A 288,358-nucleotide genomic window follows, 5' to 3' on the forward strand; every position below is an offset into this window, starting at 1 on the left:
GTAAGATGCTAAGTTGGCCAAAGCCATGTAATTATGGAGATCTGAAGGGCAAATGGGAAAGCTACAAAGAGTGGAAAAAGGGCCAGATCACTAAAAGCATATAAAAAAGCAGTACAATTGGGGAGGGCCAAGATTTGCAATGCTACTTCTATTCAGGAGATTAGGCCAGCAGGAGACATGAAAGAGAACTCTAACCATTATTTATTAGATTAGGCAAAAGAGGAGGACTAGAGAAAATGCCTCCCCCAATAGGCAGGAAGGAAAGGCTGATAACAGATGACTGTGAAGGGGCAGGAGATTTGGATTTTTTTTTCACTCTCCTGACTTCATGAGAAAGATTAAATGTGCACAGCTGATCAGAGTAAATCTCACTGGTGAAGGAAGTTTGCAAAGGCAGGTTGGAGGAGAGAAAGAAACAGAGTACCTAAAAAATTCAAGAATGGGTTGTAATCGGCGATACCAGTGAGGAGCAGCCATGGGTTCTTAAGGAACAAGGAGGAGGTTTCAGTCAAGCTGGGCCATCGAAGATGCCTCTGGGGACTATTAAAAGGGCACATGAGATGTGCCCATCTTTATCAAAGAATGGGTGCTATTGAAAATTATCATCTGGTAAGCTTGATATCAATATTTGGGAAGATGTTAGAGCAAAGTCTCAAACCATCAATTTGTAATCACTCAGGCGACCAGAGATGAGGAAACCAAGATACAGTTTTATGAAGAACAAATCATACCATATAATCTGATTTGCTTCCTTGAAAGAACAACAGGGCTCAGACACAAAGGGGAAGCAATAGGTGAAATCTAACTAGATAAGGCTTTTGCTTACTGGGATAAAAAAAAATGTCCCTAAGAGGAAATGCTAATAAAATAGAAATGCTTGACCAGGGGAAGAAAAATGCAAAAGATGACTTGAAAACAGGTGTCCAGGATTTGAAGGGCTTTTATAAGAAGGATACTGACCAGCTGTTTCCCATGTCCACACCCGACAAAACAATGGGAGTCAGCTTTAAGAAAACATGAATGTTTTGCATGAAACAAAAAGACCTTCTAGTCTAACAGGGTGATAGAGCACTGGAGGGCTGGGTCCCACTTGCTAATAGAGGCAACGATAGAGTGTCCCATATTGGTTATCTTTAAGTCTTTAAATCTTTAAGATGATTTGAACAGTCGTCATCCCAGAGGCAGACGTTGCACTGGCTAGTCGCTCTATTTCTACGTTTAAGAAAAAAGTAGGATGGCAATCAATGGCTGTCTTGATTGTCAAGGCAGCAATGGCTGCTACAATAGAAGATGGTGGTTCTGGAAGGCAGCAATCTAATATAACTGAACTTTTTAGTTCATATTTGCTGTCGGGTCAACATGAGAGCCAGGTGGCTGGAAGGCCTGTGTCATTTCTCAACTAAAAGTCATTTACCAAATATTGTTTCAGAAGAAAGTTAACCCCAAATGGCAACCTCTTTAAAATATTAGAGAAAATTCCTTCCACTAAGGAGTATCCCTCCCTTTCCCCAAAGCAAAAGCCAAGGAATCTCTCCATCCTGAAAGGTCTGGCCTTCATGTATTTTATGTCCAAATGTTTTGTCTGCCTAATTCAGATTGGAGGTTAACAATGGTGTCTTTCTTTTTTTTTAATTCTTCCAGAAGTATGTTGTCAGGGAGCAACAAATAATGAAAATAAAGGGTATTTTTATTAATGTTCTCTTGTTTTGGTCTGCTGGGTTCAGACGCATCAATATAAGGAAGCAGGAATATCATTCATCAGTCCACATTTTTCAAAGCCCAAGTTAAACAGAATCACAAAAGGCATCAAGTTCAGAAGTGTGCACAGAACTCCTGCTCTGCATTTTAATTTCACTTTACTAGAATGCGCACACCATTTTTTACCTGAAAGAGAGCTGGCTAAATCACTCTGAAGAACTCCACTGGTCTTATCAACAATCATTTGCCCTCTCTTGACATTCAGCACCTCTTTCTTCCCTGACCTGGAAGATAGCACTTAGCACATTCAATGGCAACCAGTCCAAGAGTAACACAATCTTACCACAGTTCATTCATTTTCCCCACAACAGCTCTCTTCACCTCACCAGAGAAGCATTTTTAAATATTAAGGGAGGATAATGCAAAGGAGGAAATATTTAGCTTCTCAGCATATCTTGCCACTTCAAGAAGGAAGTCTTTGGAAGCAGAGAGGATTTGCTTCTTTGTGAGAGTGTGGCCTTCATTCCGACGTTTAAGGATAATACTATCACTACTAGAAATTCAAAGGAACTGATGACATATTTGCCAATATGTCAAGAAAGGGAAGGGTTTGCTAGGTCAAACACCTGCCTAATTTTTCCATTGCCATGTGGAACATGGAGGACATTCTGTGAGGTTTCAGGGACAATGAAAACTTTTTTTTATAGTGGTATTTAAGCGCTTACTATGTGACTTGCAGTGTTTCAAGCGACGAAGTAGATACAACTTAATCAGGCTGGACACAGTCTCAGTCCCACAGGGGCTCACAGTCTAAGTAGGCAGTAGTAGAATTTAATCCCCATTTTAGAGTTGAGGAAATTTAGGCACAGAGAAGTTAAGTGACTTGCAAAAGTTCATACAGCAAGCAACTGACAGCAGGATTAGAACCCAGGTCCTCTGACTCCCAGGCCAATGTTCTTTCCACTAAACCATGCTGCTTCTCTTTTATTAAGGTGGGAAATCCTGCTGGGGAAAAACCATCATGACAATCTGTTCTCTATTGATGACAACATCCATATCAAATACATTCTGCAATGGCTAGAGAATCACTCAGCAATCAGTCCAAGAACTACAATGACTTTAGATGGCAACAGGATACAGCAGACATAGTCTTTACTGCAAGACAGCTTCAGAAAAAGCTGAGTAATACAAAGTCTTCTACTTACTATTTGATCCCTTTAGGAGGCCTAAGCTATTTCACAAGTTTGGATGTCATTTTGAACTTTACCAAGACTCAAAGACTACTGTGCAGTAATGAGGCCAGTTGAGTCGGAGTTGAAAGTCTCTTGCCTGATTATTTCCCCAAACCCAAGAGAATAAATTCCACTCTTGTTCAACCTATCTGATGCAGTCATGCTTGAGGGAATGAAAAGTCTAAAAAATACTGAATAATAATTACGGCATTTGTTAAGCGCTTACTACGTGCCAAGCACTATTCTAAGCGCTGAAGTCCCGGACAAGTCTGCACTCAAGAATCTCTAAACTCGAACTATATTTCCAGACTTTCTAAAACGTATTCCATCTCATCAAGATACCGGCACCTTTAAGATTCCTTAAATTACTCTTGCAGGCACACCATTATCTATGTTTTGGAAAAAAACAAGTCTAAGACATGGAAATGAGAGACAACAGGAAGCCCCAAGGAGAAGAGCTTTCATCCAAAAGTTTTCATTAGTGAAACAGACCCAAATATTGTAATTTCAATTTTGCTACCACAGTAGCAGCAGCAGCAGCAGCAGCAGCAGGCCCACAGACATCAAAAATCCAGCATGGAGCAATGCTCACTTCATCACACCTTCACTGTGGAGTGTATGAAAGACGAATTTGAGGAGAAGGTGAGGGAAATGGACAACAGCTACTATGGTGAACTGAACAGAAGGAAACACTGAGCAAGGAGGATAAAAGAAATATTTGAAAAGTCAGTGAAGCAGTATAGCTAGAGTCTCCTGAAAGACAGGAGGGGCAGAATGATCCCAGTGGCTATTAACAACTGGGTGGCTTTTTTTGAGCAGAAAATTTCAGAAGATTGTAACACCATGAAGCAATCAAAGACATATCTAGGCATTACAAATAGCTAATGCAGTCACACCAAAAAGGACAGTATTTTTGTGGAGAAAATGGGGAAATCAATCAGTAGTATTTCTTGAACACTTACCATGTACAGAGCACTATACTAAGCACCTTGGAAAGTTACAACAGAGTTGGTAGACACATTATCTGACAGCAACAAGCTTAAAAAGGGATTGTTGATCTCACAACTGTTTTATCTGCCAAACTCTCAGAATAATCTCTTCATCATAGTCACCGATTACCATCCTATTCTTTGACAGGTAATGGGTGATGTCACTTGCAAAAAATATACATTTTAAAGATGGAGAAAATGAGTCAGAAAAGGCCTAAGGACACAGAGAATCAGTTTCTGCACTATAACCAGAACACAGTTGCTCTTCTTGATGATCTGGTTTATTCTTTCTGATACCTCTGGCACTGCTGCCATGGTTGGAATTAAAGACCAAGTCCTACCTCCTAGTTTCAATTTCCAAGCAGATAAGAGAACAGTTGAATGACCTTAAATTTCATTCAAATGTCTGTTGGTCACCAAACATTTAGGGCAGTGGAGAGGGTGGGAGAAGAGAGATTGAAATAGAGGAAAAAAAGAGAAAAAGAAAGAGAGTAAGATGAGTGTGCATGGTGAACTTCAAGGTTTGAAGATGACACTACTAATGTTGAGATTTTTGCCAGAGTGCAGGAGGGCAGCTAACAAAGCCAACGTGTGTTGCTGGTTTTTTGTGTCATTGGCAATCCTGGATAATAGCCACAATGCCCAGGAACATTCAGGGGACTAGTTTGTGATCAGCTGAACAAGACATTGCAAATGTTTTAAGTGGCTGGGAGGGGGGAAACTCGAAAGAAGGAAAGACAGTATCTTGCAGGACTGGAACAGAAGAAATTGGTGGGTTTGAAAAGCCATTAATCTTTCCCTAAAGGCTGGTACTGGCACAAGGTAAAGGGAATGAGGAAAGATACAAAGAAAGAGAATAGAAGTCTTGAGGAAGGAAAAGAATTCTACTGGCAGGAACATGGACAATGGCAAAAATTCACCTTACTGCTAAGCTTTTCTGGATCAGTCTAACACCATGAATATTACGGACTGGATAATTTAGTGAAAACCTGTTCATTTATTCTCCCCTTTTTAGCTGTAACTGCTTATCGGCACAGTAACAACAATTACTGAGTAGCAGTGATGGCATTTATTGTCTGCTTTCTGCAGAGCACTGTGCTATGTGCTGGGAATAAAACACACAGGTTAAAATGACCATGGACTCTGACTCTCAAGAGGCTCACCAGAGTCTCTGCCCTTGAGGAGCTTTCAGCTGAGGGACAATCTATTCAAAATCAGTGCGTATGTGCACTATTGTTCTGTGACATTTGAACTTAACATCCCTTTACAATAAAGAACACTTTACCAATCAATCAGTGGTTTTACTGAGCACGTACGGTTTGCAGATCACTCTACCAAGTGCTTGGAAGAGAACAATACAATTCAGTTGGTAGACATGTTCCCTGCCCACAATGAGCTTATGGTCTAGAGGACTGTATTAACATGGCTTCTGGGGACTGGGCTCATTTTAAGAAACCCAGTAGAGTTTGGAAGGGAAAGTTGTCCCACTCCCAGTGGGCTGCAGTTGGCACAATGCTGATTCAGAGTCGCGGGAATGGTTGATAGGCAGAGTCAGGGAGAGGGTGGTGGACGGTGCTATGTCACTGGCTACCGCAATACTCCAATCCACTCCCGGGAGCTCCCTGAGTCTGTTAGAACATACCCAGCTGGCCTCCTTCTAGAAGTTCTCTTGTTTATTCATTCATTCAATAGTATTTATTGAGCGCTTACTATAATAATAATGTTAGTATTTATTAAGCGCTTACTATGTGCCGAGCACTGTTCTAAGCGCTGGGGTAGACACAGGGGAATCAGGTTGTCCCACGTGGGGCTCACAGTCTTAATCCCCATTTTACAGATGAGGGAACTGAGGCACAGAGAAGTTAAGTGACTTGCCCACAGTCACACAGCCGACAAGTGGCAGAGCTGGGATTCGAACTCATGACCCCTGACTCCAAAGCCCGTGCTCTTTCCACTGAGCCACGCTGCTTCTACTATGTGCAGAGCACTGTACTAAGCGCTTGGAATGCACAATTCGGCAACAGATAGAGACAATCCCTGCCATTCCAGGACATTCTCCAGATATCCAAGAGAATAAAGGATGAGGGTGTGGAGAGGTGAAGGAGAGTCCCTCTAAGATCCAAGGGGGAAGCCTGAAGTGGCATGGCTTGGTGGAGAGGGCAGGGGCCTGGAAGCCAGAAGGATCCCAGTCTTGCCACTTGTCTATGTGACCTTGGCAAAGTCACTTCACCTGTGACTCGATTCCCTCATTTGTAAAATGGGGATTAAGACTGGGAGCCCCATGTGGGATGGGGACCGTGTCCAACCTGATTACTTTGTATCGACCCCAGTGCTTAGAACAGAGCTTAGTACATACCATCAAAAGTCCTTAAATGAGTCACTCCAGAGCTGCTAAATGCTAGTGACTTTGCTCTAGCAGCATACACATGGGAAGGCCTGGAGAAAACAGACCAGCCTCCAGTGGTTGCCCATCCACCTTTGCATCATACAGAAACTCCTTACCAACGGCTTTAAAACACTCAATCACCTTGGTCCCTTCTACCACACCTCACTTCTACTACAACCCAGCCTGCACACTTTGCTCCTCTAATGCCATCATACTCACTATATCATGATCTCATCTATCTTTCCACCAACCTCTCACCCTCGTCCTGCCTTTGGCTTGGAATGCCATCCCTCTCTATATCCGACAGACAAGTACTCTGCCCTTCTTCAAAGGCCTACTGAAGGCACATCTCCACCAAGAGGACTTCCCTGACTAAACCTTCTTTTCCTTTTCTTCCACTGTCTTCTGCGTCACCCTAACTTACTCCTTTTATTCATTCCCTTTCCCAGCCCCACAGCACTTATGAACATATCTGTAATTTATTTGTATTAATGTTTGTCTCCCCCTCTAGACTGTAAGCTCATTGTGGGCAGAGAATGTATCTGTTATACTCTTCTCTTCCAAATTCTTAGTACAGTGCTCTGCAAACAGTAAGCACTCAATAAATATGACTGTCTGACATCAGCTGACAGAAGGCAACTAAGCATGACAATTAGAAAATGGTATCGGGGACTTCAAGTTGAAAATGTGACCATGCAGCTAAGGACAATCAACGTTGAAGGAATTATCCATAACACATCAATCCTATCAGACCTATACACCGAGAAAACCAGAGTTAGTAGCTTCATCTTTGAATGAACAAACACTGTCTCACACTAAATGTTATTTCTCTCCTACAAAGTATGATGGACAGCCTCCGTACAAAGTTACCCTCCATCTGAGCCACCTCAGGGTTTCTCTGTGGCTTTGTTGCCTTGAAACATATGAAACAGAATTAGCCAAATTGAATTTCAATTAATTATGATAGCATGGTAACTCACCTTTTTTATTTTCCTCTATTACTGCAATTGCATAAGAGAGCTTTTAATATATTTGGGGAAAGACATTCCTATGATGTCATACTCTAAACATTCATCCAAAGGCCTTCAACATAAAAGGCTAACACCAAGTAAAACATCATTTCGTCTGCTGAAGGTCCGATCCTTCAATGCTTATCATGGCAAAATTCCAGTTTATTGGAAATTAAAGGGGCATTTCAGTTGCTCAATAACTTATAGGCAATGTTCATAACCTTAGTGTTCATTTTTATATTCTTTTAATACCTTGCATTTACATAGTGCCTATCTTTAAGTAGCTCCCTAGGCTGAACATGATCTTTTGAGATGGCTTTGGAAAAATACATCATTGCTGAATTTCACTATGGGCTAACAGAACCCATTCACTCTTCTTGCACATAGACACCTGATACAGTTCCCATTCCTAAATCTGGCAATGCCAGCATCAGTGAGCTTACTTAGAGGGTGATAGAGATCAATAATAGCGTGCAGAGCACTGTGCTGTTTGGAAGACTACAACACATTTGGCAGACACAGTCCCTATCTACAATGAGCCTATAGTTCAGAGGATTTTCTGAGAAGAATATTTTGAAAGTCTGGGACATGGGCATTGCTGGCAAGCTACTATTGAAAGGAAAAGTGATTCTGGTTGGAGAATGGTACATCTAGAAGAAGTCAAAGAATAAAATGATCTAAGCCAAAACCCACTTTTGTACCGTACAAATCTTATTGGTTTCCCCCTAGTTTTTCCCAAGTGTGAAATGGAAATGGTAACCCTCCCCTAACTTCAACATGTTACTGAGAAAATTAAAAGCAAATTGTTCAAAGGCTTGGATAACCAAGAAAAAAGTAAACAAGTTGTATTATTAGTACAGTTTTTCTTCATATATATTTGGGAAGATTAAGGTTAATTTAGAAGGTGGTTCTGAAGTTATCACTTAATAGAGTGGAATGCATTGGGTTAGTATTTTATGGAGCACTGAACAGAATCTGGGATTCAGTCTAGAAATTAAAATCACAGGCTAGAATAGCCCAGGCATTACCCAGCTCTTTCATTATACTTAAATATCAATATATTCAGGAAATATGTCCCTGACAAATAGTCATCTCCCCCTCTAGGCATAGCCAGGGAAGAAAGATTTGCCAAGAACTGTGGTGAGGTCAACTCTGCACCAGAGCCTATTAAAATAGAGCTGTATGTTTTAGACACTAATGTATACGGAGAATTTCTCCAAGGTCTCTGACCTCAAAATTACATGTAGGGGAGGGCGGCCAGACTTCGCTCTCTGCCCCACACAAAGATTTCTCAATAAATAAAGGTATTATGCCTCGGCATCAAACAACCACTTTATCCTCAATAGCCTGTGATAACCCACCACGATCATTTTTTCCACTTCAAGGCAACCCAGTTGATTGGTTCTCAGCCTGCAGTTTGTGAAATAAGAACTCATTACCTCACCCTGTGGGTGCTCCCCAGTAAGATAACTACGCATGATGTTTGTTAGATCTGTGGACATTTCCCATAAATGTGCTAGCCCACAAGTACGGGCTTGCACATCAGCAGGGCTTGACAGTGATACGTGTTCAGCAGGCAACGATTGGTAGACTTAAGAGACACTCGCATGAGCAATTCATGCGAGCCCAGGGGTTTTAACCTCAGCCATTACAAACACACTCCTGCCTCCCCGCGACCTTGTCGCAAGGCTTAAGCGGAGGGTTTGCTTTCCCGAGATTGTTTGCAAGAATCACACTGGGCTCTGGCTCAACAGCCTGAGGCCTGATGCTGGAATCTCCTCCAAACGCCTGGGTTTTATACGACTACTACTCCAGCGCTTAGAACAGTGCTTTGCACATAGTAAGCGCTTACCAAAAACCATCATTATTTCTACTATTGCTAATAATGGTGGTCTTTGGTAAGAGCTTACCATATGCCAAGCCTATACTAAGTGCTGGGCCAGATAAAAGTTTACTTGACTGGACACAGTGGCAGCACGGACCTGGGAGTCAGAGGACCTGGCTTCTCATCTCAACTCTGCCAATTGTCTGCTGTGCAACTTTGGGTACATCACTTCACTTCTCTGGGCCTCAGTCACCTCATCTGTAAAATGGGGAAAAAGACTGTGACCTCCCATGTGGGACCTGGACTGTATATGTACCCCAGGGTTTAGTACAGTTTCTGGCACATAGTAAGCACTTAAATACCCACATGGGGCTCATAGTCTAAGCAGGAAGGAGAACAGAATATTTAACCCCATTTTGCAGATGAGGAAACTCAGGCACAGAGCAGTTCAGTGACTTGCCTAAGATCACAGAGCAGGCAAATGAAGGAGTTGGGATTAAAACCCAGGTCCTCTGACATCCAGGCCTTTGCTGTTTCTATTAGACCATGCTGCTTCTTAGGGTTCTCCTCCAACCGAACCCAGATCCAGACCTGGACTTGGAAGCTTCATTAGATTCCCTACTTCAGAGCCAAGGTGACATCCTGAAGCTCTATTTGAGCAAGGGCCTGATGCCTACTCACTCACTATGCCTCACTTTAACTGTAGTGTGCACTCAGTATAGAAAGGACAGGGAAGGACACTATGACAAATATAACTTCTTCGTTGTTAAGGTTTCTATTGGATGTTGGCCAGGAAAGTCTCCCCTCAAATCCAATATACCTTTGCCCAACCCAGAGAATCCCCAGCTCTGTCTCATCCCCCTGAAAGAATTTAGCACATCTGGCACCTCCGGGATTAACTAGAGCCAGCCCGGGTACACACCCACCCTGCCATTTCAGAATCACTCCACAGCCTCCCTCCAACCCACCTCCCTCTGCTTGGATTCAGCTCATGCTAACAGCACCCAGATTGTACGTCAAGTCCAGCCTCTTGCAAGGAGCTTTAATAGGGTTATACCTCACTGACCACCAGCTCCAGCCGGGAGTGCTCTGCTAGCCACTGGCCACTGGCCCACTCGCAGGCCGGCTGACCTGGGCTCTACCAGAAGTGCATCTCAAAGCCGGAAGGCTCCCAGAGCTTCGAGGCCCATAAAGACTGTTTTCTACCAATCCTTCATTCACAGCATGGTACAAGCTGGTTGGCCACATGCTTGACACCATTAGAAGTGTGAGGGTGCAGGAGCCAGGCAGAGAAGCAGCGTGGCCTAGTGGATGGAGCACGGGCTTGGAAGTCAGAGGACGTGGGTTCTAAACCCATAGCCACCACTCGTTTGCTGTGTGATCTTGAGCAGGTCACAACTTTTCTGTACCTCAGGTACCTCATCTGAAAAATGGGGATTAAGACTTTGAGCCCCATGTGGGACAAGGTCCGTGACTGACCTGATTACCTTAAATCTACCCCAGTGCTTAGAACAGCGCTTGGCACATAGTAAGCACTTGACAAATATCACCATTATTATTATTAGAGCAAAGGAAGTCAGAAAGATAGAGGTCAAAGTACGATTCACAACATTCCATGGGAAACTAGACTTTCACTTAACAAAATTTTCTCAACTTGATATGGAATCCCCTTCCCACTAATGCTTCTCCAGTGTTGAGCACTTAATAATAATAATGATAATAATAATATTGTTGGTATTTGTTAAGCGCTTACTATGTGCAGAGCACTGTTCTAAGTGCTGGGGTAGACACAGGGGAATCAGGTTGTGTCAAGTGGGGCTCACAATCTTAATCCTCATTTTACAGATGAGGTGACTGAGGCACAGAGAAGTTAAGTGATTTGCCTACAGTCACACAGCTGACAAGTGGCAGTGCCGGCATTCGAACCCATGACCTCCGACTCCAAAGCCCGTGCTCTTTCCACTGAACCACGCTGCTTCTCCTGAACCAAGCGTTTAAGGGGAATGCAGTACAATAGATATGGTAGACATGATCCCTGCCCTCAGGGAGTTTACAATCCAATGCAGGGTCCCTCCTAAAAGGAACCTTAGGATCCATGAGTTGGAGAAGTATCTGCCCTCATCCTCCTTTCCTGTTCCCTCTGAGGAGCTGAGGCCGGTCCCCTTACGAGAAGAAGAATGTGCATGCCTCAGTTATTAAGCCACTGCTCTCTCAGTCCCATTACCTCCATCTCTGATGCTGCTATAGCCGTCGCCTCAACCTCCATCTTATCCTTGCCTCCAGCCAGACTGGCTTCAAGGGAGAGTGACTCAGGGAATGTGGTGAGAGAGAGAGCAAGGTCTAGTTGAAATTATTTTCTTTTTTTCTCTTTTCTATTCAGGAACGAGAAGCGGTAGGGTCTAATGGAAAGAGCAGGGGCCTGCAAATCAGACGACCTGGTTCTAATTCCAGCTCTGCCCCTTGTCTACTGTATGACCTTGAACAAGTCACTTAACTAATCTGTGCCCCAGTTATCTCATCTGTAAAATGGGGATTAAGATGGTGAGCCTCGCATGGGACATGAACTGTGTCCAACCTGATTAGCTTGTATCTACCCCAGACCTTAATACAATGCCTGGCACACAGTGAGCGCTTAACCAAGACCGTTAAAAAAAAAAAAAAGGAAAGAACCACATTCCCCCGATTCTAATGCTATTCAAATAATTGATTTTCTGCTCCTCTGTGTTATGTATTGTGCCTGGTGATCTATATTTAGAAAACTAATTTGATATAGTTACATCAACTTGGAGGGGAAGCTGCCATCTCCATGCTTTAAGATAGAGATCAGAGGATATTTTGTCAAGAAATCCCTATCAACTTGAAAGAGGTGTCTGAAAAAATAGTTGAAAAAATGTTTTTTTCATTAGATTGCTTTATATAGGCTGCTAGGAATAATTACAGGAATTATTATGAAAAGATTCAGTAACCAACAGCTCAGCTCCCACCCCAACCCTAGTCTGCACACCTCGGATGCTCCTGACATCTTTTGACTCCTATCCATTCAGCCTTCTGCCATGATTCCCTTTAAAACTCACACCCTGAACAAGAAGACAACTGGGTGAGATCTGATTTCAAAGACTGAAACTACTAAGAAATTTCCAAAACAAAACTCACAAAAACAGGGTAGATTCCCAAGCTCGAGTGAAACGTAATACTGTGTAACAACCAACAAAGCTTGCTTCTTACAGTAAATACTACTTTGGAATAAAAAATTACTCTACTTGAATCATCGTTTCACACACATCTCCCTCTCAAAATCTGCTAATGGTTGCCCATTCCTTCTCTGACTCACTCAACACAACTTGGCACTCATTCAGCTCTTCCCCACTACTCTTCCTTGCTTCTCTCCCTCTACAACCTGACTCCCATGCTTCACTTTTCTCAAGTAAACTGACTACGATTTGTTCTCATTTCTCGTGTCGTTGACCTCTTGCTCACACCCTTCTACCAGCCTGGACCTCCCTCTCTTTCCACATCTGCCAGACCACTGCTGTCCCCACTTTCAAGCCCTTCTAAAAGTCACACCTCCTCCAGGAGGCCTTCCCTGACTAATCGTTCATCTCCCCACTTTATTTCCCCCTTATTATCACTAGAACATTTAGACATCAGCAAAGCACTTGGGTACTCACCCTCAACCCCAGCACTAACAGATGTTTAAACCATTCAAGCAACAGTGGTTTTCACTGAGCACTTACTTTGTGCAGAGCACTGTATTAGGGGCTTGGGAGGGTACACTACAACAGAGTTGGTAAATATCTTCCCTGCTCTGTTGCTTCCCCTTACATGTGATATATTTTAGCCTCTGTTTCCCTTGCTGGAATGTAAGCTCTTTGAGGGCAGCAATTGTGTCTCCAAACTTTATTAGACTCTCCCAAGCACTTAGGGCAGTGTTCTGTATGGATTATTCACTCAGTACATAGTCTTGATTAATTCTAACCTCTCTGCTTTTGGGAGTTCACTCTTCCACCTGGCTCTTTTTCCTTAGGATCAATCAAGAAATATTAGTTCCACAGGGCATGAGGTGGACGGTGCGTGAGGGATGAGTGCATGAGGTTGAGGGGGGTGGTGTACATGAGGTGGGTGGTGCTAGGGGTGATAATGAAGACATCTAGCAAGGTGGGCCATGGATATTCTTCTGTTCTAAATGAGGAGGCAGTGAGCCAGGGAAGAGAGCTGCAAAGCTTTAGCTTTTTGAGCTCGATCCTCCAGGTTCTAACCAATCCTCAGCCTGTCCTTTCCCGACCTCGATCTCCGTCCCTCACCTTCATGTGCTGAAGGACTTCTAGGGCTCAGTGCATTTTCTGCCAGGGTGCTTACCGGTTCCCCAGTGAGGTGAGACCCCCCCCGGAGGAGAGAGTGTGGCACAGTGGAAGACAAACATAACAATGCTTTTCCATTATGTCCTAATCACACATTTTAAGAAATGGTTATCGCCAGGTTATATAGAAGCATGACTCACAGTCTCCTCCCTGTCTCCGCAAAAATCAGGATATAGTCTTTAAGCAGGCTGCCACGCGCCTCTTGCACCTGATTGTCTCATCGGCACATTCCAGCTCACAAAAGAGGACTTGCTGAGGCAGAGCCCGGGACACTGATACACTTGTTCTCTCCTCACAGGTGTAAGCAGCCTTCTGTTTTGAAAGCTCCTGGGTGTAGGCGTTTGAGGCATTTTTTCTTTAATTTGCACTGAGTGTGTGTGTGTCGGGGGAGGGGATGTTTTAGGATGGATGGAATTCCAGCCAACATACAATCTTTCAGGAAAAGCCCAAACTGGTACCTACAAAGTATTATTAATATTCTTAAAATCACATTCCAAAAGGGTCCTCAGCATTTTGGATTGTCAGAACAGGCACAGTCCCCTTGGTCTTCAGATGGGAGAAGGAGATAATGTGCATTTGGAGAATTGGGTTTTCTCGGGGGCTCTACCCTTCCCAGACCTCATTTCTGCTTTCTGTGAACAAAGACAAACCCTGATAGATAAGATTCACATCCAGTCTATCAGTCAGTGGAATTTACTGAGCACTTGCTGGGTGCAGAGCACTGTATTTGGGAGAGACCAATACAATCGGGGCCTGCGCCAGTATCGTCACTCCCGGCATCCATAATGCTGACAGACCCCGACTAACTGGAGGAAGCTGAAATGATCACGGCCCCTCAAAGTGGCAGAGGCCTGAGCAGGCTTGCCACACCAGTTTAGCTTCTCACTGATTGAGATTTTGACATGTTCATTTCGATTTCTGAATACTTTGCTGATTACAGTATGTCAGCGAATGAAATGTGTTAATGGTTGATATTTCAACATTTCATTTGAAACGACTTTTCGCTTCACACCCCAACCGTGCGCAGTCGTTTAAAGAAAAATGATGTCAACTGGATGTTCCTCAGTTGCAGTTCCACATGGTAGGTGAACCAGTGGTGGATCATTTGAGGCTTGTGTATTCCTTAGTCAAATCAAACAATCACTTTTACTGAGTGAGTGCAATGTAACAGACTAGGTGGACACGTTCCCTTTTGATTGCTTTGAAAAGGCGGAGTTAGTGGATCTGGAAACTGGGGAGATCTGAGAGGAGAGTTCGATTCAAGGTATCCTGACCCTGCTTCTTGGCTCAACAAACATTTCTCCATCAACTTCATTCCCCCACTCAGTCTTCCTTCATCCCACAAGAAGTCATTCCCATTGTGGTTTATGTTTTATTTTTGAGGGTTCCTTCCCTCCTCAGCTCATTTGGTTAATAGAAACAAAGGTAAACCAGCATTATTTCACCCACAAGGGCACCTACCCACGGATGTCTAAAAGCCCATTGGTTTAGGCACTTTTATGGTGCCACTGAAGGATTCCAAACCCAAATGAGGGACCGTGCCTTGCCTAGCCTCTACCCTGGGGCTAATCTTGAAGACAAATGGAATATTCAGCCTAGGACAGGTGAAATGTCAGCAGAAAGAGCTAGTATTTTCATCTCTGTATGTCAGTTCTCATCTGGGTCGCTGGAGCCTGTTTCTTCAATTACAAACAGGTTGAGCCTGAGGGCCTCAAGTTTACAAAACCAGCTGAAGGGAGGCTAAATGAGAGAGTGAGCTGCCAATCAGTTCTTTGCAGGCCTCGTCCTGCTCAGGGCATTCAAGATAAGGGTCTGAACTGCACTGAATTTGCACCCAGTGAAGGAAGCAGAGGCAAGCTCAATAATTGGCTCTTACCTGCTGCATTCCAGCTAGAGCCACTATATGCCAATAGGCCCAGATAGAATACTTGCTGATGCCAGTTTTGAAGATGACAGATGGGTTCATGCTGTCACCTTGTCTTAGTGAAAAGCCAAGCTTCATTCCCAACCACCATCTGTAGAACACACCAAATCTAGGGGGAGGAGGGCATTGATTGGAGAAAGATCTTTCAGAGAGATGGCCAGAAATATTACATATTACACAGCCCAGAGAAAGGGCTCGGCTGATGTTCAGAATCTCAAGCAATAAAGTCCAAAGCTATGAAACAAAATGGCCATTCCTGAATCACTGGGTCTAAGCCCTCTGCACAAGTTCTGGTGGATTCTACTTTCTGACCACCAATCCCTGTGCTGCAACTCAGCTTTGCACAGACAACATATTACCTATCTCTTGATCTTTATCCCCAAACAGAGAACATACATTTGTTATTTGTTCGTAAAACTATTCGGGATTTTCATTTATTTAGACATAACTTCAGGTTCAGGTTCTAAATTGTAATTCACATGAAAATGCTTAGAAAAAAAATCCTTGGCACAAGAGAATAGATTACTAGATCATTCCTCAAGTGATCTACGTTTCTTAAAGTAATACCAACCCCTATGAAATGCAAAGTTTCTCTTACACAAGTGCTCGCACACATGCACACACACACACCCCCTACACACATAGACGTACGTAAATGTTAAGATCCCAAATGCTACATTTGGTCACCACCACACAGAACATGCTGTACACAGGTTCTCTTGTTTCTAATTCCAGCATAAATAATCCACCTCATCCTCACCAAGATCAACCGACAAACAACAAGGACTATTTCTTGGGAGAGTCTGGTTAGCCTCAGTATCGAGTAGGACAAAAAATATTCATCAGGGAAATTTCCTCAGCAATTTCACCTGTCTTAAAGCCAACTTAAAGCAAACGTAGAGCTCTTTAATTGGGAGAGAATATCATAAAATCAAGACAGGGCTAAACTTTTTGGGTTTATAGATACTTTTGGCAACTACTGAGCAGTGATTCCAGGTAATTTTTTTTTATCCCTTAAGGAACTTAACATTTTGACACTACTAGTCCTTCATTTTTATTTCCTTTTGCCTGAAGCACGCTGCGACTCAAACTGTAAATCAGAAACGGCTACTGATTTTCCAGAAAGGCTGGGCCCCGAGATTTGTTATCTTATTTTGATAAGTTCCCTTTAGCTTTTCTGTCTGCACATGCAGGGGAACAAATCCAGCTCCATTTGGGATGCAAGTTTAGACAACAAGACTAAATTAACTGCTTGCGCATTAGGGAAGAGATTTAGAATAACACAGAGCCAAGGTTTCTGGAATGAAGAGGCTTCGTGCTGTGAAGATGGTGGTTTCCTTCTCATGGGGCTAATTCTCTCTCCGACAGCACAACCCAGGTCCATTCCTTTTGCTGTGCAGATCATGTTTTCATCCCTGGTGCCGTTTCCGACTCATTTCTACCTACCTCCTCTTCCCATGTGACACAGTGGTGGGGTTTTCACCCTGTTTAGCATTTCACTAGAGCTGTGGGTGGACCGGCTATGTAAAGGAAGAAGCTGTCCCTTTCTTCCAGCTAAGGGGCACCTGTTAGATGAAGATGCTTGTCTGGTCTGTGAGGTGTGTATCCTGTCACTGGAAGAGCAGTCACATCTTCTTATTGAGGAAAAATTTGATTTGGATCCAAACAGGGCTCCAAGTGCATGGATTCTACAAGCTCTCAATCAATCAATGGTATTTTTTAAGTACTAACTGCACAGATGGCATTTTACTAAGTGCTGTGTGCAGGAGAAGCAAGGAACTAGAATTGCAGGCTGGAGTCAAAATTGCTAGCCCTTCCGCAGATCCATGTACATATCTGAAGATATAGGTATCGGTGGCAAAAAAAAGCTAACGTGTTACCATTTGGTTGTGTGTCTAAACCCCCTGTTTTTCAGCTAACTACTGTTCTCCAAAACCAGGTTTTGCATGGCCTTTCCAACAAGTGCCACCTCTCTGAAGTCTAAGTGTTTCTTACTCTAGGCAGCAAGCTCCTTTTGGGCAGGAATGGAGTATACCAACTACGTTGTGTTGCACTCTCCCAAGCTCTTGATAGAGATAAGTTCGTCGTGGGCAGGGAATGAGTCTGCTTATTGTTGCATTATACTCTCCCAAACACTTAATACAGTGCTTTGCACACAGTAAACGCCCAATACATATGACCGGACGAACCTCCGCAAATAGCAAGCCCTCAGTAAATACTATTGATACCTATCTTACTAGCCTGTCTCTTCCTCAGCGCTCAGCACACAGTAAGTGCTTACCCTACACCACAATTAATATTATAATTGAAATAGTATAATAATGATGATAATAATAATGTAATAATATTAATTACAGTCAGGTTTACACTAAATAAAGACTTGAGATGATGAGCCAGATGGTGTGTGCCAAAACAATAGTTACACCCAAACCAGTGATGCATCACTGTAACCTTCAGACTTAGGACACACTGTGATCCCTATGTCAGACAGAGGCTGGGTCTCCTCTTATAGACTTGTACTTACCCACAGCCTAGCACATACTAAGTGCTTAGTAAATGTTGTGATTATGGCCACAATTGGCTCTGGAAAACTGCCTAATATCGAAATGTTGTAAGTCAGAACCAGTATCTCAGATAAATGGCATTATAGGTGGAAGAATGTTTCCTGAAATGCAATTTCTACCAATATTACCCAGAAATATGTACTCAATTAGAGGTGACCAATATAGATAGCTACATTAATGGGTTTATATGGAGTCAGAGAGATTCAATGAGTGGCCAGCCGATTTATACCTCACTGGACTTCAGTTCTATCGATCTTCCATGGTGTCGCTGCCTGGCACTCAAGAAACCTTTCTCTTCCTCCCAGATCACTCCTTGAGCCCCTGTCCTCTCAGAACTATCCCTCTTGCCCCTCCTGACTGTGCAGCTGTTAAATTGGCTACCCCATTTCCCTATGGCTTCTGTGCTCTTCCAGGCTTCCACCACTGAGGACCTCAGAGCTCATGCCATTGTGAAGCAGTGCGGCCTAATGAAAAGAGCTCACGACAGCGAGCCGAGGGCTTCAACACTTCTCTGTTTGTATGAACTTCGGCAAGTCACTTAACTTCTCTGTGCCTCAACTTCTTCATCTGTAAAATGGGATTTAAATATGTATTCTCCCTCCCACATGAGACCACGTGGGACAGGAGCTGTTTCTGAAATGACTGCATTGTGTCAACCCCAGCGATTAGTGTGGTGCTTGGAAAATAATAGGGACTGAAATACCACCATTATTATTATTATTACAAAGGAAGCTAGTGTTGTCAAGTTAAGCCCAGTGGTTTTTAAGGCTGAAGCAGGATGCAAATTTTAAAGCACAAGGACCGTTTATCAAAACTCGAAACATTTTACTTTGGACACTGCCTGTAATAGCAAAGGTAAAAGTGGATTTTCTTTTGATTTTCTGGGTAGGGTTTTCCAGTAACTTTGCTGCTGTAAATTTTTCTCATCTGCATGATAGCGATTTTTTCCCACCTCTCACAGGCACTATTTTATCCCAGAACAGGACGTTGGGATCCACAGGTGCTGAGGTGTTGTGCCAACAGACTATGGAAAAGTTACTATAACTGTTTCGATAGAAAACTATTTTTTAAAAAAGCAACACGCCTCTCAGTATAGAGGGGCTGTGTAAACGACCTCAAACTCAAAACACATTAACAGGTGCACATTCTAATAATCGGGAAACATCATCCAGCAAAGTTAGATCCCAAAACTCTGCTCTGGATAGAGTGTGCATCGTAAGTAACAGGGAAATAAGTTTTTTAATTTGTGTTGCTGAGGCTATCTGCCAATGTCACTGCTGAATTTGAGGCTTCTATCCAAAACGTAAATCAAGGAAACAGCCTCCCCACTCCTCCTCCTTCTTCCACCCCAACACTATCAAGTCAACTTCTTAAATTGTTTTGGAGGTAAGGTGAAAACTGTATCCAACAGAGTGCAGTTTGGAATTTCTCTGCAGTTGAAACCCCAGGAGGTGCTAGAAATCTCTTCATCAGGGTGTCATTACAACCCCCGTGCAGCAGTTAGTTCCTTTTGATCTCTAAACAGTTCTGTCCTCAGTAATTTGTGGCTTTCTGTGTACCCTTACGCCTCCTACCTTAATCCGTCAAGAAAATATTCCTCCCCCTAAGACACACATACTTTTGTTTATTTTTACCTCCCTCATGCCTGTTTAACTCCACACTGCCCCTATTATGTGGCCTAGGAACGGCTCACAGAGCTCTCCCTGATCTAAGGGGCTTGTCAAATTGAACTAGGTTGGAATAAATGGGTAAAATACAGACATCGCCTCCCTCTCCCCCGCACAACCAACCGTACTTTCTTAACCTGAGGTGCACCTTTCTGAATGCCATCTCCTCATGAAAACATGCACTTGGATTGATGAAGATTCTGAGCTGTCAATCACTTGAGCGACACATAACCAAGAGCCAGATTAAATGGAGCTGAAAAATGAGCTGAACAGGAGCACTCTGGACTGACTGAAAGCCCCATTCAAGGCTCTAGATGGGAAGAGTGGAGGACAGAGCCATGGGGGAGATATTTGTAGAATTTAACTTCCAATGGGTGGCGGTGAAAGGTGAGGAGAGTGGCCCCCCATTTCCAATCACAGCAAGTCTCTTCAACTTCCAGAATGAGGTGATTAGAGACTGAGCGCCTTCCGGAAATAGGTTTTAATTACAACCTCCCGGACAGATCCTCCCTGATGAGCCTTGTGGGGATCCTGCTAGTTGTAAGGGCCAGGATATCAGGGGGAACATCAGGGTCCTTGTCTCGCTGGAAAAGATTGCGGTGGTCAAGAGTATTTTTCTAGTCGGTATTTATCATCAAGGCCTTGAAAGACCTCGAGGGCAGACGGTGATTGTCCCGTCCTCCTTCCTGGCTGCTCTCATCCTACGCTCCCGCAAGACGAGTTTCTTGGACTAATTACAGGGTCTGTGTGGGATGGATCTGGCCAGAGGAGCCACCCGACTTCTCTACTTGATGGCAGGGTCAATTAATGCTTCACGGACGGGTGGGTGTCCCTTTCTTCAGAAAGGGCGGTGGGAGGGCCGGGGGGAAACAGAGGCACTCCCATATTTACGTAAAAGGCTTGAACTTGCATCCAGAAGATCGGTTTGCCGCTTGAAAAACCATAATAAGGAAAGGATTTTTACAAATCAGCAGTGTGGACAGAGACAAGCAGGATCATGTCAGGCACAGTGAAGTGGGGTGTGGGTCGGGGGGGAAGGCGGCTGAGGGAGGTGGTTCCCTCCTCTTTCCTTTTTGTGCAAGCATCATTACAGGACTATCAAATGGCGGATGTAAGAGTGACAGCTTTACTTTTCAGAGTCTATTGAAAAGTTAGTGAAGGAAAGGAGATATCATCATTCAGGTAAAGCAGGATATAAAGCAGGCCAGGACCTGCTCGAAAATGCATCAAGTTATTTTACTGAAAGACGGAGACACTTGCCTGTGGCAGGTGCAGAACTCAAGCAGTGGCCTGGTGCCTCAGGAAAAGAAAAACCTGCAGAAAGTGTTGGGACACGTTCTAAGGCTCAAAAGCCACTCATTTATTTTTTTTTGGAATAGTCGTTCTATCTTTATTGTCTGCCTGCAAGATTATGGTTTGCAGTGGGAGGGAGCCAGGAGGAGGAGAGGTGAAGGGGGGAATGGGAGGTTTGTGGAGTTGCCAATTCTGGAAGATTCTGATGACAAGCAGCTAGGGGAGAATGACGGGGGTCTTTGGAGCAAACCCTTTAAGTGCCTGTGGAGAAGACTGACAAGGAAGAAGTTTAGGCGGTGGCACACGGGTCTGATTTAGAGACTAATTTTGATTAACCGAGTTTGTCAAGTTGGGATGGCAGCGATTCATGCCTGTCGTTAAAGCCTTTCCATCCTCCTGCCTCCATGATGGGAGGCTTTAGAATGATTACAGTCCTTATGCATTTCTCATCAACAGAACCCTTGCCTCCTTTCATTCGAGTCCAGGGTGTTTCTTCTCTTACCTTCTCAGGCCAGGTACGGGGGCTCAGAATAGCCCATCAAAGCTGTCTTCCCACCACTAGCGCGTGGTGGTTGATGCCGTAGGGCTCCGAGCGTTTAGTACATTAATGATTCAGTGAATTGCCCACTCACCTCTGGGTCGGAGAAGTGGGAGGGTGATGACCCAGTCTGACCCCACCCATTTCCACCCAGGACCTACGACTGTCCGAAAAGAAGGGAAGTCTTCTGAGAGATACTGCCCTGGGGTGAAACCACAGCCTTTGCCTGCTGTTACTGAATAGTCACTGAGAACCCATCAAGTGTCACACGCTAATGAAGGGACGAGGGAAAGAGATAGAGCAAATCCCCCCAAGTCCAAGCAGGGTGATGTCAGAATAAGTCGGCAAACAATTTCCGAGTGCCAGCCGGACACCACAAGTTGTGGCCTGTCTTCCTGGGGCGCAAAACGAATAAGGAGTTCTGATCACTTTGTGCTAATGATTTAGAGGCAATAAAATGGAGGGCAGAGGTCTCTGGAAAGTGCGGGAAACACTCTCCCTTTAATAATAATAAAATAAAAAAATCAGCCTAAAGAGAGAAGATGCATTGTCTTAAGAAAGTATCAGACACTGGGGAATTCCTCAAACATCACAGCCCCGAGGGGGCCAAACCACCGTTAGTAGAACACCCGAAAACCAATTTAAACAACCAAAATCAAACAGTCAGTGGAGAGGAAGAGAAATCACGCAGGGCTGAATTCTTCACTTCTCAAGCGAATAGAAGTTTTCGGCCTTCCACCTCCTTTGCCTCCCAAGCCACCCAAGCATGCAGGCATCTGCTCTAACCACATGCCCTGTCAAGACGTGTTGCCGCCCAGTGAAGAATGCAAAAATGCCAATCTCATAAAAGTGCAGGATAGGGAGCTGGAGCTTCTGGGGTGGCAGCAGCACAATTCAACAGATGAAAAAAAAACAAAAAACCGCTTTGGAGCCATAAAGGTAAATCTTAAGAGCCAGAGCAGGTGACCTGATATCTAAATGCAGAACTGCCCGGGGGATTTGGTATATGAAGTCAACCTGCCTCCCTCAACACCTCCTCAGGACTGTCCCCAGTGATGAGAGAGGTCAGCGCTTGCCTGCTGCATCCCTCTGCTTGGCCTCCCTCTCCATGGCAAACCTATCCCGGATCTTCTCGCTGAATCAGCTGGAAAACAGGAGAGGGTGATTGACAGGAACGGCAGTTCGAATCTTCCTGCTCCCCCTGCCATCACCCAAGCCTCCTCCTCTTCTAATAACGGCTGCCACAGGCCGCGGCTCCCCTGTGACAGTGACAACTCAGGATCCAGCTATGCTCAAGGTGGCAGGCCTTACAGTCTTCCTTCCTTCAGCAATGAGGCCGGGGCATCTGGACACCAGGTCCAGTGTGTGGCAGCCCGTCTCCCTCTCGGCACACCCCTGCTTAAAAAAAACTCAACTGGAACAGTGTGTTCCCAAGAATAAAAACGCTTTTCCTTCCGGCCACTGTGGAGCAAGTGCAGGATGGGAAATGCTTTTCCTCCCTGTCCTTATCTCTTCGGAGAGTGGCAGAGAGGGCACCTCTGCAAATGACAGGGAGATTCTGATGTCAAGATACACCCTCTGTGAGCCAAGTAGATTGCACTATGCATCTGGACACCTGTCTTCAAAGGTTGGGTCACCACCTAGGTGGTCCAGGGGCAGGAAGCAAAAGGCAAAAACAGAGTCAAGGGCAGAATGACATGGCCTATTGAAAAGAGAACCGGCCTGGGAGACAGAGGATCTGGGCTCGAGTCCTGATCCTGCCACGTATCTGCTGTGTAACCTTGGGCAAATCACTTAATTTCTCTGGGCCTCAGTTATCTCATCTGTAATATGGGGATTAAGATTGTGGGACATGGACTGTGTCCAACCTGATTAGCTTGAATCTATACCGGTGCTCAGTTTAGTACATATATAGTAAACATTTAACAGCTACCTTAAAAAAATACAACAGAGTTGGTAGATATATTCCCTGCTGTAAACCAGGAGTTATGAGAACTGGGTTCTTCCTAATTCCAGCTCTGTCACTGGCCTCCTGGGTGACCTGCCAAATTGTACTTTCCAAGCTCTTAGTACAGTGTTCTGCACATAGTAAGCACCCAATAAATACGAATGAATGAAGTGCCTGAACATCTCTCATCCTCAGTTTCCTCACCTATAAAATGGGGATTAGAAGCCTGTTCAGCCTCTCCCTTAGACTAAGAATCCCATAAGGGGCAGGGACTGTGTTCAATCTGATTATCTGGTATCTATTCCACATTTGGCACGTAGTCAATGCTTAAAAAATATTATTATCATTCCAATCTGATGGGGAAAGCAGGCAGATACAAATCCTATACATATTATATGAACAAGAGGAAAAAGAGATACTGCTGGTAACAACAAAAGCAACCTGGTGCCCACAGAATGTACAGTTTCTACATTGGGACAGCTCCATCCAGGGTCATAGCCACCTTGGGGGCAAACTCTACTCCAGCACCACCCTCCACAGGGTGGGGAGCCCAGAAGGGGGTACAAAATTCATAGTCTCCCTACCCCCAAGTACTCCCTTGGTTCTGTGCTTTCTCTTTCCTCGATTGACTGATGGATGCTTTGAGCAGAGAAAGAGAGGACTTATTAGGGATAGATTTGGGCCAAGGTTTAGTAAGCATCTTATCTTCATTCTTCAGGAGAGGAAAAAGATATTGACAGATTATGTAGACAGGACACAAGGCAGCCAGCAGCAGAGTTGGGACTAGGACTCCCAGAGCCAGGCTCGTCCTAGGAGATCATGCTTTGTCCCTTTGCCCTTGGGTTTGGATGCAGAACATGGTGTTTATATGGGTTTCTGTCTTAAACTTAACCTCTAACCTCTTCATACTCACCCCACCCTCAGCCCCACTACACTTACGCACAGATCTGCAATTTATTTATTTATATTAATGGCTCTCTCCCCCTTCAAACTGTAAGCTCCCTGTGGGCAGGTAACATGTCTCTGGCATATTAATCTCTCCCAAGTGCTTATACAGGGCTCTGCACACTCAATTATTACCATTAATTGATTTAAACACTCAATACATACCATGAATTGACTGAGGAACCAGGGTTCAAACTCATCGAGCCCACCAGTGGATGGGTTTTTAATCAACTGTTTCTGAAAACCATTCTCTCTTCCTGGCTGGGTACGACTCTCTACAGAGAAAGGGCTATCACTCCCTTTTATCCACCACCTTCAGGCGCCGGACATAAGAGCCCCCCGGTAATATAAAACAGGCTGTAGGGTGTGGTTGCGGCAGCAGCAGCCATGAGAAGCAATCTTGGAATCACAGACTACGGACGCCTCACTGATTTTATGTGTCCTCCCTTCAGGCTGGCGACTGCTCTCAAACACAACACCTGGAGGCTGACACGGAGCGAGCAGCAGAATTGCCACTGAGTAGCGTAGCTTTCAGAAATCTGAGTAATACCTGAAGCCGGGGTTGCTCAGAAGGCCGGAGAGAAAGCCCCTTCTCCATAAAGGGCAAGTCCAGCAAGCTAATGCTCGCAGCGTGAAGCAGCACTGAAGCAGTGTGGTCTAGAGGAAAGAGCACAGGCCTCAGAGTCAGAGGACCTGGGTTCTAATTCTGACCCAGCCACTTGCCTGCTATGTGACCTTGAGCAATTCATTTAACTTCTTGTATATTCCAAGCGCTTAGTACAGTGCTCTGCACATAGTAAGTGCTCAATAAATACTATTGAATGAATGAACTTCTCCGTACCTCGATTTCCTCATCTGTAAAATGGGCATTAAGACTGTGAGGCCCACTTGGGACAAGGATTGCTTCAAACCTGATTATCTATCCCGATACTTAGTACCGTGACTTGTGCAAAGTAAGCACTTAACAAATACCATAAAAATGTTAGGGTGGAGTATTAACATCAGAGCCAACAATGAAGAGAAAATAGCAATTTATCCATCTCTTGGGTGACTCCTCTAGAGAGAAAAGAGCTGCTCTGGAAAATCTGTGGTGAGGTGTCAAAAAAGAAAAGAAAGTTCAGAGTCGCACTGGAAGTCACCAAGAAAATAAAACAAAAACCAAGCCATATAGAGAGACATTTCCCAATCAGTCCATCAATCATATTTACTATGTGCAGAGCACGGTACTAGGCCTTTGGGAGAGTAAAACAGAATAGAGTTGGTAGACACGTTCCAGTTGAGAGAAACGTTTCTAATTGCATTCACGGCCTTGGAAAAGCAAGTGAATATAAGCAAAAGAAAGAGCGAGAGAGCTAGAAAGTGTCAAAGGCTGAGACAGATGCATGTAGGAAATGAGGAAGGAGGAGAGGGAGAATAGATCATTGCAAAGACATAGATTGTTTTGAAATTAATATAGGCCTTTTGTTGATGATGACTCTACATATTCTGAATTTCACACCTAATCTGGGCTGACATCTAGTGAGGCTGGTTAAAATAATGCTTCAACTTACTTTCTTGGTTCTCTCCAGGAAGAGGTAGACCCTCTGATAAATGAGAGGGAAAAGCTGATAAACAACAATGAAAAGCCTGGTCTTTTATGGTCTTTGTTAACCTCAGTTTTTACTAAAAGGTGATATCTGTAAAGGTAAGGTTAAGAACCCAGTTAAAAGAGGGAAAAAAACAAGTGTAAAGTTCATTTTTAAACATGGATGTATTCACCTAAAGAATTGGAGGAAGCCTGATGCCTGAGAATGGGTCAACATTGTGGCCGTTTTTAAAAAATGAGTGAAAGGGCAAGCATATTAATTGTCACCAGGCCCCCTCCCCTCAGTGTTCAGAAAAGTATTAGAGAAAAACAGAATCGATCAGCATTTACCCTAGACAAGCCCAGATCATTGAAGAGCAATAAACAAGCTTTTGTGCAGATGACATTTTGCCAGGCACTCTAGACAAGGAAGAAACCACAAAGGAAATCGACCCAGACTACAGTAAAGATTTTGATTTTATCCCACTCAACGGTCCTGTCCACTAAAGAGGAAGACTGTAGCTTAGGCTATTACTTTGGGATGAGTGACGGCCCCAGGGTGATTACCAAAGACTCAGTGTTAACCTGGGAAGGGTAATATTTAGAAGTGTCCCACTTGGGGGATCAGTTCTGGGTCCAGTTTTATTTAATATCTTCATCGATCCCTTGACTACTGGAAGGGAGATAATGTTCATCAGGCACACAGAGAACACCGAGTGAAACGGTTTGCAGGCACCCCTAGAAGACAGCTCAAGTGAACTTGACAAATTAGAGAAGTGATCCATCAAAGCAGGATGACATTCCATAGGGACCCAGGGGATGAAAAAACAGACTCTGCTGTGCAAGGTGGGGAAAGGCTGTGGGGCAGTTATTTACAAGCTAACAGGATACAGTTAGCTAGATTAGCAGGAGGATGTCAGGTTGCAGCCAGGAAGTAATCCTTCAGCTCTGTCCAGTTTCAGACAAGCCTATATTAGAGCACTATGCCCAATTTGAGACTCATCATTCCCCTCCCCCTGAAAAGGGGGTGGGGGGAGAGAATTGGAGGATGTGATTTCTGCACAAGTGATCCCTGCGAACCGGGGGAGGCTCTAAGTCAAGTCTAAGGGGGGGAGGGCATGTTACCCCCTCCCCAACATTACTACTGCCAGCTGGGCTGCAGCAGTGGGTTGGGAGGGAGAGAGAGAGAGGTGCAGATGATCTCAATCTGAGCCTGAGTGTTCAGGGAGGGTTGGGAAAGGAGGAAGAGAAAGAGATATAAGAGGGGAAGGTGTCTTTGCTGGGGATCCAATTTTGAATTTTCACACTAGAAGAACTTCTTGAACCAAATCCTGGGCCAGTTTACCAGAAGAAGTAATCAAATTGCCAACTGCCAACCTTAGGTGCTGAAAAATGTTCAACTGCCTTAGATGGGGGGAACCTGAAAGATGCTCCTTCAACATTCCCTATAGCTCCGTGATGTTCTGCCCTGACAGAAGGTGGCAGAGGACAAAGTTTTATTTAAACCCCGATCATCCAGGAACTCTGAATCTGACCTGAGCCAACCCACTGATCCTTTCAGTGGACACAAGTGCTAAAGGGCAGGAGATGATCTCAAAAACACAAGAACTTGCAACATCTTCCTGATCTGGCTCATCACTCTGAGGCCTTTGCTAATTTTCAAAGGATTCATTTCTCCACCTATATCCATCCCAGTCAGGTTTTCTCAGCTGAAAACCACATACCATACACAATTCAGCCAAGAGCTTTTACACTCAGGCAGCATGCAAAGTAGGGTTAGGGAGGCAACATGTCTACCAACTCCATTATAGTGTACTCTCCCAAGCGCTTAGTACAGTGCTCTGCACACAATAAACACTCAATATGTACAATTGATTGGGCCCGAACCTGACAAAATGGAGAGATTTCCTGGGCAAGACCTTTATAAACCTTCTTCTATGCCTAGTTGGCACCTATGTCAAGTTGGAGCAAGGCAAGATCAGATCAGAAGGAGCATCAGTGAGCAAGCCAAAAAAAATCACCATCTTATCAGCTAGTAGTTCTAAATAAACAATTGACCCCTTTGTATTAGCAGTGCCTAGATAACTGCAAAGGGACAAATACATTTAAAATATCTTCCTTCTATTTCTCCCATCAGACATTAAAGTGGCCTTCCTTTCTTCCCCTAGCTAGTTGATGGATTCTAGGACTCATTCCCCAACTAACTTCCAAAGCCTCTGTCAGGTCATCCCCAGAGCCACTCTTCACACTTACGAATATCCCAATTTCTGTTGAGTCAGTTCTCCTATAATCTGTACTTTCACTGAACATAAGACCACTGAAGAATTAGGGAATGTTCTTTTCACAATGTGTGCCTGTCTGGATAGAATGTGCCCCTCCATGTCAGGGTAAATAGATGTGTACAAGTAAATAGTGGTGAGCACAAGACTGGAGTCATCAAGATGTGCACAAGCTAATGCAATTTTTCCATAACACGTTTCTTCAAGGATGCAATAATGGTATAGGAGAACTGACTGACCTTCCACTTATTGATTTTTTCCAGACTCTTCCTGTTGTAAATTACATCTCTACTTTTCCGCCCGCTTCTACTCTGCGTGAACAATTCATATCTTTTGGGCTCCCCCATGAGATTGTAAGACCCTCAAGGTAAGGGACTGTCTTTCACTTTTATCATCCTCTCCCAAACATCCAGTCTAAGAAGCAGCATGGCTCAGTAGAGTATGGGCACTGGAGTCAGAGGGACCTGGGTTATAATCCCAGCTCTGTTACATGTCTGGTCTGTGACCATGGGCATGTCACTTCACTTCTCTGGGCCTTAGTTACTTCATCAGTAAAATAAGGATGAAGAACATGAGTCCCATGTGGGAGAGAGGCTGTGACTAACCTGATTAGCGTGCATCTACCCCATGCTCAGAACAGTTCTTGTCACAAGTACCATAATTATTATTATTTAGTAGGTGTTCAAAAAATACTTCTGAATGAATACCGACTGAATCGTGAGTTCCTTAGGATGTTATGCCTTCTCTCTTCTTCGTGGAGTTTTAGGTGAGCAGATTTACTCATTCCAATTACCCCATAAGAGTGTAAGATCCTTGTGAGCTAGGAACATAGCTTCCATTTCTATTGTACTTTCCAAGAGCTTGGCACAGAGCACTGCACTCAGTAGACACTGAAATACCATTACGACTACTCTTACGACTACCCCCAGAGGTGGCTAAACTGCTGTGAGGAGGAGTCACGTGTCTCCTCCAGATAAATCAACCCCCTCCAGTGCTCTGGGGTCCACTGGGATAAAAGGTGCCTTATGCATGTAAGGTGTAATTACTGTGTTTCTTTTAATGAAGTGATGCATGCTCTTGTTGTGCTATGGTGCAAAGGCCTAATTATCCAAACACTGCCATTAGTTCACACACTCACCGGGAGCAGTAAGGAGGGCAGATGCTGTAAAGATAGCACTGTCGGCCATTTGCTGCTCAGGTTCAGGCACAAGGACACTTCAAACGATACAGCAGCTCCTGCCGGAAGCAGCCCACCACTTGTCCAGAAACCTCAGAGAGCAGACGATCAACCTGAAACATCTGCAGGAAACACAAAGGATGAAACAGCCACCAAGACCAGAGAAAGGCAGCACAAAGCTAAACTGGCTCAAAGACACACATTGGGGGCCGAAGTGAGTTTTGCCCAGGCTGGAGCAGTCTCTGTCCCGCTAACTGTCTGGAAACAGTAAAATGGCTCTCACTGGGACACAGAGACACAGGCTGTGTCAGGAATCCATTTCAAACACAGGCAGCTGAAAGGGAATCATTCATTGGACTTGGGAACTAGATGTACCCAGAAACCAGTCCAACTTCTTGCCGCCACCACCAGGAGAGGAAAAAAAAAATGGAACTCGCCAAATTTGTATTGTAAGAGATTGCTCAAACTCAACAGCCCCTCGAGGAGTCAGGAGCAGGTACTGACCTGCATGCATTTTTCCAATCCCAGCCCTGCCGGTATGAGTAACAGTTAGGAAAACACAAAGAGCTTTAAAAGGTTCAAAGGATATTAAAAAAAGTGGCTGAATCATTATTATCCCAAAGTTGCTGAATATTTAGAAGTCTATAAACAGAAAATCTTCTAAAAGGGAGAGGAGAGAAGGGTAGAGGTTATCTAACCCCACTTCCTAGCAATGTTATTTCCTGGAACTGAATTCCCCAGAGGGACTGAGTTTTGTTTCCTATGCACACCTGTCTCTCCCATTCAGAACCTGACTAGAGAGCAGAGAAAAGTCTCGGCAGGAGAGTGACTCCGACATCTCTTTTGCTGGGCTCTCTGACTGCACATGGCCCAATTTGGATTCCCATCAAGCTGAGGACAGGGTCCCGTTCAAAAAGCAGCTTGGAGCAAAAACCCCATTTTGAGAAAAGTAACCGGTTCACCAGAACCCTGGAAACCATGTCATCTTCCTGCAAGTGGAAATGGGGATCATACAGTGCTAGGGTACTCTGACAGGCTGAGCGTTTGACGTGAGTGAGAGGAAAAGGTGAAAAAGTATGGGTGTCCTGAAGGTCTTAGCCCTCCGGAGTAGAGGGGAAAATGTGATTGGGCTGGAATCTGTTGCATTGTAGGAAATAATAATAATAGTAATAATAATAATTATTATTATAACTGTGTCTATATGCCAAGCAGTGTAGTAAGTGCTAGGGTAGACAGATACAAGATAATCAAGTCCCCCAAGGCGTTCACATTCCAAGTAGGAGGGAGAGCAGGCATTTGAATCTCCATTTTACAGATGAGGAAGCTGAGGCACAGAGGAGTTGCCCAAGGTCAAACAGCAGACAAGTGACAGAGCCAGCATTAGAACCCAGGGCCTCTGACTCTCAGGCCCATGCTCCTTCCCCTAGGACATCACTCTCCCATGAAGTGGGAGGAAGGAAAAATCTCATGGGGATAGGCCTTAGTTTCCTGGCTCAGGAAGAATCTGCTGCAGGCCCCACCACACGTACAGATGAGGTTGGTAAGGAGAGAGCATCAAGAAAGTTAGACCGCTAAGACTGGGAAAAACTGCTCTATGAATCAAAAGGAGTAAGATTCAATAATACCATGAGTTAGAAAACCATGCAGAAATGGAATGCTGGGAGAGTGCAACAGGTAACAGAAACACAAAATTTTAGCCACCATCATCTAACACCAACTCCATTAAAAGCTCCAGAAAGGAGTGACTCTAGCCTGTGCTTAAAGACCTCCAGAGAAAAGGATTCCCTAACTCTCTTGGTAATATCCTAAAATTTAAGGGTGCTTTTTCAGTAAATTAATACATTCTTCCAGGTTCCTCCATAGGGATGGTGGAAGATAGGAAGTGATCATCTCCTGCAAATCCCATTCCTATTTAAGCCATCACTAAATTCCTCCTTCAGACACCTCTTCTCTTTCTTCACTAACACCCCTCAGGGTCGAGAACAGTGGTCCACGAATAGCGATAGTGCCTTCATGGGACAGGGATGTTGCTCTATACGTGGAGCCGAAATGACTTTGGCTACAAATCCACTCACCCACCTGCTCCGCAAAGAGCCCCATGCCTCTAGCTGCTTGCAGAAGCATGCTCATCCCTAGTCCTCCCCTCGAGGCTCTGCCCTGGCATTAGCTCATCATCCTGACAATCGGGCAGTATCTCTTCTCCCTCCCCATCCTGGTCATCCACCTTGCTGCCAGCACTAGCAGCTTTAATTCAGGCGTCAAGGTGGAGTCCTGCCCAGGCCAAGTAAGGTCTGGAAAGTTCTACACGTCCCACAGGTCTCAAACCTGTGAGAAGCAGCATAGGAGAAGCAGCATGCCCTAGTGGAAAAATTACAGAGGACCTGAGTTCTAATCCCAGCTCTGCCAACTGCCTGCTGCATAATCTTGGGCAAGTCACAACTTCCCTGTGCCTCAATTTCCTCATCTGTAAAATGGGGATTCAATACCTGTTCTCCCTCCTACTTAGACTATGAGGCCCATGTGTGATAAGGACTTTGGTCCAATCTCTGATTAACATGTATGTACCCAAGCGCTTAGAACAGTGCTTAACACATAGTAAGCACTTAATGGGTACCATTATTAATATGATTATTATTACTACTAATAATAATGCAAGCCTGTGTAATTGAAGTAAGCCAGTTCAAAGCCAATCCTAGATGGCTCAGAACAGATCCAGACTGTTGCCCTCCTCTTCCCCATTCTGTTCATGCCAGAACAGGGGTGGACTGGACACTAAATTTCTGGCCCCTTGCAGGATACACCTTACACTCCAGATAGGCCAGCAGTGGGATCACTCGAGTCTTCACATCCTCCTGCCCTCATTCTCTGCTAAGGTAAACAGAGAGGGTGAATCTACTTTTGAGAACAGCAAATTCTATCATTCTGATTACTCCTCACTCCCTAGATTTTCAGACTCCACACAAGTTCTAAAATGGCACTGAACATCTTTAAATCCTGGAGTGCAGTATGGGGGGCAGATGCCTTTTCAGCTGACACTCATGTGTATGCCTGGGCCAGTCAAGCAACACATATGAGAATCAAAGCAGTAACATAGACAGTGCCCTTGTCTTGGCTGACCCAAACAAGCATGCTTCAATCCAGACTCAGGGTTATGGATATCACCTGGGATCAGATCACAGGGGTGTTGGTGGAAAATGGGACTGCAAATGGTTGGACCGTTAAGATTTGAGAGGGAATCCAGCCAGATGCTGGTTTTTTGCCGAGCAGTGTTGTTAGCCCCTTGCAGTCATAGTGAGTGAGTATTTGATATATGTTTCACACTTGTCTAGAGGAAAGTTATAAAAGTGACTGGGTGGGGAGATTAGAGTTTTTGAGGCGAGATTAAGGAATTGAGATTAAGTCTAAAAAGAGAAATTTACAGTATGACCTAATAGTCCTCAAGTATACATTATTTATTACTCTATTTTATTAATGATGTGTATATATCTATGATTCTATTTATCTATTTTGATGGTATTGATGCCTGACTACTTGTTTTGTTTTGCTGTCTGTCTCTCCTTTTTAGACCGTGAGCCCGTTGTTGGGCAGGAATTGTCTCTATCTGTTGCCGAATTGTACATTCCAAGCGCTTAGTACAATGCTTTGCACACAGCAAGTGCTCAATAAATACAATTGAATGAATGAAAGTATGTGAAAGATTTCATGGACAGAATGCTAACCAGTTGTTTTCCACTTCTACGGGGGACTGAACAAGAGGCAAAGGGCTTAAATTAAAGCAGAAGACAACCTGGGTGGAGTGGGGAAGAGGGAGGGGAAAAGAACATGTGAATAAAATTTTTAACTACTATAATGAAAAATGGTATTAAACTATAATGAAAATGGTATTAAACACTTACTAGGTGCCAAGCACTGTGCTAAGCAGTAGACTATAGAGCTACAGTAGAAACAAGATAATTAGTTCAGTCACAGTATCCTGTCTATAGAGGCTCATAATTTAAGAGGTAAGCAAAGCAGATATCTTATTTCCATTTTAGAGATGAGGAAACTTAGGTGTGTTAGGTGACTTTCCTAAGGTCTTATGCAGCAGGTTAGTGGCTGATTGGGCATTAGAACCTGGGCCTCCCAGGTTCTCCATTCCTTGCCAGAGGTTTCCATCCCCAAGAATGAAAAACAAAAAGACAAAAAAGCAGCCAGCCAGCCACCTGTCCTGGAGGTGTTCACCATTCACCTGCGTGGAGGCAGGGGGTTAAACAAAATGACCTCTTCAAGTGCCTTTTGTCTCTTGAAGTCTGTGGCTGGTTGCCTGGCGTTCCTTCCCACTGTGACCCACTGTCCAGATTCCAACTCTACTAAGCAATTTAACTCAGATCATCATTGATAATGCTGGTTTAGACTGGAGTCCTTTTCAGTAAGCTCTTTAACCAGGTTACTACCTCTGCTATCTGAAAAATGGCCGCCCAGGGGGAACCTGCATTATCTTCTTCCATATACCTGAGGGAGGAAAATGGGTGATGACAATTATCAGAGCTAAGAATGAAGATTCAAGGAAGATAGGGCCTCCCACATTAAAAGATAGCCATCTGTTCCTTCTGCCACTGGGAAGAGGAAAGGAGATTTTAACAGATACTTAAGGGGTTGGTGGTTGGGGGGGGGACATTCCCGAAAAACCCACTCAGGGGTAATTACATGTTTCCATACTGTTGGATGATAGTATTTTATTTCTACCAATCCAAGTTCAGGATAATATAGCAGGAGCCTCTAAACATTTGGTACCTTAAATTTAACGTTCCGTCCGATCTTTGGCATTTGAAGAATGATTTCCACTTTGAACAGCTCTTTTGGAGCTAGGACCCCAAATCCTCCGAGCCCATTACAATACATATAACTTGGTAATTGAGGAGTTCATTTACTCCTTTACAGGCGTGTCTCACATCCGTCGTCATTTAGGATTTCAAATAGAGTCACTCACTAAGTCGTGCTGCAAATCAAAAAAGTTTTACCTTAAATTGTACTGAATGATTATTCCTGATCCTAGATATATGGTACTTGTTCTATAGACGATTAAGCATAGACAGAGAAACTTTAACTTTCACGTACTGTTATGAACACAGTATTGTGCAGTGTAAAAATCATGGACCCCTGTGAATTCACTTGAACTAGCAATATCCAAACGCTTAACATTACCAGTTCAGATTTGGAGAAGCAGAACATGGCCTAGTGGATAATGCATGGGCCTGGGAGTCAGGAGGACCTGGATTCTAATCTCTGCTCTTCCACTTGTCTGCTGTATGACCTTCGCTAAGTCACTTAACTTCTCTGTGCTTCAGCTACCTCACATGTAAAATGGTATTAGTACTGGGAGTCCCATGCGGGACATGGACTGTGTCAAACCTGATTAGCTTTTATCTACCCCAGAGCTTAGTACAGTGCCTGGCAACATAGTAAGTCTTTAACAAAAACCATAAAAAACAAAAACAGATCCAATATCGTCATGCTAAAGGGACGGAGAATGACGTGAAAGGCAAATTAAACTACTAATTTGTACTACAGGTTCAGGGGAGGAGAAGCAAATTCAACTCTGCATAAATTGCATTGAATTCTTTATTTTATTGTGCTTCATTGGCCCATTAGCATTTTACATTTTGTAATAACTTTCCACCACGGAGCTCAATGTATCGTATAAACTATAAGTTACCCCAAAGATATTCTCCTCTGAGGGTGATAAACCCTGGACATGGGGGATTTGGTTTAATTTTGTTTTTCCATCCTCATGCCTGTTTTCTAATTGCATATGCTTAATGATAATTAAAATACTTTTAGAGGGAGGCAGAGAATGGCCCTATGCAAGCAAAGCACATCACTTCATTAGGAATTAAGTTATCAAAGGGATTTGAAAGAAGAAGAGAATCCTGGTTCGACAGCATACTCCACTGATCTTTACTGGGTTCTGCAGCCCTTCCTTGGGCACCTGTACATTCTGATGTGTTGTCATAACCCTCAGAGCTATGTAAACAAGCAAGTCCTGTCGTGTTGCTGGCTGACTCCAGCAATCACAGACACAGACAAACGGATCTCTGGAGGAGTCATGTAGGCAACTGCATCACCGCCAGCACCCAAAGTGGGGCGGGGGAGAAAGAGAGAAAGTGTTCATAGAAGGGGGAAGGTGAAGTGGGGAGAAGAGAGGAGAGGGAGAGAAAAAAGTGAAAGGAAAACGAGCTTTGGGGGAAATCAGTGCCCTTGCTAAAATGCTATGTTGTGGCTCCTCAACAGACTCTCTCTAAGGTGTTTCACTTTTAGATGATCATAATCCTTTCATTTTTACTTCAGGGAGTTAATGATAATAATAATGATAGTGGTACTCATTTAGTGCTCATTAGGTGCTTGACACTGGGGTAGACACAGGATAGTCAAGTCAAACAGTCTCCGTGCATGTGGGGCTCACAGTCAGAGAGTTCAGTTGTACTTAAGGCTTTTGGGTTTCAAAGTCCACTGGTGTCCTGCACATTTCTTCCCAGTGGTATTTGGGCAAGATTATGAGGCCAACACTCCTGTTAAACTCCATTGAGATGACCTCGGCCATTAGCGTCACCTTGGCTCTTTGAATTTTCCCTTTTTAACCCAGACAGGCCCCTGCACCCAAAGTTCTCATTGTTAAGAACACCCTCACTGCACACCAATGTATGCACTTGGAAAGATTTCCTGAGACCGTAAGCCCCTTCAGGGTGGGAATTGTGCCTTTTCGCCTCTATCACCTTTTCCCAAATGCTGAGTACACTGTTTCACATTTTGTAGGTGCTCAGTGAATATTACTGATTGATTTCCCATATTTTTATGCTTAGGGTTCTAAAGGGGAGGTGACCTGAGGAGAAAGTAAACAGGGAGTAAGCAGAAATTCCTATCCCCCTTAAGGCTTGCAATCAGCTCTCGTTCGCCCACCACAGTTCTTTTTTCCCCACTACACCTCAGTCCACATGCTTTGCTTCATTTAAACCAATCACCTCACTTTGCCTCATTCTCACCTCTCCTGGAACTGACCTCTTGCTAAGCTCTTCCTTCTGCCTGGAACACCCTCCCATTTTTATAGGGGGTAGACAACCGCTTTCCTCATTTTTCAAATCCCTTCTGAAGTCTCCTCTCCAAGAGGTTTTCCCTGACTAGTCTCTCAGCTTTTCATCTTCTACATTCCCACCCAACTTCCACTTCAGCTCTTCCACATCAGTGACTCCCTTGGACATTCACACTCTCCTTCCCTCCCTGCAACTCCCAAGACACTTATGTACGTTCTTTTACACAATATTGCTCCCTCTTACCTGTAATTTATTTTGGGGTCTGTCTCCCAACTAGACTGTAATGTTGGTATTTGTTAAGCGCTTACTATGTGCCGAGCACTGTTCTAAGCGCTGGGGTAGACACAGGGGAATCAGGTTGTCCCATGTGGGGCTCACAGTCTTAATCCCCATTTTACAGACGAGGGAACTGAGGCACAGAGAAGTGAAGTGACTTGCCCACAGTCACACAGCTGACAAGTGGCAAAGCTGGGATTCGAACTCATGAGCCCTGACTCCAAAGCCCATGCTCTTTCCACTGAGCCACGCTGCTTCTCAGCTGGCTGAGCTTCTCAGCTGACTGTAGGCACCTTGCATGCAGGGATGTCTACTAATTCTACTGTACTCTTCCAAATGTTCAGTAAAGTGATTACATAGATTAAGCACTCAAATACCATTTACTGAATGGATTGGAATTGCACTGCCATAGCCTAACACCAGGTCCTTCTCCTTTCAAGTTCCATCAGTTCCCACAGCTAATGAACATTCCTACTTTAAGGATTAAAAAAAAAATGTACCGAGGAAACTGGGCAAGTGACAATACACTAATGTACAAACGAAAGAAGTGGTGAAAGGAAGGACAAATCCTGTGGCAGAGAACTATGCAGCTCTGAGGAGTCTAACCTTTTTCAGATTGCTTGCACCTTTTTTGGATTTCTCCCAGGTTCTCTGTCCCCTTTTAGTTTCCTCAATTGCCTGGTTAAAGTGGCACTTCAGTTGGCAGGACTGCAAAAACATTTCTCATCTCTGTGAGATTCAGGTTTCCATTAGAGAGAGACAGAGAGAGCAGTGAAAGAATTCTAAGACCAGTTAAGGGAGAGAGAGGCTTTGCTTTATATGCTCATTTTATCTGCAAAAGTTATTAGTATCAAGCACCTTTTCAGAGGAAAAGAATCCTGAAGAGACTTTAAAGATACCTTCTGGAGTATTTATTCATTTCCAAGAATATTTAATTCGATTAACCCATCTCAAACAAGAACAGAAGGAGACTTTATCTCTGGTCTTTAGACTTTGCCCTAGAAGGCTAAAGGATTTGACAGAAAGCAATTCCTCAAATTAGCCCTGAAGTTCCTTGGGGCTAGTAAGATAGATAAGCTCTTTGCAAAACACTGGCTCTGGTACCCTTGGCAAATGATGTTTGGCCTTAAACATGCCCATTTGTCACTGAATTGCTGTGTAAGGTGACACTCCATTTCGTTATTATTGCTTGTTGCTTAATAGTTTTATAGGAATCAAGACGTCCGCTTCTGCTCCCCTCTCGCCTTCCAGGCACCTTTCTGAATCCTTCCACCTCTATCGTGCCCTGGCTCTCAGCTTCAGAGGCATCAAGGTGTGGGCTATGACACATACATCCTGAGATTCCTTCAAGTGCTCCTCAAAGTGGCAGAGTGCTGCCCAGGCCATCCTCATCCTTTCCCATCTTACTCAGTTCATGCATTTCGGGACCACTTTAGCCTGTCATTTTTCTCCATTTCTATGGCCATTGACATAGCCAGCTGGTGTCCTTGCCAAGCAGTGTGGCTTATGGGCCAGGAAGCCAGAAGGCCCTGGGTTCTAATCCCAGCTCAGCCACTTGTCTGCTGTGTGACCTTGGGCAAGTCACTTCGCTTTATGCCTCACAGTTACCTCATTTGAAAAAGGGGGGTTGAAACTGTGAGCCCCACGTGGGACAGGGATTGCATCCAACCTGGTAGCCCTGAATCTACTCCAGCGCTTCGAAGAGTGCTTGGCACATAGTAAGCATTTAACAAATACCATTATTATTACTGTTTGGCTGGACTTCTGCTGAAAACAGTAGTTTGATGTGTTTTAATATCTCAGGTCCGAAACCTAGCCAGTTCTTCCCGAGTGCGGTGTGCGGCCTCTTTCTAGTCACTGAACCATGCAGAAGAGAAGCTGAACACCAGGAAGGGGAGCTGGGAGGCAGCAAGGTGTGTGTTAACATGGGGGCCACCTAGTGTCAATTTCTGCGTGGTTTGTTCTCAGTGCTACAGAGTCTCCTGCTGGGCTGCCGGAACCTGTTCCTGCAGAAATTCTCCCAATTCCCCCCCGGCCAGAATAACTGTAATGCACAGGCAAACCAATTAAATAAACTGCAATGGACACCTATGGAAGGGTAAATCTGGAAATCCTACTTGTAGCATGGGAACTAAGCGATCCGGCTATTCACAGTGATTGAAGCTGGAAATTTAACAATGCCAATGAGGGTTGGGCTTAGCCTCACCAATGAATTCATTAATTGTGTTTATTGTCAGTATTGTCTAGCTGTGTCTTTGAGGTAGAGGATCATAAAGCACAAATGACAGCAGCTGGATTACAGAGTCGTCGTTCCTGTTCAGGTAGGGTTCAGCTGAGCGTGTCACTGGAAACTCTCATATCTGGTGAACCGGCAGAGTAATGCCGATAGAGAAAAATGCAGTGGCTCAAATGCTCAAATGCTTTCAGCAAAGGAACCACTCCTCTACTCCACTTTCTGGTGCTGAATATTCTTTGATGGCTCTTCATGGACCCACTGAAATGTTTTCTTATTGGGGGGAGAAAAGGGTGATTGCCTTAAATGCAGCTAAGATTGGAAATCATGGGGTCAATCAAGCAACCAGTGATATCTGAGTGTTTACTGTGTGCTGAGAAGCATTGTACTAAGCGTTTGGGAGAGTGCAACACAATAGAGGTAGTAGGCACAATCCCTGCCTTCAAAGAGTTTACAGTCTAGAGTGCTACAAGATATGCTGTGGGGAAGATTCATGGGTTGAGGTTACACACTGAACACGGTAGGGCAACAGAGAGCAATGTAGGAAGAAATTAGCAAATCATTTCCCAACTAGAGGTCTCCTTGTCTTTGCTCCTCAGGGATTTGTCTTATGATCATTAATTAATATGGATTAAATATCCACAATTAACCAGGAAATAAATGAAATATAAAAACATTTAAAAAAATGGCCAGTGGCAAGAGCCCGAGCCTGGGAGTCAGAGGACCTGAGTTGTAATCCCAGCTCTACAACCTGTCTGCTGTGTGACCTTGGGCTAGTCACAACTTCTCTGGGCTTCGGTTATCTCATCTGTAAAATGGGATTTAAGATTGGGAACCCCATGTGGGACATGGGCTTTGTTCAACCTGATTAGCTTGTGTTTACCCCAGCACTTAGTACAGGGTCTGGCAATAGTAAGTGCTTAAATACCATATTAAAAGCAAAGTGGGGCCCATTACAGTTTTTCCACTGCTTTTTGCATTCTGATTTCCTAATATTTTGTTCTGAGCTGTTCAGGTGGCAACCACTTTATACAGGGACAAAACATCATCACTCATTATTATAGATGGCTTCAGCTCCAGCAATATACACACACACACACACACACACACACACACACACACACACACACACAATACTTTATGAGAACACAGAAACCATCAGTGCCTACTCAAGGGATTTTACAATCTGTGTTTTGTACCATTCCGTGTTCCTGACAGCGCATAAACCACAATATATTATAAAATAATAATAATTGGGTCAATTCATTGGCTCATTATTTTAATATCTTTAACTGCCCTGGTGTCTTCCACTGAACTTTCTAGACCCTTGTGAATTCGCTGGCTCTCTCTCAGCAGGAAAAACGGGCAGCTTATTCCAATGGAGACAGTACTGGGTCCTTCAACCAAAGCTCTGCTGCTGATAAAAATAAGCCTGAGAAAAATGCTAAACACAGTGGACCGGATTAATTGCACATGGATGTGAACTCCAGGGAAAGCTTCAAATGCTGATGGGCAGTTCACTTTCATCTGGGGAGTTATCTTCATCAGCAGGACACAAGTGATTAGCTAGCAATCCATAGCAGTCCATATGGGTGTTCTTGGGGGACTCTGCCCCATCAAGCTTAGTTGCTATCATGAGGCAGCATATCTGCATAAGCTCTTCGGAGTGGGAGTTATAGGGGAAATGATGTGCTCAACTAAGGTTAATCACTTAATTTTCAAAATCCTGTTTAGCGATTACCGCAATTGATTGTGTGCACCAAGGCCACAGAGACAAGGCAGTTTACATGCTCCTTCAGGGCCAACTAAAGACATCTCTTTAATCATTCCTTGAATGAGCCCCATGATTATTCGGTTCCAGCAGCCATCAGGGTCCAAGTTCTGGTATCTTCCTAATGCAAAGGTTTTTTGGGGACTGGGGGTTAAAGGGTTCCCTAAAGGAGACGATCTCTCACAGACTTCAGATCTGGTTCTGGGAGAATTTTTTTTTTAGATCAGATTCCTTTTTCTGAGGTGGAAGGTTGGGGAGAGAGAAAGTGGACATGTGTAGGCATTTTGGAACAGTCTCTATCGCGCAAATTTGCTTTTGCTTACTAAGACACATGGGCTCTTTTCCAGCTTCTTGGAGAAGTAATAATTATAATAATGATAATAATTGTATTTAAGTGACTTACCATACCTCTGGAAGCAGAGGGGTGATGACATTTCTCTCAGTGGTCATCAATCAATGGCATTTATTGAGCACTTCCGTGCAGAGCACTGTACTAAGCGATCGGGAGAGTATAATATAACAGAATTAGCAGACCCGCCACCTGCCCATAATGAGCTTACAGTCTACAATGCAACTCACTGTACCCTCTACTGTATATCATACCATCCCAGGGAGAGAGGAAATATACATGCTTTCCAAAGGAGTGGTTGTTCACAGATCAAACATATCATGGTGATTTGGGATTTAACCAAATTGTCTAAGACAAAGAGCCCAGACTGTGCATAAATTAGAAGGACCTTCCTTGGGTCCTTCTAGCTGCACTCACCTACCTAAGCATCCACCTATTACAGCCCCCCAGATTGCCTGTCGCCAATGAATGGAAATCTAGACTGGGAAGCATGAGACCTGGGCTTTCTTCCCAGCTCCACTTTTAGGGTTGCTAAATGGCCACAGGCAAATCACTTTCTTCGCTTCAGTCTACCTGCCTATAAAATAGCTATTAAAGAAGTCAGTAAACTTTCGTTGCTTCAGTTAACCTATCTATAAAATGGGCATAATAATATTCTTGCCACCTACCTACTTCACAGGGCTGATGAGAGGCTTTCCCAGCTCAAGGTAGAAAAGTGCTTGCGGGTCCTCAGATGAAAGGTGCTCTTTAAAATGCAGAGTGTTATTAGCATGGTGGCAGATGCAGGTAATGCCAAGTGCACCACTGGGGAAAAGCAAACTAAAGTCACCAAAAACACCCAGCCGCACAGCCAAAGTGGGTTTGCTCTCAGCCCCCTTTTCATGCCAGGATGGCTCAACCTTTGGCTAATGAAAATCAGAGTGAGGTCAAGTCCTCAGGATTGAGAAAGCATCAAGCCAGCCCTAAGGGCAACCACTGCTTTGCAAGTATGTTTTGATGAAAGCTTGAGCACGGGGGAAATTAGCCCAGGCTTAGCTGGGTTCTCGTGGCCTGGTCTCAGGTGGAGCAGGTGGGGAGGATGGGGGAAAATATTAGAGGATATAGGTCACTGAGGTGCAGTCTCACAAAGGGTCCCTGGAAACTGTGCATATTGGGAGAACTGTCTTCTAACCTGAACATTCTCCTAAGGTTGCTTAAAGATAACAGGCAGGATACTCTTTTAAGGTTATTTGGATGGTGATTGAATGACACCTGATATGAATGACACCTGCACTGAATCAACAGTTATGCATGTCCTGTGGCAATCTGCATTTAAACACAGAAATATGAACAAGGAAGATCTAGCCTACTTCTTAAATTTCACTGACCATCAAAGTGGGGTGTGATTGGCTCACTAATCTCCCTTGTCCCTTCTTCCTAGCTCTTCGTAGGCAGGGAACTTGCCTGTTAATTCTGTTGTATTATGCTCCCCCAAACGCTCAGTACAGTGCTCTCGACATAGTAAGCGCTTACTAAATACGATTGATTTCTATAGGCTCTGCATTTGGGAGAATGCCCACTTATTTGCATTGTCTGCCCTCCAAAGACTATTCATTTGCTTGCTTAACATTTGGAAAACCATCTAGGAGTATCAATAAGGTTGTTCTTCCTTCTGCTAGAGAGAATTCACCTTAACCTGAGTGTGTGTTTGTGCTAATGAGCTTTCACACCTTGCTGTAAGCCCCCGGGCAAGAATGTGCCCCTGGGCAAGAATGTTTTAGCAAAATAGGTGGGGGATAGCTATATCCAGGATGGAGAAATCTGGTGTCCTCTGAAATCTGAAATCTTCTCGCATTACTTCAGGTGTTGAACTGCCTCTTTCCCTATTTTTGAAGGGTTCAGTCTGCTGTTAGACTTATTCTCAAATTAACCTATTCACTGCACCTCTTCTCATCTCTCTCAGGCTCTTGCTCTCTCTCTCTCTCTCCTTCTCTCTCATCTCTTCCAACTCTTGCTCAAGTCATCCCCACTGCTTAGGACTCCCTCCCCCTTCATATCAAATTGACCATACTTCTTCCCATCTTCAAAGCCCTTCTAAGTTCACATCTCTTGCAGGAGTACTTTCTTACTCTTTAGAGTAAGAGAAGCAGAAGAGGGATAGGCAGAGCTGGTGGGGTGAGGGAGGGAGCAGTGCAGGGAAAGGATGGGAACAGGAGATCAGAAGGGAGCCTCGCAAGTGAGACCATAGGGTGGCAACAGCATCAGGGCTCATGGACAAATCAGACCTGGAAAAGAAAGACGGGGGTTGGAGTGGACAGGCTAAGATGTTGGATCCACCTGGATCCTCCCTGGGTGGGAATTTGAATCAACAAATGAGAGTGAAGAACGTCAAAAAGAATCTTAAACTATCAGCAGGAAAGCATAACGTTCAGTTTCCTAGAATCTCAACTCTTTCTCTTCGACTTCAGAGGAGAAAGGGTGAGGGGGTAGAAAAGAGTGGAAAAATGGCTCACTTGATGATTGAAGAAGCAAAACTGTAGGAAATTATCAACACTTCTTACACAATCTTTCTCTGACAATGTGTCAGCAAGAACAAGAACATCTTCAGCTGGCAAAAAACAAACTGAAATAGATCATTTTAAGCCAAGGAAACTGCATTACTGAAGCCAGCATGTCTATTGACACCACTTTGCCTTCCAAGAGTACCAAATACTGAGAGGCAGGCGCGTGAAGTAGAGGAAAATGTACCACTGCTCACTCAAATGAAAATGTTATGGGCCTAGGGCCAGAGAATTGCCTTGAAATAAAACAAAATGAACACATAAAGCACAATATCCTGTCTCTAGTTAGTCTTCAAATGAGCAGGCTCTACTGGAGAGTGCAGACCTAGACTGTAGATCAGCATTTTCTCAAGGAACATGAATGACCAGACCTCCCACTGACATGGCTCACCTTCTCTTTCACAGACCAGAGAAAATTAACCTCTTTAGAAAGAGCAATTAATGTTATTGATAGAGAGGGCTCAGTTCATCACCACCTTCAGTGCTATTTGTTGAGTGCTTACTATGTGCAGAGCATGGAATATACATATATGATGGTATTTGTTAAACACTATGTGTCAAGCACTTTTCTAAGCACTAGGATAGGTACAATTTAATCAGGTTGGACACAGTCCCTGTCCCACATTGGGCTCATAGTCTTAATCCCCATTTTACAGAGAAGGGAACTGAGGCACAGAGAAGTGAAGTGACTAGCTCAATGTCACACACAGACAAGAGTTGGAGCCGGGATAAGAGCCCAGGTCTTTCTGACTCCCAGGCTCATGCTCTAGCCACTAGGCCATGCTGCTTCTAAGCACTTGGGAGAGTTCAACACAACAGAGTTGGCAGACAGGTTCCCTGCCCACTACAAGCTTAGAGACTAGAGAGAGACACAGACATGAATACAAATGAATAATTTCTAATATATAATTTCAAGATATGAATGCAAGTGCTGTAGGACTGAGATAAGGCAAATATCAAATGTCCTAAGGTCACAGATGTAAGTGCACAGGCAACACAGGAAGGAGAGGGAGCAGGAGAAAAGAGGGCTTGGCCCAGTGCTTGGCAGATAGTAAAGCCTCTTGGTGGATAGGGAACCTTAATAAGGCTTTGAAGATGGGGGAAGAGGTGGTCTGGTGTACATGAAGGGGGAGGAGTTTCAGACTAGCGGGAGGACATGAGAAAGCAGTCGGCAGCCAGTTAGAAGAGATTGGGGCAGAGTAAATAACGTGGTGCTAGAAGAGTGAAGTGTGTGGGCTGTGCTGTAGTAGATCAATGAGATAAAGTAGGAGGGAGGAAGCTGATTGAGTGTTTTTAACATCAATGGTAAGGAGGTTCTGTTTCATGCGGAGTTGAGTGAGCAACCACTGGAGGTTCTTGAGGAGTGTGGAGACATGGACTGAACATTCTTTTAGAAAAATAAACTGTGCAGCAGAGTGAAATATGGACTGAAGTGGGGAAGAGATAGGAGCCAGGGAGGTCAGTGACAAGGCGGGCCTCAGTTACTGGGTCCACAGCAAATTTAAGCAATGGAAAAAGGCCCTTGCCTATTTTAGCAGAGTATGGTATCCTAACTTAAATTGCATCTTGGCTTTGTTGTAGTTGGAGCAAATAAAATAGTAGTCAAGGAAGAATTGTTCCTATGACTCATTTCTGTGCCGCTAAAGGAGAGGTCCTATCTAGGCAGGTGGATACGGTTGAGTGTTCAATAATCCATTCCACACTAGGCATAAGATTGTCATCTGTTCTAGGGCAGTGATCACAAGAGAAAAGGGGAGATAGAGCTGGGATAGGAGAGAAGAGTCAATCAATAGCATTTATTACGCATTTACTCTGTACAGAGCATGAACCACTTGCAAGAGTACAATAGCATTAATAGCTGTGTTGCTGGCTCTTGGAGAGTTTTTCACTTTAGTGTGGGCCCTCTCCACTCCTTGGCTATAAGAGGGGAGCCACAACGACAAGAGGAATCAGAGGAGAAACTTGGCAAACAATCACACCCACTATTTTACTCAATGAGTTGACTTTTTTTGACTTGCCAACAGTTTAAATTTAATTTTTTTTTTCACGGACTTGTCACAACTTATAATACTATCTCTACATCTCTAGAGAAGCAGCCTGGCTCAATGGAAAGAGCACGGGCTTTGGAGTCAGAGGTCATGGGTTCGAATCCCGGTTCTGCCACTTGTCAGTTGTGTGACTATGGGCAAGTCACTTGACTTCTCTGTGCCTCAGTTACCGCATCTGTAAAATGGGGATTAAGACTGTGAGCCCCACGTGGGACAACCTGATTCCCTACCCCAGTGCTTAGAACAGTGCTCTGTACATAGTAAGCGCTTAACAAATACCAACATTACATTCTCCATTCCAGGATCACCAAAAGAAGAATCATCTGTGTCCTCACACTACCCCTCCCAGAACCCACAAATGAAATAATGCAGTTTGACATTTAGGATTGATTCCAGTTGCCACGTAAAACTCAATTAGCTGTGCTATTTCACCTCCAAAGGAGACATGGGAAGAAGTCTACCCAAGGTGGATGAGTCCTAAACTTAAGCAATGGTTGGAAGAAAAAAAAGTTGCTCTTTTTTTCGATGAAAAAATGAAAACAGTATGAATTTAAAAAATACTAAATGAGATGTATCAATGAACAAAACAACAACACTGGAAAAAACAAAGTGGAAGTCACACATGCTTGTTTTGGGAGAAAAGTTAGCATGTGTTGAAAGATCCAGAAAAAACTGTGCAAAGACAGTTCATCAACATAAAACATAACCCTCCAAGAACTGCCAAGGTCGCTGAGACCTAGGGCAATGTTCTTCATCTGAAATTGTTTGTTTTTGTTTCTTGGGCAGTTCTTCCCTTCTAATTTTTGGTATCCCTTTCTTTTCCTTCTCCCTTTGAGTGCACATTTCAAGTGCATCTTTCCTAGATGATTTTTTAAAAAAAGATAATTGTCTGCAACAAGCAAAAAAAAAAATGATAAAAGGAATGGAAATTGGTCCTAAGAGGAAGGTTTGAGGGAGTTGGGATAATTTAGCCTGGAAAGGTGACTAAAGGGCGACTTCACTAAATGAGGGGCTTTATGATGAGGATGTGGACTAATAAGTATCCATATCCATGGATGACCAAACAAACAAGAAGTGGATTTATATTCAAGGAGGAAGTGGACATGAAGAGCTCCTTAACTATCAGATTGATAAACCACTAGAAGGGGTCACCAAGGAATATTGGGGAGTCCCAGTCATAGAGATCTTTAAGAAAAGAACATATATCCACCTGTTCTGGATAATTTAGCCATTCATCATGCTGACATCCAGAGGGTGGACCAGCAAATCTCTCAATGACACCAGCTGCCTGGGATTCTATGGTAAGATCAGTGATTTCCTGTTTTCCAGATCAGTTCTTATTCTGGACATCTTGTTCCCTTGTTAGCCTCCATTATGTGTTCATTTCAGCAGCTTAACTTTGGACAACAACATGATTAAAACAGATTCTCATCCTTTAAAACTATCTGGCCTTTTATGTTAAAATTAACATAATATTCTTAATCATTTCAATATCTCATCACCCAAGACTGCTTAATCTTTCCCCCTACACCCACTTTCCCATTTCCCATTTTCCCATTTCCCATTTCAGTCCATTACATCATCACACTCCCTAACCCAGAAACCCACAACTTCAATGTTATTCTTGACCTTTCTCTGCCTTTCTACTTTCACATTCAATCTACTGCCAAAACTTGCCAGCTCTTCCTAAGCATCTCCCGGATCTGTCTTTTCTTCTTCATTCAGACTGCTCCCACAGTGGTACAAGCTCTGGCCATTTTGCAGTTAGAATATTGCATCTCCCTGATTCCAGCCCTTCCCCTGTCCAATCCATACTGTGTGACGTGCTGCATGACCTTGGCCAAGTCACTTAGCGACTCACTGTCTCGGATTTCTCATCTGGTAAATGCAGATTAAATACCTGTTCATCCTCCTACTTAGACCCTGAGCCCAATGATGGACAGGGATAAATCCAGCCTGATTTGTCTTCTATCAAACCCAGTGCTTGGCAGGTAGTAAATGCTTAATTTTTACCATTATCATTATTATTATTTATACTACAAGCTGCTGCATCAATCACCTTCTTGACGTGTGCCTGAATCCGTATCACTCCTCTCCTCAAAACCCTTCACTGGCTTCTCAAGTCTCTATGCATCAAGTAGAGACTTCTGACATTCAGTTTCAAGACTTCCCAAATATATGCCTTACTTTCCTTATCTGCTCTCTTCATCCACTATCTCCCAACTTGCTCTCTTCATTCTTCCCAAGCCTATCTTCTAGTTGTTTTTGTTCTTCACTCTACTGCCTTTGTCTCCTCACTCATGCCATTCTCTCGGCTTAGAACTTCCTCCCTTCCTTAATCCGACAGACCTCAGCTCTGACCACCTTCAAAGTCCTCCAAGACTTCTCCAACCAGTCCTTCTTCTCCAACCAGGCCTACCCAGTTAATTTCCCAGCACCATAAACTGCATAAATCCAACAGCCAACTCTAGCAGTCATAAACTCTTTCATACCCATTCAAGACTCTTGTATATGTTTATTCAATTATTTAACTAAAATATTTTTATATTTGTCTCCCTCACTAGAGTGTAAACTTCTTGTAGACAGGAGGCATTTCCCTTCTTTATTCTGTATTTCCTGAGCATGTGTTTAGACTGTGAGCCCGTTATTGGGGAGGGATTGTCTCTATCTGTTGCCGAACTGTACATTCCAAGCACTTAGTACAGTGCTCTGCACATAGTAAGTGCTCAATAAATACTATTGAATGAATGAATGCAGTATAATCCACTGTCCTGAGTGGGCACTCAAATATTAATACTACTAATAATAATAATGATGATGGCATTTCTTAAATGCTTACTATGTGCCAAGCACTGTTCTAAGCACAACTATTACTACTCTCAGATGTCATTTGTCTAACAAGGTGACAACAACTTATTCTTGGATTCTGAAACTGTTGTATCATGTGGACATTGGTACATTTAATTGTTTTTCTTCTATGGTATAGAATAGCATTCTCAGAGTTGAGGCAACGTCTAATCCATTGACAGAATGACACAGCCCTGTCTGGGAGTGCCTATATAAATGTGTCTACTAAAAAATGGGAGTTTTTCCCCTCTCTTCACCAGAACCCAGTAACTCTACTGGAGTCAGGGACACCTTTGATGGAAGATCACAAGACATTCACAAGGGGAGTGGAGGCAAGATTCTCAATTCTTGTACAGATTCTGCTTATCCAGTCTTGGGACCAAAAACAGGCAAGGGAAAGAGGACAAGAATTTAAGTCTGATTAAAAAGGGAATTTTTCAGTTGGGGCAAGTAAGTTGAATTACAGGTCAGGAAGAAAGGTAGGTAGTATCCTCCTGGAGAGAAAAGCCATTAATGTATCCTTGTTTGTGCTGTTGTTTAAGCTTTGTGATTATGGTGTACTTAGTAAGAGGTTTCTATAGCTCAGATTGCAGAAATAATCTCATTGTAATCTCTATTTACCTCATTTCCATGCCTTCATAATTCTCTGAAAAATTATTTTTCACTGAAAACATTCCATGTTGGGTCTCTCCCAAGAGGTCATTTGTTCGCTTTTTGGAAATTCTGAGTAACATCTGTTCAGTGACTTTTGTTTTAAGGAAACATGAAACAGAGGAAGCATGAATAACACACTTGCTGAGTTTCAAAAATAATTCACTCTTTTTAATCATTTAATCAATCTCAAATCATTAATGAATAGGAGGGAAAAATGACTGAATGTATCAGTCTGCAATTTCCCAGGAGCACAGAGTTGAGGAAGAAAAGTTAGCAAACAGTTCTCTGTGCAGCCTAAAAATGGATCCTGCTAGAACTGGGTGATGGGATTTTTATCTTTTCCTTTTATCTAAGGAAAAACCTATTAATTCTATGAGAAAATAACCCATGGGCCAGTGCAGAGATATGGCATTTTTAAAAATAATCATGATAGTACCTGAGAATCTTAGAACGCCTGTCCTCCGAAGCCCTCAAAGTGCTTTCATGTGCATTTTTCACTGATTCTCATGACACACCTGTCAAGTAGATAGGAGCAGATATTATTTTCCCATTTTATACATGCAAAAATGTGGAATTTTTAGGTCAAATAATCAGGTCAAGAACACACCCATCTTTATGATGTGGTCAACAAGGTTTATTTTTATATGCACATCAAGTTTACCATGTACAGGCATACCCCATGATACAATTGGGTAATGCTCCTTGAAAATGTGGTTGCATTGTGGGCTACATTTTCCCACAGATTTATTTGTTTATATATTAGATCTACTCCTGACCTTCTGGAAAAGTAAAATAAAATTCCTTTATGTCCTATATACTGCAAACTACTGTTTATTTTTAAAGTAATTCAAAGCACAACATAATAAATGTGACTGACTGCACTTCTTACATGCTGCTGTAACTACTTTTGCCTGTCTCCCCTCTAAACTCTAAGTTCTTTGTGGGCAGGAATCATGCCTACCAACTCTATTGTGTTGTACTCTCCCAAGTGCTTCGTACAGTGCTCTGCACCCAATAAGCACTCAATAAATACCATTGACTGACTGATTGAAATGAGTTGTCATGTGATTATGTCCCTTTGTTTGTGGCTGCAGAAGCATCAGCTTGTTCTGCCGACTGTGGAAATTGTTTTTCAACTATACTGAAGAACTTGTCCAATTTATCTTAAACAACAGCTTTCTTTTCTTCTTAAAGTACCATATAGCAGGCTCACTCCTGAACCCCTCTGCCTTTTCTGAACTCTCTCCAATAGAGCTTTTTTCTTGCATTACATGTATAAATTGCTCTGTTGCTAAAAAAAATTAATGGAAGCCTTTTTAATCACAAAATCTCAGTTGGGTGAAAGCAAACTTGGCTATCTGTTTCAGTCTCTTGCAACAATACGTTAGATCATCATCAGTGGTATTTTAGCACTTACTATGTGCAGAACTCTGAACTAAGCACTATTAGATAGTCCAAGGTTAATGGGGGCCTCACCGAAAAGGCATTCCTTTGAATGAGATGCAATTAACTCATCAATATCAGCATCTCTTTCTAAATTGTTACCTCCCTGTTCAACATCTTTAGTTTACGTGCTCAGGAATCTCTTCTACACCTAGAAAATCTGATGCAAAGTGTGGTTGGAGTTTCCTTTAAAATCCATCCTTTGTTGGTTGCCTTAATCTCAGTGCAAGTGATGAAGGCAGGCAGGGAAAGATCTACCTTCTTGTACTTCTCAGCTGCAACTTCAGGGCTATTTGAGCTTTTGTGTACAGAAAAGAAGCAAACAGTATTGGTTATAACCCTGGGCTGGTTAGAACTGAGAAGTAGCATGGCCTAACAGATAAAGCACGGGCCTAGGAGTCAGAAGGACCTGGGTTCTAATCCCAGTTCTGCTTTGTGAGTTTGGGCAAGTCACTTCATTTCTTTGTAACTCAGTTACCTCATCTGTAAAATGGGGATGAAGACTGTGAGCCCCATGTAGGACATGGACTGTGTTCAACCTTATTATTTTATATCTACCCCAGCACTTGGTACAGTTTCTGACACATAGTAAGCAGTTAAATACCAGAAAAAACAAATTAAAAAAACCCCACCAAACTCCCATGGTATGCCGTCATTATAAAAATGAAAAAAACTCGATGCGGGCAGGGAATGTGTCAGTTTTTGTTATACTGTACTCTCCCAAGCACTTAGTACAGTGCTTTGCATACAGTAAGCACTCAATAAATACAACTGAATGAATTAAAAAAAACCAACCTTTATTATCTCTCCTTAAAATTCATATTTAAAGATAAAAAAAATTGTCCCACTGTTCCAAATGAATACTCAGAAGAAAAGAGTTAATCCTCTCTGAACATTATTGAACTAACTGGTTTAGCTTGGGGATGCACAGCTCAGGAAGGATATGGGGAATTTGGAGAGGGTTCAAAAGTGATTCGAAGGGTGGAAACACCTCCAAAGTGTGAAATCCCAGGTCTAACCTGGGCAATTTAGGATTATGGTCACATTAGGTAGAAGGAAAACTTCATGACAATAAGAACCGTTACACTTTAGAATTGGTTACTAAGGGAGACAATGAAACAACTTCTAGAGAGGACTTTAGATAATGGGTCGGATTCTCCAATAGCCTAGATGTGAGGGCTTATCCGAGAGACGTCATCAACCGACTGTATTTATTGAACACTTACTGTGTATACAGCACTGTACTAAGCGCTTGTGAGAGTACAGCACGACAGAGTTGCCCGACATTCCTTGCTCATGAGGAGCTTACAGTCAAGTCATAGTCCAAATGGGAAAGATGTTCATAAAACAGTCAACTATGGCCTCAGACGTATACTCCTAGTGCACTGTGCAAAACCAGTCGCTCTCAGATTAAATATGCACAATTATAACATCCCTAGATAAATGAATGGTAAAGTTTTTGTTCTAACCATGCTTTTAGCTAGGCCAAACCTGGTCCCGGTCCCAGAGTTGGCAGTGTTTAGCCTGAAGAGACAGAACTATTCTTCAGGGAAGTACGTACCACTTGACCTGCCTCTATACCTGCACCCAAATCTTGACTCTGACCCTCTCTCTTGACCAAAGAGAACAGATTTCAGATTTCACCACACCCCCATTCCCACTGCTTCGAGGAAGTCCCAAGGGGCCGTAGTGGGATATAACAGATTGTAGCAAGTGAGAGAATGGGGGTGCCCAAGGTTGCTCACACTCGTGAACATTGGCTAATGGACCATGCTGGCTCTCCACCAATCAAAAGACATCAAAGAGGAAGTTTGCCCCATGAGCTTCCTGTCTTATCTTGTCCCACTGGGCAGGCAGAGTGCTGAACTGAGGCAAAAATACTTGTGAATGATCCTGCTTTCACTGAGTGAAAGACAAATCACAATGGCCACCAAGCAACAGCTGGTCTCCACTCAGATTCTCTTCTTTGTTTTCAAACTAAAACATTTTTTCCCTTACGGAGATGTGATTTCAGCCAACCCGACCTTATTTCCTTGGGCTACGCAATTTAAAAAAAAAAAAAAAATCATACCTCCTTTCTCTTCTTGAGCCCTTGACCAGAATGGATTTGATCCCACAATGGGGGGAAGGCCACTGCAATTTAATTCTAGTTCATCTGTGATTGTTGGACTCCTGGTGACATGTCTCACACTCATAATGCTTTGAATGTGACATTTTAAACCCAGCCTCGTCCCTTTCTCCCACAGCTTCATTACATTACTGCATGGCTTGACAGACAATCCAGACTGGAATGCATGCTAAAGTTCACTGAAAGTGCCACAAAAAATTTAAATTATTCTGCTCTGCATGTGGGAATGTATGGGGGAGTTTCAGATTTTCATGAGCACTTAAAAGTTTGGATGTGATTAGGGTCTGGGCTCACACCAACCCATTTCAAATTACTGGGATGTCTGCCTTCCAAGCTGAAATTAAATGGTTACCCTAGAGAAGAAGGGCTGGGGGAACATACAGGTGTTTGACTATCCAAAGGAAATTATTCTGGAAAAACAAACAAATCCCCATCCTCCTCTTTTTCTCAGAAGGTTGGGCCCAGAACTTCAGGGCAGGTGACCTCAGCACTGCTATACCACTCACTGAGGAGTAGTGACTACATTATCGCAGGAGGCGCTATTCCAATAATCTTTCAGGTTTAGCACGTGGCTGGAGCATATCGTCTACAGTTTTACAGCCTAAGGATTTTCATTTTGATCACATTATCTTTGATCACATCTATTGTGATCCTTGTTATGCAAATAGGTAGCCAGTTGTTACCAGCTTCTTTCCTAATGCTGCCCCATTGACTTGATATTTTCCCAGTCAACTGGTGACACTGTCCATGCTCACCCCCAGTATCAGTTGAGGAGATCCTGTGGATCAGGAAGATGGGAGTGATAATCTTCTACAGCCTTCCTACCCCTTTAGCCATCATGTCTCCTCCCAGCCCTTTCCCTGTCCCATTAGAAGTCCAAAAAGCCAGAGACCCTACCCACACAAATCAATCAGTGGTAGATATTGAGTGCTTACTGTGGGCAGAGCACTGAACTAAACGCTTGGGAGAGTACAATCTTGGTACTGCCACTTAACTGCTGTGTGGCCTTGTGCATGTCACTTAACTTCTCTGTGCCTCAGTTACCTCATCTGTAAAACGGGAATTAAGACTGTAAGCCTTATAGCCCTATGTGGGACAGGGACTGTGTCCAACCCGATTACTTAGTACAGTGGCTGGCATATAGAAAACACTTGACAAATACCACAATTATTATTATTACAACAAACTTGGTGGACACACTCCCCTGCCCCTAACAAGCTTACAGTCTACAGTTTACAGTCCCACTCTCATGTGGTGAAGTACCTCAGCCACTGATTTCCCAGTGCTGAATTTCCAGGCAACTTTTAGGGAGGGAGTGGGAAAGATGAACTCCACTTGCTACTAGTTAATACCAGTAGTGTCTTGCAATTTGGGAATGTGTCTACCAACTCTGTTTTATTGCACTCTCCCAAGTGCTTAGTACAGTGTTCTGGACACAATAGTGCTCAATAAATTCCACTGATGGATAGATCAATCATGAATCCTGGAGACCTTAGCCCCTCAAAAAATTATAGCGCCTGTGTCACTGGTTTCGCCTGTGTCTCTGAACCATATATCCCACCTCCCCAGGGAGCAGTTGGACCTTTTTTCGGCCTGGGCCCCACCTCCACTAAGATTCCAAGGGATAGGGAAATGTATCAGAAGTCAAATGTTAGTTCTGGGGAAAAAGAGAAATTTGTGAGTTGTTTACATTACTGGGTATTATCTGAATTTCTGCCATTTACATCAGGCACCGTTTAATCCCTCACATGAATCACAGAAAACTAATCACCTACCTTTTTAATAATAATAATAATGTTGGTATTTGTTAAGCGCTTACTATATGCTAAGCACTGTTAAGCACTGGGGTAGATACAAGGTCATCAGGTTGTCCCACGTGGGGTTCGCAGTCTTCATCCCCATTTTACAGATGAGGTCACTGAGGCACAGAGAAGTTAAGTGACTTGCCCAAGGTCACACAGCTGACAAGCGGCAGGGCCAGGATTAGAACTCATGACCTCTGACTCCCAAGCCTGGACTCTTTCCACTGAGCCACGCTGCTTCTTTTTCTCCTTCAGTGCTTTTCCAATGTGGTATGATCTCTCTACCCTATCTCTTCACCTCTCAATCAGATCGTCTCAATAAAAACACACACAACTCTTCAGAAACAGCACCCACACAGGCAGCAGTAGAATCACCACTGTTGCAGTGAGATTTTACATTCACTTCCAGCATCCAAGCCTCCATTTTCTCCAAATTCAAGTTTTCCAAATGAATCCAGGTTCAACTTGACTGGATTTCCTAAATGTAGGAGAAAGAAAATACTAGTTCCAGTGCAAACAAGTGACAACATGTGGATCGCATCATAAGCTTCATGGAGACAGGACTCCAGAGAGCTGTTGAGAAGAGAAAGAGAGGAATTAATTCACACCAGGTCTATGGCAGATGAAGCTTCAATTTCAATCAGACTGTGTTTATGAATCCAAATAGGTCTTGGTTGGGGGGGGTGGCCCTTTGATGTGGAAAATTGGAGCACTTGAAAGACTTGACAAAAATTCTGAAGGTGTGAGGAATAAGTGAATCCAGAACTCCTGCCCATTTTAACAACTTTGGTGAATCCTTTAGCAGACTGTGTGGCCATTTTGAGAACCAAGGGATACATTCCACGATCAGATGAATCCAGAGGAAATTACTGGATTCCTGATGGGCGGCTTGGATTCGGGGGTGGTCGACCCACACAAAGCAGGGCATGTTGTATTAATTTTTCACATCCCGCCCAGCGCATGCAGTCTTCCGAAGCACATCCTCTGGTGGCCATCAAGTAGTGATGTCCAGTGTTACCTGATATCAAAGTGACAACAAGCAAGACTGGATCTACCAGTCTCATGCTACCAAATTTATCAACAAGCAAGAACCCCATTAGTTGGCGCTCAGATATTTGCAGATAACATCCATGAACTCAGTCTTGGTGCAAGACGGGAAAATTGGGGGTCAACTAAAGGATTCCATCATCTGAGAGTGAAAGAACACACTGTCCGCTAAGTTAATGGCTCTCTGGGGAGAATGGTAGTGGAGCTGTCAATTCAAAATAGAATAAAATAAAAAATAAACCACTGTCTTGCACAACAAGTATCACTCCAAGATGCGTCATATTAGATGTGACTTGGGAACACAATACAAGCGACTCTGGCTAACACAAGTCAGATGCACTTGAGAAGATTTCATACTGTTTTCCTGGTGATGAATTTGGCTTTACCACTGGCACAAGTAGTTTGCAACTGTGTGACCCCTGCACAGAGGGCATAGGAACCCCCATACATGGAGGCAGTTTTAGGCAGGGTGATGCCAAGTAATTCATATATCCAAGGAGCAAACTTCCCTCACCGTGGGTCTCTGGGCTCTCATCCCTTTCACTTGTGCCACATCAATCAATAGCAATTGGTAAAGTTCAACAGAATACCTAGATAGGATCACAGCCCTCAGGGAGCTTAGAACAGACAATGGAAACTAAACAGACACTAAAATCAATTTCACCCAAGAGAAAGCAAATTCAGTGTTGAGTTATGAGCCTAGGTTGTTTGGGGAGTGGGCCTACCCAACCTCTTAGGTGATGCCCAAGGGCTGAAGTGGCAATTGTAGGGAAAATAGGGTGGGAAGACGAGAGCTGAATCAGGAAAAGTAGTAAAAGACTATATCAGAAAAACCAAGATTAGATAGCGTTTCCAGTAGAAAGGAGTGACCCATAGCAAGATGAAAGGTTGAGGATGGAATAGTGTCCATTTGATTTGATACAGAGGTTGGCAATGGGGCCACTGGAGAGAGAGATCTCGGTACAGTGAAGGAGGAAAAAGCCAGATTGAAGAGGATCAAGGAGCTAGTGGGTAGAGAGGAAATGGAGGAAGCAGAGAAGCAGCGTGGCATAGTGAATACAGCATGGGCCTGTGAGTCAGAAGGACCTGGGTTCTAATCCCAGTTCTGTCACATGACTACCTGTGTGACCTTGGGCATGCCACTGAACTCTAGGCCTCAGTTACCTCATCTGTAAAATGGGCATTAAGAGTATGAGCCCCTTGTGGGACAGGGACTGTGCCCAACCTGATTAACTTGTATCTACCCCAGTGCTTAGAAGAGTGCTTCACACATAGTAAGCACTTAATAAGTACCACAATTATTATTATTATTAAGCCTATGCATTTCAATCTGTGACCTTTGGACACAATATTCACCCCACCCTCAATCCCACAGCATCTATATACACATCTTTAAGTTATATATTATAAATTACTTATTCATATTAATGTGTGTCTCCCCATTCAGACTAAATTTGGTATGGGCAGGGAACAGTTCTGCTAATTCTGTTATACTGCACTCTCCCAAGTGTTTAGTAAAGTGCCCTGCACATAGTGAGTGCTCAATAAATACAATAGATATATTGCAGCAGGTGTACCCAACATGTTCACAGAATTTGGACAGTATTGGGAGGAGGAAGATAGGGTGATAGTGCAGTGGAGTCAAAAGGATGTTGTTCTGTTCTGGGTTTTTGGGTGTTTTTTTTTTAAGGATTTTTGAAGGCAGAGGGGAAGGACCTATTAGAGAGTGAGTGACTGAAGGTGATTGTCAGAGAAGGAAAAAGAATGGTTGCCAGAGTTTTTCTAGGGTGTGAAGGGATGGAGTGGCAGGCACATTTCAAAAGGAGGTGGGAGATCTCCTAATCGAATGGGACAGGGAGGTATTGGCAACTGTGAATTTTGGTTTCCCCACCACTCACATCCCCTCGCTCTTCACTACCCTTGAACACAATCCCTTCCAGCTGGGATGCAACAACCCTAGACCTGTGAAGTGAGAGGGGTGCAATCAACCATGAGCAAGGAAAGGAATGCTGCTGGTAACAGCAATATTTAGTACAGTGCTCTGCGCACAGTAAGTGCTCAATAAATATAACTGAAAAAATGAGTGAATGCCCATCCTCCCCCTTCCACACAGTAATGCCACCCCACACCCTTTCCCATCCCACAGGAGGTGATGCCACGGCCATTAAGTATTCATTCTGGGGATCCCATGCAGGACAATGCTCCCTGATTGAGAGGCTCTGTGGAGAGGAGTTCCAAAGCACTGAGCCAGCAACCGTGGCCCCAAATCTCCCCTATGGGAGAGATGGCCCTGAGTTCAACATTTAATTAGGACAGACCGTGTGGGCCCTGATCTTGACTCCATCTCAACACTATTTTCCTTCATTGTCTATACAAGGCACTGTGGGTAAAAGATTTAGAATAGGTTCTTTCCCCGTGGCACCGTTGGTCACCAAAAGCAGCCCAGTGGCCACCAGCCACTTACCGATGGGGAGCCAACAGACAATGCGGCGTTTATGTCCTGTCCTAAATTAACATTTGCAGGCCAGACGGTGCGGGGACATTATTATGGAAAGATTATTTTCATCTATTTCTGTAGAAAACAATACCCACGGAAAGGAGGAAGTCTGTCAGGAGACTGGTCTGCGATTCCAGCCTACAGGTAGTTGGCAGCCTGCCCTCTGAACCTAAAAGCTGATGATCATCAAGGGTTTTAAAATTTGCTTCTCCACAGAGTAACCGTGTCACTCTGTCAAGCAAAGCAATGCTGTCCTCAAAGTCCCAAAGAGGGAAAGTCTTTGGGAAGAGAGCTGGTCATTTTTCCAGGGCTGACTGAACAAGGAGCTATCAAAGAATCCCAGTGCTTGCGACGGGTTCAACGGATGCAGCCCCCTGGCTCCTCTACCCAAAACACTTAAGACAGACAGTTGCCAATTCTATTTTTAAAGGTCTCCAGGGGGTGAGATTCCACAACCAACTTGGGTCGGCTGTTCCAGTGTTTAATCACTGTGTCTAACTGAACTCTCTCTTCCTGCTATTTAAACCCGTTTCCTCTGGCTCTGCCCTATCTAGAGATTTAGAACAGCTAGTCAGCATCCTCCTTTAAGTGCCCTTCAAGAGAGTTATTAAGTCACCCCCTGGGGCTTTCTTCATCCAGTGAAAGAGCCCCAGTCCCTAGATCCAAAGGTCTCATTTTCCTGCTCTTTCAACATTGTTGTTTCTCTTCTCTCCAGTTTCTTTGTCCTTCTCAAAAACACACAGAGCCCCAAACCAGACACAAAGTTCTCATGAAGACTTGGCTAGTGCTGACTCTTGCCATTCCAATCTGGAAAAACATCTTTTGGAATGATGGTGAAAACATCAATAATAGAAATAATCATAATAATATTATTCGTTAAACTCTTACTATGTGCCAAGCACTCTACTAAGCACTGGGGTGGATACAAGATAATCAGGTCTCATATGAGGCTCACAATCTAAGAAGGAGGGAGAACAGGTACTGATTCCCCATTTTACAGATGAAGGAACTGAGACATAGAGAAGTTAAGTGACTTGTCCAAGGTCAAACAGAGGATAAGTGGTGGCTCCGGGATTAGAACCCAGGTCCTATGACTCCAAGGGCCTGTGCTCTTTCCACTAGGCCAAGCTCTTTCCCAGTACAGTTCTGCTTCATCTCAACTAGACAGCAAATGGATTACTAGGTCTCTTCACCCCAGAATGAGGTAGAAACACTGCTCTGGATGGTGAAGGGGAGGATTGATTTAACCAACTGGGAAGGAAGAAAAATTCTTATAGCATCTACTTGAGTACTTTGCTACTGACTGTCTATTACAGGAGGTATCTTTGTTGTGGGCAGGGAATGTGTGTGTTTATTGTTATATTGTTCTCTTCCAAGCACTTAGTACAGTCTTTGCACACAGTAAGTGCTCAGTAAATACAACTGACTTAACTTTGAAAACTTTTCCTGTCAAGTTCTACTTTGAGTCAGCAGATTCATTCATTCAATCATATTTATTGAGTGCTTACTTTGTGCAAAGCACTATACTAAGCGCTTGGAAAGTACAATTTGGCAACAGATAGAGACAATCCCTACCCAAAGTGCTCACAGTCTAGAAGCAGATATAGCAAACAAGATTTAAATCCACTTATTTATACTTATATTGAGCAGATATAAAGCCACTTATACTGAACACATCTTTTATGGGAACAAATTATCCTCAATCCAGAAAATGGACTCCTATAATCAGATAATATCTGCAGAAAATCAGGCTTAGTTCAAGCAAACACTGAACATTCGTTATCTTCTTGCCAGTAACAGTATTTGTAGACAATTAGCATTGTTCTCATTTCATGCTCTGATCAGTCACACATACCCTTTCCACCAAAGATTTGCCATCCTCTTCAGCCCTCAAGTTTTTTTTTTTTCATTTCACGTTTGTAGATCATTTGAAAGTCCTTTGTGCACTTCGGGTGAACAAACATATGATTACTGTCTGTCCTGAAGGAATCTTCATTGTACAGTGGCAAGCCATATCTCATATACTCACACGTGGGTGTGCAAATACCACACAACACATAGCATTCTTTTTTCTCCTTAGTTTTCCATTCTGTTTTGATTTCTGGCTTCCTCTATTTTTTCCCTTTATGTTTGGTAGACTTCCAGTGGATCTCTTGGGCAAGGGCAGTTTTTTTTTTTCTCATCAAAGATTTGAGGGAAACAAGAAAGATGATCTCACCCATTCTGGTCTAGGGAGGCTTCCTGGATAAGTTGAAAATGGAGGAGGGTCTTTGTAGGGAAGAGAAATACTACAGTCCTACCCTGTCGCATTTTATCAAATCACAGCAAACTCAGGTGGTTTGCTCTGTGGGCCTGGATCCCTCATCTTCAAAGTTTCACATTTCAATTAATGACAGTCCCAGTAGAAGCTCAGTTAGTCCAAAGGCTCACCTAGGCAGCATGGGTGCCTTTACCCCTTGTTTGTATTTGTCAATATAGTAGTAATGATAATGATAATAACTCTGGTATTTGTTAAGAGCTTACTATGTGCTAAGCACTGGAGTTTATACAAGATAATCATATCAGACACAGTCCCTGTCCCACATGAGGCTCACAGTCTAAGGAAAAGGGAGAACAGGTCTTTAATCCCCACTTTACAGATGAGGAACCTGAGGTATAGAGAAATGACTTTACCTGTCCTTGGTCACACAGCAGGCAAGTGGCAGGGCCTGGATTAGAACCCAAGTCTTCTGACTCCTAGGCCACACTAACATTTTCTGACCTAAAGTGTAACCTTCTTGTGGATGGGGATCGTGTCTACCTGTGTTGTACTCTCCCAAGTGCTTGATACAGTGGTCTGCATTTGGTAAGCACTCAATAAATACCATGGATTGACATGTGACCCTTTTGTATTGAACACAGTTCTGAGCTGCATTAACATTAAAATTTTCACTAAAACTTGATTCTATATTTTGCAAATTGTACTGCAATCCTCCTTTTCATTTTATACAAGTTTATGTCAAACAGTTTATTGCCTGAACATATTGCTACTTGGGTGTTAGCTTCATCACATGACCTTTCATTTTCTATCAAATCTGTATTCAGTACTGTTAATATGTAATGTGGGTATTTTAATAGGGCAAAGAGCTTGAAGTCTATGGTGAATGTTATAATAGCAACAAATAACATATCTGCTCTGGATGGTCTAATAGTTCATATGTTATGACCAGATCTCTCTGGTCCATAGCTAAGATGGACTACCTGGAAGAACACTTGGGCATTTGCCAAGGCCCACTTCAGGGCCACATGTGTCAGGAATTAAGAGCCTGATTGGCCAACCCTAGCCACACAACCTCAATAGTCATGCCACCATCTTGGAGGGCCCAATTTGCAGATGTCCTGCAGCCAATAGCAGGAAAGGGCAGAGAGGGTCCAAGCAGAGGGGAGGATAATAATAATGATGTTGGTATTTGTAAAGCGCTTACTATGTGCAGAGCACTGTTCTAAGCACTGGGGTAGATACACAGTAATCAGGTTGTCCCACGTGAGGCTCACAGTTAACCCCCATTTACAGATGAGGTAACTGAGGTACAGAGAAGTTAAGTGACTTGCCCACAGTCACACAGCTGACAAGTGGCAGAGGCGGGATTCAAACCCATGACCTCTGACTCCCAAGCCCGAGCTCTTTCCATTGAGCCACGTTGCTTCTAGTGATCCCCCAAGCATCCCCTGGTGCCAGCTTCAGGGCCATGAGTGACAAGAAGGCAGATACATGGGAGATGTACAAATCCAGGGCCGGCTCCCTCCTGGGCTCCACATCCCTCCGTACCTGGTTCCTCACGATGGGCTCCCGCTCTCCACATCCTCTGCAGCCTCCCTCTGGCTACCCCTCCAGGACTCCAACTCTGTCTGCCTCCTGCTTGCCTGTTCCTTTCACCCTACCCCTTTGCCACCTGCCACCGACCACCTCGTAAGGCCTGTGACATTTAACTCCCACCATACACACATGGATCTGCTGATGCCTGTACAAAAACATTTTTAAAACCAACCTCATGACATGGGATGTCAGGAGGGATGAAGGTAGAGGGAGAATCCCTAAAGGAATGAAAAAAAAAGAGGGTCGCCCCGTATGTGTAATGTCAGTGGGAGGAAAGGGGAGGCGACTGTGGGCATGTGTGGCTGCTATCTCGATGAAGTCCCTGGTTCGGGCCCACTTTGAGTGCATCGAAAGACACTTTGCTGCCCTGGCCGTGTGCCACCCTAAAGTGATCACTTTCCTTACTTTCCATTAGAAAACAGCCCAGGCATTCGCCCACTGATTTGCACTTTTCCAGAGTGTTAGAAAAGTAGTCAGCTTTGAGTCCTCCCCAGGCCTCTAGTGACATCACACAGGATATCAGCAATCCCCCAAAGCCCCTGATGGTCCTCTCTTGCCATGTTTCCTGTCACTCTGGAGATGTGACTCTCTTAGTTCCTTGAAGCACTCCAAGCCTGATATACAGATCAGGAAGAGAATGTGCTTCAGTGGCTTAAGTTTCTCCTTTTTTTCTTATTGACCCAAATTCTTTTTTACATTTCTTTTGATGAACTTAAGAGCTCCTGGAATGTGCTTGTGGTATGGGCCTTACTGAAATCGGAGGCTTCCATGACAGACTCTATTTATTGGCCTTGCAATGAAAGCTCCAAAAGAACAGGGTCTGTGTGTCCTGCATTCAACCTAGCTATCAGGAGCGCTCCTTGACCGTTAAGTAAAAACTTCTGCTTCTTTTCATAGCGTGGACATGCAGTAAAGGGTGATGCTTGCAAAGTCTACCTGTCCTTCTCATTTACCGGAGAACAGACCTCGAAGCCAAAAGGGCAGGCAGCCTAGGACTCATCAATTAGCCTTTTCCCTTTCCTGAAATACCTCAGCACTTGTATTTCCTCACAAAGAGAAAGAAGTCTGTCAACTCCATTAGCACTTCAATTCAGATGTGGACATTTTTACTCATCTCCAACTTCTCATAACACACATATTTTCAGCCCTAAAGTACATCGTTTAATAAATTATGGGGAACAAATCCTTCAGGCCATTTTTTACTTGCAAAAACAATCAAGAGATGAAAAAAATGTGGGGTTGGGCTTTTTTTTTCCTCCCTGCCCTCACTGCCTCCTCAAAAATTACTTCATTTCCTGAAACAAGACTTCTTGTATGTCCATCGAGAAATTGAACAAATGACTTCAGCTAATGCGTGGTTCTTCTAACAGCAAAAGTGAGGAAAAGGATTGGCAATAAATGAAGTGATTCAGATCCAAAAAAGTCCACTAGACCCTCAGGAAATGCCCTCAGATCACCTTCAACTGCAAGATTCTCCCCTGGGGTTTGAAAACACAGATAACCAGTGTGGAGTAAAGGCAGGAAAAGGAGGAAGGGGTGGCCTCTGGAGATACTGATTTGGTGCAGGGAAACTGGTGGGAAAACTGGGAAATCAAACAGTATCCCCAGTCATCTGTTTCTCGATTGGCTGCCTGATGGAGCCCTAGAAATCTCATTCTCCTCTCACACACAACCAAGCCCACAGGTGGTGATTTGAGAGACTGGAGAGAGCACTCAAAACTCTTCCCTGTCCTGAGGGCTAAGGGAGTAGGTCTCTTTGCCAGATGGAACAGAAAGGTCCTGTTTCTTCAAGGCCCACTTCAGGGTTTAGCCTGGACACCCTCACACCCCTGGTGCTTTCTGGTTATGGGGTAAAGAGTGTTTGGTGGCAGCATGGCCTGGTGGAAAGAGTTTGGGTCTGGGATTCAGAGAAACCTGGGTTCAAATCCCAGCTCAGCCACATGCCTGCTGTGTGACTTTGGGCAAGTCACTTCTCTGTGCCTCAGTTACCTCCTCTGTAAAATGAGCATTCAGTACATTTTCTCCTTCTTACTTAGATTATGAGCCCTGTGTGGGATAGGAATTGTATTTGACTTATCTTGTATCTTCTCCAGCACTTTGAACGTAAGGGCTTAACAAATACCACAATTACTATTATTATTACAGTGGCACAACGGTTAGGTAGCAGATCTGAGGCACAGAAGCACTATCCATCTTCACAAGGGCTTAGGAGGAAAATGCAAAGGCTCAGGAGCAAGCAGCAGGACCAAGGGTCACCCCAAAGGAAGCCACTAGGATCTGGAAACCTCAGGGTCCTTCCACAAAACAGCACATAGGGCGTAATCGTCTTAGGCTGTGAGCTCGGCATAGAGCGGACGATGATACATGCATCTCCTTGACCAGTGTTCATGAAGAATGCCAGTAGGTGATGAAACTTCTGAAAACGAAGCCAACTTCTCTACACTCCAAATACGAACTGTAAACAAATACCTTAATTACTATGTGTGAAGAACTGGGCTAAGCCCTAGGCTCAGACCAGCCAGATTTCCTGTCCCATATGCCACTCAAGATCTAAGCAGTACAGAGAACAGGTACCTTATTCCCATATTTCAGATGAGGGAACCGAGGCACAGAGAGCTCAAGTGACTTGCCCGAGGTCACACAGCAGGTCACTGGTAAAACTGGGATTAGAACTAAATCTCTAATTGCCCAGTTCCACACTCTTTCCACTAGGCCATTTTGCTGCTTCTAGTGAAGCAGTATGGTGTAGCAGATAGGGGAACCACAAGGTCATGGTTCTAAATCCATCTCTGCCACTTGTCAGCTCTGTGACCTGGGCAAGTCACTTCATTCCTCTGTGCCTCAGTTACCTCATCTGTAAAATGAGGATTGAGACTGTGAGCCCTGGTGGGACAGGAATTACCTCCAACCCGATCTGCTTGTATCCACCCCAGCACTTAGTACAGTGCCTGGCACATAATAAGAGCTTAACAAATAACATTATTATTATTATTATTAGTGACAGACAACTGATACACTTACAGGTCCTGCAAAGGTACAGGAGGCACTTCTTAAAAGGAATTTGCTAATGGAAAATTTCTCCCATGATCTAAAATCAGCACAAGGTAAATGAATTCAGCTCCCAAGCAAAGCTTGTGAAAGAGTATCATTCCAACAGGGTCATATCTTTGGAGCCAGGTACCACTAGAGTGGCCACTGAAGTCCCTCAGGAACTCTGGACAAGGAGACACATGTGAGAGCATGTGTATTTCATCAGGCACACAGCGTGACTTGATGACTCCCTTGGACTGTGAGTCCCATGTGTGGCAGGGACTGTGTCTGACCTGATTACCTTGTGTCTACCTCAGTGCTTGGCAGATAGCAAGCCCTTCATACCAAAACTAAACTTGAAAAAAGATAGGACAGAAAGAACCACTCATCACCAACCATAATCTAGGGTCAATCCAAGGTTGAAAATCTAGCATGATCTGAGCTTTTTTGGATTTTTTTTCTTATTTTCCTCATGACAGCATTGGTTAATATTGGACCTCTAGGTTTACCCGTGGATATTTTAACTGCTCAGGAATTTAAGTCAGGATGTTTCGCAGTATTTAAGCTCAGTTTTTGTCAAAAGTGAATAAACAGTAAATAGTGACGGAGTGTAATTTTCCTTTCCATCTAGATTCATTCTACTAGCTGAAGAAAAGTGATGTTGGGCATTTCAGGATGTCATTCATTTCAAGTCAAATATGCATCTCAGCTACAGCAGAAAGATAAAGACACATTTCTTAGGCTTTCACCTTCTCCTTGGCTGCTTGTGATAAATTGATGGTTGGCTAGATTCTACATTCCCCTGCCAAATGGTCTACCCAATCTTTTAATTCATCATGGTAAAAACAACAACTTCTCAGCTAAGTTTGCAGTTCTAAGCATCCTAATAGATTTTCTGCTGGCGGTAGGAGGGAGTGGATCTTTTCATCTTAATTCAAGATGGCTCTGGTTAACATAGCCCAGGTCGGTCTGGTACTTGGAAAAAAAAAGTACTCATTTGCAGTTGTTCTGTGAATGAAACAGTGGCAAGAATAATTTAGTAGCAATGGACTGAGGCTGTAATGACTAGATCATACAGTATTCTCAAAGGTGAGTCCCTAAAACTAGCACCCCAAAATCCCTGGATGATTATAACACTTAGCACCTATGCCAGCTCAGGGCTGGAATAGACTGAGATTCAGAAGCCCAAGGGAGGTTTCCTAGGCCACATCTCCCCCACTTTCCCACTCCCCCTAGCAACTCCCAATCATCTGTATTTACTGAGTCACCACTGAAGGGCAAAACACTGTACTGAGGGCTTGGAAGAGTAAAATACAGGCAAAAGACTCTGTCACCTACCCTCAAAGACTTTGCAGTCTAATGGGGGAGGCCCAAAATAATGTATAAATAGGAGGAAAGAGAGAACACAATGATGAATTGGTGACTGAATAAATGCTTAAATGGCAGAGTAATAAAACTGATGTGAACAAAAGTGCTAAGGGTGGCTGGGTCCTTTCCTCAACACATCTGGGACCATTTTCGTGAGGGCTGGGGTCCTGGCAGAGAGGAATAGGGGGTGCCACCAGGGCAACCACGATTGAGCTTCTTCCCTTTCTGCCCAGTGGGAACACAAGGGATTCAGAAGAGGCCATGAGATAAAATGCATTTTCCCAAGCACCAAAATGGATGTAACAGTTAGTGACCCGAAGAGAATCAGACACTAACTCTTATCAAAGATGATTCATTTGTTGATTTAAATTCCTCCCATGCCGCTCTTGTTTACAAGAGCGGCTCTCCTAAATTATTCTCGTAGCCTGCGATTATTTGCAGCTGAATTCTAGGCCCTCCTACTTACATTCCCATTAAGTTTCCTGTTACCTTGCCCAGATTCGCCAATCAATATTGCTCCAGCTCTCCAGTGCAGGGATCAAAGATAGAGTGCATTACTGCTCTTTGGAAAGAACGGTCTCCTGGGATTACAGCTGGGGTGAAATTTCCCCTATAAACCACTAACAGCTCTAAAAGAAGCCATCCAGGTAAAATTCTCTCTTGGCAGATATTAGCTGCTTTGTTTTTAATGTTCTCTTTCTAACCCCTGTGCTCAGTCATATCAATTCCATGGGGACTGGGATCACAAGTCACTTCCTTCCTAAAGCTACAGGGCAAAGTCTCATCAAAAAGGCCAGGTTTATATCCAATAAATTGTGTTTCAAAAACAGCCTCTCCTCCTCCTCCAGTCCCCTAAGGTTAGCCCGCCTCACAGCCTACTACGCCCACCATTATTCCACCATGAAAACTATTCTGGGATAATGAAGGTAAACAGGCTTAACTTCCAGAGGTACAGGGGCAAGGACTACTCACCAGAACACCAATAAGGGACCTGCCTAAGGTCAGGGGGAAAAACCTTTGTTCCCATTCAGATCTCTGTATGCCAAGCTGCAGCCTGGAATTTTTACGGCTGAGTTTTAAACCCTTGACAATGAGGGTTTATAATGGAAATGTTGCCAGACCCTTAACTATAGCGACGCCACTATAATATTTATAAGTACCTTATACTCTTTCCAAACACATGTGCTCATTACTTATGTCTCCGCTTCTGCCTCTCTTCTAGAGAACCTTGCTGTATAAACAAAACAGATTGACTTGCTTATACTCTAAAACTCTAATTGCTCCATGTCTCTATCTGTTATGAGAAAGCCTGTCCAAGCAACCAGGGGAAGATTCTTTTACTGCTTTTTGCCCAGCAGTGACCATTTACAGTGTCAACTTCCTCTTTCACTTATACCTTGAGGAAATCTGTCCATCTTGGAGGCATTTTTCAAGGAGCTTTTTTTTTCCTTTTTTCTTTTTTAAGTTGTGCACTGAGGAGGCACAGACTAGTGGTTTGGAGACAACCTGTCGAACCAGACCTTACGAGATCTGACAATTAGGTAGGTTTTAAATAAACAGAGGCCGAGAAGAGCTACATCGACAAAAAGGCCACTTGTAGCGCTGACAGCTTGTCTGGTCCAACATAAGCAGCTTCCCAGGGAAAGTGATTGCTTAATAGTGATGGGGAATGACAGGGATTTCCTAACTCTTCCATGAAAACCTCAAAACAATTTTAGGCCCGGGCACAAACTCGTCCAGAGCTGTTGATCTACACAGTGGGGATGGCCTGCAGGTGAGAAGCATATAAACACAATTAAACAATCCCTTTCTCCCACAGCCAGTACTCATTACCTCTCAGGTCACTGGCCACGTCACTGATTAGAGAAGGATCTCAGAGTGCTGAACAATGATATGATATCTGATCTTGGCCAGATAAAAACTACCTTCCCTAGACTTGTCCAGTTGTACAAAGGTGATGCCTTATTAAGAATTGCTTTTGTTTGGAAGCTTTCAATTTTGGTCACATTTGGGGTTAACACTCCTTCCGATTAGTCCCAGAGGTTAAATCGGAGACTGTCAAGAGTGGAGAGAAACATCTGAAGAACATTTGTCCGTATTTAGGATAGAAAAAAGCATGGTGGGAAGTTCTATATCTGGGCTTCATTTTCCCTTACAGGAGCATGTGGGCCACTCTAATGGCCCCTTAAAGCACTTTTAGAGCCCCAACTGAGTGGCATTTCAGGCTAGAAAGGGCTACCACACACCAACAAATGCTTATGCAATGCCCAGACCATCTAGTCCTAAGAGAAAAACACGTCTTGTGAGTTGGGAGCCTGTCAAATTCAATTGTGTAGCTTGGGTCAGTTTCTCACACAACAGCTCCACAGAGTGAGATGATTCCTTTCCCCTTTGGGAAGCAGGATCACATGAATCCCTCATTCATAGAGAAGCAGCGTGCCTCAGTGGAAACAGCCCAGGCTTGGGAGTCAGAGGTCATTGGTTTGAATCCCGGCTCTGCCACTTGTCAGCTGTGTGACTGTGGGCAAGTCACTTAACTTCTCTGTGCCTCAGTTACCTCATCTGTAAAATGGGGATTAAGACTGTGAGCCCCATGTGGGACCACCTGATTACCCTGTATACCCCAGCGCTTAGAACAGTGCTCTGCACATAGTAAGTGTTTAACAAATACCAACATTATTATTATTATTACCCCTCAGTCATGGCATCTGCAGAGCTAGAGTAAGGCCACCCTCTCCCACAGCCCCTCAGGATGGGTGGCCCTAGGGCCTCTTTAGGTCATGGGAGTGTTGACCCTGAGGTGGAGCCTGAAGAAAACTACTTTGGCAAATCCTGTCTGCTGTAGCACGGGAGATTCAAAGGGAATCAGGTTCCCAACTGGAAGGCCTTAAAAATTTGCCATGGATAATCCACTTTTAAAAAAAAATGGTATTTGTTAAGCACTTACTATGTGCCAGGCACTATTCTAAGGGCTGGGGTAGATACAGGGTAATCGGGTCAGACACAGTCCATGTCCCACATGGGACTCAGTCTTAATCCTCATTTTACCCATGAGGTAACTGAATCCCAGAGAAATGAAGTGATTTGTTCAAGGTCACACAGCAAACAAGTGATGGAGCTGAGATTAGAACCCAGGTCCTTCTGGCTCCCAGGCCCATGCTCTATCTACTAGGTCACACTACTTCACTTGCAGATCATCAATAGAGGACATCACATCCCTCTGTGGGGTTTCTGTGAGTGCCTTGTGAATTGAGTTTCTACACTTGAGTATAAAGATACATTGATTCCAAAGGAAATTTTTTCTCCTGCAAGTGTGACTTTCATGACTTCCTAGTGATCTATTATTTTCAACCTCCATTTCTTTGAAATTATTGTGATGGTTGATGCCAAGACAGCAGAATCAAGGGAGCTCTAAAAATGTAATGTTTTATTTTTCTCCTCTGTAGGAAGCTCTTTGTCCTACAATAGGCTGGTGGAAGAAAATGAAAATTGAACCAAAAGGGACAATATCACCTCTGGAGGGTAAGCACCAAGCCCAGGTGGACCTTTATACTGTGAGAAGCCTTGTGCAAGCCCCATGTTCCATGGCTGTGAAAACATAGATCTCCTCAAATGACACACTGCTTGTTAGTCACTTTAAAGGGGCTATTAACATTAAATGGCAACAATACCCCAAAAAAATAAGCTCAAAGACTGTAGCCAGCTTGCCAGAATTGATTGACACAATGTTACCTTTTTTTTAAGCAGTATTTGTTAAATGCTTACTGTGTGCTTACACTATACTAAGTGCTGGAGTAGATACAAGCTAATCAGGTTGGATACAGTCCATGGCCCACATCGGGCTCACAGCCTTAATCCCCATTTTACAGATGAAGTAACTGACACACAGAGAAGTGAAGCCACTTGCCCAAGGTCTCATAGCAGAGAAGTGGCAGATCCAGGATTAGAACTCAGAACCTTCTGACTCCCAGGCCCACGCTTTACCCACTAGACCGTGCTGCTTCTCAAAATTCACTGGGCAGGCTATGAGGAGAATTGATAGTGGCATTAGTAGGAGACTTAAACAGGTTTAGCATATGCTGACTTGGAGAAGCCATCTAGAACCAGTAGGAGAAATGGCAGGAAAACTACAACTTCAGGTGGACTTGGAAGAACTGTGAAATACTGGGAAACAGGAATTACAGGAAGCTAATTTACCTGGCATGCAGCTATCAAACTAGAATGGAATCCACAGTCAATTTGAGAGAGTAACAGATAGCAACGAGCAGCTAGGGCCCAAAATTTCAGGGCAGACTTGCTAAGCACACTGGTGGAAAGGACTTCTGGGGACTCAGCTGCCCTCCCAAAGCAATTGCACAGCCAGATAACCATACTTTTCTAACAAGAAGGAAAATGCAGTGCCTGTGTGGTTCCAATATCAACCTCTTCATGGAGCAAATCAACTTTTTGGCATGGAATGAATTAAAACAGCTCTTCTGACTTTTGGCATTGGGTTTTTCATAGAAATACCATTGCCATGGATGAATGGAGGAGATTATTACTGTATTGTACATTGCATTGGTTTTCATTCTCAATCACAGAGATGTATGTTCTCTCATCCAACCCGAGTTAGCCCCCTTTATGCCCTAAATCTCTGGCATTATTGGCACTGTGCATTAATTCAGCTGTGCTTTCCAAAATGATTGCTGGGACTGATTACCTCAGACCACTCTTGATTAGAACAGAATGTATCTTCACCACTGAAAAGTAGCAAGTCAAAAGATTCAGAGACTCAGACAGAAAACTGAGGGGGGAAAATGCACACAAATAGCTATGATGACAAGGAAGATCATATTAAAAGAAACCCAAAGTAGGAAAAGCAGTTTCTGCTTTACTTATGTAATGGACCAAGTCGGCACTGCGAAGGAACCAGGTCATCCATCTACTCCTACAGGAAAGCCACTAGAGCTTTCAACATCATAGCGTCAGCTACTTTCCTCTACACTGACCTCATGAGCTCAGAAGAATGAATTTTGCCCGAGAAAGATTCCCCAAGGGGTCAGGGTCTTGGGACCGCCTCTGGTTTACAGATTGATCTGGAGAGGGAAGGGGGGTTGAAGATATATCACTATGGGGTCTAGAAGAGGACTTTATGACACCTGTCTTGGGTTGTTGCTCACTCTAATTATGAAGGTAGGTTTGGCCACCCATCTATATTCACGCAGGGGAATTTAGATAGCCCTTGAAAACAGGAAACGAATACTGTAATTTTCAAGAACTATTTGGCAATCAACCCATTAAGAATAATGATCCCTGATTTTTAAGGAAAAAAAACATTGTGGGAAACCTTAAACTGCCTCTCTGCAACTAATCTTTGGCTGAATTGGCATTGTGAGGACGCGGGAGCCAGAAGGGAATAGGAAGGAAAGGCAGGGTTTTAAAATTGCTGGGGCAACAAGTAACTGAAACGCCCAATGTCTTTCTTTGGAATCAGAGGGTGACATGAAGAGAAATCAATATCTTTTCAATTCGATATTTCCAATGAAGGAAAGCAGGAGAGGATCATGTTGTCAGAACAATTATCCTCCTGAAAGCTAATACGTTCATCATGCTGAACCTGGGGGTGGTGGTGGAGACAATAATTGAGAGAAACATTAGTCCCTTTCCCACGGAAATGTTGCTGTAGAGTCACAGGGAAATAATTGAGTGCAGAGGGTGCTTTTAAAGGGAAAAGGCATTTGGCTGAAGGAGTACTTTGGATTAGCTAGATTTTCGGATTCCCTAGGGTGAGCGGACCACGTACCACACCTGGAAGTATCCAAGCCCACTAAACAGTGTTTCAATTGGGTTCTCTCGAGTGAATCAAGATAACGGACTGGAATAAAGCAAATTACAGTCAGGAACTTAAGAGCACTCACCGGTGTCCTGCTCCCATTCAAGGTTTAGGACATTAAATGCAAACATGGGTTGTATCAACTCAGTTTGGGGTAGGACTATTCAGGGGATCATGTAAACCTTCGAAGATGGTTGCATTCTAGTTTGTAGAATCACCTTCAGGTTCTCCGAAAGGAAAAACATGAAAAATTGGGTTTTCACCCAGAAAGTGGCCTGTTGCAGCCCATGGTTCCTCTAAAATCGATCGACTCACTGTGCCAAGTTCCTATCCCTCTTACCCCATGCTGAACAGGGACTATGTCTGAGTCCAGCACTTAGTAGTCAGTCACACAGTGGAATTTATTAAGCAGTTGCTCTGTGCAGAACTGAGTGTTCTAAGTGCTTGGGAAAGTACAACATAGAGTTGGTAGATGTGATCCTGGCCCACAAGGGACTTACAGCCAAAAGGGAAGACAGACATCAAAATAGATTAGGGATCAGAGATATCTGACAAGTATAAGTACATTGTATTAGTACAGTGCTGGGCACATAGTAAGCACTTAAATACCACAATCATTATTATTATTATTTCTATTAACACTTTCCTCACACCTTCCTTCCTGCCTGGAATTCTCTAACTCTTTATTCATACAGACTGCCGTATTATCCCCATCATCAAAGCCCTATTGAAATCATTTCTCCTCCAGGAAGCCTTCCCTGACTAATTTCTCTCCCTATATGCACTTGGATTACCTTCTCTTGACCACTTAAGTACTCACCCTGACCCCGCACAGAATTGATGTACACGTCTTTATACAAGGTGAGTTTCCCCCACCTGAAATTTATTTTAAAGTCTGTCTCCCGCATTAGGTTGTAAGCTCCTTGAGGGCAGGGAGCATGTCTACTAAATCTATTATTCTCTCCCAAGTGCGTAGTACAGTGCTCTGCACAGGCTAAGTGCTCAATAAATACCACTGACTGATTTCCTAAATACCAGCCAAAAGTTCAAGTGGGTGCAGGTAGGAATCAATATTGAGACCTGTTTTCCAGGTTGATCTAAGACAGTTGAAATCAAAAAACCTGATCAGACCTCTCTGAATTAAGCATGTCCTCCTGAAAACAAACACCCTTTTCTGCTAGAGAAATGAAAAAAAAAAAAGGTCTCCCTAGGACACCACCTGGATGTTTGATCTGGGCACTGAGGCCCTGAATGTTGAAGGATGACAGAAATGCACTTCCTTTTCTCTAAAACCTGCAGTTTCCCTCTCATTCCTCAGCTACCCATAAATCCTCTCTTCTCCTATAATGTAAGGGCCCAACTGGCATTTCAGCTGAGCATGTGGCTGGTTAGTGAGCCACTCAGAAAACAACTATCTTAAACAAATAAACAGCCCAGCTCGGGAACTTCATGCTTCTGAGCTCTGCCATCATTAATCACATTCAGAGTGTGACAAGAGGCCTGAAACGTAGAGAGGGAGAGAAAAAAGGAGAAGGGAAAAAAAATAAACTCCCCTCTTCAAACAGTTGGGAAATAGGGAAAATCAAAACCCACCTATTTCCACAGCACAAAGTTACACGGGGTGAGAAGTACTGGCTAAGGTAGGTGGGCCAGGGCCATCATGTGAAGAAACCTAAAAATGACACACAAATGAAAATGGTCACTTGGATCTCCTAGAAATATATTCATGTAGAGCTCCCAGTAGACACTAGTGACTTCTGTGGCCACAGACACACAGCAGAGATGGACCTCTCTGAAACTGTTTTCCATGGAAAATAATAATAATAACTGTAGTATTTGTTAAGCACTTGCCACTGACAGACACTGTACTAAGCGGTGGGGTTGATACAAGCAGAATGGGTTGGACACAGTCCCTGTCCCACCTGGGGCTCTCAGTTTCATCCCCATTTTACAGATGAAGTAACTGAGGCCCAGAGAAGGGAAGTGACTTACCCAAGGCCACATAGAAGACAATTGGTGGAGCTGGGATTAGTATCCATGACCTCCTGACTCCCAGGCCCGTGCTCTATCCACTTCGCCATGTTACTTTCATGTTGCTTCTCTCCACGGCTTAGAATGCCCTGAGAAAGAGAATTCCATATTGGAACAGGCACTATTCAACCAACCAATGGTATTTATTGAGCACTTATGGTGTGCAGAACACTGAACTAAGCACTACTGTGTTGTACTGTACAGCATAGAGTTACTCCCTGGTGGATAATGGCAGACTCCATCCTACATTCTATTAGAACCAATGCTGTGTGTCAGGGTCACACCTCAAACAAAAACAAACATTTCTTTTGATCTAACAATCTGGTCCACATGAAGGAGAGCTCATTGTCGGGGCAGTGAACCCCCATCAGCTCCGGCTCTCTTGGGGTTCCATTCCCTTCGCCAGGAGAGGACCCCAAGAAGCCAGACTCAATGTTCTGCATTTCTTTTTCACCCGACTCTGACACAGGAATGTTCCTGATTTATAGATTTAGTTAGTGGAATAATGGGCCTTTTTCCTATTGCTTTTTTTTTTCCTTTTGCTGAGGAAAACTGATGATTGCTTCTGGCCAGAAATTGTTTTTGTTGGTTGTCAAAGAGTACTCTTCGAGTGATGAAAGCCAGCTGGGTCGCTGTAGGTTTGACGAGGCAATAAGACCCGCGTGCTGAGGGCTAACTTGAATAGAAGGTGTTAATCACCAGCTTGTGGATATTATCAACGAGGGATAGAGCTGCCTGCCCATTCCCCACATCTGAACTTTGCTTCCTCTGAGAACAGGAAAAATGGTAAACAACCTGTCTCATAATACTGTCCTTTGATCATGGAAAATTTCAGTTTTAAGCAAGCTGTGGCCCCTGACAGAAACAACCTGGAACATAGGTTCTCACTCTAAATTCCAGAGAAGAACAAGAAACTAAGGCCTAGAGAAAGGAAACATGGGTCTTTTTCCACTCCCAATTACTTTTTTCTTGGGAGAGGAAGATCTGGCTCGGTGTGGCTCATTAAAGGACCATCGGGGGCGATTATATGGGAAATTCCCTTCATAGTACTCTGGTTTCAAATGAGTGACGATTAAGTGCTTCGCACCCAGACTACCTTTCTGGTTTGACCAAGAGAGTCCCTAATTTTGTGGGAAGTTTTAGAAGACAAATATGCAAAATGTCGAGGAATTGGTACTGCCCTGGTTAAACTGGTCAGCCTACCTTGCATCGACACCCCTCCAGCTCACTTAGAAACCTCGGACTCCTGCATTCAGGCTGGAGCTTGTTTCTTCCATGCTCAGTTTAGGTCCCTCAGGATTGTGGGACTTGAAGTGAGGCCAATATAGTAATGTTAAAGGACTTCAAACCTAAACTCTCTGACCCTACCTTCCATTCTCATGGTTCCCTAGGGGGATGGAGCTGGCACACAAGGTTGGATGCATTTGCTTTTATTAATAGTACTCATAATGGGTACCTAGAGAAGTAGCGTGGCTTAGTGGAAAGAGCACGGGCTTGGGAGTCAGAGGTCATGGGTTCGAATCCCGAATCTGCCACTTGTCAGCTGTATGACTTTGGGCAAGTCATTTAACTTCTCTGGGCCTCAGTTCCCTCACCTGTAAAATGGGGGTGACGACTGTGAGCCTCACGTGGGGCAATCCGATAACCTTGCATCTACACCAGCGCTTAGAACAGTGCTCGGCACCTAGTAAGCGCTAAACAAATACCCTCATTATTATTATTAATGGGGTAGGCCCACTCATATGGGAGAAGTGAAAAACAATCAGTGCCACATATCAAATGGCACATTTTCTGGCACATAACCCTTAGCTAGAGTGCTGCCAGTGGTCCCATTCCTTCAATTTTATCTGGTAACAACCAAGAGGCCTAGATACAGTTCAAACTCAGATGCTTTGTATTCCGATACCCTGGTGATGAGCTATGCTGACCTCGAAATGGCTCACACTTCCTAATTCCACAGTTAATCCGACTGCTCGATAGATGTTCTCTGTAGGTCCTGAAGGCAACACTGTTTTTGCCTGAGGTGACGATCACTGTAAGGCACAGCTCTATTTGGAAAGATAGAAGTTAAAACCTTACTCAAAGCCCTATTGAAATGCAGGGTCCCATTCATGCCAACAGCCTGAAACCAGGATGGCTTCAGGACACTTGTATATTCATCAAGAGGCAACTATCTAGCCCAGTGGGTCTATTCATTGTGTGACTTGACAAGCCTTTGATGAAAATGAAATTCAACCTAGCGTGGCCCCAGCTGTGAGGGGATATTGTAGCCGCTTAAAGGGCCAGGAGGTTTTATGTAAAGCCAGGAGGCATTGCGTTTCGGCGGTATGAAGAAGGGGGCCTGCTCGGTGATGTCACTTCTCTGGTCCTCTGAGCACAAAAGTGGCAGTGGGACTGACTCCCATGTTTGCACACAGAAAAGAGCCAGCTGTCACGCAGAGCTGAAAATGAGAATTCAAAACAAAGCAATAAATAAAGAAAAAAAAACAAAAGGAAAAAAGAGAAAAAGGCATATTTTGAAGAGATTGTATGTTTTCCTTGTAGGAACCATAGGACGCTTTGCCCAGTAATAATAATGTTGGTATTTGTTAAGCGCTTACTATGTGCAGAGCACTGTTCTAAGCGCTGGGGTAGATACAGGGTAATCAGGTTGTCCCACGTGAGGCTCACAGTTAATCCCCATTTTACAGATGAGGTAACTGAGGCACGGAGAAGTTAAGTGACTTGCCCACAGTCACACAGCTGACAAGTAATAATAATAATAATAATGTTGGTATTTGTTAAGCGCTTACTATGTGCTGAGCACTGTTCTAAGCGCTGGGGTAGACATAGGGGAATCAGGTTGTCCCACATGGGGCTCACAGTCTTAATCCCCATTTTACAGATGAGGGAACTGAGGCACAGAGAAGTTAAGTGACTTGCCCACAGTCACACAGCCGACAAGTGGCAGAGCTGGGATTCGAACTCATGAGCCCTGACTCCAAAGCCCGTGCTCTTTCCACTGAGCCAAGCTGCTTCTCTCTTGCCCAAGCACAAAGCTGGAAATTGGTCACAACTACACAAGCAAAATCAGTTTGCAGATCAAAAATAAGCACAAAGATTTAGTCAGAAACTAATCTTTCTACAGTTATTCTGTGTCCACAATATTTAATATGAATTATGCCTAGACTGTTTCTATCTGTTGGCAATGTGTACATTCCAAGCGCTTAGTACAGTGCTCTGCACATAGTAAGCGCTCAATAAATATTATTGAATGAATGAATGAATGAGTGAAAGCATTGGAAACGGTACTGAGGAATTTAGATCACTGTTTCAGTCATCTTAAAAAAAAAAAGTTGGATTTTAACATTCTCCCCAGAATCTGCACCTTCCTACATTAAACATCTCCAACCAGACTAGGTCAGGGGCTCCCAAACCATTTCCTCCCCTCTGCATTGCACATTATCCTGGATGGTATAAAGGTGTGGTCTCAAAGCCCAGACTCTGGTCACGATGATCCTTTAACACTCTCCTTTATAATCCTTCTGTCTTCATTTGACAAATTTGTCATCTCTGGTAGCTAATTCACTGATAACTGGACAGACACAGAGCACCAAGATCACCTGATAATTTACCACTATTGAAATCCTCCCTTTAACACACTGGAATCATCAACTCAAACTAATATTTGGATAAAATGCCTGTGGTCTGTCTCTCTCTCACAGACATAGGCTACACAACTACCACCACCAAGCAAAATACACATAAGGTAAAACGTGGGTGGACTTAGTACTCCCGATAATTGGAGGCCTCGTCTTTCTCATATCATTGTACACTACAGTTACAGCATCCTGGAAGCTGACTGGGTGGAAACTCTACTATTTCCTTTATTGACAGTGGCAAATATCCATGGAACTCTGAGTCCTTACTAAAAGGAAAGGTGAGATGAAAACATTTTGAAAGTTCCAAGCCCTCAGAGGTCTGACATGCCAGGTTTGGGGGCAGAGAATCCAACTCAGTAGCTGTGACCATCCATGAAGTGTCCTCCTGCATCTTTATGCTCCACTCTGCAACCCTCAGAACCTGGGAACTGGCTAAAAAACAAGGGTCAATCAAAGGAGCACTGGAGGATTATGGACAAGACTTAAAAAGAGGTTAGTTTCTCTACCTCATGAACAGGATTTGCTCAGTAGTTAACATCCTTCAGTCCTACCCCTCTATCAATTCTTCCCACCTAAAGCATGTTCCTGTTTACTTCTTATTATTATTATAGTTTGTATCACTCAATTTCCAAGGCAAAATAAAGTGCTCACCCCACATCCTATTTGCTTTTATTTTTTCAGTTGATGAAAAGGATTTAACTCTAAGGCTGACTACAGAATTTCTGTCCACAAATTATTTAATTAGAATGGTTTTACAATAGTCACAATAATTATGGTATTTGTTAAGCACTGTTCTAAGGTTATCAGGTTGGACATAGTCTCTGTCCCACACGGGGCTCACAGTCTAGTTAAGAGACTCATGAAGACAATTATCACTTGGAAATACATTCCCTGAAGCTCTTATATTGAAATAGAATCAAGAAATGATGTGACCATCTTGCCACCCATCAGGCAAAGTGTTAGCATAATCCCAGGGACTGCCACTGGGAGACTTCCAATAGGGTTTAGCCTTCTACAGCTTCTGAGTACAAGTGACAGAATAGCACATGATCATAACAGCAGTGCGCCTTCCCAATAAACCAAACTCCCCACAGGAACAATAGCAGTCAAGTATGCGATTTGGTGTCGCTTTTTTTAGCCCCCAGGGTTGAAGTGGATATCTTCAAGGTCATTTTATATTAGAATTTTCAACACAAAGTCATTAGAAGATGAGAAATTGAACAACTCTGTGCTGAGAGGAATGATTTCATTTGCTGCCTTTGCATCCCTGGTGTCTGGTTCTGGCTGGATTCAGGAAGGGATGTTGACACAAAAAAATACAAAACAAAACAAAAAAACACACATTTAAAAAAATGGCCTGCCGCTGTCACGGCATGAGATCTTGTGCCTAAATGGGCAGCAAGTCCCAACATGAATACCGTAATAAGTGTTTGTGTAATACCCACAGCAGGACTGCAGAGATGCCAGAGGGAGGAGCAGGGCAGCACTTGAAAGAGCTCCAGGTTGTATCCCCAATCAGACCTCACAGCAAATTAGCCCCAGTCTAAGGCTTCGAGTCCAACGTGTTATAGCAGGTTGGCATCCAGAGGTGTAGAATGCACCTGTTTACAGTTAGCTACAATACAATCCATACAAAATACCTCATTACTTGTAGTTGGGGTGACTGCCTCCATGGCTATGGAAGTCTTTTCTCTAGTCCAGTCAGGCTGTTGAGAAGCAGCATGGCCTAGTGGATAGAGCCTGGGCCCGGGAGTTAGAAGGACCTGGGTTCTAATCCCAATTCCCAGCTGTGTGGCTTTGGGCAAGTTGGTTAACTTCTCTTTGCCTCAGATAACTCATCTGTAAAATGGGGATTAAGACTGTGAGCCCAATGTAGGACATGGACTGTGCCCAACTGGATAACAACAACAACAACAAAAGCAATACCATCTTTTCCCTGATCACCTCTGATACTGCTTCTCCAAGAGCTCCCATAGGGCTTGGATTCCTAGATTGTTCTCCTGAACTTGGCAGGTAATTCCTCAGTCCTTCATTCTACTGTGGACAGGTAGATCTGCCCTCATAAAATGACAGCTGACACTTGGATTCTGGACATTGCTCAGTGGATCGTGTTTTTCCAGACTTAAGGGGTACAACAGAGAATGACTACAGTAAGAGACAACTCAGCTCACCTGAACTTTAATGAAGCTTCAGCTGATGTTCTTTTAGAGGAATCTATGCTAGGTGTGGCCAGAGATAGTTTAGATCATCAGTGCCATCTACATATTCCCATTGCTGTATTATTTATGATTTTAGATCCCACTCGTCACTGATAAAACCAAGGCCCTAAAGGACATTTTAAACAAATGTTTACATCATCATCTGAGATGCCTAGATAAGGCCAATTAGCATTCGCATCAAACATTAATTACAAATCTGATTTTTCCTAAGAACACACCCGAGGCCGCTTCCTTCAACTTGTCCCAAAAGGCAGTTGGACTTATACATTTAGAAGCTAATGTCACGTGCTGTGAAGATCAAACCAGTGTACGTTGCCTCAAACACTCACTATTCAGAGGAACATGCTGAAAATATCCAGGAATTTGACTTGGTTTTCAGGAAAACAATTCCATGAGGATTAGTGGGTATATTTCAGAAGATAGATTTTCTGCAATTGCTGAAGAACATAATTTCTTGTCATCTTTGATTAAATGCCAGTTCCCTGAATTTTTCCACCCGAAACCCAAAGGCTAATACTCATTCTCCTTGGGGAGAAAAAACTAGACCACTTCTCACGTAAGAGCCTTTCACTAAAACAGTCTCCTTCAAAATAATGTTGCTTAATAAAATTACCAAATTTCAATATACATTCTTGAAACAAAGATTTGTTTTTCTCCCCTTTTCCTTCCCAGAAGGTTTTCCTCTCCCAGGATATTACTGAATTCCCATTCTGGGGCAATGTACTTATTAACTTTGTGACAATTTCAGGTCTGGATACTTTGTGAGATCTTTTACATAGACATTGTCTTTTAAGGGCCAAGGCAGGAAAATCCACCAAGAGGGCTCAGTGTTGGCTTGGTTGACGTTTATCTTGAAACTCCAAACAAATGGATGGATTTTCCTCTTCTCATATTCAAAGCATGAAAAGTTTTTAGGTCTCAAGCTTTTCACACTTTTTGGCATTGCCCTAATTGACGGGAGACTTAAGCAATAAAAAGCCAAATCACTCTTCAGTGATAGCAGAGAAACCAGAGCTTACAATCTTCAAATAATAATAATAATAGTGATATTTGTTAAATGCTTACTATGTGCCAGGCACTATACTAACAGCTGGGATAAATATAAGCAAATCAGGTTGGACACAGCCCCTGGCCCTAGTGGATAAGGCAAGGGCCTGGGGAGTCAAAAGGACCTGGGTTCTAATCCCAGCCCTGCTTTTGTCTACTGTGTTAGCTTGGGCAAGTCACTTCACTTCTCTAGGCCTTAGTTATCTCATCTGTAAAATGGGGATTAAGAGTGTGAGCATCATAAAGATACAGGGATTGTGTCCAGCCTGATTAATTTGTATCAACCCCAGCACTTAGAACAGTGCTTGGCACATACTAAGTGCTTAAAGTACCATAATTAATTTTAGAGATGAGGTAACTGAGGCACAGAGACATAAAGTGACTTGTTCAAGTTCATATAGCAGACAAGTGGCAGAGCAAGGACTAGAACCCAAGTCCTCCTGGCTCCCACTAGGCTACACTGCTTAGGGAAACCTTCTTTGGTCTGGGCCCTGTTGATCCTTATATCTAGCAATATTGGCTTCAGCTTTTGGGGACCTTGATCATTCAGAATTCCCTTTATTGGTGTTTGAAACAACTCCTTTAATCTTGAATTTTTCCACAGGTTTCAAACTGCCAGTTCCTCTTAAGGCATTTCAGGTGCGCATACCAAAGCTAACTGGGAGAAAAATCCATATATAGCAGTGGACAATTTGAAAGACACATCTAGGAAGTCTTGGCAGGGAGTGGAAAGCTTGAGGTCCTTGCTGTAAACTTGCTTCTCCAATTGTGGAACTTTTAAATAGGGTAAATACCTCAAAAGTCTTCACATTTGGCCCCAAGGAGCATTGGGGAAGGGGCTGTTCTAGAACTCTGCCTGGTATAGGGCAGAATTGAGCAGGATGGGGCTGAAGGAATTGAACATGCATGTGTGGGCACCAGTTGATGACTTACCTGAGCTGAACTTAGTTCCATCCCAAACTCCAGCAGTTTATTACTACATTGATGCCAATCAGAATGTGTTGTCCCTCCTTCAGAAAAGGGGGGGCAAGGAGGGCTGCCATGAGAGAAAATCCTCAGAACACAAATTTTTCTTGTCCAAGCCCCTTTGGGAAGTAGGGCAAGGTGTGGGGGAAGGGGTGAGAGACTGTGGGGTAGCATTGACCCACCTTACCACATTAAGGCCAGGATTCATTTCTGAGGGAAGAAGGTTTGCTATGAAATCTGCTGCCCTCCAACTATCCAGTCCTCCTGAACTCAGAAGGAATCATCTTGCTCCAATGGAAAGCAATTCTGTAGTTGCTCTTGAGTCTCTCCAGGCTGAAGTACGGAGAGGCGAGGGTTGTGTGGGAAGGGGAGTGATTCATGAAAATCTGAGCCTCTGGACAGGATAAAACTGACCCCATAAATATCTCACAGATCTAGAGAAAATGAATTATTAAGGACCTATCAATATTAAGCAATATTAAGGTCCCAAACATTAAGGTCACATCTTCTCCAAGAGGTCTTCCCTGATTAATCCCTCTTTTCCCACCTCACTCTCCCTTCTGTATCATCTATGCACTATGATCTGTGACCTTTGGACATTTAATATTCACCCCCCCTCAGCCTCACAGCATTTATATACATATCTTTAAATTGTATAAACTACTTATTTATTCATATTAATGTCTTTCTCCCCCTCTAGACTAAATTCATTAGGGACAGGGAATATATCTGCAGATTCTGTTATACTCTGCTCTCCCAAGTGCTTAGTGCAGTGCTCTGCACAAAGTAATCACTCAATAAATACTTTTGATTGATTGACCTAATGTTGCTAGTCCACGGTTGGCTCTTGGCTCGCATTTGCCACTGGTGACTCCGCCCTGTTTCTATCGAGTGACAAACCTTAACTCCATTACCTTCTCTTTCCCCATTTCTCTTCCACTGGCTGCCCAGTCTCCTGCTCCCTTTCTGAAGACTGAGGCCCAAGTATGGAACAATAATAATAATAATAATAATGATAATTATAGGATTTGGTAAGCACTTACTATGTGCCAGGCACTGTGGACACAAGCAAATCAGGTTAGACACAGCCCCTGTCCCACATTGGGCTCCCGGTCTCAATTCCCATTTTACAGATGAGGTAACTAAGGCACAGAGAAGTGAAGTGACTGGCCCATGGTCACACAGCAGCCAAGTGGCAGAGCCAGGATTAGTACCCATGACCATGACTACCGTCAGGGATGGGAAGAGCTTCTTGAAGGTATAAAGACTATCTCTTTGGAGACAAATCGGCTGCTGAATGGGCTTAGGCTGCTTCTCAGCTCTACTGGCACTGGCAGTACTCCCATTTCCATTTTGGTACAAGTGAATCATCAGACTATAATCCATGTTCTATTATGACAGTCAGTGCCACACAATCTGGAAATTCGGTTTTCACCTTGACATTCCATTCCAAATTGATGTTACTCATGCTTTACTATTTCCCCCAGAGAATCAGTGTCAGCTTGAGGTGTGCATTTCCCAGCTTCAGTCTGTGTCATAACCTGGACAGTTTTTAAACTTGTCTTGGTCTCGGAATAATAATAATAATGGTATTCGTTAAGCACTTGCTATGTGACAGGCACTGTACTAAGCGCTGGGGTGGATTCAAGCAAATCAGGTTGGACTCAGCCTTGTCCCACACAGGGCTCACAGTCTCAATCCCAATTTTACAGATGAGGTAGCTGAGGCCCAGAGAAGTGAAGTGACTTGCCCAAGGTCACAGAGCAGACAAGTGGCAGAGCCGGGATACTTTCTAAACTGTTGCAATATCATGAAATGTTATTTTGGTATTTTCTTAAATCAGAAAGGCCTAAATTGAGTTCAGGATTAACCTGAAACTTCCTCTGTTTAAATAATAAAAAAAACCCTAGGTCTACATTTTTACCTTGAGCACTATGAGAGATAAGGACTGTGTACAACCTGATTGACTTGAAACTGCCCCACAGCACAGTACAGGCCTCGGTACATAGTAAGCACTTAAATACTACTGTTGTTACTATTATTACTAATACTACAAAAGTAATAAAATAACATTATTAATAATGACTTTTTTATTATTCAAGTCTTTGCATTTGGGATCCCTGAAGTGGAAGAGAAGGAAGAGCAAAGCAACATGAAAAGCAGTGTGGCCTAGGGGCTAGAGCACAGGCCTGGAAGTCAGAAGGACCTGGGTCCTAATCCCCATTTGGCCATTTGTTATCTGGGTGACCTGGAGCATGTCACTTCACTTTTCTATGGCTCAGTTATCTCATCTGTAAAATGGGGGTTAAGACTGTGAGCCCCAAATAAATATAGACTGTGCCCAAGTTGATTAGTTTGTATCAACTCCAGCTCTTAGTACAGTACCTAGCACAGAGCAAGCGCTTAACAAATATCATTAAAAAAAAAAAGGAAAGTGACCAAAGGAAATCGGGAAGTGGATCAGATGGAACAAAATGGTCTATTCCGGTTGCACTTGGGTTTCACAAATCATTTGATAATGGAGTCTCATAAAACTTTATTAAGGAGAAAAGACGTCTCCTAAAGATAAAGGGATAGAGAACCATTTGGATTTAACCCAAACTGCAGTACGAAATAAAGAATTGCCACCAACAGTTGTTGCTCAGACCCAAGAGAGGCTGACAGTGAGGGTAAGTGCTAATCACTCTACCTGTTCATCACTTGAACCAGGAAATGGACCACGGTGGGTGAGGTTGGCTGGCTCAGTTGTCTTGGTTGGTTGACTGGCTATAAATGATTTGCCGTGGTTGGGGACTGGGAGATAGGAAACATCAGGTGGCTCTGGGGAAAACCTGGTCTCCCTCAACCCCAATTCACTGCAACCACTGGAGCATTCATTTCCCAAGAGACTCGAGAAACAACCAGAACTTTCTTCCCTTTCATCCTTTCCTAAGAGTTTCTCTCCCCTGTAGGCTGTCAGGACTGGAGCAGGGAGAGTTCTAAACAAGGCATGTCAGAGACCCTTCTGCTAGTCAGTGGGGAAACTAGTCTTTGCTGTACTTGGCTTTACACTAATCTCTAGCCAACTCCTGCCAAAGGCTGCTGCCATAAGCCACTACAGATGGTATAAAAGTGCTTTGCACACAGTAAGCACTCAATTAATATGACTAATAATAATAAAAGACAGAAGAAGAATAGTTGTGGTGGGAGGAAGGTGGTCCAGGAAAAGACTGAAAATGAAGGGCTGGGATAGGAGTGGATCAAGAGAGAGAGAGAGAGCTGATAATAACAATAATAATAATAATAACTGTGGTGTTTGTTAAGCACTTACTATGTATCAGGCACTCTACTAAGCTCTGGGGTAGAGAAGGTAATTGGGTTGGACACAGTCCCTTTTACACATGGGGCTCACAGTCTTAATCCTCATTTTATAGATGAGGTAACTGAGGCACAGAGAAGTGAACTGACTTGCCCAAGGTCACACAGCAGACAAGTGGCGGAGCCCGGATAGAACCCAGGACCTTCTGACTCCCAAGCCCATGCTCTATCCACTAGGCCACACTGCTTGGTGTGGTCAGTGGTTAAAGATGGGGTAAAATGTGAGGGGGGGGAAAGGAACAAACAGTTTGGGGCCTAGGAAGGGGCAGAGGACAATGGTGGTCATAGCAACAGCATTCTATATAGGAACTGTGTCCAAATGGAGAATGAAATCATTCGGGAGATGAAGAAAACAGCTGATGCCAATGAAAAAATATGCTAACGGGTGGGAAGACACTGAGACTTTTTTTTTTTAATCTCTGTCCCTCTATTTCCCTTCTATTTTATGCTTTTGACATTTTTGGTGCATCTTGTGCTTGTGTGTTTTGAAAATATTGATATTTTTCCTATCTTACATGCTTCCTGGTGAGCATTCTTTTCTATCTAGTTTTTCATTTTAGGAGTGGTATTCATAACCCTGAATTATCTCACAGCACAATTCATTTACTGCTGATGGGCCTGCAAGTTCATTCCTTCCTTTGGGGTGATTATAACCTGGTTTATGACCTTCCATCCCAGCCATAGAACAATTTTTTCCATTTTTCTTCAATACCCACTTCATTTTTATCTCAAGTTCTAAATTAAGATTTTGACCCAACCTGTAGAGCAGGGGGATGCTGGCACTGGTTCCCTCTAATGTGGTTGGGCGTTTGATAACCAACCAGAAAATAAAAGCCATCTTGAGAATTTTCAACCTCAAAGGAGAAACTCCATAATCATGCTACTAAACGGCAACTCGATCAGGTATTTTAATTATACCATCCCAGTAGTACTTCATCTGTTTTGGGCTGCAGCTGCACTGAATTTGAGAAAGGTCAATCGTCGATGAGGAATTTCCATAGATAAAAATGCTGGCATTCTTGCCTTGGTCCACAGGGAAAGAGTCTGCATTTTCGTACATTACATGGATTCCTCCTTTAGCACTACAGACCTCTGGCACCTTTCAACCACGGATCGCCTGACTTTGTGGTCTTTAATGCAAAGATCCTCCCACAATCCTTCAGGGAGACAGATAGGAAGCACTCTTAGGTTTCATTCTTGCCATCAGAGAAGGAAAATCAAGTGATTAATCCCGGGCTTGCAGTCAGTGAGGAGTTAAGAGTCAAGCAGTGTTGACCCCTACTCCACTTCTCTAACTAGATTCTACCGCCGCCCTTCTTACTTAGAAATGTGTCCCATAGGCATGTTCTCCATCCTCGTTTACCAAGTTCAAAGGACTAGTATTAGCTCCACACCCCAGTCAGTGCTTGCTCTTCGCAAGCCAACAGCGTATACCTGGTCCTGTTTCATCTCCTCCTCGGCATTGTGTTTTTTTCAGGCTGCACAAAGCAAACATTCTTCTAACTCAACTGCCAGGGCTGTTCTCAGAGCAATAAGTACACAGGCCCATCTACAGAGACCTCACATATCCCTGCACTGCAAACTCCAAGTCATATGGGCCTGGACGGAGGCGCCTCTTTGGTTGCCAAGATTCAAGGATATTGAGCAAGCAGGGACAGAGCCGCCAAAACAAATCCAGTTATTCCACAGCCACAATGCGAGGTGCAGAGCTAGCACTTTCGTGATTGTGTAATTAAGGCTGTAGCTAACATCACGGAGGGAATTAGCCTCCGGATTGTGACAGAAACAAATCGCTTTGGCTTTGAAAGGTTTCCTTAAAAAGAAATATTTTGGTTCCAGGATTTTTGCAAGAGGGAAAAGGCCTGTTGTCCTTGACTTGGAAAGTAGATAACACCTGTCAGTTGCACTCAAACCACCTGCTCGGGCAGCCGGGAATTGTATATGTGCTGGGGTCGGTTGTGAGTGTGTGTGCGTGGGAGGGGAGGGTGAGAGGGGTGGGTGGTGAGTTCCTCAGCCGAGTACAAACTCTCCAGTTTATGGCCTGAACCTTCCGCCCATAAACACTTTTCCAGACTGGGCAAAATGCTTGACATTCAACAATGGAGACACAAGAAATACAAGTCTCCACTCGCTATGGGATGTTTTTTCTGCAATTGGAGGAAAGGCTACACTTTAAAATCCATCGTATATGCTTATTCCCCAAATACAGGATCTAGTACAATAGCCCAAACACTAGACCTCGGTGACTGTTCTTAAAGAAAGCAAGATATAGTGATCCAGCATCACCAGCAAGGGACGTATGCATAAAAGATTAAGTGAAATGCCAAAAGTAACAGTTCCAATTGGATTCCATTATTCAGCTAGGAGATGGTTCTATGTTTTTCTTGGGGAAAGCCCTCAGTGAGTTGAACAACTATACCCGCTTAATGGCCATTTACTATAAAGGCTCTTTTTATTTCAAGGAAAATGACATTAATTTGGGAGAAGTCTGCCAGAATCTGAAGGGTTAGGCATGCAGATATTTCCCTTTGTGAGCAATTTTCATGAAGGACGTGGGATTAGATAGGTGATCCATTCCCCACCCTTCTTTTTCCTTTGGATTGTTTTTTGCATTGAGCAAACTGTTGCTTAATGGTCTGGAACTAGAGGTTCAGGCAACGGGAAAAGTTGGAAAATGGAAGAAAAATCTTAACCTGAAATCTGAGTAGGATGGGCCATGAGATGGGGGAGGAGGGGCGAGAGGGAGAAAGAAAGAGAAGGGGAGGAAGGATGGAGACAGAAGGAGAGAGAGAGAAGGGCGAGGAGGGCGAGAGGGAGAAACTGGGTTTTAGCTGGGTTTTTACAACTGAAGGGCTGTAAATTGCCAGGTTTTAGTATCCAGGGGTTCTTGCTGTGGAATCCTGGAGGGAAGTAGGAATCTTTGTGGAGATAGCTGAGGGTTTGTCCCAGGCTGCGGCAGAGAAAGCTGGAAAGTGGAAGAAAAACCATTTCTCAGAGAGGAAAAAAAGGAGATGGGAAAAGAGGTCCTTAAGGAGGAGTAAAAACTAGGGAGTAGAATCTAATTGATTCTAATTGAGTAGCACACATTTGTCCTGTATTCCTCAGGCATTACCCAGAACAGGGGCTCTCTTTCATTAATGGAACCCAAATGTTGGCTTGTACCTGCTGGCTTGGACTGGGTTTACGTCCGACCCATGTGTCCTCAGGCATGAAATCAATAAAAAAGGGTGTATATGGTCATATGTACATACACCCATGTACTTCATACCAAAAAAATTTAAATTAAAACAATGAAAAAACCCTCTTTCCATCTCTGGGCTTGAATTCTTTGTCTAAATGGGTGCCACATGTGAGGGCTAATCACAGAGCAAAGGGATTTTGCTTTCAGCATCGCACATATGGAATACACTCCAGCTCAGATGGGGGGAAACCTTTCAGGAGCAATGCAGGCCCATCCGGATGGTTTGGATTCATGGACAGTGGCCCTGGGGCCAGGAAGTGCTACCAGTTCGAGGGCTGTGAGTGGCTAAAGAAAGGTCAAGCAAATATCCAACTTGTTCTGGCACCAGTGACTCAGGCACCTCCTGAGACGAGAATGCCTGTGCCAGAGGGAGGGTGGGGCCGTGGGAAGTGCAAGGAAATGAGAGAGAACCGCAATACCTCACTAGCTCTTAGGGCCTTGAGCTCTCTAAGGGACCCTTGATCTCTGGAGGAGTTGGTGAGCCATTCACGTGACTTCCCACTCCCAACTGTCAAGGAGCCCAGACTAAGATTTCCGGGAAACCTATTTTGGCAATGGGCTGGAGGAGTCCCTGGATAAAATACAAAGAAGACCTCGTCCTTACCCACAGGAAGTTTACACTCCTGGAAGCAAGATGGACAAGTGTAGAATGATATAGTTGGTGACCTCGAATGTTGGTTTGGGGACATTGATGTAAGCAGGCTACTTGGATGAAGCTGACTTTCTGGGCCCTGATCTAAGGAGAGTCATTAACTGTGGCCTTGAGAACATCAAGATCAAAGACGGAGAGTAGAAAGAACATCCTGGTTTGCTTGTGGCCCTGGGAGCTTTGGGCTGAACAGTTTGGCCTTTGTTCCTACCTGGAAGGCTTCCTAGAGGAGGAGGAGGGAAGAGGCCAGGGGCTGAAATTTTCAGACTGTCTTTGAAAGATGGGAAGGGAAGTTCACTGGATGATGAGAGTGGAAGGGTGCTCTGGACCCAGGGCTTGGCCAGGCTTCCAGGTCAGGAGAGGGAGAAGATATAGAGGCTGAAGTGAAGTTTTACTTGAGCAGAAGGGATGTGAAAAGGATCAGGCTGAGTCCGAAAGACAATGCAATCAACCAGAACTGGGAAAATCCAGAGAAGCGCAGACCTTTCCAATCCAGCCCCCGGGGAGCACGGTCCCAGCAGCATCCATTATAGCATTCGTTACCGAACAGCCTGAGCTCGATCCGACCAGGTATCAATTACATGCCAAACACTCACCTCTCCCTTTCCCAGTCGTGGGGATGAAACATCATCTGGGAAGGTTCTTTAAATTAAATCCCTCTGTGAATTCGTGGGGTTGCAACACACCATGAACACTGAAACAAAGATAAAAAGGAATGTGAAATCTTTGTTTCCAAGATTAGTCGTTCTGCCCATCCTGCCTTTAAGTCTACTGTTTTCTAAGAAGAGGCTGGCATGTGCTTGGGTGTCTACTGCACAGGGAGTTGAATCAAACTTATTTTTCAAAGAGTTTAATAAAGTCCAGAAGGAATTAAAGCAGGAGGAGCACAACAATGGCTGAATCACAGACCCCTTAAAGCCCTGGGGCCTTTCCTCCTGGGCTCTGTGGGGATCTGGGAAGCAGCCCAGATAGCTCACTCCCAGGAGACATGTTTTCTTCATCTGAATTGGTCTTTCAGGCAGTAGAAAGTTCAAATCGTCGCTGTTCATCACAAGTCACCGATTTTATGGGTTTCATGCATGTGGGTTTCAGGACACAACACTTGACCAAGCCTGGTTTGAATCAGGAGGACTGTTGATGCAGGAGAAAGAACTGTCCAAGTTACAAATGGCTTTGATCCTAGACAAGATGGGAAATGTCCATGGATACGAGCAGACAGGGAGCTCTGTGGTGTTTGCTTGCCTGAGCAACAAGCAGGGTAACATCCTCGGGTCTTCTGGTCACTCAAGCTTCTAAAAACTCAGAAAGGGAAGCAGGATGCGCAAGTAGATAGAGCATGGGCTTGTGAGTCACAGGGACCTGGGTTCTAATCCCAGCTCTGTCGCCTGTCTGCTGTGTGACCTTGGGCAAGTCACTTCCTTTCCCTCTGTCTCTGTTACATCACATCTAAAATAGGGAATAAGACTGTGAGACCCACTTGAGACATGGACTGTGTCCAACCTGATTAGCCTGTATCTTCCTCAGAGCTTCACACAGTGCCCAGCACATAGTAAGCACTTTAATACCAATAAAAAAAAAATTGCCTGCAAATTCTTCCTGGAGGACAAACCGCAGGCTTCAAAAGGCTTCAGATGTGATCAATACAAAAACTTTCAGATTCTCCTTGTATAGGGGTTTTTCTGCAGGTCTAGTGAGGAGGTGATTTTGGGTACGCGCTGAAGGCATGAAAGGCCAATGGCATTTGAGCTCTTACTTTGTGTACAGCATTGTACTCAGCACCCGGAGAGCTCAGCATAATAGATTTGGGTAGACTTGACCCCTCCCCTTGAGGATCTTACAAATTAGCGGGGAAGATGGATGTTTAAAGTACAGCTATAGGAAAATTTCCCCAAACTATCTTGTCTTAGTCTTATGCCACTGAGTCGTCTCCGACTCATATGACCCCATGGACACATCTCTCCCAGAAAGCCCCACCTCCATCTGCCATCGTTCTGGTAGTGGATCCATAGAGTTTTCTTGGTCAAAATATGGATGCGGTTTACCACTGCCTCCTTCCAAACAGTAAACTTGAGTCTCCGCCCTCAACTCTCTCCCATGTTGCTGCTGCCCAGCACAGGAGAGTTTTGACATGGCAGATTGCCTTCCCCTCGCTAGCAACTGCCCAAGCTTAGAATGGAAGGGATATGCCTCTGCGTGACTCTCCCTCCCACAGTCGAGTCTGGTAGAGTACTGGAAACTCTCCAGGTGTAACTCAGAGGGGTCCCAGAACTGCGGCGGAGGTCAAGTAGCCCTGGTTGGTGCAGGTTTCCATGCTAACTTTACCCATCTTCATAGAAAGAGAAGTACAATTCTGGTACTCTTAAGGTGGCAAGAGATTATAGAAGAGAAAATCAGACAGATCGGCTGGGGACGGTGCTGCTCTGGGGATGGGCTGCTCTTGGGAGGAATGGTCCCTCTGAAGGGGTATGATCCTCTGAAGATGAGGTTCTGGGCCACACCCCACCTATCTCCATAGCAGAGAAAGTCTCTGGGGGGTCCTACTGGGAGGGGCCTCTTCTCCCCATAGGCCTTATGTAAAGGTTTAGCTAGCGTCTTCCTGTACTCGTCATTCAATTGTTCATTCAATCGTATTTATTGAGCACTTACTGTGTGCATAACACTGTACTTAGTGCTTGGCAAGTACGATACAGTAATAAAGAGCAACAATCCCTGCCGACACTAGGCTTACAGTCTAGAAGGGGGAAGACAGACATTAAAACAAGTAAACAGCAGTCAATATGAATAAATAGAATTATAGATATATACGCATCAAAATAAGTGAACAGGAATATAAATAGAATTATAGCTATATACAAATATATGTAAGTGCTGTGGGGTTGTGGGGGGAAGAGCAAAGGGAGAGAGTCGAGGTGACGCGGAAGGGAGGAGGAGCTGAGGAAAAGGGGGGCTTAGTCTGGGAAGGCCTCTTGGAGGAGGTGAGCCTTTAGTAGAGCTGTGAAGGGGGGGGAAGAGAGTGACTGTTTGACAGATATGAGGGGGAGGGCGTTCCAGGCCAGAGGTAGGAAGTGGGCCAGGGGTCGACAGAGAGACAGGCGAGATCGAGGCACACTGAGAAGGTTAGCACCAGAGGAGCGGAGTGTGTGAACTGGGATGTAGAAGGTGAGAAGCGATGTGAGGTAAGAAGGGGCAAGGTGATGGAGAGCTTTAAAGCCAGTAGTGATTGCCACAAAGTAAGTGCTTGACAAGTACTAAAAAAAAGAGTGGAGACTAATTAGGCATATAAAAGACAATATTTCTGCTTCTAAAGTCCTGAAAGTCACCTGCTTCTTTGAACAGCTATTCAGAATTTCTAATTCACTCTCTGGGGGTCGACCACTCCCTTCCCCATTAAGGAACTGGGTTCTAATCCCCGTTCCACCTCTTACGTGCTGTGTGACCTTGGACAAGTCACTTAACTTCTTTGTCCCTCAGTTCCCTCATCTGCAAAATAGGGATTCAATACCCATTCTCCCTCCTATTTAGACTGTGAGCCCCATGTAGGACTTGATTATCTTGTATCTACCCCAGTGCCTAGAACATAGTAAGCACTTAACAAATGCCATTCTTATTATTAATGTTAAAAACAGCTGCAGAGCCCCACCTTCCTTCCTTTTTGACAGCAATTTGAGAGAGGCAAGATCTCATGTCTTGTTCCCCTCCTCATACTAAATTTTCCTCATAGGGACAAATTAAATGGAGACTAGAGTTAATTTGGCTTCTTTTTGGTCCCTCAGATGCCTCAGTGAGAGATGCATCCCCAAAACATGGAGCCTAATATTGTAGAGTGAATTAACATTTTGCCTTGAGGAACTCGGTAAAGTAACATTATCAGGCACATGCAAACATACCTGGCTAATCGTACCAACATGGTGAAGCATGTTGTACCACCCACATTCAGTTCAGGCCTGCAAGCCATTTCAGCCTCAACAAGGAGCTTTCTTCACCACTCTATATAATGTCATTAAATTTTGCATCTATTAAGATTGAATCCACTGAGTTGAGAATACGATTTTTGAGCTTCTGCCCTTTCTCAGGGCAGTGCCTCTACTTGTCCTCCATACTTCTCCCCAACCACCTCCACCCATTCCACCAAGCATACCCCACTGAGGAGAACATTCCTCTTAAGTGCAAGACTGAGAAAGGATGTAAACCCACAAGTGCTACTAAGCAGCAAGGCCAAGTGGAAAGAGTATGGTCCTGGGAGTCGGGGGACCTGGGTTCTAATCCTAGCTCTGCCATCTTGAGCGAGTCACTTAAATTCTCGGTGCCTTGGTTCTCTCATATGCAAAATGGGGATTAAATCCTATGCCTCTCTACTTAGATTGTGAGCCTTAAGTAGAACAGGGATTGGGAGCAACCTGATTATCTTGGACCTACCCAGAATTTAGTAGAGTGCTTGGTACATAGTAAGCGCTGGTTAAGTACCATTAAAAAAAGAGGGTTCCCAAGCCAAACTGATTCAGATTAAAGAACAGCTGGAGAGGAAACCACAAAGTTCCATCACTCCTCAAAGCTAACTACCCTGTCTCCATGATGCTCTTGGCCTTATTCCAGGATGGGTGGAGAACAGAACCACTTTAATGCAACTCTGCCCATTCCCACAAGTTCTCCAACTGGGCCCACAAAGGTGGTGTTTCTACTAGAATCCAGCTGGGATTTTCCAATAAGAGCATCCAAACTCACTCATTTGGCTGGGGTGATATAAACAAGTTGATCCCACAAAGCCACTTTATCGCTTAAGTGAGCAAAGTCGACCAAAACTAGCCAGCAAGGGGAAAAAAACAACAAAACACAAATTTTACCAAATCATTGCAATGCTTTGACCCAGAGGAAATGTTTCTCCCAGGCTGAAATGCTTCCAACTGTTCAAAAGTAAAAAAAAGAAGAAATGACAAAGAAGTCTACACTCTGGGTTCCAATGGGACCCTCCCATCTCTAGACAATGGCTGAGATCAATAGCCTAGGGGATGGAATGTCCTCTTGGCGAGTTTGAAAATGATGCTGCTACATTGCTTAATCTACGAAAGGTTCCCACGTCTTGCCCTCTGCTACTATCTGCAGGGGTGGGAAAGCTAGGAGATGTTTGCAAGGTGCACTGCATCACAGTTAGCAAATAATTAAATGGTACCCCAGCTACTGGCTTCCTATTAGAGTAAAAGACACTGGATTAAGCCTGTGGGAAACTAATTATAATGTGTTAAACCTGAAATATTATTTCACTTCTGTGTATTCCTCCTCCCGCTGCTGTTGTAGGTTTACAACCAACGGCTCAAGATGTGATTAATCATCCGTCAAATGAACGCAGGGAGGGGTCTGCGTTGCTACATCATTGGACTCTGGATGAAGATGACAAAAACTCATGGAGAAAGGCACTATAATCGTTACTGAAATCTCCAAGAGAGGGGGCCCTCCTTACCAAGTATTTCTAGAAATGCAGCCCCAACTTCCCCAGTGGGGAAGCAGGGTGGTCTAGTGGAAAAAGCATAGGCATGGGAGTCAGAGGATCTGGGTTCTAAACCCAGCTCTGCCAGCTGCTTGTTGTGTGACCTTGGGCAAGTCACAACTTCTGTATCCTTAGTTTCCTCGATTGTACAATGGGGATTAAATTCTCCCTCCTACACAGACTGTGAGCCCCATGAGGGAGAGGGGCTATATCCAACCTAATTAACCTGCACCTACACCAGCATTTAGAACACTGTTTGACACATAGTAAGTGCTTAACCAATACCATTAAAACATGGCAGACATTTTGTTACACTTCCATTGGACCAAGAGGATGTAGGTGAGGATTCTCCTCAAATCCATCCAGCAGTCCTCTACTCTCCACCTTATCAGCTCTTAATAAATAGCTAAATGTCATGTTTGACTGAATCAAACCAACACCATTTTATTGACCCTACATGAATACTTTCTTCCACTGGGTGAGTAGCAGAGGTTCATTGTAGATTTTTTTTAAGTTGTGCTGTAAGAACACATCATATGGCTCAAAATTCCTTAAATTCACCTCCATCAGGGGTTATACTGTCTGTGCCCTACAGCATCCATTTGTAGCAAACAAAAATTGGACACCAGCTGCAACAGCCATTAGCTTAACTGTCAATTCAAAGCAAATGGCTATTGGGGTTGGTGTTGTCCTTATATGGCCGGCTGCCACCCCTCCCCCAACAGCTCCACAGCCAGCAGAAGGCTGAAGGGCCCCAGGGTCCTCCATCCCCAGGGCATCTGCCTTGTGTCTTTGACCTAAGCATGCAGCTTCTGCATCTCTGCATTTTTAACATGACATGACTTCAATGTGCTCAGTCTCCATGTCACACAAGAAAAAAAGACAGCATCAAAAAGATTGGAAAGGCAGGCTGAACTTGAGTAGCATGATGTGAGACCAGATGACACACTTGTGCCATCTGAACCATAACACAGACTATAAAATGCTATATAACAGACATTTTATTACATACATGTCCACTTTTTATGGTATTAAGTGGTTACTATGGGTTAAACACAGTTCTAAGCACCGTGGTAGATATTAATTAGAATAGACAGGCCCCATCCTACATGGGATTCACAGGATAACTGAGGCACAGAGAAGTTTAGTGACTTGGCCAAGGTCACAACAAGCAATTGGCAGAGCCGGGATTAGAAACCAGGCCTCTGATTCCCAAACCCACTCTCTTCCCATTAGGCCACGCTGCTTCTCACTCTCAGATTTCTGATGGGTCACAAAGTAGATCACAACTCCACAACTTTTCTAAGTAGACAAGTGGCTATTTCCAAATCAGATAAAATATTTTTACTTCCATTCTAGACATGCAGATCTCACAGTAACTTAATTTTGATGCATATAATCTCTACCTTATTACTCTAATACTTCAAAAAAATAATGATCAGTGCTTGTTGGCATAACGCTGTAGTACCGTGACCCTTCAGAAGATGAGCTCCTTGGGAGAAATGTCTGTGTCATGGGCAAATGCAATACAGTGCCTAGCTCATCAGGGAGGTTCTGGGCTGAACCACTTTCAGCATTAGAACGCTACCACCCACAGTGTATTTACAAGCTTGTTGCTCAGGAACATGGAATATTGGTGTCAGGTAGGTTTGTGCTCTGGGCAACAGCTCTTACAAATTTTAAACTAACTTCTACACACACACAGGAACTCCACTCTTCCCCAGATAGTCACCTGCATCTAAATATGTGCCATCTTAATAAAACCTTAAGAGAATTCTTGTGGACAGTTTGCTTTCAGACTCTATACCAAAGAACTCACTGTTAACGGCAACTTGGTACAAGGACACCTATTGCTGACCTTTACAATCTAAAAATAGATCTGGAGCTATGTCTTCCCCAGCACTGAGCAGAATTGGATGATGGAACTCAGAAGCCAGTGATCTGGAACAGTTAATGTCAACTTTTTTGGATATTAACACACAATGGGATTATTTTAAGTAGCAATGAAAAAACCTCAAATATCATCTCAGAGTTCAGACAGTTAGCCACCTTTACCCAAACCTCTTTGGAATCAGAACCATATTTGATTGGGTTTTCTTTGAGAAACTTCAGTACTTTGTGGTTTTAAACAGACTAGAAATAAGAAAAACATATTTTGAAATTGAACAATAATACCCCAAGTTAGTATTTGTGTAGGCTTATTGAGAAAGCACTGGATTTCAGCAAATGGCTACTTGTTCAACCTCTCCAGAAGAGTGGTGAATTTTACTTCAGGGAAACTGAACCCATGGTCACACTTTGGCTTGGAAATTAGGTGTCAATAAGGATGATGCAGACAGCCTGCTCTGAATTATCCAAATAAAAATTCATATTTCCTGTTTCTGGGAGAACTCAGGCAAACCAGATTGTTTTTTAGCTTGAAAAATTCAGAAGCAATGTGGCCTTTGAAATCCTATTTTATAAATGAAAAACTGAAATGGGGAGAGGTATATAAGAAGAGGAGGCAGCATGGCCTAGTGGAAAAAGCAGGAACGTGGGAATCATGAGACCCAGGTTCTAGTACTGGCCTAACTACTTTGCTGCTTTGTAACCTTGGGGACAACAACTTCTCAGGGCCTCAATTTCCTCATCTGCAAAATAGGTAGGAACCCAATAAAATACCTGCTCTTTCTCCCTTTTAGATTGTGAGCCCTAGGTGGGTCAAGGACTGCGCTCAATTTGATCATCTTGGGTGTACCCCAGTTTGCACAGTGATCTGCACATAGTAAGCGTTTAATACATACCATCCTCTTTAATATTACTGCTCTAGACCACAGGGTAAGTCCTGATCTAGTAATCAGTTTTCTTCAACTTGGCACAGTTCAGGGCGCATTATTCTGGCACCCAATCCTTTGTAAGACCCAAAACAGGTAGGGGCCGGGGCAAGAAAAAAATGAAAACAAATAAACTTTCTGAAACCACAGAAGAGTGATTGGGTGCAGTCCCAACTTTGGGCAAAGATTCGACATGGTACGATTTTATCCACAATACTATTAGTGTTCAGCAAGTTCAATATCCAACAGCATTCTTCAGATCATTGTCTTGTTTAACATTTCCCTTCCCACGGCTATTATTTTAGCACACAGGCCATATTATACCATATAGATGCTAGAACATTTGTTGACAAGCAGTGTGGAGAAATGCTTCCGTGTGCTTGAATCCCAGCCCAAAGAAGAGAGTGAACCAGTTCACATGGGTGCAGAGAGGAGACTGTTTCTCCCCTCTCTTCCCACCCAAGCAGGCATTGTAGCACTCAGCTAGGTTCCAACCAGGCCAGCTGGAAAATGGGGAGGCAATGGAGGAGGCTGGAGGCAGCACTAACCTCGGCTTATTCTGTTTTGCTTTCTCCAAATTCTGGCCTCTTACCTCACAGGACTCTCCTCAGGGGGAGAGGGAGTGACAGTCAGGCATCTGTATTGTTCAGGCAATCACTCTGTGCAGAACACTGGATGCCAGGCCCTCGTTCTCAGGGGTACTGAGCAAGTCATCTGGGTGAAGGGGAGGACTGTGGGGGGAGAGCACTCCCTTGCATGCCGGTTAACGTAGGAAAAATTTGATCCTCATCCTAATCAACCGTGTTTGATCACTGACTGGGTGTAGAGCACTATAGTAAGCACTTGATTGAGTACAATTCAGTTGGTAGACACAATCCCTGCCCTCAAAAAACTTAGAGTCTAAAGGTTAATGGTAAACATTAGACTTCAAGCATGTTCCTATTTAGAGAGCATGCCTGGTGTGAATTAACCCTTTCTAATTTCCTACACTAACTATTGCTTTTTCAACCAAATCATTGAAGGATTAAAAATTTGAAGGGTCTTTCAGCTTCATAAAGTCACTTCTCAAAAAAATGCAAAGTGGCCTATCATATGAGAACCAATCTTCATACTACAACTTTCATTTTACAGAAGGCAATAGCTTCACTACAGATTAAAATCCTATTTTTCAATCACCCAGACCTTCTAAAGAATAATAATGTTGGTATTTGTTAAGCGCTTACTATGTGCCGAGCACTGTTCTAAGCGCTGGGGTAGACACAGGGGAATCAGGTTGTCCCAGGTGGGGCTCACCGTCTTAATCCCCATTTTACAGATGAGGGAACTGAGGCACTGAGAAGTTCAGTGACTTGCCCAAAGTCATAGAGCTGACAAGTGGCCGAGCTGGGATTCGAACCTATAACCTCTGACTCCAAAGCCCGTGCTCTTTCCACTGAGCCACGCTGCTTCACAACAGCTTTGATTGTTAAATAATTATTTTGCTGTCCTTCAAGGTCAAAAATATTGCACTGGTTATTAGACTGTATTTTATGGGTGGATGGGGCTGAAATACCTATGCATGACCAAAAAGATAGTCCTTTGCCATGCTGAGAAGTTCACTTTATGACAAAGCTGAAGATGTTTTGGATTCTCCTCCTTGGTATCACTATCTTTTCAGAGCGTAGATTCTAGAAGAACCATCCCATTTCAATTGTCCTAGGAAAAGCCGCTCTATCTGCTGCCATCACCTCCTAACTCTTCTAAGTCCTAGTTCACTGCAAAGGATCCTTTCACTGGAGCCTTTAAAATGGTGTTACCACTCTTCCAGCTTATTGTATCCTCACTTTTCAGGACAACATAGTGCACTGCTTGAGTAAATATCGAACATCAGTGATGGTTTCCAAAAATTTGAGCTAACATCATTTTGCTCTGAGGGTAGGGAAACAATTTTTTTCCAGTTAAAGAATAAATATAGTTATTTTTGACTAGAGAAGAGTCAAAATTGGATGAACGATACCTCAAAAGTTTCCACACCCTGAATCTTCTCAGGGGAATAGACTCTGTATGCACTTTTAATGGGGGGGAAAAATCCAAATTCAAACAAAAATGAGCTGGATTCTCCTGGTTGCTAAGGAGTCATCTCTCAGGCACTTGGAAAGTTGTCTTAGTTCCTTCAGCTGCTTCTGGGTGCTGACTTCTCACTGACCCCCTACTACAACTCAATCCGCACACTCCGCTCCTCTAGTGCCTCTTCCCTGCCTGGAACCCACTCCTTCCTCAAATCTGCCACCACAGCTTTCCCCGTCTGAAATCCTACCTCCTCCAGGAAGCCTTCCCCAATTAATTTCCAACAGCCATCCTTAACACTCATGGATATATCTATTTACATATTCTAGTAATAATAATATTGATAGCATCTAACAACCCCACACATCCTATCCGTTACCAAGACCTGCCGGTTTCATCTCTACAATATCGCCAAGATCTGCCCTTTCCTCTCCACCCAAACGGCTACCTTACTATTACGGGCCCTCGTTATATCCCGGCTAGACTACTGTGTCAGCCTTCTCTCTGACCTCCCTTCCTCCTCTCTCGCCCCGCTCCGGTCTATTCTTCACTCCGCTGCCCGGCTCATCTTCCTGCAGAAACGATCTGGGCATGTCACTCCCCTTCTTAAACAACTCCAGTGGTTGCCTATCGACCTCCGCTCCAAACAAAAACTCCTCACTCTAGGCTTCAAGGCTCTCCATCACCTTGCCCCTTCCTACCTCTCCTCCCTTCTCTCTTTCTACCGCCCACCCCGCACGCTCCGCTCCTCCGCCGCCCACCTCCTCGCCGTCCCTCGGTCTCGCCTATCCCACCGTCGACCCCTGGGTCACGTCCTCCCGCGGTCCTGGAACGCCCTCCCTCCTCACCTCCGCCAAACTGATTCTCTTTCCCTCTTCAAAACCTTACTTAAAAATCACCTCCTCCAAGAGGCGTTCCCAGACTGAGCTCCTCTTCCCCCTCTACTCCCTCTGCCATCCCCCCTTTACCTCTCCGCAGCTAAAGCCTCATTTTCCCCTTTTCCCTCTGCTCCTCTACCTCTCCCTTCCCATCCCCACAGCACTGTACTCGTCCGCTCAACTGTATATATTTTCGTTACCCTATTTATTTTGTTAATGAATTGTACATCGCCTTGATTCTATTTAGTTGCCATTGTTTTTACGAGATGTTCTTCCCCTTGACGCTGTTTAGTGCCATTGTTCTTGTCTGTCCGTCTCCCCCGATTAGACTGTAAGCCCGTCAAACGGCAGGGACTGTCTCTATCTGTTGCCGACTTGTTCATCCCAAGCGCTTAGTACAGTGCTCTGCACATAGTAAGCGCTCAATAAATACTATTGAATGAAAAGTGCTTACTACGTCACACACACTGCTAAGGTGCTGGGGTTTTGACATCAGACCCAATCCCTGTCCCTCATGAGGCTCACATTCTATTTCATCCTTTTTTTTACAAATGAGTTAACTGGAGTTCAGAGAGGTTAAGTAACTTCCCCAATGCCTCACAGCAGATCTGGGATTCAAACCTAGATCTTCTCACTTCCGCCACCTGTGCTCTTTCCACTGCTTCCTCTATTCATTTCCCCTTGCTATACTCTCGCTAAAACTAGTCATAACTATGTTTTTCCTCCTGCTCCCACAAGTTTAAAATAACTTTAGCTTCCTTGTCCCCCACATTTTGTTCTGAGATAATCACGGGCCTATACTTTGCCTTTAATTTCCATTCTACCATTCAAAAACTCAGTAGCTCCGTTCACTGTGGGCATGCCATAAGTAATACTGATTGATTGGGTAAATTAACGGATGATTAATCATATTTACTAAGCACTTACTATTTGCAGAGCATTATACTAAGCACTTGGGAGACCACAATAGAACATAGTTGGTGGACACTTTCCCTGCCCACAAGAAGCTCACAGTCTAGAAAGGGAGAAGATATCCATTAGGAATTACTCGGAGAAACAACACGGCTTGATGGATAAAGCACAGGCCTGGGAGTCAGAAGGACCTGGGTTCTAATCATGTCTGCTCTACCTCATGTCTGCTGTGTGATCTTGGGTAAGTCACTTCACTGGGCCTCAGTTACCTCAGTTACCTGGAAAATGGGGATTAAGATTGTGAGCCCTGTATGGGACAGGAACTATATCCAATCCAATTCCCTTGTATCTACTCCAGTGCTTAGTACAGTGCCTCGCACAAAGTAAGCTATTATCAAATACCATAATTATTATTATTAGGGAATGTTCCAGATATTACATTGTCCTTCCATAGCCGTTAAAATGACTGTTAAAGAGAGCAGCATCGCTCTGTTCTTCCATGCAACCTTTGTCCCCATTGTCAGCAACAGAAGCAGTGTGGCTTAGTGGAAAGAGCATGGGCTTGGGAGTCAGAGGTCATGGGTTCGAATCCCAACTCTTCCACTTGTCAACTGGGTGACTTTGGGCAAGTCACTTAACTTCTCTGGACCTCAGTTCTGTCATCTGTCAAATGGGGATGAAGATTGTGAGCCCCACGTGGGACAACCTGATTACCTTGTATCTACCCCAGCACTTAGAACAGTGCTTGGTAAATAGTAAGCTCTTAAATACCATTATTATTATTAATACTGGGCTGGGCAGGCCGTAGTGTCGGGACTACTGATCTTAACTAACTCCCAGGGAATAGTTCATACATTTGGATAAATTTTTTCAACAATAAGAACTCCTGGGCACCATTATGCCAGCTCAACAATCACCACAGAAAGTGGGAAATTGAGTTTATTCTATAGAACTTCTAAAATATTCACATTAGGAGGATTTCTTTTTTTTTTCCTATTCCTAAGACTTTAGAGGATGATCACATCAGGATGGCTATTAGATGAAATTTTCTAGGAGCTGGACAGTTTTATGTATAAGGATAAAAAACAGTTCCCATTTTAACCCTATGACTGCAGATCATCTGGTATTATGCCAATTCTTCTCTAGCCATGGTCAGAATCAGAATCAGAATCAGTAAGAGCCACAGGATCAGAGAACAATAACTGTTCCGGAAATCCACATGAATGAACTGAATAACTCAGAGACAATCAATTCTAGTGCATTGAACACATGACCTGGAATCAAGAAACTTCTCCCTACTCTGATGTTCAGATGTACGATCTTGGGTTTAACCCTCTCCATTGTTCAATCTCTCCAACTGTAAAGTGAAAAATTATAATATTTAACCCTTTATTTAAAAGGGTGTAATGTGGTGGGATCCTGGCACATAGTAAGCACTTATCAAATACCAGAATTAGTATTATTATCTTAAAAAAATGGAGAATGCAGATATTAGCCAACAATCGAAAGTGAGTCAATCAATAGTATTTATTGAGAACCTTTTGTGAGCAAAGCATGGTGCTAAGACCTTCAACTCCAATTAGATGTTGTAGCGCTGTTTTGACAGAACAAATGCCACAAAGTGCAATGCTAGGAAGAGGCACAACCTCAGAGGTTTTCCGGTAAATACTACAGGCTCCATGTCCATATCTTAATCACAGAAACTTGGCACCCCAGGTAATGAGCTGTTGGATGAATTGACTGCCTGACTTGAAATTCAGAAATAGGCTATTTGGGAAAGGCTTGCTACACAAAGTGCACAATGCAAATAGAAAGGTTTTCACTAAAAACTGCCAACTATCTATTTATTTATATTCACCTCCCTCTCTACACTGTGAGCTCGTTGTGGGCAAGCAATGTGTTTGATGGTGTTTTGTACTTTCCCAAGCACTTATAGAGTGTTTTGCCCATGGTAAGTGCTCAATAAATATGATTATTATTAATAGTAATAATATCAGATTTGATGCCAATTAAGAATCATCAAGCAGCTTAAGCTAAAAAAGCTGACCACTCTGCCACAGGAGTTCAAGGTTCACTACTTGGCTTGTGGAACATCCTGTTGGGTTCTCCCAATGTCAACTGCTCTCTCACCCACCATTTCTCAATCAGAAGATCCAGAAGGAGCTTGGTATTGTCAATCCTTGATTATTTCAAAATACAAAGGAGTGCTATAAACACAGATCAGCAAACTGTACTTCTTGCCTCCATAAAGCAATTCCCCTGACCTTTTGGAAAAGGGAGAAAGAGGAGGTGAGAGGAAAGGGAGGAGGGGAAGAAGCAGCTTGGGTTTACCCTGGGGTTCATGAAATAGTGTGAGGGCAAAGGGAGAGGAGGCTTGAAATTGTGTTTTCAAACCAAACAATCTGGGAGAGAGATATGGGACAAACTAGGGTCTAACTACAGGAGAAGCTCAGCGGGAAGTAGGCAACAGAGAACAGTTGACCTACAGAGTTCTGCACTGCTTCAACACCTGAACCAAGAAGTCTGGCTAAGGCAGTGCCTGAGGAAAAGAATTATGGAAAAAATGCCTATCCCACATTTCATATCTCTGTACTTTATTGGATACTGTAGGAACCCCACAGAGAGCAGGATATGAAAGGAATAGCATGACAGGGAGAAGGGGAAGAAAAGTGGGCTTGGGACTTAGCCAAACAATGTGGAAGCAATTGAGACTTACCAGAATAATTTCCATCGTAGATTCTGGATGCACAAAAGATGGAGTGCCCCATAGATTCCCTCTGATTGGCAGTTCTAGGTTCCCGTCACTCCCAGAAGGAGGCCATCCCTTGGCCTTTGCAACCCTACATCAGGCCTCTGTTGGACGTGAACTGGTCTCGGGTTGGAAAGTGACTTTCTACTTGTTCTGCCAGTTGCTGAAATCCAGGTTCTGGGCTGTTCTCATTGATATTAATCTGGGTCCATTCATTCCATCCCATTTGTCATCCCCTCAGCATGGCCTAGTGGATAAAGTGCTTAATACAGTGCCCTGCACATAGTAAGCGCTCAATAAATACTATTGAATGAATAAAGCACAGGCCTGGGAATCAAAAGGTCATGGGTTTCAATCTTGGCTCTGACACTTGTCTGTGTGACCTTGGGCAAGTCACTTAATGTCTCTGTGCCTCCGTTCCCTCATCTGTAGAATGGGGATTAAGAGTGTGAGCCCTGTGAGGTACAGGGATTTTGTCCAACCTGATTATTTTGTATCTACTTCAATGCTTAGAACAGTGCCTGGCACATAGTACTTAAATACCATTATTACTATTATTATTTTTATTAATAAATGTTTTAAATAAGCTGCTGTATGAGCTACTAAAGGTTAATTATCTTTCTCACTGAGAAATTGGACAATAAATTACACAAATTCCAATGAGGAATGAAAACTGTAAGCCCGTCAAACGGCAGGGACTGTCTCTATCTGTTGCCGACTTGTTCATTCCAAGCGCTTAGTACAGTGCTCTGCACATAGTAAGCGCTCAATAAATACTACTGAATAAAAACGAAGAATCTCTCAGCCAGCTCTGATGGATAAATGACCAACTTTAGCTTCTTCTCCCTTTCTGTGGGTACCGAGTCAAATGGATAGCAGTTGTTTATAACATGGTACCCTTATCCATTGTCTTAATCTAAAAATCTTGCTGCTTGTCACAAATATGCTTTACCCACTGAGGACAAAAGCATATCTAGAGATGGAGCTTTTTACTCTGTACACAAGATGTTAGGAGAAAAAATCCCAAGGCTAAGAAGGTGTGTATGGAGGATGGGGATTTTTAAATGAGTTTCTTTCTGACACCAAACATCTTGGGTCTGAGTTTCTAAATGGTAAGCTCATTGTACTGTACTTTTCCAGGACTTTAGTACTGTGCTCTACCCACAGTAAGCACTCAATAAATACTATTGATGGATTGATATGAGCAGAGTCAGCTTCTCAGCAGAGGATTGCAGTACAGAAGATGGGGGAGGACTAAGAATGCATTACGCATTTATTCAATCGTATTTATTGGGTGCTTACTGTGTGCAAAACACTGTACTAAGCCCTTGGGAGAATACAATATAACAATAAACAGACACATTCCCTACCCACAACGAGCTTACATAGTAGAAGACTGTATCTATTATCCACTGGAGGTGGATTTGTTCAAGCGCACCTAACATCTGTCAAGTTGAAACCTGCACTTTCGGCTTCCCGAATCATGAAGATAGATAAAAAGGAGGGGAAACTGTCAAGCACCCTTGGTACCACCACCGGGAGGACCAAATGCCTGATTAGGACACTTGCTCCTGCATTTCTCACAGTCCTCATGGCCTAATGTCCTTCTGTCCTCTCACTTCTCTGCTTGTCTCTCCTCCCCTCCCCACACCTCAGAGCTGGGAAAGTCCTGTTTTGCTTTCCTGCTATTGGTCTGCATTTCATTACTGATGCAACTGGGGACTTTCAGTTTCCAGCCATTTGATCCAACGGCTAGGCACCCGCAACCAAATAATGTGTTTACTTTCTTCCTTTGTTTCATTATAGACCTTGTACACATAACAGAATTGGAAAAATACATTTAATTCAAGATTCTTGGATACCCTTGCTTTATATAGACCCAATCTTAATTAGGTGAATCATTCCTTCAGGAGTTTGAAGGAGAGTATGTAACAGATCTGAAATTCTGATATTCTCTGTCCAACCTGGCAATGGATGCCTTAAATCTGAAATCATCTGCATCCGCCACTTTCAAAAAGGAGCCAGTTTTGAAACTGAATTACTTCTGGCTACACAGTAGCATCTGCCCATGAAATGAATTTCTATTAGAAGTTTAAACTCCGTGGCAACCATGATCCGAAATGATCTCTAACTACATTTCTGATTTAACAGAATACAGTAGTTTCATTCAACAATATAATTCCCACTGCAGCTTGTTATGGGCAGGGAACGTGTCTCTAATTCTGTCATAGTCTACTCTCCCAAGCACTAAATACAGTACTCTGCACTGAGAAGCAGCAAGGACTAGTGGATAGAGCCCAGGCCTGGGAGTCAGAAGGTCCTGGGTTCTAATCCTGACTCTCCCACTTGTCTAGATGACCTTGGACAAGTTGCTTCATTTCTCTGTGCCTCAGTTATCTCATCTGTAAAATTGGGATTTAGATTGTGAGCCTCATGTGGAACAGGGACTGTATCCAACCCGATTTGCTTGTAGCCACTCAAGGGCTTAGTACAGCCCCTGGCACATAGTAAGAGCTTAACAAATACCACAATTATTATTATTATAGTAAGCACTCAGTAAATTCCACTGATTTATGGGCAGCTGCAGTACCCACTGAAGGGTCCCCCAGAAACAGTCGAAGAGGAAGCACACAGCATTACATGCATCTTTTGGGCATTCAGTGTGATGTAAATTTTGTGGAAATTTGGGGCTGTTCCAGAGCATTTCTCCAGGGGGAAATCCCTGGAGCACCCCACTTGGTCCAGAGCTTTCACTTGCACCACATCTGAGCTGTGGATCTGGGGGGTTCAGTGGTAAAAAATAAAACAGATATAAAAGCATCCAGTGTTTTTGTTGAAACTGAGTGAGAGATGGGTATAAATGCACCTTTGACAGGAGGAAAGCAGAGAGCATCACCAAAAAAGAGTAATGTGACAAATCAGGTTCATAGTGCTTGGATAATCTTATGACTTTTCAGCACAAAAATAGAGAGAATGATTAAAAATTGAGCAGTGTGGCCTATTAGAAAGAGCGTGGGAGTGTGGTCTAATCTTGGCTCTGCCACTTGCCTGCTGTGTGACCTTGGATAAATCATTCATTCAATGATATTTATTGAGCACTTACTATGTGCATCACTTCTCTATGCCTCAGTTTATTCATCATTAAATACCTATTCTCTCTCCCACTTGGACTGTGATCCACATGTGGGACAGAGACCGGATCTGACCTGATTATCTTTGCTGTACCCCAGCACTTAGTTCAGAGGCATACTAAATGCTTAGCAAATACCATAACTAATATTATGATGTGGCACTTCCCAGAACAAATGGCTATTAGAAGCCGGATGGTCTGTATAAGGTAAACACTAGCTCTTAACATCTTTCTGTTGAGAGGCACACTGGTCATTTCAAAGGCCTCTCCATAGGAAAGGCAAGACCTCTCAGATTTAGCACCAAGGAGGAAGTAGAAATGTTTCTGAATTTCTTCTTGTGAAACAGAACTACTATTTAGACTGCGAGCCCCATGTAGGACAGAATCTGTGTCCAACATGATTATTTTGTATATACCCCAGTGCTTGTTACAGAGTCTGGCACATACTAAATGCTTAACAAATGCCATTTAAAAAAAACAAAAAAAAAAAAAAACCCCAACTCAGATCTTTTTGTCAGTCTTCAAAAACTCTAGGCGTAGACAGATAAACATAACAGGAAGGCCCTATGGCATTAATAACTCAGGAAGCAAACAGAGAGCAATGGTGATTCAATCTCCCTTAACTTGTTTTTCCCAAACATCTACAGCACTTCAATCACATTTTTCACCTTGGACCCAGTTGCGCTTACAATTGCCTAGCTGTCCAAATGGGTCTATTTAGACGCCCTTCAATTGAGGCAGTCGAGGTTGCAGTTCTCCATACTTTAAAGGGCCACGTCAATATTAGAGTTCAAAATAAATCTTCTCTGTAGGGAACATGTTGATTTTATCATTTTTATCATTTTATACTTGAAGTATGATTTACTTTCTACAGTATCTAGAATACTCAAAATGCTGCACTGATACCAAGTCCAAAATCAGCACATTTCATGCAGAGAAAGCACTTGAAGTCAATTACTCCCAATTGCACATAAAATGGACCCCAGAAGGACTCATAATCAATGATAGTTGGATGAAAGGGTGCCCCTCGGCACTATAATAAATTCTTGAAACCATAAGTTTTACCTATACTAGAAAATATGAATAAGGAAATTCAGAAAATAGATCTGACACATCCTTGAACAGTGTTTCGGCTTTCTCATGCTTCAAAATCATTTTCTCATGGCAGGGTTATTATTTTCTCTAAAGTGATTCTTATGTGAGGGCAAATTCACTGTAACCTTTCCCACACGCCTGCGTCAAGGCAGTTTAAAGAGGAACTCTACTCCTCGGGAAAACTCACAAATGTAGTGAAACAGGCTTCAATCTCATTCTAATGACTTCACATTCCTTTCTCAGCTCTTCTCACTGTCTCTGGCTTTCAGTTTACTATTATACTTCTATTTTGGTAGACACTGTGCTAGTAGGAGAAGGAAGAGAAGGCGGAAGATGAAGAGTAATGGTATTTTTTCAACCTCTATTGAAAGCAGTGTACTGTACTAAGCACTTTGGTAGTACAGGAGAAGCACACAATACAATCCTTGCCCAAAGGACCTTACACTCAAATGTGGAAGGAAGACACAGAAACATACACAAAGCCAGTAAGTTAATCTAATTATGAATTTACTGGGAAACAGTACAGACTATTGGAAAGAGCCCAGGCCAGGAAATCTGAGGACCTGGGTTCTAAACTCCACTCTGCCACTAGTCTGTTGTGTGACCTGTGGCAAGTCACCTAAATTTTCTGTGCCTCAGTCACCTCTGTAAAATGGGGATTATATTTTACTTTCTTCTACTTAGACTGGAAGCTCCAGATAGGACAGAGACTGTGTCCAAATTGACCATCTCGTATCCACCCCAGGGCTTATTACAGTGCTTAACAAGCACCATGAAAACACTGAGGAGGACATACATAAATAGGTACGTGCTGGAGGGGCTGAGTAGGATTCAGCTGGGGAGCTTAAATGGGGAAGGACTGTTGATAGTGGTGGGATTCTAGTCGGGTTGTGAAAGAGATGAGGGCTGAAAGGTGGCAGATTTGAGGAATAGGAAAGAGTCGAGGGACAGCGGGAGCCAGAGGTGGGAAGGTGGCAAGACTAGAGCTGGGTACAGTTAGGAGGGGGCCTGGGGAACAATGAAGGGTGTGATGTGGCAGGTAATGGCTGAAGAGAGCAATATGTAAAATGGAGAAAGCTGGGGGAGAGCCTGAAGCCAATGGCAAGGAGTTTCGGTACTATAAAGAAGGAGGTGGGCAACCATTGGAAACTTTGAGGAGAGACCTGTGACGAGTGAGGTCAAGATCAAGATCAAGCGCCTAGCACAATGCTCCGCACACAGTAAGCACTTAATAAAGACGATTAAATGAATGATAAAGGCAGAAGTAAAATAAAGGCTCAGACCAGGTTGCATCTTAACTGATACCAAGGAGTCAACTGTCATGGATAGGTTTGCATGGTGTCCCGCGATCAAGGATGGGATGGATTTTCTCAAGCACAGGCTTCATAAGGAACATGAGACAAGAAGGCAAAAGCAAAATCAGCGTCTGATGCTGCAGGCAGCAAACACAATAGTACAACCAGGGACAATCTGTATGTGTGCAGTGTGGTTCTATACTGTTTAATCTCATGCATGATCTCAGAGGTCAACTTGGCTGTCCGTGGCAACTTCAAGCACAAATGACGACTACACATATAAAACAATTGCCTTGACCTTCAGAAAGGCTCTTCAGGGAAGCCCCAGCAGAAGCTGAATTTCTTGAAACCTCAGACAGCCTCTGCGTTAATATCTCTCCCAAAACGAACACTCCTTAATTTAGAAGTTGCCTCATCTTCCCATGAATCTGATTGGAATTACTCTCTCCCAGCAGGGAAAGGATTCTTACCCACTGAGAGAGATTCCCAAAGAAAGATTTAACAACAACAACAATAATAATAATTATGTATTAAGCACTAAGTGTTCTAAGTACTGAGGTAGATATAAGATAATCAGGACAGACACAGTCTCTGACCCCATTTGGGCTCATGATCTAAGCAGGAGGGAGAACATTTACTGACTCCCCACTTTACAAATGAGGAGACTGAGGCACAGAGCAGTTAAGTGACTTTGCCACTTGCCTGCTGTATGACTTTGGCTGAGTTGGGTTTAGTACCCAGGTCCTCTGACTACCAGGTCCATACTCCTTACCCTAGGTCGTGCTGTTTCTGGGGTTGATAACACCCAGTGTGATCCCATTATGGAAAAGAGGTTTGGGCACATCAGTTGAGCTGTTGCTGTTCCTGCCCTCTTTTGAAATGTGCAAAAAGTGTGGCTTTTTCTATGTCCATCACACTAATACCTTTGAGTCAGTATGAACAAAATTCTTCTCCTCTTATCTCCCTTCTATTTGGAGAAACCCTATATAATAATGATGGTATTCGTTAAGCGCTTACTATGCGCCAAGCACTGTTCTGTATCTTCCTCACTACGGGGAAGCTCTTTACAAAAATATTTTCCATATCAATCTCTTTAAACTTTCTGTTTGACCTGCTGTTCTCTGGAAGTCTCTTTCTTCCTAGGCCTCCTTAGTGAAAAGATAACTCAGAAAGCATTGTCCTTACATACAGAGGGTATGAAAAAACACTAATTCATATGCAGGTTACCTCTTTCTGTCCCCTCCTATCTATAAATTATTTCAGCATCTGTCATCTCCACTAAAACGTAAGCTTCACGAGAGCAGGAACCAGGTCTACTGACAGGACTATTCATTCATTCACTCAATTGTATTTATTGAGCACTTACTGTGGGTAGAGCACTGTACTAAGCACTTGGAAAGTACAATTCAGCAACAAATAGAGACAATCCCTACCCAACAATGGGCTCACAGTCTAACCACTTAGACTGTGAGCCCCAGAAGGGACAGGGACTATGTCTGACCTGATTATCTTGTATCTACCCCAGTGCTTATTGCTGTGCTGGTCTCAGAGTAAGCATTTAACAAATGCCATAATTATAAACTCTATTGTATTCTCCGATCCTTTAGTACTCTGTTCTGTACAGTAGTGTTCAATAAATCCTCTTCATTCCATACCCCTTTTCCCAAGGAAATCCTTAAATCTCATGAGATTCAGAGGCAACAGCTGTCCCAGGAATGGCCTTCAGCCCTGCTGAATTCACACACCAGAGTTCATGAGGTGGACCGGGGGTGGGGGAGGAAAAAAAGGCGAGAGCAAAAAGGGCCACTTGCCTGAGCTGATCTGAAGCAGAAAAAAGAAAGTGACAAAGGGTAGTGTGGTGATTATTTTTACTCTATCCTCTTGCTCAATGGTAGTGCATCAGTGACATCACAATCATTTTCATGTTGGCAACTATATAAGATCCAACACAGTAAGTATGACTTTCTCTGGAAGATCCAGTAAATTGAGAAGCAAAAGTGTGACAAAAGGAAATCTTATTAAAACACAAATATTTCCAATAAGAGAAATGGAGATTCACAAAACAAGTCCGACCAAGTATATATATATATATATATTTCCACCTACATGCTCTAAGTTTTACAGTTTTCTCCTCGATCTGATATTGCTGACATGCACATGACAGTCTGGAAATTGTATGCCTCCAAATGACTGTCTGGGGAGCAACCTGGTAGGGAGCCTCCCACCCAGAAATCTCCAGTGGAGACTTCTGCTCCTCAAGATGGCCTCCACCCTGCCAGCAGGACATTCTCGGGGCTCGAAGGAAAGGTTTTCGTTTGGCCCAGGCCCCATCTACTTAAGGGTGAAGCTTGAAAAAGCTCTGTTGGGAAATAATTGTTACTATTTAGTGGCAATGACCTTGACATATGACTAGTTTTATCTCCTCCAGTAAGATTTGAGTGGAAGTTTTGCCAAAACAGAATAGCAGACACTAGAAAATTTTAAAGCTGTGGGGGTGAAGAGGGGAAAGAGGCGGGGAAAAGACACCTCATCCAGCAGAACAGCATTTTCAGCAGCAGGCAAGTCCCTGACTCCCCAGAGATAACTAGAGCCCCCTCTCTCGTGTGGTGACTCGGGACAGAAAGTGTCCTGAATGGCGACACTAATCAGACAAGAGCAGAGGGATAGAGGCGGCTGCTAACTTGTAACGATCCAAGTACAAGCAAGACCCCTCTCCCAAATGACCAATAGAAGTAAAATCCAGAGATGCATCCTGAAGTAATGGCTGTCATAACCCAGGATTCAAAGGACCTTTTTGACATTATATCCAATCATTACCAAAAATTCAGTTCCTTCCCGGCCCCGAACACAGTGAAAGCCCACTTCTCTGCTTCGGTCAAGGTCTTGGGAGAGAGGCAGCATAGTTGGGATGGATACGAGGGACAGAGATCTCAGGGAAGTCATGTGGCCTAGTGGAAAGAACATGGGCATGAGAGTCAGAGGACCTGGGTACTAATACTGGCTCCGCCACTTGCCTGCTGTGTGACCATGGACAAGTCACCTAACTTCTCTGTGCCTCAGTTTCTTCATCTATAAAATGGGGATTTGATGCCTGTTCTCCTGCCTACTTAGAGTTGTATGCCTGTTCTCCCTCCTACTTAGACTGAGAGTTGTATGTGGGAGAGGGACTGCATCCAACGTGATTCTCTTGCATCTACTCTAGAGAAGCAGCGTGGCTCAGTGGAAAGAGCCCCAACTTGGGAGTCAGAGGTCATAGGTTCGAATCCCAGCTCCCCTGCTTGTCAGTTGTGTGACTTTGGGCAAGTCACTTCACTGCTCTGTACCTCAGTTACCTCATCTGTAAAATGGGTATTAAAACTGTGAGCCCCATGTGGGACAACCTGATCACTTTGTATCCCCCCAGCGCTTAGAACAGTGGTTTGCACATAGTAAGCGCTTAACAAATACCACCATTATTATTAGTGCTTGGAGCATAGTAAGTGCTTAGCAAATATCACAATTATTATTAGATGGAAAGAGGGAACCCCATCTCTGATGCCCTGATTCCCTGCAACTTTAGGCTGAACTTCAGAAAGCCTGGTTCAACTGCTTCCCTGTCCCTCCCCAAACACGATGTGGAAAGTCACCTCGTCCGCTTGACCGAAGTCAACCCAGAAGCACTGAGAGATAGAAGAAGCTGACTAAAACTGCCTAAAATCTCTGCCCTTTCCTCCTCACTCCAATTCTGCGCTGCTTTCTGGCCACATCTTCAAGTACCTTATTTGGCCGTTTGGGGGGGGGGGGATGCCTATGGTTGAAGAAAAACAGAGGAACCACCAATCCCTATTCCACCAGCAGGAAAGGGAAGCCCCCAAGTGAACTGGAAGTTATTTTACTTAGGCAGAACACCCTATTGTGCATGAAACCAAAATGGAAGCAACAGAGCAGGGAGGAAACACATGACAGCTGCATTACATTTTTCCTCCACAATGCATAAAAAGTTTTTCTGTGATTACAAAGTCATAAATAGAGGGCCAAAGGGTCGACATTTTATATTCAAACAATACTACTGCTGGTCTAAAAAAGAGCCAGCGGGTCACCTGATAATACAGACAGTAAGCCAGAGAACTGGAGAGATTTCACCAGTTTTGATTTTAAATAAGTGACTTACCAAACAGAAAAAAGACGCTTAGTACCAACTCTGTTGCACTGTACTCTCCCAAGTGCTTAATACAGTGCTCTGCACATAGAAAGTGCTCAACAAATACCATTGATGGTGAAGATGGCCAGGTAACATCTTTGTTTCCCAGGGAGACTGTCCCATTGAGTAGAGTCAACCCTCAGGAAAATGAAATTGAAATAATCCAGGTGAGAATTAGGGCCCCTAGGGATTCTGGGATTCATATGCTCTGGACTGGGAACTCGGAAGAAGCTCTTCCCTCAACCTTTGGGGAGATGTTGTGAAAGTGAGAATTAGTTGCACAGGAAATGCTTCCTATAACTTAGGAGAATGTGCAAACTCAGCAACTGAGGGAGGGTAAATGAGAGGAAGGGAGGAGGAAATAAATCATGGATCTGAAAATACAAAATATTCCACACAGATCAACCATATAGCTAGCTGGCAGGGAGAACATCTTAATTTGAACCTTATATTCTTTTCACTGAACAAAGAAAGTGAATCACCTTACACATGAATAGATCTGCTTCAAGCACCGCTTCTGAGACAGGAATTTGGCCTTGAAACCTGGAAAAGGTTGATACTAATGCTAGATTGCTAGATAAATGTAACCTGAATCAGAGATTGGGCTAGCTAAAAATGCAGACTCACCGGGCTCACTCAGCCAGTCTTCTCCATCCCAAATCAGGGTTTAGGGAGATGTTAACCCTGACCGTGTCTGGGTGCAAATGGCAGTAGAATAACTCATCTCTGGGGCCAGGAACTGAATTTTCTCTTGGGGCCTTTGCCTCCTTGATATTGGTGAATGTAGCAAATTGGCCTGGAAAGAGGGAAGCTTGAAATGTTCCAGATGTTATTGATACAAGGAGTCCCGGGGCTTAGTACCTGACGCCCCCACAATGCGGCTCCCAGCATGCCATGTGCAGCATGGGTTGCGTGGGCTTGTGTCGCTACTGATCGCACCGGGACCTCTCCACCGGATGGCCGCGTGACTTCTCTGTGTTTCCTCTGCCCCCCCATCATGGCTCCTAGGCTCCTCATCATCCTCTATTGGACAGCCACACTGCCTTCCTGGGATCCTGCACCGGCTCTCTTCTTTGTCACCAAGGAACCTCCATCCCAACCTGGACTCCACTAACCCCCCGGGAAAGAGAAGGCTGCTGCTGAAGCTGTAGTTCAGGAAGGCTGTGGTGGCGGCTGCTGCCGTAGCAGTCACCGTGGTGTGGTTGTGACTGTTGACTCTGAGCCTGAGAAGCCTGAAATTCTGCTCCTCTAGCCATATTACCCTCCAGATCTTTGTTTTTGCCTTTATGCTGTTTTAGTGGTTTGTTTCATTTCTCTGGCTGCTGCCAGTGCCCTCTCCCTTGATTCCTGAGGGTCAGGAACCATGCCTAATTTCCATCTGTGTATTATTTCCCAGCAGTTAGTACAGTGCTCTGTACCCAAAAAGCACTTAATAAATACTATTACTACTATGGACATGAGCATTTCTAATTTGGGAGCCTAAACTCCCTAGTGCACATGCTCCAGCCCCCAAACCTAGATGTTGGAGCCCTTCTGTTAGTGGTTTTGGAAGTATTCCTTTAGAAAACATGGAAACCAAGCCCTTACAATACGCAGTGGTCTTCTAAAGGCCCAGAGTCCTGGAACAGCTGTCCTGCTGACTCAACAGTAGTCCTGCCCTAGAGTAATAATAAAAATCATAATTGTGGCATTTGTTAAGCACTTACTATGAGACAAGCACTGTTTTAAGCATTGGGGTAGATACAAGGTAATCAGGTTGTCCCATGTGGGGTTTAATCTTAATGCCCATTTTACAGATGAGGTAACTGAGGCACAAAGTAGTAAAGTGGTTTGCCCAAGGTCACACAGCAGACAAGTGGCAGAGATGGGATTAGAGTCCACAACCTTCTGACTTCCAGGCCCATGCTCTACCTACTAGGCCATGCTGTACAGTTTAGAAACTCTTCTTGTTCCGACTTAATGGAACCCCACAGACCAGAGTTACTGGGTCTTTCAAAGGCCTATATTGACATCAGCCCTGGGGAAATTGCATAATAGTGAGAGTATAAAATTAACACCACACTTAAAACAGTGCTTGACATAGTGAACACTTAGCAAATACCATAAAAATAAGAATTAGAGCATTATTGAGATTTCTGAAAACCAGAGAACAAGATTGAGCACATAGTAAGCACTCAGATACCATAACTGTTATTCTCTGCTTCTCTAGAGAATCCTATCTCCAACCTCCACTCTGATTTCTCATGACCTCATTTCCAAATCCTACTAAATTTTTCCACTTCAACATTACACATACACCTTCATATTTCACAGCAGAAATTTCATTTTGTTGACCTGGGAGAGGTCTCCTGTAATGGGAAGTAGTCATCGAGTGATTCTTCCAGTTTGATTTCTATTCCTTGTCTCCTGGAAAGGGTTATTTACTGAATCATCATATTTACTGAAAACTTGTGTGCAGAGCCTTGTACTAAGTGTTTGGGAGAATACAATATTGTTGTATTCAACGTGTTCTCACGTTGGGAGAACATGAGTTTGTAGTCATGTTCTCTGCCCATAAGGAGTTTACAGTCTAGGAGGGGGGACCATATCCATAAATAAATTATGGATATGTGCAAAAGTGGTGCGGTGAGGTGAATAAGGGAACAAATTCAAGTGCAAGTGTGGCACAGAAGAGGGTGGGAGAAGAGGAAATAAGGGCTTATTCTGGGAAAACCTTTTGAAGGAGAAATACTTTTAATAAGGCTTTGAAGGTGGGGAGCTGATCATCTGTTCGATGGGAAGGGAGAAGGAGTTCCTGGCCAGAGGTAGGATGTGGATGAGGAGTTGGCAGTGAGGTAGATGAGATCTACCTAAAGTGAGTAGGTTGGCGTGGGCTGGGTTGTAATAGGAGAATAATGAGATAAGGTAGGAGGGTGCAAGGTGATTGAATGCTTTAAGGCCAATGGTAAGAAGCTTCTGTTTGAAGTGGAGATGGAAGGGCAACCACAGGAGATTCTTGAAGAATGGGGAAAAAATGGACTTAATGTTTTTGTAATAACAATGATCCAGGCAGCAGAGTGAAGTATGGACTAAAGTGGGGAGAAACAGGAGGCCAGGGTCATAAAGGATCCTAAAATGCTAATAGAGAGTCCCTCAACTAAGTTTGAGAATGTAGGATCCTGCAAGACAGCCTACAGCTGTCTATAAATTCTTTGGCTAGTGAATTCAAACTGGCCAGGACCCCCTTTAATTTTATACAAATCATAATGTGAAAATAAAGACAAAGTTTAAATAGAACATTGCATGCTGTTTTGAACTCTCCCTTCTTCCTCTCAATAAATCATTCAGTCAAGCAACCAAACTCTATGCTCAGGTGAATGACCTTTTCTTAAGACATCACATCAAGTTCTACATATACAGAAACATGTTGTTGGGAGAAGGTTCCCTAAGGCCCCAATAGAATGCTATCCAAATGCATAGTGAACACACGTTTTGGGGGAACTAAATATATATGAAGCTAAGAAGGTAAAGAGAAGATGACACTGAGGCATTTAAAAGGGTTGACGGTCATCGAAATGTTTCTAAGTGACCTAAAGACATCTTACTCGTGGGAGTAAGATAAGATTTCATGACTCTAGCTCTTTAGCCTAACTTCTGATGAAGTATCATAAAAGATCATTCAGTTCTAAATCAAGTCCCACTCAACCACTTTGCCATGAATGGGGATTATTCACTAGCCTAGATAAATGTTCACCTAATCCACAGAGAAAAATCTCAACCATTACCCTTAGGAGACAGCTCTGGAATATATACAAATCAATCAATGACATAAAACTTGTCTTTTTCTCTTTACTTCTTAAAGCTACTCAAATTCAAGTGGAACCAGGAAATCCCAAAAAATCTGGTTTAGGCTAATATCTTTTAGGGATGGATTCCTGATAAAGGATGACAGGGGTGCTTGATGGCTATTAATATAAATCAATCAGTGATAGCTAAGAGCTTACTGTGTGCAAAACACTCTAAGCCCTTGGGAGAGTACAATACTATAGAGGTGGTAGGTACAATTCCTGCCCTGGAGGAGTTTACAGTCTAGTGCAAGAAATGGAAATGAAAATGTGGAAATGCCCTTGATTGCACTTGGGAATCTGATGACGTTCACCCCACCTTCACCCCACAGCACTTATGAACACATTTAAATTATATATAAATGATATATAAATTGTTTATCTATATTAATGCCTGTCTCCCCCTCTAGACTGTAAGCTCATTTCGGGCAAGGAACAGGTTTAACTTTGTTGTACTCACCCAAGCTCTCTGTACAGAGCTCTGCACATAGTAAGCACTCAATAAATACCATTGATTGAAAGACTGACTAAATTCCCTTTGATTCGGTAAAAAGCAGAATGAGGCAGATAGGTTCAGGGACCTAGAAGCAAAGGCCACTGCATCAGCATCACCTAATTCCTATCATTCAAGAGGAATAGGTATGCAGGATAATCAAAAGGAACAACCTTTGGCATGCTAGGAACACAGTAGGTGCTCAGTAAGTACAATCGAATAAAAGAATAAATTTTCACTTTCCTTCCTATCAGAACCAGGCCAACCTTGAACATTCACTGGAACTTTACTTTCAAGAAAATGCTGGATGAGTCACCCTTGGTTTCTTCAAGTGGTAAGACAGGTGTTGCTTACTGTGGAATGGCTCCTGGAACTATATACTACTGGAAATCCCATTTTACAGACAGAGGACTGATTGTCTCTCCTGCACAATGGCTTTCTACGAGTTCTGCCCTATGCTAACTGAATCTAGGCAAACTGGAACCTACTCTTGACGTACAACAGTAAATTCCCTTGATTTTATGGGTTGACCCCATCCCTCCAAAGCTTTTCAAAAATTAAAAGAAATTCATAAGCAATTACGTAATGCTCTTAGCACCTAGACTGAGAAGTCTTTGAGGAACTGTTGGTACTTTTCTCCTCTGTCCCGCCAGAACTGGTGTAGAGCAGAGAGCAGCTACCAAATATCCTGACAACTACCGTCATGAATCCTGGACAGGGAGATACATGAGACAATACATGCATTATGGTAGGCACACAGTGTCATGGGAAAATGCCCCATATGACATTTTGTCAAAGTACGCCAATTTCGCATGATCCTACAATGTTTTCCTGGGGGTACCCCAAAACCTCAACTTGATCCAGGACTTTTGTGTTGGCGAGAAGCAGTGCTGCCTAGCGGAAAGAGCAAGGGCCTGGGAATTAAAAGACCCAGGTTCTAACACCAGCTCTGCCATTTGTCTGCTGTGTGACCTTGGGCAAGTCACTTAACTTCTCTGTGCCTCAGTTCCCTCACCTGCAGAAATATCTGTTCTCCCTCCTTCTTAAACTGTGACCCCCATGTGGAACCTGATTATCTTGTATCTACACCAGTGCATAAAACAGTGCTTGACACAGAGTCAGCTCTTAAATACCACAATGATTATTATTGCCCTTGCACGTCTACATAAAGTCCGATGCTCCATGCAATTTGTGGATCTCAGCCGCCGGACATGGTGCTCTACATTTAAAAATAAAACATGAAGACATCTGGTTCCAGGCAGAAGACAGGCCAGCTGAAAACTGAACCAAAAGCTACCCTAGTTGGATACTCTTTTTAATTTGGACACAATCAAATTCTGCTGTCTCAAATTTTGCGACGAACCATAGCAAAACAAAATGAGCTAGCCCATCTGCCAAGTCCAAAACCCTGGGGGATCATCAATTTTATTTAGGACTAAAGTCGGGCTTGCTTCCGTCTCTACCCTCATCGGCTCCAAGCTTCTCCGGGGCTGGAAGACATGTTTGAGAGAGGCTGAGGTTATGACAAGCTCCTGAGTTAAAGAGTCCCTTTCATCAGGGACCTGAGAACTGCTTTCTCTCTTCCAAGGACATAGCCCATCACTTAGACGGCTGTCAGCCACCCATTCATTATGTTTTGATGAGCTCTCAGAATAGGCACAGTAGCTTCACCCAAGCCTGAAAGAAAAGGAAGCTCTGTGCTTTACCTCAGACTTGGGAACTTTGCAGCCGAGGTGAGAAGGCGTTTAGATATACATCGTTAAGAGTCCCAGAGCCCAACTGTGTGTGAAAACACATTAGTCAGCAAGCACAGAGTTGCCTCTGACTAACCACAATCGGTTCATCCAAGGGCGCTTACAGACTGTAATCTGCCTCGGTTATGCAATCTCATCTACGCCACTTAATTAGACAGGTGTATTCTTAGTTGGGGTTTTTCAACCTTCCAGTTCCCTGACAATCGCCGTCTTGTTCCTCATACACACTTGGCTATTTCCTTTGCCACCTGCACACTCACTGTGAAGTCAGAAAACGGAGTACACTGGACACCAGAGAGCACCAATTTGGAAAATCAGAGCCAGGCAGAGGATGGCGTGGGAGGTTGAGCATGAATGGTAACAGACCCTCTGACTAACATTCCATCGGGGAAGCATACAGGAAGCTGAGCAGAGCCAGGAAGGACACTGTCCCGGTGCTTCCTCTCTGCCACTGCAAAAATATCGGCTCACGGGCCTCTTCAAAAAACACTTTGGACAGATCCTGCCTTTAACTCTTGGCCTTTGCCTCATATTATGTTGCTGAAAAATAGAAGGAAAGTTCTGCAAGGAGCTAATCCCGGCCCTGCAACAGGATGCTTAGAGTAATTATTGAAAATCTGTGTCTGTGTGTGTGTGTGTGCTTGTAGGGTTTGAGTCATAAGAGTGAATGTGTATATGGGGTTTGAGTCATTAGGGAGTTTATATTCCAAATCTAAAACAACATGGCGTAGTGGAAAGAGCACGGGCAGAGGACCTAGGTTCTAATTCTGATTCTGCCAACTGCTTGCTATGTGACCTCGGGCAAGTCACTTAACTTCTCTGTGCCTCAGTTTCCTCAACTGGAAAATGGGGATTAAATCCCACTCCCTCCTAGTTAGACTGTGAGTCCCATGTGGACAAAGAACTGTGTCCAACTTTATAAACCTGTATCTCCCCCAGCACTTAGAAATGTGCTTGTCACATAGAATGTGCATAACAAATACCGTAAAAGATAACAAAAAAAAAGACCTGATTATAATTTGGGGGAACTTTCCCCCCAACCCCATCATCTTTTGACCCTCTGTTTTCTGCTGTCTCCCTGTTTGAGAAAATGCTCATTTGAATATACTTACGGCTTCAGTCTATTACATGCAATTCTGGATGGATTTAAGAAGGAATTGGATCCTTGATTTACTTCCTCCAACCCCCTCAAAAATTGTCTTTCCAGTCCAGCCTTCTCCTCCAGTTCCTCCATGAAGGAGCCCAATTTGGGCCAGTGTAGAGAGAGAGAATGCAAACCAAGCATTATGGTTCTAATAGAGAAGAGAGGTGAGTATTGCTCGATTTGGGCATATGTTGTATATTCACATGGCTATAATTTAAATCAAGTTTCTCACTTTGGGCTATTGTATTAGTCAGTTTCTCTCTACCTGTCTCCCTTTAGATAGTAGCTCTCTGAGGGCAGGAATCATATTCTGTTTCTTGTGTATGTTTCCCAAATGCCTATTACATAATTTAACGCACAGACACTGCTCATTAAGTACTGTTGGTACTGAACAGTATGAAAGTGAATTTAAAAAAATTCAGTGTAGGGGCAGGGGAAAATGGGGTCTCAACATCTGTTCTCCATCCAACTTAGACTGCAGGCCCCAAGTGGAACAATGACGGTGTCCAACCTAATTATCTTGTATCTAACCCAGCATTTAATAAAAGTTTTGGAGCATAGTAAGTGCTTTAACAAATACCACCATTATTACTTATTATTATTATTCTCAAGAAAGTTCTCCTGGCCTCCATAACCTGCAGAAAGACTGATCCAGAGATAGGGGGAACACACCAAGCAAAAGCCTCCACGATCAAGACTGCCAACATCCCACTGGTGGAACCCTCAGAACTCCATCTAAAGTTGTTCCGAGAGTGCCAGCTCACCCGTGCACGATAGAAGACTGGCTGGCTGGGTCTACTGCAGAGCCAGCTCAGACTCTGGAGGAAAGAGCCAGCACTGGTTGAATTTTATTCAATATTTAATGCTCGTGACGGGAAGTGGTGGGGCCGGGAGGTATAATCGTCTTGGGTATATTTGCATTATCACCAAAAGGAAACGGTTTTATGGCTTTAATTTAATGTTTGAGGTCACGGAGAGGCACGGTAGGCTGCTGCTGAAAGACACATTTGAACCTGGGTACCGATATAGTCTGAGCCACTAATTTGCAGGGTGACCTTAGGTGGGCCACTAGACCTTCTGGTGCTTCGATTAACCCCGCTTATTAAATTGGGGGAAAAGCAGCACTTCAATCAAAAACAGATGTGGAAGCTGGCCTGAACTGACCGGGGTCAGCAATTCTCTCTCTCTCTCTCACACACACAAGCACACACAAGCCCCTTCCTCAAACACACAAGCCCCTTCCTCACACTTGTTTTCCCTCCAGCAACAATGTTTTGGGAATCCCTCAGCCCCACGTTTGCATAACCTCATGTCTGCCATTTCTAATAAAAAAGAACTTGACAGCTCTAAAAGGCAGTTAGAGACAACATATGAAAGCACATCAGATGCAGCATGGTCTAAGGGAAAGAGTACGGGACTGGAAGACAGAGGACCTGGATTCTAATCCCACTCCTGTCATTTGTCTGCTGTGTGACCTTGGGCAAATCATTTAACTTCTCTGTGCCTCAGTTCCCTCATATGTAAAATGGGTACTGTGCTTTTTCCTACTTAGACACAAGCCACAAGCAGGACTTGATAATCTTGTATCTACCCCAGCACTTAGTACAGGGCTTAGCACATAGTAAAAGCTTAAAAACCACAATTATTACTATCAGACACTAAATGGCAATATATGGAAAATAAATCCTAATTCTCATCACCAATGACATTAAGAAATACTGGCTGAAAGGAGATTGATACCTACAGTAGCACATGGTGTGACAATCCAATTTGTTTGATGGAGGTTAGTTAACCTGTGTTCCTTTTTTTAAAAAATATTTAAGTGTTTACTATGTGCCAGATACTGTATTAAGTGCTGGAGTAGATACAAGATAATCAGGTTGAACACAGCTCATGACCCACATGAGGCTTACAATCTTAATCCCCATTTTACCAATGAGGTAACAGGCATAGAGAAATGACTTGATCAAGGTCACACAGCAGACAAGTAGCAGTCAGAATTAGAACCTGGGTAATTCTGGAGCCCAGGCCTATGTGCTATCCACTAGGCTATGCTATTTCTCTAAACTCTTCTTGATTTTTTAAATATTTTTTTCCATATTGTCAAATTAACATTACCTCTTCTCAATATCAGTGGGGAGAAGGGATAAAACTAATTGAGTGCCTAAAAACTTAATTTAATTTCAATGTCTTTGACTAGGGATATGGATGGAGTATATATAGGGTCATTACCAATGTACTAAGTCAAGCCTAGGTCTTTCTAAGGGACAATTTTCTTTTAAGTGTTCAAATCATCAATGTACTAAATTTTGGCTCTGGATCACACAATCTTGACAAGATATTTGACCTTTCTGGACCTCAGTTTCTCAGTTGGTGAGGTGGAGATAATATCGGAAGCCCTTTATTACCTTCTGGAGATCATGTAAGGGTTAAAGATATTTTTTACATTAGTGTAGTTTAGGGTTTTAAATGTATATATATATATATATATATATGTGTGTGTGTGTATATATATATACACGCATATACTTCTATATGGTATTTGTTAAGCAGTTACTATGTGCAAAGAACTGTTCTAAGCACTGGGGTTGATACAAGGTAATCAGGTTGTCCCACGTGGGGCTCACAGTCTTATTCCCCATTTTACAGCTGAGGTAACTGAGGCACAGAGAAGTTAAGTGACTTGCCCAAAGTCACAGAGCTGATAAGTGGCAGATCCGAAATTAGAACCCATGACCTCTGACTCCCAAGCCCGTGCTGTTTCCACTAAGCCACGCTGCTTCTACATATAATTGTGCTCTACTGTAGAGAAGTCTTAAGGTCTATGTGCAATTTTTAAAATGCTCAAGCAAAGCATTTCAAGGCAGACAGAAGTAACGGTCAGCGAGGAGAGAAACAAGAGCAGTGCTAAACCAGCCTGCAAGGGTATGCCACCTTAAAAACTCAGGCCCTCCTCAGTCCTGGAAATAGAAGCCTTTAAGGCACTTGAGATTCTAAGATAAAAGTCACTAGATAAATACAAAATGTTTTCATTACTATCACATAAAAGTTTTAAATAGGCAAAATGATAAAGATAACCAGGAAATACCCAATCTATCATATTTGCAGTTCTGGTTGCTGGTCCCTCCCCTCTCCCCCCCGCCCCCACCTCCCCATCAGCAGCTAAGAAAAGATTAAACTCCGCTTTAAACAACTCTGCTCCATAAAGAGATCTGGAGGTTAGAGGTCATTCTTCAAAAAATACAAGACTTCAAGTGTTTAAGATTCAGGATTGCAAATAATGAGCATTAACTATTCCCCTAAATTGTACTAGTTTCTGAATCTGCTAAAATATAGACCCTGCCCTAGAGTTTGAAATTTATAATAATAAACCACATAACACATGCATAAAATATTCTGGAAGCTGGAAAGGTCTTGGGAATTTTCAAGGCTGTTTTTAAAACAAATTTTCCATTGGTGGACCAATTACAAGGGACTGAAGTATGTTCTAGTAGAGAACCTGTTCGAGGAACATGAATTCTAAATTTATCATTCCCACACTGTCCCAGACCTGTGAGCACAGGAACTTGGGTTAACAGATAGGATTGAAATTATATGTTCTCTGTTGGCCTCCAAGCTTTAGAATCCACAGTAGAAAAAGACAAACTTTATTTCTACATCAGTAAAAAGCTCATAATTAAAAGGGAATTATTGAATGGCTTTACTGAAAAAGTGACATTTTAAAAGAAATGTGGATAAACAAAGTCAGAGTTCTGGAAAGGCATTCTTGGAGATGATAGCGGAAGATGTCTTCAGAGGTAAGAGACTGACTAGAAGGGAAAATCAAGGGGGAGTTAGGACCAACTCTGTTAAAGGAACACAGTTCTGCAACTGGTGGGGAAAGAAGAGGTGCCCAAAGATAGAGCGAGATCACCTCAATCTCTAATTTGGATTGACAATAAATCAGCCCAGGCAAAAAATAGCACATCTCCCAATTGATTCTTTAAGCTCCACTTGAGTTTAAAATTTAGCAGGCTAGAAATTGGGCAGGGAAGTGCCAAGTTTGCTCAGTAATGTCAAGTACACATACATATTTTTTGCAATAGAGATTTGTTTCCACAAACTAAGCATATTGAAACACCATAAACAGCAGGGGGTTGGGGGTAGAGGTGGTTTTCTCATGTGACCCCAGCAATTGAGGTCACCTAAAGCAATGTGGCCTAGTGGATAGAACACCACCCTGGGAGGCAGAGGTTCTGGGTTCTAATTCCAGCTCTGCCGTTTACTCATTCATTCAATCATTTATTGAGTGCTTACTATGTGCAGAGCACTACACTAAGCGCTTACCTGCTATGTGACCTTGGGCAAGATACAATTTCCCTGTGCCTCAGTTCCCCCAGCCGCAAAATGGAGATTCAATACCTGTTCTCACTCCTACTTAGACTGTATGCCCCATGTGGGACCTAATTACCTTATATCTACCCCAGTGCTTAGTCACAATGCTTGGCACATAGTAAGCACTAAAATACCAAAATTATTATTATTATGACAGTTTTAATGGCTAACTGTAGATTTCTCCAGGGATTTCTAGAGCACTCAGACATTTAATTATTTTTTCATGTCATGCCTGTGAGGGAATGGGGAAAGGAAAACAGATATTATACATAGAAGCATCTCCGGTATCCCCCAAAATACCCTGGAAAAATGTATCCTTTGGCATTTAATGGTTGGAGCACAAAGAAGGGAAAATCTCTGGGAATAAGTACATGTGTCAGGAAAAAATGCAGATTGGCCTAGGGAGACTTTTGAACAGAGGTTGAGGATGGAATCTCTTGACTCCACTCCTGGTTCTTCAATAAAATTTTAAAACAGGCATGTAAGGCTTGCATGCACTTATCTTGGGTACAATCGGAACCCAGTCAGTCCATATTTGTGTTATTTGAAGGTCTGGGAATTAGAAAGATGTAGGAGGCTTTTTCCAGGCAAATCTTGCAGTTTGAATTTGCCATTGACATCCTTTCATCAGAAGACTGTGCTATTATGTTGTGTGTTTTTTAATCTGGGCAAAACTGAGCTTGCAAAACTGATGTAGATTAAGCAGGTCTGAGTATAATTAAATTGGGAATACAGAGAAAAATATGAAATTTTATTAACTGTGGAAGGAATGTAGGTCCTTAGCCACTCGGCAAGTTCACAAAGACAAAAGAGATCGGTTTACAAGGGTTAAGTAAACATAATATTTTATATTACAGTTCAAATGAATCCAATTCCAATAAGACTATGTAAGAGCCTAAAAATTGGTTTACCAGATTGAACATTTTTATAACCATTAAAACCCATTACATTGCTCTGAAGTGCAGCTACTGAACAAACAAGACAAAGAAACTGTTGGGTTCTCCATTTTATGGCTGGGTGGCTTTGAGTCTCTGCTCTTGACACCTCTGTGAAATTTTTTGTCTTTTTTTAAAAAACAACAAAACTCTTTAAGCATTCTGTGGGGACTTGAGTTTCCTGGGGATCTGTCTTAGCAACCAGTCTTCCAGAATGTGGCAGTGTGTCGGGGTACAAACGAGACATCCATACTTCCTCTAGACTTTAAGCTCATCCTCTAAACTGTAAGTTTGCTGTGGGCAGAGAATGTGTCTGTTAAATTGTTGTGTTCTAATAATAATAATGATATTTAAGCACTCTCTATGTGCCAGGCACTGTACCAAGCACTGGGTGGATGCAAGCAAAATGCGTTGGACACAGTCCTTGTCCCACATGGGGTCACAGTCTCTCTCCCCATTTTACCCATGAGGTAACTGAGGCATAGAGAAGTGAAGTGAATTATCCAAGGTCACACAGCAGTTAAGTGGCAGAGCCAGGATTAGAACCCACAACCTTCTGACTTCCAGGCCTGTGCTTTATCCACTGCCATGCTGCTTCTCAAGTACTCTCCCAAGTGCTTAGTACAGTGCTCTGTACACAGTGAGCGCTCTATAAATACAATTGATTAAAAAAGAGGAAGGTATTTGGCTTTGTTTGGGTTTTCATGAGGGGTCAGGTCAAAGATTTGAAGCTCATTTGCCTTTTATGGGCTGTGCCAGACTAACAGCCGAAGAACCCAGAAGCCTCCGTTTTTCTGCCATCCTGGCCAGTCAGAGGAAGGGCCCGGCCGATGTCTGGGTCCCATCACAACTTTCCTCTTCCCCAGAGCCAGAGAGACCACCTCTAAGCCAAGCTACTGCTCATTCTTTGGCTCTCAACAAACATGTTCACTGGGCCAATTTCAAGAAGGGTGGTGCCCTCCCACAGGTAAATATTTCAGGAACAACAAACATGGCTGAATACAGAAGCAGCATCGGTTAAAGGAGGTTCAGATTCCAGAACACTAGGGAAACGGGGGTCCTGGGCAAAGAGGACTTTCTAATGACTAGTCCTCAGGGCCCTTGATGTCCCAAAACAGTTCTCTAATCCAATAATGCTCTAATTAAATAAGCCACACCGAGCCATACATCTCTTAGGAAGTTCTTTAATTAGTGTCTTTCTTCAAGGGAGCCGCCATCCTCCTTTGCACATATCTCTTTTTCAGCTGGACACAAAATGGAACACTTTCAAACTACATATCCAAGATGAAAAATAAGGCTGAAATGGAGAGTATTTTTCTCACACCAAGTGCAAAACTCCTCATTCACCCATATACCCTCGACACACAGAGCTGCCTTACAGGAGCACACTGACATGACAGACCGGAACTCTTACTGCCGGTTTCTTAATGCCCGTTTCATTTTTTGAGCCAACCTGAGGAAGCTGAATGGAAAAGCCCTACGAAGCTGAAAGCTGTTCAGGATCTGCTTCCTCTCTCAGGGGAAGCTGCAGGCACAGAACTGAACTGAATGTTATCTTAACCAAACAGGCCCGTCCCCAACATTTTCTGAGGGAGCAATCAGTGATGGAATCCTTCAGGTCCAGGCAGCAGCTGTGCCAGATGTGGGGGAAACCTGTGCTAACCTCATCCCTCCAGCCGACTGTCCACCAAAAGTGAAACTCCCCACCTTGACTTCACTGTCACCAGACAGTCCCGAAAAAGGAGAGGTTCTCTCTCTTCCCATTGTCCCAATCTGTGTTTCCCAGGATCATTTACTACTCCCAATCCACTCCCCCTAATCATGGCGAGAATTGCTCAGGGCCAGAACTATGGACCCTGACCGCCAGGGCCTGCTCCCAGAGAAACAAAAAAATGTAGGCCACGCTAACACTCCAAAGCCGAGAAAATGAAAAGGAGAAGCTGTTCATATGTATAGGAAGTCTGAGAGGGAGAGGAGAAAGCTGACAAATACAGCTTGGAAAAGTCAAGAAGCAGAATGAGGAGAGACGGCAGTCCTTTGACTCACACTGTCCTGCAACCCCAGGGCCAACACACAGAACGGCAGTGGGATTAGGTAGGCATAAACATTTGCATCCCAGAGATCTGGTTTTCAGTTGGACCTCAGACCCTCCCCACGCTCCGTCTGTCTGTCCTTTCCTCCTCTGCAGTCTCCTCTCCTTCCCTCCCTCCCGCAGGCTCTCCCTGCCTGCCTATCATCTTGCTCTAATTGTTTCCAGATTTGTGTGGGAGGTCAGGGCCCGGGAGTGCTGCTTCATGCCAAGTTTATAAACAGAGCAGTGTTTCCAGATGGCCACTGGCTCCAGCCTGGCTAGCAGGTTGATTGGGACCAGAATAACAACAGGTGGAGAACAGACAATGAATTCCTTGACACTTATTTTACTCCCTCTACTTCCCCCTCAAGTCCCTTGCCCTGCTGATTTTCACTCCCCGCAACTCCAGCCACCATGGCTGCCACCAGAAAGCCTCTGAATTGTTTTAGGGGGAAGACAAACACACACACACACATTCAAAAGAAAGCAAGTTATTTCCTTGCCTAGAAAACAAAGAACTGGGGAGGGGTGGGGGCCTATTCAGTATGGAAGAGTCTTCCAGACACTGCCTTATGTCCCTGCCAATGTGGGTAAAGTGACTGGGGGATGACTGTGTAAGGATGAGGAATCCAGCACTGGAAGCTTCTAAACAAAGTCTGAGTGGGATACCTTGTGTATGCAGAAATACAATAAGATGGACAAAGCATTTTTCCATGAGCAGCTGTGCACTTCTGCTTACACAAGAAGGCGCCGGAGCCCACCAAGATACCTGGTATGATTCATGTTCCATTCCAGCCCCAGGGAGCGTTAACACAAAGGGTCCCAAGGGCTCTCGCTAATTTTCCATACAGTCTCCGCCACTCTCCCACTTCCCGCCCAATCTCTGGAGAACTCTGCTAGTCCCCAGTTTTTTGTTCCTATTTGCTCAACAGACATTTCCCTGCTTTCTGACTCGACAGCTGCTTTCAGAAATGGCTAGGAGTGGATAACCATGTGGTCCTTCGGGGACATCTAGTCTTGGGCACAACTACATTTCTTTGAAATGGGGCAAGCTGGCATGTCCAAAGTCCATTAAGGTATCTGACTGGCTCCAACAAGGGAAAGCCAGATATTGCTTTATTTGGGTATCTGAGCTGATCAGAAACCAAAATAATCTTATCCTCCAATCTGACCCCCAGCAAAGTGTCTTTTGGCTGGACTGATGTGTGCAGGAGGGTGGGGAGGGGGGCAGAATTAAGGGTAGCGCAGGGAGTGGTGAGGAAAGGGAGAGGAGATGAGAAGAGGGATTTGCCTGGGAAAAAACTGCAGAATCTGAGCCAACTTTAGTGAAATGAAATGTTTTAGTAAATAGGTACAAGACTCCAGATGACACTGGTTAACCACGGACTAGCACGAACAGTTACTACCACGATGGAAAAATGCCATAGCTGATTTCTATATGAATGGGTGAATAAATATATTTGATGATATGTTATAGGGTGAGCTATCCCAACACCTGCCCCTCCCTCCCCCACATAGACACACTCCCAGCCAGAAGAACAACGTACAATTGATGCATGATGAACACATTAGATCACTGAAGTCAAAGGCAGAAAAGTCCTATGAGATCACCAAAATGTCCTTCACCAGAGCCAAGACACTCAAGATAGAGGAAGAAACAGTAATTGAACTGATACCATCTCTGATTTTAACCAGAAAAACCACAATGGTGTTACCATGAGATTGATTAAGATTACAGATTTAAAAATTTGCTGACCTAAGAAAGAAAGGCATAGAAGTCTAAGGCCTGCCAAAATAAAACTTCTCATAAATGTCTGGAGTAATATTTTCCAAGAACCCTAGAATTCATTCTAGATTGTTTCTTAGTTCCAAGCAAAAGTTTCCAGACCTACATGCAAATTCACCAACAAACACAAGCTCTATAGAGTCATGGATAGAATAAATTCAATTTACCAACATAGTTTCTAACCAGTAGCAGTATTATGGGTGTCATTTTGCATAGAATACCAATCAAAAGTAACTTCACTATATAATTTGATGCAGCACAAACCTATAAAAGAGCTGAAATACCATCATGATTAAAGCATGTACTAATCTTTCTAAATAGTTTTTCCCCCCCAATTTCTAAAGCCCCTTTCTGATGAAGAGCTCAAGGTGCTGTATGAGGAACCTTTAAACAACAAACATTTCCTAAACAAAACACCAGCAAAATTAATGGGGGGAAGTAGGGGTCATGATTGGATGCAAGATGGGGGAAACAAAGAAGAAAGAGGAACACTCAGAGGAAAGAAGGGGTCGAAGAGAATAAGCAATGGTAAAGGGGCATGGCAATAAGCAACAGACAGGCTCCTCAGCCCAGGTTCCTGTTTCTCCAACTTAGACAATAAAGTAAGCTCCTCACTATCCTGCTCAATGGCACTATCGGGAAGAGAGTACAATTGCTGTTGTGTTTTATTTGCCTAAAAACACATCCTGACTGGTGACAGGTGCCACGAATCCTCCCCCCTTCCCCCCCACCACCACAAGACTGCATTTCATTAATATAACCAACTTTATTACTAGGCTAACAAGGCAGGGAACAGGGATTTGCACAGTAAAGGTCCACAGAATAAATACAATTGTGATGGCACTTTCTGCAGCCAGCCAAGGTTTATTAAAAGAATAAAATGTAGTTGAGTGGGTTTAGCCAAAAACAAAAACAAAAAATGCTTATAAATACTGCTGATAGAAACCAAGAAGGGGGTATGCGCGAAGATGACAACTTTTCATTTTTGCATACAGTGGTGAAAAACAGGCAGAGATTTTAGTGAAGATGAGGGCTGGGAGGTACAGACTTCACAGCACAAACAAATTCAAAATGGATCACTTAGGGATTGTGGAAAGCCTGGTTGGAAACTTTCAGTCTTCTCAGAGACTGGATTCAACAGCCCCGGGATCCAGCTCAAGTAGTTAAATCACCCCATCACACAAGTGGAACGGGCACCAGGGAAAATAATGTCACAGGAAGGTTTAAAAGGATATATTGGGTGCATTATACAGCACACTAACCAGTACCTGGGTATTAAGTTGCCCTGGTAATGTCAAATTTTGAGTCCCAGCAACAAAGCACCCAGGGGCTGCTGTGTGGGTATAACTAGAGTGAGGAGATGCAAATAAGCAGCTTGGTCAATCAATCCATGGTTTTTTTTGAGCTCTTACTGTGTGCGGAGTATTGTACTAAGCCACACACAGAAAGCACTCAATAAATACCAAAACAGGATTGGAAAGACTTTATTCCCCTTTACTATCTAAACAGTTAGGAAAGCATCACGGTGTAATGGATAGAGCATGGGCCTGGGTGTCAGAAGGTCATGGGTTCTAATTCAGGCTCCACCATTTATCTGCTATGTGGCCTTGGGAAAGTCACTTCATTTCTCTGAGCCTCACTTACCTTATCTGTAAAATGGGGATAAAGACTGTGAGCCCTATGTGGGATGGGGACTGGGTCCAATCTGATTTACTTGTATCCACCCCACTGCTTAGTACAGTACCTGGCACATACTATAATTATTAAATGGTGCTTCCCAATGCTTTTCCCTATGTTTTCATACATACATACACACACACACAAAAAAAAAAAATCCTTCCCTCACATATGAACACTAGACCACACACTTTCTCCTTAGACACATGCAACATAGCCTTGATTTTGCCATGTGCCTTTTGTGTGACCTTGGACAGGTGGCAACTTCTCTGGGCCTCTGTTTCCTCATCTGTAAAATATGGGATACTTGTTCCCTCACTTCCTTTGACTATGAACCCTATGTAGGACAGGGACTGTGTCCAATCTGATTGTAGTTATTGTATCTACCCCATGATTAGTACAGTGTCTGGCTCACTGAAAGCCAGACTATGAAAAATATGACATTATTTGATTTCACTTTCTCTGGGAAAATATAATTTGCTTCAAGTTTCCTTGGGTGATTCTGTGTCTGAACAGTCCCACTTCTCAGGATCCCAGATATCTTAAAGTTCCAAATATCTGGCAATGTTCCAAATTTTGATGCTAAGCAAGTGTTTCTGGGAAGATGAGATTATCGCGATACTTTCTGGTATGGGTTCTCTCCCTTCTTGCAGATGATGAAATCTGTGGAATCTTTCAAATGCAAAGGTGTTTCCTCCCTATCCTATCTGCTAAGGAAGAGCCTGTGAAGGAGAACAAGTAGCATGCTACCTCCCTGTTCCAAAGTCTCAGATGATTTAGCAGATCTGGTAACATGGCTGCTTTTAATTATTGGCTGCAGCAGTGACTCTGTCAAGTGTTAAGTACCAGGTCATCAAGTATTGGTGGAAAATTTCTTCAGAGAGGGTCATCCTCAGTAGTGGCAGGCACGTCAGTAAGACCTTTGAAGAACTCTCGCCAGCTCTTGAGGATTTCTTCTTCATCTGGATGAGGGTGGATTCATCGCTAGTCTTCCATGGTGATGGAATATGGGTCCATAGTTACTTCTTCGGGAACATCTAACAGTAATTGGTTTGATTGCAGCCTGAAAAGCCTTGTATCTTTTCATGGGGGGAGGGAAGGAGGCAAGGAGAAAGGACAGGTGACTGACCAGCACTGGCAGAGGTTAGCCTCTTCTCTTTGGCCATTCTTCTCCTCAGCTGTCCCCTCCCCTCACCTGAGAGCTGCAAGAGGAGTGTGCCCATGTGACCAAGCACTGAAAACAGTGGTAACATCAGCACACCTCCTACTTTGCCACCTAGACCCACAAATAGGAGACCCGAGTCCTCAACCCTCTCACTCCACCTCAACTATAGGTGTGGCAGTGAGATTCCAGGGGACAGCTGGGTCTTGCTCTTCCCATCTTGAAGCAGGATCCAGTCCCATCCCACCCTGCAGCCAGTGACAGGTCTGGGGTGGATGCCCCAGCATGGACGTGGGGGGGTAAAAGGCTTTCCAGGGGCTATGTGATAGGTGTCTAATACCTGCTCCAGCCCACAGCCCCTACTCCCCTCTTTCTCTCCCACTGGAAGGAGCTGCCCCATCCACAGGAGTCTCCAGGGAGGGTGGGGACCCCCTCCACCAAGGAGGGGAGAATCCCTGTTCCAAAATGATGCCCAGTAGATGGTTCCAATGGTGTGGGTCTGGTCCCACCAGGGGTTGACTACTAGAAAGTCTCCTCAGGCCCACTGCACACCCGGGGCCCCCTGAGGCAGGAAGCATAACCATGGCAGATGCAGCAGGGCCTAGTGGCAAGAGCAGAGGCCTCGGATTCAGAGGACGTGGATTCTAATCCCCGCTCTGACACTTGTCTGCTGTGTGACCTTGGGTAAGTCAGTTCACTTTCTCTGTGTCTCAGTTACCTCATCTATAAAATGGGGATTAAGAGTGTGAGCCTCATATGGGACAGGGACTTGGTCTGACCTGATTATCTTTTATCCACCCCAGGTCTTAGTACAGTTTCTGGAACATAGTAAGTGCTTAAATACCATATTTTTTAAAAAAAAATTTCCTTTCTACTATTTGAAAACTGCTTTTCCTTGCCAGTAAGCTACAATGATAATGGAAGATAATTTTCTATCAGATAATGAGACTTTCACGAGGACTGCAAACAAGGTCTCAACTTTGAACATGTTTCTTCAACCTTTTCCTCTACTCAGCCCTAAAAGACGAGGAGCAGGGAGAAAGGAAAAGAGGCAAAGCAAGGGGAGGAAGGAAGAAGAGAGGGAGGTAGGTGCTGTTTATTACTGCACATCTAGCAGTGATTAAAAAAATTAGCAGCAGGCCTAAGTATCAAATTTGAATTGCCAAATCAATATGTTGAACATTTCAACACCACATTGGTTCAGGGCTCCTCTCTCCATCTCTTAAAATTTGTTCTGATGCAACTGCTGTAGATTACAAACTAAAATAAACATTTTGTGACTAATCATGGAATTGCTGATACTATAAATTTCCCTCCCAGTGCAATTTCCAAAATCAACTAATTTGATTTTTATAGGTTCATTAAAGCCCAGCAAAGTTAAAAATTTTAGATGGGAATCAATCTAAAGACACCAACCCTACCCACCCTCAAAAAAAAAAAAAGCATGGGTCTTACAACGATTCACATCTAGTCAGTGTAACCCTTGCCTTCAAGAACTCTTCAAATACACTAAAGAAAGTCATCCTGGTTCAGTGGCTTAAAAGGAGTTCTCCACTTCCAGGATCTGGACTCTAACCTGTGTTCCTCCAACCTCTCTCAGCCTCTCCAGGAGACCAGGAGCTCCCCAAATAATGCCTGAAATACAAAGCCAGGGAAGGAGAGAGGAGGGGAGCAAGACCCGGGATAAGTGTCAAAAGGAAACAATGGAAGAGGAGTCTTCTTCACACTTGAAATTCAATCTGGGAATCCACAGACATTAAAAAAGTAGAGATGGAATAGGAATCATTTGGGATTACTTGATGGACTGTTTGGAAAAAAAAAATCTTCAGTTCTATGTAAAGAAAACAAATGGCAAGAGTAACAATTTAAAATGCACTGCATAAGCAGTGGCACTTTATCAATGGTATTTTCTGAGTGCTTACTATGCACAGAGCACTCTATTAAGCACTTGGAAGACTGCAATACAAGACAGTTGGCAGTGATGCACCCATTTTGAAGAGGTCTATGCTGGTTTAGCTATAATGCAGATTGGATGTTGATTACCTCACAATCAGAGAATGCCATAGCAATTTTCAAAGGGAAAATGAACCAAGACCATCGAGGAGATTGTTCCTATTAAAAGCAGCCAGATCACAAAAACCAGCCATAGTATTAAGGCTAGCTATATTATGAATGAAATCTAGTGAAATCATGATAATTATTTGAAAACATGGACCAAAAGAAAGTCTTGATTTCCTAGACTGTCAGTAAGGGAACTTAATCTTAAGAACAGGAAGGTAATATTACTCCTTGAAAATTAACAGTAATGATAGCTCTACTAGAATTCAGCAGTATATTGCTTTACACATTCATATGACTGGAGTTAAAATGGGCTGCCTGTGTTCAAATTTAATAAACAGTTTCTGCAACTTATTTCAACTCATCTAAACAGATTGGTACTGTTTAAAACATAAATTAGTAACCATAAAAATTCATCTAAAAAAATACATGTCAAGACTAGGATTAGTGGATGAGTTCAAAACAATAGGAAAATAAAAGGAAAGGTCAACCACATAAATATGAAGCAACTTCCAAAAGCACAACTCCACTAAACAACTGGGAAAAAGCCATTTCTTCATTGGCTTTAAAGCTGACGGTTCCCTTCCTTTTCCCATACAAATTTGTCAGTGTGCTGAGAATCAAAACAATTGCTAAACTGTTTCACTTAGACCACCACCTCATTCCAGCTATTCTTCCCAATCTAAAGATTTAGCTGGCCCGCTTACCTGGCCAACTGGAACGTCTGTCCACTGCTAATAATAATTGCAGTATTTGTTAAGTGTTTACTACATTCCAGGAACTGCTGTAAATATTGGGGTGGATACAAGATCATTGGGTTGGACACAGTCCCTGCCCCAAATAGGACTCACAGTCAATCCCCATTTTCCTGAAGAGGGAACTGAGGCACAGAGAAGTTGTGACTTGACCAAAGTCACACAGCACACAAGAGGAGGAGCCAGGATTAGAGACCAGGTCCTTTTGACACACAGGCCCGTGCTCTCTCCACTAGGCCATGCTACTTCTTGTTCAGAACCACAGGCTCAGATTTTTCTACAAAATTACTGTCATGCTCCAATGAGGCAAAAGCTAAGGTCTTGGGAGTAATTTGGCAACTGTGGAAGTTGTGGGTCAACAGACGAGTTTTGTTCCCGCTCCTGAAATCTATGATTCTGGAGTCTTTCCGGATCTCACAAGTTGCAGCGAGATGCATTCCCCCATGGTCTCTGAGAAGAGGTCCTTCAATTAATCAATGGCATTTAGCCTTCCTCTTCTACTTGTCAAATTTATCCTAAAAAGAGAAGTTAAGGATGGCCCTAAGTGAGCATTTTTGATCTAACATGGAGTCCAGTGATTATGAAGCAGCATTGCCTAATAGTTAGATCAGGGTCCTTGGAGTGAGAAGGACCTGGGTTCAAACCCCGTCTCTGCTACTCTCTGCTACTTTCTGCTGTGTGACCTTGGGCAAGTCACAACTATTCTTTTCCTCAGTTACCTTATCTATAAGATGGGGAATAAGACTGAATCCCATGTGGAATATGGACTTTGTCCAATCTGATTTGCAGGTACGCCAGCGCTAAGTACCATGCCTGGCACATTTTAATACCATTAAAAAGAACAAAAACGGGTGGTCCAGGTAGGACTAATGATTTTGATGTTACACACTGCTACTCCTGCTTCTCGTCCTGACTGACTGATAGAGATCATTTCAAGTTTTTTCACCAAGGCCAGGTCCCCCCAAACCAGTCCACCATGGGAAGCTTCAGGACAATCCCCAGAACACAGACACAGCAAAGGTAGTGTGAGTCTGGGGAGAAAAAAAAGCAATGATTCCAGCATCTGCTAGAAACTACCACCTGCTAATTGGGTGCACAGTAACTAATGAGGCACAAGCAAGAAAACACCATAAAAAAAAAATTCTCAGAGATTAACAAGGTTTATGAAAACTTTGCTGTAGACACCTTTAAGAGAAGCAGCATGGTATACTGGATGGAGCACAGGCCTGGCAGTCAGTCATGGGTTCTAATCCCAGCTCCCCTACTTGTCTGCTGTGACCTTGGGGAAATCACTTCGCTTCCCTGAGCCTCAGTTCCCTCATCTGAAAAATGGGGATTACGACTGTGAGCCCCACAGGGGACAGTGACTGTCCAACCCAATTTGCTTGTATCCAGAGTTCAGTGCAGTGCCTGGCACAACGTCAGCGCTTAAATACCATAATTATTATTATTTAAAAATAGGATAGAACCCACGTGTTTGGAATGGGGAAAACATGAGCCACTTGGAGGTAGAGGAATGGACTAGATGAGCATTGAGGATGCTTCCTGCTCTGTTGCCGTAGGGGTCTCTTACTATACACAAAGAGGAGTACAGTATCTCAGGGGAAGTCAGAGGAGAAGCTCATAGGTGTATAGGCCGAGTGGCTTGGTGTGCCCACCAATGCCCTGCATGAGCAAACGGCCCCACAAGAGGGCACAACAGGGAATAGAGTTGTCAAGAACAAAGGTTAGAGCAGCCAGGGTGCTCCCTGAGGGAGTCCCATGCAGCTGGGAATATAATCAGAGGGCCCAGGCTGAGTAGGGAATAGGTAGCTGGGAAAAAGCAGGGGAATATGCTCCCCTTTCTGGTTGGAGGGGGGACTGAGCCAGTACCTTCCCAGCGGGAAAAGGAAATTGAACCCTACAATTCTTTATTAGGAAAGATTTTTCACTCTCTGTCATTTCTCGTTTGTTCCAAGTCAAATCCGGAAAACCTCACATAAAGCTTTGACTTAAATTGCAGTGACGTTTAGAGTTTGCCAAAATGGAAAATGGATTCGTCACCTCCCTCCTATGTTCTCTTACCCTTCCCAGAAGTAAATTTGGAGGGCTTGAAAATGACGTTTTTGCCTTTGAGCTTGCCCTCAAAAATCTCCGCAGAGTGTTGAAGCAATTGGTCAGCAGAACTTTGGGGCAAGTGAAGTAAACTTCCAAATTCCTTAATCAGCTCTGCCTGTTCATGATCAGATGAAGCAAAGCTATGGTGATGATGCAGTTCGTGTGATTTGCACAAGAGAGAACCCATACAAATTGTTTTCAGGGCAGAATTTCAACAAAAGGCAATAGGAAACTATGAAGAATTTGACAATTAAAAAGATATTACAGTAATATTCTTCTTATACAGTATCAGAAAGTGTGACAATTCTAATTTCCTTCCTGTTTTATTATACACTTCTGATTGGTTTGGCCTTTCTTCTTGATTCCCTGCAATAAGATGTATCAGTACAGTACGTCAGTGGACCAAAAAGAAATTTAACAGCTTCAAGACACTGCTGGAAGAATAATAAGGTGATGGTATTCTAATAGAAAACACATTCCTAGTTTAACTAGGATTTGTCTTTAATAATGCCAATTAGAAACAAAGACTATTAATTTGCTTGGTTGGTCCACATTGCATCTTCAGGATTGCAAAACCCCAATTTTGTCTTCCACCCTTAACCCTAGATTAATTCCCTTTGTAAATTCAGTTTTTCCACAAAGTGATGCACCAATGAGCAGATGCTGCCAGTGCCTTATGGTCTTTTACACTCAAGCTAGATGTCTGTTATTAGTCTCTAGTCTTGATGGGACTCTCCTTGTTTCTCTCTGTCCTTGTCACACTCCACTCCTTACCCTATCTTCACCCTTCTCCATGTTCCTTAATGGTCTGTTTTTGTTCTTGTGTTTTATTTTGTGCCCTTTTTCCCCCCTTGGTTAGATTTCCTTTTGTGCTTCTCTGTTTATCCTTAGGGTTCATTTCGAGACCCATCTGTGTTTGGGATAGAAGGCTATGATCAGCCATAAGTGTGTGGGGTACAGTAGCCTGTTGGGCAAATATGGCCCATTGTTCTTTTGTGATACTTGCCAGGACAGAGATAGCATGGCCCAGCTCAAAGCTGATGGGTATGAAAAAAATCAGTGGAAAAAAAACTTAAAGAAATACAGTGATAGGTCAAACTTATTTGAAAAGTTTACCCAGGTAGCCAAGTTCACTGGTGACTCAAATATGTCCACAATAACGAAAACTTTACAATTCTTTTGAGACTTGAAGCACTCATTTAGGAGGTTAAAGCTGGCAAGCTTTAATGACTGCTCTTAGGAGTTTGCTTTACATAAGTGCTGGAAGGAATATGATGTAGCTCATTTCGGCAGCAAAACTGTCTCACTTTAAAGCAATTCATTAGCCCAGAGAGAGTACTAACATATCTTCTCAAATTATAGCTGAAAAGTAGATACAACTTGAATATAGGGCAGTATTGAAAATCCTCAATACTAGGCAGGTTGTTGAATTCCACTATACCCATACCCATAGCTCTAAAATGCCCTTATCCTCATGGAATCATTATTAAAATTAAAGATAAAAGCAAGCTCCTGCCCTCAGAACAGTTCAAGGGATACTGGCAAAGGGACAGTTGCATTTCTGGTCAATCAGTTAGTGGCAATTGAGTGCTTACTGTGCTTACTGTGTGCAGGGCACTGTATACTAAGTTCCTGGGCAGAGTACAATACAATAGAGTTGGTAGAGTTGGTAGAGTTGAGAAGCAGCGTGGCTCAGTGGAAAGAGCCCGGGCTTGGGAGTCAGAGGTCATGAGTTCAATCCCGGTTCTGCCACTTGTCAGCTGTGTGACTGTGGGCAAGTCACTTAACTTCTCTGTGCCTCAGATACATCATCTGTAAAATGGGGATTAAGACTGTGAACCCCACGTGGGACAACCTGATTCCCATGTGTCTACCACAGCGCTTAGAACAGTGCTCGGCCCATAGTAAGCACTTAAATACCAACATTATTATTATTATTAGTCACACTCTCTCCCCACGAGGAGCTTTCAGTCCAGAGGATATAACCTCAGCAGCTGCCCCTCACGCCACACTCTCTCTGCACTGAGGTCTTTCCTGATTAATCTCTTGCAACATGTGAATTATGTTTGCTCTGCACAGCAATTTTTTTCTAATACAGAATAGTTTAAACAAGTGGCAAATTTCCAGGAATTATTCTCCTACAATTTCACAAAAGTCATCCATATGGGCAGGAAATTCACTGGCAGGTAAAAGCAACTATTTGCTGCTAACACATGATTTTGCAAAACCCCTATTGTTCTGGCTGGAAGACAGCAGAGCAATAGTATTAAATGGGCCATATTTCACCTAGCAAGAGCATGATCATTCTACTAGAAGGATCTGGATCTGAATCCCTGACTGCTGAACCCTAGTACTGAGCCAGCCATTGAAAGCAATTCAAGTGGGCACTAAACAAAAAGAAAGTTGAGGAATCAATTAGTGTTCCATGAAATCTTTATGTGTATACATATCTAGTCCCATGTGCAGAGGAGTAATGTTCTGTGCTAAAAGTCAAACAGACTTCAGTTTAATGCTGATGTAGCCTACATGACCAGGAATCATCTGTTCTATAACCCCCTCATTGTTCCTACTGCCTTTCTATTCCCAAACTAAAGAAACCATTCATAATTCTTCTGGGGATAGGGTGTGGGCCAGGCTTGGAAACTTGGGTCAGCTGACTCAAGGGACCTTGAGACTTAGTCAAGGGACTACGAGAGGTTTTAGAAGAACATGCTGTCCAAATTAGGCTGAACACATTACTGTCTGCTAAAAGACACGTTGTTCCCCCAATAAACCAAAGATTGCCTTAGCAATCAATCAGTAAATGGTATTTGCCAGTAGAGAGGCAGCTCTCAGGTGTGAAGCTGATCTGCCTCATCATGCTAATGGTTTGGTAATCCTTAATAAAGGTTGAATTAAGGCTCTTGTCTCTTCCTTTTACCATAAACCAGGTCATGGATTCTCATGTCTGAAATGGACCAAAGGACCTATTATGGAACCTCCCAACTCTAAGGTGCTAAGGACCATCACCATCATCAACAGAACTTATTTGGGACTTCCTGTGTGCAAAGCACTGTTTTAATAATACCAATGGTATTTCTTAAGCTCTTAACTATACTCTAGGCACTGTACTGAGTGCTGGGGTAGATATAAGCAGATTGGGTGGGTCACAGTCCCTGTCCCACGTAGGGCTCACAGTCTCAATCCCCATTTTCCAGATTAAGTAACTGAGGCCCAGAAAGGTGAAGTGACTTGCTCAAGGTCACAAAGCAGACAAGTGGTGGAGCCGGGATTAGAACCCATGACCTTCTGACTCTCCGGCCTGTGCTCCATCCACTACTCCATGCTGCTTCTCTAAGGTGTAAGCACTTGGAAAAATAAAACCAAAGTAAAAGATGCAGTTCTTATCCTCAAAGAGCTTTACAATCTAATAGGGGGAGATACAAAGAGACACCAATTATTTACAAATAGAAGGAGCTGAAGCAATATAGTGACAGGATATCTAAAGCAAATAAATGGAGTACATGAATCACAATACATATAAACACTACCAATTGCTGTATATAAATAAGTGCTTGTGGTGGCTGTTGGGATGGCATGATCTGGCATTGTATAGTTTTATAGGGGAAAATTTTCCAAAAGGAGGTGGCCTTTCAGGTGTATTTTGAAGATGGAGACAGCAGTGGTCTGGTGGAATTAAAGAGGGAGGAAATTCCAGGTAGAGAAACTGATGTAAGCAAGGAGATAGGGATGGGAAAGTCAAGAGGGAGTCCAAGTGACTAAATATCCTTGGGAGAAGGGAAGAAAACACAGAGAACTAAAAGATATCCATAAAGTCGATGGTAATGACTTCAATATTTGGCTATTACTTCATTCTCTCAAGCAGCTACTACAGTGCTTATTTAGTGCAGAGCATTATGTAGATATTATTGTCTGGGGGAAGTGGATAGCCCCTGAAGGTTATTGAGGAGTTGAGAGTAATGTGCGTCAAATGGCATTTTAAGATGATGATCTGGGCAACAAATTAGAGAACAGACTTAAGAGAAGCCAAGAGGCAGGTAAGCCTAAGAGACTAATTCAATAGCCTAGTCAGGAGTCAATGAGAACCTGAACCAGGATTGGGGTCCCTTGGTTAGAGACAAAGGGGTAGATTTGTGAATATTACAGAGGAAAAACTTGCAGGATTTCATTTATTCATTAATATTTATTGAGCACTTACTGTGTGCAGAGCACTGTACTAAATGCTTGGGAAAGTACAATACAACAACAGTGACATTCCCTACCCACAATGAGTTTACAGTCTGGGGTAGGGGGGAGAAAGACATGAATAAAAATTAATAAAATTGCAGATCAGTACATCAGTACTGTGGGGCTGGGAGGGGAGGGAAGAGCAAAGGGAGCAAGTCCGGGCAATGCAAAGGGAGTGGGAGATGAGGAAAAATGGGTCTTAGTCTGGGAAGGCCTCCTGGAGATGTGCCTTCAATAAAGCTATGAAGGAGGGGAGAGTAATTGTCTGTCAGATTTGAGGAGGGAGGGCATTCCAGGCCAGACGCAGGACATGGGCTAGGGGTCAGCAGCGAGATGGGCAAGATCGAAGCACAGAAAGAAGATTAGGACTAGAGGAGCCCAGTGTGTGGGTTGGGTTGTAGAAGGAGAGAAGCGAGGTGAGGGAAGAGGGGGCAAGGTGACGGAGTGCTTTCAAGTATTTAACCTCTGACAGTTAAAAGACAGCAAGACTAGGAGCTTCTGGGGCAGAGAGGAAGATTGCTTTGTCAGTGGTGGGAAGTTCGGAGGAGGAATGGGTTTGTGAGAGAAGAAGAGGAATTCAGTCTCAGACATGTATAACTCAGGGCATCTACCTGGAGGCAAGCGAAAATGCAAATAAATATAAAGGCTTGATTTCACAAATTGCCACAGGCCAAAAGGAGAAGTTTGAAATCGACAAAACCCCTGTTCTTCAGTCAAAGAGTTTCCACAGCTATTCTGAGTGGATGGCCTACATTATCTAGTTAAGAGCTCAGAGCAATGGGCTAAAGTCCTTAGATGTGGGTTATAATTAGAGGCAGCAAAGCCTAATGGAATGAGCATGGGAATGGAAGTCAGGATACGCAGCTCCACCAATTCCTGTGTGAGACCTTGGACAAGTCATTTAATATCTCTGCCCTCAGTTTTCTCTTCTGTACAATAAGGATTAACTACTTAAGTACTTCTCCCCCGATTAGACTGTAAGCCTGTCAAACGGCAGGGACTGTATCTGTTGCTGACTTGTACATTCCAAGCGCTTAGTACAGTGCTCTGCACATAGTAAGCACTCAATAAATGCTATTGAATGAATGAATATTTGTTCTTCCTCCCTCAGACTGACTCCTAAATAGGACAGGGATTATTGTGTGTCTACCGGTGCTTAGCCCATAATAATAATTGTGGTATTTGCTAAGCAATTACCATGGGCCAGGCTCTGTACTAAGTGCTGGGGCAGATACAGGTAATTAGGTTGGACATAGTCCCTGTCCCACTTTCAGCTCTCAGTCTTAATTCCCATTTTACAGATGAGGTTACCAAGGCATAGAGAAGTACATTGACTTGCCCAAGGTCACATCGCAGACACATAGCAAAGCCAGGATTAGAACCCAGGTCCTTAGGACTCCCAAGCCCATACTCTATCCACTAGGCCACATTGCTTCTCCTGGTACCTACTTAATAAATATTATCATTAGTCCTCCCCCAGCTACTCTCTGATGTAACTCACTGGGTGATTCTGGGAAGGCAATCCTCTCCTTTGTTCACTAGTCCTCCTCAACCTGTTAAGTGTACTTAACATTTCCGCTGACTCTCATTTTCCCATAGCAGTGGGTTACAGTGCGGCAGGGATTAGTGAAATCCACAGCCAACCTCCAAAATCCACAGCCAAGCCCCAGTCAGTCACTGTAGCCTGGACCAATCTTGTATCCCCATTATTCCAGCACCAGACCTTTTGCTACACCTGTTGCCAAATAGCCAAATGGATTAAGTTCAATGTCACCTCTTATCTCTATCCCTCTTCCTACTGGTGACCAAATAGCAGAGAATTGGGCAAAAGCCCACCACAAGGAGGGCAGAAGAGAAAAAGCAAAGGGCCCCAGATAATCTACCAACAGAGTGCTCAATAAATTCCACTAACCGACTGAATGACTAATCAACCAACTCCAAGGAAGAGAGTTGGCTGGATTGTTCTTGCTTCCTTCCTAAATTATTGGGTTGTTGATGAGGGGTAATGAGGTGTGTGTAAGGTGCACTGAGATCTATACAGCCTAGGCACTACTGGGCCTGCCCAGACCTAAGGGGGCTCCCTGAGCATTAGCCCCTTCTGGGGAAGTATTCACTCTTTCAGGGCTCTAAGGGACCATTCCGTGCATTCAACAGGCCTTCTAGGCACCTGAAGAGCAAATGCTTCTCCCCCAGGAGATAACCTAACAGCACTGATAGAATTGGATTCAGTGTTACCATCCAAGAAGACAATGTAAAAAGAAACAGGAGACCCCTGGTAAGACAAGCCTCTGAAACTACGCACGGCTATCTGAGAGCTTCATTCAAATCCTCCCATCTATTGCACTGGGGCCAACATCTGCCCTCAGGTATGCATACCGGGTTTTTCCTGATTTCATTTAAACACAACCATACAACTGGGCTTGTAAGCAATCACTTCTTGAGGGATTGGAAAGAGCAGGAAATTTGACAGGACAGTTAAAATGGCTTGTGACGGACCTGGAAGTTTGCATACATATATGCGCGTGTATCTACTTCAATTTCATTATTGGTGAAGACAAAATCTCTGCCATTTTTCTACGTTTTCTTTTGCTCCCATCCATTGCAAAATGACTATGTAATCCATGATAGCTGTCTGATTTCTAGCTTAATAAGTGCTCCAAATAATTAAGATTTCATCCCCTCCCTCCAAAGTAAAATACATACCCACTGGAAGGGAATAGAGAGATAACAAATGCCCCTCTGGACATCTACATTTGGCAAATGGCTAAAGCAATGATTTCCTATTCCTTTGCAAGCAATTGAGGTAAGACGGCTAGCAGAGAGGATTAGAAAGTTGTCACCAGTGGCCCTGCCTTGGATCCAGGGAGCAAACCCATTATTTGCAGTATACGAAGTTGGTGTCCTGTGGTGCACTGTGAGTCTGCACCCGCAGTCCTTCCCATTGCCCTAACTTTTAAGGCCACTCACATTTTGCCGTGGAAGGTGCGACCTTAAATGGTGTGGGGTGTTCAAGCCCTGGGTTCACTGGGCCTTTAACAGACTCCACACCTACTGCATATAAAATAATGCATTGGTTTTGGCACCATTAGCAGAGACAACAGCTTGCTTCCAATTTGGCTGCTGATAATGAAATTAGCCCCTAAATTACCTTCAAGTGGAACAAGTAAACCCAAAGCACAGGCGGATTTTTAGGCATCTCTCTCTCTCTCTCTCTCTCTCTCTCTCTACTAGGGCTATGTATGGCTTTTGAGCTATTTAGATTCAAAGCAAGGCTTCTGCTTTTTTTTTTTGGGGGGGGGGGGCTAAGTCACTATTTTGACCTCCAGCAGATAAAGAACATTAAATGACAACATTCAGCAAAGAGTTACTGTGTTCTACCCCATCCACTCTGTTTACATTAGGAAATCTACCCAGGGATTGAGGAGAAGGAGGTGGGGCAGGAGAATCAAGGAAAAAAGAGGGGGGTAGAGCGGGGGGGACGGGGACGACTGCCTGCCTTTCATCGACTGCTCTCTTAGTTCCACTGGCTCCATCCAAAGCTGGCCCCTGTTTCTCAGTAAGCTTACTCCACTCCAGATGTGCCGCGGCTCCAGCGTGGCTGCCATGCACTTTAAATCGGCATCTGAGGGCTCGTCAATCTGTGGGGTAGAGTAATTGTGGTGTCGCCAGGCCGCCCCACTGGCACAAACAGAAATGTGCACTGCTTGAGGAGGGGTTATGTGGGGGCGGTTGTGGGGGTGGAGGGTGTAGGCAGCTCGAGGCCAGGGATGGGAAAGGAAAGGATGGCGATGCAATGGGTTGTGGGGAGAGGGAGCTGCCAGCTAAAAAGAGGGTGAAAGATAGGAGCCCCCATCAGAGAATTGGAGGTGGGGGAGGCATTTGCACAGTCATGGTCCACCAGGGAAATGTTCTTAATACATTTGTAAATTTCCTTGTAAATGTTTTACACTTTAAAAGAAAAGGTCGTGCTGTATATCATTTGAAAACGTTGGCTGTCTATAGGTCCCTGTGGAGAGTACTGAGTTAATACAACTTGTAGCCAGAGCAAGAGAAACATAAAATAGCTGGGAAAACACTGCCAATTAGTCATTACATGTAGATTGTTAAAAAACAAGAGAAGGAGAGCGCGGGAGGGAGAGAAGGAAAGAGGGGGGTGAAAAATAAAAAGGAGGCTAGGGAAAAAAAAAAATGAAGGGAAGCTGGCTCAGTCCAGCGGCATTTCTGGGAGCAGGCTGGGAGGCAGAGCAGGCTGAGTGCTGCTTTCTAATCACAGAGGCGACCAGCAGATTTCCCCCTGCACCCCTCCTTCATAAACCCATCAGATTTCCTTCTCCTTTACAAGTTAAATCTCTCCGCTATACAACGCAAGCCATCTCAGCCGACAGTCCTTCGGAGCACAACCTAAATATGCAAAGCCTAAGTTAGACATTTATTCCTGATTGCCCTCAACACACTTGTTGCTTGCTGGGTTGTAATAAAAAAAAATTCCTGCCTAATGCTCATTTAAAAAAAAAAAAAAAAATAGCACGTTCATACCAGTCACCCAACTTCAAGCTGACTGTAGCAATGCTTGCTGAAAACTGTTTTTAATTTTACTGTAATTCTGATGATTGAAATCTTTTTTGCTCTGCCCTGTTGCCAAGTTCAAGGATGCAAGAAACGGTTACTTTCAAATCACTTTCCTGGGAAGGGTCTGGTGCTTAGTGAGTGCTCTCTGTGACCCTGTCATAGGCAGCAGGAATGGACTTGTATGGAATCCTGGCGACCTGGTCCAAACAGAACATGACCCAGATAGTGGGAGAGATAGCTATCCTCTTGCCTGAAAGGCCAAGCAAAGTGTCTCTCCTCTCATTTGGAGACAAAATCTTGTACTGACAAATGAAGTTACCTCTTGTGTACCCTGCTGGGACCAGCTATATTCTCCTGTGGAAGAAGGATAAGAAGAGGAAAAAAGCTTCTCTCAGCAGAGTCCAAAATAAAGTCCCTTCCAGGTCTTGGTTAGCAAGGCTGTTGCCTGAAGGAACCACAAACATTTCAGCTCACGCCTCCACTGAATGGTAAATGTGGACACGTGCTGCCTCCTATCCAACCTCTGGAAAGGGTACAACTCTGCTAATCAGCAAGGGTCCATTTTAGTGTCTGGCCACAAGCTAGCAGATGCACCAAACAGCTCTTCCAATGCAAAAGATCTTGCATAATATCCGTTTTAAGAAACAATTATATGGACAAATTGTCTTGGCTTCTAACAGCAGATTTTAAAATTCTAGCACTAAGATGAAGGAAAACGATTAACCCACAAACATTCTAAAATAACATTTAACTGAACGAGAGGAAAAATTCAATTCATGTCCTAAAACCCATGCTAAGCTCCCTATACTCTGTCTCTGGCATGGGGTTCCTAAAGATAAAGGGAAGGTCAGATTTATGATTAGGAATAGTAGCATGACATTCTCGACTTTACAATTAATAAACTTCAAGGAAAATTATGTCTTCCCTTGCCTATACGCACGTGGTCAAAAACAGACCGTAGTCAGAGACAGAGCTCTGAGCCTCTCCCCAAGGCAGACATCCCCAGTCAATCAATGGTATTTACTGAGCACCTAGTGTGGTGCAGAGGACTGTACTAAGCACTTGGGAAAGTATGCTATGGCCAAATTAAGGCGTATTCCCCGTGTCCAACAGCAAGAGGGACCAGCTCCCTCCTTTCAGCCCCATTAAGGGAGGGGAGGAGGAGCAGAGGGAAAGGGGGGGCTCAGTCTGGGAAGGCCCCCTGAAGGAGGTGAGCTCTCAGTAGGGCTTTGAAGAGGGGAAGAGTTAGCTTGGCATATGTGAGGAGGGAGGCCATTCCAGGACAGCGGTAGGAAGTGGGCCAGGGGTCGACGGCGGGATAGGCGTGAACAGGGGACATTGAGGAACTGAGTGGCAGAGGAGCAGAGTGTATGGAGTGGGCAGTAGAAAGAGAGAAGGGAGGTGAGGTAGGAGGGGGCAAGGTCAAGGAGAGCTTTGAAGCCAAGATAACTTCAAATCAGGGATCCAGACCTAGTCACAATGAGGAGAGGGTAAGAAATGGGGACGAAACCCACTAAGTTGACTCTAGTGCTGAGCAGAGAACAGTAAGGGATTGAGGAAGACTGGCTAACTTGCCATAAATGAATGCACCCAGGAGCTCAGGCCCAGAAAGAATGAAGTTCAAAGCAAGTGAGGAAGAATAAATCACTGATCAGTCTTTAAACATAATTGCAATGTAGGGTATCTCTCCAGTCTCCTGGGGTTGTGACTGTGGTTGGGATCATCTTTTGCTCTCAGTAAATATGACTAAGGTAGAGAATGCCACACTTTCCAGCTCTCAACATATCTTTCCTCAAAATAGAGCCTGTCACATGTCATTTTCTAATTTTCTTCGATTGAGTCAGGCCAATATTCCAGAGCCACAACAGGATGAATGATTCTGAACGTGGGGATGGTAAAGGCATTTGGAGATGGAAACTGGACTCCCAGTTGGGTTACTGAATAAGCCTCCATGCCTCTAGTCTCCCCGGTCTTCATTCTACCCTACAGCTGTATAGCTGCCCAGATCATCAACCTACAACACCATTTAAAATGCATCGTTCCCTTCCTCAAAAACCTTCAGTGACCACACATTTTACTACACAACAAACTCCTAAAAATTGGATTTCAGAAATTTCACCAGTTATCTGCTCTCTTCTGCCCCTACCTCCTATTTCATACTCTTCACTCCTCCCCAAGAAATTTTACCTGTGCCATCTCCATCCCTTTGCTCCCACCTTCACTCTTGCATGCCACTCCCTCCCCATTTCAATCTGCCAATCCATATACCTCCCCGCCTTCAAAACCTTCCTAAATAGTCACTCCAGAAATCAGTTATCAAGCAAACTCCACCTACCTGATAGTCATACCATCCATCACTCTTAGCACTCATATACACACACACACGTGTGCTATCTAAGATCTACTTCTGCAATGATTTAGATCTATGTTCTTTTTTCAGTGGTATTTGTTAAGCTTTATGTGCCCAGCCCTGTACTACTAAGCACTGGGGTAGATACAAGATTATCAGTCTGGATATAGTCCCTATCCCATATAGGGGTCAGTCTTAACCCTCATTTTACAGATGAGGTAAGTGAGGCACAGAAAAGTAAAGTGACGACCAAAATCTCTTAGCAGACAAGTGGCGCCTGGATTAGAACCCAGGTCCTCTGAATTCCAGGTCTGTGCTCTTTCAACTAGGCCACACTGCTTCTCACTCTTACTCTTCTTCCAATTATATACCTGTCATCTGCTCATCTTCCCCCCGGGATTTCAACTCCTTACAGGCAAGAACCATTGCTTTTACTCCCTGGTATGTTTTAAGCACCTATTAACATCCTAGTGTACTTTTTTGCACATAGTAGAGGCTCGATCAAAATTGATGACATCACAGAGATATTGCCCCCGCCCTCCCAAAAAAATCAATGCCTCAATTTAGACTCAAACACAATAAAATCATACTTATAATGTTGTCAATGAAATTTAAGACACCATTGCAAGTTTCTGCATTTTCCCCTTTGCTTTCAGCCACTGTTGAGATGGGAAGAAGAAATATAGTCAAACCCTGGCCCCCCCATTTTCTCCATCACTGTAGATAGCACTCTCCTCCCGATCTCACAGGTCCATAATATTGGCTTTATCAACAACTCATCTATCTCATTCAATCCATATTCAACACATATTCAATGTGTCACCAAATCCTGACAGATCTACCTGCACAACAATGGTAAAATCCACAATTTCCTCGCCAAACTACTTCTGTGCTGATCTAAGCACGTATATCCTGCCTTAAATACGGCATCAGCCTCCTTAATGACCTCATTGCCTCCTGTCTCTTCCCATCCACACTTCACTCTGCTGCCGAAATCATTTTTAAGAAAAGCCTTTCATTTCACAACTCTCCACTCCTCAAAAATCTCCAATGGTTCTCCATTCCACCTCCAAAAACAGAAACTCCTTACTACTGTCTTTAAAGCACTCAGCTTGTCCCCTCCTATTTTACTTTGCTGATTTCTTTCTACAGCTCAGTCTGTACATTTTGCCCCTCCAACACCAACCTACTCACTATACCTCAATCTCATTTATCTCACCACCAACCCCTTGATACTCAGGCAGGCTGAGTGTTTTAAAGCTGATGGCAAGGAGTTTCTGTTTGACGCACATGTGGATGGACAATCAATGGAGGTTCTTGAGGAGAGACATGGACTACAGAGTTTTGTGGAAAAATTAACCAGGCAATAGAGTGAAGTAGGGACTGAAGTGGGGAGAGATAGGAGGCAGAGAGGTCAGCAGAGAGGCAGCTGCATTAGTCAAGGCAGGATCTGTTAAGTGCTTGGATCAGCATAAGAGCAGTTTGGATGGAGAGGAAAGGGTAGATTCTAGAGATGTTGTGAAGGCAGAACTAGCAGGATTTGGTGACAGATTGAATATGTAGGTTGAATGAGAGATGAGTCGAGGATAATGCCAAGGTTATATCCTTCAACACTCCAGGATTCTCCCTGACTCACTCCAAACCAATGGTTCTGTCTTCTGAAGGGCATCTTTAAAGCCCTCCCCTTCCTCAAAAACCTTCCCCACAGTGGGCTTTCAAAGGGAGGATATGAGAAATATAATTTGAGTTAAGAGGGTCCACCCACCCTCCTTGCTCTAGTCCGGAGCAGGACCTGAAGCAGACTTATCAGGTGAACGAACATCTTGAGTGGGTATTCATAAACAACCTGGGCAGCAAAGCAGGGCCACCCATACAAGTCATCTGCCGATACTTTTGCTCCACTGCAGTTATTCTTATTATTATTATATTTGTTAAGTGCTTACTATGTGCCAAGCACTGTTCTAAGTGCTGGGGTGGATACAAGTTAATCAGGTTGGACATGGTCCCTGTCCTACATGGAGCTCACCTCTAAGTACAAGGGAGAATAGGCACTGAATCTCCATTTAACAGATGAGGAAACTGAAGCACAGTGAAGGTAAGTGATTTGCCAATAGTCACAGAGGAGACAGCTGGCAGAGTCAGGATTAGAACCCAGGTCTACTGATTCCCAAGCTTGTGCTCTCTCCACTAGGCTAGGCTGCACTGGAGTCTGTTTTGATACTCATCCCACCCCTACAACACTTATGTACATAGCCTTATAATCTGTTGCTTCTCCTATCTGTAATTTCTTTTCATGTCTGTCTCTCCTACTGCATTGTGATGTCCTGAAGGGCAGGGATCATGAATATTAAACTGTACTGTCCCAAGGGCTTACTACAGTGCCCTGCACACAGTAGGTGCTCAGTAAAGACAACTGATTCCACCATTCCTCTCCTTTTCCCAAGCTCACCTTGTAGGTAGCAGCATGATCCTCCTCCACTTTGTCATGGGCAGCTACAGAACTGGAAACTGGGCAGGGTAAAAGGGGTGGGCACCAACCTCTATGACGAGCCTTCAAGTCCCGAGTCCTTCTCTGTTGCAAAAGAGCACATTTCAAGAATAATATTCAATTTGTGAATTTCAATAACAGAAATGCTCAGCCCACTTACATACTTACAAATGTAGATTTTTATGTATATGTTCATTTGTGCATTCAATGATCTATTCAGCTATTTCAATTTAACATATTTGTACTATTTCTACTATATCTTATCTTCTTCATGTTGCTTGCTGACCACAAACCTGGGGATACAAGCAGGAGGAGTGAGATATGGTGATTTTTTTTTTTTTACAAAGACTTGCCAATACCGCCGCAAAATTCTGTTTTCTTGGTCAGTTTGGTGGTGTCAAGTTCTTATTTGATTCATTTGTTCCTATTGCAAATGGTTCTTCCCATCCTGTCTGATGAGCAAATTGGTGTATGTAAAGACTAAGGTCTCCCTCTGCCATGGAATTTTCCCTGACTGACCCCACTCGTGGTATGAGTTTTAACTGATTTTCAGATCATTTGGATTTACAACCAGGTACTTGATTGGAGAAGGATTCTCAGTCCTGCCAACTCTAGAAGAATCAAGTGTTCACTTTTCCCTAAGTGATCTACAGTTTGGTGGAGATAAAGGTGGAAGAGCTTAGTGAGCATGTCAATCCATGCTTCCAGCTCACAGTGATATAATTTAGTAAGAACCAGAAGAATAATTCACTGAATGGCTCTATGCAGAAGGAAGAAAAGTACCTCCTAGTGTTCTTAACATCTCTTAGGGCCTGGCACATCACCTGTTAGGATTTGACTAAAGGGATGCTCTGATTATTCAGGGACTCTGCAAATGCTGCTCCGAGTCTTTGGAATTAAATTACAGCCATTTCTAATGCAAGACCTGGAGCTACCTGCAGGCCCTCTGAAAGGGCTCTTTACTAGACACCTTTTTCTGTTAAAAAGGAAATGGTAATTATTCAACAATGTATGTGTTAAACACAGGAATGAGTTTGAAAGGCTACAGCTGCAATCTATTTCTAGTTTCTGAAAATGTGATACATTTCATTCTCCACCTCCTGGCACCGTCACCAATTTTCCCCCCTCCCTAAAAGGTACCATGGTTTCCTCATATTATATCATTCATCTGTGCTTTTTAGAAATTCACACTCATCTAGAAAGGCATTCCCAATGTCAAGGGTAGTCACTGTTTCATTTAACGGACCCAGGCTCACACAGCCTAAGAAATACAGGTTTACCTCTGGCTTCCTTTCAAAAATCAGTTATGAAGTTTTCGATTTTGCTTTCATTCGCTGAAGCCCAAAATGGAATAACACGTTATATGCAATGTTCCTGACACCTGCAGATAAAGCTTATGAAATCCATGGCTACAGAATTAGGTAATGCAATAGGGTTCAACATTCAAAACATCCTGTTCTTTACTTAGTATTTCTCTTTGTAATTTAACACAAAAGCAGTTAAAAATAATAGCAGTTCAAGTGCCAGACTCACGTAGCTATGTTTATTGCAGTGGAATTTATCAGGCTCCTCTTATTAGACCATCTATCCCCTTTGGTTTAGAGACAAGGAAGGGTTGCAGTCCCATCTCTGCACAACTCTGCAAATCTCCTCATCTTTGACAGGATTTATTTACTCTACTGAATGACTGAACAGAAAGGAAACTGAAGAATATATTGGGTGACAAATTGGAGCGGAAAACCTGGAGGCCAGGCCCATCTCTTGATTCTGTAAGGGCAGTTAACAAGCCCAAATAAAGTTCATTCCCATGGCCCAGGTGCCCTGAAGCAGTCAGTTTTACAATATGGTCCCACAAGAACAAAAACACAGAGCATGATGTAGACATGCCTTTAAGTTCCTAATGCTCTTAGCACTTATGTCTATCTCTGTATACTGTTTATATGTTTCTGACACCTGTGTTTCAAGTTTCTTTTTATGTTTATGTATTTGTGCTTTCCCGTCTCCTTGATTATACTGTAAACTCCTTGAGGCTAGGGTCACATCCTTTATTTCTTTTCTCTCACAATACATCTGACCACCAGCAAACTCCACCCAGTGTAGAATTAAATTTAGAAATGGAGAGAACGTCTGCTCAATCTCAGGTGGCTTTGAGAAAAATCTAGAACCATCTGAGAGGCCATCACTGACCTACCAGGTGCACATGATACTGACAGAACGTTTTTTCAGAAGTACAGTGCTAAGCCATTGGCAGCAACAAGAAATTTAAAAACTGACAATGCATGCTGCTCATGACCTGAAATCATTACTCAAGAGTTTGACTTGTTCCCAAGAGTAATTATATGAAGTGGTCCTTAGAAGCTTACAATATTCCTAATAGATTAAAGCTCTTAAACAGAGTTATTAATATTTAGTCATTCAGAGATTTAAGGACAATTGTTAACTAAATACAAGAAGATGGAAGACTTGAAATTTCACACAAAATTACAGGCATTAGAAGAAACGTTTTCTACCTAACTGTACTGAAGAATTCAAGTCAGAGATGCAACTTGGGAAATCTAGCAGAATCCTTTGAGATTAAGCAATGACTGGAATAAGAAATGTGGCCATTCAGAAGGACACACTGGAGTGAATGACGTGTATTTGAACAAAATCATTAAAATTTCTGATCAGTGAATCCATTAAAATTGAGCACTTGTATGCAAAGCTCTGTAAAAGCCTGTCTACTTGTTTTGTTGTCTCTCTACCCCTTCTAGACTGTGAGCCCATGGTTGGGTAGGGATTGTCTATCTGTTGCCGAAGTGTACTTTGCAATCGCTTAGTACAGTGCTCTGCACACAGTAAGCGCTCATTAAATGAGACTGAATGAATGAATAAGTACTTAGGAGACTACAACAGAATTAGTAGACATGATATACTATACCTGCCTTCAAGGAGTTTATAGTCTAGGTGTAGAACCAGACACTAAAAAAAAAAAAAACAAAAAAACCCCCACAAAGCAAAAGCTGGAAGTAATAGAGTATATATGATATATACATAAGTGCTAAGAGTAGATAGGCAAAAAAGAGATAAAAACGAAACAGTGAACAAGTTGGCTTGAGAGGAACAAAGCAGGCAAGATGTGGCTACAGTGAGAAGACAGTGGTTAAGTAGGATAGAGAGGGCGGATTTGACTGCCTTAAGTCAGAAGGTCAGGAGTGTCTACTTGATACAGAGAGGAATAGACAACCATTAGAGGTTTCTGAGAGAAAGACATGTGCAGAATGGCATTTTAAAAGAATTATTCAGGTTCAGAATCAAGTATGAATGGGAGGGACTGGAGGCCAGGGGTTCAGTGAGGGGGCTAGTCAAGATAGCGGGATAAGGCAAGTACTTGGGCCAGCGTGGTAGCCAGATGAATGGAGAGTAAAGGGTGGACTCTGGAAATGTTATGGAGGAAGGACCAAGAAGATTTGGCAAGAAACTGACTATGAGCACTGAAAGAGGGGGACGAGTAGAGAGATAGTGCTAAGTTTACAAGCTTGAAAGACAGAGTATGATGAAGGTATTAACTGTGATGGGTAAATTAGGTGGAGGAGAGAATTTCAGAGGGACGATGAGAAGTTCAGTTTTGGGCACAATGAGTTTATGATACCAGTGGGACATTATGTAAGGGTGTCCGGGAAGCAGGAGAAATGCAAAGTTATAGAGAAGTCAGGGCTGATAAAGTAGATTTGGGAGTCATCACTCAGTGCTATGGAGAGGACAGCTCTCCAAGGAAGTGAGGGTAAGTGGAGAATAGAAGGGGACCCAGAAAAGGGCCTTGAAGCTTAACCTTAGTTAAGGGATAGGAGGTTAATAAAAGGCTATTAAAGATGTCAGAGAACTATCGGTCATAGAGGATGAAGAAAGCTAGGATACGACTGAGTAAAACCAAGGTTAGATAGTGTATCCAGGAGAAGGGAATGGTCCATGGTGTCAAAAGGTTGAGGAAGATTTGGACAGAGTCCATTATATTTTATAGCTGACTACATTAATTCATTTTTCTTTCAATCGATGGCCAATAGCAAAAGAAAGTTATGAAGCAAAGGATCACAAGAATTGGGTTGAGGTAGATCAAATGCAAAAAACACCATGCTGATAATGGTGTTTTTTGCATAAAAATGGGGCAGGAGACAGACCTAAAAATGCCCTGCACTTGGAAGACTCTGGGACAGCTGTTACAAATGGAACCATTTTGCAATAGCGAGACTGGATTGAAAAAAGCAGCATGCACAATTAAAAGTGACAGCAATACACTTGAGCAACTTTCAGAGGACAAAATAAAGAAAACTGTGGATTTGTAATGACAGCCATAATAATGGGAAATATACAAATGGAAACAGACCAGATTGGAGTAGAAAGCTAATGCTAAAAGGAATTGAAGTCACTGTTGCTAAATACTCGATACTACACCAGAATACTTCAAACCATTCTAATATTTATAGATAATGCTTGGAACATGTGCTGGGAATAATATTCCAACTACGGATTTTTGAAATATACCAACACAATTCAAAAAATAAGGGAATTATGCATTTTTTAATGGTAAGAGAGTAGCAATTTGGGAATTAAAAACATATTGAACACTTCGAAATTTTGTATAACTTGCCAGAGGAAAGCACCATAAGCCTTGAATATGCATGCAAAAATTATCTGAAGCAATAAGGAAGTTACATACAAGCTACAAACTGAATTTAGGATTACCTTTTAGTAATACAAGCTCATCAGAATGTACAATAATAATAAATTATTATGATGATAGTATTTGTTAAGCACTTACTATGTACCAAGCATTATTCTAAGCACTGGGGTAGATATAAGGTTATCAGGTTGTCCCACATGGGGCTCACAGTCCTAAGCCCCACTTTACAGTAGAGGTAACTGAGGCACTTAGAAGTTAAATGATTTGCCCAAAATCACACAGCTGACAAGTGGTGAAGCTGGGATTAGAACCCACCACCTCTATCTCCCAAGCCCAGGTTATTTCCACTAAGCCTCTCTGCTTCAACTTTATGGGGGAAAAACAAAAAAGCAAACTTAAAAATGACAGGAATAACGGAAAACTATGTACAGGTCTATGGGTATGGATATTAGTGAGAATATAGAAACCAATATGGATTGCTTAGCATGTATTGAAATTCCAAATAATTTAAGGAAAGCATCTTCCCATTCTGAAGAGATGAGATTTTTGACAGAAGTATTTTTTCTATTTAGATGCATCTTCAAGATTCTGACCAACTCCATTGAAAGAATCTAGTTTAAGCCAATTTCATTCTAAATGTCATAGTAGGAGTAGTAATTCCTCCCCCCCCCCTTTTTTTTTTTTTACTGGTAGCTATCAATTAGTTACAAGGTGCCAGGCACTATACTAAGGACTGGGCAAGGAACAAGATAAACAGGTTGGTCACAGTCCCTGTCCCATGTGGAGTTCAGACTCTGTAAATTGGAGGGTGAGGAAACTAAAACAGAGAAGATAAGTGACTTTCCCAAAGTCACATAGCAAGCAAATGGCAGAGGTGGGATTAGAACCCAGGCCCTCTGACTCCCAGGCCCATGCTTTTTCCATTAGGCAATGGGCTCTTCCCACTTACTACTTACTGTATGTAAAGCACTATGCTAAATGCTGGGCAAAAGTTTTCCTTTGGAAGTTGAAAAGTGAATAAAAAGGATGAGATGGGGAATTTCTTGGTTCAAATTATCACAGATCTCATATTAGATATGTTTGAATTAGAGAAATTTTACTACATTGGTGACTACCCAATTTTGATTCCTTTTTTCCCCCCACAAAGATAATAGTGAGTGAAAATGCAATTACTGAAAACTTGGCTGATAGAAGGAGACTGGGAAATTAGAATCCATTTATGATCACTTCATCTCCTCCTTCCTCCATGTCAAACCAGTGCTTAATAACAAAAACGAGGGCTGAAGAAAGCTGCAGGAATGACTAGTCATTCCCCAGGGATTGGGCCAATATCATTAAGAGAAGTGCTGCCACTAAACTAAACTCTCTGGTCAGAATGAACCCTCTCCTCATGCCAGATAATGTCTTGAAGCTATTTGACTCATTTATTAAGATCTTTTTATGAGATTGAAAAAAAAAAACACCCCACACCAGTTTCAGAAAAAATTGCATCATCTTTATTTAAAAGAGAAGCGTGAAACCATACTGGCCAGGTTCAAATGGCTTCTAAGGTTGAATCCAACTAAGGAAGGACCACATACTGTTCTAGAATAACAGAGGCAAAGTTTCCAGGCACAGCTTTCTACAATTCAGATGTTTCATCAGTAGGAAAAATCTCACCCAGGCATTTGTTTTCTTCTCCAGTCTCTACCACTAGCACAAAAAGAGTCAGCACAAGTCATGACATCACATATGCCCTAGAGTGGTATGCCCTCGGATATCCACCGACACTGCCCTCCCCCACCACACTGGATAAGGATTCCCACCTAGGAGCAGGATTTGCCAGTTCTGGTTCCTACGAGGAAGGATCACAATTCACAGGCCGCTCCAACCTCCAGATTGCCTCTTCTCATGGCCTCAAGTAAGCCAAGCCTAGATGGGAATCCCTGTAGGGCAGGAGAGTTTTTCTGGGGCAGCATGAGGCAGAGGGGGCAGAAGCACTGATCTGGACCAGAGGAGGCAGCTAAAAACAAGCTTTCCATGAAAAACCAACTCAGTGGGAAGAGGCCATTGCAGCGGTTTCACAGACTCACATGCTTGGTCTTGCCTTCCAGCCCTCCCCAGATACCCTGATGTCAGTCTGTCAACCAGACTGATGGATTACACTTGAATTTCTCTAGATCCTAATCCTGGGTCCCCACCTACTGTCACCCTAGGGAGTTTCAAGGTTGTCCAGAGCATCCAGGAATCTGGAAGGAATCTCCTGCTACCCGATCACCAAGTTTTTAAAGTAAATCACAGAGGGCATCATTTGGCGGGGGGGCAGGCAGGTATTTGTTAAGTGCTTACTATGTGTCTTATACTGTTCTAAGCACTAGGGTAGATAAAATGTTTATCGGGTTGGACACAGTCCCAGTCCCAAATGGGGTTCACAGTCTAAATTGGAGGGAGGAGAAGTAAATTTCCTTATTACAGATGAGGTAACTAAGGCACAGAGAAGCTAAATGACTTGCCGCAGGTCACACAGCAAGCAAGTGGCAGGGCTAGGATTAGAACGCAGTCCTCTCACTCCCAGGCACATATTCTACTAGGCCACACTGTTTCTCTTACTCCTCTCCTCTACAATGTTCACTAGTTTCCCATTCCTTTGCATGCAAAATACAAACTTCTGACCATTGGCTTCAGTGCTCTCAATCAATGTCCTCATTAGAGTCACCTCCTCCCAGAAACATTTCATTCATTCATTCAATAGTATTTACTGAGTGCCTACTATGTGCAGAGCACTGTACTAAACGCTTGGAATGTACAATTCTGCAACAGATAAAGACAATCCCTGCCCATTGACGGGCTTACAGTCTAACTGGGGGAGACAGATGGACAAAAACAAGACAGCATAATCACGATAAATAGAATCAAGGGGATGTACACCTCTCCCACACTTCCAATCAAGCCATCCTTTCAGTCTCATCAATCTTCTTGTACTTAGCTATTTATTATTCACATATGCATTCCCATCCTTTAATATTAATTATACCATATTTATTCATTCAAGTTTACTCTTAGATTGCAAGTTTGAGGTCAAAGTTCTTGTGTTTCACTTCTTTAGAGTGTACCTAAATGTGCTGAACAATGCTTTGCACCCAATTAATTAGTACTCAGTATCAATCAACAGGATTTACTGAGTGCCTACTATATCCAGAAACACATTACTCAGGCCTTGGGAAAGTACTATGGAATTAGTAGACATGATCATGTCACAGAATCTAGCAGGGGAGACAGACACTAAAATAAATTACATGTTAGGCCAATCCAAAGGACTGCATATAAATGCAAATTTTCACCTCAAAGCAAAACAACAATAAAAAACACAACCAAGAAAACCCTCACACACAGAGGATCTCACTTGATGCCTAGAAACTATTATAGAAACCGTTCTGTAAATCTGTTTTATTGCCTGAAATGATCTGAAAACATTGCCCCATTAGGGATCCAGAGTGGTCCAAGCTCCCTCAAACAGTATGGGTCTTCTCACATATATGAGCTGATTAGTCATGTCCCTTGGAGCCGGCCCAAATCCACAGTGGTTATGAAGCAAGGACAACGAAGCTTACCCCTCAAGCCAACTGGAAATGTCTACCTACAGTAGGCTTTGGCCCCTCATTTCAGTTTAGGGTTAACTGCCAAACACACAGGTGCTGGAGAACACAGACTCATATGATGATTTTCTGCCAATTCTCTACACTTGGTCCCATAGCCCCAACGGGTTTGGTTGACAGGAGGCACAGGAATCAGATTTTGGGTGAGGAATCTCAAGAGCTTACATTTCCAGCAGCACTTCACACAGCCATCCCTACTATTTGATGCAATTTACATGCAAACAAAAGGCTGGGTTTTGACTGTACTTTTGCCTCTGACTTGCTGTGTGACCTCAGGCAAGTCATTTAACCTTTCTGTGACTCATCAGACCATCTATAAAACAGGACTAATAATGCTTGCCACCTACAACCCAGTGAAGTTGAGGGAGCCATGAAATAACATTTGCCCAGCGCATTACCAGTCTTTGAAGAAAGGTGCTTTATAAACAAGAGCTATCATTATCTCTTTTTGAACTTCTCCATGGTGAACTTAAATGGCTCATCTGAGCACTTTGCCAACACCAAGAGAGCCAAGGTAACATCAGGCATGGATCAATAGATTACAGTCCTTTGGGTGTCTGAAAAATGCTTGAAATTTTCTTTAGCAAAAAAGCAAGTAATGAGGTGTCTGTCGACAGCCACATCTAGCAACTCTTCTTGGACTCCCAACCTCCTGTCTCTCCCCACTCCACGCCGCTGCCCAGATCATTTTTCTACAGAAACGCTCAGGACAGGTCACCCCCCTCCTCAGAAGTCTCCACTGGTTACCTATCCTCCACATTAAACAAAAACTCCTCACCATTGGCTTTAAAGCACTCCATCACCATGCTCCTTCCTATCTTCAGAGAAGCAGCGTGGCTCAGGGGAAAGAGCACGGGCTTGGAGTCAGAGGTCATGGGTTCGAACCCTGGCTCTGCCACTTGCCAGCTGTGTGACTGTGGGGAAGTCACTTCACTTCTCTGGGCCTCAGTTACCTCATCTGTAAAATGGGGATCGAGACTGTGAGCCTCACGTAGGACAACCTGATCACCCTGTATCTACCCCAGTGCTTCGAACAGTCCTCTGCACATAGTAAGCATTTAACCAATACCAACATTATTATTATTACCTCACCTCATATCTTTTCTTCTACAACCCAGCCGACTCCTCTTGTGCTAACTTTCCCATTGCACCTCAATCCCACCTGTCTCACTGCTGATCCCTGGCCCACGTCCTGACTCTAACCTGGAATGCCCTCCCTCCTTAAATCCAACAGACAATAACTCTCCCCCGACTGAAAAACCTTACTGAAGGCACATCTCCTCCAAGAGGCCTTCTCAAGCTAAGCCCCACTTTTCCTCATCTCCCACTCCCTTTTGTGTTGCCCTAACTTGCTCCCTTCGCCCTTCCCCCTCCCTCCCAGCCCCACAGCACTTATGAATATATCTGTAATTTTACTGATTTGTACTCAAGTCTGTCTCCTCCCCTCAAGACTGTGAATTTGTTGACGGCAGGGAATGTTACTGTTTATTCTTGTATTGTTCTTTCCCAAGCACTTAGTACAATGTTCTGCACATACTAAGTGCTTAATATATACGAATGAATGAATGACTTATGCACCTTTTCCAAATTTATACTGTTTACATCATTGGGTCAGACTATTTATTCTAAATTTGGGACATACAAATTAAAAGGAAACTCACTTACTTTTCAAGGACCATGAAATAAAAATATTTAATGTCGAAGAAATAGCTTTGAGAGGACATTGGCTGAGGCTCTCTCACTACTCCACTATATAAAGAGAAGCAGCTGTGGCCCAGTGGATACAGCACAGGCCTGGGAGTCAGAAGGACCTGGGTTCTGATTCCAGCTCTGCCACTTGTCTGCTGTGCGACTTTGGGCAAGTCACTTCACTTTTCTGGCCTCAGGTCCCTTATCTCAAATAGGGACAAACTGTGAGCCTCAAGTGGGATTGGGACTGTGTCCAACCCAATTACATTGTATCTACTCCAGTGCTTAGTACAGTGCCTGGCCCATAGTAAGCACTTAAATACCATAATTATTATATTGGCATGCCTTAAACGCAGACACCCCACACATCAAGTTTATCATGGAGATCTAAGGAAGAATGAGAAGCAGCATGGTCTAGAGGATAAAGTGCAGGAACTGGGAGTGAGAAGGATCTGGGCTCTAATTCTGACCACAACTTGTCTTTGTGTGACCTTGGACAAGTCGCTTGGCTTCTCTGTGCCTCAGGTACCTCATCTGTAAAACGGGGATTAATGTTATGAGCCCCATGTGAGACACAGACTTTGTCCAGCCTGATTAGCTCTGTACTACCTCCGCGCTTTTAGTGCCTAGCCCACTTTAAGCACATACTACTATATTTTTTAAAAAATGGTATTTCAGGAGATTCAAACCTCTGGGCTTAGTTTTCAGCTGAATTCTGAATCCCTTAGTTTAGAAGAGATTCTAGAGAGGCTAATATCTTTCTGATTACTTCCTGTTTTTATGCCTCTACATTCTCCTCCCTGCCCTCTTCTTCATCTTCTTCTTTCCCCATCCTCCTTCTTTTAACTTTCTCCTTACTTGTTAGACTGTTATTACTCATCTGATAAGTTCCAGTTTGGGTCAACATCATGGGAGGCAGTGGCATCTTGGTTTTATGATCAGCAGTCAAAATGGGGTCAAGGCAAGACCCTACATACATGTTGAACTCTGATCTATCCTAGTACAAGGAAAAAGAAACAAGCTTGCATTTTTGACAAATATTCATTAAAGTTTTGATTAAAATGCATATTCATGGGGTGGGGGAAGGGGTGTAGAGGGAGGAATTTGTTTCCATACCTCTTAATTAAGAAAAACACCTCCTGCTAACAGAATCTTTCAGTTCTATCAACTGGCCAGTTTCTCTCTCGTAATGGGAACAACAGTTAAAAAAAAAAAAAAAAAGACCACCCAATTTCCTTTTGCCAAAGAGGGCTAAAAACCTCTGTTTCCCCATGGATGATCTCAGAAGAAGATAATCTGAGGCTACAAGGACAGTGATTTGTTGATGTTTACATCCAAAAAAAACAATTCACAAGCACCATTTACTCTACTGCATATGCCTTTTTCCGTTATGGCTCGAGTCCCTGAATTATCAAATTGTTCTGAAGGTGCCTGTGTCTTTTATTGGCCAGCAGAGACTGATGTTGCCTTATTACCACAGGCTAATTAACACATTCCATTGGATATCCAATTAATAAGAGGACTTTGCTGATCCTCTTTAAAAATCAGGGGACAAGCCCTGTAGCCAAATGCCCTTTTCCCAACGAGGAAGCCAGGGAGGTATTTCATTTTTCACCTGGGACCAGCTCTCCGAAGCCAGGTCACCCCTCAGAAGCCCTGGGATTTCTTGTAAATAGTTTGGCCTTGCCACTTGGGGGCTGATACAGAACAGAAATGCAATCCGAGGGATCTCCTGAGGAATTTCTTCTGCTCTAGAGGAGGCCGACCAGTGCCATGACCTCCTGGAAAGAGAACAAAAGGACATCCCTTCTGAAGACGGCGGAAACGTTTTCCTCTGAAAGACATTCTTCAGGTGCTGCCTCCCTTCAGTTGGCTGATACATACCAGACTCATTACCCCAAGTCCAGACTGCTGAGTTACTGATTACCCCAAGCAAACTCTGCTGTTCAGGGAATCTTATCAAAGTCAGTGTACAACAGGGAGCACAAGTGAGGAAACAAAGGGTGACAGACCACTAGGTAAAGACAGATGTTGCACCCATCTTAACTGCTCTAAACAGTGTCATCTTGGTCATTTTCAGATACCAGTAATATAAGTAGTGGTTTACTCAACACACCATTTTTTAGTTGTAGAGTGACTGAATGCTATCCACCCACACAGGGAAAAAAGATACTGTTTACTTCAGGTTTACCTCTTTAGCTATTGAATTTGTTTGCTAGAGCTTTTCAAGTATTTATGGACCCAATTAAGGTCTCCAAGGGCCCAGATCCAATGGGACATTTCCCCAACTTCTTTCTTTCTTCATGAAGGAAGGCAGAGGCTTTGGCCTGACTGAACTGGGTTAGCCAAGAAATGGTTCCAGCTCCTCATCCGTGAGGTTGCTATTTGCACGTTCTCCGGGAATTACATAGGATGAGAATCTGGCCCACCGATGTGGATTTGGGAATCATTTCCTTGCCAAGCTTTGGTCTTTAAAGGCCTTCTGGTTCCCTTGCAGGCTGCTTAATGCAAAGCAAAAGGACGAGATCAGATTGAAGTAGAGAGACACACATTGTGAAAAAGATTATTGATTGACACCCCAGAGAGATGCACTGACCAGCTGCACTGGTTTCTTTTTGAAAACTACAGACAATCTTTTGTACAAGATGCAAAAATTCCCTAGACATCATCTGAAAAGAGTCCAGAGAGAGCAACATTGTTCAGCGCTCTTAGGGAATGATGACCGTAACAATAGTCGTAAAAAGCATCATCCCGGCAAAAATGGACTACTGGGACCTACAGGCGAACAAGCCAAGTATATGATTTTTTTAGGGTGTGATTTGAATATAATGTGATGAAGAATAGGGCAACGGAGTCTGCCATAATGTAGCCACAAATAGGCCATAATGGGCTGCAGCACTGTGCGGAAATACTTTCCAGCAGAATTGCATAATATTTCTGTTTTTAAAATATTGAATCAGCTCATTAACTATTGCAGCATAAGTGCCTAAAATTCACTTATATCCTGTATCTACTGGGAATGGTCAATTTTAAACCACTACAATTCATTCATTTATTCAATCCTATTTATTGAACACTTACTGTGTGCAGAGCATGGAACTAAGCACTTGGAAAGTACAATTCGGCAACAAATACAGTCCCTACCCGACAATGGGCTCAGTCTAGAAATCAGTTTCCTGAATAATGCTAATAATCATAATAATGATGATAGCTTTTGTTAAGCATTTACTATGTGCCAAGCACTGTTCTAAGCACTGGGGAGGACACAAGGTAATCAGGTTGTCCCACAAGGGGCTCACAGTCTTAATCCCCATTTTCCAGATGAGGTAATTGAAGCACAGAGACGTTACCCAAAGTCACACAGCTGACAAGTGACAGAGCCGGAATTAGGACTTATGACCTCTGACTCCCAAGCCCCTGCTCTTTCCACTGAGCCGTGAACTAACGCAGTGTTTCCGATACAGAAAAACAATGCTGACAGCTCTGACAAGCAAAAGAGGCACAAGTCCGGTGGTTGCTAAACCTCAGCATGTGTGATTACAATTGCTTTGGAACCATCATTCCCCCCAGCTCCTTGTTCACTAATGAAACAGTGTCTGACCCAACATGATTTGGGTTAACGTGGGAGTGGTTTTAAGAACAGAACTTTAATGTTGAATCAGGAATGAATACTTCCACTAGGAATGGCAGACCTGCAGAGCTAGTCCTGCCAATTAGGCACTCACCTTCCCAATCCCTCCACTATTCTTTGACCCCCACGATGAGACACCACAGAAGGTTGGGGATTGGGCCCATATAGAGGTGCACAATGGCAGCGTCTTCATCTTAAACTTCTGCTGGGTTCCAAAAGCTGCCCCTATCCCAGTGATACTTCATGGGAAATCCCCACTTTCCAGAAATCCATCCCCTGGAAACCCCACCCTTGATCCAACAATATAGGGATTTCTCTGACCTAAGAGAAGAGGTTAACTGAGCCTTTTAGGACTTTTCTAAGATAAAGTAGAAGCTTACAAGTCAGGTGACATTTCATCAGGTGATCAGCAAAAGGGTGGTGTACAATACTGGAAATGTGCCTGTAATAATTATGGTATTTGTTATGCGCTTACTATGTGCCAAGCACTGTTCTAAGCACTGGAAGCAGGTGGAGATGTCATGGAATGAACCCAGGGGCTCATACAGTAATACTGAAGTCAAAGACTGATTACAGTTTGGGGGAGGAAGGGAGACAGAGGTTAAAAGGGACTGGAATTTTTTTTGGTCCTTAATTCCATCCAGTCACTGGAGATGTCTCTAAGGTGCAGCTCTAGCTGGTTGGAGCCGTGGCATCTCATCAAGAGAGTGATGCAACACAGTTCAACTCAAGAGCTGGATTTGCATTCCAGGTCACCTCCATGTTAAACAGAGGCTAAGGGACCAGCTTGGATCTGGGTAGCATTTGAATTAAGGGATAAAGGGAGTAAATAAGGGTGATACAGAAGGGAGTGGGAGAAGAGGAAATGAGGGCTTAGTCAGGGAGGACCTCCTGAAGGAGATGTGCCTTCAATAAGGCTTTGAAAGTCGAGAGAGTAATTGTCTGTGGGATATGAAGAGGGAGGGCATTCCTGGTCAGAGGCAGGAAGCAGGCGAGAGGTCAGGAGCAAGATAAATGAGATTGAGGTACAGTGTGTAGGTTGGCATTAGAGGAGTGAGGTGCGTGGGCTGGGTCATAATAGGACAGTAGCGAGGTAGGTAGGAGAGAGAAAGGTGATTGAGCATTTTAAAGATGATGTTAAAGTTTCTGTTTGATGTGGAGGTGGATGGGCAACCACTAGAGGTTCTTGAGTGGGGAAACACCACTGAATGTTTTTATAGAAAAATCATCTGAGGAACAGAGTGAAGTATGGACTGGAGTGGGGATAGACTGGAGGCAGGAAGGTCAGCAAGGAGGCTGATACCATAATCAAGGTGGGATATAAGTGCTTGGATTAAAAGTTATAGCAGTTTGGAGAGAGATTAAAGGATAGATTTTTAGCATGTAGTGAAGGCTGAATGGACAGGATTTTGTCAAAGATTAAATATATGGGTTGAATGAAAAAGATGAGTCAAGGATAATGCCAAGGTTATAGGCTTGTGAGACAGGATGGATAGTGGGGCTGTCTACGGTGATTGGAAAATCATGGGGAGGACTGGGTTTAGGTGGGAAGATAAGGAGTTCTGTTTAGGACCATGTCAAGTTTGAGGTGTCGGTGGGATATCCAAGTAGAGATATCTTTAAGGCAAGAGGAAATGTGAGATTGTAGATAGGGAGAGAGAGCAGGGATGGAGATGGAGATTTGGGAATCAGCTGCATAGATGTAGTTGAAGCCATGGGAGCTAATAAGTTCCCCAAGGGAGTGGTTGTAGATGGAAGATAGAAGGGAACCCAGAACTGAACCTTGTGGGACTTCCACAGTTAGAGGATGGGAGGCAGAGGAGGAGGCCATGAAAGAGACTGAGAATGAGTGACCAGAGTGATAAGACGAGGATCAGGAGAGGACAGTGGCAGTGAAGCCGACATTGGATAATGTTTCCAGGAAAAGGGGAAGGTCAGAAGTGTTGAAAGCAGCTGAGAGGTCAAGGAAGATTAGGATTGAGTAGAAGCTGTTGGATTTGGCAAGAAGATCATTTGTGACCTTTGAAAGGGCAGTTTCTGAGGAGTGAAAGGGACAGAAGCCAGACTGGAGGGAGTCTAAAAGAGAATTGGAGAGGAAATTGAGACAGTATGTGTAGACAACTCACTCAAGGAGTTTGGAGCAGAATGGAAGAAGGGAGATGGAGTGATAACTAGAAGGAGCCATAGGGTTAAGGGAGGGAATTTTTTTAGGGTAGGGGAGACGTGGGCATGTTTAAAAGCAGAGGGGAAGAAGCCATTGGAAAATGAACAGTTGAAGACGGTGATCAGAGAAGGAAGAAGGGACATGTGCTTTTTTAAGGTCCAAAGGGACGGGGTTGAATTCACAGGTGGAGGGGGTAGATTTTGAGATAAGGCAAGAGATCTATCTTGAGATACTGCTGGGAAGGATAGAAGAGTTGAAGAAGGGGCAAGGAGGGAGGGAGGGACTGGAAAGAAGCAGGGGAGATTTTATGGAGATCACACCTGGTAGTTCAATTTTCTCAATAAAGTAGGTGACCAGGTCATTAGGGGCAAAAGATGGGGGAGGCAGGGGTGACAGGAGGGTTTGAGGAGGAAGTGAAGTGTCTGCAACAACTAGCAAGGGCACAGGTGTCAAGAAGAATGGAGGCATTCTGCCAGGCTGAGGAGAGGGCAGAGTTAAAGCATGCAAGGAGAAACTCAAAGTGGACAAGATTAGTCTGTTCTCTTGATTTCCACCAGCAGGACTCTCCGACTCCTGTACAAGACTGAAGGAAGCGGACTTTGGAGGTGATCCAGAGATGTGGGTTAGCAGTACAAGATCGACAAAGGGATATGGGAGCAAACGAATAGGAATGAAGCATTACCAGATATTCAAAGAACTGGATGTAAGCAAAGTCTTTCAATTTAATGATGATGAAATCGTGAATGTAAACTGATAATGCTATTACAACTGCATAGTACAGCTAGGGATACAAATCCCTAAAAAGCCTATAAAAGAATCCAAAGTGACTGACGAACTCAGTAATATTTATTGTTAATATAATGTGACTGATGAATTCAGCAATACTTATTGTTATTACAATGGCATTTGTTAAATGCTTACTATTTGTCAAGCACTGTACTGTGAGCTGGAAAAGATACAACTTAATCAGGTTGGACACAATCCCTGTCTCACATGGGGCTCAAAGTATCCATGAAAATATAGCCGCAAATAGTAAAAAAAATTTCCAAAGAGGTGAGCAGATGTTAGTATGTTAGCAACAAACCCCCACAACATCCAAAACAAACCAAAACACAAAACAAAACAAAAACAAAACACAAAAAACTTTCCATCACTCTTTATTTCACCATTTTTGGCCCTATGCTTACAACTATCTCAAGCCTGTATCAGCACTTTGCTCAACCTCATCCCTCCTCTCCTTCAATACCTTGCCTAATTAACCCCCACTCTGATCTTTCCTGTCCTGCCATCCCAGCAGCCACATCAGCATGGCCTAGTGGAAAGAGCACAGGCTTCAGAGTCAGAGAGCATGGGTTCTAATCCTGGCTCTACAACTAGTCAGCTGTGTGGCTTTGGGCAAGTCACTTCACTCCTCTGTGCCTCAGGTACCTCACCTGTAAAATGGCGATAAAGACTGTGAGCCCCACCTGGAACATCCTGATTATCTTGTATTTCCACCAGTGCTTAGAACAGTGCTTGGCACCTAGTAAGCACTTAAATGCCATCATTATTATTATTATCAGCATTCAGGTTGTATCCATTTGTAATTTATTCACTTGGGTTCTTTGTTTTTAATCACACTAAACTATTCTGGAGTCATCAATTTATATATAAGCCCCTAGAGGGCAAGGGTCATCTCACTTCTCTAGTGCATACCTTAAGCACCTGGTACACAGCCCTGCCCACAGTAGGACGATATAGGTACTGATTAGAAAAAGCCCCGGACCCAGGCTCTTGAACAGCTCTCATTCCCCTCATCAGCATGGCCTAGTAGAAAGAGCACAGGCCTGGGAGTCAGAAGGTCATGGATTCTAATCCCAGCTCCACCACTTGTCTGCTGTGTGACCTTGGGCAAGTCACTTCACTTCTCTATGCCTAAGTTCCCTCATCTGTAAAATGGAGGCCAAGACTGTGAGCCCCTTTTGGAACAGGGATTGTGTCTAACCTGCTTCTCCTGTATCTACTCCAGTGCTTAGGCTGTATCTGGCACATAAGTGCTTAACAAATACCAAAATCATTATTATTATTATAGTTAATGTGCCACTCAATTATACATGTCTTTTCCCCCAGGAGAAAGGGATTAAAGGGATGGACCATTGACCTCACCATCAGTGGACCATTTAGATCCATTAAGACAGGAATGCCCCAAGATTAAGTCACTTTACTCTTCACTAAAAGCACAGGTCACAGTAAGATTATGGTTTCTAAAGCCTTTAAACAGGAGGCCATAGGAGGGGCTGGATGTGTTTTTATAATGACCAAGACTACACATATTGAGCAAGAATTGTTTTCTCTCCAGAGTGGACTCTGCCTTGCTAAGTTTTTCCTTCTGATTGTGGTTCTTAAACCATCAACCAAGACATTTGCCAAATCTTAAAGAATTAAATGGAACATCCATAGGAGCCTATATTAACTCAGTTGATCCTAGGAGACTCAGAAGCTCTATTTCCCAATTCCTTGAGGAAACAGAGGCAAAGACTATATAGTTAGCTTCCCACTTTTCAGCATTAAGGGGAACTCCATTGGAAATTCATTGTCCGGATCCATAAATGGTGCTTTCAAACTGAAAAACACCAACTACCTTGCAGGACCTAGTGTCTGAGCCATTTGATACAGTCTCTCCTTCACACATTACCTTATTAGGTAATGAGAAGCAGCGTGGCACAGTGGAAAGAGCACGGGCTTTGGAGTCAGGGCTCATGAGTTCGAATCCCAGCTCTGCCACTTGTCAGCTGTGTGACTGTGGGCAAGTCACTTAACTTCTCTGTGCCTCAGTGACCTCATCTGTAAAATGGGGATTAAGACTGTGAGCCGCACGTGGGACAACCTGATTCCCCTATGTCTACCCCAGCGCTTAGAACAGTGCTCTGCACATAGTAAGCGCTTAACAAATACCAACATTATTCATTATTATTATTAGCCAGGCCCAGGCCACCAATAGGCAAATAGAGGCAAAGTAAAATAAATATAAAAAGAAATTGTCAGTGGCTGTGATGGTTCTCAGAAAAGTGAAAGGAATGTAATTTGCTCAGTACAAAGGAACATGCTTAGCTGAGTTATCTAGCTTATTATGTCATGATTTGTTAAAGCATGGTGCAGTAGGGCATCAAACGTATCAACTTAAAGACTGCAAAGTTATAGTGTCTAGTCTTCTGTATGTGCTAAGTGTGGATCTTACGAGTCAGTCAATTGAATTTATTGAGCACTTACTGCGTGCAGAGCACTGTATTGTACTTGCTTGGTAGAGTACAATATAGCAATATTCATTCACTCAGTCGTATTTACTGAGCGTTTACTGTGTGCAGAGCACTGTATTAAGTTCTTGGAAACTACAATTCGGCAACAGATAGAGACAATCCCTACCCAACAATGGGCTCACAGTCCAGAAAGGGGAGACAGACAGCAAAACAAAACAAGTAGACAGGCATCAATAGCATAAAATAGCATATCACACACACAATTCCTGCCCACAATGAGCTTACAGTCTAGAGGGGGCTTACACAAAAGATCCATTAAGTTTCTCAAGCAATTTCACCAATGACACTTAATCAGCATCAAATAAGTTCAGAGGTATTCACTTTAATACCTTTATCAGTCTGTGATTTATTGAGCAGTATTTTTCCTGTTCTCTCTCCAATTTAGACTGTGAGCCCCATGCGGGACAGAGATTGTATCTGACCTGATTAACATTATCTACCCCAGTTTTTAGAACGGTGCTTGAAATAATAAGCAAAATTCAGGAGGCACAATAAGCTCTCCACTGCCACAGAAAGTCTTAAACTGTCCAGGATTTTCTCAAAGTGGCTGGTATAAAAGCTTAATTTTCTTTAGCCTAATGAACGCATGCCTTCTTATATATGCATTTTATGATGCATTTTTCATTTGCCTATTAAACTGTAAGCTCCTGGAGGTCTAGAACCTTGTATTATAAATTCACCTGTAATTCCCTCGGCCCCTAGTTCCAGATGTTACCCAAAGAGTACTGAATTACTACTACTCCTGCCTGCTACCACCATCAATTTCCATGAAATTTTGTTTCCCTTAAAAAAAAAAAAAAAGACTAGGGCTTGTCCCAGCCAAATCAGTGAGAGAGCTCAAAAGCCTTCCTAACTCAAGTCCTCTTCTTCCCAGAAGTCCTCTCTTCAAGTCTCCCAGAAAAGTAGAGACTTTTCTCAACAGGCTCAGGGTTTGACAAAATCCTCTGAGGAAAACTCTCTCTGTGTTCTCTTGCTCTGAAATGCAACAGAGAAACAAATCATCAACCCCAATGCATTTGCCCCTCCATTGTCACATTCCATCCCCAGGCCTGGCTGATGATGTGGTCTGGGAAGTATTCTGGCTGGGAGAGATCGCATTGCTGAATGGGGACGTGAAAGGGAATGTGGTTTCCTGAAAGTTTCCAGCAAGTACATGGGAATGGAACTCTTGCAAGAGCGATGTAGCTGGATGCACTTTCCTTCTGAGAAACAGTTCCAATGCTCTCCCGGGGCCAAACGTAATAACAGCCCTGACCTTATTATTACAAGGGGGAAAAAATCTTTCACGCGGGCTGGCTGCTGTAATTTGGGTATTTATAAGCCACACCTTCTCTGAGACCTGAAAGCCATGTGGTTTAAAATGGGAGCCCACACAAAAGAGGCAGTTGTTAGTCATAGTCATACCAGCAATTACTGCTCAGTCTCTTTGAGGGTGTCAGGGAAGGGCTTTTTTTTTTTGTAAACTGGAAAAAAAAATCTGTGCTTTAAAGCATTTCAAAAAAGAAATTTGGCCTCATTCTACCTATAAGCAATATATATCCTCAAATTTTCTGCCATAGCTTTTTTCCTTTCATAGACCACAAGATAGTGTTCCAGATATAGGCAATAGCCTCTAGTAATAAGAGCCCCTGGTTTCGGGGGGAACTTAATACAGTAATCTTGTGTTCGGGAAGATTTTCTGCAGTTGCAGCTTTTTTTTTTTCTTTTTTGGTCTTTAATGAAAGTGCTTTATTTAGAACAAGCTGATGGCTCCCAGAAGCCATTGTGGCCTCCCACCATGTACATGTGTCATCTGTTAGATGACACAAACATCCACAGTGGCCACAAGCAGCATGATGCTGGCATAGACAAAACACCCAATCCATTGTTGCTTTAGGATGAGAAGATGATACAAGAAAAAAGAAGAGTGGGGAAAGCAAAGAGGGCCAAGAGGTTCCATGAGTCACAATCCAATAAGGTGTCCCAGGAAATGCTCCCAGTAGAAAAACAGGGGCTTCCTGGAGAGGCAACCCAACTCTCACTTTCACTGCCGATATAGAATCAACCAGTCGTATTTGAGTATTTACCGTATGTAGAGTACTATGTGCTTGAGAGAGTACAATCTAACAGTTGGTAGACTCATTCTCTGCCCCCAGTGAGCTTAAAGTCTAGAAAGACTGCAGTCATATTTATTGAGCGCTTACTGTGCATAGAGTGCTACTAAGGTTTGGGGGAGTACAATATAACAACAGACACATCCTCCACCCACATAAAATGCTAAACTGGGGGTGGACATGGAGGGGATGACTACCAGTCAGATATTGCAACCAAGAAGGGAGAGAAAACAGGCATCTCTACACCCATGGAAAAGTCCCAGTCAGGGAGACACTTGGCAAGCAGAGCCAAGTAGTAGTTGGGTGAGGTCAGGGACAGGAACTCAGAAGAAATGGAAAGATGTTCACAGTGATGAGGATGAAGATGAAAACACTCAGCCACACACTCCTCTTTGCAGCTCTTGACCGCACAGCAACACGGAGAGAAGGACCCAATCCCTGCCTTCCAGGAGCAAGCTATTTCTCCTCTTTTTTAAAAAGATGTTATTTGTTAAGCAGTATGTGCCAGGCACTCTACTAAGCACCAGCAAATCAGATACAAGCTAATTAGACTGGAGACAATGTCCTATTTGGGATTTATGGTCTTAATTCCCATTTTACTTATGAGGTAACAGACACAGAGAAGTTAAGTGGCATGACCAACACCACACAGCAGAGCCAGGATTAGGACCCAGGTTCTTTTGATTCCTAGGCCCGTGCTCTACCCACTAGGCAGTGCTGCTTCCCTTGACTTTGGGTGCTAATAGGGAACATTTCATACTTGACCTGCAAACCTGGGAAGGTCCCAGAGGGGTGTGGTCAGGACCACTGGCCAACTATAAAGCTAAAAGTGCGGTAAAACAACATGTAATAAAATGTTCATTTATCATAATAATCATTTACCATGTTTACTTTTGGGGCAAGCACAGCTGCATAAATTAACTGGCTAATCTCACAATCTGCTTTGTGAACTGATCATGCCTTCCCAATCCCCCCAACACTCGATTGTCAGTGGGGTGTTTTTTTTTGTGCACTGTGAAAGCTCAGCCTTAGAAATGCAGCTCATGTCGTGCAGGGTTAAAACAGCTTAGTGCACAGGCAGAAATTCTACCTACCAGTGGCTGAGGACTAAGGTGGTGGAGGATTGGACTCAAGTCCGAGGCTGGTGCCCTGCAATCTTGTACCTAATCCAGGTTTTATTCCCAGCTCTGCTGCTTTTCTGTTAAGTGACTTCCCCCAGGTCCCACAGCTTCTCAGTTTCCTCATGTGTAAAATGGAGATTCAACATCTGTCCTCCTATGTAGACTGTGAGCCCCATTTGGGACAAGAACTATATCCAATGTGATCAAGCCCAGTGCTTTGTACATAAAAAGCATGTAAATACTATCACCATTATTATTATTGTATCTTCTGAGCAGCTGTTAGGGAAAGGTGCAGGGCACAGAAAGGGAGTAGGTGGAGGAAACAGGCAAGCTCAATAGGGAGGGGAAAAAAATCAGATACCAGCAATCACAGCTAGCAACTCCAATCAACAACAACAGTTACAGCTGCTATTTTTTTTTTTGTTCCCTCAAAGCTACTGTGGGGTTGCCCAGGAAACCCCAAGTGTAAGCTACATCTATGGCTTTTTTGAGGTACCTGACTTAATGTGATGTTGTCCTTACAGCACAAATATAAAACCTACCACAGACCACTGGAAGCTTATTGTCAAGGCAGGCATTATCCACATTTTGAAACTGCACCATTCCACCGAAAGGGTCTTTGATCATTATTTCCTCTCTCTCAGGAAGCCTGGGAGGATCTGCGAGGCTCCTGGTTAGAGATCCCAGTGGGTCTGGGGTCTCGGACTCCAGGACAGCCCTTGGAGGAACCTGCCTCCTTTCAGACTTCCCTTCCCCATCTGCTCTGCCCAAGGGGGTCCCAGGCCTTTAAAGTGTCCCTTCAGTATACCCAGAACTGCCCCCTGGAGCTCAGAAGGGCACAAATTTTGCCATCGGAGTCAGACTCTGCCAGCAGCAAGATGTCAGGGTGAAGCATCAGTCCCTCCCCCATTGCATGACACCCCTGGACACCTTTCTCCCATTAAGGGAAATGTCTGCCCGATCGACAGGAAACTCTGGCATCCTCTGGGGCACTGACATCTTGAACTTCTGCAAATTTTCCCTTCCCTCCCTTCAATAGGAAAGAATAGTTGACAGTCGGTAACAATGGAAATCTTTCTCTCTGAGGCCATCCAGTTGCTTAATCCTGACACAGAACACAATCAAGGAAGAGGGGGCCAATTTCTCTCTCCAAATTGCACACGGTGCAGCCAGCTAGATGCACCCAGGAGCAAACACTTTCAGGCACCATGGCCTTATGGGTCCAATTTGGGTTTATTTGGGTTTTGATTTCACCCAAGGGAGGTTTTACATAATGAACTTCCTGTCTGCCTTATCAATCTAGATCAAGTATGAAGGATGGAAGGAAATGCCACAGAAAATTTTAAAAGAGCATAAACTACCTTCAACCACCTCAGTCAGAGCAATCCATGTCAACTTGGGGAAGCAGCGTGGCTCAGTGGAAAGAGCCTGGGCTTCGGAGTCACAGGTCATGGGTTCGACTCCCAGCTCTGCCACTTGTCAGCTGTGTGACTGTGGGCAAGTCACTTAACTTCTCTGTGCCTCAGTTATCTCATCTGTAAAATGGGGATTAAAATTGTGAGCCTCACTTGGGACAACCTGATTACCCTGTATCTACCCCAGTGCTTAGAAGAGTGCTCTGCACATAATAAGCATTTAACAAATACCAACATTATTAATGTAATAATATATGGGAAAGTAGATTTGGGGGCAAATCCTTTGAAGGCTGCACCTGATCTGATTAGCACTGCATATAAAGTGGTCAGTTAACGAGCTCCATATATTCAGCATTACGTTCTTGTCTGTCTGTCCGTCTCCCCCGATTAGACTGTAAGCCCGTCAAACGGCAGGGACTATCTCTATTGTTCATTCCAAGTGCTTAGTACAGTGCTATGCACATAGTAAGTGCTCAATAAATACTACTGAATGAATGAATACTTGCATCATTTAACATTCTCCAGTGATAATGATGCATTGGGCCCTGGGCACAACACAGGAGTCAGGAACACAGTGAGCTGCCAGTTAAGGAAGGAAAAGAACCACCATAATCTCAAACTCTGGTAAGAAGAAATAAGTGACCATGTGGCACCAAAATAGGCAGGTCCTGGTGCAGCCAGTCCTTTGGGAAGATGCCATTTTGTTGTTTGTTCCTTCCTTCCAAATAATAGGCTGTACAGAGGGTTCAGAAAATGGTTGATTACCACAGATGCTAGGGTCTGGATATTCCCATTCAGCATTCCAGCTTTAAGAATCTATTCAAATTGGCTCTCCTAACTGCATCTTCTGAGTGAGGAGGTGGTAGAATTCTCCACCCTTCCCATTTAGGCATGGGAAATCTGAAGAAAGGAAGGCTCTTACCAGTTATCTAACAGACCTTTAACTCAGTTTCTTCAAGGCTAAGAACGGCCTAAAGGCCACCACTCTCCCCACCATCAAAACCCTCCTAAACAAAAAACAAAACACACATCTCCTCCAAGAGGCCTTCCCTAAGCCCCCATTTCTCCTATCTGTCCTCCCTTCTGCTTCTCCTATCCAGTTGGGCTTGTACAACTTAAGCACTTGATATTCACCTCTTCCCAGCACTTATGAATATATCCTCTAGACTGTAAGCTCATCCTCTAAAAAGTAAGCTCACTGTGGGAAGGGAAGGTGTCTACCAACTGTTAGAGTGTATTCTCCCAAGTGCTTAGTACAGTGCTCTGCACACAGTAAGCGCTCAGAAAATACCACTGAGTAAAATCAACTGATTGACTATAATCAATCAATGGTATATATTGATCGCTTACTGTGTGCAGAGCACTGTGCTGTGCTGGGGAGAGAACACTACAATAGAATTAGCAGATACTTTTCCATATACTCTGCCATTTCCCCTCTCTGTAATTTATTTTGATACCTATTTTACTTTCTATAGTTGAAGTCCTTGTGGGCAGGGATCATATCTGCCAACTATTATTCTGCACTCTCCCAAGCACTCAGTTCAGTGTTCCATTCTCAGGAAGTGCTCAGTAAGGGCCACCGATTGATACATCATTGGAGCACCGCTGAGAAATTCATTCATTCATTCAATTGTATTTATTGAGCGCTTACTGCGTGCAGAACACGGTACTTAGCGCTTTGAAAAGAGGTAGCAGTTCAGTGTGGGCACTGGTCCTGAAACAGAAGGCTTTGCTGAAAAAGTCAGATGCACCAGAACTCCCAGGTGCCACAGCAGGAAAAGAAAGGCCAAAGTAGGATCGGGAATCAAGACGATGCTTCCAGAATCTTTTTAATTCAAAAAGCAATAAAGTGTTAATAGTCTTGGCTGCAGTTGCACTAACAGTCAACTGCTCAGACCCTTTAAATTACAATGTTTTAAGCCATGTGAGGCTAGAAAACTCAATTCAAAGATTAAGTACTTGAAGGGGATAGTCTGAGAAAAAAAAAAAAGACAGAGGGGCTAGGGTGGTAGGAGTGCTTCCTGTAGGTAAACTGGGCTTGGAGGCTTCAGTGGAGGAAAGCAGAGGAACTTCAGTTGAAACAGAACCTTGGAAATGTAATAATCATAGGCCAGAGGAGGTCTTGAATTTCCTGAATTTGTGAGCAGCGTGGCCAAGTGGAAAGAGTAGAGGCCTGGGAATCAGATTATTGGAGTTCTAATACTGCCTCTGCCATGTGACTACTGGGTGACCTTGGCAAGTCACTAATTTCTCTCAGCCTCAGTTACCTTTTTGGTAAAATGAGGATGAAATAGCTGTTCTCCCTGCTACTTTGAAAAAGCCCCACGTGGGACAGGGACTGCATTTGATCTGATTATCTTGCATCTAAACCCAGTACTTAGTACATAGTACATGGCATTTATTGAGTGTTTACTCTATGCAGAGCACTGTACTAAGTTCTTGAGAGAATACAATGGAGTTGGTAGACATGTTCACTGCCCACAGGGATTTATTATTAGTCAGTAGTCACAAATATGTGGATCTTTGAGTGAGAACTCTGCAACATTTGAGCACAAAAGCAAAACTGGAAGAGGATGTCAAGTGAATGAAAGGAAAAATTTGGACCATTAGAGTTCTGTGAGGACTTCAAATATCCAATTTTAGGGTATTGCTCATTCCCTGGAACTGCAAAGCAAAACCAGATAAAGTGAACCCAGTGTTACCTAAAAAGTAAGGAGTTTGGTTCCAAACCCCTTGAGGCCAAATAATCATATGGTTCTGGGTTCTCTTTCCAAATCTGTTCTGATACATCAACATGACTGCTAAGGCACACCACACACATTTTTGTGCGCACACCAGCCACAGTGCAAGCCAGAGAGGCGTGGGAGGGGAAACTGCAGGGGAAGCCACCCAGAGAGCCTGGTGGAAGGGGCAAGGACAACATACTCAGAAGGCTCAAACCACACAAAGGATCAGCTACCAAAAACACTGACAGAATGGGAAATGTGCTCGGCAATACAGGGTTAATATAGACAAGAGCTTTACGGGTCAAGCAAACATGGAATCTGAAGGCAGAGTGGGGATTTAAAGAAACATCTCTCTTTCTCTGCACAGATAACTTTAAGCTGCAGATAAGGGGAAGGAACAGAACTTATTTTTCCTGTAACACCAGGAACAGAAGCTCTGCATATTTCCTGCAGCACCAAGGGACAAAATGGATCATGTGAACTGTCATGCTAGAGTGGAATTCAGGGGCAGGCCCTGATGTGCTGCAGAAAGAAGGGAGTGCTGGGAATCAGACCAGAGATCTCTGTGCTTTCCAAATTTGGGCTCTTAAAAACTCCAGCAAGCGCAATCTGTGTACCAAGAACTCACGTAAAATGACCGAGACCTGTACTGCCTGAGATGACTTCCCCCCGGCTTCAAAGACCACCCACCTTCCAGAGCCAGTGTTCTCTATATAAGTCCATGAACAGGTCTGGCAGCCAGACTGCACATTTTGTAAGACCAAACAGTGCAAAGTCCATGTTCGGGACAACCAGTACTTCTTCACAGCTCTGTCTGGCATCTCGAAGTCCTTGCCAAACCATCATGTCTGCTCATAAAAATACAAGGGCCCTAAGCCTTTTGGAGGAAGTCCCCTCTGGAACTCCTGACTCGACACCTCCCCTTTCCACCCTCCTTGCCCTGCTGTGACCTCCTCCTCTGCTATGCCATCATTAATTCTCAGCAGTTTGGCTCAATGTGGAGCCCAGGCCGGGGAACTGGAGAACAGAGGGCAGTTCATCAATAATCATAAAAAAGGAAGATTAAGAGACTAGGCAGCAACTAATTAGATGGAGTTGGGTAATTAGATGCATCGGCTTTGATCTCTCCTTCAAATATTTCCAAATGCTCTATATTACTCTGCCTTAGACATCATCACACTCCTGAAATTACAACAGGCTCGGCTGGTCGATCTCGACACCTCCATGCCTCCCCGGGGAAGGGGCCTCTTGCAGGGGGTAAGGACAAGCTAGTTCCCCCCAAGTGGGATGCATGAGAAATCTGGCCCACCCTTTAGCCATCTCAGTCTGCTGAGCGGCAGGGTCTCCTTAGTAGTCAACCTTACCAGGTAAATTTCCTTCAACATGCCTGCTCTCCCTCACATGAAGCAGGTTTCCCAGGTTGCCAGCAGAAAGAGACAGTAGCACTTGCCAAGTGACCCCACCCTTCACAGCAATCCCCTGCCTACTTGTATAAGAGCAGAGCTTGCCAAGTCAACAAGTTGCCTTCTTAATTTAATCATCAACTGCCTATCACCATTCTATCTTAAACTGCACCAGCATCCAGAAAAGAGATGGGGAACTACAAGGGACTATATCCATTGTCATTTTTTTTCCATCAATCAAGAGAACAGATGGGCTGGAAAGTGTCTGCCAATATTTAAGAGTCTGACTTTAGATCCTACTGAAACAGTTTCCTTCTTGATGCAACAAAGTGAATAGAAAAAAGGACTAAATACTTGAAAAATAGACAAACGGAGTCTAGTCGGCTTGTTTTTTCTTCTAAAAGCAGCTAGAACTGATAAGAAAGTCAAATTTAAATCCCTCTTTTGATCTGGCCCCATAATTTCAAACTACAGTGTTTTCCACCAAAACATAGTCAACCCACTGATGGATCAGAAATGTCCACGATAATTCAGGTAATTTTTCAAAATGCCTTCCAACCTCTCCTGGGAGAAAGTGCATGAAAACTGAGCAAGTGGCAGGCCAGCTAAACCCAACTAGGTTTTCCCATTTGGAATGAGCAACCATTTTGGTCACCGAGACAGGTGACAGATTTGGTGCTCCAGCCCTGTGGCAGGTGGAATATACAGATAATAACCTTGACGAGCTAGTCAGGAATTAGTAAAGAAGGGTGAAGCATTCTGAGAGACCATTGAGAGTCTTGAGGTGTACATTTCCCAGCTGCAGGAACCCAGTAGATAAAACTTTCTATCCTATGAGTTGGCACAGCACCTTTCAGATTGGGATTTTCTCTATGGTCAGAGACCCAAATAGCTTCCTGACTTGTTCAGAAGCAGCATGGTCTACTAGAAAGAATATGGGCATGGGAGATAGGGTACTTGGGTTCTAATCTCAGCTCCATTTCTTGCCTGCAGTTTGTCCTCAGGTAAGTTACTCAACTCCTCTGGGCCCGAGTTTCCTCAAATGTAAAATGGGGATTCAATCTCTGCTTTCTACTCCCCCTTAGACTGTGAGCCCCCATAAAGGATGAGGCTCATATCCAAGCTAATCATCTTGTATCTACTATAGTGCTTAGCATATAGTGAGTGCTCAACAAATAATAATTTGTCAACTGCTACTTTATGCCTCTTCCTTCTTCCCCATGTAGGGAAAAGGAGGCTGATAGCTGAGATGCAATTCCACGTTGGACAGAATAAAGTGTAATACGGTGCTCGGCACCAGGTAAGCACTCGATAAATACCGCTGATGATGACCCATCTTCCCACTCTCCCGCAAAACCTGAATATACTTCTAAATCCAAATGAGTGAAATAATCCTGAGCAGCCTGTCCACGTGTGTGCACACAGACACACAAGGCACATCTCTCACACATGTATTGTGCTAAAATTCAGGGAATAGCTTTTCTTTTCATTTTCTAACTCTATCTCCCTCGGAATGGTCAACAACAAAGCTATTGTTGCCATGTCCTCATTCCTGGAAGCCTTATGGGGAGATAGCTTGTTCTGGGTCAGATTTCCGGGCAACTGAACAGGCTTAGGCGGGTCTGGAATATTTTGACCATCTCAAACAGGCAAGGGCCTAGAGGAACTGAATCCAAACTCAAAGACCTTTGGAAATTTTACCCCTCACATTAGAAAACCTCCCCAGCGAGCCCCCACTTGTAAAACCCTCCTGGAGCCACATTCAAGGGTCGAGCGCAGATTTTGTATACACCTGTTGTGCCTGGGTTTGGTTGGCCCTCGGACTTCTCCCCTTAGTCTCTGATTTGTTCTACACAGTCCGCACAACCTCTGTACTTTTAAAAGCAAACCCACAGGAACTCTGCCTGTTTTGGTTGATCATATCAGGGCTTTATAATAAATCCATTTGGAACGACTTCAGAACAGGTATCAGCCAGGAGGACAATTAGTGTGCGTGTTTTGCCAGGAAAGACTGCCAGTTTTTACCTGTTGCAGTGATTGGGAAATAGAGCTGTACTTGCTGAAAATCTACTTGTACCTGCATGCAGGGTGTGGGAGCTCGAGCAGGTGTTTGCAGACCACACTTTGAGCTCTAACAATGCTCCCTGTCTCCAATTAAAAAGGAATGTGTGCGCGCCCGAAATTTCTTGCAGCAGAAACAAACGTCTCTTGGCTTTTAGGTGCCCGAGCTGGAAATCGGTTCTACACGGTGGGAGAGAAAGTAGTCCCTGCTAATTTCCGCATGTGACTTGTATTTTGTTTCCCTTCATTTAGAACCAGCCAGCAGTCTCCCTTCTTAATAGCCCTTTTCTTTGCCTTCAACCGGTAGGGAAGGAAATAGTCCTTGGTATCCAAGGCCCCGGGACACTATCAGTCACTTTTCCAACCTTTGTGGTTAGATTTACCCAGGAGCAACACTCTCTCAGGTACTAATAAGGAGGACCCCCACCAAGGGTAATGAAGATACAATAAAACTAATTCATTGAGCAGTCCTGCTGAGAAATGAATTCCAATCTCAGGCCAAATCTAATTGCCCCAGACCAGAATGAGCACCTAGGTGATAGGTTTGGAATGCATTTACACTGTGTGGGCATTCACATCCCTCCTCTTCTTGTAACAATAGAGAAGTATATGGAGACAGTTGCATTAAAGTGTCACACGCTTAATAGAGTAAATTCATGTTTTTAGTGAAAGACACAAAATGACCTCACTAGCTCCCTTTACCACTCCATCTTTTCTGCCTTTGTTCTTCACTTTTCACAGAGAGTTATCCATACACAGTCTGAAGGCTGCCCCATAGTCAACTGTAGGATGGCTCTCCATTCATGAGAAGCTCTAGATGGTTCAGTGAGGCCAGAATCCTGATCGATTACAGCCTCACTAAATGAATGGCTGCCCCATAGTCAACTGTAGGATGGCTCTCCATTCATGAGAAGCTCTAGATGGTTCAGTGAGGCCAGAATCCTGATCGATTACAGCCTCACTAAATGAATCGGTAGCCCTTGATTGTCTGCTTCTACCTCAGCTCTGACCAGAAAAGCCACTGTACCCAGGAAGCATCTACCTATTCTTGGTCTGTGGTCCAGACCACTGTGGTAACTGCTGCGTTTTAATATCTTGTATGGTGCCAACCTTGTGTTTCTCCCCCACAGCCTTCTACAACAATTCCTCTGCTAAGCAAAGGCTGTAGGTAAGTCCTTTCAATACTGGGGTTCAGTAGTTGTAGCACTGGTACTAGACTGGCAGCTTGCTATGGGCAGGGAATGTGTTTACCAGCTCTTCTGTACTATACTCTCCCAAGGGCTTAGTACAGAACTCTGCACATAGTGTTCAGTAGATACCATTGATTGATATTAAGCGCTCACTGCGTACACAAGATGGTTCGAAGCACTGCAAGTGAGTACATGGGTGGGAATCGGATGGTCCCTGGACCTCAAAGGAAATCACAATCTCAGCATAAGACTGGAGACAAAGGACTGGTGACAGGCAATAAGGAGAGAAGAAACAGTAAAAACACTAATACACCACAAGTCAAGGACAAATACAAAGTTAAAACTGAACAAATCTCCCCCCCAACATCCCCCCCACACACACACACAAAAACCCTCAGAGCATGGGAAACATCTGGAGTCCAAGTATAATTGAGTAACTGTTAAAGTGTTTCACTCAAGCTTGTTTTAAACTTTAATATCAAGATGTGCCAACTTGGGAGAACAAAATGACCTGATCAAATCCAAATATCTGCACAAATGCATGACAGTGTATGCCTACCTGGCTGTGAAAATATGGGTGATAAAAATCGATCAGGGGATACGTCATCAAGAATGAGGAGGATAGAGGGGGCCCTCAACTCTACACTGAGCGCAGCACTGTACTAAGCACTTGGGAGAGCACAGTACAATAGAGTTGGTAGACACATTCCCTATCCACAGTGAGCTCAGGGGAGCAATGTGGCCTAATAGAAAGAACTTGAACCTGGGAGTCAGATGACCTAGGTTCTAATCTTGGCTCCACCCTTTGGCTGCTGTGTGACCTTGGGTAAGTCACAACTTCTCTGTGCCTCAGTTTCGCCATCTATAGTAAACACCTGTTCTCCCTCTTGGTGTAGGAACAGTGTCCGATGCAATTTTTTTCTACCTTCGCTGACCCATAGTACATACTGCTTGACACAGAGAAAGTGCTTCACAAATGGCATAGTTATTATTATCAATTATCCTCATCCACTATTATCTCCTATTCTGCAGGTTGAATGCCATTTTCCATTCACTGCTGTTGTCCACCTGTCCAGCAGAGATTCTAAATCCCCAGTCCCACCTGCTACGCTCTCCCAGTAGCTTCAATTCCACTACCACCTTCTATGGGCATGTTGTCAAAGTGATACGTGGGAGGGTTTTTCAGTGAAGAGAAGCCACACTGCTGAGATGGCTGAAACTGAACTCCAGTCCCTGGTCTCACACCAGTAAGCAGCCAACCCTTTTCTAACAGCTCCGGAGTCAAACAACCTTTACTTATAAAACCTTAATTAGGGTCTTAAAATGGTTACAGTGCTATAAAAAGTCATTTTATGGAAACAGTAATTCAAAGCTTTTCTTGTCATTTCTGATTTTTTCCCTGCCCATTTCTTCCCCACTTCTCCATTTCTGGACAAGGGTATCCAGTCTAGAAGTGCAACCTCGATGTGGTAAGGGATTGCCGTGGGAAGAACATTTAATTGTAGGTACTGAAGTGCTTCTGCTGAATGGAGTTTAAAGAAGTCAAGATGGTGTCTCCACGCACTTGTAATTCTTTCCTCTCTTCCAGCCTTAACAGGGAACAGCAAGGTAGCAGGTGCCTTTCAATACACCTTGCTTTCCAAAAGGATCTTGTTCAGGTGATTAAGAGCTACCCCAGACTTAAGCCATGAAGCAGGAAAACAGCATCAGATTGAGCTCTGAGGAACTAAAAGCACCGGAGACAAATCCAGGAAACTAACATAGTCCTGCACTTTTATTCCTGCTATGACACCTAAACCAACCATTATAAAACCAGCAAATCCAGCTTTATTTACACCAATTTCCATTTTGAACAGGTGGAAAACTTTCGGGGTCCTGGAAACCAGGTTCAAGTTCCTTGAGGAAAAGAACTGAGATTTCTAACTCTTTGGTTTTCTCCCAAACACTTAGTACAACACTCTACACCGTGAAGGTGCTCAAAAAATGTTGACTGACAGCAAGCGTAATAAAAAGGCATTAGGTTCATCCTTGTGTGCAGGGAACATGTCCATCCACTCTGTTGTACTGTAATAATAATTATTATGGTACTTGTTAAGAGCTTACTATGTGCCAAACACTGTACCAAGGTATGGAGAAGCAGCATGGCACAGTGGAAAGAGCACGGGCTTTGGAGTCAGGGCTCATGAGTTTGAATCCCAGCTCTGCCACTTGTCAGCTGTGTGACTGTGGGCAAGTCACTTAACTTCTCTGTGCCTCAGTTCCCTCATCTGTAAAATGGGGATCAAGACTGTGAGCCCCACGTGGGACAACCTGATTCCCCTGTGTTTACCCCAGCGCTTAGAACAGTGCTCTGCACATAGTAAGCACTTAACAAATACCAACATTATTAGTCAGGTTCAACACAGTCCCTATCCCAAAGAGGCCTCACAGTCTTAATCCCCAATTTAAAGATAAATTAACTGAGGCCCAGAGAAGTAAAGTGACTTGCTCAAGGTCACGCAGCAGATTTGGGGTAGAGCCAGAATTAGCACTTAGTGTTCTGCACATAGTAAGCACTCAAAAAATACCATTATTGATAAATAACTTCTGAAGTCATGGGGTGTTCTCACCTAGAATACACCTGGAATGCTATGTGGCATTCTAATCACTGCCTCTTATAAAAGGATCCAACAGAGAAGTTGCAGAAAGGGATACCTAAAATGATTAGTGGGATGGAAAGACTTCCAAATGAGAGTAAACTGAAAAGATCAAGATCCATCAGTCAGGGAAGATGAGGGCTAAAAGCAGACATGACTGACAGCTCCCAAGTCATGAAAAGTGCAAATAAGGCATACATGAAATTCTGAAGAACATGAAGTCTTACAATAGCATGAGGGGACCCTTATTGCAGCATGGTGGTAATAGGTTTCAAAATGGAGAACTTTTTTGACATAGCAGTTGGTATATGTATAGATTTCCTTCAGTGTTCTGCAGATTGGAGATACCACCAGGTTGAAAGGCAGGGCTTAGGTAAATTCATGGACTAGCAATTCACAATTACTCCCTAGAAAACCAGTAGGGATATAAAAGGTAAAGTCATTTAGGCCACTGAATCTCAGTACTTCTCAAATGGCAGAGAGCCTAGTTTTCTTAATTTAATAACGGTAATTATGGCATTTGTTAAGCACTTGTGTATCAAGTGCTGGAGTAGATACAAGATAATCAGGTCTGACACAGAACCTGTCCCACATGGAGCTCTAATAGTTTAAGTAGGAAGGACAGGTATTGAATCCCCAATTTTCCAAATCAGGAAACAGATTCAGATTAGTTGCAACTTGACCGAGATCAAATATCAGGAAAGTGGCAAAGCAGGATTTAGAACTCTGGTCCTCTGACTACCAGGCTTGTGCTCTTTCCATTAGGACAGGATACTAATGAAGTAGCAGGATGATTTAAAAAAAAAAAAAAAAACAAAGATGAAGCTAGGGAAACAGTGTGGCCTATTGGATAGAACTCAGCCTCGGAGTCAGAAGAACCTGGGTTTTACTCCAGGCTCCACCACTTGTCTGTTGTGTGACCTTGGGCAAGTTACTTCACTTCTCTGTGAATCAGTTACCTCATCTGCAAAATGGAGATTAAAACAGTGAGCCCCACATGGATCATGGACTCTGTTCAACCAGATTAGCTTGTATCTACCTGAATGTTTAGTACAGTGTTTCACATATCTTAAGCACTTAAATACCATTAAAAAAGCAAAAGATGTCAAATATAAAAAAGAGACTAAGATGAATCCATGTACTTTCAGCCAGGTCTATTGATTAAATCATGATAAAGGGCAGTATTTCCTTGTAGCACATGGTTTTCTGCCCTTTATCGCCATCACTTCCCCAGAGGCTGAACAGCCATCCATAAAAGACATAATGAAATAAAGTTGATACTGCTTTTTATGTGTATTGTTTTTAACCTCCCATTCACAGCTTCTGTTAACCCATCTTTCAGCGTGTGCTTAGGGCCTGCTTCAGGCCTTAAAAAAATTCTGACAGCAAATGTGTCACTCTGTTTGGGGGGCGGGGGGAATAAATTCAGGACCTGCAGTTGTTGATTCCGAAGATGCAGGGAGCAGGATGGGAGCTTGAGGCTATCCTTTAAAGCAGTATTGATGGTCTCCACAGGGGGCAATGCCAGCCCTTGACAAGCTAATGAAAGTTCTCAAAGACCCAAGCCTTGGAATGAGAGGAAGAAAAAGAAAAAGAGGCCATTTAAAAGGTCTCCCTCCCTCCTAGGTCTGAAATTGTGCATTTTACTTTCCTGCCTCTTCCCTGCTGCCAAGAGAATGGCCAGTGCTGATTAGCCTTTCTGTTCCTACTTAATAAAGGTAAGAACGACAGGGGAAATCCTTCTCATTGGATTTCCACTGCACTTAAACTGCTGAGCATCCAGGTTGGAAAAAGTGGTGGTCATGGCCTCAGGGAAGGCTCAGAGCTTTAGTCTTGGAATTACAGTACACGCAAATCCCATGAAATTGACCACCCCCGTTAACAAAGGAGCAAATAATTCCACATGTTCTAAGTGGAGTTCTGGTCACCAAGGATTTTCATTACATGAAAACCAAATAAGTGTTCAGTGTTCAGATCTATCCACGCACATGCGGATATAAAAATGGAGAACAAGCAAGAGAAAGAGGACATGGAGGACAAGAAGTTCCTTCAGAGTTCCAAGCTGTTACTACTGCCAGTAAGATCTTATCTATCAGCACAAGTGGGCCTGGTAATGACTGGTGCGTGACTGATGAGCCCTTCGATGTTAGGAATGTTTAAAAAACTGACCCTTGACGTTTGCTACCTTTTTCAATTTTCCCTCTGACTTGAAATATAATAATAATAATTGTGGTATTTGTTGAGCACTTATGTGCCAGGCACGTACTAAGTGCTGAGGTGGATACAAGCAAATCAGGTTGGACAGAGTCCCTGTCCCACATGGGACTCAAAGTCTTACTCATTTTATAGATGAGGTCACTGAGATACAGAGAAGTGAAGTGACTTGCCCAAGGTCTTACACAGCAGACAGGTGGCAGACCTGGGATTAGAACCCAGGTCCATCTGACTCCCAGGCCTGTGTTCTAACCATTAGGCCAAGATGGCTCCAAGGTAATCTGCTATTCTGCAATTGCCTCATACAGGGCCGATGTCAACCATCCATCATCCACTGATAAATTACTCATCTCAATTTTGCTTATCTTTAAAATGCTTTTTCTGTCTTATGGTCTTTCCACTTTGACTCATCGAAAAGCAGCAGCTGCCTTGCCTGCTGTGATCCAGGGCCTACCAAGCAAAGATGACAGGCAGCAAGCTTTGCTTCGATGCTGGTGGACCGATTACTGAAACACTCATCAATAATGCTAGAATAATGAGACTACATTCCACAGTAGTGCTCATGTATTTCAAGTTCTACCCACACTTAGCTTAGGAAAACTAGAACTTTTCCATTAACAGAGAGCTTTCCATGGAGTTTTCAGATGAAAGCGGACACAGTGAACTGCAGTTGTTCCACATAGCACTTCATCAGATTTGAAGACGTTCATCAAGATTGGGCTCATTTTTCCTGTTCACACTCAGGAAGGTGCTAAATGTGCATGGAGACATGAAGAGACCCTCCCCCCCCCCCCCCCATATTCTCCAATCACCAACTTCTCCGGGCAGTTAGCAAAAGGCACTGAAATTGATTTCTAATAGGCAAATAAGTGAGAAGCAGTGTGGCGCAGTGGATAGAGCACGGGCCTGGAAATCAGAAAGACCTGGGTTCTATTCCCATCTTTGCCACTTGTCTGCTGTGTGACTTCGGGCAAGTCATTTAACCTCTTTTTGTCTCAACTACCTCAGCTGTAAAGTAGGGATTAAGATTGAGAGAAAGGGAGTGTCCAGCTGAATTATTTTGTATCTACTTAATACAGTGCCTGGCACACAGTGCTAAAATGCCACATTTATTATTATGGCAATTTGAAAACTAAAAATGCAGTTGAATGGCCAATGAGGTCCCTAACTTTTTCCAATCAAATTTTAAAGGGGATTTGAGAAGTAGATTTTTTTTGCTGTAATTCACCCTAGTTGACCTTGATAACGCCCAGTTGTGCTCAAGAACCTAAAACGGGACACGTCACAGACTGCCTTTCTTGTTCGCACCTCCTGATCAGCTCCAGCTTCTGCAAGACGGACAGCTGGCAACCAGGGATGCTGGTGGCCCCGCTCCATTCTACCATCTGCATGAATGGACTCTGACCCACTGAGCCCACCTGAGGCAGAAGGAGTGTAGTGAGTAGTTCTTGCTTTAGAAGAGAGTGCAGAGAAACTTGGATGCCCTCCAATCAAGGTGATGAGGTGCTGTTGAGGCTCTGGTTTGGTCTCCTAGGTGACGCCAATGTTGTATGCCTCCATGATGAGGACTGGCATCGTCACAACCCAGAAATCATGAAGGCAGAGTTGACACTCAGCCTGATCAAATCAAATTTTCTACTGAAAGGTTCAGTGGGAAGAAGCAGGAACATATGATGTAGTCAACACAGCACCACCATAATAATGATAAAAATAATTATAGTGGTAGCCAAGTGCTTACTCTGTGCTAAATCCCAGGGCAAGATAATCAGGTGCCATATCAGGCTCACATTCTGAGAGGGAGAACAGGTATGGAATTGAATCGCCATTTTGCAGATGAGAAAACAGAGAAATGAAGGAACTTATCTAAAGTCACACAGCAGGCAAGTGGCAGAACTGGGATTAAAACTAGACAAAGCATTGGATACAGGCATAGCAGCTGATACACGGTCCCCTTCCCCACAGTGTACCTAATCTGAGAGCCTGATACAGAAGAGTGGCTTCTTGCTCTTGTTTCCCCTCCCCTTTCTTTGCATGCCGGATTAGGGTCAACTCCTCCAGGAAGACTTCCTGCTTCACTTGAGCCTCCCTCCAAGCTATGATTCCCCTTTCAGCCACCATACAAAAGAAGTTACAGAGGAGCTGTTAATTTTACCCCTTGGAAAAGCACCCTCAGCAGCTCCACCAAACTTCCCCTAGATGAGATCCCAGGGCTACTCAGTGGATCAACACCTCTATATTCACTGAGAATAGCAAGAGACATCATCTCCTGTTCCCTCAACCCCAACGTTCACACACACAAGAACAATGACACTTCAATGTCTATGCTTACAGTACCCACCCCTGACAATCTCACCAGCGAACCTAAGGTTCACCAACTGCTTATTCCTCTCTGAATTCCAAAGCAACAAGTCAGTATTGTGGCCCTTACTATGCATATGGGGAACACTGAGGCATGGAGAGGAGGAGAAGTGGATGAGCCCCAGCCACTCAGAGAGAGCTGGTGTGAACTAAAGTCAAGACCAGATTTCCCTTGGACTTAAGGCATGGGTCCCACTGGCTCTCCCATGACAACCACCACACCAATGGCTATGCTGTTGGCAATATCATTTACAATATTGTGCAACAACTCAATTTCTTAGAGAGAGGGCCCAGCGTCCGTTTGCCATTCATTGTTCCCCGGATGCCCATAAACATCAGCTGCTCCTTACCCTTTTTCAGGACACAGATGAAACTCATCTTCCTTCGAGGGGGTGGTGGGAGGACATAGAGGTGGGGGAAAAGCAGCATGTTTCAACTTTAAACACAAGGAAAATGAAAACAGATGCCCAGAAAGGAAGGGAGGTTGGTGGGAACATTACAGGACTGAAGCCCATTTTCCTTCAGAGATGACAGCACTCTGAACTTCCCCCTGTCTTCCCACAGACATCTCCCCTGTGGAAAAAGGTCCCCGGAGAAAGGGAACTTAACCCCAGGAAATAGCCCCGAAGGGGGAATGGTTCTTTCCCAGATGAAAAAGAAAAAGCCTCTTCGCTTTGAAGCTCTACCACCCCCCTCCTTCGATCAACCTAAGCCAGTGAGTAAGGATGGATGGTGGGGGTCAGGGAAAGAGAAGGACACCCCTTAGAAAAAATATCAAGAGAAATATCTGAGGTCTTGTTTATTTGCACGAACCGGGGGAGCCCATGCCAGAAACAGACAGGCTCTCCAGCGGGGTGATCCCGGTCTGCTGTAAGCTGACACAGTGACATGATGACTGGGGCTTTGAAGATAGACCAACACTGTTTATGTAGCGGCAGTGGTGGAGGGAAAAGGGGGAGTGGGGCCAGGAGGGAGATCGGGAAACTGTAACTCATTGTGGATGGACTGAACTGGCCTGGGTGGCAAGCTGTTAAAGATCAGGACATTTATCAACCTGCCGAGTGGGCCCGCCAGCCTGGAGCCTCGGCTTCTCTCTCTTTCCCTCTCTCTCTGTGTCGAGCATGATCTAGTCCAACTGTGTGGAGACGGCGAAGGCCATCCAGACGAGCTCTGGTCAGTGCAAATAATCACAGCTCTGACTCCTTTCTCTGTTACTCAGCAAAGCCTGGCCACAGAACATAGAGTTCTCATAGGAAGTTTACGTCAGCTCTCTCTCTCTCTCTCACCCTCTCTCCCTCCCTCCACTGCCCCCACACCCACCCGACTGCTTCCATCTCTCTCTCACACATATATATATATGCACACACACAAAACCGCATTCTCCTCTGGGTTTTCCAAAGCTTCCAGTGCTTATGGTTCTGATAGTTTCAAAACCCATCAGGGGAGGTGGGCTGAAGTTGCTGAGTTTTCTGCCATTTCGCGTGGAGATCTGGCTGACTCTCCTTCATTCACTCCTCGGCTCCAGGGCTCAGCTTGAAACCTTTCCTCTCCGATATAAAAATACCCTTCCTGAATCATTAGGCTGTTGCCTTCCCGTTATAACAAAATCTTTTAATAGCACTCCTCACACACAAATGCCTCCCAAATTGCTTTTACAAAGAGGGTGTGGTGTAGTGAGAGAAGATAATTTTTCCATGTGGTGCTGCAGGAATTTTGCAGACAGACTGATGTTACCCTGTCAGAGACTTGCTCAAATCAATGCCCTGCCCTTAACACATCCTAACACAAAACTGACAAACCCTAGTCAAGAAGTTCAAAAATATACAGCTTTTCCTCCACCAGCTTGCTCTTGTAACCACAGCAAGGTGACTTAAGTTCACATTTATTTCAACCTTAATGGGCTGTTGAAAATTAACTAGCTCCAATCCGCTATTTAATCGCTAGGGATGAGGAAAGGAATTTGAATAAGTGCCTCTTCTTTTCTTGAGCTTATATTTTATCATGAGGTTGAGAGATTGTTAAAAAAAAAAAAAAGTCAACTGGACTCTTCCTTACCCCTAGAATTTCACTTTGGTAGAATTGCTCCCAATTCTTAACCCCAAGACATTTAGGAATCTCCCAGGTCTACCTGAGCTCCCGTTTCCTTTATCTTTTTTCATACTGAAAGTAATGACTTTGCCACCTAAAGCCTTGGAGTATAGGAGAGCCTTGCTCAAAGCAAGGCTGCAAATTGGTTTTGAAGGTATCTCGCACAGAAACCCCCACCATCTCCAACCCCATGCCATTCCATGCTGATCTAAAAGTTTGACCTCCTGAGATATTCTGTAGCCAATACTCCCAGTTTGAAGTACTCCCTTTGCAAGAATAGACTGCAAAAAGAGAATAAGTGTGGCCTAGTGGGAAGAACATTGGCCCAGAAGTCAGAGGATCTGGATTCTAATCCCAGCTCTGCCATTTGTTTGCTGTATGACCTTGAGCAAATCACTTAACTTCTTTGTGCCCCAGTTTTCTCAACTGTAAAGTAGGGATTGAACCCTTCTCCCTCCTACTTACTCTGTGAGCCCCATGTGTGACAGGGACTCTGTCCAATCTGATGAACTGGAATCTAGCCCAGTGCTTAGAACAGTGCTTGACACACAGTAAGCATTTAAATACTATAAAACAAAAAAGGTTTAGTAATCAGAATAATTAGAATTTTCCTAATTCTTCCAACTTTTCCAGGGGACTTTGCCAGGATCAATCGCATGCAAATGTATTTTGGATTGTTTTCCTATCTGCCATCTATTTTCACTTTCAGGATCTCAATTCAGTCTAAGCGGAGAACACAATTATTCCACTGGACTTGCACAATTCAGATTCAGTATGTGTGTTCTCACGAAGAAAGTGTCAGTTTACTGCGCCCATAGTTCTTTCTATTATGAACGTAGGAGATGAGGGTCGTCACCCGCTGGGGGACTCCATCTTGGAGGTTATACTTACTGGAAGCAGCCTGAGCCATGTGCTCCCTGCATCCCGGAGATCTTGTGCTTAAAAGCAGGGCCTACCTCTTGCCAGCCCTGAAGGGTCAAGGGAGAACTGTGTTCTCTTCCTCAGACCTAATTGGAGGTATTTTTCAAAAAATGTCCTGTCAAAAATTAGGCCACATTTACTCACAGAACACCATTCATCAAGTGTGCTACAGAAGGTTTCTAGGCATAAGTGGGTTTTTTAATCTGCTGAATAGAAAAGCTCTTGGAGTTAGTTTACTCAGTAAGTGGTTGCTGTAGTTGAATACTGAAGGTAATTTTCAATTTCTCCTTATCAGATTCCCAGAGTACATAGTTCTTAGCAGTGGGGATGACCAGAAGAAAAAAAAAGTCACAAGGCAGGGGCACTTAAGTGGCAGGTTTCTCTAAGTCTGTTTGGCAGTACCTAAAGGCCCTGTATGCTCAATGATGTGGGGAAAGCACCATTTCTAAAACAAAGATCCCAGATGACAGGCCTGGGAGTCAGAAGGACTGGTTTCTAATCCCAACTCTGCCAAGTCTCTGCTGGGTGACCTTGGGTAAGTCACTTCACTTTTATGTCTCACTTACCGTATCTGTAAAATGAGGATTAAGCCTGAGAGCCCATAAAGGATGTGGACTGTGTCCACAGTGCTTAGTACAGTGCCTGGCACAGAGTAAGTACTTAAATGCCACTAAAAAAAACCCACCAAGCTATTTTCCAACTATTAGGAATTCAGAATTGGCTACCTGGCTTTTCTTCAGAGTGAACTGGATTTTAACAGATCTGGAAATTGATGGAAAATTTCAGCTTACAATTGTGGGGTCACAGACTGTGTGGGGCTCTCCCTCCCAATCCGGATCTTTCTCCTGCTTTCCCTCCCTCCCCTTCTGCCTATGAAGGTTTGTGTATTGGATGCTCCCAAGGTCTCCCTGGAGTCTTCCCACCTATCAGCAGGTCTGCAGCCCCTAGGAAATCTGATTTTGAGATAAATGGAATAAGATAAACAGTGTATCTTGGTTCCATATCATCCCAGCCATGGACTGATGGGTCCAGTCCAAGTCTGGACCCTACACTGAATGATTCTCAGGTCAAAGAATCCTGTGGTCAAAGGTGCATAGGACCACGCTGGATGTTTAGGCCTATCCCCAGGTAATCCCAGACTGCCATTCAGATCAGAACTGGGTACTCAGAATAGAAGGTATAATTAAGTTGCGCTGCTCCAGATGTGTTGCATGATCCTGGGTGTTTCAGGCCAACTTGTCCCTCCTGTACCTGCTCTACTCCTGGTCATCCCCCTCAGTGCTGGGCCAGACACAAAAGATCTCCAGTAATTGGGGGTGCCAAAAACAAATGTGTCTATTCAATTGTCCGATTCTATTCCTGGTCACCTCTCCAGGCCCCTCCTCACTCATCAGCTATGTCACTCTGTGTGGGCAAATATGGAGGTGGAGATGTATTAGGGGTGTGTGAATCACACTTATGAAACGTAAAACTTAGAAACTGCACACATAGTTCTTTCTACTATGAAGGTAGGAGATGAGGGTCCTCACCCGCTGGGGGACTCCATCTTGGAGCCTATACTCACTGGAAGCAGCCTGAGCCATGTGCTCCCAGCATCCCGGAGATCTTGTGCTCAAAAGCAGGGCCTACTTCTTGCCAACCCTGAAGGGTCAAGGGTGAACTGTGTTCACTTCCTCAGACCTAAGGAGCTGCAGCAAAACTGGGAGAAGGTCACTACATGTCAGAAAGCAGAGAGCCCAAGACCCAGAGGAGATGGTCAGCAGCCTGGAAGGCGACCTGCACTTGGGCAGATTTCCCAGCCAGCTTAGGGTCACTTATGTACTTTTCTAAAAAACACAGTTGTCAAAGGAAGCCTGGAGAATTTGACCATTTCAATCATGAAGTGTAAGGTGACTTTTAGCCCAAAATACCCTCAAGCAATTACTGCACTGGGTCACTTGTTTTTTCCTCAACCCAAGTTCAGACAAAGTTCCTAAACTTATTAGAAGGCAATTTGGCCTGAAGCATCAACAGCTCTGTTGACCAAGTTCCTCAGAACTGAGGTGTAGCAATGCAGCTTTTCACCCTGCCTGATGCTTTTAAGAGATAGTCAAGAATTACTGCCTTAAGCCTTGTCTTGGGGTAAAGGAAGGGAGGGGGAAGAGGGAAGTCCCTCCCTCAGTGGTGGTTTCCTCAAGAATGTCAATGAGTGACAGCCAATTGCCCTTCTGTTCCTAGGACTCTAAAATGTGTCTGTTGTTGGGACTCGGTATTGTTCCTTTGGGTTTCCGGTATATACATAAAAGCTTTCCTTCCCATCTATGTGCCAGTGTTGCCCAAAGGGATATCCAATATAAGGGCAGCTTCCTAGCCAACTCTGGGCCTGTCTACAGTGACCTCCTGGCTGAATTCTTTCTAGCTAGATTAGTCTCAGACCATTGTCTTGCACAGGCCTAAGGATCCATTTTGAATAACTCAAAAAGATGGACACTTCCCTGCCCCCTCCCCCCCCCCCACCCCCAGCCCCACCTTGATTTGGTCTGCCAGGACAAGTAAAAATGAATGGAGAGCTGATGTTATCAAGATTGTAACTTTTCAAAAGCCCCTTTTTTTTTTTTTTTGAGAACACCATACTTGAGAAGGTCGAGGAATAATAAATCAAGGATGGAGAGCTTAAACAACACTTGCAGGGATATAGCAAACTTTGAGAGAAAACACCAACTCCCAGCAAGGAGAACCTACAGTTATCTAAAGCAAACAGATTGCTCCCAATAGCTCAGTGAAAATAAACAGTAAATTTTCCCATAAATCTGATATGTGGCAACAAGAAAAAAAGGCTTAATGAGGGAACTAATGGCACCAAGCCCTTTCATTGCTATTACTCAGGCAGTCCTGCTATACACCTGTTATCAGATCATAAGCAGAATAAGAGGTGTACGTGGTTCTTTACCCAAATGCACAGGTGCATGCTGACTACTCCTAGAACAATTAGCATTAGTGAAGCAGTTCTTTGTACTCAGGATAGCTGACAGCAATGTTCCAGAAGGCAACTTGTTATATCATCTCTCTGAAAGAATATTTACAGCATACCCTCATTCTCATCCCTCCTGACACCAAACGCTTGCTCACGCCCTCTCTTCATCCTGGAACTCCCTCCTCCTTCACTTCTGGCAAGCCACTGCTCTTCCAATTTTCAAAATCTTCTGAAATCACATCTTCTCAGGAGGCTTCCTTGACTCATCAAGTCCCCTCCAAATCCCCACACCTCCCCAACACTTCCATATCACTTAAGAACTTCCTGGGAATTTACCTCTCACAGCACTTATGCTACTATCTTCATATTCTTAGTTGCAATTTAATTCCATCTCACCTGATAGATCATAAACTTCTTGAGGGCAGCAGCATGGCCTAGTGGATAAAGCATGGGCCTTGAGTCAGAAGGACCTGGATTCTAAAACTGGCTCTGCCACTTGTCTGCTGGATGACCTTGGGCAAATCACTTAACTTCTCTGTGCCTCAGTTACCTCATCTGTACAGTGGGGATTAAGACTGTGAGCCCCATGTGGGACAGGACTGTGACCAACCTGATGTGCTTGTATCTACCCCAGTGCTTCATACAGTGCCTGGTACATAGTAAGCACTTAAAAATACCACAATTATTACTATTACTATTACTAAAGTAGGGGCTCAATAAATACTATTGATTAAATTATTAAAATGGTGACAATAGCATTCTAAAATGTCTTATATCTCAGCACCTCTGTGTATATCCTCAGGTTTCTCTTCCTACTATAACCCAGCTCCCTGGCAAAATGACAACTTTGATGAACAGGTTGGTCTGAACTGTTGGCAGGTCAAACTTGTGAATGATAAATTGATAATGTCATTTGAATGTCTGCCAATAGATCTCTTCCTTTTCAACTCAAAATTGCAAATTTCATCAATTTTTAATGGTATTTGTTAACCACTGTTATGTGTATGTGTATGTGGTATGTGTCTTGCACTGTTTCAAGCACTGGGGTAGATACAAGCTAATCAAGTAGGACATGGACCTCATAACTTACATAGGGTTCACAGTGTAAGTAAATGGGAGAACAGATATTGAAGCCCCATTTTACAGTTGAAGAAACTGAAGCACAGACCAGCTAAGTGATTCACCCAAGGTCACTCAGCAGACAAGTGGCAGAGTCAGGATTAGGACCTAGGTCCTCTGGCTCCCAGGGCCATGCTTCCTTCTCCCCCGCCCCCCACTAGGCCACAGCTGCTTCTCAAAAGTCTGAAGGACGGCTGAAAAGTCCAGTCTAATTCCCACATTGTTCATAAAGAATGACAGTTCTTTGCTGAACTAATAATGTATTTGTTCCATACAGGACTTTTCTGTTTGAGTAAGTCTGTTGGTATCCCTCCTGATTAGTGGAGATCTCCCAGCACTCCACTATTTTGCATTGTTTGAGGATGCTTTGCTATGCTTTAAAATTGTTTTCTTCTGGCCTTTTTTGTATGCAGCCTCACTCAGTTCATCATAAAACAGCTGCATGGTTATCCATTTTCTCCCCTGTAAAACTTTACCACAATGGAGTTCTGAATATAGTTAGGATGAAAGGCCCTAAACTAACTGGAAATGGCATAGATTCTATGAGCTTATTTTGCCAAAGAAGCTGCCACCAGAATATAGCAGGGGCCGTTTAAATACACATGAACTTTGGTTCATAGCCTATGTTTTACCTAGCATTCTCCTTACTAAATGGTCTTCGTTATTGCTGAATTCTAAGTGATTGATCTCCACAAAAACCTTCAAACTCCTGAAAGGTAGGGGGTTTTGACTTACTGCACTCAAATGCTAGCACAGTTCTCTCCCCCAGAAGAGATGCTCAATAAATACTACTGCCTCACTGATCATGGAATGAAAGCATGGACACAAATCTATTTGAAACCTTTACCTTCATGGACTGCCGGAGTTAAATTTGAATAAGTCAGTGGTTTTCTGTAGACTGCTCCCTGCCACTACCCACTTCCCCCACCCCACACACTAGGATTTCTAGTAGTCAGAATCTAGTCTTTTGATACACCTCCTGTTCCTTTAGTTTCACATTCTGATCAGATGTTCCATTCAAAAATGTGTTAACTCTTCAAACTTCAGCACCCACTGGACACACTATAGAGACAAGCTGATAATCAATTCTCTAAGGATTACTTCTGCTATCACTGCCTGCCAATCCTCAAATCCTTAGAAGCATATATGCCTATAAGAACAAACTCACTGTGAAGGTGCCTTAAAGGGGAACCGAAAAGTCACCTAACATCCAAATGGTGAAAAAATGGCACAGTATTTCATTACAGTCCATCTGCTCAACCTCAAAGCTGAAAGACTCCCAGCTGTAAAATTATGAATGAAACAGCACTTGCTGGGAACAAGAATGAGCAGCGAAACAGGATTATATAACCAGGCTTTTAAGCTGAACAAAAAATGGTTCAAGATCAATCTTCCTCAAAGTAGCCAATGGTGCTATTTCCATAACAATGACCCTGCCGCCCCCCAAAGCACATGGTGTTCATAATGTAAATTCAATTTCATCATTCCCCCAACACATGAGATTTTCTTGCCTAATATGCTGTGATTATTTCATTTTTCCATCTTAGAAGAAGCTATCTGGGCTCTGTTTGTAACCTTCAAAAATTTCAAGATCCAGGAAATTACTTTAAGGACATTTCACTCTGAAGAACACTGATGTCCAAGGCACCTTCGTGGTCAGTCAACACTGTAGCATTCCCAAGCTAAGCTCTCGGGCCAGGACCGGCTATGGGAATAGAAACCAAGTGTCAGACTTGGTTAGAGACTTGGTCTTGTTAGAGAAGCAGCGTGGCTCAGTGGAAAGAGCACGGGCTTTGGAGCCAGAGGTCATGGGTTCGAATCCCGACTCCACCACTTGTCAGCTGGGTGACTGTGGGCAAGTCACTTCACTTCTCTGTGCCTCAGTTCCCTCATCTGTCAAATGGGGATGAAGAGTGTGAGCCCCACGTGGGACAACCTGATTCCCCTATGTCTACCCCAGCACTTAGAACAGTGCTTGGCACATAGTAAGCGCTTAAATACCAGACAACAGTGGATGTGAGCCAGGCCCAGGGCAGTGTCCTGGAGAAACTTTAAAATCAACATCGTTTCTTCCAAAATAAGACTATCACAACCTGGTGGATGCAACCCTGGTTTCTGTCCCCAGAAAGCAGAGGTCTGTCTGATCAAGTGGTGCTTATCAGCCTCTTTCTCAGGAGATTAAAAACAAAAAACTCTATTAGTGCATCCATGGTTAATTAGCAATGTAAACTTCTAAATTCCCAAGCATTACACAACCCTGGGGTGCCTCATCCTAAACACTTTATTGATGGCTAATGTTTATTATAGGAGTTTTTATTAATCTAAGAGCTAAAGGAGGACAAAACATAAGGAGGATAGGTTTTTGTACAGGTATCTAGAAATTAGGTGATGCAGTTCCCAGTGACTCAGTTGGAAGTCTTTTGTTTACACTTATTTTCACCCCAACTGGCAGTGAGCCTCCTTAGGAACTTTCTCCTTCTGTTCCCAGATGAGGGAACCCCTGGAAAGGTATGTTAAAATGTGGAAGAACTAGGTTCTTTTCCATCTGTCAAATCCTCAGGCATCGTACATAAAGAAAAGTCAACCCGAAACAGTTCATCAATAAGAAAGAGAAGTAGCTGGTAAAATAGCTGGGCTGGAAGTTGCATTACATTAGTGGTAATGGGGGGAGGGGAGGGAGAAAAATCAAGGTTATCAAGTCCGACTAGTTGAGATTATTAAAAAAAAAAATCACATTCAGAACTTTGCAGGGGAGATGCCACCTCAGCCTATTCTCCCATTTGGACATTTGAAAGGTGAACTCCTTAATCCTTCACTGAGTGAAATGTTCTTTCAAATTGAGGGTATGGAACTGAGAACTCTATGGCCAACTCCTCAGACAAATACTTACAAAAAACCAAACAAATATCCAAGGGCTTCCTACCATCTTTGGTATCAAGCTTCAATTTTCATCTTTGCTTCAAGGGTCTCCTCAACAGTACACTCCAACAAACCTACCCTGCATCTTTCTGCCTGCTATCTTTTGTTCAGCCCAGCTGTCCCCTATAAGTTGATTCCCTTTCAGGCCAGTAGGACTCTTGCCATTAAGATCCTAGTTCAACATGTATTCAGACTGGGGTTGTCAATTAGTATATCAAAGCTGTAATTAATTCAATAATGCCTTGATGGTTTGAAAAAATTAAGGCTGTTACCCAAACTAATACACTTCCAGTGGATGTACTGGACTAATTTGGTTCGGTGTGTCTGGCCCAGTTTTGATAACAGTGGTATTTGTTAAGCACTTACTGTGTGCCAAGCTCTGTACTAAGCACTGGAGTAGATACAAGGTTATCAGGTTGTCGCACATGGGGCTCTCAGTCTTAACCCCATTTTTACAGACGAGGTAACTGAGGCACAGAGAAGTTAAGTGGCTTGCCCAAGGTCACAGACAAGTAGCAGAGCTGGAATTAGAACGCACGACCTCTGATTTTCAAGTTCATGCTCTTTCCACTGAGCCACGCTTTCACACACCAAAAAGGAATATCCACTTATCCTTTTGATGGGTGTGTTTAGTGTTTCAGCTTGAGTTTGCTTTGGCTAAGGCTTTGTATTTTCTATGTGGTTACCACCTACCCAGAGAGGATGCTGCCCATCAATTACATTCGATGAAGGGTAGGTGACGAACCCATGCAAAATGAAGGGTTGAAGACATTATTCATATAAACAACTGAGAAGCGACATGACCTAGTGGAAAGAGCACAGGCCTGGGAGTTAGATGACCTGGGTTCTTATCCTGGTTCTGCCACTTGCTTGCTGTGTGACCTTGGGCAAATCACTTAACTTCTCTCTGCCTCAGTTCTCCTGTTTTCCCTCTTAGAGTGTGAGCCCCATATGGGACAGGGACTGTGTCCAACATAATTAGCTTATACCTACCCCAGAACTTAGAGCAGTGTGTGAAATAGTAAGTGCTTAACAAATACCATTAAAAAACAAACAATAGCCTCAATCTTAAACTGGTTATTAACCTTGAATGGTGAATAAGAATCCAGTCAGCTGTTCACCTTTCAGACAAAAACTGCTATCATTAACCATAACCCTCGCTTTGCAGATTTCTGGTATCAGATACTTTCCCAGCTCCATTTGGACACTAACTCTAGGCCAGGAAGAGCTAAGATCCTGGGATTCGGGTCAGCACAAAGAGGCTCAGGAGTGCAACCCAGGACTTGGCTTGACTCTGAAAGGGGGCTGAACCCAAGCCCATTTCCAAGTAAGTGGAAGCTGAGCACTCAAGGTGTGGTGTGCATGGGCAGTTGTCCCTCTGGGCAGCTGGGACTCACTTCTGTTCATGCATAGGCAAGATCCCTACCCTCCGTGTCCCACAACACTACAGTCATCCTACTTACTGAGAGCAGCTGTTAGCCCAGAACACACCAAAAGAAGCCAGGCTGATTCAACCCCATCATGATAGGGTGGCCCATAGAGGGCTCATGGTTATAAGGCAAAAGTAGTGGAGAGCCTCAAAGTTCCATTTGGACCAGTTAAACTGGGCAGTCTAGAGGCCCTCGGAGGCATCAAGTCCTGAGAAGGGGATAGAAGTTGAAATTTTACCATGAATGGAAATAACACTTGGGGCAGTTTTATGTTAGTGACCCATTTGCTGGGTACAGTTTCCTTTGGCATTGAGCCTTACAGGCTAGGCTAAAGAACTCAGACTCCTTTACTACAAACAAACACTCCCTCAGGAAATTGACATTTCACAGTAGGGAGCTGAGAACATAACCACTCTATTAGAAATAAGCAGTAACTATAGATGACCAAGAAAGGTAGTGAGGATCACTGCTGCAATCAGACCACCAGATATCTTCAGGTGGATTTCTGGGCACAAAGAAAATAGATTTTACCTGTCTGCCATGTCATGCCCTAGTGAATCATTTATTGCATCAGAAACAAAAATCACAGATGAAAAGATAAAGAAGTTTGCAAAGTGCCTTGTCCTCTGTGGAAAAAAAAACCCCAAAGACAATCACTTTATCTACTTTGGCATCTATTTTCTCACTGCTACACCAGGGTTACTCTCCTATCTCCAATTAGTGTTACTGGGTTACACCCATCCTTGCTCAAGTGCATCAATCTAGCTAAAGACATCATAGTCCTGGGTACATAAGTGGCAGGGTGGGGTGGGGGGGGGGAGGAAGAGGGTGAGAGGGAGCAAAAGCTGTGGAGGTTGAGTGGAAGGGTGAGGAAAAGGAAAAGGATCTTCATTTAATCCCATTAATAATAATGTTGGTATTTGTTAAGCGCTTACTATGTGCCGAGCACTGTTCTAAGCGCTGGGGTAGACATAGAGGAATCAGGTTGTCCCACGTGGGGCTCACAGTCTTAATCCCCATTTTACAGATGAGGGAACTGAGGCACAGAGAAGTTAAGTGACTTGCCCACAGTCACACAGCTGACAAGTGGCAGAGCTGGGATTCGAACTCATGAGCCCTGACTCAAAGCCCATGCTCTTTCCACTGAGCCACGCTGCTTCTCCCATTAGGGGATTCTCTGCACAGAGAAACCAATTTTAGAATCAAAGGGATTTCTTGCTAAATAAAGTTCTTGAAAATGAGTTTTAAGGAACAATACCAGAAACTAAATAAGTGCTTTAAACCACAACACATAGCTCAGAGATAAAGCAGCTCCACTGAACCAAACACACCCAGCTTCAGAAATTCCTTTGATACTTCTATGATCTCTCCAGACCCCATTAATGTATCCCAAACTACACATTTGAAACTGTAAAATACACAAAAATAATAATTATAGTATTACTGAAGCAGTGCAGCCTAGTGGAAAGAGCATGGGCTTGGGAGTCAGAGGACCTGGTTTCTAATTCTGCCTCTGTCACTTGCCTGCTGTGTGACCTTGGGCAAGTCACAACTTCTCTAGGCACTAGTTCCCTCGCCTGCCAAGTGGGCAATCAAAACCTGTTCTCCTTCCTACTTACAATGCGAGCCCCATGTGGGACCTGATGATCTTGTAGCTATCCCAGCATTTAGTATAGTGCTTGGAACACAGTAAGAGCTTTTTTTTTTTTTATGGTATTTGCTAAGCACTTACTAAGCGGTGGGGAAGAGTCAAGCTAATCAGGTTGGACATAGTCCGTGTCCCATATTGGGCTCCCAGCCTAATCCCCATTTTACAGATGAGCCGAGGCATAGAGAAGTTAAGTGCTTTGCCCAAGGTCACACAGCAGACAAGGAACAGAACTGGGATTAGAATTCAGGTCCTTCTGCCTACCAGGCTCATCCTCTGTCCACTAAGCCACACTGCTTCTCACAGTTCTTCTCAAATACCACAATTACCACCACTGTTATCATTATGTTCATTTTTCAATTTTATCACACAGTGACATGGCTTGACGTGTTAACCCCACCACGGAGATTACATTGAGGAAGATTAACGACCTTAAATCATACGGTAGCCACTATGACCAAGGATGGTTCTGATGCCATTCAGAAGCCAAGATCATTAAGTCTCCAAGAGAACTAACAGTCCCCTTTCCTATTTTCACACCACATGAGAATCTGTCTCACACACAAAAAGATAATTGTTTTTAATTGTTCCTCAAGCAAAAGGGAGTGAGACTTATTCTTGAAGTGTGAGACTGACGTCCTGCTTAGACAATACCCATTTTTGTCTTCGGTGAGGCTTGTTAAAGTCACACTCAATGAGTGACACCAGCACTCTGTTGATTCCCAAGGGGTGGGGGGGGGGGGGGGTGAAGAGAGAGAGCGTGTGAGAGATTCAATTATTGCATTTACAGTCATGAAGGTGACCAACAAGTCTTAGAAAGTGATAGCGCACAAAAGCTGGGCAGATTGCATCGTAAAAGTAAACCCTATGAACTAATTGTTCATCCAAGATATGAAGGGCAGGGCATCATAGAAACGCATAATCCCAGCTGTGCTGTGAAGTGCAGTCAATAAACAGATTATGCAACACAAGAGGAAGCGAGGTGTCAAGAGACTTATATGGGAAAGTCAACTAATGAAGTGGTAGAAGGCATTAAGAACCGCAGCCCCAAGTTAGCGTCGCTGAGGCCCTGGGCCATCCCGGATCAGTTCTCAAGAGTAGGTGACTAAGCTGTGGAGCAGGTTTGAGTTCCCAGCAGGTCCTCACCCGAGGTAGCAGTGTGGGAATTTTTCCCACAGTGGTAGATGGCACAAGAAACTGGCAACACACCTGTTATCTAAGTCCCTTCCTTTAACCTCTGGCCTTCATTCAATTTCTTTGGTGCTTTTTCAGGTTTAGGGAAAGGAAAAGAACAACTGCAAGAGAACTCAAATTTGTAGTCCATTCTCAAAACCAAGGAGTGCATTTCTTAAACGGTCCATTCCCCTCTCAATCCCACCCATGCTCATAGAGTGGTCCAGTTCTTCAGTATCTCTTTCCAGTTCCCTTTGGCTTTGGTTTTCAAGGGGCACCAAGTTGGTGGAGGAAGCTCAGTGGTCTGGCATTTGCCCTCCGAGTCTGTGGGAAGGGGGTGAGAGCCAGGCCCTGTGGTTGTCCTCACTCTTGGGAGACTGTTCATTGCTCTCAACCTGCCAGATGAGCTCGTCCTCTGACAAATGAGCACAGACTCATTCACCTGTGATCTTAGAAGTGTGTTCTCTTAGACTCAGCCATCTGAAACCGTGTCTGCAGAGTCTATGAAACTGGAGTTTTAGAAAGACCAAGACTACTCAAAGTTCTCAGGAAACACTACAGGACCAGCTTGGGGTGGCCCTAATGAAATGAATCCCGCACACCTGGTCAGGGAGCAAGATCCCCAAGTTAAAGCAGCTATCAGGTATTTCACCAGGATGCTACCTACCACTTGGGCACCATTTGCCTGACTGAGGGGCTAATGATGGATTCAAGAGTGCAAACCTCAAGAGATAGCATTTGAGCAAAACCAAAATTACAGAATTCATGGTAGCAAAACTGATGGCAAGGGTTATATAGCAAGTCTAGTAACTTCAATGAAATACAGATTATAACTTCTGATGATGGACTGTATTGTAACAAGCATTCACTGTTAAAAGATAACTATTTCCACTTTCATCTTCTCCCAGCTTATATTCCCCTAGCTATCATTTGGATACTTCTGTACTCACAAGCCACCCAAAGCAATTTCGTGCTTACCAATTTAGGTGCTCTATTTAAATCCCTTATTCACCAATCCACTTTTTCCAAATTGTCCTCCCAAGGGTAAATTACTGAGTACCTCTCTCGAACTGTAAACTGTTTGAGAGCAGGGTGCAGGTACTTATCCGCTAGTGTACTCTCCTAAATGCTTAACACAGTGTTCTACACGCAAGAGGTGCTGAATAAATTAGACTAATTGAAATATTACTATCATGTTTTGCCAAAATGTTTACCATTCATCCCTTTGGCTAAAAGACCCCAAACTGTGAATAGAGCACCTCACAGAAATTATACCTTTTGAGAGGCTGTGGTAGACTGAAACCCAGTGCCACTAAGAGTCAGATCATTGGTCCAATCAGCCCAGGATTTTGTTATCAGTAGTGATGGCCAAAGAGTCTTGGAAGAACAGTAGACGATTGCTCTCCTGAGCATACATTCTGGTGGGTATCTTATGGCACCTACTTAGTTCTATATCTGGAAACTTGTCTTCCCTCTGTCAAAGCTACACAAACCTTCTGGATACCCATTTCCCCTTCCTGGGTTCCTTGGTTCACCATAGTCCAAATACACTGGACAATTCTGCACCCCCTCTATCTCCTCCTTCCCTCCCCCACTCCATGCCTCCCACCAACTCTGTTCCTTTCTCAGCTTTGCTCCCAGATGGTGAGCAAATGGGAATGGTGCCAGGTATCCACACTTAAAAGTAGACCTACAACTTTTGCAGCCTTGAAGGAGCACAGAGAGCTAGCACATGAATCATGGCAGGGGTGAACTTTACCATTTTACCTTGATACCCTCAACAAGCTCCCTTTCGGGTCTGCATGCTCGTGAATAGGAGATGAGCTAGCTTCCTTTCCCTCTCTAGACAGCTACAATAGATGCCAAGGGCACCTCCACCCAATTTTATATCCCATTTGCTGCACAGAAAAAGTAAAGGAGATAAGAGGAAGGAGGGGGTAGAGTGCAGCTCAATTTGCCTCTACAGTTAAATTATAAACTCTTAAAAATTAGGACTCAGGGTAAAACCACCATCCCCACCCTTGAGGAATATGCCCTCTGCTCGGGCCAAGCCATACATAGCTGGTTGTGGCAGCTGCTGGGAATTTTGTTGTATAAAGCTCCCACTTGGTCACTAAAATGAGCAAGCTAAACTGGACACCCGACTCAAACCCAACCGACTTGTACCCCTCTGTCCTTGTTTTGATGTCAACACCTCTTGAGAAAAAAATGAAGATGTTTATAGTTTTTAAACAACCCCAATGAATGTGTGCAGAATTGTCTGACTATCCCAGCATCTATCAAACTCCCGAGTTCTGCCGGGAGGAAAACGATGACAATTTCAGTCACAAGGGGAAACAATCACCGATCACACGGAAACCCAACTGCTAGCTCTGGAAGTTAATTTATACCATGCACTCAACATTTTCCCACATAACAAATGTGGGAATCCCATAGACGCGGTCCAAGGCTTGAGGTTTTTTTTGTTTTTTTTTTTTTTATGAATCATGTTTGCGTCGCAGCTCCACCACACCCCCAAGGCTGCTGCTGTTAGCCAAAGGGTTGCCGCAATCTACTCGGGAAAGAGGTGCCACTCACCCCAGACACATTTACCCAAAAGGACAAAGCAGTCCTGGCTCAGAGTGTGTCCACCCTGGATTATGGGAAATGTACAAAGTCTCTGCCTGGGGAACCTTCCGGACCCATTTTCACCCCAATATCACAACAACATTAGATGCCACCAGCTGGAAAAGAAGTCACGTCGCCAAATAGAGAGATGGCACGCTTTCCTTCAAAGTCTAGAAGCCAGGACTGCGGCAGATTGACTCCCCCAAACAGATGTGCTCATGGTGGGTTTAGGGAGCAATTTCTTTGAGCAGGTTGAAGTGGAAGTTTTAGCTGCAGTTCTTATTTCATCTGCAGCGGACACCACACCAAGGGAAGGGGATCGTGTTTGCACTTGCACGGAGAAGCATCATTGTCTCCTTTCGGGAAAGGCGATTAAGATAGTTCAAATAACCCTCCCGGCATTCGCCGCCCTCAACGAGCAATTCGCTGAGTGTTCTGGCAATGATTTTCATAGAGGAAGAAAATAAATTGCTCCATTATCTATTTCTGTTGCGGCGGGTTTGTCAGCTCTCCAGAAGTGATAACTAGTTCTGATTTACGCTGCCTGAGTAGGGGTCTATCCAGAGGGAAGATCCCAGCCTAGCAGAGCTGTATTGGAAACGGAGTAAATCCCTTCCCTTTTTCTGGAAGTTTTAGATTTCTTGGTGGAAGCTAATAGGAGCATAAATGCCTTTTGTGAACAGAGACTAAACGAAAGAGAAAGTTGGGTTTTCTTGTCTTAGAACATGGGCATGGGGGAGCCCATCTCTTTCTAAGTTGACTGGTTATTCTTTTTATTACTCCTACCACTGCAGTTCTGGGAATGCTCTTGACAATTGCAGTGGGAAAGAACATGCTTAAGATTATTTCCCTGGTGTACAGGTGACAGCCACCTGCTAGCACTAAAGTCAGCATGAATTGCTAATTAATGAAAGCACTAAGCAGATACCAAGGTGAAACGTTTGAGAGATGATGAAACGTAATGATTCAGAAGCTCCCACCTCTCCGTCAACCCTCGTGTGCCTTTCTAGGCCTACGCACCCCACTCACCACTCCCTGGCTTTCTGAAGAGACAAAGCTGGGGGTGGGAAGGGTGGAGGGAGAGAAGAGAGTGCCTTCCTGTCCAATGGGTCAGGAGTTAATCCAGGTTAGTTTAAGACATGGCCAGTGGATTTTGATAACACATGGGCCTTAGTCCCCACCTGAATGGCCCAGAAGTGGTCTGCCTGGAGTGGGGTGAAGACGGGGCCAGAAACCCTCTCAAACCTCATGTTTCCCCTTGCTAGCCCCTTCTGCCATAGGCCCGGAAGGAAAGAGAGAAGGCTCTCCTGGGCACTGCTCCTTAATCCGGAGGGTAGCTCATGAAGGCCACCAGCACCTTTTCCCAAACAAAAGGACAAAAAAAACCAACTGGAAATCTAATGGGTCCTTTCCCATGCCACTCCTGCGAAATACGTGTTTCTGGGGGCACACTGGAGGAGTGTATATAGTGTTCTCTTGGCCTGGATTGGTTAGCTCAATACTCTTAGGTCTGTTCCTAGATTTCCCCCATCTGTGGGTCAACCCTGACCCGAACTGCTTTTTCCCCCAGGGGGTTTCTTTACTACCTTGGAACTGGAGAAGGGATGCCTGTGGCAGGAAATCAAAGGACGACTCATTTGACCACTATAGGGAAGATGGAGGAACCAGAGTTCAGTTTTCCTGAGTCCCTGGCACCTAAGGGATTGCTTTACCGAAAAGGCCTTACAATCTTAATAATTGAGTTTTCTATATGCAGGGTACTGTGCTGAGTGATTGAGTTGAATACAGTAGAGTTGGCAGACATGCCAACTTTAGAATCAGCACGGCGTAGTGGATAGAGCACAGGCCTGGGAGTGAGAAGGTCGTGGGTTCTAAACCTGGCTCTGCCACTTTTCTGCTGTGCGACCTTGGGCAAGTCACTTCACTTCTCTGTGCCTCAGTTACCTCATCTGTAAAATGGGGGTTGAGCTCTATGTGGTACAGGGTCTGTGTCCAACCCAATTTGCTTGTACCCACTCCAGTGCTTAGTATAGTGCCTGGCACACAGTAACTGCTTAACAAATGTCATCATTATTATTATTATTACATGATCCCTGCCTTCAAGGAGCTAGTACAGCACAGGGTGGGCCTTGCATCGGAGAAGCACCTACCAGTTCTCAGAACTGGGGCCCATTTGGTTAGAAAGAGCAAAAGGCTGGGAAACATTGACCTGGAGGCAGGAGGATCTGGGTTCTAATCCTAGCTCCGTCACTTGTCGGCTGTGTGACCTTGGTCAGGTCGCAACTTTTGTGACTCAGTTACCTCATCTGTAAAATCAGGATTAAGATTGTGAGCCCTCTGTGGGTCAGGGACTGTGTCTAACCCAATTATCTTGTATCTACTCCAGCAAGTAGTAGAGTGCCTGTTACATAATAAGCATTTAACAAATACCATAAAAAATACTGGACTAGGTGGTCCACCCTGGTGTCGAGAGATGATTAGACAATTTTCTTTTCTTTTCTTGGCCCCAAAAGCCAAGAAATTCATGAAAGAGACTGCTCAGTTTTGAAGGATACCTCAGTGGGATAATATAGAGTAAGGAGCTCTGTTCACATGCAAGCCAACCTCATATTCTACTACCGGACTCCTTGAACCTGCTCGGCCCCATTAACTTGACCTTTAGATCACTTGTAACCGTGGGAGAATCAAGGCCATTGAATCTGCAGAGGACACTGTCTACTAAAACAGGACCAATGTCCCAAGATTTCCTCCACTGTTGCAGGCCAGCAGTTCCACCAGCAGTTCCCACAAGGTGCTATCTTCAGCCTGGACCTCAGCCTAAGGCTAAAAGACACATTTAAGATGGACTCATCATTCAGTTGCATGTGTATTACCATCTTTCCCATCATGTGGACTCTCTCTAAACTCTTGGAATTCTATTTTCTATTCCACTGGGACAGGGTAATGAGATTGCTTTGATTCAGATTCGTCCTTCCCTGAACCATGACACCACCACACTCAAAATCATGCCATCAGCTCTAGGCTGTTGGTAGATGGCTCACTACTATCCATATTTTTGTCTCCTAAACCGGTTGTCAACTACTACTTGATTGCAACAATGCTATGAATCATAAAGGAGCAAGCACAGCCTTGTGCAAACAGGGAGCTTATCCAAAATCCTTTTTTAAAAAAAAAAAAAAAAATTTCCCTCACGTAGAGGACAATGACAGAATGGAAAGAGGAAAAGCTATGCCATACCCCATAACCTGCCAAAATCCTGGGTCAATGAAGGATCCTAGGGATCACTGCTCAAGGGGGACTTAGACTCTTAAGGTATTGTAAGGACACTAACTGAAGAGATGTTGCCAGTTGACATTTTCTAACATGTAGGTTAACTATATAAGGGCCAATGATATTCTGCCACCTGATGCCATTGTCATGATGATGATAGTATTTAAGTGCTTACTATACGCATGACATAGCAGCTGTCATGTGTGATTGGCAAGCTTTTTCCACACAGGCATCAATTCTCTTGTTCTGAAGGCTGCTGCAAACTTGCTGGTTAGACTGCCTGCAGCTTGTAACCCATCCCCTCACCATTTGACCAGCACAACGTTGTCATTCCAATCAGCCTCACCTTGAACTGTTGTCTCAGAACCCAATCTGGCTGAGTTTTCATTTTCATTAGCCCTGACTTTCAAACATTCCTGTATTGTCTCAATCAAGCCCAAATAATAATAATAATGACTATGGTATGTGTTAAGGGCTTACTATGTGCCAAGCACTCTGCTAAGCACTGGGGTACATACAAGGTAATCATTTCCCTCATGGGGCTCACAGTTTAAGTAGGAGGGAGAACAGGTTTTGAATCACCATTTTTCAGATGAGGAAACTGAGGCCCAGAGAAGTTAAATGACTTGCTCAGGGTCACAGCAGACAGGTGGAGTATTTAGGATAAGAACCCAGGTCTTCTGACTCCGAGGCCGTGTTCTCTCCACTAGGCCATGCTCACCACTCAGCAACTGACTGCCCCATAGACATCAGGCATACACTCTCAACTCCCAGCCTACAGATGAATCGCAGGGAGCAGGTCTCAATTCATAGTTAAAGCCCAATGTCTCCAAACATCAGTGGTATTTGAGCACTTCCTCTGTGAAGAGCATTGTACTAAGCACTTGGGAGAGTACAGAGTTGGCAAACATGTTCCCTGCCCACCAAGAGCTTAGTCTAGAAGCAGCGTGGCTCAGTGGAAAGAGCATGGGCTTTGGAGTCAGAGGTCATGGGTTCGACTCCTGGCTCTGCCACGTGTCAGCTGTGAGACTATGGGCAAGTCACTTCACTGTGCCTCAGTTCCCTCATCTGTAAAATGGGGATTAACTGTGAGCCTCACGTGGGACAACCTGATTACCCTGTATCTACCCCAGTGCTTAGAACAGTGCTCTGCACATAGTAAGCGCTTAACAAATACCAACATGATTAGAGGACATCCCCATTGAAGACTTTGACCTTTGAGCTGAAGTCAAGGATCAACTATTCAAAACTGGGATGGTCATGACCTTCAAACCAGAATTTCCATCTTTTGGATCAGAGACGAAAAAGTTTAAAAGGAGAGAACAGCAGGACCAACTTGCTGTCTACCATTATTGGAGGGACTGTACTTGGATAACAGGGAGAAAGACGGGGGGAAGCAGCGTGGCTCAGTGGAAAGAGCACGGGCTTTGAAGTCAGGGCTCATGAGTTCGAATCCCAGCTCTGCCACTTGTCGGCTGTGTGACTGTGGGCAAGTCACTTAACTTCTCTGTGCCTCAGTTCCCTCATCTGTAAAATGGGGATTAAGACTGTGAGCCCCACGTGGGACAACCTGATTCCCCTGTGTCTACCCCAGCGCTTAGAACAGTGCTCGGCACATAGTAAGCGCTTAACAAATACCAACATTATTATTATTATTATTATTACCTCCAAACTGGCACTGGAAATTCCTGCATCCTAATCCTTATCCTGATGTCTTGAAGTCACACTGACTAGGTCTCCAAGCAGGGTGGCTCTAAGAGAGGAAGGCAAGGCAAGATATACATCAAGACCTTCTAGAAATTGATTTTGGCAACCCACTTTAATCATCAGCTCCTGCAGACTACAACTGACTAGACACTTGTTACAAAAGTCAACTGATTCTGGGAGGAAAGAGAGAATGTAATGCATTGAGCTTAACACACCATAAAGGAACTGATAGAATTTCATGCTGGGTCAGTCGGGAGCTGTCATCAGAAAAAACTCTGTGACGAAGTTCTAGTTGAACAGTGTGTGGAAGCCTACTAATGGCAGGATTCAGACAACCAAGAGTTAAGAAGCCATAGATCCACTGCCATTTGTCTCTGTTTTTCTATTTGTCAACCCAACACACCAAAGCCATGTGTCATATGACTGTTTTCCCCAAATGAAAACATGCAATAGAATGGAAGACAGTCAGACTTCCCAGCTAATTAGTTTCCACATGCATGAGCCTAAAGCTGCTTTTAGGTTCAGTATGGTTCACCACCCCTCCAAACACACACCATAAAGGGATTGACTTCTCTAGGAAAATCCAGCATTTCAAACATGAGCTCATGATCTCTGACAAATAGCTGGAAAGAAAGAAAATAGTGATAGATTACAGATGCTTTGGGATTGGCATAACCATTTCTTGCTTTTGTTTCAGGCTAGTAGTATCTTGGAGTTCATCTTAGCACCTTCCATGATAGATTGCTGCAGGCAAGATTGGTGTAAACCAGATGACTCATCTCATTCAGCATGATTTCCCCCACTACAAGTGCTTGTAAAAAAGGAGGGACACCCTTTCCACTGACATCTAAACCCACTCAAGGCTGCAACTCTTTCTGCTCCTTCTACATTTTTCTTTATTCTTTTCAGACAGGAATGGGGTTGTTTTAAGAAGCATATTAAGAACCCAAGCCTACAAGTAGTGTCATTATTGGGTCACACCAAATAGTCTCTCCAATCATGTATTCCGTCTGAGAGTGGCAACATGGTCTGCAGAGGAAACTGATCATTCCCCTCCTGGACATCTATATTCATGGTTACCAATAATAATGATGGGATTTGTTAAGCACTTACTATGTGCCAAGCACTACCTATGTCCAGGTAAGTTTCAACTTTCCCATAAAGGACCTTTAACTCAATTATCTAAAATGACCTTTCCATGTCAGAAGACCTGGGTTCTAATTCCAGTTCTGTCACTAGACCGTTGTGTGACCATGAGCAAGCCACTTAACTTCTCTGTGCCTCAGTTTCCTCATCTATAAAATGGAGACTCAATGACTGTTCTCACTACTACTAATAATAATGTTGGTATTTGTTAAGCACTTACTATGTGCCAAGCACTGTTCTAAGCACTGGGAAAGATGCAAGGTAATCAGACTGTCCCACATAGGGCTCACAGTCTTCATCCCCACTTTACAGTTGAGGTAACTGAGGCACAGAGAAGTTAACCGACATGCCCAAGGTCACACAGCTGACAAGCGGCGGAGCAGGGCTTAGAACCCATGACCTCTGACTCTCAAGCCCAGGCTTTTTCCATTAAACCATACTGCTTCTCTGACTACTTAGATTGTAAGCGCTATATGGGACCTACCTAATTATATCTACCCCAGCACTCAGTAGTAAGCACTTGACAAATACAACAATTATTATTATCTAAACACTAATAATTACTAGTACTTACTGGCACCAAGTTCAGCTTTAGAACCCACTTTCCTGTAGGGATTGGAGCAGGAGAAATCAACCATATTATCCATTCTAACTACTAGGGGACTGGTAAACCTAATTTCACCCTCTCACTTTCGGCTTCCAGCTTCACTGTTCATCTCATCTCCTAGAACAAAAGTCTTCTTGCTTAAGAGCCTACCCTGGGCCACATTGAAATACTGATCTCTCTGATCCAGCCCAAAACCAACAGAAAGACTGCCATGTGGGACATGATTATCTTTTATCTACCCTAGACCTTAGTACAGTGCTTGGCACATAGTAAGCATTAAACAAATAGTACATGATTATATTTTCCTGGAAATCAACAGGCTTGCCAGTAGGTAAATCAAGCATTCCACACAATAGGTCAGTCATTAATACGGATTCATTTATGGCACACACTGGAGAAATTACAAGGAAGTCATCAGAAGTCACAGTGCCTGGCCTTAAGCAGCTTACCATCCAAGGCAGCTAAGATTTTATACACAGACAAGTCAAGCCATGAAAAATAAGAATGAGCCCTTTGGGAGAATGATCTGATTAACTGCCTTCATTACGCCAGTTTACATGAGTAGTGGAAAGGGAGCTCCCTATTAACCAAAAACCTCCAAAAGTCCCTGTTGGTGCACATGTTATTTAGTTGTCAAGTCAGGGGCAGGGCATCTGACGGCCTTTTTAGAGGTTGTGGTTGTTTTAGCCCGGGCTGCCTGCTCGGGCACATGGCCTAGGGTTCCTGAGCCCCGTGGAGCCACTCTGTGTATCAAAGCCTGTGCCAGCCAGGGACTCCCAGCAGCCTCCACTGGGTTACTGAGCACTCTCAGTCCTCAGAAAACTGCTGCTAGGACAACACAGGAGAGTCGAACTTCCGCTCCCCTCGGAAAAGGACCATGGACTGGGGACGGTGTACACAGCCAGTCAGAGGGGCAGACAGATGTTGGAGCTACACCGTGGCTGGGATCGCACTCCTGGAGGCCAGGAACAGTCACAACAGCTGGACCAGGGCCTTGGGGGCAGCTGCAGAGACCCTAGAGCACACACATCATGCAATTCAGAAAATAACTGGAAAAGTTTTTAAAAAAAAACAACTTGTATTGGAGAAGATTGGGGAAAACTGCCTAGCAAAGGGGTGCATGGGCAGAGATGGACGCAGAATCAATTTAACAGAAAGACTAAATATAATGCTTGTGGCAGGGCTAAGGTACATCGGCAAATTGCACAGAACTCGAGGTATGTCTGCAATGCTTTCCCGGCTAAGTAATGAGGCATCAAAAATCTGGTCTTCAATGGCTGAAGGAAGTAAAGAATTGAAGTAGTTATCTAGGGTACTCGGATGAAGAACCTAACTTTTGATTACTCAGGTAATTCAAGCAAAGGGATCTCTCACTGTTAATGGTCCATAGTCTAGTCTTAATTTATTTGGCCAGGGCAGACCAAGTTAAACATTCATTTCCCAATCAGGATTTATCAGATTATTCCTAGCCTTGAAGAGAAATAATAATGCCTTGAATTTACATACAGCTTTTACTTCCAACAATGATATTTGTTAAGCACTTACTCTGTGCCAAGCACAATTGTGGTATATGTTACGCACTTACGTGCCAAGCACTGTGCTAAGTACTGGAGTACATATAAAATCATCAGTGAGGACAGCCCCTACCTGACTCAGAGATCTCCATCACATGTATTTTATCCCCATTTTACAGGCAAGGAGGCACCAAGATGTGAAATGACTTGCCCAGGGTAACACAGCAGGCAGGTTCATTCATTCATTCAATAGTATTTATTGAGCACTTGCTATGTGCAGAGCACTGTACTAAGCGATTGGAATGAACAAGTCGGCAACAGATAGAGACAGTCCCTGCCGTTTGATGGGCTTACAGTCTAATTGGGGGAGACAGACAGACAAGAACAATGGCAATAAATACAGTCAAGGGGAAGAACATCTCGTAAAAACAATGGCAACTAAATAGAATCAAGGTGATGTACAATTCATTAAAATAAATAGGGTAAAGAAAATATATACAGTTGAGCAGACGAGTACAGTGCTGAGGGGATGGGAAGGGAGAGGGGGAGAAGCAGAGGGAAATGGGGGGAAAAGAGGGTTAAGCTGCGGAGAGGTGAAGGGGGGGCGGTAGAGGGAGTAGAGGGAGAAGGGGAGCTCAGTTTGGGAAGGCCTCTTGGAGGAGGTGAGTTTTAAGTAAGGTTTTGAAGAGGGGAAGAGAATCAGTTTGGTGGAGGTGAGGAGGGAGGGCGTTCCAGGACCGCGGGAGGACGTGGCCCAGGGGTCAACGGTGGGATAGGCGAGACCGAGGGATGGTGAGGAGGTGGGCGGCGGAGGAACGGAACATGCGGGGTGGGCGGTAGAAAGAGAGAAGGGAGGAGAGGTAGGAAGGGGCAAGGTGATGTAGAACCTTGAAGCCTAGAGTGAGGAGTTTTTGTTTGGAGCAGAGGTTGATAGGCAGCCACTGGAGTTGTTTAAGAAGGGGAGTGACATCCCCAGATCGTTTCTGCAGGAAGATGAGCCGGGCAGCGGAGTGAAGAATAGACTGGAGCGGGGCGAGAGAGGAGGAAGGGAGATCAGAGAGAAGGCTGACACAGGATTTAACGAGAGCCTGTAGCAGTAAGGTAGCCGTTTGAAGGAGAGGAAAGGGCAGATCTTGGCGATATTGTAAAGGTGAAACCGGCAGGTCTCGGTAACGGATAGGATGTGTGGGGTGAACGAGAGAGACGAGTCAAGGAAGACACCGAGATTGCGGGCCCGAGAGACGGGAAGGATGGTCGTGCCATCCACGGTGATAGGGAAGTCTGGGAGAGGACCTGGCTTGGGAGGGAAAATGAGGAGCTCAGTCTTGCTCACGTTGAGTTTTAGGTGGCGGGCCGACATCCAGGTGGAGACATCCTGGAGGCAGGAGGAGATGCGAGCCTGAAGGGAAGGGGAGAGGACAGAGGCGGAGATGTAGATCTGCGTGTCATCTGCGTAGAGATGGTAGTCAAAGCCGTGAGAGTGAATGAGTTCACCAAGGGAGTGAGTGTAAATGGAGAACAGAAGAGGGCCAAGAACTGACCCTTGAGGAACTCCAACAGTTAAAAGATGGGAGGGGGAGGAGGTGCCTGCGAAGGAGACCTAGAATGACCGGCCAGAGAGATAAGAGGAGAGCCAGGAGAGGACGGAGTCCATGAGGCCAAGGTGAGATAAGGTATGGAGGAGGAGGGGATGGTCGACAGTGTCAAAGGCAGAAGAGAGGTCAAGGAGGATTAGAATGGAGTAGGAGCCATTGGATTTGGCAAGAAGGAGGTCATGGGTGAGTCTCGGTAGAGTGGAGGGGACGGAAGCCAGATTGGAGGGGGTCCAGGAGAGAATGGGAGTTAAGGAATTCTAAGCAGCGATTGTAGATGACCCGTTCTAGGATTTTGGAAAGGAAGGGTAGTAGGGAGATAGGGCAATTACTGGAGGGGGAAGTGGGGTCAAGAGTGGGTTTTTTCAGAATGGGGGAAGACGTGGGCATGTTTGAAGGCAGAGGGGAAGGAGCCATTGGAGACTGAGTGGTTAAAAATAGAAGTTAAGGAAGGGAGGAGGGCAGGGGCAATGTTTTTAATAAGGTGAGAGGGAATGAAGAGCTTGGACTAATACAAGGTCCTCCTGACTCCCAGGAGCGTGCTCTTTCCATCCCCTCTCATGTCAGTTTATCCTCCCATCCTTGGGAAGTAGGGAGAGTCAGTGATTCTCCCATTTTACAGACAAGAAAACTGAGGGGGTCAAGAGATTAAATGTCTCGCTTGAGGTCACTCCGCAAGTCAATCCATCGTATTTATTGACTGTTTATTGTGCACAGAGCACCGTACTAAACACTTGGCAGCGAACAATATAACAGAGTTGGTAGACATGTTCCCTGCACACAACGAGCTTACAGTCTTGGGGGTGGGGGGGGAACAGACATGAATATGAATAAACTATGGAAATGTACATAAGTGCTATAGGGCTCAGGGAGGTGGAGCAAATCCAAGTTAAGGGGGATGCAGAAGGGAGTGAGAGAAAAGGAAATGAGGGCTTAGTCAGGGAAGGCCTCTTGGAGATGTGCCTTCAATAAAGCTTTGCAGAGGGGTGGGGCGAGAGTAATTGTCTGTTGGATATGAAGAGGGAGGGTATTCCAGGCCAGAAGCAGGATGTGAGTGAGGGGTCAGCTGCAAGAGAGATGAGAATGATGTTACAATGAATAGTTTGGCATTAGAGGAGAGAAGTGTGCAGGCTGGGTTGTAGTGAGAGAACAGCGAGGTAAGGTAGGAGGGAGTAAGGTAACAGTGATTGAGGTCAAAATGTGACTAGATCCTAAGATTCATGAATCCCAGACATGTGCTCTCTCCAGTAGATAAGATGGTGATGTCGGCCCTTTGTCATCATGACCCTGTTTTTAAAAATCCATTTTCCCCCCAATGTGGTGGTTTCCAGTTTGGCACATTTTTCCTACTGGCATGTGCATTTTCACGCAGCGGAAGCCCCCGACAAATTTTGAAGAATTTTTCTCAAGAAGCCTGAAGATGTGACTCTTTTAAAAGCAGAGTGACATATTCCTCCTGTCACCAGAGCAGACTTCAACACCAAACCTCCCCAATCCCAAAACAGCACCAGGCTCAGCCAGATCTGATGCTTAGCAAGTGCAGAGTGCTTTCCAAGCAGATCCACAATGTGAATATCATTTATCAGCTTCAACAGAAATTACTTTCCCTGAATTTTTGCCTGCCATTAGTGCAGCTTTAGGTGACTGTTTCTTCTTGACCCTTCCTGTGGACCAGATCTGTTCAGTGTTTCTGTGTGTGACTTCATACCCGTTAGAAGAAACTCAGGAAGTCTGGTGAGTTTCTCGAGAAATTTCACTATCTCAACTGCCCCTGGAGATGAAGCAACAGATGGAAGATGAAGCCACCCGGATGTCCACGAAGCAAAGATTTAGCAAGAGGCTACTCCAGAAAGAGTGACGAGACAGCCATCCATTCACTCTCTGGGAAAAGGAGGAGAGTCAGAGGAACTGACTGCTTCTGCCTCTGCATTCCTTCCTGACTGATGTCCAGTCTGGTGAGTGTCTCTGGGCTCAGTTGGGCTATAACTCAAGTAAATTGGTGCTAACAAGACTTTTGTCAGAGACTCCCTGAAACCTGGGAAATACAGCATATTGACACTAAAAGGCAGGGTGGGGGCCAGAGGCGGGGAAGGAAGAGGTGGAGACAGGCATCAACAAGTCTGCCCTCTCCCCACACTAACCTCTTGAAAATCTCACTGGGACAAAGGGAATCAGACCACTTCACCCCTGGGAGCACTGGCTTAATTCTGATTTCGAGTCCTTCAGGTAAATAAAAACCAAGAAGCACAAGCTTCTATTTCCACCCCACCCCCACCACCCCCGGCCCCTCTGTAATGTCTTCTGCCAATCCGGTATGAATCCCCAGTCACAGAACCATCCTGCAGCACTCTAATTCCACAGACAGGGTAGACCCCATAGTTTCTCCCTTGAAATACCCTTAACCCCAGCCGAGCCAGGCATCACTTCCTGTTTCTTGCTCAGTCTCAATTCCTGAGAATGCCACATTGAAGAGTCCTAAAGGATTGGTTCAAAGTCCTTAGAAGTTTCTCACAGGCAGCAGCCCTGGAGGAATCAAAGAGCAACTTGGTATCCTACTAGAACTTCCTGATCTCTGACTTTTCATTCTTCCTTAATCACACCATCGTGTGTTTTTCTGGGAACTGGGGAAGAGGAAACAGATGGGAAATGTCTGGGAGAGAGAAAAAGGAAGAAAAGCAAAGGAAAAGTGAAGTCAACTAAGGTATTCATACTTTAACGTCTTTCTTGAAAGTGAACTATGAGACATCTTTCACCGGAATGCTTTCCTTTCCGTGTGTCTAGAAAATTTCCCTTTTAACACAAGTAGGCTTTCTTGGCATGTTAATCTAAAGCAGTTGTGCACTGTCCACCACCAGCATGCTATCTTTCTCATTGCTTACTTTTCCTAAAGCTTTGCTATTGCTCATTAATGACTAACGAAAAAAACTGGGAAGAGAAAACAAGAAACTTTCCAGATTATATTCAAAGCTGACAGGAGCACCTTCCTCAGCCCACGTAGGCTAAGCACAATAGTTTCTTTTCAGACTGTGGCTGTGACTCAATTGGCAAGTGACAATTATCCACAGGCCGAGGTAATTGTGATTCTGAGGGTTCAGTAAATGCCAGCGATACAGGGCTGCAGCACCAGCAATTCTGCTCTCTTTTCTTTATTACCAGATGGGATGAGGCAGTGAACCTCTGAGGGGGAAAGAAATGATCTCAAGTCTGTTGTTAGCCATGGTGCTTTACTCTGGGTAGATGCTGTTTATCTCCAATTGCATTGTGGCTGATGAGGCTAGTGGTTAGAGCAACCACTTTCAGATCCAGAATGCAGAGCTCAGGGGTTCTTAGGATGCTCTAAAGACAGTTCAATATACAGAGTTGTTTTTCAAACAAACACCGATAGTGATGCTGACCAGGCATTATGGACACACTGAAAATGGAGATGATTTCCCAGGACATCTCTCAAAACACTCATTAGAGGACACCAGGCCACTCCTCCAAAAGCCCCATGGCACTCCTCTGCTCCTCCTTTGCCAAAACTCCTGTCCTTTGGCTGCAAGGCTCTTGTTCAGCCAGTTCCCTCTAACCTTCTCACTCTCCTCTCCGGCTACTCCCCAACCTTCTTTATGGTATTTGTTAAGCACTTAATCAGAGGATGTGGGTTCTAATCCCAGCTCCGCCTCTTGTCTGCTGTGTGACCTTGGGCAAGTCACTTAACTTCTCTGTGCCTCAGTTACCTCATCTGTAAAATGGGGATTAAGACTGTGAGACCCATGTGGGACAACCTGATTACCTTGTATCTACCCCAGCTCTTAGAATAGTACTTGGTACATAGCCCTTAACAAATATGATAATTATTATTATGTGTCAAGCACTGTACTAAGCACTGGTGTAGACAAAAGCTAATCATGTTGGACAGTACACCTCCCACCTGGTGCTCCCCATTTTACAGATGAGGTAAAAGGGACAGAGAAGCTGAGTGACTTGCCCAGAGTCACACAATAGACAAGTGGTAGAGCTGGAATTAGAAATCAGGTCCTTCTGACTCACAGGCCCAGGCTCAATCCACTAGGCCTTGCTGCTTCCCAAGCTTGACTCAAACTCCATTACGATACTCATCCCATTTCCCTGCTTGGGACAATCCTCCAATTCAACTTCTCCCTGTTTCTCCTTCACACCTCTTCCAGGAAGCACTCTCTGATTAATTCTCCACCTCAGCAGCCATATACAAGTTCATTTTTCTTTGTCTAAAATTCTATCTTTTCTTGCAGTCTTGACTAGGATACAGTTAATCAATTTATAACTGCCATCTCAGAGATGACTAGCAATGGAATGTCTACCAACTGCTTTATTGCAAGAAAGGAGGAATCAAGCCTGGTTATGAACTACCCCAAGCCTACTGTGATTTGGGCTTGTGGCAACCTGAGTGAAAGTTCAATCCAGGGTTGATCTTCCATCAGCCTCTTCCTTGGCTTTCAGAGCAAAAGGTCAGGCAGGCTGAGAATTTACAGCCAAACCCCAAGGTACATGAAAGCTCATCTGGCGGGGGGGGGGGGGGGGGGGGAGGGGGGGGGGGGTGTCGTCAGGTCAACTCCAGCCAGAGTGACTCAGGTCTTACCCTTCCCGGCTCAGTTGAGAATTTCCAACCACAGCCTTCAGCGGACGTTGGACTATGTTTGGGGCCTGTTTTGTCTCCTGCTTCTTTTTGTTTGTGTGGGATGTGGCTGTCCTCCTACTTCAGCTTCCAGGTGACAGACTAACACATTCTGAAGCAGAAGACTGAGAACAATGCCAAGTGTAGACATTATAGCTCTGTTTATTTTGACCTCTCTAGTGGCAAATATTTTTATGGTTGCCTCCCCAATTAGAGTGTAAGCTCCTTGTGGGCAGAGAATGGGTCCCTTCATTAATCTATACTTCCCAAGTGCAGTTCACCGCACCAAGTGGGCACTCAAATACTAGTGACACTATTGGGTCCAACCCAATTTGCCTGTACTAGTCCCAGCGCTTAGTACAGTTCCTGGCTCATAGTAAGTGCTTATAAATACCACTATTATTATTATTTTGGTATCATGAGTGACAACACTTTACAAAGATGGGAAAAGTCATAAGGAGGATTTGGGTAGAAATATAAAGAGTGCTGTTTCAGACACAAAGTCTGATGTGTCAGCAAGACAGCCAAGTAGAGATGTCCTGAAGGCAGGAGGAAATAAAAGACTGCAGAAGAGAGATCAGGGCTGGAGATGCAAATTTGGAAATCATCCACACACACAGATGGTAGCTGAAGCCATAGGAGCGAATGAATTCTCCACAAGAGTGGGAGCAGAAGGAGAACAGAGGGAATCCGGTCAGTCTTATTTATTGAGCACTTACTATGTGCAGAACGCTGTACTAAGCAGGACCCAGAACTGATTCTTGAGGGACTTTCACAGTTAGGGGGTGAGAGACAGAGGCAAAGAGATCCAGAGAGGTAAATGGAGAACCAGGAGAGGACAGTGTCAGTGAAGTCAAGATTGGATAAGGTTTCCAGGTTTAGTAGACTAGGGTGGAGTAGTGGCTGTTGATGTTTCTCAATCAAGTCTATTGGCAGCCTATTGTTCTTTGAGGAAATGAACAAGAGGGAACAGAAGTGAATTCTCAATTTGCAGTTTGGCTGCAGGGTAATTTTTGAATACAGATTTTCTCAGTATTCTTAGTGCTCCCTTTCCAAAGCATTTAAGAAAGCCCCCAGAATAAATGACCAGTAATGAGGGAAATATTAATTGTAAAGGGAGACTAAAATAGTTATGAGAGGGGAGAGAAATTGCAAGCACCTGATAGTAAACACATGCGGTCTTTGAAAGTCCAGCGTGAGGGAGTAGCTGAAGGTACAAAGACACAAATACTCAAACAAATGCCACCATGTGGTGCACATAAAGATCATCCTTTGCTACACTGGTGCGTTTACTCTTTTCAGCACTTTCAATTTGCTTTTGATTTTGCAACTTGGTTTCATGATCTTCCCGAACTCCCCGCTGGAGAATGATCAGCAAGATGGCTTAGTAATACTTCAGCACTGGTAGGCACTTTTGCAAGTACACATTTGAACTTCTGGTTTTTCCAAGGAAGGAGAAACATCTAGCCAGGCAAGTGTCCAGATCAACCACATTTGAGCTGAAAATTCAGGGAACCTAGAAAAACCAAGAAGCACTTGAAATCGTTACGTGTAGATCAGTGGCCCTATTACACAGGAGTCTGTTGAGTCCTAGACTGACACTGAGGTGCACACAGGCTTAGCTCGTGGTTAAGTGCACCCTGAAGTTTCAGCTCTGGGGCCAGGGTCCTCTTCAACCTGAGTGGCTTTGACCAACGCATCTCATCTTAACCCTCCTCTCAGAGAAGACTCCAAATTGTTAAGAGGCAGAACACCTATCATCAACTTGGTTGTGGCTCTCTGGATTCATACCCCAACTTCTCCACCCAATTTGTGGAATGACAGAAGACTCGAGAAAGGAGGCTCAGAGAAGGAGTGAATGAGAGGATAGAGCAAACATTGGAAGTCAATCATTGGTATTTACTGAGCACTTACTCGTGCAGAGCACTGTACTGAAAATCTTGGAAGATACAATTCCTGCCCTCATGGAGTTTACAATCTAGTGGGGGAGACAGACATTAAAATAAATTCCAGACAGGGGAAGCAACAGAGTATAAGGATGTTTAAATACTGTGGGGCCGAGGAGCGTATTCAAGTGCTTAGTGGAGGTAATAATAATTGTGGTATTTGTTAAGCGCTTATTATGTGACAGACTGTACTAAGCACTAGGGTGGAAACAGCAAATCAGGTTGGACACAGTCTCTTTCTCACATGGGGTTCACAGTCTCACTCCCCATTTTCCAGATGAGGTAATAGATCCAGAGAATTTTAGTGACTCATCCAAGGCCACACAGCAGACAAGTGGAAGATCTGGGATTAGAAAGCAGGTCCTCTGATTTCCAGGCCCTTGCTCCTATCCACTAGTCCACACTGCTTCCCAGATCCAAGTGTACAGAGGACATGGAAGGGAGGAGAGATAAGAAAGCTTCCTGGAGGAGATACAATTTTAATAGGGAGTCATTTGTATAAGGAGTTTCCAGGCTCACTCCTGTATCCCTCTGGCATCAGTATGGCCTTGGGAACAGGTAAAGGGAGTGACTGTCCATGATACTAAGGGCAACAGAAACTTGGTAACATGGAATCAGAGGGCACAGATGCCTACAGTCACTGGGCCAGTTCAGAATCCAAAGTGGGGGTTTCTGAAGCGTTAAATCCAGGAAACACTTGAGGGGTATAAGCCTGTCCTGACCTCTCCACCCCTTTGGCTCTTTGCTCCCTAAACCTGCAAGGCCAAGTTGCTGACTTGATCGGTGAGGGGTAACATGCAGAAGAGGTGTGAGAAGACACCGACACATTTTGCCCTTCCTCCTCCTCTCTCCTTCCCCTAAGGACAGTTTAACTGGAGCAGCGGGAAGTCTAATGACTCCCACCTCCAAGATCCTTTCTTTTATTGGCTTTACCATTGTCGCCTATGCATACTGACTCCTGCTTATTGTTGCTGCAATCCAGTTACCATTATCTCTGACAACTCTCATCTAAACTGGGAGTCCCATGTAGGATGGGGACTGTGCCTGATCTCTTATATTTGTATCTATCCAAAGCTCATCATCATAAATACCATAACTAATCCCCATCCATTACTTTAGGCTGAAATATACTTCGAATCAAAAGGCAGTCTTTTTGCCCCCACTTTCTAGATGGGAAATTAAAAACTATTAAGGTCTATTCATTTTCAGGCTAATTCACTGCAACTCTTCACATTATTTGACAGAGTGACATGAAAAACTACCCCCTTTAATGGAAGATGGCTTGTACCCGGGCCTCTCCATAAATGGGCCACCCTACATTTTACCCCACTCTTTTCCAAAGGCCCTAGGGGCCCTGTCATCTATGTCACACCGGAGGTTCAACCGAGGAGATAACCAGAAGCCAACGGCCCACCTCTCCCCAATTTACAAGGCTCGAGAATGTGACTGGATCTCCCAGTCCAGCTTTGTCCACAGGCCTGCACCTGCTGACAGAGGTGACCACAGAAGATGACCCAAGTGATGAGCCAGCCCCCAAACTCCTACTGCCCGAGACCCACCATGTCTCCTGGAAACATCAGCTGTTTTCTTAACCTCTCCCCAGGCCTGCGGTGGGTCGACATTTTGTTTAGAAGACTACTTCGGGCTGTTTATGTTGCCGGCAAGCCCAGTGTACCGCAGACCTAACACTGCCACCTCTTCGTTTACATACCTCTATTTCAGGACATTACACCCTCCTCTCCTAATGCTCCAGTGGGTTGGAGGGGATTCTCCCCTCTCTTTGGCCTTTCTTGGAAGGTTTCTTAATTACACTGCTCAACCATAATCATTTGCAAGCCACCCAGGAGATCTCTTTCAGTCCCTCGTTTAATTATGCCTACACATGCTTATGTAAATACACAGTTAATTGTAGTCATTCTTTTACCAGAGCTATGGGCCCAGAAGCCTCTAAAGAAGTAACTTCGGGAGGTACCTTTGGACTATGCAGAGTGTCAGCAATGCAGTGCATTTGACTCAAGCATCACCCTTCAGATCTTCAGTTCACCCCCTTCCCTTCTTCCCATGGGAAAATACAAGTATCTGCTGAAGGCAAAACATTACCTTTTTATATTACAAACAACTATTTTGTTTGGTTTTAAAGGAAGAGATTAAGTCTTTACCCCACACAAATTCCTTCCTCCAAATGATTCCGATGGCTACTGGAACCCAATCCTCCGATGAAGAAAATTCTCCAGGACATCCTCAATTTTTGCTTTCTAGCTTGGGGTGTCTCAGACGTTTTCAAGCTACCAAAACCTAAGCAATAGAACCTCCAATTTCACATTCTAGTTTCAAAGAACTCCTCCAAATCTTCTAGACTATAAGCTCACAGTGGTCAGGGAAAGTGTCTGCCAACTCTGTTATATTATACGCTCCCAAGAGTTTGGTGCAGTGTTTGGCAAATTGTAAGTACTCAAATACAATTGAGGATGAAATCCAAGATAAAAGTGATAGTGGACAACTGCATTTGGGTGTCACAAATGCTCTTCCTCACTAGGAACATTTCTCACTTCAAACCGGGCTTAACAGCAAAAACACCCAAGATAGATTTGTTTCTCAAATCTGAAAGGTGTATAGCATTGTGCTAAACTCTTGGGAATATGCAATAGGAGGACTTGTTTCCTGCAACAGAGGAGCTTGCAATCTAACGGGAGACACAAGAAGGGACAAAATGCTCACACAGAACAGATCAGAGATGCAAATAAAAATAGAAATAAGCATTAAAACAGAGTCGTATGACATAACAGTTCCACGAAGTCAAACAAACTTTATGGACAGAGACCTTTCTGTTTGGCAAATTTCTCAGACTGGCCATTTTCGAGCCAGTTTATTGGAATGACTATACTCTGTCTCAAGCATACAAAGGCTCAGTTTCAGCACTGGTAGCAAAGAGGAGGTGGGGCAGATGAGAAGGCAGGGTGGGACTCTGCAGCCAGGTCGGGGCAGGGGTCTAGAACTCCTGCTTTGCATTTCCTGCAGGATTCGCTTCTCTCAGGACTCCAGATCTGTTCTTTTCCACTTCTCCACCCTATAGGGCCAGGACAGACCCAGGCTTTGATCTGGGACAAGCAGCAGCTAGCACAGCAGCCAGCACAGCGTGCCTGGCCCCAGACACCTTCCTGGTTGAATCCAAACTGCTCCCACCACTCCTCACCTCCTGTAGTTTCTGCTTTTGCTACAGTAAAGGTATGGGTCAGATAGTCCTGAGACTTGGGAAACAGGGAGTCTGATAGCCTTTCCCCAGAGTTTCTGCTTTTGCTCAGGAAAGAGTTTCTGGGCTCCCCAAAATCTGTGCCACTGCAGTACATGGCAGAGAGCATGCCTCAGCCCTGTCACCCTCCCACACTTGCATACTTCTCCTGTACTGCTCCCACATCCTGGGTCACTGGAGCAGGGGGACTCAACGGGCAGATATGCCTTCCAATCAGGGCCTGCCTGGGGTTAAAAAAAAAAAAAAATCAGAGGAGGGTGGCTCAAAATGTTTTAGCTGGTGGAATCTGAAGAACAAAGATCACCCGGAAGCCATCATTTGTTATGGGAGCCGTAGATTTAGGGCATCAAGAAGCCAAACTATATGGACAGAAAACCCTGTTTGGCAAATTTCTCAATGACAGACCACTTTTGAGATAGCTTAAAGTGACTATACCCTCTCTCACGTGTACTAAGGCTCGGTTTTGCACTATCAAAGGAAGGATGGAAGCCTATCATTTGTAGATTAGAAAGCTAACCTACTGTTTAGCCTCATCTCTCACTGCATAGATGCATCTCTTTGGCTCAACCCATATATGCAATCTGCCACCAAATCCTGTTGTTTCTACCATCATAGCATCATTAAAATCCACCCTTTTCTCTCCAACTAAGCCACTACTATGCTGATGCAAGCACTTATTTCCCACCTTAACTACCACAGCCTCCTCAGTGACCTCCCTGCCTCTTGTGTCTCCCCACTTCAGACCACAGTTCCCTCTGCTGTCAAGAACATTTTTCTGAAGAAATAAAAAAAAACATTCAGCTCACACATCCTCACTTCTCGAGAACTTCCACAGAAAAAGAAACTCCTTACCATCTGCTTTAAAGCACTCAATTACCTTGCCCATCTTATCTCTCTGATTTCCTACTACACACTTTACTCCTCCAACCCCAACCTGCCTACTCACCTCAATCTCATGTGTCTTATTGTTGACCCCTTGCCCACATCCTTCCTCTGGCCTGGAACTTCCTCCCCCTTCATAACCAACAGACCACTGCTCTCCCCACCTTCAAAGCCTATTTAAAATCCCATCTCCTCCAAGAGGCCTTCCCTAACTAAGCCCTCATTTCACCTACTCCCTCTCCTTTCCGCATCACCTACGCACTTGCCTCTGCACCCTTTAAGCTTGCTATTCACCTCACCCTCAGCTACACAGTACATATAGAAAAAGAGAGAGAGTCATAATGTATTGTAATGTCTTTAGACTGTAAGCTCCTGGGGGACGGGGAATGTTACTACCAGCTTTGTTGTATTGTACACTTCCAAATGCTTATTACAGTACTCTGCATAAAGTAAGCACTTAATAAATATCATTCATTGATTGAGAAATACGATTGAATGAATGAATGATTGTATCCAACATAATCAAGGAGCTGTGGAATACATGTTGCCAGAGCTGCTCTGGAGAACTGAAGGAGAGAGGGCCATGGTCTGGCAGATTTGAGAAGGGATTTCATGTTGGTGAACGACATAAGCAATAGGTTGGAGTCAGGAGGACTGTGGGTGAGAAGTAAAACCAGAAGTTTAACTTATGAGGAGCCAAGAGTGTGAGGTGAGGTATGGCAAGAAAAGACAGCATACAAGTAGTGCACAGTACAGCACTCTTGAACACAGGAGATACTTAATGAATACCACTGAATGATGAGGAAAAAAAGAGGGAAGTCATGAGGGCAGTTAGCAGCACGCTTGACTAAATGGGAAAGTCAGGAGGGTTTTCCAAGGATGTAATCCTTCCCAGATGAATCCCCAACCCCTAGCCCCATCAAACCAACAGTCACCTTTAGCACTTAATGTTAAACGTGAATGCATAATTATGTATATCCAATTTTATATTCAAGTATTTACTCTGGGATTTCATCCTGATAGTCAAACTACTTCTCATTTTATCCTTCACTGGCTCTCACCATTTGTACATTATTTCTGTCTGTCTCTCCCATTCGAGTGTAAGTTCCTTGAAGGCAGGGAAAAGTGTTCTGCTTCCACTGTACTATGCCAGGCACTTAGTATAGTGTTGTGCACACAGCAGGTGTTCAATAAATGATACTGATTGATCAAATACCAGGGATGGAAGGTGGAAAAGTACAATTTTTCCAGCCTGAATTATTTCAATCAATCCAAAGGTATTTATTGAGTGCTTGCTCTGTACTGAGGGTTGTACTAAGGGCTTGGGAGAGTACAATACAAGAGAGTAGACAGACACAATCCTTACCCTTAGGGAATTTACAATCCAGTGGTTAAGGTTTATATTTTTCTTTCTATCTGTTCCAAAATGGCACAGAGACAAAGCTGCCCATCACAGGCAGATGCATCAAGGATCAGCATAGTGCCAATCCCATCTCATGGCTTTGACTACCATCTCTACGCAGATGAGACGCAGATCTACATCTCTGCCTCTGTCCTCTCCCCTTCCCTTCAGGCTCGCATCTCCTCCTGCCTCCAGGATGTCTCCACCTGGATGTCGGCCCGCCACCTAAAACTCAATATGAGCAAGACTGAGCTCCTCACCTTCCCTCCCAAACCCGGTCCTCTCCCAGACTTCCCTATCACCATGGATGGCACGACCATCCTTCCCGTCTCTCAGACCCGCAATCTCGGTGTCATCCTTGACTCGTCTCTCTCGTTCACCCCACACATCCTATCCGTTACCTAGACCTGCCGGTTTCACCTTTACAATATCGCCAAGATCCGCCCTTTCCTCTCCACCCAAACGGCTACCTTACTGCTACGGGCTCTCGTTATATCCCGGCTAGACTACTGTGTCAGCCTTCTCTCTGATCTCCCTTGCTCCTCTCTCGCCACGCTCCAGTCTATTCTTCACTCCATTGCCCGGCTCATCTTCCTGCAGAAACGATCTGGGCATGTCATTCCCTTCTTAAACAACAGTGGTTGCCTATCAACCTCCGCTCCAAACAAAAACTCACTCTAGGCTTCAAGGCTCTACATCACCTTGCCCCTTCCTACCTCTCCTCCCTTCTCTCTTTCTACTGCCCACCCCGCATGCTCCGCTCCTCTGCCACCCACCTCCTCACCGTCCCTCGGTCTCGCCTATCCCACCGTCGACCCCTGGGCCACGTCCTCCCGCGGTCCTGGAATGCCCTCCCTCCTCACCTCCGCCAAACTGATTCTCTTCCCCTCTTCAAAACCCTACTTAAAACTCACCTCCTCCAAGAGGCCTTCCCAGACTGAGCTCCCCGTCTCCCTCTACAACGCCCCCCTTCACCTCTCCACAGCTTAACCCTCTTTTCCCCCCATTTCCCTCTGCTCCTCCCCCTCTCCCTTCCCGTCCCCTCAGCACTGTACTCGTCTGCTCAACTGTATATATTTTCTTTACCCTATTTATTTTAATGAATTGTACATCACCTTGATTCTATTTAGTTGCCATTGTTTTTACGAGATGTTCTTCCCCTTGACTCTATTTATTGCCATTGTTCTTGTCTGTCTGTCTCCCCCGATTAGACTGTAAGCCTGTCAAACGGCAGGGACTGTCTCTACCTGTTGCCGACTTGTTCATTCCAAGTGCTTAGTACAGTTCTCTGCACATAGTAAGCGCTCAATAAATACTATTGAATGAAAGGTCGTAGAGCAGACAAGTGGTAGAGCGGGGATTAGAACCCAGGTCCTTCTGCCTTCCAGGCCCATGCTCTATCTGCTAGGCCACCCAGTTTCTCAAACAAATGAAGCTGAAAGTCCGTGACTTGAGTTCCTTTCTACTATACTCCCCCAAGGGCTAAGCTCACTGAGAGCAGGGAATGTGTCGATTGTTATACTGTACTCTCCCAAGCGCTTAGCACAGTGCTATGAATACAGTAATCACTCAAACATGTCAGACTACTTGTTTTGTTTTGTTCTGTTTTACTTTGCTGTCTGTCACACCCCTTTAGACTGTGAGCCCGTCACTGGGCAGGGATTGTCTCTCTCTGTTGCCGAATTGTCCATTCCAAGCGCTTAGTACAGTGTTCTGCACATAGTTAGCGCTCAATAACTACTACTGAATGAAATACTATTGAATGAATCTCAGGGCTGCAGCAAGGGATCCTGGCTGAGGTGTGCCAACTAACCAGTCGGCCACCAATGGCAAGTCAGTTAATTGTATTTATTAATAATGAGAATAATGTTGGTATTTATTAAGTGCTTACTATGTGTAGAGCACTGTTCTAAGCTCTGGGGTAAACACAGGGGAATCAGATTGTCCCACGTGGGGCTCACAGTCTTAATCCCCATTTTACAGATGAGGGAACTGAGGCACAGAGAAGTTAAGTGACTTGCCCACAGTCACACAGCTGACAAGTGGCAGAGCTGGGATTCGAACTCATGAGCCCTGATTCCAAAGCCCATGCTCTTTCCACTGCGCCACGCTGCTATTATTTACTGTGTGAAGAGTACAGTACTAAGAGCTTGGGAGAGTACAATATAACAACATATTCCCTGCCCACAAGAAGCTTGCAGTCTAGAAGGAGCTCACACAGTCATATTTATTGAGCACTTTCTGTGTGCAGAGTACTGTATTTAGTGCTTGGGAGAGGACAACATAATTTAACAGACACATTCCCTACCCAAAACAAGCTTACAGTCTAGAAGGAGCTTAAAGTCGGTCAATCATATTTATTAAGCACTTAAGGTGTGCAGAGCATTGTATTAAACACTTGGAAGAGTACAATATAGCAATATTCCAGCAGGACCTTACAGTCTAGAGGGGACAAGTCAACATAGTTCCCGGCATGGCAGAGAGGGGATGGAGCTGCTACAGGATGAGGATGGAGGCAAGCTAAAAGTGGATGTTCCCAATCTTTTGGCTGGCAGAACACAGCCCCTAGCCCAGCCCGGGAGCCACTGGCATTCTCCTCACTCACAGTGGGCTGTGGAGTGAGCTGGAGTCTCTCCCCTGCCATTTGAAATGAGATCCTGACTCCCTGGGAACTATATCTTGTCAAAAAGTATAGGTAGCTCATAGTATTATCATACACTGGCTAATATGACCCATTTGCCTAGGGTCAAGAAACATGGGAAATCTGTTTTGTTTGCCATTGGATATTCATTTTGCCCTGTGCAAATTCAATCTTACTTATTGAGCATTTAACTGTATGCAGAGCACTGTACTAAGCATTTGGGGAAGTACACTACAATAATTCACAGTTACATTCCCTGCCCACAACGAACTTATGGTCTAAAGGGATGACCTCACAGTTTAGAGGGCTTATTGTTGCCAGAAATCCAGGTGGCCCAACCTGAAGCCCCTCCAGCCATAACTACACCACTGTGCAAAGTCTCCATTAGCATTCACAGAAGCTGAACAGGCTAAAAGCACAGCTTCTACAGGATTATAAAACAAAAATCTTTTCTGTTTTTACTGTAGACATGAGGATTCTCATATTTGAGGGTCAGCAATCTCTCAGTTCACATTGACTTCTCCCTGAACTCAATATGAAGTTCGCCCCCTAAGCTCATACTTTTTTTTTCAAACAAACCTCCAAGTTTTCTTTCTGGTTCTCAGAATTGTGGGTGCCTGATGTCACCTTGCTTTCCTTTTCTTAGAACCAGAAAGGTACGATTCCTCTCCACTTGGTGCACTATCCCTAAATGTGCTGGGACCTCAGGAACGGCACCTGTCAGCAAACAAGTCTATCAACTGCATTCTTTTCAGTATCCTGGTGGACCCCGAAAGGGGAAGACGTCCAGCCAAATACCAAACAGTGGCCATGATTTTTCAGACATTTCCAAATTTCTTAAACTCTGGAAATCTTTTGCCTTCCTCCCCCAGTTTTCACAAGTTGGCAAATTTACTGAGAGACATGGGACTTGTGTTTCCTGGGGAACAGATTGGATAAGGTGGGGTCGGGGGAAAAAATTAGCTTTTTTTTTTTTTATATCTGCCAAGGGAGAGGAGACCCCCAAAGAACAAGAACAAGCATCCAACCTAGGTGAAGCCAGCACACAATGGAAATTCAAATCCTGAGCTTTCTGAAAGCCTTTTGAAAGCCTGCCTGGCTATAGCATAGTCTGTCAGTCTGTCAATCATATTTATTAAGCACTTATTGTGTGGCGAGCACTGTATTAAGTGCTTGGGAGAGTATAACAATGTAACAAATACATTCCCTGCCCACAACAAGCTTACAGTCTAGAGGGGGAGACAGACATTAATATAAATAAATTACAAACATGTATGTAAGTCCCGTAGAGTTGGGAGAGGGGATGAATAAAGGGAGCAAGTCAGGGTGATACAGAAGGGTGTGGAAGAAAAGGAAAAGAGGACTTAGGGAAAGTCCCAGAGGAAATGAGCCTTCAATAAGGCTTTGAAAGGGGATGAGGGGAGAAGAGTAATTGTCTGTTAGATGTGAAGAAGGGCATTTCAGGATAGATGCATGACATGAGCATATGGGTACAATCGTTCTTGGACACCTTTCCTACTATTTTTCACCCTAACAGTATTTGCATGCCCAGGAATTCTCCTCTTCTTCACTAACCCTGTCAAATGTTTATGCACAACACCCTGACAGTCCCTTCCAGTGGCTGTTAGGCCAAGGCAAGGGAGGGAAAGAGCAGAAGCTTGTATCAATAAACATGTTATTCCAAGTGGTTGGAGGGGAAGATTCTACCCTGCAAAATTCCTTCCAACCACCATGTGATGAGACAAAAACAAACCCCAAACAGCTAAGATGAGGACCACTTACCAATGGAAGAGAAACTGAGAACTTCGACATTATTCCTACACATAGCGCTTGTCTCTGACAAGAATAGTCCCATACCTCAAGTCTGGAAATGGGGGTCCAAACTTTCCAGAAAGAACATCATGGAGGCAGAGGGGCTGGAAAGCTACGAGAAAGCCAAATGTTCGGTCTCTTGGATTGATTTTTTGCAGAATGCTTTAATATTCTGTAAACTTCAGGATTGCACAATCCTCTGTTAATGACCTGAATGAAGTCTTTTATATATAACCAGCTAGGACCTGGGTATGGTCCACGGTCTGAATAGTTGCTTACATATTTTGACCCTAGGTTGGCTCAATTTAATAGCTGTGGTTGTGTCTTCTCTTTCACAGTCCCGTCTGTTACTCGAGACCCTCTGAGACAAGTGACAGAGGCAGGGTGTCAAAATGGGATTTGCATGGAAACAGAAAATCAGATCCCTCCAGGACCCTGTGAACAAACACACCCCACGATGGGTTAACAAGAGGCATTCTCTAGGGCTGCAAATGATGTGCAGGCAAGCCTGCTCATTGACTGCAATACAAACATGTCTTGCTGAATCTGAGATGTCTTCGCTTTTCATCTGGATCCCATTTCAAAGAGGCAAAAGAGTTCTTCCTCCTGACCCTGGGCAAAGGGAGGAGGGAGGATGCCAAGGAAATGTTCTACCTTCCAAACCCTCCTCTGAAAAAGGGCTTTTCCTCTGGATTCAAGAATGTATCTCCTGCCATCCGTAGGCCTGGTGCTGACACCTGATCCTGAACTGCTTGACAGCTCGATCTTTCCTTCTTTGTTGGGGAGAGAGCCTGGTCTTTAGCTGGCAGCCAGGGGCCACAGGATTTGAAGACAAATTACAGGTCAGAGATCAGCCCTGAGTAGGCTTACAGGAGTGGATTCATACACTTGATGCAAACACAGGTTCCCTTATCAAGGATCCTGGGAGTATTTATGCACTCAAAGATTATAACCCCATCCCACAGCTGGAGGAGAGTATGTTACAGATGACAGAGAGGCTGGGCAGCTCCAAACACACCAAACAAATCCAACACACCAACTTAAGTACCCACCCTGGATTCCACATGGCAAAACATCTTAACTGTGGTATATGTTAAGTTCTCCCTGTACAGCCAAGCAGTGCATTAAGGGCCAGGGTAGATATGAAATCATCAGGTCCACACTCTTTGTCCCACACAGGCTCACAGAATAAGAGGGAAGGAGAAAAAGTATCAAATCTCTATTTTACAGACAATGGAACTAAGGCCCCAGGAGTTAAGCAACTTTCCCAAGACTACAATTAGAACCCAGGTCTCCTGATTTCCCAATCTGTGCTTTTTCCACTAGGCCACTATTTCTCTGTTTTAAACACCCCTAAAGTCCAGTAATCCCTATCTCAGAACCACAGCAAAGAAAATGAAAGACTAAGTGGATTATTTGGCCTGTTCTTCCTTTGGATTCTTGGATACCAGATTAGAACTGCTGCCTATCCACAAGATCATTTCCCTCATTCAGAAGTAGAAAGCCTCACTCATCTAAGATCTTAGCCCCTGAACCCTAATGTAGACAACACCTGCTGTGTCCCTCTCCCTCTAGGGTCATTTCCCAGCTGAGGAGTTTTCCCCACAACTAAGTAGCACCATTCCTAGACCCAGGGCCCCCCTGTGATTAGCTATGTTGCTGATGGAGGCACCAACTAATAATAACAATGATGGTATTTGTTAAGCGCTTACCCTGTGTCAAGCACTGTTCTAAACTCTGGGGTATATTCAGGTTGGACATGGTTCCTGTCCCATATGGAGCTCACAGTCTTAATTCTCATTTTACAGATGAGGTAACCAAGGCACAGAGAAGTGATTTGCCCAAGATCACAGAGCAGACAAGTGGAGGGGTCAGAATTAGAACCCAGTTCCTTCTGACTCCCAGTCCTTGGTCTTCAACCCAATTTACTTTTCCTCAGAAATGGGGTTATTGGGTAAGAGTTCATTCCTTTTCTAGCCACTTCTGAGGTTTTCTTCTTCCCCTTCCCATATGTGACCCTATCTTGAGGGAATTTGTCTGTTATATTGTCGTGTGGTCCTCTCCCAAGTGCTCAATCAGTGCTCAGTAAAAAATAATTGACTGACACTACTCCAGTTCTTGTTCGGGGGCCCGGGAGAGAGAGGAATTTAATCCCAACTGCTCCATGCTGACACAGCTGAAGTCAGTGGCAAACGTAGGGCAAAACTAACATGCATTTTGTTTTTGCCTGTCAACCACCTCCACAGATTGTGAATAACTGACTAGACTCAAATTGTTACTGTGTTCCTAACTGAATTCACAGAGGTTCCCTGATCCTGCCCAAGGGAACAAAGCAGATTCATTCATTCCAAATGAAAAGAGATTAGAATGAAGAGCAAAGTACATCTGTTTCTTTGCTCCAGATTTCCTTCCACTTATCATGGAGACGAAGCAAGAAGGTGAAATACCCACAGAAGACAGAGCAGAAGAGGCACGGGGAAAATAACCAAGAGAAAACTGCACTACATCCCCTCAACATCTATTCATTTGCCATTCGGAGCCATATGGAGGAACATTCATTTTTCTTGCATTACCAAATGCCTTCTCTGAGAGGCCTCTGGGAATTTTTTTTTTTTTAACTGGAGACACCATTACCCTCTGGCACGTCAACATAAGCAACTTTCTGATCCTCCCACGTTCAAATGCCTACTGGAACAGGTGTATGGTCCCCAGTAGGCCCACCACTCAGAATTATTCAAGGCCAAGAGCGGAAGTGAATTCCAGAGATCCACACCCTCGGTGGAATATGCTCAATGCTAGCCCATAGTGGAATGGAGAGGGAGTGGAAAGGGAGGGGAGAATTCCAATTGAAAGAGCTTAGAGAAGGAGAGAGAGGCTGTCACAAAAGATAGAGTCTGATGAAACTAAGATGCAAAGCAGGTGAGGTTTAGAATGCCAAGTCACAGCTGGATGTGGGATTTGTGTGTTCTGTCCCATAAAAACCAGTTTTAATTATTGCTACTATTGCCTAGTCACCCAACCTTTTAACAAAAGAGTTTGGGTGTTTATTTGATCCTGATTGATAAGAGAGCAAGAGGAAATGCCTTCTCCAGGCTAAACAGGCAAGGTTTCTTGTGGTTATTTCACTTTGATCCATCCCTGGATTAAGGCTGTTTTCTTTCCCTCACACTGGTTCAGAAGTTGGGGCTGACACACTGGGTTAGCCCCCCAAAACAGGCTGGAAAAATGACCCTGTATTGCAAAGCCTCCACAACCTCCTAGAGTACAGATTAGGTCAACAAATCCTTGGGAGGCTAGAGCAGCTTTCTGGTTTCAACTCAATGCTCAGAAGCAGGGTTGGGTAAAACTTCAGAGGGCCACTACCCTCTGACTGCTACTTCTAGGCACCCTCGATCACATTCACAGCCTGAATTCTGTCCCAGGGCAGGCACATCACACTGCCAAGTAATCCTCAAACCAAAACATCTATTCTTTGCTTTAAGGAGCTTGGCAAAATTAGGGGTGCTTTTGGAGTTTCACTCCCAGCTTCTAGGAAGAGTGGGTGTTTTACACTTCAGTTTCTCTTCTCCCCTGGGGACACTGCAGCTGAAGCAATCTCCTTCTCCCAATTAGCTAATGCTCTCCCTGTTTCTTGGGGAATCACATAATTAGGGCAGCACACCAAGCCCTGCAACAAAGCATACAACTTCATGTAATTCAGTGTACAACTTCACACAGCTCACTCCCAGAACACAGCAAACATACCAAAGAAGGATAAAGAATTGTCAGATGAAGCTTGGTTTATTCTCTAACATAACTTCCTCACTTCCTTGGATAGTAGCTGTTTAGTTTGCTTATTATTATATCCAGGGGAAAATTTCCAATTTAACTTTGTTTTCCCTATTCATGAAAGAACATTTCTTTTTTTTTTTTCCATTGATCAGCTAGCAACCTAATGGTTTTCTGGCTGCTTTATACTGTACCCAGTGGCTTTCTCTCTCTCTCTTTAAATAGTTAGTTAAGCACCACGTGTTAAGCACTGCACTAAACACGGGGTAGATACAAGACAATCAGGATAGACATAGCCCCTGTCCTTCATGAGCTCACAGTCTAAGAAGGAGAGGTGCCCAGGGTCAGGCCCTTTCTGGGTGCAGAGTAAAGTCAAGAAAGGTAGTCCTATCCCAGATTGAAAAATCAATATGCCTATCTCCACTCTGTCAACCCACTCCTTGGCTGGTGCTAGAATTTCTCAACTAAAAAGGAAGCCAAAGGCTTGCTTTAGGTCTGGGATCTAGTTAACAAATTTCACGCTAATGCTTTGAAAGGATGCAACACTGGGATCCTAATTCCATAGTGTGGCCTAGTGGAAAGAGCCCAGGCCTGGGAGTCAGAAGGACCTGGGTTCTAATCCCTGCTCTGCCACTTGTCTGTTCTGTGACCCTGGGCAAGTCACTTAATGACTCTGTGCCCCAGTTTCCTCATGTGTAAAAGAGGGATTAAGACTGTGAGTCCTATGTGGGACATGAACTGTGTCCAACCCAATTAGCTTTTCTCTACCCCAGAGCTTAGTCAGCGGCTGGCACCTAGTAAGCACTTAACAAATAGCATTTAAAAAAGGTTTCTGAGGAATAGATGACTACAACTTCCTGTAGGTTCTGAAATTTGGACCAGCTTCATGCCATACCCAGATAACTCCTTCAACTTTTCTCGCAGCAGATACCTATGAGCCCTACTGTAACTTGAATGGCAACACACAATCCCCAAAAGCCAGATGGTAGATAACAGCCAGTCCCTAATCAAACATTGGTTTTGCTGTGCTCTTATTTTATGGCCAGCAGATATTAAGGGATGGGCATGGTCATGGAATGCTGGGAAATAACCGCATGCCATGCATGTCGGGCCAATCTCTTGTGATCATGGGATAGTACTCTTGGAGAAAAGGCACCGTAGCAGCTGTGAGGTGAAGAGGAAGAGCCACAAGTATCACCCTCTAAAAACAATGGTCATGGTCAAAAAACTAAAAAACCAAAAAACAGCCAGACTTCAGATGACTAGAGTGGAAAGGACTTCTCATGACACTTCATCCACTCTCATACACACACGTTACCATATTATTCGATGTCTCTTTAATTACTAAAAACAAGGGGTGTGAGTTCTTTAGGGGCTGGGAATGTGTCTACCAACTCTGCTCTATTGTATTCACCCAAGCACTTAGTACAGTGCTCTGCACATAATGAGTGCTCAATAAATTCAACTGATTGATATTTATCTGTAAAATACACTTTTGCCTACCACACCACCTTAACATATATGTCAGGTCACCAGCTAAACAAATTAGGCCAGGTTATTATTTGGTAGTGAACCTCTTCAGGAAAACCCAGGTGCTGTAGGAAGTGATCATTGATTCAATCAATAGAGTTTATTGAGCATCCACTGAAGGACACTGTACTAAATGCTTGCACCTTCAAATGTGGGATTTTTCTCTCCTTGAACCATACTCTTGAAGGCACCCAGTTGTTACCTGCACCTAGTAGGGAAGAAAGTATTTAGACTGTAAACTGTTTCTAGGTGGGACGGGGCAGAATGGGGAAACAGGGTGGGAAATGATGCTTTCAACCAATCCTCTCCATTTGAGAACAAAGTTTGATTTCTCTCATTCTGTATTGCATTTGACATCTACAAAACTTTTTTTATTCACGAGGCTGTTGACTCAGTGGAATAAGGCAGTTTGTAGCATACTCGGTTTGCTAATTATAGGAGAAAGGAAATATTTCAGTGCTGCTGCGGTGTAGGAGGGGGTTTCTTTCATTCCAGCATATCATTTCCTATTTGATGCTGTTTCAGATAGAGAGCTTTTCTGTTTCTCCTTCACACCTCCTACTCTTGGAATTGTGCGATCCATTATATACAGTTACTCTTTTGGCATCTCCAGTGATATAAAACTGAACATATATAGACTTTAGAGTGTGTTGCATGCTTAAGGAGGGTGGAGTGAGGGGACAGATGGATTGCTGCTGGATTATTCTTGCTAAATATTTTGTGAATGCAAGCAGTGGCCTTAACATTGGCCCTCTGAGTCAGAAGATCTGTGTTCTAATCCTGACTCTGCCAGTTGCCTGCTGTGTGATCATGGGCAAGTCACTTAACTTCTCTGTGCCTCAGTTTCTTCATCTGTAAAATGAGGATTAAATCCTACTCCCCCTACTTAAGACCTCTTGCCCCTGTGTAACCTAACAAAGGCTCTAGATTTTTCAAATAGCAATTTTTCTCCCTGCCCCCCAGTCTACTTAACTAGTTGTATTTGCATCACATGCCTGATTGTCTTGATTCTACCCAGTGCAGAGTACACAACTTGGCACGTAGTAAGCACTTAATACCACAGGAATTACATGAAAGAAGGTGAATTTCCGCCATCTCACTTAAGTCTCACTTCATTCAAAGTGAATCCTTACGAATCCACTTTGTAAGCAGTCAGAGGACCTGGGTTCTAATCTTGGCTCTGTCACTTGCCTACGTGACCTTGGGGAAGTCAACTTCTCTGTGCCTCAGTTCCTTCCTCTGCAGAATGGAGATTCAATACCTGTTCTCTCTCTTACTTAAATTGTGAGCCCCATGTGGAACTTATCTTGTATCTACCCCAGCACTTAGTTCTGTGCCTGGTACATAATAAGTGCTTAATAAATATTTTTAAAAATCCATTTTTTACTTTCTATTAGCCAAAGCAACAGAGAAGTGGGAGATCACAGAATCTGAAAAATCTATTTTGAATAATAATAGTATTTATTAAGCAATTATATGCCAGGCACTTTACTAAGCACTGGGGGGGGGGGGGGGAACAAACAAATCAGGTTGAACACAGTCCCTGTCCCACATAGGACTCACAGTCTTAATCCCCATTTTGTAGATGAGGGAGGCCCAGAGAAGTGAAGTGACTTTCCCAAAGTCACACAGCAGACAAGTTCATTTATTCTGCCAGTCATATCTATCGAGCGCTTACTGTGCGCAAAGCACAGTACTAAATGCTTAGGAAAGTACAATATAACAACAGACATTGCCTGGTCACAACGAGCTTGGTCTAAAAGGGGGAGATAGACACTAATATAAATTACAGATGTGAACATAGAGTCTGGAATTAGAACCCAGATCCTTCTGACTCCCAGGCTCATGTTCTATCCATTAGGCCATGCTGCTTCTGAACAGCAGCAACTCCTCCTGCTTCCAAAACCTTTCCCAGTGGGAGATAAGAAAATCTGAAAATTTATTAATAATCAGCTTGAACTCCTTCACAAACCTTTCCCAGAATTAATGGCAAAGAGTAAACGGACCTATTTTAATTTCCAGAACCTCTTCTCTTTCCTGCCAAAGAGCTTACCAGAGAAGGAAAGGAGGGGAAAGACTCCTAAATCCCAGAAAATCCACAATCCAAATAACCAACCTCTGAACAAACCTGAGTTGAAAGACTCACTGGATTCCAGGCAACTCCGACACTAAGCAGGATAGGCTACAAACTGCCTCAAACATCTTCACAATTCCAAATTCAAGAAACAACCTCAACTAGCAAGGAGGCCTATTTCATTCCTTTAGGGAAGAAGTACTAATTATTTTCGCAGATGTCTGGCAACAGCCTTCAAGAAGCCATCTGAGGGTCTAACTTGGTTTTAGTTAGTTTTTCTTACTATCAGAATTTTGGGAACGTGTTCGGGAAACACTGAGCTAGGAGCATTTTGACAGTGTTTCTCTGGCCAAATCCAGGAAGTAAAATGAGAGCAAACCTATTTAAAAAAAAGCCAAACAGCAGTGGGGGGGTGGGGGAGGGGAAGAGAGTACCTTTTTACCCCACTCAGATAAATGATAAAGTGAAACAATACCTTGAACGTGAACATGCAGCTTCATACTAATGCCGAAACTCTAAAAATAGCCACAGCAAGCCACTAGGCTAGATGGCAGGGGAATTATTTGATGATCACTTAAGTGAACTAGGCACCATCTCCCAAACCAGGCAATCCGCCCTAGGAAAGCTATTTAATGGTTCTCTGAGGCGGGGCACGTTTTAATAACCACGCCCTGAAGCAGCTCCCAGGTGTTGGGAAGCGCTCATCCTGATCACCTCTAATTGTCACACTTGGAATTTCGAGTTTCTCTATTTAAATGCAGCTTTAAGAAGGCGGTTTTCAGTCCTTTGCCTGCAGTTCCACCTGAGTTTAAGCTTCAGCTTTTGCAAACTATGGTGTATGCAATGTTTGACTTGCTTTATTTACTTGAAATTGGGAATGGGGAGGAGGGAGACCTCTTATCTGTCTCCCTTTTATCAGTTGGTAAATCAAACAATAGCACTGAATGTTTTCTTTGTGCTGTGCCCTGTACATTTCTTAACCACTTAGTAGCAAAATTTAAAAAAAAATTATATATGACATTTGTTAAGCACTTACTGTGTGCCAGGTACTGTACTAAGTGCTGGGGTAAATACAAGATATGAGGCCGGACACAGTCCATGTCCCACATGGGGCTCAGATTCTCCATTTTACAGATGAGATAACTGAAGTTAAGTGACTTGCCCAAAGTAACACAGTAGGTAAGTGGCAGAGTGGAGATCAGAACCCAGGACCTTTGATGCCCAGATTTGGGTCTGTGCTCTTTCTAACAGGCTATGCTGCTTCTCAGAGTTGCCCTTCATTTTAAAAGACATCCCTGCTGACAGTAAGGTTGGTGTCACCAACAGGCTTTAAGCAAGCTCACAGAAACCCAGGATACAGATTGGGCAATTGATTAATCAGTGCTATTGACTGAATCTCTACTGTGTGCAGTTCAGTGTAGCAGTGTGACCTAAGTGGAAAGCAGCAAGGCCTAGTGAAAAGAGTATGGGCCTGGGAGTCAGAGAACCTGTTGTTTTAATCCTGACTCTGCCACTTGTCTGCTGCACAATCTTGGGCAAATCATTTAACTTCTCTGTGCCTCAGTTCCCTCATCTGCAAAATGGGGATTTAGTGCCTGTGCTCCCTCCTACTTTAACTTTTAGCCCTGTGTGGGACCCGATTATCTTCTATCTACCTCAGCACTTAGTTCAGTGCTTGGCATCTAGTAAGTGCTAACAAATACCACAGCAATTATTCTCATTGATCTAAATATTCAGAAGAGTGCAAAAAAGTTAGTAGATAGGATTCCCGTCCTCAAGGAGCTTAGAGTTTACTGCAGGAGACAACTCTTAGATATAGGAAGAAGACGGGGAAAGGAGATTTGTGCCTGAGTTATAAAGCAGGGATTTTGAGGGGTGACTTAGGGTGCTATTCTCACTGTACCTTTCCTGTGTCTAAATCTAGCTCTGAGCAAGGGGAAAATCTGAACTGCTTCTTGTGTAGGAGACAGACTTGGAAGCGATGGGAAGATCTGAGAAGGTGGATGTAGATTGGAATTGGGTGGAAACTCTCTGGGATTCTAGCTAACCTGGGCTGCTCCAAAATAAGCAATTGTCTGGAAAATATCCTCTGTTGGATTGCCATCCTTGGGTCAAGCAATCAAACTATGAGGACTTTTCATTGGCTGCTACATTTTCTTTATTAATAATAAGAATTGTGGTATTTGTTCAGCACTTATTATGTGTTGAACACTATGCTAGGCACTTCTGTAGATAAAAGATAATCAGGTCACAATACCTGTCCCATATGGGACTCACAGTCAAAGTAGGAGGGAGATCAGATATTTAATTCCCCTTCTTCAGAGGAGGAAACTGAGGTGCTGAGAAGTTCAGTGATTTGCCCAAGGTCTCACAGCAGACAGAACAGGGATTAGAAGCCAGGTCCTCAGACTTTCGAGCCCGTGGTCTTTCCACCAAGTCACAATGCTTCCCAACCTCTGTTTCCATAAAGGGCCCTGAGTTTTTAGTAAGAAGTGAATTGCAGGCACTCTGCCTTCTGTAAGATAGGTCCAAGGCAGAGCATTCAGGTGATGGACTGTGTGTATAAGTTGGAATTTATAGTGCCTTGGAACACCAGAGCTGAAAAAGAATAATAATGATGATTTGTTATATTTGTTAAGAGCTTACTAAGAGCTAAGCACTCTGCTAAGCTTTGATGTAGATACAATCATACCTGTCATGTTCTCTTTATATTTAAGCACTTACTATTGTGCCAGGCACTGTATTAAGCACTGGAGTAGGTACAAGATAGGTTGGATACAGTCCATGTCTCACATTCGGCTCACAACTTTAATCCCTATTTTACAGGTGAGGTAACTGAGGCACAGAGAAGTTAAGTTACTTAACCAAGGTCATAGAGTAAAGAAGTGGCAGAGCTAGGATTAGAACCCAGATTATCTGACTCCCAGGTTTGTGCTCTTTCTATATAGTAAGATCTTAATAAATACTATCGATTGATTGATTTAATGCCCATTTTACAGATGAAAAAACTAAGGATCAGAGAAGATAAATGACTTTCCCAAGGTCACAGAGCCAACAGGTGGTAGAACCAAAGTCTACTGACTCCCAGTCCTCTGTTTATTTCCACACTGCTTCTCAAATATAGTCTCATTAGTATTTTTCATTAGGATAACTTTACTCACTACAAGCCAGGGAAAAATTGTTCCAGTTTTCATGGATTAAGAAGCACTGTGGCCTAGTAAAAAGAGCAAGGGCCTAGGAGTCAGGGATCCCAGCTCCACCATTTGCCAGCTCAGTGACCTTGCTCAAGTCACTTGATTTCTCAATGCTTCAGTTTCTTCATCTGTAAAATGAGGATTAAATACCCTCCCCTTATTATTGTTAGTACTGTAATAAGTGCTGGGGTAGATGCAAGACAATCAGATCACACACAGCCCCTGTCCTATTCAGGGCTAACTCTAAGAAGGAAATTTCCTTCCCAGTAAGGACAATAATGTATGGCTATGTAATTATGTAACATTTATAAAGCCCCAACAGTAAACTGAACAATTCTCTCTCTTCCCTCCCAATTACATTTGCTTAGCTGACCATTTGTGGTCTACACTGCTGTTGTTTTTTTACAAACTACCCTTAAACAGCCTGAGGATTCAGTGCCACTAAATCTCATCAATTCCTGCAAAAAACAAGGGATTTTTAGGTGCTGAGGAAAAAGGGGGTATAGGTATGTTCTGTTTCTCTCTCGCTTGGAGAGACATTGCCAGCGACTGTCCAGAGCTGTGAAAAACTGTGAGCTGCTAGAAAATGTGGCTTTACTTTGCACGGTGCATACTGGAAATGAAAGATATTAATAGATTCCTGAAGAAGGATTGCCATGCTGGATTGGGCTGCTGATTTGGTTAGCGTTAACATCTTTTATTGAGTATTGGCCTAAACCCCAGGCTTCCAAGGAGGGAAGAAATAAAAGACCCTTTCATGTACCCACCCAATTGCAGTGAAGGAGTGGTAAGGATCACACCTCACACTAGGAAATGATAATGCTGCAGCCTCCAGGGCTCCATTGAGCTGGGGTGTTCGAAGGTTGAAATCAGCACATAAAGCTAAAAGCTGAAGAATGTGGCACTGGATAAAAGGATTGGGCCCAGTTTATCAGACAGGCTAAAAGAACTCCTTTAAAGGATCCAAAACCTGCAGAATAGATCCCTCCCCTCCTCTGGGAAAATGGTTCACATTAAGTGGTGATCAGTAACAGTCAGCCAGCCCTCATGAAATAGCTATGCTTCGGTTGTCTGCCTGTGCTTAAATTCCAGGATAAGGAACAGAGAGGATGCTGAATTGTGCTCTTCCTGACTCTTAACAGGTTTGCACAGATGGCCTCAAAGGATTGATTTGTGAGTGGGTTCATTTGTCATCACACTAAGCAAGTTTGCCAAAGAGCACTGCATTGATTGGTGGCTTTCCAAGATCAAGAGAGGATCTGGGATCTGAAGAGTGTCCCCCACTCAGAACTTTCCCATCCTCCATCAAGTGCTCACACTTTTCAGCCTTGTCTGGAACACCCTGTTTTGGGTTGGAGTTTTTTTTTATGGTGTTCATTATATGATTACTATGTGTCAAGCACTGTTCAAACACTAGGGTAGATTCAATCAGGAGGGATACAGTCCCTGCCCTACGTGGGCCTCACAGTCCAAGTAGGAGAGAGAACAGGTATTCAATCCCCATTTTACAGATGAGGCGAATGAGGCACTGAGAAGTTAACTGACTTACCCCAGGTCACACAGCAGACACTTGGCAGAGTTAGAATTAGAACCCAAGTCTTCTGACATCCAAGCCCTTTACACTAGGCCACACTGCTTACCACTAGGCCACACTGCTTATCGTCACTCTCCCTCAGCAGTGTTAATTCACAGTCCACCCCATCCGCCGCCTCAAACATCACCTCTTCCAAGAGATAATCCCCCAGGAGCTCCTGCCACCCACATCATCCCTTTCCTGTTTCATGGCCCTGGTCACCCCATAAATCAATCAATTAATCATGTTTATTGAATGTTTACTGTATGCAGAGCACTGTACTTGGGCGAGTACAATATAGCAGAGCAAGTAGATATGTTCCCTGGCCACAAGAAGAAGTAGCATGGCCTAGTGGAAAGAGCATGGGTCTAGTAGTCAGAAGAGCTTAGTTCTATTCCCTGTTCACCACTTGTCTGTTTTGTGACCTTGGGCAAGTCACTAAGCTTCTTTGTGTCTCAGTTCCCTCAACTGCTAAATGGGGATTCAATACCTGTTCTCCCTCCTTTGAGCCCCATGTGGGATCTGATTCTCGCATCTCTCCCAGCATTTAGGACAATGCTGGGCATATAGTAAAGGCTTAACAAATACCATAATTAAAGAGCTTACAGTCAGATGCCTTAGCACTCATTTATATTTCTATATATGTATCTAATTGCTTGTGTTTTTATTGTATGCATGTATTTTCAGCATGGCTTAGTGGATAGAGCACGGGCTTGGGAGTCAGAAGTACCTGGGTTCTAATGCCGGCTCTGCCACATGTCTGTTGTGTGGCCTTGGACAAGTCACTTCACTTCTCTGGGCCTCAGTTACCTCATCTGTAAAATGGGGATTAAGAGTGCGAGCCCCCAGTGGGAGACGGACTGTGTCCAACCTGATTAACTTATATCTACCTTAGCACTTAGAACAGAGCTTGGCACATAGTAAGCTATTAACAAGTACTATAATTACCGTAATTATTATTATTCTCTTATTCTTTTACCTGCTATTTATTTGTCTATTTATATCCACTTGCTCTACCCAATTAGACTGTAAACTCCTCAAGGATAAGGATTGTGTGCTTTACTCTTATCGTCTGTCATTCCCTGGGCCTAGTTCCATGCTCTGTCCCCACTGGTAGCACAGTAAATACTGTTGACGATGCAGGCGGAATCGGTCCCCTTCCTTGTGGGCAGGAAACCTGCCGGATTCGCTTTCCCAGTGACGTGTCCCCACCCGGCATTAAAGAAAGGCAGAAGGCCTAGGGGAATCACCCCAATACATCTGGCGGCTAATGGAAGAGGAAGATGGAAAGTACTTAAGTAGAGGGACTAGCACAGCCGGCAGATCATGAGAAAAACTGCTGCTGTAGGCATTTGTTTCCCAGTGATATCCCTGTACTGAATCAGATCTCAGATCTCCCTGGGAGAGCAGTTCTGAAACAACAACCTGTTGCTTTAATGGGCCTAGCTTTGCTCTCACCAGAGAGCCCTCTGTCCTGGCTTAATGCAATGCAGTAATCCTTCCTAAAACTAGGTCTAATTTACATTTTGCTGGATGCAAACTGACTCTTGCCTTTTTGCATTTGCACGTTTGCCTAGTTAGATTCCCCAGTGGCTGGAGACCTTGAAGTGGGATGGGGCTGAGGGTGGGGAGTGGGGTGGAATGATGTGGGGGTGGGGAGGGGCTTGCGGCTCTCTGCAGGAAGCCAACATCAGGCCCACACATTCGTCTGCCTCGGCCATCTGCTTTTCAACATCCCAGGCACATCAGAGGCCCTCAAACAAATGTAATATGCACGTTGAAGTAAGCCCTTTACCTCTCGGAGCAGATTAGAGAGGAATCCGAGCGTCCTTGTAAAACTCACATGATCCCAGAGCCATAGGGCCAGTGGGAGAGGAGTGAAATTGACCCACATCCGGCCGGGAGGAAATGAAAGGTATCGGAGAGAGAAGAATGCGCTGCAGTGAGGCGAAACTTCTGTTTAGATTCCTGATGCTGACCAACTGCCATGTTTTTGTGGGGGGCTACCTGGCTCCCGGCATCTTCAGACTCAGAGGCAGCTCGTTCCAAGCTTGTGCCGTCAAAATTGGCAGCTGTGGGAATGCTGACAGGAAGCGAGAGGCTCTGGAAGAAAGAGTGTAGGAGTACATCCTGTGGGGACAGAGAAGTCAGAGTAAGGCTATGGGAACCTCTTGTGAAAAACATGTGAACCTTCCACTGCCCCAGCCAAGGACCCAACTGTGCAATCCTGGACTCTGGAGATTTGTCATTTCTTTTTATTTGTTTTGTGGGGAGATTTGCGGGGAGAGGTTCTGAAAGGAAGAAGGCTGAAAACCAAAACACCAGGCACTGCTTCCTTTAAGCATCACTTCCCAGTGGATTTAGATGACACCATTCAGAGGACCTTGATTCTTTTACACAGGCTTAGAGGCACCTGACTAGGAGTGGCTGTTTCCTGTGTGGTTGTCCCCTTAAATCTTGGCCTAAGAAGTCAAGAGAAGCCCCGTGGTGTTGTGGATAAAGCATAGAACTAGGAGGCAGAAGGTCATGGGTTCTAATCCCAGCTCCACCACATGTCTGCTGTGTGGTCTTGGGCAAATCACTTCACTTCTCTGTGCTTAAGTTGCCTCACCTGTAAAGAGGGGATTTAGACTGTGAGCCCCAAGTGGGACAGGGATTGTGTCCAAACTGATTTGCTTGTACCCGCCCCATTGCTTGTACAGTGCTAGGCACATAGTAAGCACTTAACAAATATTATTATCATTATTATTATGAGGCCTGCATGAGACAGGGACTATGTCACACCTGATTGTATTGTATTTACCCCATCATTCATTCAATCATATTTAGTGAACGCTTACTATGTGCAGAGCACTGTACTAAGTGGTTGGAATGTACAAATCGGCAACAGAGACAATCCCTGCCCATCACTTAGCACAGTGCTTGCCACATAGAAGGCACTTAAATGTCACTTTTTAGATTTTCATTATTATTATTATTAGGGATGATATACTGTTTTCACCCGGGTAGTGTGACTGTCACCACAAGTGCAAAGAATGAAATTCTTACACATTCATCCACCTAATTCAACTCTTTTGGAATTTTTCTTAATATTAATCGACAACAATATTCCATAAATGTGAGCTCCACATATTAATTATCATTTTTTAAGATTTATTTTTATCCGCTAAATAGCCCTGGTCCTTATGTTTGGACAAGCAACTTCTTGTTCTCATTTAATGAGATGACAGCAGACTTGCATTTTTGAGACATTTGTTAGTCAGATAAATGAAGTTAAGCTTGTGGTTATCAAAGTATTTTTTCTGCCAAGGAGAACTTTCAGAGTTTCTACATTTTTCAAAACCTCTTTCACTTTTTACATATGTTGTCCTTTTCCTCAAAACCTGAAGGCAGTACTTCTTTATGTCATTTTACCTCACAGATTGTCCTCTACCTACCACTAAAGTAACTGGCAGCTGGTTTCCCTTCATGAAATATTCCCTCCAACCATAACTCTATTCCATTCTGCTCCATAACCTGATCCACTCCCACCACCTCTTCCTGAATCCGCGCAGGCACTCAGAGGCACTCAGAGTACCCACACTTTCACCAAGAACTGCCTGACTTATGCCTTCCCTTTCTCATCTTCAGTTTAAATTATTTAACACTCGTCTTTTCTGTCTCCTTTTGCAGGAAGCTTCCCTTGCTTCATTTCTGTAAATCCATTATCTCTCTTCCTCTCCTTCCCTCTCTCTTTTCGCCATCATCATTTTCTCATTCCTCCTTTTTCCTTCTCTCACTCTGTATCTCCACTCTCCTTTCTTTTTCTCCCATTTCTGCTTTGAGCGTAGATGAAAAAATCACAGAGCAAGATGTAATTGCAGCTATAAAACATCTATCTGTATTAGAGTGGCTTTGTGGATTCCTCACTCTTTCTTGGTTCAGCCTTTCTTCCCAGACACATTTTGACATCCAGAACTCTAATATCTTCCTTGAATGTTCAAATGGACCTGCTGTCTTTCCTTAGTGATTATAATGAACCAACCTCCCAGAGCTTAGTCTGGGCAAAACATTCCATCCAATGTACGCTTCCTTGTTCTTGGATGTTGTTCATTTTGGGGTTTTCTCTCAGTAATAGAAACCGCTTGTCAATCTAGGTAGCAGTAACTTAGAATAAAATTTTAAAAAAAGTAAAATACAACCTTTCCCACAAATTAAAATGTTTCATAAAAGAATTGGTTAAAAATGCCCTGGGGCTTGATGCTGATCATCTCCCTAAGCATCTTTTGATTTCCCAAAGCTTATGGGAACTCTTCTGGAGGTATTAATAGAATGCAGATGGTAAGTGAATGCAGCTCAGCGTTCTGCTGAACAAATGACCCTGTTGGGAAGCTGCTTCCACTCTCCAGGGACATTCCACAGAGGGCCCAGCTGATCGCCTCATATTGAAACAACATGTCCAGCAAGCATTCCAGCCGAAAGCAAATGGAACAGGGTACTCTGACCAACTATAAATCACCAGGCAAAAGGGCAGCTTTGCTCTCTCCCTCTCCCTCCCTCCCTCCTCGACAAGCCTGCACCCCACCCCCTCCGCCCCCCGAGGAAAACAGACCACTGGGTTAAGCGACTGCCAAACCTGATTCGGGCGCCAGGCAGCATCCCCAAGTGCTGCACAGATGGCCGCTGGTTAGGAAGGTCACCGTTTCGGTACTGTGGCTCTGGTGTTGTTACTCCAGGGCAATTTGTTTCTGATCTCCAGTCAAGTCTTACAACACTGAGATCCCCCAGAGGGTTCTGGTTTTGACCTTATAACAATTAACGCTCCAATCAAAGAAAGAAAAAGATAAGGGAAATTTGAGGGAGGGTCCTGATGGGAGGCCCATAGAGGAGGGTATGGTGCAGGGCGGCTGTTCCCAATGAAAACTTTACTTTTAAGATTATTCCATGTCCAGTAGAAATAATATTAATTTAATTAAAGGTACAGGGTGACCCAGAAGCAAGAAAGCTCCCTTTCAGAAATTCCCAACCTGGTGAAATTCAGTTAGCTGTGTTCCAAAACCAGAGCCAGATTAAGTGAAACTTTGGGCACTGGAACCTGCCATCAAAACCCCAGATTTCTTTGCTAGACTCTGGCATAAGTTTGTAGACATAGTCGGGACATTTGGTAGCCTGTTTATGAAAAAGCTGGACTAGACGGTCCTGTGGTCGGTCTGACCATCATCACTCCATCGCCCACTGGAAAGGGAACCTCACCCATCTCTCTGCCCACTCTCCCACCCTTGGCGGGCACCCTTCTGACTTCTTCCCCAAGGGCCAGGTCAGACTCAAAAGCTCAGGTCCAAGCCCAGAGACTGGAAGGAACAGGCAAGTCTTTTGGCAGCAGCAAGAGTGTGGTCTGACCAATTGGCAGAGAGGGTCAGTGCTGGTTCCCAGGCATTGAAGCTAGGGTCCTGAAGCCATGGGGGTGAAAGTAAGCCAGGTAGCTGCCCATTTCACCCAACCCAAGAGTTAACCTGGGATCAAAGGGGATAGGAATCTTCCAAATACATCAACTGGCAGTCTGGGACTTTGTGTCAGTCTGACAGGTGGGACCTGGTGTCTATTTGTCAGTCTATCAGACCTCCCCAGCCCAGACCTGGAACCACTGGATTTCCCACTGCACCAGGACTGGCTACTCCTCTCTCCACTCCTTCTAAATGAAGCTCCACAGAACCAGATGAATCCCAGAAAGACATGATGGAGGAGTTTCCACCCACAGATTTCCTCCCAGGGTGCATTCTCTTTATCTCCCGCAGAAGGAGCGCAGGCCACTGATGGCAGGGGAATGTGGCAGGAACGTGAACAGGATGGATTTAATAAAGACCCTATGAGTAAAGGAGCCTTGTCAGGAAAACTCCCAGCTAGGACAAATCCCTCTTTCCCTTCTCTTCTTTATCTTCCCCTAGAAAGGTTTCCTCCATCCAGGCCCTTAATCTGGATCTAGAAGAGAAGGGAACAGCCAGCAGTTATCTAGCATTGTTTACATTTGAGAATGAAAAAGGTCAGTGGGAGAAAATAGCACATTCCCCAGTCGAGACTTCTGTGTAGGAAAAGCCCTGTAGGGGCCAGCCTGAGGATTGCTCCTTGTGAATCACGCCATCCTAACTGTAAACAAAATGGATCTTGGGAAATGGGAACTGCATTCTCCTCACACAAGTGTGCCTGTACGTGCACACTCACACACGGAGGCACAAACCCAGGTGCAGGAGCTGAAGCTGGGAAAAAGTAATCCCACTGAGGAAATTGGTTTGGGTTCTTCCTTTTTAGCATATGTCAGCAGGCTCCCTCGGTGGCTCAGAAAAACTCCCAGGGCCCTTAGTTTGCTTAGAACAAGAAGAAGAAAGGAGGAGATGCTGTGTCTCCTCAATCAACCAATCAATCGATCGTATTTATTGACTGCTTACTGCGTAACGGGCACTCTACTAAGCGCTTTGGAGAGTACAACAAAACAATATAACAGACACCGTCCCTGCCCAAATTGAGCTTACAATCTAGAATGGGAGACAGACATTAATATAAATAAATGTATTATGGATATGTATGTAAGTGCTGAGGGGCCCAAGGGTGGTGGGTGGTGAATAAAGGGACCGAGTCAGGGCGATGCAGAAGGGAGTGAGAAAAGAGGAAATAAAGACTTAGTCAGGAAAGGCCTCTTGGAGATGTGTCTTCAATAGCGCTTTGAAGTTGGGGAAAGAAATTGTCTGTCAGATATGAAAAGGCAGGGCATTCTAGGCCAGAGACAGGGTCTGGGCGAGAGGTCGGTGGCAAGATAGATGAGATCGAGGTACAGTGAGTAAGTTGGCATTAGAGGAGTGAAGTGTGCAGGCTGGATAGTAGTAGGAGAGCAGCGAGGTAAGGTAGGACGGGGTAAGATGATTGAGTGCTTTAAAGCCAGTGGTAAGGAGTTTCTGTTTGATGCAGAGGTGGATGGGCAACCACTGGAGGTTCTTGAAGAGTAGGGAAATATAGATGAAAGGATTTGTAGAAAAATATCCAGGCAGCACAGTGAAGTATAGATTGAAATAGGGAGAGACAGGAGGCAGGGAGGTCAGAAAGGAGGCTGATACAGTAATCAGGGCAGGATAGGATACGTGCTTGGTAGCAGTTTGGATACAGAGGAAAGGATGGATTTCAGCGATGTTGTGAAGGTTGAACCGACAGGATTTAGTGACAGAATGAATACATGGGCTGAATGAGAGTGATGAGTCGAGTATAATAATAATAATCGTATTTGTTAAGCATTTACTATGTGCCAGGCAGTTTACTAAGTACTGGAGTGAAGACAAGCAAATCGGGTTGGACACAGTCCCCGTTCAGTATGGGGCTCACAATCTTAATCCCCATTTTACAGATGAGAGAGAGAAGTGAAGTGACTTGCCCAAGGCCACACAGTGGACACGTAGAGGAGCTGAGATTGGAATCCATGACCTCCCGACTCCCAGACGCGTGCTGTATAACTATGTTATGGGCTTGTGAGACAGGAAGGGTGTGCTATCTATAGTGATGGGAAAGTCAGGGGAAGGACAGGGTTTGGGTGGGAGCATAAAGAGTTCTGTTTTGGACATGTTAAGTTTGAGGTAACAGCAGAATATTCCAAGTAGAGATTTCTTGAAGGCAGGAAGAAATGTGAGACTGCAGAGAGGGAGATAGATTAGGACTGGAGAGCAGGAACATCTATCTGGATATTGAAGTCCCCAAGGGTAAATGTAGGAATGGAGAGAGAAGGAATGTGAGAAAGGGATCAAAATGGTTCAAAAAGTGGGAGTGGAGGCTGGTAGGTGGAAGATGACTGTGATTAGTATCTGGAGTGGGTGGTAGTGGAGGATGATATGAGCTTCAAAGGAAGAGAAAGAGAGGTTTTGGGGAGGTGGAATGGTGCAAAAGTGGCACTGAAGAGTGAGGAGGAAACCAACTCCTCCCCCTTTCCCAGTGAGTCTTGGGGAGGGGGTGGATTTAAGGCCCCTTCTAGAGAGCAGCAGGGGAGACCACGTCACCTGGGGAGAGCCAGTTTTCAGCGATGGCGAGGAGGAGGAGTGATTGGGTTAGGAAAAGGTCGAGGATGAAAAGGAACTTTCCTGTGATGGTGTGGTGGTTCCAGAGGCTGCACTTGGTTGAGGCTGGGGGCGGAGGGAAAAGGAGGGGCACTGGGGGAACGGACGTCATGAGGGTCAGGGAGGGGTTAGATAGGAGTGAGCTGATGGGGACCGGAGCAGGAGGAGGAGAATGAGGGGCAGCTCTGCGACAGAATAAAAGGGACAGGGTGGGGAATGGGGTGGAGATGGCACAAGGGTTGGGTAGGGGTTGGATGGAAGGGGAGCAAAGGGTGTACTAACGAGGCAGGACAGAGATGAGCTGACTGGAGGGCAGGGATTGAGGAGTTATGTTGAAGTTAGGGAAGTTTAAGGGTCATAGGTGAGGTTATCAACAGCAATAACTGCTAAATCCTAGTCATCTTCCTGATGTCCTGGTCATCTTCCTTGAACCAGTACCACAAAGGCATCCAGGAACTATTCAAATAAGGCCACTCATTTTCTCTTTCCAACATATGTTTCAACTTGCCTAGAGAGAGGCAACATGCTCCAGTGGAAAAAAGGATGAGACTGTGAGTCTCGAGACCTGGATTCTAGTCCCGGCTCTACCACTTCTCTGCTCCGTGACCTTGAGCAGGTCACTTAATGTCTCTGGGCCTCAGTTTCTTCCTCTGTGAAATGGGGAAATATAGCAATAAGTGTTATTGTTACTGTTACTTGTAACAGTAATAATAATATTGATATTGTTATTCGTAACAATAATAATAATAATAATATTGTTAAGCACTTATTATGTTCCAAGAACTGTTCAAAGCACTGGGGTAGATTCAAGTTAATCAGGTTGGACACAGTCTCTGTCCCACATGAGGCTCACACTCTTAATCTCCATCTTTCAGATAAGGTAACTGAAACCCAGAGGAGTTAAGTGACTTGCACAAGGTCACAAAGCATTCATGTGGCAGAGCCATAATTAGAACCTAGGTGTGAAGTAAAATAAATAAATATAATAAGTGTGATACATAAAATAAAATAAAACCCAGGGTAAAATACCTGCTCTCCTTTCCCTATAGATTGTGAGCCCCACATATGACTGTGACTGTCTGATCTGATTATCTTTATCTACCCTGGCATCTAACAGAATGTCTGACCCTTAGCAAGAGCTTGCTAAACTCTTCTATTCTGCTAAAGCCATTCTGCTAAACACCATTATTATTATCAAAAATATCTTGAACCAATCCTGACCATATCTCCCTGACTTATAATTATGGTACTTATTAAGTGATTACTACGTGCCCAAATACTATTCTAAGCACTGGGGTAGATAGGCGTTTATGAAGCTGGCCATAGTCCCTGTCCCACAAGGGGCTCGCAATCTTAATCCCCATTTTACAGATCAGGTAGCTGAGGCACAGAGAAGGTAAGTGACTTGTCCTAGGTCACATAGCAAACACATGGCAGAGCCAGGATTATAATCGAGGTCCTCTGACTTCCGGGCCTACGGTCTTTCCACTAGGCCATTTAGTATTTAGTATTTATTGAGCGCTTACTATGTGCAGAGCACTGTACTAAGCGCTTGGAATGAACAAGCTGGCAACAGATAGAGATGGTCCCTGCCGTTTGACGGGCTTACAGTCTAATCGGGGGAGACGGACAGACAAGAACAATGGCAATAAATAGAGTCAAGGGGAAGAACATCCCGTAAAAACAATGGCAACTAAATAGAATCAAGGCCACACTACTTCTTTTTTTTTAATGGCATTTGTTAAGAGTTTACTATGTACCAGGCACTATTCTAAGCGCTGGGTAGATAGAACGTAATCAGGTTGGACATAATTCCTGTCCCACATGGGGCTCACAGTCTTAATTCCTATTTGACAGATGAGGTAACTGAGGCACAGAGAAATAAAAGACTTGCCCAAGGTCACACAGCAGACAAGAGGCAGAGTCGTCAGGTTATTCTGACTCCCAAGCCCGTGCTCTATCCACTAAACCATGCTGCTTCTAATCATTATAATTAGCACATTAATCTCTATCTGTTATGGCTGACAGTGAAACAGTGGACCTTCCTTCCATGTCAGAGGAAGAGAGGCCTAGATACCTTAACTGGAAATGGAACACTTAACCCCTGTTCCTTCCAATTCCTCTTCTGGGCAAAAGGCCAGAACTCAACAGTGACTGACCATATACGATTTGAATGACCAGAAGTGACTCTCGGAGCCCTACTCTGTTTCCAACACAGCCAGTACAGTACATCCTGCCTCAGAGAAGATTAAATCTTTCTATCTTCACCTCCAGCTCCTGAAACAAGCAGATTGTAGTCTGAAGCTTGATCTGGCTATCCTCAAAGTATTAGGTAGGCCTTTAAAGAGTGCAATTAGTCATCTGATGAGCCAGGAGTCTTGGATGACAATAAACCAACCATTTTCCTCCTTGAATTAGCTCAGAACAGTCCAGATGGTCTGCCACTCGTCCTGACTCTGCACCTGACAGAAGTCTTTTCTTTCTTGGAAGAAAATGCAGTTCTCTGGGGGACAGAGTTAAAATAGCTCTAATCTCATTTTCCTGGGCAGTGTCCTTTTAGACAATTAGCCGACATTTTGATCTATTTGGTTATCTGCAAAAACACTGTAAAAAACTGTAAAAACATTACAGTTGCCAAGCTGCAGGATGGAGGATAGTGGGCTGGATGGAGGGGTGGGCGTGTGTTTGTGTGTATGTGTGTGTGTGTATGTGTGTTTCAAAATTGCATCCTGAGGTCTCCAACGTGGCATGGCCAGAACAATGCCCTGGGTGGCTGGTACTGAGTGTGGCTTACCTCTCCTCATCCCCTTTCTTCTAAGTCATTCTCTTTTCCCTCTCAATGAAGTGTCTGAGGTCATGCTATTGTAACCGAAGTTAGGCCATGGCTCAGCAGCTGTCACCGTGGCGGGCAGGAGGAGTGTGCCTGGTGCCAGTCCCCGCTGTCACGACAGCCGCGGTGGTGTGGGGAGAAGGACCCTGCAGGATGTAGGACAATTCAGGGAAGGAAAAGGAGGGAATCCTCGACCTTGAACCGGGGCCTGGTGGTAGACCATTGAACCCCGGGTGTCTCGGCAAGCCACAAGGAGCAAAAATTCTTGGAAGCTGAGGCGGCTGCGAGTGAAAACAAAAGATTAAATCGTGTAGGAAATAGAACAAAACGCAGAGAAATTTGTTTGCTTTGGGGAGATAAAATAAGCAAAAGAGCATTGAACTGGGGTCAGGAGTCCTCTGCATCCTTCACAGAGAATTGACAGCAGAAGAATAAGGAAGCACTGCACAAACTTGAATGCAGGTAACAAAAGCACTTCGGGAGGAAATCTATTTTTGAACCCAATTCAGCAGGAAGGGAGGAATTTCAGTTAAAGGGGAGGATTAATCCTTTATCAAAAATGAAAAAACTTTCCAGAGAAACCCTGAAATGGTGCCGCCCCAGAGAACAGCAAGACCTTACACTTGAGAGTTAACCAGGGAATCTGATCAGCCCGAAAGGGTTTTAGCCAGCCAGTTGGAAGGGATGGCCCAAATGAGCCTGAAGGGTTGCTGAGAATCCCTAAACTTCATCAGAGCCATCTCACTCATCCTGAGCTTGGGCTGTCTAGACCTGGCAACCGACTGATTGAAAACATACAAATCAGAAGCGAAACAGGAGTCTTGTATGCACTGTGGAACTCTCCAGATCAGATGATGCAAAATACCGCAGATCCATTCTGCCGCCTGTTGTGACCATTTTATCCAACAACCCCTAACTTTGCTCCCTCTAGGTTTTTCAGCTACTTTTGAATCATGGCTGGTTCACAGAACATGCCGCTTTTAAACATCATCAATTGTCCAGCATGCATTTGTCAGCTCAAAAGAGAAATCTGGAGTCCACCTAAGTCAGGCTTTTCATGACTTCTCACTCTGGTCATATCTGGCCAATTTCAAATAGTGGAGTCACCCCTTTAGATAGTTCATGTTTCCTCTCAGAAACCCCATGTCTGTCTTCCCAGCAGGAAGACCTGTACATCTTGGCAGCAGGTGTTACCACATAAGGGTTACATGGAAAGTTTAGGGGGTGTCAGCAAAGCTTTGAATATTAAGGGCAATAAGAGAGGTAGACTTCAGCTTCTGGCTCAGAGCAAACTTCCTGTAGTTCCAGAAGATCATTTTCAGAAAGTAGTGAGGGACACTGGACACAAGGAACCAGTGGAGTTACATATGCTGTTTCCTACTCCCCTTCTTCTCAAGCCCAAGAGGCTCTTGCAGCTTCTTAGACTAGGATTCACAGCCTTTTCAGAACCATCATTCCACTTGATAAAATTAAAGTGCTTGGTGTGGGCAGAAACACTTCCCATGTTGGGGAGTGGGAGAGAATTGGCCAGACTGTAAAGACTGTTTATGATGACAGGTGGAGGTGAAAAGAAACCATGCTCCAGAGAGATACAGAATGCCTCACTTTGAAATCAAAACCTATGGCTTTTCAAGTTTCACATGTCAAATGCTGGATTCTCTAGAGAGTTTTCTCTTTGCCTCTGTTTCCCCTCCCAATTGTAGAGAACCATGGTATTTGTTTGTGGCTTGCTTCACAGAGGTAAAGGGAAGGTGACCAAGTTCAAGCCAGAAGAGTAGTTGGACCACGTGGGATGGGCAAGAAGAAAAGGGGGGAGCAAGAAGAAAATTTGGAGGCGTCCATAAGAGTCATTATATATTCTTCAGAGTTTTGTGACCCGAAGAACTTCCATTTTCGTTTCAATTATTGCCTCAAGAAAGTCACCAATAAATAGGTTCCCTTCTATTCTCCATCAACACCTATTCCCTTGGAAAACTCATTAGCTCCCCTGGCTTCTATGCAGATGATTCCTAAATCTACATCTCCAGCCCTGATCTCTCTCCTTCCTCACAACCTCACATTTACTCCTGCCTTCAAGACACATCTACTTGGATGTTCTGCCAACTCCTCAAATTAAACAATTCCTAAACTGAATTCCTTATCTTCCCACCTAAGCCCTGCTCCCCTGACACCCCCCACGTCTTTTCTGTCACTGTAGACAACACCATTAACCTATCTCATAAGCCCACAACCTTGGTGTTGTCCTCTACTCATCTCTCATTCTGCCCAGTTATTCAATCTGTCACCAAATCCTGTCAGTTCTACCTTCACAGCATTGCTGAAATCCATCCTTTCTTCTCAATCCATATTGCTACCATGCTGATCCAAGCACTTATCCTATCCTGCTTTAAGTAATGCATCTGCCTCCTCGCCGACCTCCCAGCCTTCTGTCTCACCCATTCCAGTCCATATTTGGCTCAGCTGCATGGATCATTTATTAATAAAAATGGTCAGTCTTTGTCTCCCCACTCCTCAAGAACCTTCAATGGCTGCCCATCCACCTCCACACCAAACAGAAACTCCTTACCATCGACTTTTAAGCATTCATTCACCTTGCCCCTTCAGACCTTACCTCACTGCTCTCCTACTTCAACTTAGCCCGCACACTTTGCTCCTCTAATGCCAACCCACTCATTGTACTGCAATCACACCTCTCTCATTGCCAACCTTCTCACTCATGTCCTGCCTCTGCCCTGGAATGGCCTTCCTCTTCAAATCCGACAATTACTCTCCCCACCTTCAAAGCCTTATTGAAGGCACATCTCCTCTAAGAGGCCTTCCCTGACTAAGCCCTCATTTCCTCTTCTCTCACTCCCTTCTGTGTTGCCCTTTGCACTCAAATTTGCTCCCTTTATTCACCCCTCCCTCAGTCCTATGGCAGTTGTGAACATATCCATAATTTATTTGTTTATATTAATGTCTATTTCCCCCTCTAGTCTGTAAGCTTGTTGTGGGCAGGGATTGTGTTTACCAATTCCCTTATATTGTTATATTGTATTCTCCCAATTACTAGTACAGTGTTCTGCATACGGTAAGCGCTCAATAAATACATTTAATTGGTAGAGAAAAGTAGCAACTCAGTGTGAATGCTTTCAAGATGTAATCCTCAACTATATGAAGAGTTATTTTCTAAGATCTCTGGCAAGCTCTTTTCCATAGCTACTGAGGGCAGGACAAGTGTAAATTGACTTTGTTTCAGCCTGAAATATTTAGACTGTTGAAGCCAGAAAGTATGGTGGTGTGGTCCCATATGAAAGCAGTGAAATGGGCTAGCTGACCTCTCCCCACCCCTTCAGCCCAAAGATTCTATAAGCCTAAATCATGACCAGAGGCCATTTTCATGACAACAGTACTTACTACTGACTCTCTTCTACCAATCAACATCTCTTTGAGGTTACCCTCCAAGTCAAAACCTGAGGGGAAAGTGATTCTCCCATTTAATAACTTGGGTTGTACGACGGTTCCTAATAAAATCTGTTGAACTCAAATCTCCCACTGTTTAAGGTTTCTACCTGGGAGTAAGTTAGGCGCCTTGGGAGAGGCAATGAGTCTTTCAGACCAATATAAGTACATTTTGTGCCTTGCTGAATACATTATGATGCCCAATGTACCAAATAGTTCCTGGTGGTCCCAAAGCATTCATGTTCTTCTCAAATTCTAACCTTCTACCAGGGAGAAACTTGGACACTGGGAGAATTGGGCTTGTTGTTTTCCTTCCTATTCTAGAGAATGAAGAAGCTGAGGTAAAACATTAGAATGATTCATCCTTAGTCACACAGGAAGTCCCTGATGAACCCAGGATTGGCCTCCTCTCCACCCCCGGCTTGCTGGCCTAGTCCTGGAAATGATTCTTATATGCCGGGGGTGGGAAGATCCTGACACTTTCTCTAGAGGGTTGTCTGGAATGCCCAATGAAGGGAATTTCCAATCTACCAAGACTCCCTAAGTCTCCTAGGAAAAGCAAGGTTCCTGGAGTCTGCTGTGGGAAAGGGGATGCAATGGGAAGGGGAAGAGTGTACTGGCTCAGGGTCTTGGATCGAAACCATGAGAAACTCGGTGGTTTCTTTCAACTCCGCGCCAGGGACGCTCAGCAGTTTCAGGCTAAGTTTTGCTCTGAGCTTGTAAGGCCTTCCAAATCTGAAATTCAAAGCAAAACTGAGGAGGGGGGTAAGATGAGGGCTGGAACTCCAGAACTACTGGAGTAAAAAGAGGGTCATACCCCCTTCTGCTTCTTTCCTTTTGTTCCAAAAATCAAGCAGCTCTCCTCTATGGTCTCCTCTACCAACCCAATTTCATGTAGGAGGAAAAGAAATAATAGGACTGTCCCACTATTCTGTTTCAAGAGAAAGTACGCTATTCAGTTGTCCTGACACCTGGATATCTATAGCCTAAGAATTTGCCTGATATATGTGGCATTAATTGGCCTCTCTTCCCCACTGTATCCTTTATAACCTTGTCATTACTTGCAATATGCTCCGGCTTTGTGTCTCTCCTGTAATTAAATGGAAATAATTCATTTTCTTGGTTGCTCCGTGAAATTTTCTATGAATTCCATGAAATTTTCTATGAATTCATTCTGAAGGAGAAAAGGAAGAATGGTATGGGGGGGAGGGTAAATGTGGCATTGGCTTTTCGACTGTGGTTTTTTATTTCCATAAACCTTAGAGCATAAGAATGCAGGAGATATTTACACAAATCTTTCCACAATTCCTGTGGCCTTGGGGAGCATTGCATTTGTATGACCTCACTGCTGTGGCTGGTTTGTGCTTTCTCAGCAGCATTGCTTGCAACAGGGAGCAATCTGAACCGTTTCTACAGTTGTGTGGGTTGTGCGTACGTGTGGGGGGGTGGGGGGAGAGCACATGAAGGAAAAAGGGAGTGAGAGAAAAGAAGAGAGTAACTCTCCCTATTTCTTCTTCAACCATCACTCCCAATCTTTTCCTTTCATCCCATCTTACTAGATCTGTTATAATTTCACTTCCACTTTTGGAGAACAACTTCCATCCAGACTTTCTCCAGCTACTACTAAGATGAATATCCTGCTTCTAATAGTTCAGTCATTCTCAGTTTCTCACTTTGAAAATAAAAAAGCCAAGAGTGCTGTCAAGAGGTAAGAAGGCATTCCATTTTGTTCAAATGTAGAACAAGATTTTTGTTTGCACTTCCTCAGGAGGGGTGAAAGAGTGGAGCTTTTGGAAAAAGTCCTGGGAAAGGAAATGTGTTACAAAATGTGATGTGCTCATCGAGTCATCCAGGATCTTGCTCCTCAAATGGTTCAGCCTTTTTCAAAGACACTTAACTAACTGATGGGGGAAATGAAGTCTCTGTGCCTTTATAAGATAACTGGATGACTAAGACCTACCTATGTCTTCACAGATAAACTAGGACAGTCTGAACAATTTCATGGACAGTCACAGAGAGCTCTAGGAAATATGTAATGGCAGCCCCCAAATGGATCCAGAATAGCAATCTCAACTGAGAACTACTCCCCAGTTACTTGGGGAGATTAAATTTTGCAGCTGCCCCCAAGACTGGCTCTTCAGAGAGGTGAAGTAATGGTGCCTTGTCCTCTTCAGAGAAGAGGTACTATATAAATCAAAACATAAATAATTAAGCAAATAGCTATCAGCTTCCTCAATTTGAGAAGCACTGAGGCCTAGTGGACAGAACATAGGCCTGGAAGTCAGAAGGACCTGGGTTCTAAACCCAGTTCTGCTATTTGTCTGCTGTGTGATCTTGGGCAAGTCACTTAACTTCTCTGTGCCTCAGCAACCTCATCTGAAAAATGGGCATTAAATCTGTGAGCCTAACGTGGAACATGGACTGTGTCCAATCTGATTACCTTGTACCTACCCCAGCACTTAGTATAATGTCTGATACATAGTAAGCGCTTCACAAATATCATTAAAAAACTCCCTTGAACCAATGTTAATTTACAGGGACCATTACAATATATCCTCCACCAATGATGAAATGTGCCCATTTTAAAAGCGTCTCTGCATAGCCTAAGGAGAAGTTCAAAAATTGAATAGTGATAAGATTCACTGATAATATTATACCTCGCTCCAAGGATCACAAAGCATATCACACAAAGATACTCATATCTTCTCCGCATCACTCTGGGGGTGGAATGGGGTAAGCATTACTATTCTTGTAATACAACTATGGGAATTAGTTCACGGAAAGGTGAAATGGCTTTCCCATGGTCACCCATCTCTTCCTATTTCCCTTCTGGTGCTTTATTTATTGGACCAAATATCTTGGAGGCTCTGAATGTATTCAGGAGAGCAATCTAAAAAAAAAGGGGTGATCAGGAACTAGTAAGTATGAACTACTTGATAATAGCAGGGCCTAGTCCAGCCTATGTTGAGGCAACCCAATCCCCAACATTCTTTTGGCTTGGATTGGAGGGATTTGACTGGGCCAGACTCATCTTCTAAATATGGCAGGGGATGACTTTATGGTCCTAGTTTCATGCCTGCCTATTCCAGCTGATATGCAACCTATAGTTCCAATGATTAAATGCCTGAACATCATGCAGAATTGTGGCGTGCATGAAACTGCTATGTCCTATGCAAAATTGCAACTTCTCATGCAGAGAACAGGTGCCTGGAAACGCCCCTCCTTCCCCCAGTTGGCCTGAGACAGTCTGAAAGAAGGGATCCAGTTCTTCTGTTTGGTCCAAACCAGTGACTTTCCCCTGTCTAGCCCATGACCCCTGGTCTCTGCCAAGCACTCGTGTCTCCTGAGGTGCTGTTTGATTTCATGGAATGAATGATCTGTCACCAATGATCTCAGCTTCACTAGTGGGACAGGTGTCAGCAACCCCAGGGTATGATCATCTAAAATTGTAAGATTTCACTGAGAAATGCTGGCACCAATCTAACTGCTTTCGTGGTGGCTAACTTTCAATGAACATCTCAGTAAACACAGTCACTCATGTTTCTAGTACATGTTCCTTCTTTACCAGTTAGTCAATTACCAAAACACATAACAAAATGAAAAAAAGCTTGCTTATTCTATGGTTCAGTTCTTTGCTCTGTACCATCTCCACTATTTTCACTCATTCTCTTCAGAGACAGAAAAAATAATGGCCAAGAAAATCTGAGGAAGTTATGTCCTAAATGGATTATCCTTTGTCTTGCAACACATTTCCCAAAACAACAGGCAAAAAGACCAAGGCAATCATTTCACCTGCCTCTAAAGTGAAAAAGAGCTGTGGGACAACTGTCCAGCAACTGAACAATTCACATCAAGAAGCAAATATCCCTTTGTCTAAAGGAGACTGTGGGAGATACCCAACAAGGAAAAATCAGTGATCCTGACTAGAATTGGGCCAGAAAGTTGGTGCTCCTGATTCTCTTATGGAGATTTTCATAACCACATGTGGTCAGGATTGGGATTTATGTTTCACCAGAAGGAGGAAATCTTCAGAGTGGTCCTGTCTCATGGGCATATCTTCTCTATTAACTCAAAAAGATGACTGTCATTTATTCATACAACAGCAAGTGTGAATGAATATTTTCTGCATGGAGCATCTCCTCTCTCCCACTAGTATATTTCTCCTTCTAAACTCCTTTCAGGAGCTCCACTTGCCTTAAAGAGAATTATGAAAAGGGAACAGGACTCTAAACACATGAAAATTAATCTTATTGGGAAATTTTTTTTGTTCTTGCAGCGCCTTTCTTACAGAAATAAAAAAAGATGGAATCAGATTGGAGGCACAGGGCTGTTTTCTGGATGTGTTTTGCAAATGTCTTTAATTTTGCAACTGCCTTTAATATATAGAGGGAGGAGATAAATGCCATATATAGGGAAACAAGGATCTACAGCCCTGGCCCTTCTTATGGATTCCATTTGTCTGAAGTGTTAAAAAGATAAAATGCTCAAATGAAAAGTTACATATTTCCTGGAAATTTTCAGTGTTTAGAAATCTAAATTATGGGACTACAGTGACATAGCCTGGAATATTTTGAGTTTTTTTTAGAACCTTTTAAATTTTACAATTCAGATCTGAAAACCTCTTACAAGAGCATAATGTTTCCAGAGATTATTTATAAAAATAATTATTATTATTATGGCATTTGTAAAGCACTTACTGTGTGCCTAGCACTGTTCTAAATGCTGGGGTAGATACAAAGTAATCATGTTGTCCCACTTGGGGCTCACAGTCTAAATCTCCATTTTACAGATGAGGTAACTGAGGCACAGAGAAGTTAATTGTCTTGCCCAAGGTCACACAGCAGACAAGTGGGGGAGGCAGGATTAGAACCCACGTCCTCTGACTCCCAAGTCCGTGCTCTTTCCACTAAGCCATGGTGCTTCTCTATTTAAGTGGATTTGTGTAAGAATGTGTGTGTGTGTGTGTGTTTTGATGGGATTAAAATCTGACATCACAAGAATGGATATCCTTTGCCAAAACAGACTTATTTTTTATGTAGGATAACCAAAGCATACACAATGTGATCTTAAATGGGTTTGAAGTTAATCTGGGGAATGACTTAAATGATAACATCATACAAACTAACTGGGAACACAAACTAATCGAAACATGCAAAAATCCTCTATGGGCTTACATTCAATAGCCATTCCACATGAAATAAGACATACAGTATCTTGGATCCCAACATGAGAATGTTGTCAGAAGCTTAAATGAGAAGATCTAAATTTCTCAAAGCAGCGTATCTGCATGGACTTTGGAAGTGCTGAGTTGAAATCACCATCTCCTTGAGCGGATCTTCATTGCAGAAAGTCAGGAAGGATGAGTTAATGCACCAGGGCTGCTTTTGGAGAAAAAAATAACTTAGTTTATGGTTTCCTCTGCAAAGTATAAGGGACTAAATGATTCCTGCATTCTTTGAGAACCTCCCCACTTAGAGAGAGGCATTTGACTTGAAGCCAGGTGAAATTTGGAGCACAGTGATGAATTTCATGTAAAAATACGGGATTTGTTTCAATCTAAAAGTCAAAGTGCAATCCACTTCTAAAAAGCCCCTCTCTCAAGTGAAACCAAACAGTTTCACATCAAAGCCCCATTGGCTAGAGAATCCACATTCTCCGTGTAACCTCATCCAAATAAATCTAGACCAGTGCTGCCCCCAGACTTTATCTCTTCCTAGGTAACCCTTGCCTGTCCCTTTCTGTTCCAACAAACACGATATAGTTTAAAACCCATATGCTTCCAAATAAGAGTGACAGTCAGCACTTTCAAAGAGAACACTGAGTTTCAGGGCATCAGGTGAAACACAGACTGGTGACTCTCATGCCATGTCTGCCTAAGCAAGGATATGTATTAATGTCTGTCTTTCCCGCTAGACTGTAAGCTCATTTGGGGCAGGGAACATGTATGCTAATTACATGGAATTGTACTCTCCCAAGTGCTTAGTACAGAGTTCTAAGCACATAGTAAATGCTCAGTAAATACCACCGACTGACTGACTGATGGTTTTTGGCCGAATTGTGTTTTTAACTCTCATTTTGGTTGTCTACAAAACATGGACAATACCTGTTCTTCCTCCTATTTTGACTGTGAGCTTCATGTGAGACGGGGACTGTGTCTGACCTGATTACTTTCTATCTGCCCCAGGACTTAGTACAGTGTTTGGCACCTAGTTAGTGCTTAACAAATACTATTATTGTTATTTAATAAAAATGGGATGAAGGAACAAACTGACAAAGGCAGTCTTTGGGTTTTTTTGACCAACGAAGTTCACAGACATATAGTCACTCAGGGCCCACCTACTGAGACATTTGATGATGAATTCTGGTTACCTGGGATGCAGAAGGGAGCTATAGGTGAAGGAAGGGAGATGACCATCAGAAACACTGGCAGAGAATGAGGATCTTAAACAGGGAAGGCTCTCGGCCACCCAAAACCTCTCCGCTACAAGGCCCCCAACCAATCCCTATTTAAGTCCCCTTGGGCAGGAATGTTGTCTGTAACTATGAGCAGACAAAAGCCCACAACATGGCTCAGCTTCCTAGACCCCAGGTGGGCAGGCCTCAGCAGTCCTGACCAACCAGTTGGGACACACACACAAGGGCAGCCCAGTAGTGCTTCATTACACACCAAGGAAGCATTTCATTGGAAACCTCTCAAGGCAGGAACTGGCTGCTCCAACAGTACATTCCACTAAAACATCTTTTTGGGTGAGACTGGTTTTTCTGTTGAGAGACCAATGCCCATTCCCAAATGAACCAGCATGGTAGGTATGTCTGTTCTTCCCCACAGACTAGCCACAGATTGGGAAAGTGATGACATTACCAGTTTGGACTGACAAAATGTTGAAAGACCGCTTTGTTGCAACAGGAAGAACATCTTGAACCTGCTATTTCAGCCCTTTATAGGTCTCCAGCAAAACACCAATATGTAGCAAAAGGAGTTTGATTTCACTTCTTACAGTCAAATGAAGGTAAAGATGAAGAAGATGTTGTTTTCTTGGGATAATCTCATAGCCCTACTCCAGTGATTCCACTTCAATCGACACAATCAACTTAATCTTAGGTCCTCCTCAAAGACACCCTGTCAGAAATTTCACTCCATTCCATTTGATCGGTGAGAATAGTCAGGAAGGAGCAAAGTGGTAAAATGTCCTTTTTATTTCAATATTTGTAATTAACCCACAATAAGTTCCTTTTCCTACCTGTTTCCTAGGACTCTTCTCGAGCACAAATGGTTTTCTTACTGTTGATTGCAGCCCCTGGCTACGATTTCTTTAATTCTTATCACAGGGAGTTTTTCTATAACTCAGGAGCTGTGTTCTGGAAGACCGTTGTTTTGTGGGAAAATTGCATTATAAAAACCACTGAATCTGTGGGAATTCAAGGGTTCATTCTTTCATTCAATTCAATTGTATTTATTGAGTGCTTATTGTATGCAGTGCACTGTACCAGGCACTTAGAAAGTACAATTTGGCAACAGATAGAGACAATCCCTACTCAACAACGGACAGGTAGACAGTATCTTTGAAGATGAGATTTTTGTAAATGAATTCCTACATAATGTCCAACCATCAGCAGAATGTTTTATACTTTTACCATGCCTTATAATTTTACTTTACTAAACACTGTAAAGCTGCAAAACACAAAGAAACAGAAAGTATTCCGTGGTACAGTGCAGTACTTATCAATTACGTTAAACCCAAACAGACTCGTGTTATGAGAAGAGCATTCCCTGGTCCTTCCTTCCATCTTGTTATATCCAAATTGTTCACTGAAAACACAAATCATAGCAAAACATGGTGTACTTGATTGAAATTATTTCACAGTTAATAATATTTTTATGGAATTTGTTAGAAACTTACTATGGGTTAAGCACTACATTAAGCACTGAAATAAATTGATAAAATCACACTTCAGGAAGGCCTCTTGGATTGATTGCTCTTATCATTATTACAATTATGATATTTGTTAAGCATTTACTATGTGTCAAACACTGTTTTAATTACTGGGGTAGATATAAGTTAATCAAGCTGGACATAGTGCCTGTCCTGCATGGTGCTTGCAGAGAGAGCAAGTATTAAAACCCCACTTTACAGATGAGAAAACTGAGGCTTAGAGAATTTAAGTGACTTTCCCAAGGTCACCCTGCAGGCAGCTGGAAGATCTAGGATTAGAATCCCAGGCCCCCAGATCTGTGCTCTTTCCAGAGATATCCATCCTGCTTCTCTTCTCTTCCAGGTCATAGGTGCCCAACTACCATTTCAGCCCTTCTGCACCAACTATATTCTTCTGTACTCACATTGCCCATAGTATTCCCATATACAGCAACTTATATATCTTACTATTTGAGCACTAACTATAAGAGGGTGTGGGGGTGCGTGTGGCTGGGTGTGGGGGGGGGGTGTGCACGCGCGCGCATCCACTTCTCCTTCCTCCTACCTGTAAATTATTTCAGTGCCTGTTTCCAAACCCACATTCCCCCACTAGATTTGTCCTCTTTGAGGACAGGTGCAGTCTAGACTGTAAGCCCGTCAAACGGCAGGGACTGTCTCTATCTTTTGCCAACTTGTTCATTCCAAGAGCTTAGTACAGTGCTCTGCACATAGTAAGCGCTCAATAAATACTATTGAATGAATACTAATTAATATCTTCTAATTTTATTGCACTTTCCCAAGCATTTGGTACAGGCCTCTAATGCAATCAGCATTTGATAAAAACTACTGATTGATTAAGATTCTAGTCAGACCAACAAAAGACAAAAGGAAATACTTTGTTCACTACAATTGTGGAGGCTTATTTTCACTCCGTGGATTTGGTATCTCTTGAAAATATACAGCTCTACAACCCCAAAGTACTGAATGGGTACCCTAAACATATATATCATCATTCATAAAAATATAGTCCTCCTAATTACAGTCAACAAAAGTCAGGAAATACAACTGACATATTCTCTGAGCATTCTCAACCTCTTTCCATTCTGTTTCTGTCACTAGCAACAAACAGACTACTTTTTCTACAAAGTAGGCAGCTCCAAAAACAAATTACACTAAATGGAGATAGAAGAGCTACTAAATGGAAGAAAGTGGGTTGTAAATCCCTCCTTTCTTTTGAATCCTGCCACCTGCACTGGTGAAGAAAAACATTTGGTCTGTGAATACTTACATCATCCTTAAAATGTCTAGCTTGGAAGGAAAGGATGAAATTGCTAACTTTATAATAGGTTGGACTATTTGATTTACCCCAAGTATTTTTTGAGAATATCGTATGTGAATATGCCTATAAATGTGTGTGCATTTGAGAATGAGGGAGAATGGAAATCAGTATCAGCATTGTCTTTTGAGCACCTACTGTGTTCAGAGCAGAGTAGGCCTAATTTGGAAACATTTCGAAGAAGTCAAAGATGTGGTCTTTACCCTCAAGGAGTACACGGTCTAATGGGAAAGACAAAAGACATAAAGAGAAGTATACAGAATAGTTAGGAGTGAGAGAACAGATAAAAATAATAGCCTAAATAACTAAATGGCCAGATACATGAATGTTGTGATGGCTGATAGGATGAAACAATGGGAAAAGAGAGGGGTTCAATCAGGGGATTCCTTTTGGAGTAATCAAGGAAGGCTTGTTGGAGGAGGCAGGATTTTAAGAGGATTTTAACGGTGGGGAGAATTGTGGTCTGTCAGATTAGCGGGGAGAGAGAGTTCCAGGCTGGCAGAACAGCATAAGCCAGGAGACAGAGGAGGGAGAGTCGAGAGCCGGGTCCCTTTAGAAGGAATGAAGAGAATCACCTGGAGAGCTATGGGTGAAGAGGAGGGGTTTGACGTGCCAAAATGCCATTTGGGCGTCTATAAGGTGGAGAGATTAGAAGATTCGAGGTGTTGACATACTGGGATATGATCATGAACACACAAACCATACTCCAACATGGAAGGGAACAGCTATCTCAGTGGCATCAGGGCCCCATCCAGGTGTGGCTGAGTTCCGTGGAGCAGTGAAGCATAGGCACAGAAACCTTCCCAGATGACGCAGCCAAAAAGGACTATAAAGTGCAATATGCTTTGGCTATGAAATCCCCTAAAGGGTCGCACTAATGGAAAAGGAGTTACATATGTTGTGAGGGCAGGATTCATTTCAAAAATGATTTCGCCCAAAATCCTAGCATCACCCTCTTGGCCCAGCCTTCTGAATTACAATTACCACGTTTCAATACTCCACTCTGCCGGCACTGAATCGTCATCTTCTCCCCCTGCTGGACTGAAGATAAAGACGTCAGCCTGGGAGATCAACCTCCAGGGTCCAGATTCAGATCCTGTACTAGAGCTGCCTTGAATTTCAGGGTTTGCCATGGGAGTACTCTAGCCTCCGGGAGTACTTTGCAGCTTGACTTTGAACAATCCTTGGGGATGAAAGGTTGAGGGGTACTGAGTGAATGGTCACGTGGTCTGTAAAATTCTCCTCCAAACTGACCCCTGCATACAAGGCATGCCCTCAAGGAAAGCACGCGGGACTGGATTGCTGTAGGTCAGTGAATGACTGCACAGTTTGTTTTCCAGCAGTTGAAACCTCATCAAGGCTGAGAGATCTAAGCAACTCCAGGAGGGAAAAAAAGTTTGTTAAGGGCCGGGAGAGCCTCCTTAGAAAATCACTGGGAGTTATTACTGCCTCTCTCTGTACCTCCAGCTCCTAGAAAGAGCTACCCCCTCCTCACCGCCTGCCCCTCCACTGAAATGGGCTGCATGTTAGGAAGAAGGTACTTATGAAATGATTTATTTGCCCCTGAGAGCCAAAATACATATTGCCCGGGATCTGTAGCAACATTATCACAAAGAACCTTACAACCTGAGAGTTTAATGAAATTGGATCTGGGTGTCAGATTTTTAGCATGACAAGTTAACCGTTGGGGTGAACAGGATCTGAAACATGCTAGGGAACAACACTGCAATGGGATTGCTGTGCGAAAAAATAACCGGTGCAGAGTTTGTCACGCCAGCAGCCAGCCATCTACCCACAGCAGCAGACACTGAATTAAAAAATTCCATACGTAACCCAGCCATCCGCCCCCGCCTGTCCCCCACCGAAAATAAAAAACCTGCAGGAAAAGCTCCTCCAAACTCCACAGACCTGAGTCCATAAATCTCCCTTCAATCAGCTTGAGTGGGGCGAGGGATAGGAAGAGCAGCCAGAAATAGCTCTTTTCCTGCAAAGATGTAGAAAAGATTACAGTTGAGAGGTGGTGTTGGGTGCAGGGGGGGCAGAGGTGGGGGGTGGAGGCAGACGGTGGGAGGAGAAGACAGGCGGCCGGGGAGGATGGGGGAAGTCGCTGTGAAAGGCATCTCATAAAAGTCCCATTTGTTGGACGACTGGAGGAAGTGAAGGCAGCTTTGGCCCACGTGGCCATGGTGCTAAATTAACTGTTAACACAAATAATCAAAGGGCAAGGCCTAGCGAGCCGCCGGCGCCAGCCAAGCGAGGGTGTGGCCGGGCAGTCGGGCTTCCAGCGCTGGCCAGCCAGCAGGTGGAGGCTAACAGGGGACTGGACAGGACGGAAGTGCTTACAGAACACATTGACCCACTGACAGAGGAAAACACCGCTGCTCTCCCACCCGCTTTCCAGCTATTGTGTACGCAGAGAGCTTGGGTGGGTAGGGGGGTGGGGAGTATTTATATTTTTGCTCTTTATTTTTTTATAGGAGTATTTTTAATGCTCGACCATGGCAGAAGCCCTCCAAACTTGTCAGGGTAAAGTCATAACATGGCCCAGTCCTTATTTGGCGGTGGGGATGGGAGAACAGCTGAGCAAAACAAGAAGAGAGTTATCAAAGGTCAGAGGAGATGAAAGGTGCAATCAGCCCCATGGCTACCCTGGAGAAGAATACGTGGAGCACAAACAGGATCTGCTGAACAATGCGAACTTGGAACTCCGAGGCACTTGGGTACCTGTCTTGGAAGGCACAAGGATTTGGGCCTGTACTATGATAAAACGCCTGTGCCCCCCCATAGATTGGGCAGCGCCCTCCCAGGGCACAGCGGAAAGATTAGGTCTGGCCCAGGAGAGGAAGCAGGAGGGTTCAGTCTAGCGGGGGAAACCTTGTGTTGACAGTGATGTGAAGCTTGCTGGGTATCTGCGGGAAGGAGGCTGGGAAATTGTCGCTGATTATTTGTTGTCATGTTTCCGAGAAATGAGTGCAAAGGGCTGCAACGGAGATGAGTCCGGTTTTGAGCCTGGAATTTCCACCTCTGCCCCTAGGCCCCTCCTCACCATAGCTCTCCTGTACTGATGCCAACTCAACGGCATCAGTGCTGGCCACAATCAAGACCTACACACCTTCCTCTCTCCTGCCCCCCTCATCTTTGCATCACGCAGCAGGCAAGGGTTGCTGGGAACCTCCCCTCAGAAGGAAGTGCCTGTAACTAATGCCATATATGCCACACTCTCAGCATGGCTGTGAACCCCAACTTCCAGAAACTGTGAGTCCAGCGGAGTTCCTAAAAGAACAGTCCAAGGCAATACGGTATATTATTCAGTGGCAGAGACAGGAAAAGAATTCATATTTTCTGACTTACCGTTCACTGCCCTCCACACTGGAAAAGAGCTGTCATCGTAAGTTTGCATCCATAGCAGCAGGAAGTTAGGCCCACTTCTACCAGGAACTCTGATGGAACAAAACACTACTTAGAACGATGGCGAGCTGAATGCCAAAAAGACTCAGTGTAGCTTGGTGAGGAAACTGCAAGGCCTGTGGTCCTGGTAAGGAAGGGAAGCTATTTTAAGTAGAAATATCTAATAGGGTGTTTCTCTATTCAACGCTGGTTTTTTTCTAAAGAGAAAATATCCCTTTTCAATCCAGCGCTTCCCAGAAAATCAAGTCAGGTTCCTTGTGTCTTGATCCAATGACCCAACATAGTCAGGGGCCACCGTGACCATCTGTCCACTTTTCTCCGTCGTAGCCACGGTGTCTACAGCTCTGGGCTGGCGGGGAGGGGTGGGTGGGCTTCAGGGAAGGTGAAAGAGAACAACTTTAGAGGAGGAAGGCAGCCTGGCTCTCCAGCTATGAGCTCTCCAGCTCATAGCTGGCCCACCACAGTTCCAGTCTGCCCCTGCTTTTTGTAAATTTCAAGCAGCAGCCCTCCATGCTAGATTTAAAAGTCGGGATTCTGACACTATTTCCCAGTCAAAGTGTTCTCTCAGGAAGCCATTTCAAAAACAAAATGATAAACACCTGCAGAACCGCAGGCCCAATACTGAATACTGAATTGCCTGAAGGCTCAGTCTGGTCCTGGTTTGGCACTTCTTTATTAGAGCCCAGCCTGGCCATGGTCAGATCAGATTCATCCATCCACACGTGGAATTTATGATCTTGACTGAAGGGACCGAGAATGCTTTCAATGCACAACATCTTATTTAACAAACTCACTGCAATCTTTTCAAATTGAGTCCTTTTCATGGGCTGAGGCTCTTCAATGATTAAAGAGCCTTTTTCTCTAGCTTAAGTTTGTTTTGAGGGGAAAACTTTTGAGTCAGCTAAATTTGACACTTCTTGTGGAATTCCAGAGATTCGACTAGTAATGTAATTTCAGGCAATAGGATATTTTTTGGAATCATGTAATGAGGAGGTTATCATGTAGTCCCGTTCCCCCCACCCCCACCCCGCGCTGGCCCCCTGCCCCTCCCCGGCCACTTAATAAGACGGCAGAAAGGGAGGGCAGAATCCATACAATTAAAGAGCCTTGTACCTCTTCTGTAAGAGTTATCACCTACTTCCAAATGTCTTGGTTAGTGTTTATAGCTCTACATTAGTTACTTAACGGAGGAAGTATATAACTTTTTAAAAAGGAGTCCAGGCAGGATAATATCTTTTTAAGAAGAGATGCTGTATTGCATCCAAGTTTCTGACAATGCACAGAATATGACCAGTTTGAAACCACATCAGTTGAATCTTGAACCCTATGGAAGCTATTTCTATATGCAGCTGTGTCACTGCTCCTCCTCCCACCCACCCCCTGCCTCCACCCTTTCTGGCTCTGCACTATGATCCTCCCCCGCTTCCTTCCGAAAAAAGCTCATTCTGGTCTCCTCCCAAAGGCGGCTGAGGATTCTTTAAATGCATGTCCAGTTGGAGAAGTATACGGGAGAGGACAGTGGGGAGAGAAAACAGTGGGGAGAGAAAAATGGAGGGAGCTAAAAACTTGCAAGAGGGGGAAATGAAAGAGAGCAAGCAAGAGAGAGAGTAGGGGAGAGAGGAGGAAGGAGATATCTAGAGATGCAGGAAAGGAGGGGGTAAGAAGGGGAAACTGAAGAAAAATGGTGAGGGGTAGAGGAATGAAGGGTACAGGGGAAGTGGGAGGGGCATAGCGAACAATGTCTATTCACATATGATGAACTAGAGTATGACTACAGACTGTGGTCATTTGTAATGATTAAATAGCATTTAAGCATTTAAGGTCTTCAAGAACTGGATTTTCCCCCTAAGAATAAAAAATAAAATTCTAAAACAAGCTGAACATAATGAGACCAAAAGAAAACAAAGCGGTCCAAACTCAAAGTTCATTCAATTCCCAAAGAAAAACATACTTTTTATCTTAACCGCTTTATTCCTTGTCCCTGGCAAAGCAGTAGCCTACCTCAGGAAGAGTATTCAAATATAATAATAAGATCAAACCGGCATTTAACATCCCATGGGTGTCAACTCGGGCTCATCTGAACGTTCAAAGTTTTCATTCACTCTGTTTCAAAATACTTACCATGATTTGTCTGGGTTGGTGATGGAGGGAGTGAATCAAACTTCCACTATGAATAGAGCCATCACTTCAGAAAACTTAGTAAATCAATTTCTTTGAAACCAGCAAACCTGACTTTACATCCTTTCAATTGATCTATGCATAGTTGATCATATTAGATGTGCAAACCTTTGAGGGTCCACCTCCCCCGCTCCCCACCTAGGGCCCTGGCTTACTGCCACTGCAGGACTCGGGCTGGTGGATTTCCAGCTTCCCTAATGGGAATCTCAAGGGAAATTCCAGGAAGGGCCTAATCTAACCAGGACATTTCAATGACTATTTTAAGCAGGCTTATTCAGTCATAGCACCGGCAACCAAAAATCTAGCCATGATTGATCTAGCCAGGCTGAGTCAGCTATTCCAAGTGCCTATTCTCTCTTTCGTTGTAAATCACCTCTGCCATTGGCCTACTGTGAGAGACCTTTTTTCAAATGAGGAAACCGAGGAAAGAGAGGTTAAGATACTTGCTCTCCCTACCTTTTAGACTAGGCAGTCCATGTGGGGATGCAGTTTATGTCTGATCTGATAATCTTTAATCTATGACAATTCTTAGCTCAGTGCTTTGGCACATAGCAGACACCTACTTAATGCCATAATTATTTATTCTTCCACCTGCCACATACCTGAAATTCTTTCATTGGTAAATCAATTTTGTGAATTCCATGTTACCCTCAAACCCTCAGTTTTGTAAGGTTCCCACTGACCCCTCTCTAAGATCACCTTCACAAATTATTATTATTAATAAAGATGATAATAACAATCATATTGATTAATCACATACTTTGTGCCAGGCACTGTACAAAGCACTGGGATAGATACAAGCTAATCAGATTGGACACAATCCCTGCCCCACAGTCTAAATCCCCGTTTGATAGATGAGGTAACTGAGGCACAGAGAAGTGATGTGACTTGCCCAAGGTCACAGAAGTGGCAGAGTGGGGATTAGAACTCAGGTCCTTCTTACTCCTTGGTCCGTGCTCTATTAAGCCATGCTGCTTCCCAGCATTATTGGTATATCAGTTTTGAATAAACGTTATTCTGAATAAGAAATGAATAGTATTGAACAGAGCAACTAAGGCAAATGCCAGCTGGATTTCACATGGGTTTCTTAGTAAGGTACCATTTGCTCTGCCTTCTGGAGCTACAGATCTCAGAAATTAGAACCTGCCCCCATGCCCTGGTCAGGGCCTTGGCCCTTTCATCTCACCCCACATATGGAACACCAGTTGATGGAGAAAGCAGACCCTCTTTTGTTCAGCCAAGGCCACAAGGGAAGATTCTCGTTACCCACAGAGCAGCTCTGATTTCACCTTGTTTGAATGATGCAGGTTATCATCTGCTTGGTCCCATCTCTGTAGTACATGTGGAATTGAAACTAGGGGATGGGACAGGGTTTGCTATTTTTCCAAAAATTTCAAGAGCAGTTCTAATTTTCATGCCCTCAATTCAATAAGCATTTCTAAATAAGTTTGACTAATCGAGATGACAATCACAGGGTAAATTAATGGCATTGATCAAATATCTTCCTACCCCTACAGAGACAAGTTTGTCAAGCATGAAGAGGCTGCACCACCATGTCACAATCTTATTTTTTTAAATGGTATTTGTAAAGTGCTTACTATGTGTCAAGCACTGTACTAAGCACTGGGGTAGATTCAAGCTAATCAGGTTGGATAAAGTCCATGTCCCATGTGGAATTCATAGACTTCATTCACATTTTACAGATGAGGTAACTGAGGCACAGAGAAGTGAGGTGCCTTGCCCAAGATCACAGAGCAGATGTGGCAGGGGGGGATTAGAAAATAGGTCCTTCTGACACCCAGGATCATGCTCTATCCACTAGGCCATGATAGGCTCTTTCACTGCCCAAAAAATGAGACACAAAAGCTGTGGTTTGGCAGCTTTGGTTTATGTGAGGCTTATCTCACCCCATGCCAAGGTTTGGGACACTTTCAGGTGCAAGCAAATCCCCAAATCCCCAAATTTAAATCTCATTTCGGTCCAAAGCACGAAATGATTTGCCTTTTTTTGGGGAAAAGGGAGGAGCCAAGTCAACACCCTGTGAAATGGCTGGGCATGAGCCCAATGCCATAATTCCCCTCAGGAACTTGAGAAGGGGAAGATTTTCACTAAGAATTATGCCTAGGTTTGTCTGGAAACATTCTATTCATCCATGTTATTCACCCTCCTTAGCAAAATCTAAGATTTGCAGCAAAAACCTGAACTTCTCAGAACTTTCCATGACATCAGACTTGCTCTTTACTAAAGTTCAGCTGCATTTTAAAGGTAACTCTTCGAGGACAGGGATCATGTCCACTAATTTTATTGTACTCTTCCAAGTGACTAATCCAATGCTGTACAAACAGTAAGCACTCAAAAAATACTATTGATTGGTTAATTAAAACAGAGTATCTTTAAGCTCCATCTAAAGGGGATGGCCCCCAAAACTTCATTCATTAAGCAGTCCTGGGTATAGGCACTGCTTATGCGGAAAAACTGAAGTTTCAGCTTTTAGGTACTTGGATATCAGAGCAAGAGAAAACAGTTAGTACAGTGCTTCGCACACATTAAGCACTTAACGGATAACTCTATCATTACTGATTTATTGTTAGTAGCTCAGGGCATTATCCAGAATCTCTAGAATATAAAGTTGGGGGCAGGGAATATGTCTACCAACCCTGTTGTACTGTAGTCTCCTAAGTGCTTAATACAGGACTCTGCACACATAAGGACTCAATAAATACCACTGACTGATAATACTGGATTCAGAGTGGGTTCATCCCTGTGTCTTCTAAATGACTGAGCTTTTATTATATTTATTTGTCTTAAAGGAATTAGGAACTCTGACAAATGAAGTTGCAACTGGAAGCTCGACAATAGGGTTTTCAAATCTTTCTTGGAAACTACCTCTGAGGTCTCAAGATTTTACCTGAGGTATCACAACATCTTCTGCCTCATTCATTCATTCATTCAATAGCATTTATTGAGCACTTACTATGTGCAGAGCACTGTACTAAGCATTTGGAATGTACCGTTCGGCAACAGATAGAGACAATCTCTGCCCAGTAACGTGCTCACAGTCTAAACGCCACCCAATCCCCTCCGCAGAGCTCCTTGGCCAGGGACTTGGCCAGGGACTCTCTCATCAGGAGTCACGGATGAGGCTCAGAAACTACACAGAGGAATTGATTATAGTGCTCGTGGCTTATGCAGGGCCATTTGCATACTCTTTGTCCCTGCTTCCGCTGGGGCATGTGATGCATCGAGAGAGTAGGCGGGCAGAGGTGCAGTAAATGACAGTACAAACATTCATTATTATTATTATTAATAATGTTGGTATTTGTTAAGTGCTTACTATGTGCAGAGCACTGTTCTAAGCACTGGGGTAGATACAGGGTCCCACGTGAGGCTCACAGTTAATCCCCATTTTACAGATGAGGCAACTGAGGCACTGAGAAGTGAAGTGACTTGCCCACAGTCACACAGCTGACAAGTGGAAGAGTCGGAATTCGAACCCATGACCTCTGACTCCCAAGCCCGGGCTCTTTCCACTGAGCCACGCTGCTTCTCTTATTATATTTGTTAAGCACTTACTATATGTCAAGCACTGTTCTAAGCCTTGAGGTAGATTCCAGTAAATCAGGTTGAACACAGTCCCTGTCCCACATAGGACAGGCCTCATATCCATATGCACACATCTACTCACGTGCACAAAAGCAAAGAGCAGCAGCAGTTGTCAAAGGAACAGGCTGACAAAAGCAAACAGCTCCTGCGTGCCTCAGATCATCCGCATTAGCCAGCTCCCTCATCTCCCTTAGGGGCTGAGCTGCTTAAAGTGCTTTGAAGCATTCCCTAGTGAAAGCCCCTGCCCTTCAGGAAGGTGGACAAATGCAGGAGTGAAATGAGAGCATTGAAAGCATGCTGGAGCATTGGAACAGGAAAGCTGAGAAGGACCGAATAGTTAAATTAAACTGAGTGACTTTTGTGCTGCTGGGGCAGAATGAGGGAGTGGGCAGAAGATAAGGAGACCCAAGTGAAGATCTCTGGCTTCTCATGTCTGCAGAGTCATCGTCAAATACCTATATATAGAACGACGTACATATTGGCTACCCACCCCCCTCAGATGAACCGTTTTAAATCCTTCTTTGTGAGTGGAGTTCCCTGAAATGAGTGGGAGGAACAGATGAATTTTTCCATAATATATGCAACATGAGATCATGGGCCAGGAGCCAGAGTTGCAGATTCACCAAAGGGTGTTCTTCTAAAGAAAAGATCTCCTTGTTCTCTTCTCTCAGGCCAGCTTTCCCCTGAAACGCCGGGGAACTCTTCTCGGAGGGTGATGCAGCTCACTCAGATGACGGCAAGGCTTGGAAAGGGGATGGCCAGATGTTTCATCTCTCCAAGGACGTGGAGAGCTCAAGAAAGTCACTTGGATGTTCCACTTACAGCCAACTTTTCCAGGTTCTTTCATCTCTTTCTCCTTCTCCCAGAGGATTTTGGCTCTAGGGCTCAGCTGGCTGCAAGATAGGTGCGCAGCTTGGAACAACTGAGGAGATAAAGTAGAATGAAGGCACCCTGAGGAATATGGTGTCATAGCTAGAGTTCATCTACAGCACATCGGTTGACCTTATGTTCTCAGCTGAGATGCCAACCCTCTAGAACTCCAATAATCCCCCAAATCAGGAAACACCGACTGAAATCCTTCAAAAGATACAGTATTATCCATTTGCAGACTATCCACACAGCCACTGCTGACAGCACCTTCATTACACTGACGAAGATCACTATAAGATCACATTGAGTTCTCTGAAAGAATCGGTGTTTTTTCCCCACACTCCACTTTCTTGCAATAAGCTCCTATGGTTTACTTCTGATTTGATAGTCATAATGGCATTTCTTAAGCACTCACTATGTGCCAGGCACTGTACTAAGCACTGCGGTGGATAGAGGTAAATTGGATCGGACGCAGTCCATGTCCCAAATAATAATGATGGTGTTTGTTAAGCGCTTAGTATGTGCCAAGCACTGTTCTTAGCACTGGAGTAGATCCAAGGTAGTCAGGTTGTCCCACGTAGGGCTCACAGTCTTAACCTCCATTTTACAGAAGAGGTAACTGAGGCATAGAGAATTAAATAAAAAATAAATTGTGGTATTTGTTAAGCGCTTACTATGTGCAAAGCACTGTTCTAAGCGCTGGGTGATACAAGGTGATCAGGTTGTCCCACGTGGGGCTCACAGTTTTAATCCCCATTAGACAGATAGGCAACTGAGGCACAGAGAAGTTAAGTGACTTGCCCAAGGTTGCACAGCTGACTAGTGGTGGAGCCGGGATTAGAACCCGTGACCTCTGACTCCCAAGCCCACACTCTTTCCACTGAGCCACGCTGCTTCTCTATCACTTGCCCAAAGTCACATGGCTGATAAGTGACGGAGCCAGGATTAGAACCCACATCCTTCTGACTCCCAGCCCCGCACTCTTTCCACTAGGCCAGGTTGCTTCTCACCCAAGAGGTTTCTCTCTGTAGTTATTGGGTGAGCACGATCTCTGATGTTACTATGAAATTGTAATTTAATAATCTTAAAAGTCATTGTCTTTTCCCTAGGAAAGGAAATCTATACAATTTTTTTGGGTCTCTCTGGGTGGCCGGTTTAAGAAAGTGCTTCTGGCTCTTGCTATGACTTCATCTGGAGAGAAGAAAGAGGAAGCATTGGGGATCTGGAGAGAGTTCCAGATGCCTGCCAGACTCGGCGGATCTCAGGTGTATGGTTTCCATGATCTGTAGCCCTGGGTGGGAGGAAGGGAGGCAGTGAGGGAAAATAGGAGGGAGAGAGGGAGAGAAGCAGTGTTCCCTAGTGGATAAAGCCCAGGCATGGGAGTCAGAAGGGCATGGGTTCTAATCTCCTCTCTTCCATTGGTCTGCTGTGTGACCTTGGGCAAGTTACTTAACTTCTCTGTGCCTCATTTACCTCATCTTTAAAATGGGGATTAAGACTTGAGCCCCAAATGGGACATGACCTGGGTCCAACCTAATTAGCTTGTATCTACCCCAGCACTTAGTACAGTGCCTAGCTCACAGTAGCTTGGAGAAGCAGCATGGCTCAGTGGAAAGAGCATGGGCTTTGGAGTCAGGGCTCATGAGTTCGAATCCCAGCTCTGCCACTTGGTTGTGTGACTGTGGGCAAGTCACTTAACTTCTCTGTGCCTCAGTTCCCTCATCTGTAAAATGGGGATTAAGTCTGTGAGCCCCACGTGGGACAACCTGATTCCCCTATGTCTACCCCAGTGCTTAGAACAGTGCTCGGCACATAGTAAGCACTTAACAAATACCAACATTAATTAGTAGTAATAATAATAATAATTATGGTATTCGTTAAGTGCTTACTATGTGCCAAGCACTGTTCTAAGCACTGGGGTAGATACAAGGTAATCAAGTTGTCCCACATGGGGCTCACAGCCTTAATCCCCATTTTACAGATGAGGTAACTGAGGCACAGAGATGTTAAGTGACTTACCTAAGGTCACACAGCCATCAAGTGGCGGGATTGAGGGAGGGAAGGAGACAAGGAGGAAAGAAGGGCCTGTTTCACTGGAGAAACACACAGGAGCGGCAATTGGATGTCTTCATTTAGGGTTCAGCAAGCAATTTTTATGACTTTTGTTAAGTGCTTATTATGTGCCAGGCACTGAACTAGATCAGGGAGAAGATAGATGCAAGCTAATCAGTTTGGAAACACGCCACGTCCCATGTGGGGCTCACAATCTCAATCCCCATTTTACAGATGGGGTAACTGAGGCACAGAGAAGTTAAATGACTTGCCCAAGGTCACACAGCAAACAAGTAGTTGAACTGAATTAGAACCCAGATCCTTCTGACTCCCAGGCCTGTGGTCTATCCATTAGGCCATGCTACTTCTCATAATTAAAGCAAGTCTACCAGAGAGCAAACACCTAGGTCGGGGATAGACCCTGTCTCTCAGTCACTCTAAGGCCCGGAAGTTGACTCTTGGATTAAAATAAAGAAAACCAATATAGAGGCCTTCTTGGGTATGCAATTAGTCACCATTCACTGGGAGAATGGATGGCTAATATGCTTGCTTCACCAACAGAAAAGGTGCTTCTTGTACAGATGTGATAAATGATTTGGTTTGCTTTCATTTGATTACATCTCCACCTGGCATTCCCCCATGCTACTGCCCTTCTTGTCCTGATGCCAATTTACACTGGACAATCATGGCCCTTTCGCCAGGCCATGTCTCCAAAGCTCTCAGATCTGGAATTAGTTTGGTTCTGAGCATGAGAGTTGGTTGACAAAAGCTCCTGAGCTGGCATAAGGACTTGGGGGACTGCATTCCTTAGTTTGTGGCCATTAAAGCCCTGCCATGCTCTTCTAGAATGTTTCCTAAATGCTGTACTCTGGACATCTCCCCAGGTTGCCCTGAAAAAATTGGGCATTGCCATCTTTGATTTCAGTGCCAAAATGGGGACTCCCACAGGCCCTGAGGTGTGGTCAAGTTATGCCTCCCTTCTTCCCACGGGCTCCTGGCAAGGAGAGGGGTTTGTCCCCCAAAACTGCTCTTCATGAATTCCCCCAAACCCACAGTGTTTGGGAAACCCAGCTCTCTTCCATCCACTCTTACCAGGCTCCCTGCTCCCCCTCAGGCTCCCTGTGTTCCTTCCAATCCACCCTGCTAGCAGTTCCTCAGACTCCTCGGCCAGTATTTCATCTCAAATTACTCATCTTGGGTCAGGTTTTCATCCTACATGACTCAATGGGACAATTCCCACTGAGTGATGCAAGATGAGAAAACCTTCCCTTCTCTTTTAACAGTTCCCTTGCCTTTATTCCTCATCTCCAACTCCAGGCCCCGACCAACACCCCCACCTTCCTGCCTCTTGTTTCCAACATGACCTCTGGGTTCCCTTTCCCTCCTCAAACCTTGCCTTAAAAGTCCCATCTACCCTCAAGTCCATCAGCATCAGTCAAGATGGTCTTTTCACGTGCTGACTAAGCCCCAAGTCCACTGAGCCAGTGCTGGGTGGATGGTGAGAACCGTGGCATTACTCAGAAAGCCCGATATCCAATGGACAACCAAGTTAGCATCCTCTTCTCTCTTGCTTTCAGCTTCACCCCCAAAGCTGAAGAAACCAGCCAGTTGGATACCGGGCTGCAAACCCCCTTGATCATTTCACCCTTGGGTCCCAGCTCTGAAACCGAGGGCGAATCTTCTGACGAAATAAGGCCCGAAGCTGTGGGGAAAGGGGAGGAGTTAGAAACTGTAATTCCATCTAATATTTGAGGCTTGGCAAGTGTACCTATGGGATTTCACGAAAACCCCCGAATCTTTTTCATTTCGGAGCCATTAACCAGATCCCAGCATCGTTGGCTCCAGTGAGCCGCTTAGCTCTCTGTTTTATTACCCATTTCCTTTCCCCTTGCCAGCCCCCAGCTCCCATCCTTGCACTTGAAATAAAAAACCCACACTGTTACGGTGCCACAAAGGGGCCACCACAAACAAGTGCCAGCCGGTGCGCTGCCGAGCAAACACAGAGCACTCATAAATGAGGCTCACATTTGGATTAAAACGCTGTTGTGTTCAGTCATTTATGTGTGGCATAATTAAAAACATCCAGCGGTAATTTAATAGTTCCCACCAAGCACAGACATAAAGTCTAGCAATTTTCCCCTCTGTAGAGTTAACCCTTCGAGGGGAAGGGGAGGAAGAGAAAGGGAAGAAGAGAGAGACCCTTCTGATCTGTTGCTTCGGCTCTCTTACCCTCTCCCTGGCAGGCCAGGGTTGGAAAGTCACCATCTCAGAGAGTTGGACTCCAACAGGACTCACATTCAAATGCTACGGGTTCAGCCCACGCACTGGTGGAGCTAGATTAAACGTGACAGTTTGCCCAGAATGACATCTGTAGGTCAGCAGACTCATGCACAAAGGCGGTGCCAGATTCTTCCAAGCGAGACACACGTTACCTCCTCAGAAGGATTTTTGAAATGTGTGCATCTTTTGCCTAAAGGCAGGAGAGAGATGCGAGAGGCTGACCAAATGAACTTTATTTTTAAAATGGCAGTTGCTGTCGGCTTCCCCACCGCTCTCTGGAGCAGCGTATTACGATATCTTCTAGGCATTTGAAGGGGCATTTTTTTTAATCATGGAGGATAAAAATACATTTACAATGAATAGTACCCTGAAAAATGATGGCAACCAGAATGGTGGTTTGGCCTGTCCTGAATAAAATCTAGAGCATCTGACACACCTCAAGTAAAGACACACCTCAGATCTGAGTAAAATTGTGAAGCTCTAACTTTTAGACTGTCACTGGATAGTTCTTTCTTCTGTAGCAAAGGAAAATCGGGAACTTTCCCATACCAATTGTTCCCATCCTTTCTGAGAGGTGCAGCGCATCATGTTATTCAGGGTACCTTTCTTGCTGCTGCTTGTGTACCATACCAGTGACACTGTTAAACATGGCTGTTTTGAGGTGATCCTTCCAGCAAAAGAGTAAACTCTGACATGTTGCAGGATCTTGTGGAACATTACTGTGGTCGAAGTGGGCGGTACGGACATGCAGAAGGCATGGTTTATTGTGGTCTACCATAACTTTATGAGATCTGCTTTCTACACCCCAGCCAGCACTAGTCAACGCGACAGACGGCATTATCTTTCATAAACGTTATGAAAGTCATGCTGAGAACCACAAGCCAGCTTAGTCCAATGAACGGGACATTTTATCACCATTTTGAAAACCGGCTATGGAATCTGTGTTTGATGCAAGCATGACTAGTAAAAGGAATAGCAGCACTGAGGTCAGAGACCGAATGAATGCGTAAGCCGTATACTTTTTTTTGGTTTACTGGGATTTGAATTTTTAAGTTGAGGTTTTAAGTTCCTGTAAAGATCCTTAAAACAATTGAAATGGCCCACAGACCACCAAAGATAGCACAAACTCTCCCAGAGTGCCCATCTCTTCAAGAGAGTTAAGATAGCTATGGAGGGTTCAATCTCAAAGCCTGAAGTTGTAAGGTCCTCTGTTAGGACCTCAGGGAGCTTATACTCTAACAGAAGACCTTAAAACTTTCAGCTTTGTATTTTAAAAGATTGAACCCTCCACAGCTATCTTTCCTCTCTTCAAGAGATGGATACTCTGGGAGAGTGTAAGCTCCCTGAGGCCAGAGACTGTCTCTTTAAGTCTTAATTTAAATACTGAGCCTGGTTCCAAAGATCCAATAAATGCAGAAGATGGGGGCATTGAGGGGAGAAAGTAGAGGGAGGGGGAGAATGAATATATCTTTTGGGTTCTTTTTACTTCTGCATGACAAGAGGAGAAAGGACTATGTGAATACTTAGAGAAATCCTCAACCCTACCATCTTCCACATCCTACTAACTCTCCCCAGCCTCTTGCCTGGTGGTCTCCCCTAGGGTTCAGAGGAAGCCACAGAGACCACAGAGAGGCCACAAGATTACCACAGAGAACCCCCAAGATCCCAAATCCCTAGACCCTTGTCCTGACTAGGCCTATGTTAAACTGGCATTGCGGCAGTTAGTCTGGTTAATGCTCTACCACTGCACGGTGTCTGTTTTGATTTTTTTTTTATGGTATGTGTTAAGCGCTTATTATGTGCCAAACACTGTTCTAAGCTCTGGGGGACATACAAGTTAATTTGGTTGGGCACAGTCCCGGTCTTGCAAGGGGCTCATAGTCTAAATAGGAGTGGAACATGTATTTAATCCCCCTTGTAAAGTTGAGGGAACGGAGACAGAGAAGTTAAGTGACTTGCCCAGGTCACTCTGCAGGCACTCAGCAGAGCTGGGATTCAAACCCAGGTCCTCTGACTCCTAGGCCCGTGCTCTTTCCCCTAGGCCATGCTGCTTCTCTAAAGCCCTCTGGCTGACTAGAGGGGTTAGGGCCAGAGGGACAGATCTGAAAGACTTCGAGATAGAGCTGCTTTCTGGGGCAAGGTGGGAAGCTCTTTCTTGTGGCCTTCCCCACTTCTTCTCAGGCCTACGCCTGCTAGCATCACACCTCCCCAACTCACGGGCCCTCCCCCTTCTCTCAGGTGCTAGTGTAAAGACAACCAGTGCAGGGCACACTGGAGAGGCTTCTCGTATGATTATTAAATCAAATGACAACTAAACTTATCTAAAAGGATGGAGGCTCTTAAGGGAAACTCTTTTTAGGGCAGTCATCTCTCAATTATCTGTATTAATGGAATTAGACAGGCATTAATAACTGGAAATCTATAGAAAATCCAGATATTTCATTTCAGTCAACATTCTCAACCTCTTCCCCTATTGACTTTCAACATAGCTGCTGATAAGCTGCAAAAATGACAGCTTTGAGTTAATGCTCCCAAGGGTGTTGCTCTTTGCTTTCCAAAGAGCAGTTTGGAAAGAGGTAGGAGGAAGAGGAGGAGGCAGAAGAGAAAGAAGAGGGGGAAGGGAGAGGAGAAGGAGGAAGGAAAAAATCTCCTAGATAATCAGCCCTTGCATAATCAGGATGACCTGGACCAATAAGAGTTAGAACTTTTTGTCTGGATCTTTCCCTCTTTCTGAGGTTTTCAGAGGGAAAATATTTGCTCTGTGCTAAAAGTATAGCAGGTGTTAAGAGACCTGCCCTTTTTCTGTGGCAGATCCAGAAATCTAACCCAAGGCTCATCTCTCTCAGGATGTCCTGCCTTCACTACAAATATATAATAATACTATCAGCATCATTATTATTATTATTATTATTATATGTTCAGCACTCAACTCCTCATCTTACCTCCCGGACCATCTTGTGGCTTTCCCTTGTGACTTTCCATCATCATTGATAATACCCCCCATCCTTTCTGTCTCACAAGCTCAGAAACGTGGCATTATCCATGACTCATATCTCTCCTTCAATCAGCATATTCAGTCACCAAATTCTGACTGTCCTACCTTCACAACATGGAATCTGCCCCCTTCTCACCATCCATACTACTAACCCAGTGGTCCAAACCTTTGTCATATCCCATCTCGATTACTGCAACAGCCTCCTCTCTGACCTCCCTGCCTCCAGCCTCTCCCCTCCCCAGTCCATTCTTCGCTCTGCTACTTGTATCATTTTTCTAAAGAATTGTTCTCTGTGCATCTCCCCATGCCTCAAAAACCTCCAATGGTTGCTCATCTGTGTTAACATCAAGTGGAAACCCCTCACAGTCGACTTCAAAGCATTTGATCTTCTCTCTCCCTCCTACCTCTAACCTACTCCTCTCTCATTACAACCCAGCCTGCACACTTCACTCCCCACTGCTTGGAACTTCCTCCCCCTTCGTATATGACAGACCACCACTCTCCCCATCTTCAAAGCCTTGCTAAAAACATATCTCCTCCCAACATCAATCAACCAATAAATGGTATTTATTAAGCACTTATTTTTTATGGCATTTGTTAAACTCTTACTACATGCCAGGCACTGTACTAAGTTCTGGGGTAGATACAAGCTAATCAGGCTGAACACGGCCCCTGGCCCACATGGGATTTACAATCTAAGTTGGAGGGAGTAGGATTGAATCCCCATTTTACAGGTAAGATAAATGAGGCATAGTGAAGAAGTTAAACAACTTGCCCAAGGTCATATATTTGACAAGTGGCCAGGATTAGAACCGAGGTCCTTCTGATTCCCAGGCCCGTGCCCTATCCACTAAGCCAAGCTCCTTATTTTGAGGAGAACCCTGTACTACGTGCTTGGGAGAGTACAATACAATAGCTTTGGTAGATGTGTTCCCTGCCCACAGTGAAAGTGTGTGTGTGATTGTCTAGTCAGGAAGAGGCCTTCCCTGACTAACCAGAAGCAGAGTGGTCTAGTGGATAGAGCATGGCCTGGGAGCCAGAAGGATCTGGGTTCTAATCCTAGCTTTGCCACTTGTCTGCAGGGTGACCTTGAGCAAATCATTTTACTTCTCAGTTATCTCATCTGTGTAATGAGGATTAAGACTGTGAGCCCCACGTGGGACCGGGATCCCATTCAACCTGATAACCTTGTATCTTCTCCAGTGTGTAGAACAGTGCTTGGCACATAGTAAACACTTAATAAATACCATCATTATTATTTTTAGACTGTAGGCTTGTTGTGGGCAGGGAATGTGTCTGTTTATTGTTATATTGTACTCTCCCAAGCACATAGTAGAGTGCTCTGCACACAGTAAGTGCTCAATAAATACGATTGAATAAATTTCCCCACTAAATTCTCCCTCCCTCTTGCAGCACCTATGCATTTGAGCATGTTACCTCCTAAGCACCTGAGTACTTACCACCACCCCCCAACCCAGAACTTGTGACCATCTCTTTTTAATGGGTAGTCTCCCCTATCTGTAATTCATTTTAACATCTGGCTCACCTATAACATAATAAGCTACTTGAGGGCAGACATCATGTCTGGCCCAGCGGAAAGAGTTTGGGCTTGGGAGTCAGAGGTCATGGGTTCTAATCCCAACTCCGCCACTTGTCAGCTCTGTGACTTTGGGCGAGGCACTTAATTTCTCTGGGCCTCAGTTACCTCATCTGTAAAATAGGGATTAAGACTGTAAGCCCCACGTGGGACATTCTGATTACCTTGCATCACCGCCCCCGCTGACCCCAGTGCTTAGAACAGTGCTTGGCACATAGTAAGTGCTTAACAAATGTCATCATTATTAATTTTACTCTATCATTTCAAGTGCTCAGTACAGTGCACTGCATACAGCAAGTACTCTTTACCATTGATTGACTGATTGGCTGAAAGTTTACTGGGCACGATTCTTGCATTTCTCAGGCAGTTGCAGTGTGCTTAGCCATCCTTTACATTAAAGAAAAATCTAGGATCCGTTCAGCTAAGGTTACA

General features: G+C 43.9%; 1 long non-coding RNA gene across 1 annotated transcript; it reads right to left on the reverse strand.

Moving 5' to 3' along the window:
- Positions 1-89,920: 89,920 nt before the first annotated feature.
- LOC114813332 lies at positions 89,921-241,171 on the reverse strand. Its single transcript, XR_003761052.2, has 3 exons — positions 241,063-241,171; positions 151,622-151,744; positions 89,921-90,010 (listed from the first exon to the last, which is right to left on the reverse strand). It is a non-coding gene; the product is annotated as an uncharacterized LOC114813332 (long non-coding RNA).
- Between the last annotated feature and the right edge of the window lie 47,187 nt (positions 241,172-288,358).

This window comes from Ornithorhynchus anatinus, chromosome 7 (genome assembly GCF_004115215.2).
Source record: "Ornithorhynchus anatinus isolate Pmale09 chromosome 7, mOrnAna1.pri.v4, whole genome shotgun sequence".
In the NCBI taxonomy this organism is placed as follows: domain Eukaryota; kingdom Metazoa; phylum Chordata; class Mammalia; order Monotremata; family Ornithorhynchidae; genus Ornithorhynchus; species Ornithorhynchus anatinus.